We start from the raw sequence: 263,369 nt of genomic DNA on the forward strand, positions 1-263,369 counted from the left end.
TCTCAAGCTACAAGTATTTATTTGCCTAACATTCTTAGGGTATATTTTCATATAGTTTTTGCATTATAGTGGGTTTTGCTGGCATCATTATTACCCTTTGGCCCATTTTCATAAAAGACTTCGCTTTCCTGTGCTCTAACATCACATGAGAGATACTGTGTGCTGCCACATCATAGGTAACATAGGGCTTCTCACAAGGATTTCACTTATTCAAGAATCCCAAAACACAAGTTAAGGTACTTCAGAAGTTTCGTGTGGAGTAGGCATTTGGTCTAGGGGTTAAGATGCTCACTGAGATACCCACATTCCATATTGCAGTGCCTGGCTGTGGCTCCTGATTCCAGTGTCCTGCCAGTGCAGACCCCGGAGCAGCAGGTCATGGCTGGAGTGTTGGGTCCCTGCCACCCATGAGGGAGACCTGGATTGAATTTCCTGCTCCAGCCACAATGCCAGCCCCAAGAGTTTTAAATTTAAAGGGTGTGTGCAAAGAAAGCTTAAAGTCTAGGCTGTTAGCACAACCTGGGAGGTTCAAAAAGAAGCTGCATAGAGGATGACAACTTAGCTGAGTCTTGCAGGAAAAGTAGATGGAGGCAGAAGCAGAGGATAGTCCAAGCAGAAAGGCTATGATGATGTGAATTAGAGACAACTCAGTATCACAAGTGTCTTGATGATGGTCCTGGGAGGGCAGTCAGGAAGCTAGGAAGGTAGCCCGGGGCTTATGAGGAATGCTAACAGGCTTGGACTGTATTCTGCTCTGGTGGAGATACAATGAAGGGCCAGAGCTCTGGGGTGGTCAGGTCTTCCTGTAGCTACAAAGTAAATAAAGGATTCCCATCGTGGGGTAGAACCCATGATAGAGGCCATAGAGTTTTTTTTTTTTTTTTTTATTTGAAAGGCAGAGTTACAGAGGCAGAGAGAGAGCTTCCATCTGATTCACTCCCCAAATGTCCACAATGGCTGGAGCTGTGTCAATGCAAAGCTGGGAGCCAGGAGCTTCCTGCCAGTCTCCCATGAGGGTTGCAGTGTCCCGAGCACTTGGGCTGTCTTCTACTGTTTTCCCAGGCCATAGCAGAGAGCCCGATCAGAAGTAGAGCAGCTGGGACTTGAACCGGCACCCATATGGGATGCCGGCACTGCAGGTGGCGGCTTTACCCACTACAGCACAGAGCCAGCCCCACAGCCATATACACCTTTAACACAAGAACCCCTGCGCTCTCTCACTGTCCCCTTCCTAATTCTTGGTTGAACTTCTCACTGTACTTGGAGTGTGGGTGTTTTTGCTTGTTTTTTTTTCTGACAGTGCACAAACATTCTGAGAATAAACTGCCTTTCTGGATTGCTCACTGCTGTAGCCTCAACAACTAATATATGAGAGATACTCAGCCTTTTGGTGAATGCACAAAAATAGATAATTTTACAACAGTGGGTCATATTCTGTTTTAAAGACATTACATTTAATTAACGTGAAATGAAATAAAATTGAAGGCTTTATTGGATTATTTATCCAGGCAGTCTGCAGAATTTGGAGCAATTGTTCTGTGCTTTTCTGTTTCAATCAATTAGCATACTTCCCCCTTACTTTTTTAAAAAATATTTATTTATTTATTTGAAAGTCAGAATTACACAGAGAGAAGGAGAGACAGAGAGAGGGATCTTCCATCCACTGGCTTGCTCCCCAGATGGCTGCAATAGCCAGAACTGCGCTAATTTGAAGCCAGGAGCTTCTTCCAGGTCTCCCAAGCAAGTGCAGGGGCCCAAGGACTTGGGCCATCTTCCACTGCTTTCCCAGGCCATAGCAGAGAGCTGGATCAGAAGTGGAGCAGCCAGGACTAGAACCGGTGCCCATATAGGATGGCAGCACTACAGATGATATCTTTACCCCCTTGGCCACAGCACCTGCCCTTACCTATTTTGTTAGCTGTATTTATACATTGTAAAAATTTTAAATGGATATATCATCTTTATCATAATTCCTACATTTGTTGCTGTTAACTATACAGTATGTATTTTTTTTTTTTTTTGACAGGCAGAGTTAGAGAGAGAGAGAGACAGAGAGAAAGGTCTTCCTTCAGTTGGTTCACCCCCCAAATGGCCACTATGGCTGGCGCGCTGTGCCGATCCGAAGCCAGGAGCCAGGTGCTTCTCCTTGTCTCCCATGGGGTGCAGGGCCCAAGCACTTGGGCCATCCTCCACTGCACTCCCGGGCCACAGCAGAGAGCTGGCCTGGAAGAGGAGCAACTGGGACAGAATCTGGCGCCCTGACCGGGACTAGAACCCGGGGTGCCAGCGCTGCAGACAAAGGATTAGCCTAGTGAGCCGCGGTGCCGGCCATAGTGTGTATTTTTAAAATATTTATAAAGGCAGGATGACAGAGGGGAAGACAAAGATCTTCCATCTGCCGGTTCACTCCCCAGATGCCCACAATCTTTGGGGCTGGGCCAGGCGGAAGCAGGAGCCAGGAACTCCACTGTCGTCCATCGCCTGCTGCCTCCCAGGGTGCCGCATTAGCAGGAAGCTGGGTCAGAAACGGAGCTGGGGTACTGGGTCTCCCAAGCACCGAAACACCTGCTGCTGCGCAGTATGTTTAACTTGATACTTTCTTTTTCACATTCCTATTTCGGTTCTGACGTTTGGATATGCATTAGGTAAATTTTAACACCTACAGAAGAATCACGACACCAACACTCGTAAGTAACGTACTTCAGAAATTTCAAAGAAGAAATAAAAATTAATTTCTTATTGCCAGTGATGTCTTGCGGGCTCTCCTGGGCGGCAGGGTCCCGCGGGCGCAGTGCCGCCAGGGGCCGCCAGGGGCCGCCACCGCCGGCAGCGCCCGACGGCGCCGCTCCGTGCGTCGCCCGCGCGCAGCGGGAGAGGAAACCTGGGCCGGAGGGCGCGGCGCGGGGCATCCTGGGTCGGCGTAGCCATGGCGGCTCGTGTCCTTTCCTCCTGTGTCCGCCGCCTGTCCGCGGCCTTCTCCCCGCTGCCCCGCGTCCCCGCGCTGGCCTCGGTCCGGCCTCTCGGCACCGTCTTGTGTTCCGCAGGGACCCGGACGAGACTCGGGGCTCTGCAGCCGGCCTCGGTGCTCGTGCAGGTGACTCGTGGTGACTTTGATGGGGCTTAGCAGGGGTCAGGGATCGGGGGGCAGGGACCGGGCCGCGCCGGTGCGGGCAGGGGTGAGGCGGGGGACGCCGGGGTTGCTCCGCAGACCCGTCCTGGGGGGCCGGGTGACCCCTGACCACGGGCGAGAGGAGGAGCTTCGCCTAGTGTTGGGGCAGGACTGGTCTTCTAACCCGCTGAGCGCCAGTCCGAGCCGCTATGCCCGGGTGCCAGCCTCTCCCTCGCGGAGCGCGGCCGAGGTGCGTGTGCAGGTGACGTGGGCGGAGCTCCTGGTGCGGTGCCGGCTCGGCCTCCGACACGCCGGCCGCCTCTGCTTTCCCGGGGAATACAGGGTGCAAAGGGGAGGCCTCCCCGGTCTCCAGACGCCTCCAGAGCGGTTCCCTCCCAGAGTTCCTGCCTTCATTTCTCGCGGCGGCACCCTTCACCCATTCCTGGAAGACCGGGAACCAGGTGGCACGTAGCCTGTTTAACCTTGGGCGAGTGTGCAGCTCCGCGGTTGTCAGCCCTAGCTGCACATTCAGGTCGCCTGGGGAACTTAACGCGGATTGCTTCCTGGAGCTTGCCGGCTATGCTGTGGTTCGCAGGGTCACCTTCAAGTTGAGGGTTCAAAGGGCAGTGCGTGGGTGGGGGCTGCTGAGTGGTCCCTGAGAAGGATTTCAAGGTAAGGCTAAAGTGGCGAGTTCTCAGGCACCAACTCTCAGACTTGGTTGTGCCTGCCTGTCACGTGGGTTACAACGCAGATTTGAATTCAGCAGGGCTGAGAAGGGGCCCGGGAGTTCTCCTTGGATGGGCTCCCCGGGGTCCTGCCGGTGGTGGCCTGGGCCCACACTTTGCATCACACGGTGCCTGAAGATGTCCCCATGTCTCTGCCTGCTTGACCTAGGCGGCAGCAGGCCCGTTGTGTCTGTTTGCAGAGTGGTTCAGAGTTCATTCAGAGATGGGGGCCAGGACTTGGGCTGGCTGTGGAGGGGTGCAGAAGACAGAGGTGAGCGCTTGTCTTCATTGGACACCTGCAGCCTTTATTGTGAACTGGCCAGCCCTGCCCTGTGCTGCTCTTCCTTCCCTACGCTGTTGCAAAGCTGCTCTCCCTTGGTGTGTCTCCTCTCTGCTGCTACCTGGGGGGCACTTTTTCTAACCTTTTTTTTTTTTTTTTAAGATTTATTTATTTATTTGAGACGCAGAGTTACAGAGAGAGGGAGAGACAGAGAGGTCTTCCTTCCAATGGTTCACTCCCCAGATGGCTGCAATGGCCAGAGCTGGTCAATCCAGAGCCAGGAGCCTCCTCTGGATCTTTCTGGAGCTTCCTGTCAGTCTCCCATGTGCGGGCAGGGGCCCAAGCACTCAGGCCACCTTCTACTGCTTTCCCAGGCCATCAGGCAGAAGTGGAGCAGCCAGGATCGAATGGGCACGCATACTGGATGCTGGTGGGATGCTGGTGCTGCAGGCAGATGCCTGACCTACTACGCCCCAGCGGTGGCCCCACCTTTCTAACCCTTCAGTGTTCCTGTGTCTCAGGCTTTTGTGCCACACACACAGTCCACGTGTGGTCTCTTCTCGTGGTTTCTGTTACTATATGTCCCAAGTCTCCAGCAGTTTTCATCTCGTCTGGACTATTGCTCATTCTGCCTGTTTCCTGCTGTCAAAATTTCCCTCTATGCTTGGGGCCGGCGCTGTGGCACTGTAGGCTTTCCTCTGTGGCGCCTACATCCCATGCGAGTGCCAGTTCCAGTCCCGGCTGCTCCTCTTCTGATCCAGCTCCCTGCTAATGGCCTGGGAAAGCAGAAGATGGCCCAAGTGCTTGGGACCCTGCACCCACGTAGGAAACTCAGAAGCAGCTCCTGACTTTGGATTGGCCCAGCTCCAGTTGTTGTGCCCATTTGGCGATTGAACCAGCGGATAGAAGACCTCTCTCTCTGTTTCTCCCTCTCTGTAACTCTGCCTCTCAAGTAAATAAATCTTTAAAAAAAAATTACTACACTCACTCAAGAGCAACTAGCTATTTATTTACATCCTAATTTTGCCCTTTTACTCCAAAAAAGGAGCTAAGGCAGCTTTCCTGGGTATAAAAATACAAAATATAAGACAGAAGGTAAGAAAAAAGAAAAACAAGGGCAGTAGCTTAACACAGAACTTGGATGTGTTAACGCTGGGTCCAGGCAGGCCGCAGGTCTGAACTTGCTGGCACCTCGAGGACAAGGAGCATTTTCTAGCAGTTCTGCAGGGCATGGCTCTAAGGAGCAGACAGAGCACTTGCGCAGGACCAGCTTGGCCGTGCCAGCTGCAGGTTGAACATCCCTAATCCATCTGAAATGCTCCCGAAAGCTGGGCCATGACCAGGCGCCCGTATGGGATGCTGGCAACGCAGGTGGCGCCATGCCGCAGCTGCAGCCCCTCTCGTGGAATTATTAAGCGTGGATCTTGGGGAAGGCCGGTTCACACCTAAAACAAGCCATGTGGGCTGCTGGCAGGGGCTCGCCCGTTCTGTAGCCTCCCCTTCTAGCTGAGACCTAGCAGGAAGAAGACCCTCCAAAGGCGATGCAGTGGAGCCCGCAGTGGGGCAGTTCACCTGCTCTGCCTCAGTTTCCTCATTGTGTATCTCCCAGAAGGAGGTGTATGCCAGTGCATAGGGCAGCCCCATAGCCGAGCTTAGTAAGAAGTCAGTAAAGAGCCAAAAGGAGGCCTGAGAGGGAAGGAGTGGCATCAGGTGTTTGGGGGGACACTGGCCGGTCATGGTCGTCATGGCCCTACTAGGTAACCCCAAGTGGCACTCCTCAACAAGTTCATGAAACGCATGTTGGTAAAATACTATGCATGGATTTCAGACACTTTTGGACCAGTGTAAACTTATTTTTTTAATTCCGTGAACCTTTTGAAGAATCCTCAAATGTACCAGGTTTTTTTTTCTTTTTTAAATCCTTTTTTTTTTTTTTCAAAGATTTATTTATTTATTCGAGGTAGTTACAGAAAGAGAGGTCTTCCATTCCCTCGTTCACTCCCCAAATGGCCACAATGGCTGGAGCTGGGCCTATCGGGAGCCAGGAGCCAGGAGGGGTCTCCTACGTGGATGCAGAGGTCCAACATCCTCCACCGCTTTCCCAAGCCATTAGCAGGGCTCGGAAGGGAGCAACCGGGACTGGAACTGGTGCCGCAGGTGGAGGCTGGGCCCACTGCGCCACCGCGCCGGCCCTGGAGGCACCAGCTTTCTAAGCCCGCCGTGTCTTGTGGTGCCTCACAACAGTCCCCATTTTGCAGATAAGAAAACTGAGGCACAGAGAGGTTAAGTCACCCTCCCAGGTGCAAGCAGCCTAGTTCTAGGCTCTGAGCCCGAGCCCACTGCACCTCCCTGCCTCTTGCTGACCCCTCTGCTGTGTCCCACTTCAGGTGGAATGTGCCCAGGGCACTGCTGGGGACGATGCTGACACCTAGTGGGCCACGTGGGCAGCGTGCGCAGGAACTCCTCGCCAGCACCCTCCTTCCCCCGTGAACCCAGTGGCCGGCCTCCCCTTTTCTCTCTGGCTCCTCACCACTGAATCTGCCATCTTTCTTTCTTTCTTTCTTTTTTTTAAGATTGATTTATTCATTTATTGGAAAGGCAGAGAGAGAGAGGTCTTCCATCCAATGGTTCACTCCCCAATTAGCCACAACAGGCGGAGCTGTGCTGATCCAAAGCCAGGAGCCAGGAACTTCTTCTGGATCTCCCACACAGGACTTGGGCCATCTTCTGCTGCTTTCCCAGGCCACAGCAGGGAGCTGGATCGGAAGTGGAGCAGCTGGGACTAGAACCAGCACTCATATGGGATGCCCGCATTTCAGGCCATGGCGTTAACCCGCTGTGCCACAGCACCGGCCCTGACTGCCACGTTTCTTGAATACTGGCAGGGGCTGTGTCCCACTGCAGACTTCTGTCATTACCGCCGTCAGCTCGTGTGTTCTCCCTCCTCCTCTCCGGACTTCTCTGCGTCTTCCTTTTATCAGTCACTTGGAAACCTTTTCCAGGCTGTTGATGAGCGGGCCTAGTGAGGAGCCCCTCTCCCAGCTCTCAGCCTGTGCTGTCCTCGGAACGGAGACCAGAAATGGAGGCCGAGGAAAGGCACTCTGCACCCCTGAGAATACTCCTTTTCTTTTTAATATTTATTTTTTATTTGAAAGGCAGAGTAATGGAGAGATGGAAATCGAGAGATCTTTGATCCGCTGGTTCACTGCCCAAGTGGCTGCAGCAGCAGAGTCAGGAATTGAACCGAGGCTCTCTGAAACGGGACGTGGGTGTCTGAACCCTCTGGGCTAATAAACACCTGCTCCTAAGTTTATCTTTTAATTCCATTTTTCCCATGAGCTTTCTGAGTACCCTGTGTGTCTGCCTTGGCATCAAACCCTCTGCAGTGTGTGCTGGGGCTCGTTGCACGTTTGGTGAGTGAAATCCGGACAGTTGAACATCAAACACCTGTGCCATGGCAGCGGTCAGACAGGCTTGCGTTCTGGCCGGGGAGCACCAGGGAAGCCTGCCCCAAAGGGAAACAGGTTGCAATGTGATGGCCACCAGGCTCCCCATCGCCCCTCGGGCTGGTGACCAGCTCCAGTGGCCAGGGCCCAGGTCACTGTAATCGCTGCTGGAGCCAGAGTGGGCGGTCCTCACGGTTTGCCACCACAGCTCTTCCATGTGGGTTACTGCGTGGCTCGGGGCTGCCGGGGAAAGGTGGCAGTGCTTTGTGGATGCCGATGATGTCGTGAGGAGACTGGGGATTTGCTGCAGGACGAACTGGGTATCAGAGGGGTCCTTACTCTGGGAGGAAGGGAGGCCCAGGTGATGCTGCAGAACTGGACCAGCGACTTGGACTGTCCCAGTGGCCTGTGGAATCTAGGAGGCTGGTTCCGTAACCCCCAGAATATCTTTGTGCAAGACATCGGTAGGTGTGTGCATGTATGTGGCGGCGTTTCAGATTCAAGGACAAACGTTTCCTTCCTGCTCTTGCCCTAGGTGCCAGGGAGTGTTACACAGCTGTGCCGCCAGTACAGCGATGCGCCCCCTCTGACACTGGAGGGGATCAGGGACCGCGTTCTTTACGTCTTGAAACTCTACGACAAGATTGACCCAGAGAAGGTAATCAGCTTGTTTTCTGTTGGCGCACCAAAGCACGTGGCATGAGATTGAAACTGTCCAAGAGGATGTTTGAAGCCCCAGCCACCGAATTCCCCTTCTGGGAAACAGCTTCCAAGATGGGCAAGCTGTGGGAGACGTGTGCTCACACGGTATCTTACACGTGGTCATGCATGTCTCCCGCCCGCCAGGGAAAGTCCGAGTGCTGGTACACTGTTGTGCTTTGCCCTTTTTTTTTTTTTTTTTTTTTTTTGGATTTATTTATTTATTTGAAAGTCAGAGTTACATGGAGAGAGGAGAGGCAGAGAGAGAGATAGAGAGGTCTTCCATCCACTGGTTCACTCCCCAGCTGACTGCAATGGCCAGAGATGCGCCGATCTGAAGCCAGGAGCTAGGAACTTCTTCCAGGTCTCCCACGCGGGTGCAGGGGCCCAAGGACATGGGCCATCTTTCACTGCTTTCCCAGGCCATAGCAGGGAGCTGGATTGGAAGTGGAGCAGTCGGGACTCAAACTGGCACCCATATGGGATGGCCGGCGCTTCAGGCCAGGGCATTAACCTGCTGAGCCACAGTGCCAGCCCCTGTGGTTTGGTTTTGTAACTTAACTCCTAGAGGAGCTTCCTTTAAGAAATTCCCTTTGGGGGCAGGCATTTGGGTTGGTGGTTAAGCCACTGGTTAGGACACCCACAGAGCACACTGGCTCCAGCTGCTGATGGTAGCTTCCTGCTAATGTGACCCCTGGAAGGCAGTGGCATGGCTCAAGTAGTTGGGTTCTTGCCACCCATGTTCCTTGGCTTCTGGCTTCAGCAATCCTGGCTTGCTGTAGGCATTTGGGGAGTGGGTAGGCGCTCTCTTTGTTCTCTCAAATTTTAAAAATTAAAAAACTAAAATTCCTGGGTATATGCATTCGACACAGTTGTTAAGATGCCACTTGACATATCCGTATTCCAAATCAGAGTGCCTGGGGTCAAGTCCAGCTGTGCTTCTGATCCATCTTCCTGCTCTAGTACTTGGGTCCCTGCCACCCACACGAGAGACCCCAAGTGAGTTAGGTTTCTGGCTTTGGCCTGGCCCAGCCTCAGCTTTTGCAGGCATTTGGTAAGTGAACCAACCAGCAGATGGAAGATAGCTGTTTCTGGCTGGCTGGCTCTGTCTTGATCCATCTTTCAAATAAAATGAAAAATAAAATCCCCTCTTGGGGCAGACATGTGGCCCAGCGACTGTGCTGCTGCTGGGGACACCTGAATCTCGGTTGGTGTCATTTCAAGTCCCAGCTGCCCTGCTTCCGATCCAGCTTTGGGCTAGTGCACATCCTGGAGGGCAGCAGATGATCGCTCAAGTACACGGTGCCTGGGCTAGCTTTGGGGCACAGCACGTTAAGCCATCACCACGTGTGATGCCCGCAGCCCGTGTTCGAGTGCCGAGTCATTCCCAGCTTCTGATTCTGATTCTGCCTAATGTGCCTTTTTTTTTTTTTTTTTTAAGATTTTATTTATTTATATATTTGAGAGGCAGAGTTATAGACAGTGAAAGGTCCTCCGTCACTGGTTCACTCCCCAAATGGCCGCAACGGCCAGAGCTGCGCCCATCCGAAACCAGGAGTCAGGAGCTTCCTCCAGTATCCCACATGGGTGCAGGGGCCCAAGGACTTGGGCCATCTTCTACTGCTTTCCCAGGCCACAGCAGAGAGCTGGATCGGAAGAGGAGCAGCCGGGATCAGAACCGGTGCTTATATGGGATGCCGGCGCTTCAGGCCGGGGCTTTAACCCACTGCACCACAGTGCTAGCCCCTTGCCTAATGTGCCTTTGGATGGCAGTAAAGATGGCCTGGTACTTGGCTCTAGTACTTGAGCCCCTGCTACCCCTGTGGGAGACCCAGATGCAGTTCTAGGCTCCTGGTTTCAGCCTGATCCAGCCCGAGCTGTTGTGGGCATTTGGGGGGGTGAACCAGTGGGTGGAAGATCTCTCTCTGTCTCCCTCTCTGCTTTTCAGATAGAAATGAAATAAAGATTTTGAAATAGTCTGTCTTCATTAATTGAACATGCTGCATGGGTTTGCTAGTTTTTGATGTGGGAGCGCTTTTGCTTTTGTTTTAGAGACAGACAGACTTCCCATCTGCTGGTTTAGTCCCCAGATACCTGCAGCAGCCAGGGCTGCAGCTGTGAGCTGAGCATGAGGTCCAGGTCTCCCGTGGGGGGCCAGGAGCCCAGTCACCTGAGGGATAACCTGCTACCTACCAGGGTCTGCATTTACAGGAAGCCGGCGTCAGAAGCCAGAGCCAGGACTCAGACCCGGTGCTGTGGTTAGGCCCACAAGGTGAAACACCTGCCCCACAGTGGCTGCTGAGGGGAGCACTGGCACTTCCAGGGTGTGGGTGGTTTTCAGGAAGGCAGCGAGGAAGCCAGCTCTGGCAGGGCTCACCCAGGGCGGTTATCAGAGAGCGCAACAACACGGAAGTGAAGTCCTTTCCATTACACGTGTCGTCGGCCACTTGGAAACGCAGCTCCTAAGATGACAACTGTGCAGGTGCACCATGTACGTCCCAGCCCTGCTCTTATGTACACATACAGGCGTCAGCTATGGCCTGCATGTGAAAAACAGCCTTCTGTATAATGATTAAGTGGCATTGATGAAGTGGCATTAAGTCTGCTAAATTTTGTCTTTGGTGTTCTTTTCTTGCAGCTCTCGGTAAATTCCCATTTTATGAAAGACCTGGGCTTAGACAGTTTGGACCAAGTGGAGATTATCATGGCCATGGAAGACGAATTTGGTAACACACACAGGCTTGGTCTTGGATCTGCACGCTGTGCTTCTTGATTTAGGTGGATTAAATCGGAAGCAATGCTGGGAGTAGGAATCATACTGACAGAAACAGCAAAATAGCATTCACCTTCCCCCAGTCAGCCACCATCTCCTTACCCTTAGGTGAAATAAATGCCGGGAAGAGTGCATTTATTTATTCAGACAGCATTTAGTGCAGGCCTGGCTGTGAGCCCTGGCTGGTACCCAGTGCGAATGACCAGAGAGGGCCTGGGGACTTGTGGGACCTAGATTCTTAGCCTGCCGCACCAAAATGCCAGCCCCAGGACTTAGATTCTTAAGATGGGATTCCAAGAGGCCCACCTGTAGAGGTGGTGGTGACACCTTAGCCCGCTTCGAGAACGAGGTGGGAGGAACGGTGTAGTGAGGACGAGACACACATAGCCCTCAGGCCTCGGCTTCCTGTAACGCCTCCTGTGCACGCTCCACGTTCTCTGGAGAGACTGTTTGTTGTGCACATGAGACCTTGGAAAGCTCTCTTCTGGGTGAGCTGCAGGAGCAGGAAGCCCAGGCCGTCTGTGCCGCCCTGCTGAGAAGACTTGGTTCAGAGAACCCCACCTGCGGGTGGGCTGAGCTGTGTATGAGCCCGCGCAACTGACGGCATCTCAGAGCCCTGTCCTCAGCCGTGAAGTGGGGAGGCCACAGTAAAACATCAGGGCTGGGACTGCTGTGAAAATGAGCAGTGCTATGTACAGTGCTTAGCTCGGCATCTGGCCCAAAGAAGGCGCTTCCTAAATGTTAACTCTGAAATCTCAGCCATTCCTCAAAAGGAAGGCAGAATGATACACGTTCCGACACGGGTGAACCTTGAGAAAGTGAAAACAGCCACAGAAGCCCATGTATTTATTTATTTATTTATAGCTTTTATTTATTTACTTGAGAGGCAGAGTCACAGTGAGAGAGAGAAACAGAGAAAAGTCTTCCATCCACTGGTTCACTCCCCAAATGGCTGCAACAGCCAGAGCTGGGCTAATCCGAAGCCAGGGGCCTGGAGCTTCCTCCGGGTCTCCCACACGGGTGCAGGGGCCCAAGGCCTTGGGCCATCCTCTACTGCTTTCCCAGGCCATAGCAGAGAGCTGGGTTGGAAGAGGAGCAGCCAGGGCTAGAACTGGCACCCATGTGGGATGCCGGCACGACTTTACCTGCTGCGCCACAAAGCCGGCCCCAAAGCCCATATATGTTAAGGTTCGGTTTCTGTGCAGTGTCCTGAAGAGGCAAATCCTCAGGGACAGGAAGCAGCGGTGCTGCTGGGCTCATGCAGATGCTCTGTAATTCCCAGGGATGGGCGCCCCGCCTGTGCCTGTTAAAGCCCACTGCAGTGTGTCCTTTAGCAGGAGGGGTTTTTCAGGAGAATCCTGTCCCACAGAACAACTGCCACACGCAGCCTGGCGCTCGTGCTGTCTCGCAGCTAAGTGGCTTACAAGTAAATGGGATCAGCGTTGCTGGAACCTGTGATAAACCTCAAGGGCCAGGGGCTTTCATCTCTGGAGGCTTTGCTTCTTCAGCACTCACACGTGGTTGTACGTTTTTCTTCTAGGGTTCGAAATCCCTGATATAGATGCAGAAAAGCTAATGTGTCCACAAGAAATAGTAGATTACATTGCAGATAAGAAGGATGTCTATGAATAAAATGGCAGGTAAGTGACGGAATTATGTTCTTCCATATAATTAACCCGTGGCTCTTCAATAACGCAAGACCCAAGAAGAAGTGGAAAAAATGGAGGTGCCTGCCACAGATGCAGGCCCTTCCAGTTACCTGGCTCCTGCAGAGGGGGTGAGAGCCCCTCCTTCCCAGACACACACCCTTGATTCTCAGCCCTCCTCCTGGGGGCAGTCGTGTACAGACTACCCGAGTGCCGTGCTGGCTTGCCCACGGCCCACCCAGGTGCTAGCGAGGGAGGCGGGGGTGACAGGGAGAGCCTGCCCAGCCTATTAGTGAGAGAACCGTGCTGGCTTGCCCACGGCCACCCAGATGCTAGCGAGGGAGGTGGGGTGACAGGGAGAGCCCGCTCAGCCTACTAGCAAGGGAGGCAGGGTGGCTGGCCCACAGCCTGCCCAGCCTGCTTGCGAGGCAGCCGGGTGACGGAGAGCCTCGTGGGCTGGCCCACCAGGTTTATTCCCACCTCTGCCACAGTCTGTGAGCCTGGCACTCAGGCAGGGGGCTTCACTCTGCGAGTGCCCTCAAGTATACATGGGGATGATGACAGGACCTACCTGGGGCTTTGTGGCGGCAGACCGAGCAGCACGTGTCTGCTGTCATCTGTGCCTGGTGTAAGCAAACCTCCCCATCAGTAGTAGCTGCGGTTTCCGAGGCCTGGCTTTACCTGCCCCGCACTGAGCACCTGCGGGAGGCAGTGGTGGGTAACGGTACCCCAGAGAGCACCGCTGACCTCTCCTTGTCTTCGCCAGAGCCTGTCCTCGCCCGGGGAGCACCTGCGAGATCGCCGCGAGGCTCTGCAAGTGGGAAGGCGTGCTGGTAGCTCGCTGGCCTCGACAGTCATTCTGTCGGACTTGTATTTAAGTTGTGTAAGTGTTTTGCCCTGTGGAAATAAACCTATAAAGCCAACATTTTCTGTCTTCAGTTTTTCAGTGAGGTCTCTAAAGGCTGCTGCCAGTGCTTAGTATTAGTAACGGTTGGGCTGCTGTGCCCTTGGCATTAACCTGTGTCAAACACTTAGCTTTTCCCACAGTGTGCTTGAAATAACTTTCTCTCCCCATCCTTCAGTGTAAGGAATGAATGCATTCAGGATTAAAGGACTTTGGGCTTCAAAAAAATGATGTTTTTGGTTTCCATCAGCTAACTTTCAGACGTGTTAGGAGGTAACAACATGCGGAGCTAATTCTTTATCCCAGAGCATCGGGATTGAGTAGTTTGGGAGGGCATCGTTCCTGGTGGGGCTGACAGCGTGTCCCTTTGTCTCACATCAGTGACTCGGATTCTGCCCTTTCTATGCTTGGCACTGTGTTTGTTCCGTGGGGTTGATGTGTAATCCAGCTCTTAATGAGATTTGAGACTCGCATCCTATAACAGCTTGTTCTTTTACTGACCTGTCTTGTCTGTAAGAGGGGTCAGCAGTGAGTAGGGCCACCGGTTCCTTCTGCATAGCCCAGGTTACCCCAGCCCTTCTTTTCAGTAATCAGCAGCATTCAATGGACGGGGATCTTCCATCCCTGGGATTGGGCCTGGCGGAAGGCCGGAGCCCAGGATTCCCCGCTGCTGGCTCCCAGGGTGTGCATTAGCAGGAAGCTGGAATTGGAAGCAGAGCTAGGACTTGAACACAGGCACCCCCGATAGGGCATGTTGGCTTCTCAAGTGGCATGTTAATTACTGAGCCAAATGTCCACCCCTACCTGCTTTTATTACTTAAAAAGCATCTTGGCGTACTGCCAGATTGCAGCCTAGGGAGCTTCCTCGTTCTGACGGCTTCATTTATTCAAATTGGGTGCTTATTAGACACCAGGGAGCCAAACGGTGCTGCGCGCAGTTCGTTATTGGAACATACATAGGTTAACGTCGGGGTTGTTTTGGTGACATTCTCCAAGATGTTCTCTGTCAAATCCCACACACCTGTTTTCAGTCTGCCGCCAGTCTGCTCATATTTTAACTGTGCACCTGCAGCCGAGCGGCCGTTCCCATCACTCTACAGCTTTCCCAAGTCCTGACGGAACAGAATGAGGAAGTTTCCTGGATCACACACATAGGCAATTCACTGGTGATACCACCTCGGATCTGGGAGTTGAAACAAAGTCTGCTCTAAGAACCTACTGGAATATTCTAGATATGCACCAGCCTATCAGTCAAATGTAGCATCCCAAAGTGTGCGAATTGGAGAACGGGATAAATGGAATTACATGCATGTGTCCTCATCGGCCTCCCCAAAACACCCATGGGGACGTGTGTGTCTGCTATAGGCAGTTCCCTCTGCGGGCCCCGTGCTGACTTGATCCCAGCTGTTCAGCCCCTGGATGTCCAGGTCAGGCACTGGAGTCTTCTCACCAAGTCTAGTACACCCCCACCTCAGCTCTCCGCCCCGTGAGGGAGACAGAATCCCTTGACTCCATCACACATGGCGTCACCAGCAGTGCAGCAGCCCAGCCTCCCGTGCTGGCGCTGGCGTGGGCACTGAGTGTGAGCCCTGAGCTGGTTTTTTTTGTTTGTTTTTGTTTTTGATAGGCAGAGTGGACAGTGAGAGAGAGAGAGAGACAGAGAGAAAGGTCTTCCTTTGCCGTTGGTTCACCCTCCAATGGCCGCTGCGGCCGGTGTGCTGGGGCTGGCGCACCGCGCTGATCCAATGGCAGGAGCCAGGTGCTTCTCCTGGTCTCCCATGTGGGTGCAGGGCCCAAGCACTTGGGCCATCCTCCACTGCACTCCTGGGCCACAGCAGAGAGCTGGCCTGGAAGAGAGGCAACCGGGACAGAATCCGGCACCCCAATCGGGACTAGAACCTGGTGTGCCAGTGCCACAGACAGAGGATTAGCCTACTGAGCCATGGCGCTGGCCCTGAGCTGTTCTTGCTACAATTTTCTTTTTAAACCTAATTTTTTAAAGATTTATTTATTTATTTGAAAGGCAAAGTTAGAGAGGGAGAGACAGAAAGGTCTTCCATCTGCTGGCTCACTCCCAAATGACTGCAACGGCCAGAGCTGAGCTGATCCAAAGCCAGGAGCTTCTTCCAGGTCTCCCACGTGGGTGCAGGGGCCCAAGCACTTGAGCCATCTTCTACTGCTTTCCCAGGCCATAGCAGAGCTAGATCCAAAGTGGAGCAGCTGGGACTCAAACTAGTGCCCATGTAAGACGCCAGCACCACAGGCAGAGGCTTAGCCCACAATGCCCACAGTGCTGGCCCCACTTGCAACCATCTTTTAACCTGAATCTGATGATGAAACAAAACCAGAAGGTGAGACAGTCTATAGGGCAGGGGCTTTTTTTGTGTAAACTTTATTTATTTTCTTTTTATTTGAAAGGCAGAGACAAAGATCTTCATCTGCTGGTTAATTCCCCAAATGCTCACAACTGAGACCAGGAGCCTGGAACTCAACCCGGGTCTCCCACATAGTGGCAGGGGCCCACATACTTGAGCTGTCATCTACTGCCTCGCAGGGTGTGCATTAGCAGGAAGCTGGATTGGAAACGGAGTAGCCAGACTCAATTCAGGCAGATACCACTGACGTCACTGCTGAGCCAAATGCCTGCCTCATGTGTGGACTCGTGTCAGGGGCAGGCGGTGGCATCTCCCAGCTAGTGGCCTGGGAAAGCAACCTAGGACAGCCCAAGTGCTTGGGCCCCAGCCACCCATGTGGGAGACCTGGATGAGGCTCCTGAGTTCAGGCTGGTCTAGCCCCAGCCGTTGCAGCCATTTGGGGAGTGAAGCAGCAAATGGAAGATGTCTCTCTTCCTCTGTCACTCTGCCTTTCAAATAAATAAATTCTAAAAGAAAAACAAAACAAACTCATGTCTGCAGGTTTCAAATGGTTTGCCTAAACAAACAGAAAAAAAGTAGCAAATGCTACTGGTGACTAGGTGATACATGCGTTCATTGTGTGCCAGAAGACTGGGAGAAAATTCAACAGGATACACACAGTAAGGAGTATACCAGTGACAACTGGATGCCCAACGAGGCTGGCTGAATAAAAACAATTTTACATGACATGGAGACATGTTTTACACAGAGCATAGAGGGACACAGAGATCTTCCATCCGCTGGTTTATTCCCCAGATGGCCACAATGGCTGAGGCTGGGCCAGGCCAAAACCAAGAGATTCTAGGTCTCCCAAGTGGATGCAGGGGCTCAAGCACTTGGGCCATCTTTCACTGCTTTCCCAGGTGCATTAGCAGGGAGCTGGATTGGAACTGGAGCAGCCTGGATTTGAACCAGCGCCCATGTGGAGTGCTGGCACTGCAGGCTGTGGCTCAGGCTGCCATGCTACATTGCCAGCCCCAAATCAGTGTTTTCTAAATTATAACCAATGGAAAGTAAAGTACTACTTAAAGGTCGGTGTGAAAAGACTGCCGGTGGCTCAGAGGCATGGAGCTGCTGACACCAGGAAGGTCTTCCCGGGCAGTCCTCCTGAGGCTGTGTAGGAAAGGATAGGTGGGTTCCAGGCAGGTGCAGCAGGTGGCAGGGCGGCCTGTTCACTCTGGGGGACACTGCTACAGCACAGACGAGGGTGGAAGGAGCGGCCTGCCATTGAAGAAGTGGCCAGAACCAAGCCACAGAGGAAGTCCTGCCCAGTGGGGGCCACTAGAGGACTGTGTGGAGGGAAGAGGTGGGTGTGGGTGCGGTCAGTCACTAATAGTTACACAAAGAGTGCTCTGAAGGGGGTGACCCTGATGCTAACCTTAGAACCCATGGGAAGAGGACTGGAGACTATGGGAATGGAAATGGCTGGCCTTGGTCAGGTGCACGCCCAGGTCCCATGGCTTGCTGCTGGGCCAGCGCTGTCACAGACGAGGGGAGGGGCAGACTGGAAGAGCAGTGCAGTTTGGGATGTGGTGAATGAAGCAAGCAACAGGGACATGAGCAAGGGCTCCAGACAAGCCAGGCGCTTCCCTTCTCCTGCCCAGTTCCCACCCCCACTCTCACACTGACCGCTGCTTCTGGAGCGAACCCTCATGTTTAAGCCTATGCTGTGACTTCTTTCCTATAGGATAGGCCAGAGCAGGGGCTGCCGGGAAGCCAGGGGAACTGCAAGACCGACTGGTCCAACTCTTGGCATTTCTTGTGCACGTGCTGTTTTAAGTGGAAGTCAATGAATAAATAAAGCCAAATTTAACAAATTAACTTTATTGATAATCAATGCCAAGATTCCAAGTTTAAAAAAAGCAACTCCCAGATATCCTTAAGATATAGAGAAAACAAGCAAAGAAAAAAATGGTGGTAATAAAGCCCGGGTGCTCTTCCCGGAGAGCACCAGGAGCTGGAGGTTCTGCACCCTGCCTGCCTGGGACGGAAGCTGCCACTTGAGCCCGAGGGTCCTCCATGGGGTGAGGTGGGGGGCACGGGAGGGACATGCTGACAATACACGGCACCTGGCACAGGCTTCGGCAGTGCACACGGCATTTAGGACACATCCTTGTGGGCAGGGCGCCATGGGACACATGCTCCTCCACCCCAGGCTGTACTCATAGAGGCTGTTGGCACCCAAATAGTGGCGAGAGGTCAACACCCCGCTGGGTGACCCGGCAAAGCTGTGGTGCACAGCACCTGCCTGAAAGCTCCCAGCTCATGCTGAGTGGAGCTCACTAGCACACCCTCGACGCCCATGACTAACGTGTCTGGGGAGGGCAGGGACGACCCCGCAATGCGAGCCTCGTCCTGTGCTTTTACTGGAATTCCGGGGTGGAGGTGGGGGGCTTCTCCTCCCCTCGGGCTTGTCCCTCTAACAGACTCGGGGCCCACAGTTAGACACACACGCCTTAAGCACCCACACTGGGCGAGGTCTGACATTCTGGATCTTCCATCACACAGCCAGATCCCTTCGGCCTACGTCACGTGGGTTTGTGACCGAGAATCCTGACAGTGCCGAGTCATGGACTGGACCCTGGAGTCTCTAGGAGGGTGACTTAGATGTGGAGGGGGAGCTGGAGTGGTAAGCACTCGTGGGGACACTGCCCTCTGGGGACCAGCTCCCTGATATGCTTCCCCCATGACCACTCCTCCCAGCCACGAGCAACAGGACGCACAAAAGGGCAGAAGAGTGAAAAAATCAAAAATACGCGGGGCTGGGAAGGTATGTGGCCCGCCTGCTGAGATGCCGGTTAAGACGCCCACATGCCTGCCTTTGGTTCCCCACTGCACCTCCTGCTAGTGCAGACCCTGGGAGGTAGTGGTGTTGGCTCTAGGAACTGGGTTCCTGCCGCCTATGGGTGAAGACGTGGTTGAGTTCCTGGCTCCTGGCTCTGGTCCTGCAGTTGCAGGCATTTGCAGAGGGAGCCAGTATATGGGAACTCCCTCTACCTCCCAAATAAATAAAAACACTCATGGGAGAGGCTGGCGCTGTGGCACAGCAGGCAAAGCTACTGCCTGCAGCACCGGCATCCTATATGGGCTGCGGTTCAAGTCCCGGTTGCTCTACTTCCGATCTGGCTCTCTGCTATGGCCTGGGAAAGCAGTGGAAGATGGCCCAAGTCCTTGGGCCCTGAACCTACATGGAAGACCCATAAGAAGGCCCTGGCTCATGGCTTTGGATTGGTGCAGCTCCAGCCATTGAGGCCATTTGGGGAGTGAGCCAGCAGAATGAGGATCTCCCTCTGTAACTCTGCCTTTCAAATAAATAAATCTTATATACTTTAAGGTTGGAGAAAGAAAAGCCACAACTAATAGAAAAACTGAAAGGTCACTTAAAAAAAAAAAAAAAAAAAAAAAGAGCAGGGACTTCAAGTTCATGGAGAAGGGGAAGTAAATGTCTACGGGGTGCAGGAAATGTCCAAGTCCACGTTCCCGGGTCTCGTCCCACACTCTGATAACAGACTCTCTCCTTCCCGCCTCCTGAGCTTTGCTGCTTGTGGGTGGAGCCATCACACTTGTTCTGTTTTATTAAACATGTCTTCGAAGGCTCCATGGCGGGAGAACCTTCATGAGGCATGCGGCCTCCCAGCCCGAGGAGGGCTGCCCTGACCGGGGGCGGCTGGCTGGGAAGCCGGGGACATGGACGACTCCAGAATAAATCCAATCACATCCCCGTATCCACAGTCTTTAGTGGAGAGGGAATCTGGATATACTTAAAGCTGAATAAGTAATGCCAGCATTGGCAAAGAACATGGCTTTGGGCCCAGTTCTGAATGCTGGTTAATCCCCCAGTGTGGCTAAATTCGGCGCACGAAGAACTGGAAGGAAAAGGAGACGCGATTATTTATCAAACTTTAATTGATAGACTAATCTTACAGGATAAACAATAAGACAGCTAGTCAAGGTTACACTTTAAAAAAAAAAAAATCCAGCAGCGCAAAATCTAAGACTAAATACGTTCCTCTCCTCCCAAACAGAAACCAGAACAGAGCATACACCACAAGGAAACATGGTACTTACACATACAGTCAAATAACTCTGCAGAAGTTTGTAAGAAAGACACAGAGAGGTTCTTAGAAACTCAGAAAGCAGTAGAACCACCCGGGCTGGCAGGTCCATCTAGCACATCAGAGGGCTCCCGATCACCTGCGACTCTGCAAAGGCTCCTGGGCCCAACGCAGAAGGAAACAGGCGCCGTCCGCAGCGGCGGGGACGTCAGCACAAAGCCTCCAGACCAAGGGGCCGCCCTCCTCCAGGACAAGGGGCACGGCAGAGGCAGGGAGTGAGAGAAAGAGGCCTCCCTTGGCAGAGGGCGGGAAGCAAGGCTGCCCCTGCACAGCCCTTGGCACGCCGAGTCTCTCCCCATTCCCTTCTCTAACCCCTGGCGAAGAAAGGCTGGGCCAAGCGCAAGAGCCCACAATGGCTCCTCCAGGCACGTGGTTAAAGTAAGACTCAGAGGAGGAGAACGAGCCCCTGGGGGTGAAGTATGGCAACCTCTCCGCGACATGGCAAAGGTAATCTCTTTGGCCCTTGAAAGGTAAAGCAGCAACTAAGGAGCCTACTGAGGGCCTCGCTTGGGCGCCTACTATGTGCACGAGATCAGCAGAAAGTGCATCCTTTGCTCAGTTCAACCTCACTTAGGAAGAGCTAATGCTACTTGCAGAAGGCCCGTCATGGATGAACACGCTCAATCCCAAAGAGCTCCAGCGACTCCCGCGGCCACCTCGCGCGTTCTGACCCGGCAGCGGCTGCAAGGTCGCCTCCGCGGGACGTCTGGGAGCAGAGGGCTGGCGAGGAGCACAGGGACAAGCTCCAGAAGGCAGAGCAGCCCCCTCCTGCTCGCTGCCCTCGAATCATGCAAGTGCCCCGCCCTGTCCTGCCCTCTGTCCGCCTGCGTGGCCCCTGCCACGGTGACAGAGAAAGACACAGTCCCTCTGCCAGACAGGGGACCACGCAGACAGGATCCTGAGGAGACAAACAGACGCCGGGCTGCTTGCTACCTACGGGGAGAAGGGTTTCAGCTGCTCACACAGGCGCACTCGGTCTACTGCAGACTGTGAGAAACACGAGTACAGAAAGAGACCGCTCACCGGACTGAGGGACGAGCGAGTGAACCCTGCCGAGACCCACACGGAGCTGAAAGACCCTTCCCAGGGGCTCCTGGTGCCGCCCACCTCTGCTCCCCCGGGAGCTCCCAGCAAGATCTTCCAAGGAGACAGGGTCAGGAGCCGGGGCTCCAGACGGCCGGAGCAGACGTGAGGAGCTCCGCAGAGCAACAGGCACGCAGCTCCTAGAAGGTGTCACTTACGTTATTATTTATTGATAGACAGTATCTCCGAGTAAGGAAAAAAGCACCATTGTACTGAAGATGCGAAGGCTCGCACAGGCTTTGGTCCTCTCGAAACGACACCAGCCTGCGTGAGAAGCAGTTCCGCCCACGGGCAGCAGGGGCAGGATGGAACGCGGGCAGGGCCGGCAAGGATGTCACATGGCGGTGTGGGGGCGAGGCCCCGGGGCCACAAGCCAGGGCGAGCATGGGGAGCTGGTGGGAGGGGCCGCGGGGCCAGAGCGGAGGCCCGAACACGCGCTCTGAGAGACAACAGTGCACGTGTGCGCCACTGGCGGGGCACGCCTCACAGACGGGGGGGTGTTGGCAACACACAGGGCAGAACTCCGACCGAGGGCGCGCTCTGCTCGCTGTGAAAGTCTGGCCACAGCACGGGGAGGCCACAGAGGGCAGAAAAGCTGCAATGAGCGCTCAAGGGATGAAAGACAGGCGGTTTCTTGGATGCTACACTACGCTTCACCTACGTTACCTATGCCCCCAAAAATACAAGAGTAGATTTTTCCTGCCCAGACGCACAAGTTGGCATTGACTACGCCACGGGAAGCCAGAGTCTGCCTATGTGGGCTGGATGCCCGAGCTACAGCTTAGGAGGGAAAAGCAAAGATCATCAGTCACTGGCTCACAAGGGACAGACAGCGGAGGCGAACACATGCTAATACGTTTCACAGAATGACGCGGGACGGCGGGGAATCGGAAGCGGGAAGCTTGGAGAACTTCTCGTGGAAACTTACTACGCGAGCCTGCGACCAGTGAGAGGAGAATTGCAAAGACAGCAGCACACAGCACAGCGGGCACCATTCACCAAGAGACTGTCCCTGACGGCAGGCAGTCAGGCCCAGAGGGGACGGCCGCGGCCCCCGGGCGCCAAGAGTGCCAGCGGCCACTGAAGGAGGGCGAGCTGATCGTGAGAGCCACTTATCCCAGTTCCGGTGTTCAGACGACACCTGCCGCCACCCTGGGTCTTCTTCCGAGAAAGGCAGCGGCTCTGATCCTGGGATAAAGGACACTTGAACTGAACGCATGAGCGCGAGGACCAAATGGAAACACATGATTGAATTCATCATCGGACTGCTTAGAATTCCTCAAAAACTTCCCAAAGAAGAAGAATCTGGACCTGTGGCTACCTGGCTCCTCCTCGAAGAGGCCTCCGCGTGCTGGGGGCTGGGGCTCAGGCACCGCCGCGCCAGGCAGGGCTCCAGGCCAAGCTCCGTGAGGACTGCGGGCGGCCACAGAAGCAGCAGTGGAGCGCCCCAGAGACCGGGCCCGGGAGGGCAGATGTTTAGCCAGGAGTGAGACTCCCTGCTGCCCCGCCAGCATCGCGGCGGGCGTGGGGCGCCCCTCTCCCACCGCGCGCACCCACACAGCAGCAGCAGCAGCTCGGGCACGGGCAGCTCTGGAAAGGAAGTGCTGATGAGGTACCAAAAGAGGAACTGGCGTCTTTGGGTTTTTTAACACAAAAAACTCGAGATCTAGGAAGTGAGAAAATGAAGCAGGGCAAAGAATGAAATCAGAATCAATGGACAGCAAAATATGGCTTACTAAACCCCTCATTTTGCATACAATTTTATAACAGGGAAAAAAAAACCCCACCCCCACTTATCACAACGCAGTCCAAATTTTGCAACCAAAGATTTATGAAAATCATTGAAATCACTTAAAAAAAAAACAAAAAACAAAAACAAAGCACTGACTCATTCCCTTCTCAACAGAATTGGCAGATCTACTCTCAAACACACTTAAGAGTATTCCACACAACACGTTCGGAATTCAGATTTATTGATTTCCACCGTATTGACTTTAAAAATGGCATGAGGCTGACTGCAAGAAAGGGAACGGTGATTTTAAGTTAAAATGACGCTATGGCGAAAGTACATCACCTCTGGCTTCAGTCACCACATCACCTTAGACTGAACAGAGACTTTTGTCTTGAACAAAGTTCCACAACTCTGAAATCCAGGGATGCTGCAGGCCTCTCCCGGCAGTGTCCTTCCCTGTGGGTCAGTCTGCTGGGCCAGAGGTGAAAGTGCTTTCAAAAATACTGCCATTTGCCCAGCACAGTGTCTTTGATTGCATCCACATATTGAGTTGGAACCCAGTACACCCAGTAGTAAGAGGCTTCTGTGGGGCCCAACTGAAACGCCTGGAAGGGAAAAAGGAAAACCAAGCAGTACTTCAGAGGCTGGAGACCAAGCAGGTGGAGCAAATACACGGGGGTGGGCTGGGAAGGGACATCCCATCCTCCAAAAGGGATGGAAAACCAAACTGCACCCGGGGAGCATTCTCCTACCGCATCAACAACAACAGAGGGCGGGGGGCGGGGGGGGGGGGGGGGTGTTTGTTCAGCACAGCCAGACCCAAGCAGGGATTCTCAAGACGAGGAAGCGTCAGAGTTGTCTGGAAGGTTTGCCTCTATTGAAACAGACTGGCTGGGCCCATGCTGTGGGATTTCTGCTGAGGGAGGTCGGGGGTGGGGCAGGCGCCCAGGTGACACAGTGGTTGGTTCTGAGAACTGCTGCCCCCAGAAGCTGGCACCCACGCCCAAGGAGACAGGCCTCAATGCTCAACACAGCAACCGACAGAGCCATCAGCGGGGGGGGGTGCACGATTAAAGTGCCTGTCTGTATGAACACAGGCATGTTAAAAAACACACATGTGGACTGGAACCATATGCACCTGCGGTGAACACGGACATGTCACAATCTGGAGCACGAACAAAACCAAGTGGCATAATGACACACAGCCTGACACCATTAGAAAACTGGAAACACAAAACAGCGCTCAGCCTTGCCCATGGACACACATGTAGACCAAGGCTCAGGGAGATGGGCGGGCACACGTGGCAGTGACAGGGGTGAGGGAGAGACAGACAACGAGGACATCACCACCGTTGGTCAAGGGTATTTTTTCAAAAGTTACAAAATATTTCCACGGTGGGCATTTCTCAGGGATGGATGGAGATGGGTTTGTTGGGGCACTCTCTATTCTTTTTGGAAGTTTTGAAAATGGTCTTCTAAAAGGAGGACACACAGCCACGCTTTTGTAATTGTGAGCTAGCTCAGCAATGGTACTGCACAGAGAGGGAAGCGAGGGCTTTCAATGGACAACGGTGTGGGTGCTGCTTAACGGGGCGCACAGGCGAGCAGGGGGACACTAGAACCGCCCTCTGCCAGAAGTGAGCCCGGGGAGAATGGAGCCTCTGAACCCAGCAGCGAGCAGTTCCCCATCCACAGAGACTCCCCACAAGATGGCCCAAGTGCTTCACTCCACTCCGACCACGCAGCTCCAAAACCAACCAGGGCTGCAGACCTTACCCGGCCAAACTGGCAACACGGAGCGAAGGGGCCCAGCTACAAATATTAAACTCCAACTGCGGAACCGGAACCGGAAAGCAACTAACGAGTCAGGTCAGCGAGCAGGCAGAAGCAAACCTGCCTGTCATCCTTGTTACAAGGACAACAGAGAGGCTACAGGTGGAAGGACCTCCAGAGGGCTGGGAAGACGCCCTGGTGGCGTCACTGCCACCCCCACAAGGAGACCCCAGGAGCCCTGCAGCCCCATGACCGGAAGGCCCACCTCCTCCTTGCCTCAGCACCGCCAGGCTGTGAATTGGGCCAGACAGCAACAGGGCAGGACAGGGACCCTGCTGTCTAACCTATCACGTCCCAAGCTCCTCCGACCCATATCCCTATAGCAAGGGGATCTTCCACACATCCCTCTGTGGACGAACCCACAGGCCAAACCACTGGCTGCTCCTTCTCCCTGGGACGGGGCTCACGCGGTGCCCTCCCTCACTCGGGTGCACACGGAGGAAGCCGCCTGTTGGAGGGAGGGCAGCGGCCCCAGGCTCATGCCCGCACCGCCCAGGTCACGTGGTCCACATAGCCACATGGGAGTTGACGTAACTAGCCTTCACTGGGGACAGGGCTGGGGACGCGGGTGCTGCCTTGGCTGCCCGGAGGACCGCTCTGCTTGGCACAGACGGGCAGAACGCCTCCACCCGCCTCGAGGAAGGAGCCTGCTCTGTCAGGAAGACCCTACCCAGGACATGTGCTCCAGGGACCCAGTCCTCCCCACATGGGCCTTGCCATGTGACAGGACAGCCTGGGCCATTCCAGGAGGGACGCTGGTGTCCTCCCAGATGCCAAGGCCAGGGGAGGTTCTGTTTCGATACACCAGACAAAATGCTACATGGAAAGCCAAGTCGCTGGACCTCTTTGTATTTATTTTCCTGGTCTAGAAACAAAGTATTACAAATAAGAGGGAGGTAAGAGAGAGTTCCAAAAGCCAGGACAAAGTGCACCCCTTGTAATTGCTGGAAGGAGTGTGGGCAAGGGAAGGGGTGCTGTAAAAATACAGAGCAGGAACAGGGCGGTGGGTCAGGCAACACCAGTCCTAAGACAGGGCTTTCTCCTGAAGCCCCGGTCCGCCCAGTCAGAACCCCACGCCCGGGGAGAGGAGGCAGAAGCGGGGACCCAGTGAGACAAAGGCCAGCGCTACTTACCATCATGTGGTAGTCTTCGTGTCCTTCGATAGGTTCACTGACCACATTTTTAATGGAGCCCATGGGCAATTTCTCAGTCCGCTCTAAGTTGAGAGGGATCACAGAGATTATTCAAAGGCCCTCCTCGCCCACCTCCTCTGCCTCAGCAGACCCCTGGGAGGGCTGGTGTCGTGGGGCCTACAGGACACTCACCCTCTGCGAGCAACGGGACAGCCCTGCTGGGGAGCTGGCAACCCCTTAGGAGCAGGTGGAGAACAGGATTTGGCAGTGGGATAGTAAGGGTCTCTGAGGGCACAGCTGTTTTACTTCCGGGGTTCTCTTAAGTCTGATGATCACTAAACACCCAAGGAACTCCTCTGTACCCTTCCTGCCCATGGCCAGCATTGGCTAAGGTCTCAGGCACCTGGGCTAAAGTGAGTCAGGAGGCCCAGGAGCAGGGCAACAGTGTCCCCAGGGCTCTCACGTGAGCGAAGGCCACTCCGCCTTCAGGGCTGCTTTCTACACCATGACCCAGGCCCCCATCCCGGCCCCCCATGAAATACTTAATACGTTTGTAACCTCCTGTGATGAACCCCGGAGGGCTCACGGGTCACCCGCGGTCAGAGACACTGCACAGCAGGCTTAAGGACAGCAGGCAGGAAAGGGCGGCAGCAAGGGATGAGGCTGGTGGGGGGTGAGCTGAAGGCAGTGGGGCTGGCCGGTGAGGGCGCCCGCACCCCAGGAAGTGACCCCCCACCCCGAAGCAGCAGACGCCCGAGGGGCAAGCAGAAGTTCTCAGCCTGGAGTTAGGTCAAGGTGAGAAAGACTCGTTACAGCCTTTGCAGAAAGAAAAGTCTGGAAAGGCAGGACCTGAAAACAGGCGACTAGGAGTTTGGAGACCTGGGCCGGGCCTGCAAGTGGCTTAAGACCTTTCAGTTCCACGCTGTCTGGGCTCTGCTCTCTGAAAAACAGGGCCAGGGAGGAGGAACCCGAAGGTGCTCTCTCAGGCTCTCCAACAGGGCCCAGTCATCCCCAAGACTGAGACTTTTAAAACCACCTTTCACCTTGCAACACCTACAGAGATTTCACAAAAATCAGGCATTTCTGGCTTCTCTTGAAAACTCCCAAGACAGGGACAAGCTGAGCCCACATTCCTGGCCGATGGCATCAGCGAGATGAGAGGCGCGACTCCCCTGCAAACAGGGACCTGCTCTCCTGAGGGCCACATGTCCTCGGGCCGCCCTGCCTGGGGCGGCAGCGACGGCCGCCTGCCACACAAGCCAGCGCACCGCACCCACGATGAGAGCAGCAGCCCTCGAGGGCCGCTTGCTCCCCAGAGCACCCTAGGGCAAGGCTGACTCGCTGCTGGTGGGGGGGGGGGGGGATCATCCACAGCAGCATCCGCCAGCAGAAAGGCGAAGCCGGTGGCCAGCCGCCATGTCCCAGAACAAGCTGTCTTCCCCCATGTGCTCGTGACACTGGGGTGACAGGACTCAGGGCGAGGAGGAAGAGGGCCTGCCCTTGGGCTCTCGAGGGACACCGACCGCCACACTCACCTGGCTGGGAATCAAACTCCCAGCCTTGGTCAACTTGGAAGGCGTGGGAAGTTCACGGCCATGCTCCTCAACAAGGCTGATAAGGGAGGAGGCTTCCAGCAGCTCACAACCAACTTCTTGAGCTCTGCCTCCTGCCAGTTAAGATAAAGCCTCCGACCAAGGGACAGCAGTCCCTCCAGTTACAACGTATGTGCTACACGACTTTACCATTAATAGGGTCCCTGGAAGACCTAACAAGCAGGTGGACTCGGATCCCTCCCAGCCCCTCCGGCTGCCTGCAGTTCTACCCGTGGGCACCATCGGTTTTCCCTGACCAGCTCAAAGGCCTCCCATTGGACTGCCACAAGCCAAAAGAAGCTTCTAGCAGGCAGCGGGCAGTCTCTGCACTGTGGCAAGTGAACGCAACAGGGGAAGACGAAGCAAAGGACAGAGGCAGGACGAGGGTCTGACGGGGCAGGCTCCGCAGAGACGGTCATTCTAGAAAGGGCACGAAGGCCCTCTCCGAAGCCAGGCCGACCCCTCCAAATGTGCTGCTCTCGCTTTGACCATGCAGTTAGAGTCGAATGGGAAATGAAGAATACAGAGCAAGTTACCATAAAACTGTTAGAAAACTCCAAGCATTTACAGCATGTCAGTCTTTGCTCGTTTTAAGAACCAGCACAGGATGGATGATAAAGACCAAAACAAAACAAAACCACCTCGCTTTCAGGTTTTGGAATTCTCCTCGTTCAGGCGATGAAAGAGCTCACTCCCCACCACCCGTGCCCTGGTGCTTTGCCGTGAGGGCTTCCTCCTGTTTTACGTGGGATCACACTGATGGCATGGCCCTCAAATCAATTCACCTCGCATGGTGGGACCCCCCTATACTTCTCTTTAGCGTTTACCTCAAACACTGAATACCTACAGTGCTGGCCAGAAACAGGTGAATTAGGCATGTTCCGGTCCCTCCGGGAATCTAACGGGGGACAGACAAGTCGGAGAGTAATGAGTGCTCTGGGGACAGCTCCCCACGAGCAGCAGCGGCGGCGGTTCACGTGGAGGGTCGGGAGGTGGCGGGGGAGGCCGCGGTAGGGGACACGGAAGTAGGGCCTGGGAAGAGTTTATGAAGAACAACAAGTGGGAAGAAAGCGTTCCAGGGACAGGCACGGTAGGAGCAAAGCGTGTTGGGAGGTTCAGGGAGGGAGGCAGCCGAGATGCCCGGCCGCCAGGAGGGTCACTAATGCTATGCTGAGGCATCTGAACCTGGCCTGAAAGAGCGTGGAAACCAAGAACAGCAGCGTGGGGAGGGAGAGAAGAAACCCGGCCAGCAGGGCAAACAGGTCCACCTGCTTTTAACCGACAAAGTCGCAGGACGCGAGGAGCCTTAACAGGCACAACACAGCGGCAAAGAAGGGGACACAGACAGTTGTGGTGCGTGACTGACGAGACTGGGTGACCAGCCGGGGCAGGGACGACCCTGGGGTCACAGACATTTGCCAGCAGACAGCAAGGCTGGCCCAGACACAACAGCACAGGCATGGAGGAGAACCACCCGTGCCCACTGCAGGGGCCAGGCACAGCGCGAGAACGAAGGAAGCCGGCTACACAGGAGACAGGACCCTGGCGACAGAGGCGGGGCCCGCTGCAACGACCACTCGGCTGCAGCTGGCGATGCCGCGGCGGGAACTCAGGCCAAGGCAGCCACATCTTGTGGTTATTTTCAAGAGAAGCCCCCTTGCACCCTCCTCCCCCACAAAAAAAATTCATGATGTGAAATCTCCTGATTTTTACGGAGTGTGTGTAAATGCACAAAGCCCTCCGGAGGGGCCAGGCTGGGCTCTCGGGCCCCGTGTTTGGGACCTCTGGTTTGTGTGCAACCCAGGAGCCCATGATTGATGGCTGGGTCCCGGGATCAGGCTGAAGAGAGCGAGGGGGAGGGGTCCAAAACAAAAGGCAGGTGTCTCACAGCAAACTCAGAGGCGGAAGCACAGCGAGGAGGAGCGCGGCCGGACGCAGAGCCGCGCCGCTGGCAGGGGGCAGGTGCGGAGTGGCGTACCTTTCGTGCCGATCCACAGCTGGTCTTGCTCCAGCTTAAAGGTGAGTCTCACTTTTCCCCCGGACTTATTGTACATGCCGGACAAGGGGACCGTCGGCAGGCGCTCCTGGCGGCACAAGAGCACAGCAGGAGGGGGTGGGGTGAGCAAAGGGAGGCGCTCCCGGGCGGCTCCGGCCGTCGGAGCGGGGCTCGGGTCCTTGCTGGGGAGCTTACCTGGGCACCCTTCACTGATGGCATCACGTCCTCGGGTTTTCCTTTATCCAGGACTTTCCTGTGTTGCTGTAACGCAAGGCAGAGGGATCGTTAAATGACACCCTTGTCTGCACAGCAGTCGTGTTTTGCTCAAGACGGGATGAAGGCGGACTTCCAGTTCGGGTTTGAAAGCCTGGTGGCTACACACTGGGCCCTCTGACTCGACGGAGCAGGACTGCCCTGTGGAACTTTCTGGGAGGGCGGCAAGCTAGCAGGCCACCAGCTAGCTCCTTACGGCTGGGAAGATGGAGGAACTGAATTCTTAGGCAGCCACACCTAACTACCGCATTGGACAGTAAAGTTCCAGAACAGACAAGAGGGCCCCCCTCCCCCGCTGCTGACTCAACAGTCTCACGCCCTCCTCCCCCCACACCACCACTGGTGGAAGCATTAACTACCTGGTGGAAGGGAGCCCTGGTGGCGGCTGCCCTCCCGGCTGGCCCAAGAGGACGGCCACTTAAAATGCCCCCCCATCAGAAGACGCCGGGAGCAAGCCTTGCAGACTAGAAAGTGCGCTTCCTCTCGCCCTGGAGACCCAGCCCACTAAGCAGAGAGCTCAGAGAGCCACACTTCCGGACAGACATGCTAGTGACTCTACCCCTTGATGCGAAGACGCCACAGACCTGCTACCCAAGGACTCTGAGGCAGCTCAGCCTAAGGACTGAGTTCATGGCCCCTGCAAGTCCTCTTCTGTCTGGCCCAGGTGCCTGAGTGCTGTTTTCCCTCCATCTGTGCTTCACGGGTACGGCTATAACTGCTTGCTAATGCTGGCACCATGGGGCAATGAGTGGGTAGAGGGTAACAGCTTCTCCAAACCTGAGCCTCAGATGGCCATGAGCCAGCTCAAACTCTCGCTGGCATGGCCGACACGCCCTGGGAGAGACACGCAACACTGCCAGACTACTAGCAGAGGGGCACCACAGCCATCAGCCAGATTCCCAACCAGGCTGATCAAAGCCAAGGGCCTCGATCCCTCTCATTAGCCACGTCACGCGTCATCACCAGCATTCCACGGAGCAAAGCTGCATGGGCTGCAAGTCTAATCTGAGTCACTCCTAGCAAGCACCTTTTGAAGAATTTTCCCTGCACCATAGCAGTTCTAAACCTGCTAAGCTACCATTAGCAACTCAAAACCTGTACTTAAGAGGCATGCTGTGCTCCAAGGGTGTGACCAGTGCGAACCAACGCTAGCTCTTATCTGACTGTTTCACACACGTGCAGATGAAGGCAGGGACATGGAAATAAACTCAACTGGATTCCACATCTGGGAGTGAAGAGTCCACATAGCACACCTTTTGGATGTCAGCAGGTGTACAATGTCTCATCGGAAACCAGCAAATGCTTTGGGCTTTAGTGTCAGGGCTCTTAGAAACACAATGCTGAAACACGTTAAGCTATGTCCTCCCTGGGGTCTGGCACAGCACTCAGCATGGAGCATTGCTAGTATTTCCACAGCAAAACATGCATATGCACCCTAATTAGGGGCCGGTTTTGCTGTTTATACAAACACTTGTTTTCCAGTTCCCTTGTGGGCTTTAGAAGCCCACGAGGGATCAGGGATCTCTAACAAAAAATGTGCTCCTCTTCCACAGCTGGCTGTGGATCTTTGTACCTCTGGATACCGAGGCTCACGCTGGCGTGAGTGGCTCTACTCTACTCAGGGCAAAGGTTAGGTTGAGAACACCTGCTTTCCTGGAACACTTCGAAGAACAGCTAGGAGGCTGCTCAGCAACAAGTGAGATCCATTGTGGGATCAGATCACAGGTGGTGATCTTCCCACCTGCTCCCTTCCACAGTGCAGTAACAGCGGTTTTCCTGAACACAGAAGGGATCTTAGGAGCAGGTGCTGACGGTGCAGGGGGTTGAGCCAACTGGTTGAGATGCCCACATCCCATACGGGAACACTCGCTGGAGTCCCTCGGCTACTCTGCTTCCAGTTCAGCTTCGTACTAAGGAGTCCCAGGAGGCAGCAGGGGCCGGCCCAAGTGCTTGAGTTCCTGCCACCCATGTGGGAGACCTGGACTGCACTCTGGGCTCCTGGTTTCAGCCTGGCCCAACCCTGGCTGTTGTGGGTATTTGGAGAGTGAAACAGTCATTGGAAGATCACTGTCTCCTATATCACCCTGCATGTTAAATAAAAACACACTTTAAAAAACTTTCTTTTAAATAAATGGCTAGGACAAACACAAGGCAAAACTGGATCTTTTCCATCCAAAATCAGCAACAGAAAATGCGAAAAGGAGGACAAAACCTGGAACCTGGAGGGCCAAACCAAACCAAGCCAGGGCAGTTAGCTGCCTAGCAGTTTCACCTGGCTGTCTGAAATGGCCGGCTCTGAAGGGCCCGCAAGAGCTGCTGAGCTCCACAACTCAGCGCTCGTTCACTTGGGGGAAGCCGCAAATCAGAGAACAAAGGTAACAGGTGTCCAAGCGGGAGTTCAACGTGACACGAAACGGAAAGAGAGACCCACATCTGACTCTTTCCAACACCTGGTCTGGAGCCTCCCTCTCACCGGGGCCTTAACCCTAAAGTAGGTAGACTTGAGACACACTGACCCGCCAGATGAGACAAAGCTGCAAATCTCAGGTAGCTGGCACCTCCACTCTGCCGCACCCAACTGCCGCCATGAATTTCCATCATGGGCCCTGTCCGAAAAGGAGCTTATTCTAGGGAGAACGTAAGCAGCCACGGCTCAGATTCTCAGGACCAACACGCACAGAACCGACTCACCTTCTGCCTACACAGGGGCTCTTTCTTGTTCTCTTCGGCCTTGGCATCTTGCTGCGCTGCGTCTTTGGGCGTGTTCACAGCTAACACATCATTGATCGTGGAGCCGACCACCATGATCTTGGCTCCACTGGTCACTTTGATTTCTCTCAACGTCTTATCCTCAGGGACGAGTCCCTTATACATGACTTTCTGCATGGCGGGTGGGAGACCTTGGCAGACAAGGAAAGGGACAGACCGGGAAGTCAGTACTGGATCCAGCCCCGAAGCAACTCACAACCTCTGAGCCCCATTTCCAGAACTTTCTACCACAGACCTGTTCTAAAACTTTAGAGACAGAACACACGTGGGGGCATTTGGTACAGCACCTGATATTCAGCAATGGCTCAATAAACATTAGCCATCATTCTTTCCAAGTTGTTCATCACCTAATCAAATTTATCGCGTGCGAAACCACAGGCGTCAGCGGAGTACAGAAGCCAAGAACAAGAGTGCCTGTTCTCAGGGGGCTGAGCCACACGCAGAAGGCTTCTTCGAAGCGCACTGCAGACAGCAAAGCGCTGTATGCAACATAAACTTAAGAAATACGAGCAACCGTCCAAGCCCAGCGTCTGACAGTCAGCAGCACTAGTCCCTAAACTTCCCTTAGGTGAATTACCTAAGATACTCGCTTAAAAGAAATTCCTGCCTGCATCCCGAACCCGCTGAACCAGAATCTCCGAGGACAGGGCCCAGGAGCTGTAAATTTAACAGATGCCGCAGATAAATCATAAAAACAGGTTTTCACGGAGCGATGTCAGGAGCGACATTAGCTTGTTTGAGAAGCTTAGAGTCGACCCGGGTTGGAGCGGCAGCTCAGCCGCCCACCAGTCCTAAGATCTTGGATCTCGTGGGACCCCCGGTCTGAGCAACCACGGGCATTCAAGGACTCTCGTCGGGGGCCTGCTGCGAGCCCTGGGAGCGGACCGAGGCAACGCGGCCAGCACGGCCGTCGCCTGCTGCGGGCGCCCGCGGGATCACCTGTGATCGAGTGGATCTTCTGTTTCAGCTCGGAGCCCGTGCTGTCCAGCGGGAACTTCACGTCGTGCTTGGTCTTGTTCCAGATGATCTTCAGGTCCACCAGCTCCTGGCCCGCGCCGCCGCCCGCGTCCTCGCCGTTGCTGACCGAGGCCTGGGCCGCGGGGTCCCCGGGGGGCTGGGCCGGGGCCGGCTGCAGGCTGCCTCGCGCCGCGCAGGAGTCCTCGGCCGCCGCCCCCGCTGCGGCTTCGGTCTCCACGCAGTTGAGGGGCCGCGCGGGCGCCTCGCTGGCCACGGTCTCGGCCTCCGTGTCCATGCCAGGTTCCTCCATGCCTGCAAAGGGGTTAGGGGGTGGGCGCTCGCCGCGGGCCGGGCCTGGGACGGGACTCTAGGCCGGCGCCGCCGAATCCCGGCCCCCGAGTCAAGCTCCTCCCTCCGGGCCCAGGCCGCATCCCTCCCCAGCAGGAGCGCCCGCAACCTGGGGCCCAGCCCGGCGCCCGCCAACCCCTCCGCACTCACCATCCGGGGCCCCGGCCGCCGCCATGATGATTGTGTACAACACCCACCGCTCCCGCAGAGGCCGCTGGGAAGAGACGAGCTGGCTGAGATTGGCCCCCGCAGCAGCCCCTAATCGCGCACAGCCTGGCCGGAAACAGGTGGAGGTTTCTATGGAGACCCGCCTCCTCCGCTTCCCGGGCCCGGCCCCTGCCACGCTTTAGCTTTCCCGACGGAGGGGGGCGGGGCCTGGAAATCACCCACTTCGGGAGCTCTGCCCCCTAGCGGCCAAGTGGGTCCGAAGCCGATCCCGGGGCCGTAGGCTGTCGAGCGAGGAGGCCTGCGACTTTAAGGGGGTGGGACTGAGCGCACTGTGGCGGAGGCGGATTGGCTGGGAGGAATCCCCGGAAGTGACGCAGCCAGAAGCACACGTGTGTGAGTCCGCCCCACATGGCGACGCTCTGGAAGAGGCTGTTGCCGCCGGGGAGAACCCCGGCGGCCTGGGGCCGCCCCCTGGGGCGGCGCGAGGTCAGCCTGGGCGCCGATCCCGGGGCTGCGGTGCGAGTGCGGTTTGCCCCCAGCCCCACAGGTAACGGCGGGGGACGTGAGGCTGTGGGATGTGGCGTACCTTCCCGTCCCCGCCCCCGGAAAGTTCCCGAACGCACCGCTTCCGGTGGTGCGGCGCCGGGGAGGGGGCTTTGCGACCCCATTTTGCAGAGGCAGACACTGAGGACTTTTCCCTTCCCGGCTCCTCATGCGCCCGGGAAGGTGTATTGAGTCGTAGGTTCTGCCGGGTAGCGTTCTGTACGCTGGGGACACTGCGCCCGGGCAGCCTGCCTTGTGCTGGCCACGACCGACCCGACTAGGGCTTGGGTGGGGTGCTCGGAAGCCCTTGGCTGAGAAGCCAGTGGCAAGGAATTGCATGTCCCAAGGCCCTGTGGTTGGTGTTGGCGCGAGCTCAGCGAATCGGTGCGGGTGTGGGCGAGCCGAGGCCCTCTGGACAGCCTGCCTGTTGGAGCTCGCGCCCGTTCCCAGTATTTTCTCATCAGGGCTGCCTTCTCCACACATGCCTCATTGCAGACCCCAGGGCCAGTGTGAGGTCCCGGCCGTGCAGGCAGTAGACTGTGCGGCAGTGTTTCTCGAACTGGTGGTCAAATTCCAGTCGATGCTAGTTCAGTGGTATTAGAATTCCTGGAATTCTTTTACATTACTTTTGGAAGTTTTTTTTTTTTTTTTTTTGAAAAGCAGAGTTACAGAGGGAGGAGAGACACAGAGATCTTCCACTGGTTCACTCCCCAAATGGCCGCAACGGCCAGGAGCCTGGGACTTCATCCGGGTCTCCCGTGCGGGTGGCAGGAGCCCAAGGGCCTGGTGCTTCCCCAGGCAGGTTAGCAGGGAGCTGGATCAGAAGCGGAGCAGCCAGGACGGGAACCAGCGCTCATAGCGGGAACCGGCATTTACAGGGCTAATGACAGTGCCGCCTCATGGGTCCCAGCGGATGCCACTGAGCCACTTGGCAAGGTCTGGTGCCCGCAGAAAGCCCTTCATAAACAGCAGCCTGCGTTGTGATGATGGAATTCTCGCGTGCTGAGTTGGAGGAGAAGCCCACGTGGGAAAACCCGATGACTGTAAACAGGGGAATTAACAAGCAACATAGCTGAGTGTAATAGCTGAAATTAATTGAGGATGGAGTTTGGCCAACATTTAATCCGTCTGGAGACTCTTGGGACCCAGGGCCATTGAGCTCCTCTGGTTTTCTCCCATGCCGGCAGTGTTGCTCCAGGAAGTACCCGGCCCCAGAGGTCTCCCTAGGCCCTGCTGCACCTGGATTAACTAATTGTGGAGCCTCCGGGCTGAGGGTTGGGCTAAAGGAGGAAATGACTGCCCTGGAGAAACCTTCGTGGTTTCGGTTTTCATTCTGGAATGATGAAAAAGCAAAGCCTGACAAGGCGAAATGGCAGGCTGCGCCTCTGAGCTCTGGGATTAAATACACTTGGTGCTTTGGGTTAGTGTTTAAACCAAGCCCTTAAGTGAAAATACCAAGGAGATGTAATTCAAAATGTGCGACGTAGACAGTTTCCTGTATCCCGTAAGGTGCAAACACAAAGTGTGATTTTATCGCATTTTAAATTAGCTTTGTTTTTCCTGGGGAGCATTGATTTGTGCCTGACTTAAATGCCTGACAAGGCTTCAGTGAATAATCTGGGGCTGCTCCTCTTCGGGCGAAACTTGGCCTTGAGGCAAACGAGAGAGGGCACTTGGCAAGAATTGGAGCCCTTGTGCAAAATGATATGCCCCAAACCCTGGGGGAAGGTTGAGAAGCTAATCCTAGGTCCTCCTGGACGGTCGGGCCACCTGGACGCTGGCTGCTTCATGGTCCCTGGAACTCGCTGGGGCATTTCTGTCTCAGACTGAGGCCCAGGAACACATCTCCCTGCTCTGACCTGAGTCATTTCCTTCTGCCAGGCTTCCTGCACCTGGGCGGCCTTCGCACTGCCCTGTACAACTACATCTTTGCCAAGAAGCACCAGGGGCGCTTCATCCTGCGGCTGGAGGACACAGACCAGACCCGCCTCGTGCCCGGAGCAGCCGACAACATTGAGGACATGCTGGAGTGGGCGGGTGAGGCTGCCAGGGGAGGAGCGGGCAGAGGAGCCTGCGGGTCATCTCAGGGGGCCCGGGGTGGAGGACGAGGGCTTCCTGGAAGGGTAGGTACCTTTGGGCCTGGGGTGGCAGGTGCCTCCCTACAAGGTGCTGAAACTCCCGGAATCAAAGCCGCGGGGCTGTTAGCTCAGAATTTCAGGCCCGACCCTCCAGGGCCCAGGCAGGAAACTCGGCCGCACGGGCAGTGGAAGAGCCGGGCCCGTCGTGAGCAGCAGAGAGTATGGCTCCTTCGAAGCAGGCTGCACCTCTGCACTCCGGCCGCGGCTTCCCACCTGGGACTGTGGCCCAGCTTCTCCGCTCTTCTGAGTTCAAAAGCAAGCCAAAAATCCAGATTTTTTTTTTTATTTTATTTTTATTGAAGAATACTTCCCATTGGTAAGTCTGGGCTCAGATCTTTTTTTTTTTTTTTTAACCACACCCTAGGAGCCAAACAAAATGTGTGCAGTATCCAAACTTGATCTTCTTGCGGGACGTTTAATTTTTTTGGCCAGCTAGGCCAGGGAGAACCAAGAGGAGTGGGTTTGCCAGGACCGCGCCAACCCAGAGCCCCCATGGGCCAGGTGTGACCAGGAGAGGGGAAGCTGCCCAAGGGCAGGGACCGCGGCTGTGTTGCAGCCTCAAGTAGTGCTCCCCGGGACCCCGGGTTCCTGCGGGCAGAAGGCTCTCCGTCGCTGCCCTCTGTTGCAGAGGGTGGGAGCGGGTACTCCGTGGAGCTTCCTCGAGTGCAGGAATTTCTTCAGCGAGACCACTTCCTGTGTGATCCGGGTGTTGTCCCAGCACTGGGCACACTGAGCGGAGACCGTGCAGACGGATTGATTCTTAGTGTGGTGTTTGTGTTGTGAGAAAGGGGACCAGGGTAGGGGACTGGGGTAGGGTGTTCTCCAATGAGGCGGTGAGGCTGGAGCAGCCACTCACAGGAAGTGAGGGGCCAGCCCCGGGCTACCTAGGGGAAGCCTGTCCAAGCAGGCGGAGTGGCAGGTGCCAAGCCCTGGGGAAGGAAAGTGCTGGGTGTGTTTGGGGAGCAGCAGGGAAGGCAGCCTGTATGGTTCAGGCACAGTGAGGACAGCAGAACAGGCCAGAGGTGATTGCCCGGACTCTGTGGGATGAGGGGGCTTCAAAAAGGTCAGGAAAAATCGCACACTACGAACAAAATGTTTGCATGGGTTTTTATTTGGGTTTTTCCCACCCAAATAAACTCTTTTCCCGCAACCTTTTTGGAGTCCTCTTGTATCAGGCAGCATAAGGGGCACGAGGGATATGGGATGAAGACAGCTGATGGAGCCCGCCTATTGGGGCCCCCATCCAGCATGGTTATGGGGTTGGGGCCTACAGCCCCCTCAGCCATTTTTTTAAAAATTAATTAATTAGTTAATTGATTAATTTGAAAGGCAGAGTTACAGAGAGGCAGGGGTGTAGAGAGAGTCTTCCATTTGCTGGTTGACTCCCCAGAGGGCCGCAGTGGCTGAAACTGGGCCAGTCTGAAGCCAGGAGCCAGAAGCTTCTTCCAGGTCTCCCACGTGGGTGCAGGGGCCCAAGCACTTGGGTCATCTTCTACTTCTTTCCCAGGCCATAGCAGAGAGCTGGATCAGAAGTGGAGCAGCCGGGACTCGAACCAGTGCCCATATAGGATGCCAACACTACAGATGGCGGCTTTACCTGCTATGCCACAGCTCCAGGCCTCCCCCCAACCCCTAGCCTTTTGACAAGGCAAAGGGCACCTAGGGTGTGTGACTCTTGGAGCTTTTCATTTTGGGGAGTCACCTTTTCTTCTTTAATGTAGAATTCACATAGTAAGAAACTCACCATTCAAAAAGTTTGAGTCTGTGGCTTTTAATCTGTTCATTTTATAATGCAGCCATCAGCACTGTCTAGTTCTAGAACATTTTCATTATCCCAGAAAGAAACCCTACAGCTATTAGAGGCAATATACCGAGACCTTGGCAGCCATAGCCTTGAACCCGCCTTGTTTAGATGTTTTGTGCAAGCAGGATCATACAGTGTGTGGCCTTTTGTGACTGGCTTTTTTTCTTTTAGAGATTTTTTTTTTTATTTTTACTTATTTGAAAGAGAGAGAAAGAGATCTTCCATCCACTGGTTCACTCTGCAAATGACTGCAATGGCCAGGACTGGCCCAGGTCGAGCCACGTGCCTGGAAGTCAATCTGAGTCTCCCTTCTGGGCGTCAGGGACCTTGGTACTTGGGACATCCTCCACTGCCTTCCCAAGTGCATTAGCAGAGAGCTGGATTGGAAGTAGAGTGGCCAGGACTTGAACCACTGCTCTGATATGGGATGCTGGCATCACAGGTGCCACACCACCAGCCTCATGACTGGCTTTTTTAAAAATTTTTTTAAGAGTTATTTATTTATTTATTTGAAAGGAAGAGTTCAGAGAGGCAGAGAGAGAGAGAGATAAAGGTCTTCCATCCGTTGGTTCACTCCCCAAATGGCTGCAGTGGTTCGAGCTGGGCCAATCTGAAGCCTGGAGCCTGGAGCTTCTTCCAGGGCTCTCACGTGGGTGCAGGGGCCCAAGGACTTGGGCCATCTTCTACTGCTTTCCCAGGCTATAGCAGGGAGCTGGATCGGAAGTAGAGTAGCCAGGACTTGAACTGGCCCCCATATGGGATGCTGGCACTGCAGGCAGCAGCTTTACCCGCTGCACCACAGGGCTGGCCCCATGACTGGCTTTCACTAGCATGTTGTTCATGTGTGTGATAATATGTGCAAGCATGTCCTCCTTATTATTTTATTTATTTGAAAAGCAGAGAGAGATTGCATCCACTGATTCACTCCCCAAATTCCTGCAACAGCCAGAGCTGGACCAGGCCAAAGCCAGAAGCCAGGAACTCATCGTGGGCCTCCATGTGGGTGGCAGGGACCCAAGGACTTGAGCCATTGCCTGTTGTTTCCCTAGGTGTACTTCAGCAGGAAGCTGGAATCAGAAGCAGAGCCGGCACTAGAGCCCGGGCACAGGAGGGGCGTTCCAGGCAGTTTCATAACCACTGCGTCTAATGTCCCCCTCCCCTTTGATGACCAAAATACGGTTCTTTATGTGAATATACCACATTTTGTTTACCCATAGACCAATGGGCAGGCCTGTGGGTTGTCTCCACTTTGGGGTTGTGAGGAATAAGCCTGCTGTGAACCTTTGCGTGATGGTTTCATGCGCACGTCTATTTTCACTGCTAGGGGAAGTCACTCAAACCCTGGGCCGATCCGAGATGGTGTCCGTGTTAAAGAGACTTGTTCAAGGTTAGATCAGGAAGGGGCCCCATATTTCTGTGATCCAGCTCTCTCTTCTGACAAATGAAGAGACAGAGGGAGCTAAATAACGTTAATGCCAGCCAGAAATGTGCTGAGCACTCGGCACGTGCCAGGCAGGCTGCCAAGCACTTCACCCCGGGCAGCTCACCGTGGCCGGGGGATGACTCAGGAGAAAGGCAGCCGCGGGCCTGGGCCCAGGGAAGGCTGGAGGCAGAGGCCTACCGAGGGGAGCCACACACCTGCGTCGACCTGCCTGTGACCTGCAGTGCACACCCTCTCTGTTTTACCTTTTGTGTCTAAATCATGGCCCTGGCCTCACGGGTAGTGGGGATGAACAGCTCCCGCTTTTTTGTTTGGTTTTGGGTAGATTAACTTTTATTTATTTGAAAGCCACAGTTACAGAGAGGAAAAGAGAGTCAGATCTTCCATCCACTGTCAGCCACTGGTTCACTCCCCAAATGACTGCAATGGTCTGGGCTGGGCCAGGCCAAAGCCAGGAGCCAGGAGCTTCTTCCGGGTCTCCCATGCAGGTGCAGGGGCCCGGCCATTTTCCACTGCTTTCCCAGGCCACAGCAGAGAGCTGGATCGGAAGTGGAGCAGCGGGGTCTTAAGCTGGTGCCCATGTTTAATGCCAGTGTTGCACGTGGTGGCTTTATGCCACAGCGCTGGCCTGGAGGATAAACAGCTTTAATGTGCACGTCAAGTGCGGGAGCAGGGCCGGGGAATATGTGCTGTGTGCTCCTTGGTGGTTATTCCTTGGCACTGCCCCTCTCCCTGTGCTACAGGTATCTGCCCTGACGAGAGCCCCCGCCAGGGCGGTCCTGCCGGGCCCTACCAGCAGTCCCAGCGCCTGCAGCTGTACGCCCAGGCCGCAGAAGCACTGCTGAAGACGGGGGCTGCCTACCGCTGCTTCTGCTCGCCCCAGCGGCTAGAGCTGCTGAAGAAGGAGGCCCTGCGGAACCGCCAGACGCCCCGGTGAGCGCCCAGCCCGCCCCCGCTGCTGGGGGTGTGGGTCACCTAGTACCGCATCTCACACGTCACCCCTCGTTCTCGCCACCGCCCATTTGCATGGGTCAGGCTGCTGGCCATGGGGTGGTGGGGTCCCTGTGCTCAGGTGCCTCGAAGCTGCTGTGCAGGGCTTGCTGGCCTGTGATTATCTCAGCGGTCCTCTTGGGAAGCTTTGGCTTCCATCTTCTGGAGGCTGTGGGTAGCCTGCTGGCTGTTGCCAGGAGACCCGTGTTCCCTGCCCCGATCCTCTCCGGGGGCAGCTGGAGCCCAGCAGAAGACATCTCGTGGCCTTTGTTGTGTTCTTTGGAGGAGGTCACTAGGTCTGGCCCACACTCAGAAGGAAGGGACAGCCCGGGGCAGCAAGACCAGGAGGTGGGAGTCCTGGGGCTGTGTTAGAAGCTGCCTGCCGTGTGGGTATTGGGCAGTACCACATAAAGTGGTTTAAATTCCTGCTCTAAATAATCCCCGTACCCTCATGGTCTACACTGCAAGATCCCTTTCCCACCTTGATTCTGGCCACTCTCTTCCCCTCTCCAGGGACACGTGGCTTTAGAATTTTCACGTGTCTCCTCCTGAGTGCTGAGGAGTGGGTGTGACTTCTCGTCCCCTGCACGGGTGACTGCACGCAGTGTGGTCCACCTGCCGTTCTGAGCACCGCATCGTTTTTCCCCTGCTTGTGTCGTGCTCTGTGGGGTTTGGATCTGCTGTCATTCACTTGGTCTATTCTTCATTCTCAAACTTTTTGTTTTAAGATTTATTTTCTGTATTTGAAAGGCAGAATGACAGAAAGTTCACTCTCCCAATGACTGCAATGGCCGGAGCTGGGCCAGGCCAGAGCCAGGAGCTTCATCCGTGTCTCCCATATGGGTGCAGGGCCCAAGCACTTGGGCTATCTGCTGCTGCTTTCCTAAGCACATTAGCAGGAAACTGAATGAGAAATGGAGCAGCTGGGACTGGAACTGGCTCTCCGATAGGAGATGCCAGCCTTGTAGGTGGCAGCTTAACCCGCTGGGCTACAACGCCAGTCCCCTATTCACAAACTTCTGTGTCAGTTTTTTCTGTTGGGAAAGCAAGCAGTGGTGAGTGATGTTGCCATCCGTTTTGCACGTGTGTGGTGCACTGGTTGGCTACCTTTCTAGGTGTGGAATTGCAGGGTCAGTTGGTAGCTTTGCTACTGCCCAGCACCTGCAGTGGCATCCTAACGTTTCAGTTCTAGTTCCGAGGAACCATTTGGACAGGTGCTCGGATGACTGCACGAGGTCATGATGTTCACTGCAGCGTTGCTCTTCCATTATAAATGAGCTGTCTCTCCATGGAAGGGTCGCTTCTTAAAATCACGGCTGAGCCCTGTCATGAGACCAGTGCTTGCAGCCATCTGCTGGTTGAGCACTTGGCTGTGACAGGACTAAGCTTGTAAGCTTTACATCTTCATCTGTATCTAGCCGCTTTGGGGCACCTGTAACTGACAACCTTGTGAAAAGCGACGAGGCGGAACTGCTCATTTTCTAACATGCTGACCAGTCGCCCTGGGGTGTCATTAACATGCAGATTGTGGGGTGGGGCTGTGTGGACCGATGCAGCATATTATGCCAGAGCATAAGCCATACAGTTGTTCATCTCCCCGTCCTTGGCGGTCTGGACATGGGCGACTCCAGGAGAAGACCGGGCGCTTAGAAAGGGCAGGGCTCCTTCTGGCCTGTCTCTGACTACTTTGCCTCTTCTCTCTTCGTTTAAGTAGCTGTGGCAGGTCCCAGCACACCCCTCCCTACTCCGCCCCCATGCTCTTGGGTCAGCATCGAAAGAGGGCAGAAAGGAGAAGTGAGACGTTAAAGGGGATTTTCCAGTTCCGGCTCTTGCTCTCTCTTGCCTGTGTTTAGAGGGGAAACTCCTTTCCCACCCTTACCACCATCTGGATTGGTGCCTGGGGACCAGGCTAATCTGGACTGGTCACTGGTGTGGGGCGAGTGGGCTGCCGTGTGGGCTGTGCCCATCACAGGTCCACCCCTCCGGCTAAGCCTCTTGCTATTTCCTCATTAGTAAGGGAGGGGGCGTGGCTGGTAGGCAGACGGACGCTGGTGCCTGCCATGGCATGTTTCTCGCTCAGTACCAGCCTCGGGAGACAGCTGACGGAGGTGAGTGAGTGCGACTGCACAGCTGTCAGAGACGAGGGTGGGACTCGGGTCTTCAGCTATTCTCTAGCTTTCACTTGCTCTGCTTCCCAACAGGTACGACAATCGGTGCCGGGACCTGAGCCAGGGCCAGGTGGCCCAGAAGCTGGCCAAGGACCCCACACCTGCCATTCGCTTCCGCCTGGAAGAGGAGGCGCCAGCCTTCCAGGACCTGGTGTATGGCTGGACTCGGCATGAAGTGGCCAGTGTGGAGGGAGACCCAGTCATCCTGAAGAGTGACGGCTTCCCCACCTACCACCTGGCCTGCGTGGTGGACGACCACCACATGGGCATCAGCCATGTGCTGCGGGGCTCCGAGTGGCTCGTGTCCACCTCCAAGCACCTGCTGCTCTACCGGGCCCTGGGCTGGCAGCCGCCTCGCTTTGCCCACCTGCCGCTCCTACTCAACAAGGATGGCAGCAAGTTGTCCAAGAGGCAGGGGGACATCTTCCTGGAGCACTTTGCGGCTGTCGGCTTCCTGCCCGAGGCCCTGCTCGACATCATCACCAACTGTGGCTCGGGGTTCGCAGGTATGCAGCCCCTGGGCGGTCACAGTGGCAGAAAGCGCAGCCTTGTCTGACTGGGGCTTTGGTTGAGGCACACCTGCTCTGTGATCCCCGCCTCGTCCCGTGGTCTTGGGCAAGCTCATTCTTCTGTTCAGCGTATGTCTATTGACCCCAGCACTTGGTACGTGCTAGGGCACCAAGCTGAACACAGTAGACAACAGTCCTTGCCCTCCAAGAGCTTAAAGCCACTGAGACTCAGTTGCGTCATCTGTACGGGGGATAAGCGGCTGCCTCGTAGGGTTCCAGTTCGAGTTCTCTGAGCTCGGGAGTGGAAGGCACCCAGAGTGGAGCCTGCCACACAGTAAGCCCAGAAGTTATGGATCCGATGATGATTAGAATCTAGTTTATTCCGGGCTGAGCTTTATCTGTGGACCAAGGCAGAGCTCAAACCTTGAAGAAAGAGCAAACAGCAGGGCCTCCTGTTTCAGGGGTCTCTGAGAGTGTGCTTCCTATGGACTGCTCTAGTGTCGTTTAACCCTGAAGGTAGCCTCGATGGACGGGTGTATGTTACATCCACTGGTTGTGGAAGGACTGTGAGGTTCGGAGAGGTTGAGTGGCTTGCCAGTCGCATGGCTAGCAAGGGACACAGCACGGTAGGCCTGTGCCTGACCACTGTGCCTGCTGGTGGTGTCAGCCAGAGCCACCACTCGTGCGAAGCAGCTTGCAGCACCTTGGTTCTCATCCCTGCCTGAACTTCAGGACTAACCCAAAAGCTTGTAACACACTGATGCCCAGGCCCCACCCAAAGCCAGTGGAATCGGGAGCTGGGGTGCACCCAGGCGATGGCCCCCTGTAGTTACAGCTCCCGTCTTTGAGGCTAATGGAGATTGGCTTGGCCTGATTGTTTTCAGACTCTTTTTCCCCCTTAGCAACAGAACCTTCTCGGAGAATGATAGCTCCTTTGGGCCCTTCCTATATAAAATAGCGAGTCCAGTCATTTGGGTCAGAGTGGAACTGGGAGTCCGGAGCTTGCTTACTCTGCCTCCTCGTGTTTGCAGTGGAGGGAGGAAGCTATGGAACTGGGCCTGTCTCCCTCACAGAGAACCAGATGGGCAGGACCCTGCCGGAGCTGATAGCACAGTTCGACCTGAGCCGGGTCACCTGCCACTCGGCCCTGCTGGAGCTGGAGAAGCTCCCGGAATTCAACAGGTGAGTGAGGAGCGTGGAGAGCCCCAGAGAGAAGATGGTTCCTTGCTCAGCACAGGGTCTCAGGGCGGAGGATACAGGGGCCTCTGTGGTCACGTGCACCTGATTGTGACTTCGGGCTTGTATCTAATGCTGGGTAACTATGAGTCAGCCGCCTGACCTCTTAGAGTGGGGGGCTGGGTCCTGTGGTAGGGCTATATTCAGATTTCCGAGGTATCTCCAAACCGTCTTCCACAGTGGCTCTACCAGTTTGCATTCCCACCAACAGTGGATTAGTGTGCCTTTTCCCCCACATCCTCGCCAGCATCTCTTGTAGCTATTGTGAATGAGATTGATCTTAGAAGTTCTTTCTCAGCCGTGGCATCGTCTGTATACAAAGGCTGTTGATTTTTGTGTATTGATTTTATATCCTGCCACTTTACCAAACTCTTCTATGAGTTCCAATAGTCTCTTAATGGAGTTCTTTGGATCCCCTAAATAAAGAATCATCATCTGCAAATAGGGATAGTTTGACTTCTTCCTTCGCAATTTGTATCCCTTTGATTTCTTTTTCTTGCCTAATGGCTCTGGCTAAAACTTCCAGTACTATATTGAATAGCAGTGGTGAGAGTGGGCATTCCTGTCTGGTACCAGATCTCAGTGGAAATGCTTCCAACTTTTCCCCATTCAATAGGATGTTGGCCGTGGGTTTGTCATAAATTGCTTTGATTGTATTGAGGAATGTTCCTTCTATACCCAGTTTGCTTAGAGTTTTCATCATGAAAGGGTGTTGAATTTTATCGAATGCTTTCTCTGCATCTATTGAGATAATCATATGGTTTTTCTTCTGCAGTTTGTTAATGTGGTGTATCACATTGATTGTTTTGCGCACATTGAACCATCCCTGCATACCAGGGATAAATCCCACTTGGTCTGGTTGGATGATCTTTCTGATGTGTTGTTAGATTCTATTGGCCAGAATTTTATTGAGGATTTTTGTGTCTATGTTCATCAGGGAAATTGGTCTGTAATTTTCCTTCAATGCTGTATCTTTTTAAGGTTTAGGTATAAGGTGATGCTGGCTTCATAGAAAGAATTTGGGAGGATTCCCTCTCTTTCACTTGTTTTAAATAGTTTGAGAAGAATTAGAGTTACTTCCTTTAAATGTCTGGTAGAATTCAGCAGTGAATCCATCCGGTCCTGGGCTTTTCTTTGTTGGGAGGGCCCTTATTACTGATTCAATTTCTGACTTGGCTATGAGTCTCTTTAGGTTTTCTTTGTCTTCATGGTTCGATTTAGGTAGGTTGTATGTGTCCAGGAATCTATCCATTTCTGCTAGATTTCCCTGTTTGCTGGCAGACAACTCTCTGTAGTAATTTTTGATGACTCTTATTTCTGTGGTGTCTGTTGTTACATTCCCTTTGTCATGTCTAATTTTATTGAGTTCTGTCTTCTCTCTCCTTTTTTTGGTTAGTTGGGCCAATGATGTGTCAATTTTGTTTATTTTTTCAAAAATCCAGCTTTTCATTTTGCTGATCTTTTGTAATGTAAGAGACCCCAGGCTTTAAAATGTGAGCATGTAGGTGCACGCAGTGCTGTTCTCTGCTCTGAGTCCTCGAGAGCCACATCCTTGGCCTCTCCTCTTGTGCCAATCCCTGGGATTCAGGGAGGCCAGGATTCTGCTTTATAAACTCAGGTGCCTGTAGAGGCACAGCAGGTAGCAGAGGGTAGGAGGTGGGCGGGGTGGGAGGCCCAGCAGCGGAGGGCCTGGCGAACTGGGGCGCTCTTGGCAGTCGCAGCTGGAGTCTGCAGCTGATTGAAGCCCCTGCAGTCCCATCTCCTCAGGTCCCAAAAGAAGGCAGAACGTTTAAAAAATATATATTTAAAATGTATTTGTTTTCATTTCATTTGAAAGGCAGAGCAAGAGGTCTTCCATCTGCTGTTGTATACCCCACATGCCCACACACAGCCAGGGCTGTGCCAGGCCAACGCCAGGAGGCTGGAACTCTGTCCGGGTTTCCCATGTGGGTGGCAGGGACCCAAGTACTTGAGCCGTCACCTGCTGCTTTCCAGAACTCGCATTCTCAGGAAGTGGGGTAGCCTGGTCTTGAACCAGGCACTCTGATCTGGCATGTAGGAGGTTAAGCTGCTGTGCCAAATGCCTGCCTCCCAGAACTGTCTTGTTCATGGGACTTCTTCCTGATATAAAATGCCAGCTATTTAAGAAGCCCAGACAACAAAACGTGTGTGGATTGGTGGGAGCCCAGGCTGTCTGTCTGTAATCTTCATCTGATCCCTTTTTATAAGTGTAAGGAGAATTCGGCTTCTTGGGTGTGCAAGGGAGGGCTAGCGTGATGTCCCCTTCCCCCTGCCGCGCTCCGGGAGAGAGGGTGTGAGTGGGCTTGGGGTGCCAGCCACAGGGCAGCCCCGTGTCTTCTCCCACAGACTGCACCTCCGGCGCCTGGTGAGCGATGAGACCCACAGGCGCCAGCTGGTGGGGAAGCTGCAGGCCCTTGTGGAGGAGGCCTTCGGGAGCCAGCTGCAAAACAGGCACGTGCTGGAGCCGGCGTATGTGGAGAGGATCATCCTGCTGAGACAGGTGTGTCTCGGGGGGGTGGAGGAGGAGGGTGGGCGGGCACCCCTGTTCCTCTCGCCTGGCCTCAGTGCGTTCGGTGACCGCCTCCTCCCCCAGGGTCACATCTGCCGCCTGCAGGAGCTAGTCTCCCCCACCTACTCCTACCTGTGGACGCGTCCCGCCGTGGGCCGAGCGCAGCTGGGGGCCATCTCGGAGAAGGTGGACACCATTGCCAAGCATGTGCTGGGGTGAGTACCCGCAGGCTGAGCCCAGGCTGTCCCTCTCCCTCCCACGGCCCACTCTGGGACCTGGCTGTTGGGTCCCCAGTGGAACTCGGGGCTAGTGAAGCGATCCTGGCTCCTGGCTGCCTTTGGTAGAGGGCGCAGCCAGAGGCCCTGGGCTGTCCCTGCACAGGCTGTGGTTTCTACCAACCCGCACAGCATCCCAGCCTTGCCACTCACCGAGCTAGTTCACCTGACCCAGGGGGCTTCGCTTTGGCCGGGTTCCCACGCCTCTTTGAGCTTCCGTTTCCTCATCTATAAGGTGGAGATGGTGCTGGTTCCTCACGGGAGGTTAGCCTAGTTAGAAGGGCAGAAGAGGTGATTGCTGGTGCTCCTACAGGGGCCAGATTACGCAGGGGCCCTCGTGTTTCCAGCTCCTTAACTTCTCGCTCCCCTTCCGTCTTGCCGGCTGCTTAGTGCGAGTCTCTGTGGGCAGGATTCTCCTCCCGACAGTGAAAAGGGCCACACTCAGCTGCGTGGCAGCACCTTCCTCCCTGGGTTAGGCCAGGAGGGAGTCCAGGGCTGAGCCGCTTTCTCCTTCTCTCAAGGGCGCTGCGTCCCCAGGCTTTGCCCCTGTCTCCGCAGGTCACGGGGCCTCTGGCACTGTCACCGTGCAGCCAGAGTGAGGAGGAGGAGAGGGAATGGGACCCTTTGGAGAGGCCTCACTGAAGAGCTGCAGGTGCACTTCCTGCCATGTGCTAGCTAAAACATCTAGGACTGTAGAAAAGGGAGGATGGATGCCATGGAAGCGGGAGCAGCCTCTCTCAAGCCTCCCATTGTGGCTGCCAGACAGCCTTGGCCCAAACCTCCAAACGTCAGCTTTGTACTCCTGCGATGTGGGATCCACTCTGCTTGTGCCAGATTAGCCTGGATCCTCTGTCCCCACATGTCCCCACACCAGTCTCCCAGACCCAGGAAATGTGGTGTTTGGCTCAGGCCAGGTTGTATGCTGCACCGAGTGGACCCCCAGCCAGAGCAGATGGGCTGAGAGCAGGGGAGATATGGGCCACTGGTAGCAGGAGACAGGCTGGGTGCAGTGCAGCCAGGCAGCAAAACCCACCAGATCCGCATTTGACTTCCAGCCTAGCGTGGCTGTGAGGATTCCGTTAGCACAAGGCAGCACGCACTGACTTGTGTGTGTCTCTGCAGTGTGCTGTTTTCGTTTGGACATGTTTTATGTAGCTGCATCCCTCTGTGTGTGTGTGTGTGTGTGTGTGTGTATTTAAATTCACAGCAGCCTAATAAAGTATCTTTTTAAAGATTTTATTTATTTATTTGATAGAGTTTTAGACAGTGAGAGAGACAGAGAGAAAGGTCTTCCTTCCATTGGTTCACTCCCCAAATGGCCGCTACAGCCGGTGAAGAGCCGATCCGAAGCCAGGTGCTTCTTTCTGGTCTCCCACGTGGGTGCAGGGGCCCAAGCACTTGGGCCATCTTCTACTGCTTTCCCAGGCCACAGCAGAGAGCTGGATCGGAAGAGGAGCAACCAGGACTAGAACTGGCACCCATATGGGATGCCGGCACCGCAGGTGGAGGATTAACCTACTACGTCATGACGCCGACCCCTAAAGTACTATTCTTAACCTCATTTATACAGATGAGAAAGTTGAGGCACAGGAGGTTATGTAACTTGTCCAGAACAAGACAACTAGAAGTCAGAGGAGCAGGGACTCTAACCCAGGCAGGCTGAGTCTAATGCCATCAGACGTCTGCGCGTGTTCCCTGTTGCTGCTCTCGTGTGAAGTGCTAGGCAGTGCCTGCCACCTGGAAATGCTCAATATGGTCTTGCAGTTTCTGAAGAGATAAGAATACATGTGTGTGGCAAAAACTCCAAGTGGTACGAGAGTTTATAGGTAAGAAGTAGGTCACGGCAGGCATTGGACGTAGCAGGTAAGATGCTGCTTGGCATGCTTGCATCCTGTATCAAAGCGCCTGGGTGTGAGTTCCAGCCCTCTCCAATTCCAGCTTCCTGCTAATGCGTATTCTGGGAAGCAGCAGGGGAGGGCTCAGATACTCGGGCCCCTGCCACGCTCGTAGGGCCTAGGTTGAGTTCCTGGCTTCTGGGCATGTAGGGAGTGAACCAGCGGGTGGGGACACTGTCTGTCTTTCTCTGTCTCCCGCTGCCTCTCAAATAAGTGAAAAATAAATAAATGAAATTTTTAAAAAGTTGGTCTTCCCTCTTGTCGCTCTCCCTCTTCGTGGAGGAACGACACAGGACCCTGCGCTGTTCTTTCGTCTGCTCGGCCCTCCCCGGGTTTGCTGCTGGTTCTTCCCGGGTTGGCTACTATCCCTTCCACCTCCGTGGAAGGGCAGTTCCCCCTGGCCACATTCCCCACTTCCGCAGGGGAGCGGCACACCGCCGGCCGGCTCTCTTCGGGGGCTGCACAGGTGTTCCTTCAGCTAGATGTTCCCCTTAGATGTTCCTCGTGCATGCCGTCTCTCTCCTCCTTTATAGTCCTCTGCCAATCCCAACTCGGCTGCCCACATGCCGAGTACGCTGCTCTCCTCCAATCAGGAGCAGGTCCTGCAGCTTGTCAAGTTGGTGAGAGGCAGCTGGGTAGAAGCTGTTTACTTCTCTCCCAGCGCCATATTGTGGGAGAGCAGATGCATAGAATAAGTCTTAATTCCAGTAACTCAGTCTAGTCCGGATTGCTCCCCACACCTCTTACCCCAGCCCCCAACAGAAAGGCAGAATTACACTTAACAGTTTCCTTTATGAAATGTCTATGTATTGAAGGATATCTGTATATGTGTGTGTGTGTGTGTATATATATAACCTAATGTTATAATTCAAAAAAAATTTTAATTTAGTATTTTAATTATTAACACTTTGTAACCTTGGTTTACAACCTAGAATTTTTTTTTTTTTTTTTTTTTTTTGACAGGCAGAGTGGACAGTGAGAGAGAGAGAGAGACAGAGAGAAAGGTCTTCCTTTGCCGTTGGTTCACCCTCCAATGGCCGCCACGGCCAGCGCACTGCAGCTGGCGCACCGCACTGATCTGATGGCAGGAGCCAGGTACTTCTCCTGGTCTCCCATGGGGTGCAGGGCCCAAGGACTTGGGCCATCCTCCACTGCACTCCTGGGCCACAGCAGAGAGCTGGCCTGGAAGAGGGGCAACCGGGACAGAATCCAGTGCCCCGACCGGGACTAGAACCCGGTGTGCCGGTGCCGCAAGGCGGAGGATTAACCTAGTGAGCCGCGGCACCGGCCCTAGAATTTTTTTTATAAGCTTTACCTTATTTATTTGAAAGAGTTACAGAGAGAGGTAGAGACAGAGCGAGAGAGGTTTTCCATCCATCCACTGCTTCACTTCCCACGTGGCTGCAACAGCCAGAGCTGGGCTGATCTGAAGCCAGGAGCCAGGAGTTTCTTCTGGGTCTGCGATGTGGGTGTAAGGGCTCAAGGGTTTGGGCTATCCTCCACTGCTTTTTCAGGCACACTAGCAAGGAGCTGGGTTGGAAGTGGAACAGCCAGGACTCGAACTGGCGCTCATATGAGGTGCCATTGCTGCAGGCCAGGGCTTTAACTTGCTGCGCCACAGCCCCAGCCTAGAATTATTTTTAACCATCCATTAGAAATCATTTTTTAAATTCTTGTCTCCCATCCCATTGGCCTAGTTCCAGAACCTTCTGTAGGTTATTGCTAATTGCTACTCTTAATTATATCTGAATAATCTCTGAATAATCCTTGTTAGTTTCCTTTTTTTTTTTTTTTTTGCTTGAAAGATACACTGTAGTAGCACTGTTGTGTCATTTGTGTGTTGCTGTCCACTTCATGGTGTCTCTTTAGTTTGGTCAGGACGTTCCTTCCTTTCTGTAGCAGACTTACTCCTATGTGGTACTGCTCTGCCATCATGTGTGCATCTTCTATTGACAGACATTTGAATTGCTCCAGGTTTTGCTGTGTCTAACTACGCAGTGACTAGCCTTGCCTAGACATCACAAAGCATGTTTGCACATGTGTCTCCAGGATAAATCCGCAGGCACTATTATTAATAGGAATACTCTTAATTTAGGACATCCCACAGTAGGGGCTGGTGGTTCTAATCCACCAGGACTCAGTGTCTCAACTTGCCCACCCCCGCCGTGTCAGATTTCAGAGGCACTCTGGGGCTCCCGCTGGGGTGCAGAAAGCCAACACCCAAATGTTCAGAAGCGGCCAGATCACTGGAAGCCCCTTTCGTGCCCGTGCCAAGCTCTGGGCTGCCGTTCTTGGCCACCTGGCACCGGTCATTCTTTGATCAGCTGCCTGGCAGCCTGCTTCCCGTGGTGACAGTAGGGAGTGTGTGCTCTGTTCCCGTGTTACGTTTTATCTTTTCGGCATTTTGTCTCCCTGATCTCATAATAGCAGGAATCTTGTGGCCCAGTGCGTGGCTGCCTTAGTCCGCTGGGGCTGCTGCAGCAAAATGCCAGCGACAGGGTGGCCTGCTGCTCCTTGGAAGTCGGAGAGCAAGGCGGCAGGCACACGGCTGGCCAGGGCTGGCCAGGGCTGACTGTCCGCACCCTCTGCCCTCCATGTCTTCACCCGGCAGAGAGGATGCAGGCTCTCCCTGGGGTGTCTTTTGTAAGGACACTAATCCCCTTCCTCCCAGAGACCTGCCTCCTGGTGCCGCCATCCTGCCATCCTGTGGGGGGATCTCAGCAGGGGAACTGTGGAGGTCGCACACATGGAGACTAGCAGGAACGCGTGAAGAACAGCTACTTCTCTCTTCCGTTGAAGCCCATTTGCCGAAGTGCTGGAAAGGCGTGCAGTGAAAGGCTGCCACTTCAGATCACGGAGTGTGACCCTGTCCCCCAAGCTGACAGTGCCCCTTCCCCCCCCCCCCACCGGCCTTGGCAGCCCAGCTGTGTGGACCCTGTGGTGAGCAGGTGGGGCTGCAGTTGGCATCGTGGGTCCTCATCCATTCCAGTGACAGTCTGCAGCCTTGGTCCCTCTCCAGTGGCTCCCATCTGAAACCTCTGATGAAAACGGGAGCTGAGAAGCTGTGGTGGAAAACGTGCGGCCCTGCCCTTCCCCCATCCTAGCTCTAACTCAGCATCAGGGCCGGGGCCAGGGCTTGACAAGGCCAGCTTGAACTGAATGCGGAGTTTACCCCAAAACCCAAGCTGGCTTCTAGGGGATCGCAGCCGACTGCCGGGCAAGTGGGGCTTGGTTGCTGGTCCTGGGATTTTAGAGCCCCGTGTGCTCAGACTGGGGGGGGGGGGAGGGATGATGTGCAGCGAGCTGGAAGCTGGAATTCCTGGCTCCCTCCTCTCTGCTCTCGTGTGCACCCTCCTCAAAGAGTCTGCCTGCAGCGGGCTCGAAGCTGCGTTCCAGATAACTTCCCGGCGTTACCCATTCTTCCATTCTCTGTCTAACCCATTCCTACGGAGTCTCTCAGCTCTTAGATGCAATGAATCTTAGCTAATTTTTCAAACTTTACATTGAAATGTAAGATCTGACAGTTCTGGCAACTTCCCTTGTGTTCAGGTCCTGTACTTAGTGCTTTACAAGTTCTAACTCCCCCTGTGCTGTACAGATACTGTTATTATCCCCACTTTATAGATGAGAAAATTGAGGCATGGAGCTTACATGATGCAGAGGTAGTAATTAGTTAATCTTCATATGGTACCCTGCTCGTTCCCTATCTTATGGTCACTTGTTTGGGTTATCGCTGTATTTGGTCCCACGGTGGTGGTCTTTTGTTCTCCAGCTTGGATGTTTGGCGGTCAGGGCGGGTTTGGAGGGGTTAGATCTCTCTCCATCCAGCTCATGCTGTAACTGATTGGAAGTCAAGTTTTCACACCTGCTTGCTTGCTTGCTTGCTTGCTTTTTAAAAAGATTTATTTTATTTGAAAGGCAGAGTTACAGACAGGGAGAGATTGAGAAAGGTCTTCCATCTGCTGGTTCACTCCCCAAATGGCTGCAATGGCCAGAGCTGGGCCAAGCCGAAGCCAGGAGCCAAGAGCTTCTTCCTGGTCTCCCATGTGGATGCAGGGGCCCAAGCACTTGGGTCATCTTCTGCTTTCCCAGGCCATGAGCAGAGAGCTGGATGGGAAGTAGAGCATCCAGGACCTGAACCGGCGTCCATGTGGGATGCCAGCACCGCAGGCAGTGGCTTTACCTGCTACGGCACAGTGGTGCCAGCCCCTCTCCCACCTGCTTTCCATTGGTCCCTGCAGGACCCTTACAGTTTGCACTTCTTCTAGGCTTTTGGAAAGATCCGGTACAAGCTTAACTCAGGATGTGCTGAGTGGAGAACTGAAGAAGCTGTCAGAAGGTCTGGAAGGCACCAAGTACAGTAACGTGATGAAGCTCCTACGGGTGGCCCTCAGCGGACGGCCGGTGAGGCGGACAGAGGGGCTGCCTGGTTCCCTGGGCCCCTTACTCGTCCTTGCAGCTGCCACTTACTGGCAGGCCCTGGGCTCAGTCCGGGGAGATGAGGGTGAGGGAAACATGATCACTCCCCGTCCTGCAGTCGGTCAGCTCGGTGCTTTAGGAACAGCAGCTGCACAGAGCACACCTGCTCCCCGCTTTTGTGGAGTGTACGGTGAGCACATGCACACGGTAGCTCCCTGCAGGGCCCGTCCTCATCCAGGGCAATTAGAGACCAATGCAGTGCACAGTCTGCTCCTGGGCTGCAGGCAGCAGGCTGGGCTGACCCGGGCGCACTCCTGCATGCTGATGCTGACCCGCGTTCCGTGGGCAGTCTGAGGCTATATGGAGATCTTGTTGTTTCTGTTCTCAGCAAGGACCCCCTGTAGCCGAGATGATGATGTCCTTGGGACCAGAGGAAGTCCGAGAACGAATCCAGAGCGTGCTGTCCAGCTAGGAGGAGCTGTGCGTGACAGTGGGTGTGGCCTGTGGAGGAGCAAGGCTGCCGGGGCCCTCCAGGGACCAGGTAGAAGGAGCCAGGAGTAGAAGCAGGATCTCTGGCTGCACGCAAGTGTGTTTCTGACTCCGTGGCTTTTGGCCAGGGGAAGCCCGGCTCATCTCACCACCTTGGCTCTGGAAAGGAAGTCTCTGTGGCTGGGATTTGAAGCCACAGTACACAGTGGAGGTTAGGAGTTGGGGCCCATAAATGTCAGCATGCTGAACTGTCCAGAGGGCCCGGCTGCTGTAACAAAATACCTGGGAAGTAGGGGGTTTAAACAACACCCATTCACCTTTCTCACAGTCTGGACGCTGGAAGTGCAAGACGGCGGTGTGGGCAGGGCTGGCTTCTCCTGAGACCTCCCCTGTAGGGTTGAGGATGGCTGTCCTCCTCGGTTCTCTTACGTGCGTACGTTCCTGATTGCTCTGTGTGTCTCCCAGTCTCTTACAGGGATGCCAGATTAGATTAGATCAGGGCCCACAAGCAGCCTCCTCTTATCTTGATGGTCACACTCTGTGGTGCTGGTGGTTGGGGCTTTGACATAAGGATTGGGCTAGGGGGGAAGGGAGGACACAGTTCAGTCCATCACAACTCAACTGGACTCCTGGATTCCCAATCCGAGGCCAGTTTGGACTGGGCGCAGTGAAGGACAGTTGACCCAAGCAGGGCTGACCTGGACATCAGACTCTTCGGGGGTGTAACGGGAGAAGCTTGCTCATTTACCCAGGATAAGCTCTCCCGTCTCCTGCTATGCTTTGTCCTTGGACCTTGGGGTGGCCTGGGGCTTCATTGCCCAAAGGTCATCTGTTCCTCTTTTCCAGTCCTCCAGATGTCCATGGGCTAGAGACCTTCACCCTGCCTGTTTTGAGTCTTCCTATCCACCCCTTCCTCCTGCCATCACTTGTAAGTTTTGGCTGCAGGCCTCTGGAGTGAAGCGTTCTTGGGGTCTTGGACAAATGGGGACACCCAAAGTGAGAGGAGGATGGTGGCTGGCCGCCGAGACCCTGTAGGGCTGCGGGGCTTTCCCTGGGTGCCAGCCGGCCTCTCGGGTGGTCCCTGCCTCCGAGGATTCGCAGCGTGTGGTTCCCTCCCACGGGAGCAGAGCCGGCTTGTGTGACCAGTAGGCTCCTGGGAAGATGATACAACTCGATTCCTGAGCCTGGTTCATAAACTACCTCATGGCTTCCATCGTGTTCTCTTGGATCTCTTACCTTGGGGGTCCTGAAGACACTTGAGGAGTCCCGTGTAGAGGCCCCAGTGACAAGGGATGGGGCCTCTTGTCAACAGCCGTGTGAGTGCAGCATCTTGGGAGCCATCTCCCAGGCCCCGCCAGGCCTTCAGAGCACTGTGGTCCCGGCTGACATCTCTACCACGACCTCCCTGAGACCCTGAGCCAGCACCACGCGAGGAAGCTGCTCCACAGCTTCAGACACACGGATTGTGAGATAGTGAACGGTGGATTTGGAGTAATTTGCTACCCAGCGATCAGTAGCTACCAGACTGTCCTTGCCCCGGGAGTAAGGGAGCAGGAATTAAAAGTTGGTTGAGTCTTAGAGTCCTAGTCTTTGCTTTACAAGGACACTGGTAAAGTTCTGTGACTGCAAACAATAGAAACCAACCGTGCATGAAGTTGATTGGAAAGTTCAAGAAAGCCTAAGACTGGAAAACCGGAAGAACCAGGTTTTGAAACAGCCAGGAAGCCCGCAGCAGGACGAAGGGCCCGTCTGAGCTCTCAGTGGGAACACGTGGACTCCAGTTTTCCTTGTTATTTCTCTGCGTGTGCCCCTTCGGCTCCGGATGAATCAGCTGAAGATCGTGATTCTAAGGGCAGGGAGGGCCTGTGGTTGGCTGAGGTGCCCTCGCCAGGCCTCAGCCAGGAAGAGGTGGCCTCGGATTGTATCGGTGGAGGAGAAGTGACGTCCAAGGGAAACGGGGGGGCTTTTTCCAGAAAAAAGGGCAATGGTAGGAAGAGCTGGCGTTGGCTATAGGGAGAACAAGGAGCAACAGAACTTGGGAGTTTGCACTCCCCTGAGCCTCAGCCGATCATAGGGTTCAGCGCCATAAATGCTTCAGGCCACCCTCTCTTCGGATCTCAGAAACCCATGAAAAAGACGGGGTTTGTTTTTGTTTTTGTTTTAAATGAAGCCAGGCCAGGATTTTTTTTTTTTTTTTTTTTTTTTTTTTTTTACAGGCAGAGTGGACAGTGAGAGAGAGACAGGAGACAGAGAGAAAGGTCTTCCTTTGCCGTTGGTTCACCTTCCAATGGCCGCCGCGGCCGGCGTACCACGCTGATCCGATGGCAGGAGCCAGGTGCTTTTCCTGGTCTCCCATTGGGTGCAGGGCCCAAAGACTTGGGCCATCCTCCACTGCACTCCCTGGCCACAGCAGAGAGCTGGCCTGGAAGAGGGGCAACCGGGACAGAATCCGGCACCCCGACCGGGACTAGAACCCGGTGTGCTGGCGCCACTAGGCGGAGGATTAGCCTATTGAGCCGCGGTGCCGGCCGTGGCCAGGATTTCTATTCAGGCCTGTGACAATCTGAGTCCAAGCTCAACTCTAACTACTCAGTGGCATCCAAGCCCCTGCTTTGAAGACGCTCATGAAGAATGTTTGCTTTCGGTTTGCAATCAGGGAATATGAAAAAATATGTAAAGATGTATTTTATTTATTTGAAAGAGTTACACAGAGAGGCAGAGGCAGAAAGATAAAGATCTTCCATCCCCTGGTTCACTCCCCAAATGTCCACAAGAACCAGGAGACCCAGACTGAGTTCCATGCTCTGGGCCTGGCCCAACCCCAGCTATTGTGGGCACTTGGAGATTGAACTAGCAGATGGGTGTGTGTGTGTCTCTTCTCCACTTCAAATTAAATAAATTTTTTTTAAGTGTCAAATTGATTCTGATGCATGCCACAACATGAATGAACCTTGGGGACTTTATGTGAAGTGAAAAGTTGGTGACAAAAGGACAAACACTGTGTGATTCTATTTATATGCATTGCTTAGAATAGTCACAGCTATAGATACAGGAAACAGAATGGTGGTTTCCAAGGTCCAAGGGCAGGACTGCTTACTGTGTAATGGGTGCAGAGTTTCAGTATTACAGGGTGGAAAGAGTCCTGGAGCTGGATGGGGGTGGTGGGTGCTCAGCACCTGTAATGCGTTTGGCACCTTGGAACTGATCGCTGAAAAATGGTTCAGGTGGAAGATTTTATGTTTGGGTATATTTTTTTAAAAAAACATAGGTGCAAGTTCGAGTCCTGGTTGCTCCACTTCCGTTCCAGCTCCCTGCTAATGGCCTGGGAAAAGCAGCAGAAGATGGCCCAGGTGTTTGGGTCCCTGCCATCCACGTGAGAGACCCAGAGGAAACTCCTGGCTTTGGCCTGGCCCAGTGCTGGCCATTGCAGCCATCTGGGGAGTAAACCAGCAGATGGGAGATACTTGTGTCTTTCCCTTTCTCTGTAACTTTGAAAAATTTTTAAATTTTTTGAAAATAAATTTTTTTGTTATCTTGGTTGCAAGGCATAGAAGCACATGCAGGCTACCTGAAACCATGAAAGGAATTTAGTGGAACAATTATTCTCACAGATCCAAAGGGCAAGCTTTCCAGGGGAACCTTGTGAGAGACTGGAATCTGTACGTGGGACCCATACCAGCCGCTTTCCATCCCCCTGAGACCACATAGTTCCCGACGTCAGCCTCTGTGTCTGCTCCACTGTCCTTACTCTGTAGGCCAGCACTCTGTTCATCTCTGCACTTGGCCAACAGCCACCCCAGCCATAGCACTGAGTCCTCTCTCTTGCGTTGCCAGCGAAGTCATCGTATTCCATGTCCAAACTCTCGGGAGATTTATCTGTCTACCGCTGATCCCATGAACCAACCAGGTAGTGGGACAGAGTCTTTTAGTACTGTCATGGCTGCAGGGAGCTGACTCTGGTGAGTAGGAGAGCAGGACTTTCCCTGAACACATTCTTTGTCAACGTCATTTAGAGGCCATCCTTGCTAGAAAGTTAGATTTTTACAGCCACCTTGGGAGTCTAGCATTTCCTTCACATCGTTTTTCATCATAGGACTTATTACTGGATGAACCCATACAGTGCATTTGTACTTGTTTACCTACCATCTCTCTTACTCAAAGGAATACAAGGCAAGCAGGAAGGCTCATTCTTGAGTCAACCTTAGCACCTGGCATATTGCCAGATAATAGTGGGGAACCAAGCAAAGACTGCGAACAGAAAAATCGTTTAGGGCCCTTTCAGAGGGGGTGGTTTCTTCAGGAGTGGCGTCAGCTGGTCTGAGCCCACCAGGAATGTACTCTGGGAAACCTCGCCTCTGTGGCAAGATTTGCAGTTGTATTCAGCAGTCTGGCCGGTTGCCTGTAACCTGGGCGGATTCCAGCTGTCCAGGAGAGGCTACTTTATTATTATTATTTATTTGAAAGGCAGAGCTACAGAGGGAGAGAAATCTTCCATCCACTGGTTCACTCCGCAGATGGCTGCAATGGCCAGGGCTGAGTCAGGCCAAAGCCAGGAGCCTGGAGCTTCTTCCGGGTCTCCCACGTGGTGCAGGGGCCCAAGCACTTGGGCCATCTTCTGCTGCTTTCCCAGGCAGCCTTCTGCCTATCAGAGTACCAGCTGATGCAAATGACCAATGCTGTATTCAGACCAGCTTAAGCCAACATGATTTATCGCCCCACAAAACCAGAAGTTCAGGGGAAGGCAGGCTGCAGGCTTGGTTAATTACGCGTTCAGCGGTGCCAGCCGGGCCCAAGGTCTTTCCGTTTCTCTGCCCCGCTGGTCCCAGCGCCTGTGGCAGCCTCAGCTTGTCCTGCTCACAGTTGGCCCCCAGAAACAGTCGGGCCTCTTGGAGCTTCCTCCTTCATGTCTGGTCACAGCGAGGGTGACTTTCTGTGGCTCTTTGCAAAAGCAAGGACACTTCTCAGCACGCTCCCCCCATGCCTGACTTCCCCGTTTCTGAGCTGTCCCTGCTGGGGAAGTGAGGGTCCTCACAGAGCCTGGCGTGGGGACTGCATTTCCCTCAGGTGCATGGCTAAGTGGGGACTGGCGGGCACCTGGACAACACAAGGGCTCCGTGAGTGACAATGAGGAGCTGGACAAGGCAGGGGTGTCCGTCACAAGGTTCCAGCTGGGGCAGTTCCTCTGGTGCAGTGGTGAAGACGCTGGGAGACCCACCTGCCGTACGGTAGTGCCTGGGTTCAAGTCCCATCTCCTCACCTTCCTGTCAAGTTTCCTGTTGTGTGCACCAGGGAAAGGTGGCCAATTGATGGCTCAAGGGCTGGGGCCCCTGCCACCCACGTGGGAGACCCACATGGAGTTCTGAGCTCCTGGCTTTGGCCTGGCCCAGCCCTGGCTGTTGCAGGCATTTGGGGAGAGAATGACTGGATAGAAGAGCCTGTGTGTGTGTGTGCCTTTCAGATGAAGTGGGAAAAAAAACCCACTCGTGTCCTGAAGGTCTTCTGGCAGTGATATTGAAGCAGGGCCAGGCCACAGCTGGGAGCATTCGTAGGGGCTGGTGACCAGGTGAGGCAGGGAGCAAAGCCACGTTTGCTCAGCACAGCCTGGGAGAGCTGAATTAGGGCACTCCAGAAACCATTGCCAGCCCGAGCCTCAAGGCCTGAGAGCCAGGAGTCAGCACGGGCAGCTGAGAGCCTGCCCATTTGAGCTCACGCTGTCCCAAAAGTTCATTCAGCCTTCCTCCTGTTGTCCTGCTCTCCCCGGATCATCAGGATTGGAGGAGGCCGTCTGCCTTACTCATCCCACCAGTCATCGGGTGCTGATCTCCAGAAGCGCTGCCTAACCAGCTATCTGGGCGTACCATGGCCCAATCAAGTTGACACGTAAAAGCAGTTGTCACAGTAACGGTGATGGCAGAACAACATCGTGAATGTATTTAGCAATGCTGACGTCTGCCCTTGAAATGGTTAAGGTGATGGATTTTATGTGTATTTACTGCAGTAAAAAGAAGAAAAGAAATTAACCAGCAGGGCCCAAGGACTCTCACCCTTGCCTGTCTTTCTCCCCACGCGTCACTGTGTCAGCCACACTCGGCTCGGTGGGGGTGGTCTCCAGCCACATCAGCCCTCCCTAGGTTCTGGCTCGCTGTGCTGTGTTCCATCCTGCCTTGGTGCAGATGTTCTTTCTGTCTAGGACAGCGTTGTCCGCCCACCCCTCTCCCCCTGCACCTGGTCCCTTTCTCAGCCTTCAGCTCTCAACTCCATTATCACCTCCCCAGGGAGGCCTTTGACTTCCTCCCCAGAAGGCCACCTTCCTCTCATTAATCGTAAGCCCCTTGTTCTTTTCCACAGGGCACAGTTGGCGGGGATCATGTGAGTGGTTGGTTCTACACTTCTTAGTGCCGGATTGTGAAGGCTGTGCTGGGGCCACTCTGCTTAGTGAGAATACTGCTTTGCATCGTGGAGGAACTTCACTCGTTTGTGGTTCCTATTTTGGTAGACGAGTCACATGATGTGAATGTGAGTCTGACGGTGTTGTCCATTTAGAAGGCAGCACAGATTGGGCTGGAGCTCGTTATGATGCCCTGGGGATTTCCAACTTATCTTTCAGATCTGGGCAGAATGCTGGGGTCATGGCCTTTCCTTCCGTGCCAGCGTGCCTTCAGCTTGGCCTCCTGTCACCCGTGTCCCAATCCAGACGGCAGTAGGACAGCCCTGCCAACAGGAGGGGACTAGAGAACCCCTCGTGGCCGAGTCCAACCAATCTTGTCTTCTTTGAGTACCAGATCCTGTTAGGCCTGGGGCTACAGAGGAATAGGACCGGGCCTTAACTGTGGGTACTCAGTCCGTACATGTTCATTACCCTGATTTATTATTGCTTGATCTTTGTTAAGCCTTTTAAACTAAACAGGGGCAGGTGTTTTGACAGAGGAGCCAACATGCCACGTGAGACACCTGCATCCCATATCAGAGTGCCTGGTTGGGAAGACGCACTTCCGGGTCTACCTTCCTGCTACCGTGCACCCTGGGAGGCAGCAGATGACGGCTCACGTACTTGGGTCCCTGTCACCCACGTGGGAGATGTGGATGGAGTTCCTGGCTCCCAGCTTCGGCCTGACCCAAACCTGGCTGTTGTGGGCATTTGCGGAGTGAACCAGTAGATATAAGATTTCTCACTGTCAGTCTCTGTCTCTCCTTCCAATAAATAAAAATACTTTTTAAAAAATGCACAGAAGCCAAAGCCCTGCCTCGGAAAGATCAGAGTCTCAGCGAGACTGACAGTGACGAGTGGGGAGGTGGTGATACGGGGAGCAGGCAGATTGATCGATGGATCTGGGTTTCCCTGGAGGGGCCATTCAGGGGACACTCCTTGAGGAGCTGGGTTGTTGCTTTTCATTTACATTTCACACCCACAGCAAATAATATTTTACCATAAGCTCCTCCCATGCAATATCTGGAACATACCTATGCTAAAAATACATTTATCCCGGATTCCGATATTTTTATTTGCTAAATCTGGCAGCCTAACCCTGAGTTACTGGACAGCTAATGCTAAGAACATTCCAGGCCGAGGGACCACAGTGTGCAAAGGTACGGATGGAGAGAGAGGGACTGAGGACCACGTGGCTTCCAGCAGAGGGGCCAGGAGTCCAGCTGTGCCCACAAGTAGTTCCTGCCTGGTAAATGCCAGGAGTTCAAGCATAGACTCTGTCCTGGCTATGAAAGCTCAGGGGAGGCGGATACAGACAAAGCGGGAAATGGAAGCAGAGGGCAGTGTGGACAGGCAGAGCTGCGCGAGTGCCTCAGGGCGACCCAGGGAGGGTGACAGCCGTGCAGAATGAAGCTCTCCCTGGGGCAGGCACCATGCTGGGTGCTCCTGGGGCCTGGGCTTCCCCATCTCAAGACCTGGTCCCCCTGCCCTCCTCTCTTGTTAATGAATTTCCATTCATCTTTCAGATCTCAGCTTAATCATTTCCTCATCCAGGCTCTCCCTGACCTCCCCCTGGCTGGATCAGGTCCCCCTGCTTGTATGGCTGTCCTTACCCACTGGATTGCGACCCCGTAGGAGAAAGGGCCACATCTGTGTTTTCATCGCCCTGCCTCCCCACCACCCCCCTTATGCCATGAAAGAGAAATGAGTGTTAAATGAATGTATGAATGATGTTTAAACTTCAAACGTTTCTGCTAGGTTCTGTTTTTTTTTTTTTTTTTTACAAGATTTACTTATTTATTTGAAAGAGTTATACACAGAGAAGGAGAGGCAGGGAAAGAGCAAGAGAGAGGTCCTCTATCCGCTGGTTCACTCCCCAATTGGCCGCAACAGCTGGAGCTGTGCCGATCAGCAGCCAGGAGCATCTTCCAGGTCTCCCACACCAGTGCAGGGGCCCAAGGACTTGAGCCATTTTCTGCTGCTTTCCCAGGCCATAACAGAGAGCTGGATCAGAAGTGGAGCAGCTGGGACTAGCACTGCAGGTGGCAGCTTTACCTGCTAAGCCACAGCACCAGCCCCTCTGCTAGGATATTGATACACACTTCATATTGCATTATTTCCCTTTGAGTACAAAGCAGAACCCTAAGTAGTAGGCACCATCAGCCCTGTTTGCTGGGCGAGAAGACACACGATGGTTCCATCAGAATAGGGCGCCCAGGCACTCGCCAAGCTCTAAGCCACTTCCTCATTGCCCTGCAGTCATTCAGCCTTCCAGTTGTGGTCCCTGGGGAAGCAGCATCAGCATTACCTAGAATTCTAGCAAGATAGATTCATGGGCCTCCTTCCAGCCCCACTGGGTCAGAAACGGGGGTGAGGGGTGGGCTGCACTTAGCAGAAGACCCTCCGGGTGACTGACCATGCAGGGTAGGAGTCGCTGAGTCAGGTGGCAGAATGTTCAGACAGTTGGAGGTGCTTAAAATCAACCCGGTAAGCCAGGTCAGAGGAGGATGCGAGTTGGAAGGGGTAGCTTTCGGCAAGGCGGAGAAGAGCCCGTTCCCCCTCTCACAAGGATGGCCGCAGTCATTTCCAGGTGTTAGCTGCAGTGAGGGGAACCTCCCCCAAGGTTGCCAGGTGTTTAGCATTTGTCAGGAGATGAACACGTTTTGACGATTTCGTTGAACTCCTTAAGGAAGAAACTGCTAAAAACCCAGGGAGAATCTAAAGAGCAGACACATTTACAGACCAGAGTACTGAGATGGATGTGCACTTGGAGGCAAAGCCGGTTTCTCCACAGGAAAAGAGCCCAGTGATGCCAGCACACTGCTCATTTGCATATCTACAGGCAAGAATAACTTTCTGCTCCTTCCAGTTTTCTGCAGTTTATAGAGGTGCCCTCCCAAAAAGCCAACATCAGGTGGCACAGAGGGCTTTGCGCCGCAAGATGCATAGTGTCAGGGCCCCAGCACCGTGCGGTTTTTCCCCGCGTGGGTAATGGGCTGGACAGATTCTACCCCAGGTTCCCGTGATGAAGCGCTAATCCCAGTGGGGGGGGGTGTCTGGGGGTGAGGTTTGCCGGGAATTGGGATCAGGTGAGGTCTGAAGGGGGCCCTCTCAGAAGAAGAGGAAGGAAGCTGGGGGCTCCCAGCGTCCTCCCTACCACGTGGGGGTACGGAAGGAGGTGGGGAAGGCGGGCTCTGCAGCCCCCACCAGAAGCCTCACCTGCGACGTCTTGGTCTTCACTCCCAGCCTCCAGCACTGTAAGGACTGAGTCTGTTGTGTATTTATTTTGTAAAGATGTGTTTATGTATTTGAAAGACAGGGAGGGAGGGATCTCCCTGTCCGCTGGTTCACTCCTCAAATGGCTGCAGCAGCAGGGTCTGGGCCAGGCCAAAGCCAGGAGCCAGGAACTCCATCTGGGTCTGCCACATAGGTGGCAGGGGCCCTAGCACTAGACTCATCTTCCGCTGCCTTCCCAGGCATATTAGCGGGAAGCTGGACTCCAACCAGCACTCTGAGATGCCCATGTTGCAAGTGCTGGCTTTATGCTTTGTAGCACATAGCCGGCTCCTTGTATGTAATGTGTGTATGTATGTGTTTATTATCAAAGATATATTATTTTGAAAGAGTTACAGAGAGATCTTCACTCAACTCCCCAGAAGGCTGCAACGGCCAGCACTGGTCCTTGCCAAAGCCAGGAGCTTCATCCAGGACTCCCACGTGGGTGCAGGGGCCCAAGCGCTTGGGCCATCTTCTGCTGCTTTTCCCAGGCTCATTAGCAGAGCTGGATCAGAAACAGAGCAGCCAGGACTCGAAACGGTGCCCATATGGGATGCCGGCACTGCAGGCAGCGGCTTTACCTGCTATGCCACAGCACTGGCCCCTGTAACGGAACATTGTGCGTTGTCTATACTGCATACCCTTCCCTGTGCTAGCCTCTCATTTCTTTGAGAAGCCTTGGAACTCTGTGGTACCAGTGCAAAACGATTTTTGCCTCTCCACGTGCAAATTAATTCCGTCCCCTGGTGGGTCAGTCCTCATCCAAGCCGGCTGTGTGTCCGCTTTCAACCTTGCTGTATCCCATATAAACGCATCCTTTGACTTAACTTTTGGAGCGGTGAGTACATCTGCCTGGCTCTCTTGTTTAATGAAAGAATTAGACGAGATATTTAACACGTGTTCATGGCAGGGTTTTTTTTTTTTTTTTTTTTTTTAATTAACCTTCTTGCCAGGTTAATCTGACGGCCCCGACCCTGTGAGCGGTCTCGCAGCCCCGCGCAGGCAGGCGGTGTCCCCGGCTCGGGGCGGTGCGGGGGCGGGGCCTGTTGGTGGGCGGGGCCAGCCGCGGCCCCGCCCCCGTCACGTGCCGACCGACGCCTGCCGCGTCGGCAGCTCCGGAGCGCGCAGGAGGCTGTGGCAGCAGCTGGGAGGCAGGGGCAGCGGCGGCCGCAGCTGCGGGGCTGGGCTGATGGCGGCGACGGCGGTGGCGACGGGAACTGGGGCTGCGGCGGGGACCGAGTCGTCCGGGGGCCCTGCGGGGCCGGCGGCGGCGCTGGAGCTGTGGCTCAGTGAGTAGCCGGCGGCACGGGTCAGCAGCGGCACGTGAGAGGCCTCGCTGCCCGGCGCCCCGGGGGGGCCTTTCTTCGGCCGGGCTCGGCTGCTGGAGCCGGCGCTAGCGGAGGACCGGCCCCGGGGCCCTGGACGCTTCCGGGGCTGCAGACCCCTGCTGCGCGGGGCGCCCCACTCGGCAGCAGCGAGCGCCGGCGGTGAGCTCGCCTCCGTGCCCAGCGCTGTGCCCAAGGCGCTGCAGCCATTGTTAGCCATCGTCGGCGCTCCGGAGACGGCCTCGATTGTTCGCCGCGTTCGTTGTGCGCGGGGGGCAGTGAGGCCCGAGGGGGCCCCGCCGTGCTGGATACGCAGCCTGCCCGGGACCTGAGAGGTCAACAAAGGCCTTGATGCCTTTTGTGTGCATTTATCCGGTCAGACTTATGCTGCGGTCTCCTGTAGGCTTTCTGGAGTCCTGGCAGACTGGGATTCGTGAGTTGTCTCTCTTTTACCGGTGAGGAAGTGAACCTGGAAAAGCATATAAAGACCCTGCCCCCCCACCCCACCCCACCCCACACACCAGCACCACTTTGTATTGGGCTGTGAGGCGCTGGGGATATTGGGGTGCGTAGCCTGGCGTCCTGGTTCTACACGAGCAGCACCTGGTTAACGGGAGTGGGGCGAGGGGCCGCTGTGGGAGGAGTGGGTGCATTTCCCCGGGGGCTGTCACAGCAGACACAGCCCTTGCAGAGTGAGGCATATGGAAGAGAAGGTGCACCCCGGCTGGGGACAAGATCGGCGGGGGGGCTGGTGGGCCTCAGTGGCGGAAAGCCACTGTGTTCTGCCCGGGTGTGTTGGGGGCTGCCCGGCAGCGGTCCGCTGGAGAAACTGATCCAGCAAGCTCATTACCGGCTGCAGCCTGCAGCCCAGTGGAACTGGTTAGGCGGGGCTGGACTTGGGGCCGAGAGGAGATTAAACACTCTCGGGGTAGTGTTCAGAGGGCCAGAGTGGGGACGAGGTAGTAGGAATGGTTTTCCCAGACACAATCAGCAGCTCCGGAATGGAGGCCCGAGACCAGGAGGCAGCTAGGGTGGATCCCAGGGTTCGGGGTCAGGTAACTGATTGTTGGAGAAGCCTCACCTGGGAGGAGGAGCTGGCTTAGGAGGAAGACTGCGGTTTGGAGTGCTTGCCGCACCACCGCAGAGATGTCTAGGGCAGCAGAGTGGTCCAAAGAGAGGATGCGTTTTGCGAATCTTCAGTTTGCTGGCCTAGAGCTTGTCTGGGAGGCTTTGTGAAAAAAATTTTTTAAGACTTATTAAGATTATAAGGCAGAGAGAGATGTTCCATCTGCTAGTTTACTCCCCAGTTATCAACAATAGCAGCGACTTGTCTAGGCTGAAGCCACAAGCCAGATGTCCCATACAATATAGCAGGAAGCTGGATCAGAAGCAGAGGAGCCAGGACTGCAAGCCCCACTCCACTATGGGATGTGGGCATCCCACGTGGCAGCTTACCCTGCTACACCCCTGCACCGGCTTGGGGATGGAGCCTGGCAATCCCACCCCACTATTTAAGAAACAAGAGAAAAGGGGCTGGCGTTGTGGTAGAGTGGATTAAGCCACTGCTTGCAACTCTGGCATCCTATATCAGAGCATGGGTTCAAATCCCAGCTGCTCCACTTCTGATCCACGGCTGTTAGTGTGCCTGGGAAAGCAGCAGAAGATAGCCCAAGTCCTTAGGTCCTTACTGCCCACCTAAGAGACCCCGGTGGAGTTCTTGGCTCCCGACCCAGCCCTGCCTGTCTGCAGCTGTTTAGGGAGCAAACCAGCAGATGGAAGATCTGTGTCCCTCCCTCTCCTTCTATTTACTCTGCCTTCAAATCTTGAAGAGAATGGGTAGGGAGAAACCTGGGGAGCCGAGAGCCGCAGATGGGGGTTACAGTTGGTACTTTCGCTGCTGAAAGGTGGAGTGGAAAGGGAAGAGGAGGCTTTGTGCTCAGTAATTAGGTTATGAATGAGACCTCTCTGAGTTGCATGGAGGCAGTCAGTGGAGGAGGCTGCATCTGTGAGGCAGAGGTGCACCAGAACTCAGGCTGCGTAAAATAGTTAAGTCGTGGCTCACCCGGGAGGAGGCAGTGCCTGGACTGAGGCTGCCTAAGCAGCAGGATTCTTGAGCTTCTTGGGGGCAATAGCCTGCAGTCGCTAGCTGGGTCCTCCAGGCTTCGGAGGAAGGCTAAAATCTGCATGTTGAACATTGTCTGTATTTTTTTTTATGTGAAAGGGGAGCGGGTGGTGAGGGGGGTGTTGGGAGTGAAGGAGTTTGAAAGGACAAAGCAACACGGAGTCTGTGGGCCTGCTCATGTTCCTTTGGGGACCCCCTGGCCCCAGCTCTCGGTCCGGTGCCGGTTTCCCTCCGCAGAAGGTCCTGCCAGAGCAGGAAGGGGTGTCTGGGCCTCCCAGAGAGGAAGGGCAGCTTTCACTTCTGAGCGTTTGGGGGAAGGAGATCAAGATGGCTGCACACGGAGGGAAGTGTGTCAGTGCCACAGCTGCAGCCGCGGGAGTGTTGGGGGCCGAGGTAGAATCTGGCGAGAAACGAGAGAGCCCCCGTGGGCATTTCCCCACCTCTGCGCGGCGGCCGTCGGGGCCCTGCTGATCGCGTGTTGCGCAGTTGTCCTGTTTCCCAGCTGCCCTCGCTTTGACCTGCTGGATCCCAGTAACACATCTCCCCTTCCCAGTTTTCCCTGGCCGGGTTTCCTGGGGAAGGGGGTGGAGCTGGATCCCCCCCCCCCCCCCCCAGGCCCTGAGTCAGGACTCAAGGTGTCAAGTGGACACCAGAAGCATGAAGTGTAGCCCGTGTGACTCGGTCATTTTTTTTCTTGTTTTTCTTCTGGGAGTAGGCCCGGAGAAGGTGAACCGTGCTCTAAACCGACTTGGGTTGGGAAGCGGGGGAGACCGCAGTTGGACAAGGGCCAGGAGGGGCTGATGACATTGATATGGCCAGAACCGTTGTGCAGTTGAAGGCAGACGCGCCAGGGGTCCAGGCTGGGGCCCGAGCACTGGCCAAGCAAGATGAGAACAGAAACCCTTGGGATGATGGAGGATCAGAGGCAGGAACACATGCAACACTCTCGAAATAGCGCCCCACGGTGGCAAGCCGTGGGAGCCAGTCCGTGTTGGCTGTGACTGTCATCTCTGGTCTTTAGCTGTAAGGGGCTGAGCACTCGCTTGTTCTGCCTTACCCCAAACACCCAGAGAAAGAAAGAGGCAAAGACCCAGGCTAGGGGTAGGCTCAGCCAGGAGCCCACAGTGTCGCCAAGGTTCGTGCCCTTCCTTGAGTTTTCTCCCCTTTGCTCTCCCTGGCCCTGCTGTGCTGCCAGCAGAAATAACTGATTTTTCCCCTTGATTTGCGAAAGTGGTGGCTTTCCTGCCTGGTGGGCCAGCCTGGGCCACGTGACCATCTTGGAAGGCAGAGGACCAGGAGGAAGAAATATGACGATGCAGAGACCTGGGGTGGGCTGGGGAGTGAGAGCAGACCCATCTGAGCCTTGGGCCCAGAATCGAGGAGGGGTTGTTCCCCAGAGGAACAGAGGGGAGCTGTTAGCAGAAACTTGTGCCTTAAAAATGTGAACAGTGGGGCTGGCGCTGTGGCGTAGTGGGTTAAGCCATCACCTGTGATCCCGGCTTCCCATATGGGCACTGGTTCATTGCCGGCTGCTCTACTCTCCATCCACCTCCCTGGGAAAGCAGCCTGGGAAAGCAGCAAAAGATGGCCCATGTGCTTGGGCCCCTGCCACCAATGTGGGAGACCCAGAGGAAGCTCCTGGCTTCAGCCTGGCCCAGCCCTGGCCATTGCAGCATTTGGGGAGTGAAGCAGCAGATGGAAGATCTCTTTCTCCCTCTTTATAACTCTCCCTCTCGAATAAATCTTTAAAAAATAAAAAATACAAACAGTGGCTTCCGTGCTTTCTGGTTCCCCACCTCCCCACCCCCCATCTAGTGGGTTTTGGTCCTTGTTCTATGTGACTAGAGGTCGCTGCCTTACCTGTCCTGCCGTGTGGAGGAACTGGAGTTAGCCAGCTCCCTGCTGGTGGGGAGCTTAGATGTCTCCATTCTCTGTCCTTAATCCCAGCACTCTGTTTTCTTGGTCTCTGGATCGCGACTCCAGCTCTTGGTAGTGCTGCCAGGAGGAAGCAGCTTAGTAGAAAGTCCAGTGCCCAGTGAATTAATTCCTCCCTCCCTCCCTCCCTTCCCCCTTCCTTCCTCCTTCCCTTCCTCCCTTCCCCCCTTCGTTCTTCCCTCCCTCCCTCCTGTCTTCCCGCAGCCCCACTTTCTCGCCTCCCATGAGGCTCTGAGGAGGTCTGGCTTGCAGTCTATTTATAATCCGGATTGCTTGTGGGCTGATCTCTTTCTCCTCTTTCTTGGAGCCCGGCCTAGGGTATTCCCGGGGGGATCCTGGGGTGGGGGGTTCCGTGCACCTGGGGAAGCACTCCCCACGCGGTGTCTGTTGCCGAGGGCCTGCGTCTCGGGGTGACTGCTCCCCCATAGCCGTGGGGCTCCTAGTGCTGGAGCCGGGACCCTGGTGGGTGTCAGCTGGTGTGAGACGATTGGGCTTCTGAATTAGTCTGCCTTGGATGAACGTGTCGCGCACGGCCAGAGGTCTCAGCTGTTATCTTAATCCCCTGACCGTCCTCACCAGCTCCACGAGTCGTCCACACGTAGCTTTTGTTAAACAGCTACGGAGGGTCTTCAAAAAGTTTGTGGAAAATGGAATTAAGTTTATCTTGGTGCAAGGAAATCTTTTTTTTTTTTTTTTTTTTTTTTGACAGGCAGAGTGGACAGTGAGAGAGAGACAGAGAGAAAGGCCTTCCTTTGCTGTTGGTTCACCCTCCAATGGCCGCCGCAGCCGGCGCACCACACTGATCCGAAGCCAGGAGCCAGGTGCTTCTCCTGGTCTCCCATGGGGTGCAGGGCCCAAGCACTTGGGCCATCCTCCACTGCACTCCCGGGCCACATCAGAGAGCTGGCCTGGAAGAGGGGCAACCGGGACAGAATCCGGCGCCCCGACCGGGACTAGAACCCGGTGTGCCGGCGCCTCAAGGCAGAGGATTAGCCTATTGAGCCACGGCGCCGGCTGGTACAAGGAAATCTTGAAATCCATGCCTACAAGGGGGTCTGAGTAGTTCATGGAAAATATGTATTTTGAAAACATTATGCATAGATTTCAGAAATTTTTATACCAGAATATACCTTTTTAAAAGATTCTTTACTTATTGGAAAGGCAGAGTTACAGAGAAGGAGAGACAGAGGCAAGAGGTCTTCCATCTGCTGGTTCACTTTTCACATGGCTGCAGTGGCTGGGCTGGGCCAGGCAAAGGAGCCAGGAGCTTCTTCCAGATCTCCCATGTGGGTGCAGGGGCCCAAGTACTTGAGCCATCTTCCGCTGCTTTCCCAGGCCATTAATGGGGAGCTGGATGGGAAGTGGAGCAGCCAGGATTCGAACTGGGACTCATATGGGATGCCGGCGCTGTGCTGCAAGCCGGGGCTTTAACCCACTATGCCATAGCGCCGGCCCCCAGTACTTATCTTTTAATTCTATTTTTTCTCATGAGCTTTGCGACATCCCCGTGCGTAGGGCAGTAGTGTGGTACTTGACAGCCCTTTGCTCCGCCCTGGTGCAGAGAAATAAATCGCCTTGTCTCAGATGGCCATTCTCAGTGCCCTGAGGGCGTGATCATCACAAAACAGATTCTTCTGGCTAGACCCGTGTGGCTCCTTGCTGCTCCCTGGAGCAGGTTGGTACCAAACAGACCTGGTCAGAGGCAGCTGCTAGTCCCTGGGGCTTGTATTCCTGGAACCTCTCACCGTGGTCTGGGATCCAGTGAAACAGCCTCCTCCTGGCAGTGACCATGTATCTGGCCAACTGGCCAAACGCTGCATGGTGAAAGATGGACCGTTCATCCATCCGAAGATAGCCACACCAGGACCGTAGCATCTAGAGGGCTTCCTGCCCTCAGGGACCTGTGAACTTCCAGACAGGAAAGTAAAACTGGTTCTCTGGAGAGGCCCTGTCTTTGTCAAAACACTGCAGACTGAAAGGAAAATAAACAAAACCAAACCCTGCAGGCTGTGGTGGCACCGCAAGGGCAATTGAAACCTCAGGGCCCTGGGGACCAGGCACCCTTGGGACAGACTGTTTGCCTCTGCTGTTTCGCGTTCGTGTGTACAGCTGGGTGGGGTGGGGGGGTAAGGGCAGTCTCTGACACCAACCCCAGTAATGCACAGACCCTTGGCATGGTGCCTGGCCCACAGTAAAGAATCTCCCAGAATGGCAGCTCTTACTGTTAAGTTTTGAGCTGTAATCATCATGACACAGTTCTAGCAAATAAGAAACTTCACTTGCTCTTGAGAGACCTCCGTGCTGCGTGCCTTGACTGAGGGTTCAGAACGTGACCGTGTCCCTTCTCTAAAAGGCTGGTGCCTGTTGGTGCTGGTGGCAGGCGTGGGGGGAGAGGGCCGGTTTCTCCCAGGTGAGCTAGGTCCCTACCTGCCCTTCCTTGCCTCTAGATGTGTTGACATGTGAAGGTCAGAATTCCCTTGAAGTGGCAACCTTGGCCTTGCAGTGAACTGAAAGGGAAGCTGGAATGGTGTAGAATTACTTGGGGTGACTGAGATGCAGAATCTAAGAATCGCTGCTTTACATAATTTATTTGGCATAGGTCCACAGACAGTCTGACCTCCAGGCTCTGGGTTCTGACTTTTCAGCTGTATGTTGAATGTATTGGAATACTAAGTGCATTTTCAACTTAACAGTGTCTCTGACTTGCAGTGGGTGTTTGGGGATATAACCCCATCATAAGTCAAAGAGTGAGGTATTTTGCAGCTGTGGGTCAGGTTGTGCCAAATTCTTTTATTTATTTGAAAGATACAGTTACAGAGAGGGAGAAAAAAAGAGACAGACAGCCAGTTCTTCTGTCCACTGGTTCATTCCCCAAATGGCTGCAAAGGCCAGGGCTGGGCCAGACCAAAGCCAGGAACTTCATCTGGGTCTCCCATACGGGTGCAGGGACCTGATTACTTGGGCCGTCTTCCACTGCTTTCCCAGGTGCGTTAGCAGAGAGCTGGATTAGAAGTGGAACAGCTGGGACTGGAACTGGCACCCGTAAGAGATGCGACTTCACCCACAATGTCAAGTTCCATAGGGAATGCATGGGTTCTGTAAGGTGTAATAGACAAACCGTGTGTTAAGATAATAGCAGTAGCTGTTCTTGATGGGTTACACTGCTGTATCGAGGATTTCAGGCCATCGCAAACTGCTCAGCAGCCTGAGGGGGGTGGGCCGTTTTACTTATATTTGGGAGAAACTGAGGCTTGGCATCCAAGCATGCTGTGACTAATAGGAGGTGAAGCTAGAGAACCCTCCAGAAGGAAGGGAGGATAGCTGTCCCCTTGGGGGGTGGGACAGAAGCAAATCCAGGACGTCTTTATGAGAGGGCGTTTTAGGGTCCTGCAGGGTGGGTAGGGTCTCAGCCATGCAGCAGGGAAGAGCCCAGGAGGAATGAGAGGCTCCTGCGAATGGATCACCCGACCTCCTCGCTCCACTTGGAACCGAGTCAGTGGGGGCAGAGCAGGCAGTTGTGTGTCCTTTGAGCCCTGCTGTTGCCACACGTGACTTCCTCATGACGGCGGCGTGAGAACAGTCCGGAGAGGCCTGTGCTCCCGGGTGATCAGAAGGGAGGGGGCGGGGCGGGGCGGTCTCCCAGGGGAGCTGGAGGTTTGGGCAAGAGGAATAAGAACCACAGCCCAGAGCCTCTCGGCCTCGTGTTTCCAGAGCAGGGGCTGGGTGGCCTAGGCCAGGCCGGGCTTCACGGGGGACGTTGGAGTTTTCTGAGAGGCCAGGACAAAGAACGTCTTCCCGTCACACAGCAGAGAACCTTCCGGCTGGTCTCAGCCTCCCAGAGGCACCAGGATAGGGGCGTCCTAACCTGGGACGTGAGGAAGGCAGGCCAACCCCTGCTTTCTCAGGGCGATAGCTTGTTAACTGATTTGTTCAGCCAGCAGGCACGGCTGGTGCCGACACCGTGCCTGGCAGGGTTGGGCGGCCCAGGCCCGGTCCCCTGCCCCCTGCAGCTGCTCCTCTGTGACAGGAGTATGTGATGATGGGGAGGGGTGTGCGTGTGTCTTTGCATTGTACTTTCTCTGTAGCTGTGTTTTTATTTTCTTGACAGACAAAGCCACAGACCCAAGTGTGTCGGAACAGGACTGGGCAGCCATCCAGAACTTCTGTGAGCAGGTCAACACCGACCCCAACGGGTAAGGTGGAGCCTCCCACGTCCCGGTTTGGGGGTGTCCCAGGCAGGCGCAGGCCTTTGTCTTGGGTCTGTGCTAGGCTGGGACTTTCCCCCCTACTCTGTGACTTAATAGAAATGGTAGTTTTCCAAAACCGGCAAATTTGTTTTTTTAAGGGGGTCATTTGCAACTGTTAAGTATTTAAAAATATTTTTAAGTAGTGTAACAAAACACCAAGGCTGAGGAGGGCCTCGTGTTCCTGCTAGAATGTAGCTTGCTGACATCACTGTGCTGGCCATAATTTAAACGTAGTCTCATGTGTGCAATACAAACCAGGGAATGGGCACGGTTTTATTGAGCTGTTTCCTACACATCTGGATGGGAACCGAAGCATCCAGTTACTCATCCAGATGTTTCAGCTCCGAGCTGCTTTGAAGTGAGCCCAGAGCTTGGTCACACTTCCTGCATGGGACCTGGCTCTGTGTGGGGCCGGGTGCTGGGCACATGTGTTTTGGCTTGGGCGCAAGGGGTGCTTGCCGGGGTGGCAAGGGTAGATGGGAGTTGGCCTGGGCCGAGACTCTTGCATGGGACCTGCGCGGGGACTCCAGCTCCTGGGAGGGAGGCGCTTTAATTGCGTGTCCTTGGCTAGACCGCTGGGTTTATTCCTCCTGGCCAAAGTCCAGGTCTTCCTGTCTCCCCTCAGGCCGACACATGCGCCCTGGCTGCTGGCCCACAAGATCCAGTCTCCGCAAGAACGGGAATCACTCTATGCCTTAACGGTGAGTTTGGCTTGCCCTGTCCTGATGCTGGAGAGGGCTCTGCGAGGGACTTTGTGCGCTCCCTGGTCCTGCCAAGGGTTCACCCTCAGGGGACTTGAACAGCAGGCTGGAGGACGTGCTGGGCCCGGCTTTTTTTCTTTTTCTAATTTGTTTGTTTGAAAGGCAGAGTGGCAGAAGAGGAGAGACAGAGAGGTTCTCCTTCCACTGGCTCACTCCCCAAATGGCCACACTGGCTGCGACTGAACCAGGCTGAAGCCAGGAGGCTGAAACTCCATCCGGGTCTCCCCCATGGGTGGCAGTGGCTGTGGCATAAGCTCTGGGGCCATCTTCTGCTGGTTTCCCAGGTGCATTAGCGGGGAGCTGGATCAGAAGCAGAGCAGCCAGGACTCAAGCTGCCGCTCCGCTATGGGGTACTGGCATTGCCAGCGGCAGCTCAACCCACTGTGCCACAGTGCTGGCCCCAGGAAGGGTTTGCTTCTATTTACCCTTTTTAGACCAACACTGACAAGTTCAAGTACCCGTAGGGCCAGACTGGTGACACAAATGAGTGAAACCATTGAGTGTGGACCACACAACAGGGAGTCTAGGTGGGGGTCTGTGCCCAGGAGCAGCCCGCGGCTGCCAGGCCCGAGTTTGGACCTAGAGATGCTAGAACTTCCTGTGTGTGTGTGTGTGTGTGTGTGTGTGTGTGTGTGTTTCTCCCAAGAGAAACTGAAATCAGATTTTTATATGAAGTCTCTGGATATTTAAGGTTGATCACAAATTTGACAGGTTGGAAACCGCAGTGCAGGCCAGGGGAAACAGGCAGGCTTCACTTGCCTCATGGGTGCCAGTGAGTGAGCCGGCTGGCAGGGCTGTTTAGGGCACTGGGTACCAGGTTTCTGCCTCTGGGAGGGGCTGGTTCTTGGACCAGTTTCACCTGCCCTCAGGGTCTCTTTCCAAGAGACCTGCACAGCTCCTCCCCCGCCCCCCTGCCATTTCCAGGGCACTCACCTGGCAGTTACAGCCAGATTGAATAGGTACTTGGTCTTTCCTGATCAGAAAGCGACCCCTTCCTCTGACGCATGCTCGTCCTCATAGGCCCGAGGAAGGGCTAGCCGTGGGCCAGTGGCGTCGGCAGCAAAGGCTCATTGGCTTGGAGTTGAGCCCTCCCGTCACGGACCCTGTGTCGTGCAGGTGCTGGAGACGTGCATGAACCACTGCGGAGAGAAGTTCCACAACGAGGTGGCCAAGTTCCGCTTCCTGAACGAGCTGATCAAGGTGTTGTCCCCAAAGGTGAGGGCCTGCGCACGTCCCCGCCTACTGTGCCACACCCACACCCAGCCTTCCAACTCCCATCACCTTTCTCGGGCCAGGGGCAGATTTGCGCATGGAAAGAACCTGCCCACCTGTCTGTAGCTCCTGGGAGGAGGTCTGGCAGGTGACAACGCTCTCCTCCCTGAGGCGGGCGGCGACCCCTGCCCCGCCATTGCTAGTGTTGAAGCTTGGGGCTGGGTGTCAGTCGGGAGGTGAGGGGCTTGAGCTTAGAGGCACAGGCACCCCGGGTGTGACTGGAAATGTCGTGCCTGCCTAGGATTTACATCTTTCCTCCTGGCACTGTCCTGGCTCTGCATCGCGTGACCAGCATCGATTGAGCCAGCCATTGTCGCATCCCAGCAACAGTTCTGACGCCTCCTGTGCCACCACAGATTCAGGGTTCCCATGAGCCCTCCTCCTCCTGGGGTGTCTCAGCACACAGGGAAGCACTCTGCTTTCACCGTTTGATTGGAAAGGATGCAAAGGCAGCAACACAAGGGGCAAGGTCTTTGTGCTGGGGAAAAGGGGGCACAGCTCCCCGTAGTGTGGATGAGACTTTGACCTAGGCCCATAGATGGTTGGCTTAATTTGGAAACAAAAGGATTTTTTTGTTAGTTTTGTTTTGTTTTGTTTTTTTTCTTTTGATAAATGAGAAGCAGAGAGAGAAAGTACACTCTCATCCACTGGCTCATTGCCTAGATGCCTGGAGTAGCCAGGAACTCAGTCCAGGTCTCGCACATGGGGACAGGAGCCAACTACCTGAGCCATCACCTGCTGCCTCCCAGGGTCTGTGCTAGCAGGAAGCCTGGAGTCGGGAGCCGTGGCTGAGAATGAGACCCAAGGTGCTCTGATGTGGGACTTGGGGGGGGTGTCTTAACCGGTGTTTTAATAACCACGCTGAACCTGCACCCCTCTCCCAGGCTTTAATTAGAACAGCCCTGGAGATTGAGTCCTTGAAAGCCAGGAAGGGTTTGGGCTGAGTGCCGTGCGATCTACCTCTAGTTCAACCTGGAGTCCCAACCAGCCTTGGGCGGCTCAGACAGCCCAGACATGGAAGTGTCAGCTGAATGGTTTCTGAAGTCCCTTCCACCTGTCGTTTCCTTTTCCTTTCAGTACCTTGGGTCCTGGGCCACAGAAAAGGTTAAAGGAAGAGTCATCGAGATACTCTTCAGTTGGACGGTCTGGTTTCCAGAAGATATCAAGATCCGAGATGCTTACCAGATGCTCAAGAAGCAAGGTCTGACTCTGGTGTTTGTGTTTCCTCTTGGTGCCGTGCCCTTTCTTCTTGCTCTTTCACGTGCCTTGTAATTTTTTGTTGAAAGCTAGACATCATGTGCAGGACAGAGCCTGAGGGGGGAAGTCTCTGTCCCTGCCAGGGAGCAGACTGCCTTCTGGCAGGCAGGGGTTGAGCTGAGCTGGAGAATTTCTGTTGTTGCTGTAGCTGCCCTCGCTCTACCAGATCTGATTCCAGTAGGGTTAGTTTGTGTGGAGGTTGGGGGTTGATTTCCTTGAGTGTGCTTCTAAGTATCTGCTCCCCTCTGGGCTGCGTGTCTTCCCTCTGCTCTGCTCCCTGAATGGGGTCTTTCTGCATGCTGTTGACTCTCAGCACCAGAGCCTGCCTCAGTCTTAGGTGGCACTGTTTCTGTAGGTTTGGACTGGATGCATCTGTGATCCCGCCCTACCCCAGCTAGGCCTGGGCCCCAGGACATGATCCCTGCCCCTCCTCAGGGCATTTCCTCCAGCTGCAGCAGGGTTCCTACCAGTACTCTAAGGGCTGCAGGGTTTCTAACACCTTTGTTCTGTGGAGAGAGAGAGAGGCAAGCAGGGAGGGATGGGTGGATTTAGCGGGGCTTCAGGCCTGTTTGTTTGCTCTCTGAGGCCCTGGCAGGGCTGGTGGGGAAGCCCTTGCTTCCTTTGTGTTGCATCCCCCCGAAGTTTTATGTTTTCTCTAGGTCACACTGGACTGTAGGGCGTTTCTAGACAGCTGTAACTGAGTTATTCTATGGCTATCAGTGCTTGTCCACCCCTGGAGGCGCTGTCCTTTTCCTTAGATTTAGTAGAGTCGGTTGTTGTCCTGTGATCTTGGCTCCCTGATGGACCCAGGGAAGTCGTGAGTTCGCAGGTGGTGCAGCGTTGTGCTGTTATCACAGTGGGGGTGGTGCCTTTACCTGCCTTGCTCACCCTGTCCGGAAGCTGGGAGTCTGCGTTTCTTTTACCTTGGGCTCTTCAGAAGCAGGACCCAGGCTTGGGGTGGGCTGTTTTCTCCTGCCACATGCGCTCACTTTACAGTAGGTGCATGGTCAGGGATTCCACAGTGGTTCCTGGGGCCTGCATGGTTATGGAGCTGCACAGAGGGTCAGTGCTCGTGTAGCACAAGGCCCACGGGCTGCGGGCCACGGGTCTAGCTCTGATGCCTCTGACTTTGTGGTGGTTTCTTGGGTCTCCTGAGAGATGCTGCCAAGCCTGAGTCCTGCCATGCTCACCACCTTCTACCAGTGCCAACAGCACTTTCCCAGCGGGGTATCGGGAACCAGGACTTTCCCAGGGGGGTATCAGGACCTAGGGCTTTCTGGACTTGTCCTGGGTCCTGCTGAAGGCACTGGGTGCCCATGTCAGTAACTTAACTTTGTGAATTACATGTTTTTAGGGATCATCAAGCAAGACCCCAAACTGCCAGTGGATAAAATCTTACCCCCACCTTCACCTTGGCCCAAGAGCTCCATCTTCGACAATGATGAAGAGAAGTCGAAGGTGAGGACTCCGTCCTGGCGGCAGTGGCCAACATGGAGGCTGAGCAGAGACCCCGTCTCTTGGGGGCTCTCCCCCAGAGTGGCCTCCAGTCCCTGAAGCCACGTGTTGGGACTGTGTGGGGAGGTGGGCTGAGTTCTGCAGGTGTGTACTGCATGGACGGGCCAGGTGCTGCTGTGCTTTGTGTCCTCCTTGTCCGTGCGAGAGCTCTGGGGGAGGAGCTCCCGACGATGACCATGGGTCCTGGCCAAGTTGTATGTGACCCTGGGGGGAGCAGTGGAAAGAACCAGTTGTATGTGGGCTCAGTTCTCTCCAAGGGCCATTGCCTTTCCACTGTGGCCTCCTGGAATTGCTGGTTTGCAGCCATCAGTAAGGAGAGGGAAGGGAGAAAGACGGCTGAGAATTAGGCCGAGGGGCCGGTGTTGTACCGCTTGTGACACCTGCATCCAGTGTCAGGGTGCAGGTTCGAGTCCTGGCCATTTCCCTTCAGATCGGCTTCTTGTTCATGCACAAAACAGAGAAAGGAAGCCTAGGCCAAGCCAGGGGATAACTGGGTAGCACCTGTGGGCAGGAGATGGCTTTGGCACTGGTGCTGGGGGTTTTTCCTCATCATCACTCGTGTTGGTCACGAGGTACGGTGGCATCTGGAAAGCTCCGTGCATGCATGCGTCTGGTAGACGCTGCCTTCCGGCCGCAGCCTTTCCTGCACCTGCTCTTGGTGGCCACCAGGTCGCTGTGGGCAGGGCCAGCAAGGCTGGTCCGGGGCCTGGCTGCCTGTCGCACTGCTCCTCTCCTGCTTGTGCCCTCACGTCTGCAAAGGGTAGCAGAAGCTAGGAAGGAGACGTGGTGTTGGAATCCTGTGTCCCTGGGGCTCAGTGTCCCCCCCGGGTCTGCCATCCCTCCAAAATCGGGTTTGTCCTTCATGCCAGGCATCCTGCCAGGACCTGGGGACAGAGTGACAAGTGAGGTCTGTCCCATCATAGAGCCCGTGGTCCGTGGCAGCCTCGACTCTCTCCGTCTTCTGGGCCAGACAAGTCTGGTGGGGGTGTATAAGCCCTGTCCTGTGGGCTGCCCCAGTGATCCTGCCGTCTTCCCGCCAGACGTCAGTAGCACTCGCTCCCCGGTTCTGACGGCTAAAGCTGTCCCCAGATGCCGCCAGGTGCCCCCCCAGGGGGATATAATCCTGCCACCCCCTTCCCCATTGAGAACCACTCGCCCACGTCGTAGCATCACTGTGCCGTCTGCTGAGATCACACGTGCCACATGTGGGCTGCCGCTGTGCACGCTGGTCGTGTAAAGTGCGTGGCCGCCTGGACCGGAGGGACTGGGCTCCACCTGCTCTCGCTGTGCCCTCTCCTCAGCTCCTGACCAGGCTGCTGAAGAGCAACCACCCCGAGGATCTGCAGGCTGCCAACCGGCTCATCAAGAACCTGGTCAAGGAGGTGGGCGTCTTCCCCACGTGGCACGTGGCAGGGGCTGAAGGATGGTGTATGTGGGGGAACGTGTGGGTGACCCGTTGGCTGGGAGAAGGGCTGGCCTCGCAGCCCTGAGCTGGGCCACCTGTGGGCTTCCCAGGGTCCCGAGGCAGGGGTCGAGCCACCGTCCCTCCCAGCCACTTCTGTCCGTGGTGCCCGGGACAGGGACTGGTGTGGACAGAAGCCGGGGTTGGGGAGTCTGCTTCAGAGGCATTGAGGCTGGTAGCGCCCAGAGGCCAACAGGCCCCTGTTCTCTGCCTGAGGGATTCTGAACTGGGGGTGGTTCCTTCGCCCACCGCGTGAGCACCTCCACTCACTTAGGTCTGGGGACTTCCCCTCACCCCGATCCTGTCCAGACTCCCCCCGGGGCTTCTGCTCCCTCACGCCCGTCTCCCCCTCCCTCCCAAAAGGAGCAGGAGAAATCAGAGAAGGTGTCGCGGAGAGTGAGTGCGGTGGAGGAGGTGCGAAGCCACGTGAAGGTGCTGCAGGAGATGCTGAGCACGTACCGCAGGCCGGGGCAGGCCCCGCCCGACCACGCGGCCCTGCAGGTAACCTCGCGGGGATGCTCCCGCGACGCTCCCGGCACCCTCGGGAGAGTAAAGGCGCCTGTCGTCCCCTAACTTCCTCTGCTCATCTGTCGCCCGGCCCCACGCAGCCACTGTTTGCTTTCTGTTCTGATTGCTCCTGTAGCCGCGGCATGGTCCAGCGCGTACCCTGTCTTACTTTTGTCTGTCTTCTCCCTCTCGTCACGTGACATCCGTTCCCCTCGTCCTGTGTACCAGTAGTTACCTGCACGAACTCGCCTGCTGGGGAGCATCTGAGTTGTCCGCAACTTTTGAGGGAGTAGAGGTTGAGCCGATGTATAAACAGTGTACAGGATCCCGCGTGAACACAGATCTTCACTTCTCTCGGGTACACAGCCGCGTGGGGAAACAAGATCACATGCTAAATGTAGAGTTAACTTCCGAAGAAACTGCCCAGCCATTTCCCAGAGTGGTTGTACGTTTCACGTCCCTGACAGCAGAGTGCGCCAGTTCCAGTTCCTCCGTGTCAGGCGTGTGCTGAGCGTGAGAACTTTATTTGGAGATCATTCACAGAGCATAGATGCCGTCGTCACCACTATCTAACCTGACGTGAAGCCTAGAAATCCTGTGCATCGGTGGGCCCTCCCCTAGCCCCTGGCAAGCACTCATCCGCTTGCTGGGGATGGACTCTCCCGTTTGGACATCGCGTAACAGTGGAGTCTTGTGGCCTTTTGTGGCTGGGTTCTTTCACGTCTTTCCTTGCCGGGGCTGAATAGCGCGCCACTGTCCGGCGAGACCGCGTTGGCCGATGCAGTCATCGGCTGAAGGGCATCTGGGTTGCCTGCATTGCTTTGCCATGAGGAGTAATGCAAGTTTTGCTGTGAACGGAAGTCTTGAATCCCCTCGGGTACCTACCTAGGGCTGCTGGAGCCTGGGTGGCCATATATTGTGCATTTGGAGGAGCTGCCAGGCTGTGCTGCAGGGCACCTGCAGAGTAGCCGTCCCCAGCAGTCCTGGGTTCCAGCGCTCACGTCCTGTACCCCCCGCCACCCCTGAAGTGGTGTCGCGTTCTGGTTTTCTTTCCCTCTGGCCTACGCTGAGCATAGCGAGCATTCCTTTGGGTACTTACTGACCACTTGTCCATCTTTGGACAGATGTCTGTCCTGTTCTAGATACAAGTCGATTTCTTTTCTCCCTTCCTGTGGGTTATCTCGGCACTGTCTGAATAGTATCTTTTGAAGCACAAACGCTTCTGATTTCAGTGAAGTTCGGTTTGTGTGTGTTTTTCTTTGCCACCGGTCCTTTTGTGTATCTGAGCAGCCCAGGGAGCCTGTCCAGGCCACCACTCTGATTTGCTCTGTGTGTGTGTGTGTGTGTGTGCACACATGCACGCCCTGCTCTCTGCCTCCCCCTGCAGGTGGTCTGCTTCCCATGCATCCGTTCCTGTTTGCACAGGAGAGGCGGCCTTTGCAAAACTCCTTTGTTTACCTGACCTTCCATTTCACAGGGTCAGCACGAGTGAATTACAGGTTCCCAGCAGAACAGTGTTTGACCAGCATGTTTCCTCTGTCTGCGGCTGGCCCGGGCAGCTGTGAGACGGGGACCGTGCAGAGCTGGGGGAGACTCTCGCTGGCCTTCCTCTGGGGACGGAGGGGACAGTGCTTGGGGGGGCTGCGGAGCCCCCTGCCTCACGTGGGGAGGCGGCAGCAGGTGTCTCGGGGAGGTTCTTGGCGTGCTGAGCTCTCCCTCAGCCACGGTGAGAGCATGGACGAGGAGAGAGGCAGCACAGAGAGGCAGGCCTGGGGCGGACGGACGGGCGGCTGGGCCGTGTCTGTCCTCGGCAGTGTGAGGCGGGTGCTGTCCCCGGGATGGGGAAGATGACACAGTGTGGGTGTGGCTGAGGGGAGCCTGGAGTGTGCATCGTGGGCGGGCTGGGCCAGAGGGAACGCTGGTGCCAGTCGGGACGGGGGAGCTTGGTGTGAGTGTGAGGGGTGGATGCCATCCCACTGTTGGAGCCGTGGCAGCCGGGGCAGGGCGAGGAGCCTGCAGAGGTGTCACTCCTGTGTACTCAGAGATGGTGGGCTCTATGCTGAGCCGAGGTCTTTGGTTGTGGTTCTGACCTGCTTTTAGTGGTAGCCCAGATTTTTCCAGAACCTGTCATGGTGCCCAAGACCTCAGACATGGCTGAAGGCCCAACTGAGGTGGCGGGCTGGACCGTGTGGGGCCCAGGGTGTGTTGTGAGTCGAGCTGTCTCCCCAGGTCGTGTACGAACGCTGTGAGAAGCTGCGGCCCACGCTGTTCCGGCTGGCGAGTGACACCACCGACGACGACGACGCTCTCGGTGAGTCTGGCTTCCACAGACGCGGCTGGCACCCCCGGTGCGGCATAGACCTGTCCCTTGGCCATGCTGCTGGGACGCCAGGGACCAACAGAGCTCTGTGGAGACTGGGCTTGGAAAGGGCATGGCCTGCCTGCCTCAGAACTGACTTCCAGAAGAATCTAGGCTTGGATGAGAAACAGGTTTGAAAGCCTAGAACGAGAATCCCACAGGGACCCACGAAACGGCTGGGGTGGTAGATGTCCTAGGTTACACCGGCGTGTGTGCCTGTAGGGGTCAGGTGAGCATCCTCATCAGTGAGCCAGGCTGAGGGGTGTCGCAGGGAGCTTGGTCAGGAGGGAGGAGAATTGTTTACGTTTAGAATGTTCTTAACAGTGCCCGTCTTTACCAGTGTCTAACTCTTGGCCACTCTTCCCGTCTGCTGCCTGCCTGCCTTGTACCAGCACCTACACCCCTGTCTATCCAGACGTCCCCACAACAATCAAATATTTAGTCAGTGCGTGGATTTCCCTGATCTTTTCTCTTTAATCATAAATCTAAATGTTTGTCCTAAATTAGGTTAGTTGATATTTCTTCAGTCTTGTTTTTTTTCCCAATATTTATTTGAAAGTCAGAGTATGGCTGGGGGGAGGGGAGGATCTTCCATCCTCTGATTTATTCACCAGATGGCCGCAATGGCCAGGGCTGGGCCAGATCAAAGCCAGGAGCTTCATCTGGGTCTCCCGTGTGGGTGGCAGGGGCCCAAGCACTTGGGCCATCTTGTGCTGCTTTCCCAGGCACATTAGCAGGGAGTTGGGTCAAAGTGGAGCAGCTGGCACATGAACCGGTGCCCATGTGGGATGCCGGCATCACAGGTGGCAGTTTTACCCAGTATACCACAATGCTGGCCCCTCTTCAGTCCCTTAACAGATAGGACACATAGGACACATCCCCTTCTCATATTCATTTTCTTGCACCAAAAAAAAAAAAAAAAGTGGCGCTATGGCTTTAGCATTCTCTTGGTCTGTTTGGCTAATTGTGTCTCCCATGGTGGTGGTTAACGTCCTGTCCTCATATTTTCTTTCTTTTTTTTTTTTTTTAAAAAAAGATTTATTTTTATTTATTTGAAAGAGTTACAGAGAGAGATACAGAGAGAGAGAGAGAGAGGTCTTCCATCCGCTGGTTCACTCCCCAGATGGCCACAACGGCCAGAGCTGTGCCCATCTGAAGCCAGTAGCTTCTTTCAGGTTTCCCACATGGGTGCAGGGGCCCAAGGACTTGGGCCGTCTTCTACTGCTTTCCCAGACCATAGCAGAGAGCTGGATCGGAAGAGGAGCCGCTGGGACTAGAACTGGCGCCCATATGGGATATTGGTGCTTCAGGCCAGGGCTTTAATCCACTGCTCCACAGCACTGGTCCACCACCCCGTCCTCATATTTTCTGATTGCCAGTTATATCAGGGGCTTGATTAGATTCAGGCTCATCATGGAGGAGCAAGAAGTCATCACTGATGCTCTCTGCTGCTGGTTTCTTCCACCGAGAAGTTCATTTGCAAGTAAACCAGACAAGGGGCTGCGCCTCTGGATTTCAAAATTTAGTGCATTTTTTGCACATTTCAATTTGGTTGGCTTTTCATTAGAACTGTTCATCTATACTTAAGGCTTTGAGACTTACAGATTTAAAAAGCAGATTTACATACCAGTTTGTTTTCTAAACACTTAAAAGTTTTGCAGTAACTGAATCAAGTACTAAGAAATTAGTTTTTCTAGGGCTAGAACTGTGGTGCAGCAGGTTAAAGCCCTGGCCTGCAGTGCCAGCATCCCATATGGGTGCCAGTTCGAGTCCTAGCTGCTCCAGTTCTGATCCAGCTCCCTGCTGATGCACCTGGGAAAGCAATGGAAGGTGGTCCAAGTCCTTGGGCCCTGGCACCCACGTGGAAGACCTGGAAGAAGCTCTAGGCTCCTGGCATCAGACTGTCTCAATTGCTGCCATTGCGGCTATTTGGGGATTGAACTAGTGGAATGGAAGGTCTCTTTCCACTTCTCTCTCTTACAAATAAATATATATATATATATATTTTTTTTTTTGACAGGCTGAGTGGACAGTGAGAGAGAGAGACAGAGAGAAAGGTCTTCCTTTGCCGTTGGTTCACCCTCCAATGGCCGCCGCGGCTGGCGCGCTGCGGCTGGCGCACCGCGCTGATCCGAAGCCAGGAGCCAGGAACCAGGTGCTTTTCCTGGTCTCCCATGGGGTGCAGGGCCCAAGCACCTGGGCCATCCTCCACTGCACTCCCTGGCCACAGCAGAGAGCTGGCCTGGAAGAGGGGCAACCGGGACAGAATCCGGCGCCCTGACCGGGACTAGAACCCAGTGTGCCGGCGCCACAAGGCGGAGGATTAGCCTAGTGAGCCGCGGCGCGGCCCAAATAAATATTTTTTAAAAAGTTAGTTTCTCTAAATTTTATCTGAGAGGCAGATAGGGACAGACAGCTCCCCTTTACATGTTCATTGCCTATAAATGCCCACAGTGGCTGGGGCTGGGTCAGACTAAAGCTGGGAGCTAGGAAATCCTCCAGGTCTCTCATGCCAGGGAGCCCAGGGACTCGACTTCTTGAGCCATCACCACTGTCTGTAAGGGTCAGCATTAGCAGGGAGCTGGAGCCCGGGATCCGACCCAGGTACTCCGATCACAGGTGTCCTAACCCAAGTCTGAACCAGGAGGCTCAATGCCTGCATCTGAAGTTCTTTCAGTATTTGCACTTGCGTTGACAAAATGGCTTCAGGTTTCAATTTCAGATTAGAAGTTTTAGTTCCCTAGGGTTAGACATTTGGCCCAGCCATGAGGATGCCTGCATCCCATGCCCGAGCGCTTGGCTTCAGTTCCAGGTTCCGACTCGCCAATTCCAGCTTCCTGCCCTTGCAGACACCGGCTGGCAGCAGGTGAGAACCTCCAGGGCTTGAGTCCCGGCCCACGTGGGAAACGTGAATTGAGTCCCTGGCACCTGGGGAATGAACCAGTGAAAAGGAGCTCTCTCACGTTCTCTCTCCCTTGTTCTCACTGCCTCTCAAGTAAATGCATTTGAATTTTTTTAAGTCTCTCATTGAAAGAGCCATATTTCAAACGTGTTCTGCCTGCGTGCCATGTTGAACAGTATACACATAGATGAGGACGAAAACATTTCCCCTTCCCTTGGGACCTAAGAGTATTAGGGCTCAGTCTGGGTGGTGACGTCTCCCAGATACCTGACTGTGTGATCCGGGGCCAGCAGGCACGGACCATACCCTGGGAGAGCCATGTGGAGGCTGCTTCGTGGAATGACTTCGGAGGAAATGAGAGGGGCTGGCACCGTGACACAGGGGTTAAGCTGTCGCCTACGATGTTGGCAGCCCATGTGAGTGCCGGTTTGAGTCCCGGCTGATTCACTTCTGATCCAGCTCCCTGCTAATGCACCTGGGAAAGCAGCAGAGGATGGCCAAGTGCTTGGGTCCCCACTCCTGCATAGGAGACCTGGATGAAGCTTCGGGCTTTGGCCAGCCCAGCCCCAGCCATTGCAGCCATTTGGGAAGAACTAAGGGATGGAAGATTTTTCACTCTGCTCTCTCTGTTAACTATGCCTTTCAAATAAATAGTCTTTGAAAAAAGGGGAGGGGGCTGGCCTTGTGGTGCAGCAGATTAAGCCACTGCCTGTGACACTGGCGTCCCATATCAGAGTGCCAGTTTGACTCCTGGATGTTCTTCTGATCCAGCTCCCTGCCAGAGCACCTGGGAAGGCAGCAGATGATGGAACAAGTCATGTGGGAGACCTGGACAGAGTTCTGGGCTCCCGGCTTTGGCGTGGCTTGGCCATTGCGGCCGTTTGGGAAGTGAAACAACAAATGGAAAAGATTGTCTGTCTGTCTCTCTGCCATTCTGCCTTTCAAATAAATAAGTCCTTTAAGAAGTAATTGCGATTGCTGGACACTAACCCGAGCCTTCTGCTTCTTCAGCGGAGATCCTGCAGGCGAATGATCTGCTCACGCAGGGAGTCCTGCTGTACAAACAGGTGATGGAGGGCCGCGTCACCTTCGGGAACACAGTGACCAGCTCACTGGGAGACATTCCTGTCTCCAGAGGTAGGTGCCCGGAGCCCCTCCCTGCTTCTGCCTCGGGGCGGCCTGCACATCACCCCAGAGAAACACAGCCTCCGAGTACCACGGGCTAGGGTGTAGACCTGAGCCTGCCCTCTCTCCCTTTTCCTGTGAGGATGGCTTCTGTAGCCACCTGGGCCGCAGGAGCCATTGTGAATGCTGCCAGGCTCAACACAGAGACGGTGGCTGTGTGGTCCCTGGGTATGAATTCTGCTGAGCGCTTCCCCTGGAGCCCAAGACCAGAGAAGTAGTCCCTCTCCTCGGCCCGTGGTGCCAGACGAGCTGGATCTCTTGGACTAATGGTCACCGTGTGGGCTGTCGGGTCCCTGGCTCGGACATCCTGGGCCCTGCTACCTGGCGTGTGCCAAGCCCTGTAGGTGGTCAGAAACCTCCAAGCTTGTGGAGATGCCCACACCTGCTGCTGCCTGGGTCACTAGGGCCCGTGGAGGGGGCGCTCTGGCCTCTGGGGAGGGCAGGCAGTCCTGTGGCTGGCTCGGGCTGTGTCGGGACACGTGGCGGAGGAGGCGGCCTGGGGGCGGCCGACAGGGCGTAAGGCAGGATGTGGCTCTTGTCTGAGCGAGCGGCCTGTTTCAGTCTTTCAGAACCCAACAGGCTGCCTGAAGAACTGCCCCCTGATCGACCTGGAGGGGGACGGCGGGTCTGAGCAGGCTGGCACTGCGGCACCATCTCTGCTTCATCAGGACCTGGCCGCCTTAGGTGAGGGGGGCGTGGCGGGGAGCCGATGCCTGCTCTGGGGGCTCGAGTGTGCCACGCCGGCCTGAGAGTTGAGACCGGTCTGCGGCAGATGGCCCTGGCTAGGTCTCTGGTTGGTCTGGGCTTTCTGAATGTTCTAGAAGCAGTGGGCATGGCCTCCACGTCGTGTCAGGTAGAATGACCGCTGTGCACCCCTTACAGGAATCGGCGACCCTCCTGTTGGGAGCAAGGTAAGAATCCTTTTTAGGGGCCAGGGTGGCAGGGGAAGGGTCCCTCAAACCTGCCTTCCTAGGTAGTGCTGTCTGGGGTGGGGTGGGGTGGGGTGCGGTGCCACGGCCCGGTGCAGTCCTGCCCGCGCCAGGAGGGCCTTTCCTCACCACCCCCCGGCTTGAACCCCAAGGGAGGCATCCCCCCCCCCCGTTTGGGCCAGGTTCCTGCTCCTCAAGGCTTGCCCTAGAGCCCTGTGCTCTTGCCCTTTCGCTGCCCCAGACGCGTGCTAGGCCTGGGCTGTGGTGGTGTCTGAGGTGCCGGTGGAGCTGTGCTGCAGCCTTCCCCGGGCGGGTGGCCTCAGCTTAGCTGTTGCTGGTTTGACAGGCTGCCGGCCAGCCCTGCTGTGAGGAAAGGAGGAAGCCCACGGGCGGTGGCGCTCAGAGCCCCTCTGCAGACGGGAACTTGCTGGATCTCCTCTCAGGCCAGCCGGCTCCGGCTCCGGGACCACGGTGAGTTCCAGCGAGGGCCATGGGCAAGCCTGCCCCTGCACACAGCTGCTCGTCTCTGGCCAGGGCTGGCCTGCCCCTCTCCTTCCCTCTCCAGCCGAGGTTGTAGGAACACATGTGCTTTGGGACGTCTGCAGAGGGGTGTATTTAAGGACGAGCCGTGGGGACCGTGATGTTTCTGGTGTCTGCTTCGCCCCGTTGCCATGTAGTCTGAAGTGAAGCCGGATTTGATCACTAGAGAGATACATGACAAGGCCCTAAATACCGCCGCCTAAAACGGGGTTGACCGTTCCTTCTTGGCTTTTTTCCTGTACCTGCAATGATGCGTTGGTGTTTTGTTCTTACGTGGTGGGGTCGTGTTCTATCTGACGCATTTCCTTATTGGTGTGGACCCACGTGCTTGTTCTTTTTCATAGCCATGTGGTGCGCATTCTGGGTGTGTCTGCAGTGCACGTTCCCGAAGGTGGACGTGCTCTCGCGATGGCCGTCGCACTTTCAGAGATGTCACTGGCTCCCAGGAAAGTGGGAGCAGCTCGCCAGCCGCCCAACAGCCCAAGAGTGCCCGCGTCCCTGACTGCGCGGGGCTCTGGTGGGACTGGACACGAGCCAGGAGCCCGTTCCTGGTGCTACCCATAGGAGGTTTCGTGACAGGGGCAGTAATCATCCCTGGAGTTCCCTGAAGTGATCTCAGTTTGTGTTGCCCACGGGCAAAGCCACAAAGTGTAGCGTGTGCCTGCCTGTGTGTCATCCGCCTCGCTCTCACGGCTCTGCTGCTGGCATTGGGGAAGTTCGCCTGACCTCAGGGATTTCCAGACAACGCCATGTCAGTCATCTTAATCACAGTGGCTCTAGGCTGATGGGTTCTTCTATTTTTATTATTATTATTAAATACTTATTTGAAAAAGTTAGAGGGAGGCAGATAGAGATTTCTTCCATCTGCTGGTTCACTCCACAGATAGCTACAATGACCAGCACTGAGCCAGGATAGAGCCAGGAGCTTCTTCCAGGTCTCCCATGTGGGTAGCAGGGACCCAAGCACTTGGGCTGCTTTCCCAGACCATTAGCAGGGAGCTGGATCAGAAGTGGAGCAGCTGGGACATGGACCGATGCTCATATGGGATGCTGGTGTTGTAGACAGCGGCTTTACCAGCTGTGCCAGCGATGGCACAGGCTGTTCGGTTCTTAATATGTGCAGAATCCTAAATGCTCCCAGAGTGTTATCTCATGTGCAGTCCTCTGAGGTACACAGTTCTATTTTTGCCCCTTAACAGATGGGGAAACCGAGGCATAGGTTCCTTGTCTGAAGTACTGTACACGTGTGTGTGTGTGTGTGTGTGTGTGTGTGTGATTCCTAATCTCGTCCTTAGAGCCTGGAACTCTACAATTCTTTTTTTAAATTGTTGCAGGAGTTACGTTCCACAAAAAAGCATCCCCAAGGAAGTCCCAGCAGGCACGAAGTCCTCTCCGGGTTGGTCCTGGGAGGCCGGCCCCTTGGCTGCTTCCCCATCCTCGCAGAACACGCCTCTGGCTCAAGTGTTTGTTCCTCTGGAGGCGGTCAAGCCCAGTAAGTGACGCCGCCCCCTGCTTTTGGGTGAGACCCCTCCCTTCCCCTCTGGCTCCTAGGGAAGACGTGCGGTGGAAGTTTTCCCTGGAGGGAGGGCAACAGGTAGCTTCTTGGCCCTTCAGCTGACCATGTCCTAAATTCACGTCTCGGGGTTGGTATTGTGAGGGATGTTGGCAGGCTGAGTTTAATGATCGAGGGGCTCCAGGCTGCTTCAGGAGGTAACGTTCATTCATTTGGAATTCAAGAAGAGCCTGTTGAACGGGGCCTGAAAGGCGGAATTCAGAGGAGGGGAAGAGTTTAGCCAGCGATCCCCCTTCTCTGGGGATCCTGGTGAAAGCAGAAAGTGGACACGTCCATCAGCGTTTCGTTACTTTAACTCAGACACCGAGAGGAGCTACTCGGGAAGGAAGGCGGTTTACTTTGGCTCCCAGTCCAACGATGGGGCGCCCGCTGGTGTAGGTATCTGGTGAGGTTGGCAAATGGCACAGACAGTCACATGCATGGTGAGCAGAGCACACGTGCCAGGCCCAAGTCTGCATTTATAGCCACGCCCCCCGTGAGAACTGCCGTAGGAAGGGCGCACACACACGCGCACGCACACACACACACCATGACCTAAAGCCCCACCACGGGCGTACACACACACACCATGGCCTAAAGCCCTCCCATGGGCACACACACACACGCACACACCATGACCGAAAGCCCTCCCACACACACACCATGACCTAAAGCCCTCCCACGGGCACACACACACACACACGCACACACACCATGGCCTAAAGCCCTCCCACGGGCACACACACACACACACACACCATGACCTATAGCCCTCCCACGGGCACACACACACACGCAGACACCATGACCTAAAACCCTCCCACGGACACACACACACACACACACACCATGGCCTAAAGTCCTCCCATGGGCACACACACACGCATACACCATGACCTAAAGTCCTCCCATGGGCACACACACATGCACGCACACACCATGACCTAAATCACTCCCATGGGCACGTGCACACACACACACACACACCCCATGACCTAAAGCCCTCCCACGGGCACACACACACACACACACACACCATGGCCTAAAGTCCTCCCATGGGCGCACACACACACACACACACACACCATGACCTAAAGCCCTCCCACAGACACACAGACACACACACGCACACACCATGACCTAAATCACTCCCATGGGCACGCACACACGCACACACACACACCATGACCTAAAGTCCTCCCATGGGCGCGCACACACACACACACACCCCATGACCTAAAGCCCTCCCACGGGCACACACACACACACACACACACCATGGCCTAAAGCCCTCCCACGGGCACACACACACACACACACACCATGGCCTAAAGCCCTCCCACAGGTGTGCGCACACACACACATACACACACCCCCCATGACCTAAAGCCCTCCCACGGGCACACACGCACACACACACCATGACCTAAAGTCCTCCCACGGGCACACACACACACACACATACCATAACCCAAAGCCCTCCCACAGGCACAGACACACACACAAACACCATGACCCAAAGCCCTCCCACAGGCGTACACACACACACACACACACACACCATGGCCTACAGCCCTCCCACAGGCACACACACACACACACACCCCATGACCTAAAGCCCTCCCATGGGCCCGCCTCTTAGACTTGATTCCATCAAGTCTCCACCCTTAATCCATTAAGCCTTACTTAAGATTGTGAGGATCGAAGACCCAGTACGTGGGTTTTGGGGGACACCCAAAGTATTATCTCAACCCGAACAGTAGCTCTTACCTTTGTCCCAAAGGGAAGGAAACTGAAGGCCCGGCTAGTTGAGGCGACGCCTGTGGTCCGCACGCCTGTCTGGAGTAGGAAACAGCTCAGGGCCCAGCTGCAGGCCCGGGCTCTTCCCATAGAGCACAGAGCCCTCCTGTGGGGAGTTGGGATTGCAGGGGCCGGAAGTCAGCAGACAGACTGAGGCGTGGTTGCTGAGCGCTGGGAGCCCTCTGCACATTTGCTTAACTAATTGTTGATTTTAAAAATAATAGAGGTTCAATGTTAATTCCCTGGTTTCAACAATTTTTTTTTTTTTTTTTTTTTTTTGACAGGCAGAGTGGACAGTGAGAGAGAGAGACAGAGAGAAAGGTCTTCCTTTGCCGTTGGTTCACCCTCCAATGGCCGCCGCGGTCGGCGCGCTGCGGCCAGCGCACCGCGCTGATCCGATGGCAGGAGCCAGGAGCCAGGTGCTTTTCCTGGTCTCCCATGGGGTGCAGGGCCCAAGCACCTGGGCCATCCTCCACTGCACTCCCTGGCCACAGCAGAGGGCTGGCCTGGAAGAGGGGCAACCGGGACAGAATCCGGCGCCCCGACCGGGACTAGAACCCGGTGTGCCGGCGCCGCAAGGCGGAGGATTAGCCTAGTGAGCCGCGGCGCCGGCCTTGGTTTCAACAATTAGACTAGTTATGCAAGATGTTAATATTTGAAGAAGCTAGGAGAACAGTATCTGGGAATTCTCTGTAGTAGTTTTATAACTTCATATAATCTGAAATTATTACAGATAATTAAAAATAAAGGCCAAAACCACATGCAGTTTTAGAAAAGATCAGAAAAGTAAACTTGCACTATTACCAGAGATGGAGGCTCTGTTAATGTCACTGTATTTTTTAAATCCATGTACATATATTGAACATAATTATTTTTATTTTTTTTTAAAGATTTATTTATTTATTTGAAAGTCAGAGTTACACAGAGAAAGGAGAGGCAGAGAGAGAGAGGCCTTCCATCCGATGGTTCACTCCCCAATTGGCCTCATTGGCTGGAGCTGTGCCGATCTGAAGCCCGGAGCCAGGAGCTTCTTCCAGGTCTCCCACGTGGGTGCAGGGGCCCAAGGACTTGGGCCATCTTCTACTACTTTCCCAGGCCATAGCAGGGAGCTGGATTGGAAGTGGAGCAGCCAGGACTCAAACCGGTGCCCATATGGGAAGCCAGTACTGCAGGAGGCGTCTTTACCCACTACACTACAGTGCCAGCCCCCAGCAAGTGTTGTTTTTTTAAAGACTGGTTGTGTGTGTGGGATGGTTGCATGGTGGGGAGAGGCGAGCCTGGAGTGTCATGGGCGTCTCCACAGAAGCAACTTGGGTTAGGGTCTTGCAGGAAGGTTAAGCTCAAAACCTGTGCTGAAAGGCAAAGCAACAGCACTTGGCGATAACAGCACGCGCGTCTTCCAGGCCCAGCTGTAGGGCACTTGGCAGCAGTGCTAACCCTCCTGGTTGGGTCTCTCCCCAGGCAGCCTGCCTCCTCTTATCGTCTATGACCGGAACGGATTCAGAATTCTGCTCCACTTCTCGCAGACTGGGGCCCCCGGGCACCCGGAGGTGCAGGTGCTGCTGCTGACCATGATGAGCACGGCTACGCAGCCTGTCTGGGACATCATGTTTCAGGTGGCTGTGCCGAAGGTGAGTCACCGCCGCCGCCCTGCTCCATCGAGCATTTCAGCCTGGCTGTCGTTGCGCTGGGACGTTCTGTGGGAGGTGGAAGGCACGGGACCGTCACTGGTGTAAGATAGGATGGAGTCTTTCCGGCTCACCGGGCTGGAATTCCTGATGATGACCTCAGATCCCAGGGCCTCCGGGTCGGCTCTCGGGCGATTCTTTAGGGCCTGTCCCTTTCCATCTCTTCACGCCGCTCTCCTCTTGGGGCTGTCCACACAGCTGAGTTCCTGCTCTCAGAACGAAACTCACCTGGCACATGGTGAGCACGTTAGTTACCCACCAGTGGGCTCTGATTGGCCTTCTAGATGGTCCTCGCATACCTTGGATGGGTAACTTGCATCCAAGGCTCGGGGTACCTGGCCAGTTGGGGTAACACGTCCACCCCCTCTAAAGGGCAGGGGAGCCCCACTGAGCAAAGCAGTCACAGAGGGAGGGGCATTTCCGAAAGGAAAAGATTCAAGACAGACAAAAGACATGGTAGTCTCACAGGGTTAGTATTTTATAAATCATAAAGCGCTACTATAAATTATAAAACACTCCGTAAATCATCAACACAAGGCTCAGAGGGTCAACATTTTGCCCCAGGTTACAATGCGAGTAAGTCGCAGAGTTAATAATTCAACCCGACACGCCCTAGCTCCTATGCCGCCTCTCGGACGTCAGTGTTGACCGCTCATCTCCAGATACGTCGTCTGTTGATCCTCCTGTCAATCCGTGCGGGACGTCTGGTCGCACTCCTGTGCTGCCTGGAGTCCTGCGTCTCCTGAGGGTGCCTTTCCCCTCGGACGGGAGCTGTGGGGTCACGCTCCTGTTCCCTCGGTCTTGCTCAGTGAAGCTGTCGTTTGTTCGGAGTGAGTCACGTGTTGGGTTTTCTCCCCTGGTAGTCGATGAGAGTGAAGCTGCAGCCGGCATCCAGCTCCAAGCTTCCTGCATTCAGTCCCTTAATGCCTCCAGCCGTGATTTCTCAGATGTTACTGCTCGACAACCCACACAAGGTACGTCCTGGTCGCAGGGAGGTGAAGGGTGCTGACTTCCTGGCTGGCGTGGTGGACAGGCCTTGCTCAGAAGTCTGGTTTGATTGCAGCGGAGGCTGGTGGTGGACTACTCCATCCCGGCCAGGCTCAGGGCCGTCTGACAGGGCGAGCCTGTCTTCCTTAGCTGGGCTCTTGGGACCACAGTCCATCTCGGGCCTGCAGCAGAGTGGAAGGGCTCCCAGTGGGGCTGAGCTAGGTGTCCCTGGGAGACAGCTGTCTGAAGCCCTTGCCTGGGTGGAATTCTCTCTCTCTCTCTCTCTCTCTCTCTCTCTCTCTCATACACACACACTTCCTTGGGGACTGCTGGGTGCGTGAAGGCCTTTTCTCTGTCTCTGTTGTTCCCCACTAGTCTACTTCTCCCTGTTTTCGAATTTCAGGAACCCATCCGGCTACGGTACAAGCTGACATTCAACCAGGGTGGACAGCCTTTCAGCGAAGTAGGCGAAGTGAAAGACTTCCCAGACCCGGCTGTCCTGGGCGCAGCCTAACTCGGTGCAGGACGGGCCCTGGCGTCCAGCACGGGCCGCTGCTGCACTTGCTGTCTGGACGGGACCCCTCACCGTGACTTAGTGCAGAGTGCCAAGAGTTCTCTCCTGACGTCGGGCTCTGAATGCCAGCCTTTGACTTAGTTCTGCAGATACTGTGTGCGTGTGCCTGCGTGCGTGCGTGCGTATGTGTTACTGGGGCTGGGGGGAGGGTAGAGCAGGGCTTGGGATGTGGGCAGTGTGGGGAAATGCCACAGCATTTCTGATAACCATCTCTGCTACAATCATACCTGTTTCTGCGTGTTCATGGACACGGCTGTCCCTGCCTCAGGTGGGAGGCTTTATAAGCCAAAGTTCTTTTCCACGTATTGTTACCTTCCCATTCATCCACTGTGTGCCTTGTCAGCCTTCGAAAGTCTTGGTTGCTCCCAGGCTGCTGTTCTCAGGGACCTTAGAAGGGGCCAGGTTGGTCTTGGGGCAGAGAGGACCTCCTGGGACACTCTTCCGAGAAAGGCCTTGTCTCCATTTCCATCAGCGGTTGCTGCTTGCACGTATCCAGGAAGGTCTTCGAAATGGAATGCTTGTTGCACTGTGTCCAGGCGAGGGGCTGCCGCGAGATCAGAGGACCACACTGGGTGGGCCAATCACGTCCTTTACCACTGTGCCTTAGAATCGCCCCTGGATGGACCCCTCTGGGGCAGAGGGGAGAGCAGACCCCAGGCCTGCCCCAGGTTCCGTGGGCTGGGCAGCCAATCTGGGCCCTTCCTCAGGACCCTCGTCTCCATCCTCATCTTCCTCGTCCACAGGCATTTCCCCAGAGCTCTCTGTGCCGTCACGTTAGTCCTTAGAAATCCTAGCTAACGGGCCAGCCCTTGCTGTTGCCTTCGCCCTCCAAGGCAGGGAGCGGTGATGCAGAGAGGTCAGAGGCGAGCTCGGCAAGGATCCAAGTGGCCACCAAACACAGGGAGTCCCTGCATAAACTCCAGGTAGCAGATGTGCCTCGTGGAGCGCTGAGTAACCAGGACACGCAGAGCCACCTGGCACTCAGCGGAGGTGACAGCTGGAGGACCGTCTTCCGCTGAGCAGGGAGCAAAGTTCACGGAGGACGGAGGCCCTTACCTGCCTCAGCGGAGAGAAGCCCCGAAGAGCTGAGACCCGGATGTTTGTTGCTTGTATGGTCTGAAGGGGAAACTGCTCGGTGGACAGCTGCCGTGTGCTGGGAACTTCGAGGTGCAGGTTTCACAAGTCCTGCCTGGCCCGATCCAGGGGAGACGGAGTCCAGCCCTGGCTGAGGTGGGTACGCGAGGGCCGTCCGAGGGCCGAGTGGCTGGCTGGGCAGGACTGTACCTCAGAAACAGCAAGGCTGCTTTGGGAGTTGTCGCCGCAAGCTCCGGTACTTCCGTAGTCTCACCTTCGACCTCCACGTGTACTTGGCAATCTGCTAACACTAAGGGGCGATGGGAGCTGTAAAAGAGTAAGGTATGCTAATTTTCAGCAAATGTGAAAACCATAAAACAGACGAGTGATGGGGTGATTTCTTCATTTAGCTTAATTCACACGAGATTCATTTCAATCTGAAATCCTCATACGCTCAAGTCCCGCGTGGCTTTTGCAGCTTCTGTGGCTGTTACACGAAGTCTCTAAGAGGCACCCGTTATATCAACAGTGTCTGCCTACGAAGAGCAAGAGTTGCACGTGGAAGGAGAGGCCAGCTTTCCTGCAGCTGAGCGGTGAACTCACCTATGTGTGCCTAAACCTTCTGTTTTCCAGGACACACACCCCCAGTGGCACTGTGCTTGGGTGGATGTGGGTGTCCTGAAATGGCCCTGGTTTATGTCATCAGTGCTTTCTAATTGCCAAGTTGAGTGACCACCTAGAGCCCGGTCCTTATCCGTTACTGACCAGCTGCTCTGAGCCACAGAGCTCGCGGGTACAGCAGGGACCAAGGTCCCTACCCTCGGGGGAGAGACGAGCTCATCCACACGTCTGCTGGGGACTTGCATGGAGGCCAGGGTTTTCCCCTACCCCGAGCTCTGCTGGGATCCTGTTCATTATTTCTTGGCCTGCCTCTGTGTCTGCTCCTCATCCTCTGCCCGTGTAACGTGGTGGATCCCCAACGTCATAGAGGCTCTGCTAAGTCTACCCACTGAGGCCTGATGGTGAAGCCCCTCCGGACCACCAGGTGGATCCTAGACCCCAATCTGGAGCTTGCGACTCCTTGCTGATACCCAATCCGTGTTTCAGATTCTCAGTGGATACCTCTCATCTGGAGGGGGTGCCATGGCTGCTTCAGATTGTAAATGCTGAGGACAGACCTGTCCTCCTCCTCCTCCCTCCTGTTCTCACTTGGGAGCATCTCAGACTTGGTGGGTCCTTGATTCCTGCTTTGCCTGTGTCCCCTAAGCAGTGTTGTCTCATGTAGTCTGTCTTCTGGATACTGCCATACCCTGCCCTCCTTCCTGTTCCCGTCGCCACTGCCCTGGGTTGGGCTTTCGTTGTTTTTTGACCGTGCAGTAGCCTGCCTCCCCGTGCCGGGTCATACTTGCTGCTACCAGAATTCTCTAGCAAATCTGAGCCCTCAATCTGCTGGACAATCCCGAGTGATTCCCTGATGCCCGTGGGGTCAAGTGCAAATCATTCACACCGGCATTCAGTGCTCTCTGGTGTCACCTGCCAAGGATAGGACGCACCTTGCCACAGCCACAATAAAGTTCTTTCAAGCTTTGGTAATGCCATGGTGTGTTTTTTTTTTTTTTTTTTTAATCCATATTCTTATCTCTTCAGTGAACTTAAGACTGGACTTAAAGATGGCTTCACATGCTGCCTTTTCTGTTAGCCACTCTTTGAACATCCATGGAGATGGTAAACATTGAAAACGGGATGAATGAAAGCCAGAAGAACGTGAACATCTCTGTGAGAAGACCAGTGTAAGCTGAGACAGCAGAGGCATCGCTGCTGGCTGCACCGTGTTAGCCCCGAGTTCTCAGTCCAGTACAGAAGAGGCTTACCTAGCCCCACTGGCAAAATGGTTACCGGCCAGGTGCTGCCTTTTCCTACTTAAGGAAACAGTAGGATGGAGTCCTGGAGTTCTTGCTGGGGTCTTTCATGGTCAGGTTGCAGCCATTTGGGGAGTGAACCAGCAGATGGCAGAGCTCTGTCCCTCCGCCTTTCAAATGTATATATTTAAGTCGTCAGTGGGGACCCGGGCTCCTGTTAGAGGATGATGTCTGGATGTGAATGCAGACATTGCATAACACTGCCAGGAAACCTTAGAACACTGGCATTTCTTTCACTCCTTGCCTGGGACTTGCAATACAGATGTGCTGGCTGGAGCTAAAGCCATCGTCTTCTAACAGGACAGATTTTCCGTCTGCTGGCTCACTCCCCAGCTGCAGAGAAGGCAGAGACAGTCCCGGTACTTGCACACACAGTGACACCCCCTAAAACAGCTTGGTTACTACAGGAAGAAGGGGAGACGATGCTGTAGTAAGCAGCAGTGCACCACAAGGCATCACTATGGCAGTCTCTTGGGGGAAGAAAGCTGCCCTTGGACTGCTGCTAAATGGAAACAGATGGTGCTTTTGTGCTTCTCTTACAACCCCAGTATTTTTTTTTTTTTTTAAAGAGGTAGAGACGTCTTCCATCTGCTGGTTCACTTTCTAGATGGCTGCAATGGCTGGAGTTGTGCCAATCCAGAGCCAGGAGCTTCTTCTGGGTCTCCCATGTGGGTTCAGGGGCCCAAGTCCATCTTCTGCTGCTCTCCCAGGCCATAGCAGAGAGCTGGATCGGAAGAGGAGCAGCCGGGACTTGAACCCATATGGGATGCCGGAGCTTCAGGCCAGGGCTTTAACCCACTGTGCCAGCCCCACGACCTGTTTTTAAAACCAGACAACCCCACCCAGGTTTTGTGTACCCAGAGAACAATGGTAATCTTTGAGTTCTGGAACTACAGGTGAATTTTTAGATTTTATCTAAATTGTCTTAAAATTTCCAAGTTTAACACTATTTCCCATGACCATTGCTGATTTTTTTTTTTTTAAACAGAAGACATCCACATGGTTCAAAATTAAAGTACGAGTGGTGGCAATTCCTCAGGTGTCTTCAGGGAGATTCTCGGCGAGTTCAGCAGAGCGCGAACTCTGCGGCTCTGTGAGCTCTCTCCACATGGCACTGCAGGCAGCCTGGGGACAGGGCCATTAGGACTGTGACCTGCTTCATAAAGGCATGGAAGAGAATAGCTCCTGCCTGCCTTTCCCCTCGCCTCGTCCGGTACAGATCATGCATGTGTGTGGCGCGAGCTGCAGGTGAAGACTGGCACGCAGTTGCCCGATGGCCGCCTCGTCTCCAGCCCCTGCCTTCCGTTGCTTCCTTCCCTCTGGGTCTTGAGGCTTCTCTAATAACTCCTCCCTTGCCCTGCTGGAGTGAAACAGGGTGGACGTGGGAGTCAGGCTCAGCTTTTAGTTCTTGGTTCCCTGTATGCAGCACCTTGGGCGACTCCTGTAACATCTCTGGGCATTGCTTTTATATTTTTTTCTCTTTAAGTTTACTTGAAAAGCTGAGTGACAGAGATCTTCCATCCACTGGTTCACTTCTCGAATCCCCCCCCCCCCCCCCAGCCATGCAGGGTCTGGGGCCTGGCAGAAGCCAGGAGCCTGAAACTCGGATGTCCAAGTCTCAGGTGGGTGGCAAGGGCCCACATACTTGAGCCATCACCGCTGATTTGAAAAGGAAAAACATTCACAGAGGACACACATGCAGATATGCTAATAAATTCAACGTGGCCAATATAAAAATACACAAAAACAAGTGTACCACATCGTTGTGGTTTTTTTTTGTTTGTTTGTTTGTTTGTTTTTTGACAGGCAGAGTGGACAGAGAGACAGAAAGGTCTTCCTTTGCCATTGGTTCACCCTCCAATGGCCGCCGCGGCCGGCACACCGCGCTGATCCGATGGCAGGAGCCAGGTACTTATCCTGGTCTCCCACGGGCAATTGTACCACTTCTACAACATGAAACAATAAGAAAACCCACTCCCAGTAGCATTAAAAGGCATGCAATACTTATACCATGAAAACTGCAAAACAAAAATTAATGAACATGTAAATTGGAGGTTCTTAACCAGGGGTGATTTTTCCTTCCAAGGAACGCTTGGTGATGTGGTCGTCACATCTTGAGGAGGCTGCTGGTGCCTAGAGTGGAGGTGAGCAGTGTGCTAAACATCTTGGAAGGCCCAGGGCAGCCCAATGTCAACAGTGCCAGGGCTGGAAAATCTCACAGGCAGGCATTTCCTACTGTGGATTCAGTGTTGTCCAGATGGCAAATTTCACCTTGATAAGTAAGTTCAACAAAATCCCTATCAGAATCCTCACCGGAGTTTCCATAAAGTGGAAATGCAAAGAGCCTGGAGTAGTAAAATTTTATTATTTCAAAGAGTTACACAGAGAGAGAAGGAGAGGCAGAGAGAGAGGTCTTCCATCTGCTGGTTCACTCCCCAGATGACCACAATGGCCAGAGCTGCACCAAACTGAAGCCAGGAGCTAGGAGCCTCATCCAGGTCTCCCACATGGGTGCAGGGGCCCAAAGATGTGGGCCATCTTCTACTGCTTTCCTAGGCCATAGCAGAGAGCTGGATCAGAAGTGGAGCAGCTGGGACTTGAACCAGCGTCCACATGGGATGCCGGCACTGCAGGTGGCAGCATTACCCACTACGCCACAGTGCTGGCCTCTTAAATGTTTTAAAAGCAATGAAGAGGATGTACACTACTGGATTTCAAAACTATTAACTACATCAATCAAGAGATTTTGGTAGTGGCATAAAATAGCCATGTAGATAATGACACACAATTAGAATCTAGAAACCATTAAATTGATGTCAGTTGATTCTTACAAAGATGTAAAGACAATTCAGTAGAGAAAAGATAATTTTCCACAAACTTTGCTTGGATAATTGTATACTTGCATATAAAACTAATAAATCCCACCAAAACAAACCTTAGACCTTTACCTCATACCAGACACAAAAAGTGGACTCAAAACACAGTATAGGCCTAATTTTAAAAGCAAAAACTTTAGGGGCTGGTGCTGTGGTGCAGTGGGTTAATGCCCTGGCCTGAAGCACCGGCATCCCATAGGGGCGCCGGTTCTAGTCCTGGCTGCTCCACTTCCGATCCAGCTCTCTGCTGTGGCCTGGGAAAGCAGTGGTGGATGGCTCAAGTCCTTGGGCCCCTGCACCAGCATGGGAGACCCGGAAGAGGCTCCTGGCTCCTGGCTCCTGGCTCTGGATCGGTGCAGCTCTATCCATCCCAGCCATCTGGGGAATGAACCAGCGGATGGAAGACCTCTCTCTGCCTCTCCTCTCCCTGTGTAACTTTCAAAAACTTTCCCTGTGACTTTCAAATAAATGAAAAAATCTTTAAAAAAACAAAAGAGCAAAGCTTTAAAAATTTTACAACAAAACCTGGGAGAAGTTCTCCATGGTTTTGAGTCCAGCAAAGACTTCTTATATATACACCACCAAAAGTATAAAAGAAAAATGTGATAATGGACTTTATCAAAATTTAAAATATTTGCATCTAAAAGACAATTTTGCATTAGGGAAATGTAAATGAGAACCACTGCATACCAAACATCGGTCAGGCTACAACAGAACCGGAACCCGCATGCATTGCTGACGGTTATATGAAATGCCACAGGAACTGAGGCAAAGCTTGACAGTTTCTTAAAAGTCAAACACAAGTGTACCTCACAACCCAGCAATTCCACTCCCAGGAATCTGTCCAAAAGAAATGAAAATGTGGGGCAGGCGCTGTGGTGTAGAAGGGTAAGTGTCCACCTGTGGTGTCAGCATCCCATATGGGCGCTGGTTCGTGTCCCGCCTAGGAAAGCAGAAGATGGTTTGAGTCCTTGGGCCCCTGCACCCATGTGGCAGACCCGGAAGAAGCTCCTGGCTCCTGATGGGCACAGATTGGCCATTGCAGCCATTTGGGGAGTGAACCAGAGGATGGAGGACCTCTCTCTCTGTAACTCTACCTCTCAAAATCAATTTAAAAAAATGAAAACATATGTCCACACAAAGACACGTCTGTAAATGTTCCTCGCAACAGTTATTCATCATAGCCCTAAACTAGGAACAATACAAATGTCCATCACCTGGCAACTGATAAAATCCGTTATCAAGACATGCTAATGTATTAAAATAAGTACGTTATATCCATACAATGGAATAATATTCAGCAAAGAGACAAATTGCTGATACATAGTGCAGCAAGGCTAAACCTCAAACATGTTAAGTGAAAGAAGCCAGGTGCAAATGATCACATACTGTATGAGCTTACATTTCTGCCATGTCCTGCAAAGGTGAATTTATAGACAGAACGCAGGCTAGCGATTCCCTAGGGCTGGGAGTAGGAGCAGCTGGGCACACAGGTCCATTTTTAAGCTGATGCAAATGCTCTCCTGCAGATGGCACGACTCTAACCCACTTCACTAAAAATCATTGATTTGCTCCGGTTTCAGGCTGGAGGAACCAGTCAGTGCGGAGGCCGGCGGGGTTCCTGGTGGAGCCGCAGGAAGGGCGGGAAGCCAGGGTGGCCGGAGCGAAGAGCCGGGAGGGAAAGGCCACGCGGGCTTCCGTGGCCAGCCCGAGTTCAAAACCCGACCGTGCCACTTGCAAGCTGCCTCGAAAAGCCGTTGTTTAACTGCCAGTTCTTACAGGCTGGGGAGAATAACAGCCTTTAGGAGAATGAAACGCACTAATATACGTAAAGACGGCTGTAGCAAACATAAAGTTTAGTGCTCCGCAGATGTTAACACAAGGCGGGAGGCTGTACCTGCCCTGGGCCCGCCGTCCTGGGCGTTTCTCCTGTGTGTCGCTCAGCTAAGCGCCGGGAGCGCCGGCAGTCGCTATGGTAACGGCCACCCACTTCCGGAAGAAAGTACGGCGCGCGGCGAGGCTCATTCCCCGCCGCAGTCTGCGCGAACGGACAGAGGGGCAGTTCGCAGAGGGGCAAATTACCCATCCGTGCTGTACGCTGAGGTGTGTGCGGTGCCCTCGCCGGGTCGCCTGCTACTTCGTCATCGCTGTCTTCCAGAGCCAGCCTTTCAGGCCTGAACCCCAGGCCCGAAGCCGTGCCGCCATGGACTTCTCCAAGTTCCTGGCCGACGACTTCGACGTGAAGGAGTGGATCAATGCGGCCTTCAAGGCTGGCCCCAAGGAGGCCGCGGCCGGGAAGGCGGACGGCCACGCGGCCACGCTGGTGATGAAGCTGCAGCTGTTCATCCAGGAGGTGAACCACGCCGTGGAGGGTGAGCCGCGGGCGGGCGGCCGCAGTCTTGTAATTGCGCCCGGGGAGTCAGCTCGGTGCCCGCCCCGCCTTGAACACCTGCCGATTTGGGGAGTTTGTTTTCCACCCCTGGCAGTGCCACGAAATCGCCTTTAAAACTTAGAGGAGTGAATGTTGAGAGCGTTAAATAATTGTCAGGATAGTGAAAGTTTGGGAATGACACCTGTCTGCCAAGGAAGATGGGCCGGCCCGAATGGAGCCGTTAAATTTTTTATTTATTTATTTTTTTTTACTATTTATTTATCTGAAAGGCAGAGTTTCAGAGAGGGGAAGAGGGAGAGAGAGAGTGATCTTCGATCCGCTGGTTCACTCCCCAGATGGCTGCAGTGGCCAGGGCTGGGCCAGGGCCACAGCCAGGAGCCACAAGCTTCTTCCAGGGCTCCCACGTGGGTGCAGGGGTCCAGGGACTTGGACCACCCTCCACTGCTTTCCCAGGTGAATTAGCCCTGAACTCCAGGAAATGGAGGCGGCCGATCAAGGCCCAAGTACTAAGTCCTTGCCACTCAGGAGCCAGACTAAGATTGAGTTCCTGATTTTGGCCTGGCTCAGCCCCAAAATAGAAGAGGGGTGTGTGTGTGTGTGTGTGTGTGTGTGTGTAGTCTAAATAAATAAATGTTAAAAAGAAGATGGAGAGCTTAAGAAAATAAGAGAAGGGGCTGGTGCTGTGGCATAGTATGTAAAATATCCGCTTGTAGCACCAACATCCCACATGGGCACTGGTTCGAGTCCTGGCTGCTCCACTTCCAATCCAGCTCCCTGCTGATGGCCTGGGAAAGCAGAAGAAGATGGCCCAAGTCCTTGGGCCCCTGCACCCACATGGGAGACCTGGAAGAAGCTCCTGCCTCCTGGCTTCAGATCGGTGCAGCTCTGGCTCTGCAGCCATCTGGGGATGGAAGACCTCTCCCTCTGTCTATCACTCTGCCTCTCATAAATAAATAAATCTTAAAAGAAAAATGAGAGAAATGGGTACTGAGGATGAGAACTTTACTTTTCTTCGGCTGCTGCCTGTGGGGAAGACGTGTACACAGTTCTGTTACAGTGAGAGGTGGCTTTGCGGAGCGTGGAACCTGGAGCTCTGAGGGCTGGCGGGAGGTAGCAGTCACCTCCTAGCTGGGAGAATTGTATAGGGCTTTCCCCACAGCAGGCCTCGAAGGCAGACTTCATCTGGCAAAGGGAGGGCATTGGTAAAAGTGGGCCAGTTACTGTTAAGTGCTTTAGGTGTGAAACTGTGTTTCCTCCCTGCCTCTCCCTGCCTCTGCCCCCTCCCCTGGTAATACTTAGCAGTGAGTGTCAGGTGGTAAGGGACGTCACAATGGTGGACATTTAGTGGACAGACCCAGCAGTGTTTAATGTCCTGTGATACTTCGCACAGTCCTGTACATTGCACTGTTGTCCTGGGCAGAATGTTAATTTTGGGGCATGATTATCTAATTTAAACCTAAGAGTAATTCTTTTAAAAAAGATTTATTCATTTGAGAGGCAGAGTTACAGGGTGGGGAGAGGGGGTTGAGGTGGAGAGAGAAAGGTCTTCCATCTGCTGGTTCATTTCCTAAATGGCCACAACAGCCAGGACTGGGCCAGGCCAAAGGCAGGAGCCTGGCGCTTCATCCTGGGCTGTCACGTGGGTGCACTGCTCAAGCACCTTGGCCGTCTTCGGCTGCCTTCCCAGGTTGGAAGTAGTGCACCCGGGACTTGAACCAGCAGCCAATTGGGATACTGCCTGCAGGCAGGGGCTTAACTGGCTATGCCATAACACCGGTCCCAAGGATGATTCTTGAGATAGGCACTGTTGTTATTCCTACTGTATAGCTGAGTCCAAGAGCAGTAATTTGCCCGGTGGCATATTGCTCACGAGTAGGGGAGCCTGGATTTGAACCCAGGGAAACTGCTCCCAGAACCCAAGCTCATTGTTTTTTTTTATTTGAGAAGCGGCAGCAGAAGAGGATCTGCTGCTTCATTTCCCAAATGCCAGGCGCCCCAGATTCAACCAAGGTCTCTCACGCGGGTGGCAGGAACCCGACCACTTGAGCCATGCCCTGCTGCCTCCCAGAATCCCCGTTAGTAGGAAGGTGGACTCGGGAACCAGAGCTGATTATCAAACCTAGGTGCTCAGAGAAGAGACATGGGCTCTAAACTGCTAGGACAAATGCCCACTTCTGTGTTTTTTTTTTCTTCTTTTTTTTCAAGATTTATTTATTTTACTTGAAAGAGTAAGAAAGAGAGAGAAGGAGAGAGAGAGAGAGAGAGGTCTTACATCTGCTGCTTCACTCCCCAGTTGGCCGCAACGCCAGAGGTGGTGCGCTCATCCGAAGCCAGGAGCCAGGAGCTTCTTCTGGGTCTCCCACACAGCTGCAGGGAGGGGCCCAAGGACTTCGGTCATCTTCTACTGCTTTCCCAGGCCATAGCAGAGAGCTGGATTGGAAGTGAGCAGCGGGACTCGAACCGGCACCCATAATGGATGCCAGCACTGCAGGTGGTGGCCTTACCCACTAAGCCACCTTGCCGGCCCCTCCCACTTCTGTTTGTTTAGATAACGTTTACATGCATGGATCTTATCTGAGGAGTTTGAACAAATGTATTGAGCTACGCTGCTGTCACCCCCTAAAATCTTCCCATGCCCCTTTGCGCTGGAATCTGGTCTTTACCCTTGCAGGGGCAGCCATGGGAAATGGTAGCCTTTAGAACGGGTACAGGAGTGGGCTGAAGTTTGCAGGGCCGAGGGGAGGGAAGAGAGGCACGCAGGGAGCCAGCCCAGACCGGAAGTGTGATTCCGAGGTTTCTCGGGCTGGAGACCTGGCTGGGGCCTCAGCAGTGCTGTGAAAGTCAGGGAGGTACCTGCGCACTGAAGACCCCTTTGTGGTTCTTTGTTTCCTTTCTTGGGAACCTTATGTGGGGTCAGATTGTTATTTTGTGGTGGAGGTGGATGAGCAGGTCCTGGGAGTTCATTGTCAAGATGCTCAGGTGCCATGGAGCACACTGGGCGGGGTGGAGGGTGGGCAGAGACAAGGTGCAGCTTCCACCCAGTGCGCTGGGGGGAGGGGAGGAAGACCTCGGACTTGTTTGGATGGAGTTTACTGCTAACCTTCCTAACCCCAGATCACACAGCACGGTCTGCAAAGATTTTCAAATTGTGTTCTGCTGTTAGACATCTGTTAACCACGTCCACATTCCCTGACCTCACACCGTGCCTGCTGAGTGGAAACCTCGGACAGGTGGCCTTGGCACCTACATTTGCATCTGAACTCCATTCTAGCTGACACCGGAGGCCTGTGGGCCACATTTTGAAAAGACCACAGAACAGCATTGCTGCTTTTTCGTCATCCTGTATAACTGCCCTCAGAAAGGTTTTGTACTGTGAGCGGCCACCCGCCATCAGGGATGGCACAGTTTACGGAAGGGCTGCGTGAAGAAGCCACTCGCGTGCCTCTCCTTGGCACACCCCCATGCAGCCCACGCGGCGGGCCTCCGTGCTGCAGTTCAGATCTAGGGCTACGATGGTTTTTTAAAAAGAGATTTATTTGAATGTCAGAGTTACAGAGGGAGACCTTCCGTCCGCTGGTTCACTCCACAAATGGCCACAACGACCAGGGCAGGGCCAGGTTGAAGCCAGGAGCTTCTTCTAGGTCTCGCACGTGGGTGCAGAGGCCCAAACACTTGAGCCATCTTGTGCTACTTCCCAGGCCATAAGCTGGGAGCTGGATCAGAAGTGGAGCAGCCAGGACAGCAACCAGTGCCCATATGTGGTGCCAGGCGTCACAGGGGGCACTTTACCTGCTGTGTCACGATGCTGGCTCACAGGGGTGAGGCAGGGGAGCAGCGAAGGAACAGTCTAGTCGATCTCAGTGTGCGGTCCTGCCACCAGCAGCAGTTAGGCATGGGCATCGTGGGCCTCCTCCCGCACCCACTGAATGAGAAACTTGGGGTGATTCCAGAATGTTCACCACTGGACTAACTGGAGACCCCTTAGTGTTTATTTCCTTCAGCCTGCTCCCGGGGCCTCCGGCTCATCCCTGGGCCACCGCCTGCACACCCTCAGATTCTCTGAAACTTGTACAGCGTCTTGGCTCAGTCTCACTCGTCCTGTTGTCAGATTCTACAGTTACGGCAGCCGCAGCGCCCAGGGAGCGCCAGAAGTGTATGGGCAGTTCAACCCGACATTAATCAGTGACGTGGACGAGGTTGCTCTCGCCTGTAGCTCAGGCGTGTCCCTGTCCCTGCCCTCGGCCCCACCCCCAAGAGGTCAGTTTGGTTCAGGATGGGACAGAACCCTTGGAGAAGTCAGGGGCCACAGTTTATACTTTACCAATGGAAAACTTGCCAGGCAGCTGGGATTTCAAAGCAGGAACCTTCTGTTCACAGTGTCACCCGCTGATGTCTCCACCGGGCTTGTGGAAATGTCACATGGTGACTCACACGTATTTTTCTCTTTTTTAAAGATTTTATTTATTTTTTAAAAGTTACACAGAGAGAGAAGGAAAGGCAGAGAGAGAGAAAGAGAGAGAGAGAGAAAGAGAGAGAGTGAGTCTTCCATCCACTGGTTCACTCCCCAACTGGCCGCAACGGCTGGTGCTGCACTGATCCAAAGCCAGGAGCCAGGAGATTCTTCTAGGTCTCCCATGTGAGTGCAGGAGCCCAAGGACTTGGGCCATCTTCTACTGCTTTCCCAGGCTACAGCAGAGAGCTGGATCGGAAGTGGAGCAGCTGGGACTCAAACCGGCGCCCATATGGGATGCCGGTGCTTCAGGCAGCGGCTTTACCTGCTACGCCCAGAGCCAGCCCCGAAAGACATTTTCAAAGGCTATCTGTCAAAGGAATCTCTTTTTTCTTCTCAACATTGGGTGGTCCTTTGAAATAACACTCTCCTTCACTATCCAGTAATGAGGAAAACTAAGTATATTCCTAAAAAAAGTGTTGCACTTAGCAGAAAAATAGCCTAGAGGGGTCAGTGCTGTGGCGTAGTTTCAAAGCTGCCGCCTACAGTGCCGGTATCCCATATGGGCACCGGTTCAAGTCCCAGGTGCTCCACTTCCAATCCAGCTCTCTGCTATGGCCTGGGAAAGCAGTAGAAGATGGCCCAAGCACTTGGGCCCCTGCACCCACGTGGGAGACCTGGAGGAAGCTCCTGGCTCCCAGCTTCGGATCAGTGCAGCTCTGGCCATTGCAGCCAACTGGGGAGTGAACCAGCAGATGGAAGACCTCTCTCTCTCTCTCTCTTTGCCTTTCCTTCTCTCTCTGTAACTCTGACTTTCAAATACATAAATAAATCTTTTTAAAAAAGCAAAATAGCCTAGAAAAAGCTCAAGAATATGGAAACAGGAGAAAAAAGAATATGGAAATTGGAGGAAAAAAACATAAGGAATCCTGGGAAGCAGACATCGGGGGCAAAATAAGTATACAGTTTGGCCCCGGCTCCTGAGCTGTGGCGTGAGTTACTTAACCTCTCTGCGCCTCCGCTTCCTCCTCAGTGAGAAGCTGGTGATGACTGCGCGGATGTTAAGTGAGATGGGGTCTGGGGGGCTCCCTGGGCAGGGCTGGCACGCGCCCAGACTCTTTCTTGCAGAGGGTGTTACAGCTTCCCTCGCCCTGGGAAACAGCTGGGGTTGGGTCAGCTTGACGGTCCGTTCCTTGTTAAGCTAAGGCGGCCCTCTCCTTGGCACGACGTGGCCCCAGCAGAGGCCACCTCACAGCACCCGTCCCCTGGGCTGCCCCGCGTTTTGCACAGGCCCCGGAGACTGTGGTTGGGAATGATTTCGGGAGAGTTTCCTCGCTGTGGTCTCATTTATCTCCTGTTCCTTGCTGGTGGCCGTTCTGCTTGTCACCTGTTGTGCCGCTCTGGATTTTTTTTTCTTTTTCTGTAGAAACAAGTCACCAAGCCCTTCAGAACATGCCCAGAGTGCTCCGTGACGTCGAGGCCCTTAAACAGGAGGCGTCTTTCCTGAAAGAACAAATGATTCTTGTCAAGGAGGACATTAGGAAATTTGAGCAGGACACATCGCAGTCCATGCAGGTATTGGCACCTGTCCTGAATGTTAGATTCTTGATCCTGGAAGATCTTCCCTCTCCTAAGGCGCTTAGAACAGCACATCACAGGAGGCCCATCTTAACTCGGAAAAATTCTTGTCAATGTTTATTTTTATTTATTTTCATCCACTTGAAAGGCAGAGAGAGAGAGAGAGAGGAAAAAAAAAAATCTGTTCATACCCCAAATACCTGCAACAGTCAGAACTAGGTCTGGCTGAAGTCCAGAACCTAGAACTCTATCCGGGTCTCCCATGGGTGGCAGGGCCCCAAGCGCTTGAGCCGTCATCGGCTGCCTCCCAGAATGCCTTAGCAGGAAGCTGGATCAGAGGGGGAGTAGCTAGGATTTGAGCCGGCACTCAGATCTGGGCTGTTTGTGTGCCAAGTGGTAGCTTAGCCTGCTGAACCACGACCCCAACCCAGAATCCTGCTCAGCATTTACACGACCTCCTTGCTGTGTTCTTTCAGCTTAGTCACCCCTTCAGCAGGTGCTGCAGTCAGGTGACCGGTGGTTTGGGGGTGCAGAGGCTCCCTAAAGACAGAGGGAGCGGGCCATGACGCTTGTTTCCAGTCACTGCAGGAAGGAGCAGAGTCAGGATCTGCCTCGGTTTCTCGCCTCCCTTTCCCCGCAGGTGTTGGTGGAAATCGATCAGGTCAAGTCCAGAATGCAGCTGGCTGCCGAGTCTCTGCAGGAAGCAGACAAGTGGAGCACCCTGAGCGCCGACATCGAGGAGACCTTCAAGACTCAGGTAGGTCTCCTGTTTAGGGGACATTGTGACATTCATCTAGGCAGGGCCTTAAGGAGCGGAGAAGGCAAGGTAGCCACTGATCAGACCGCAGGGGAGCCCCAGTAGCAGCACACGGAAACCTTTCCCACATGGGGAAGGCAAGATGCGGCCTGGCTCTGACTGCTGCCCGCTTTGCCTGCCGGGAGAGTGAGTTCAGAAGCCTCAGGGAGGGCGGGGCTGGGCGAGGGCTGGAACAGGGGTAGAGAGGCCTCACCCACGTGGGACCCTGGCAAAGCCCCGGGGCTGCAGAGGAAATCACGGTGCCTTTGAGGCCTGCCTGGAAGGAGATGATGTGAGACGATGTCCGGTGAAAAGCTGTTCCAGTTGTGGGACAAAACAAATTACTGCTCATCTCTTTGCCTTAAAAAAAAATTATAAAGTTTTTTATTTGATATTTAAAATATGTATTTATTTCAGAAAACTGTGTGTAGTGAATTAATTTTTTTGGTGTGCAGTACTTGGAGTTCTGACAGATTGATCGAGTCGGGTAACCACAGTCACAGGCAAGCTGCAGAGTGTCCACTGTGACTCCCCTCATGCCGCAGCCTTGTCATCAACCCTCCCCCACCCCCGCCTCTGACCCCTTCTCCACCCCTGGAGTTTTGTCTTTTCCAGAGTGTCTTATAAGTAAATCAGCCCTGCAGTGACTCGGACAGAACCTCTCGGATCTGGAGAATCTCACTTGTTTCTCTTAGTTCCTCAACAGAATTGTGTTGCGTGGATGCGCCACAGTTTGCTTATGTGTTCCCCAGGTGACAAGCATTGAGGTTCTTCCTGTTTGTGATGATTATGGATAAATATTACCAGAAATTCTACAAACATTCATAAGACAGTTTTTTTTAAATAAAGATTTATTTGTTTATTTATTTGAAAGGCAGAGTTACAGAGAGAGAGATCTTCCATCCGTTGGTTCACTCCCCAAATGACTGCAACGGTCGGACCTAGGCCGATCTGAAGCCAGGATCCTGCAGATTCTTCCAGGTCCCCCCCGCAGGTGCAGGGGCCCAAACACTTGGGCCCTATTCTACTGCTTTCCCAGGCCATAGCAGAGAGCTGGATCGGAAGTGGAGCAGCCGGGACTTGAACCAGCCCCACATGGGTTGCTGGCACTGCCCATAAGGGCTTTAACCCACTGAGCCATAGTGTCTGCCCCCATAAAACAGGTTTTGATGAGAAGATAAGTTTTTACTTCACTAAAGTAAAGACTTAGGAATGGAATTGTTGGGTTATGTGATAAATATATGTTTATAAGAAATTACCCAACTATTTGTTTGAAGATTTATTTATTTATTTGGAAAGCAGAGTCACTCGGGGTTAGGGGGGAGGTCTTCCATCCGCTGGTCCACTCCCCAAATGGCCGCAGCGGCCGGAGCTGGCCTCATCCAAAGCCAGGAACCAGGAGCTTCTCCAGACCTCTCACGTGGGTGCAGGGGCCCAAGCACATGTTCCATCATCTGCTGCTTTCCCAGGTGCATCAGCAGGGAGCTGGATTGGAAGTGGAGCAGCCAGGAATCAAACTGGTGCCCATACGGCTCCATAGCTTTACCCACTACACCACAGTGCCTCACCCTCCAATGTTTTCTTTATTTTTATTTTTTATATTTATTTATATAAAGGGAACAGATTCAAGTATTTCATATATATGGTTTTAAGAGGATAATGATACTTCCCATTGTACCCTCCTCCCTCATTTCTACCCTCCCTCCTCCTCTTCTTTTTCTTTTAGTTTTTACAATGGCATACTTTCAGTTTTCTTTATTATCACAAGTAAAATTTTTTTTAAAGTTATATATGCATGTGGGAAAACATTCAGTAACCAGGAATAAACTGTGAAAAATAAAATAAGGTTTTTTCCTAACCCGGACCCTCCAGTCCCCTAATTTCTGATTTGCAGACACACCCCGTTGTCAGCCTCATGCCTTCGTTCCAGGTAGGAGCACATGTAGCTGGGCCCTGCTCTTTTTCTCCCTCAAACAATGGCGCACCGTGGATGCCGTTGGCAGCGTTTTTCACTCTGTACTGTATCTGCTTTTATTTATTTATTTTTTTTGACAGGCAGAGTGGATAGTGAGAGAGAGAGACAGAGAGAAAGGTCTTCCTTTCGCCTTGGTTCACCCTCCAATGGCCACTGCGGCTGGCGCACCGCACTGATCTGAAGCCAGGAGCCAGGTGCTTCTCCTGGTCTCCCATGCGGGTGCAGGGCCCAAGTACTTGGGCCATCCTCCACTGCACTCCCGGGCCATAGCAGAGAGCTGGCCTGGAAGAGGGGCAACTGGGACAGAATCCGGTGCCCCGACCGGGACTAGAACCTGGTGTGCCGGCGCCGCAAGGCGGAGGATTAGCCTATTGAGCTGCAGTGCCGGCCCTGTATCTGCTGTTCTACATCAGTTAGCACTGTCTTATCCCATTTAGTTTCTGACAGTTTAGTTGATCCAGGCTTCCTATATGTAAGTTGCAAACCCTACTGGATTCCCTGTGCGTGTGTATGGGATAGAGTATATTTAAATATCATGTCTGATTTCCATGGAAAACTACCGAAAGATGGAAGTTTTCTCCCTCTTCTGTCTGGAGGCTCAGAACTGCCGGGACTCAGGCAAGGCCCTTCAAGTTCATTCTTTGTGTCCAAGGCCATCCCCTGTTTACTTTTTCTCAGGGCCTGCCTGTCTGGGTTGGTGGTGGCCTTTTCCATCCGGGCCTTTGCTCCTGGGACCAGACAACAGCACCCAGGGTCTCCTTCCTTTTTCCTCCACCCTGTGGCTCTTCCATCCACATGTCCCGCTGTGAGCACTCCGACTGTGGCCCGCCGCGCCTCATGCTCTCTTCTCTGCCCACACCAGCTGCCCTCCCCTTTGCTGTGCCTCCAGGTGCAGCCCACGCGCTGCCTCCTTCAGAGCCCTCTCTGCTGGCTCCTCGCCTGTCATGCGCAGAACTGACTGCTCCCTAACCTGTGCTCCTGTGACACCTGAGCCATCTTCTTAACCAGTGTTGCAGTCTCTCTGTCCCAGTGCACATAAATAACCGCTCTTTATCCTGGTCTTTTTAAAAGGACATAGCTGTGATTTCTGCCAAGCTCACGGGCATGCAGAACAGCTTGGCGATGCTTGTGGACACCCCAGACTACTCCGAAAAATGTGTGCACTTGGAGGCGCTGAAGAACAGGCTGGAGGCCCTGGCCAGTCCCCAGATCGTGGCCGCGTTCACCACGCAGTCTGTGGGTGAGTGTGGGCCGTTTCTCATCTCCAGAAGGGGAAAGCTTTGGAATGCCTTGATCGTCATTAAATTACGTGGATTGCCAGAAAATCTGTCATGTTGAGATACATGCTTTCAGCATTCTCTATGAAATTTTTGAACATACAGCAAAGTTGCACCAAGTGCAGTGAACACACCATCTGGGTTCTACCATCAGCATTTGCCACGTTCGATTTACCCTGTGTCTACCAACCCATCCATCCGTTCATGCAGCCATCGATCCGTTTTATTTCCAAGTGAGCTGTAGAAGTCAGTGCACTTCACTGCTGAGCACTTCAGTTTTCATATCGATAACTGAAGCTCAGTGTTGGTTTATGGTTCTTTTATTTTTGAGGTAAAATTTATATTAGAGAAATGCACATTCTTTGCTCTTGGTGAGTTTTGACTCCCTCAAGGACACTATGGTGTGGGCATTTGGCACACGGGTGAAGATGCCATCAGAGTGCCTGGGTTCCAGGACCAGCTCTGCTTTCAATTCAGCTTCATGCTAATGTCCACCCTGGGAGGCAGCACGTAGTGGGGTCCCTGCTACCCATGTGGGAGACCCTGAGCCAGCCCCAACTCTTGCAGATGGGAGGACGCCCTCCCTTTCAAATAATAAAATAAATAAAAAATTTTTTCAAAAGAACATTATGATGTACATATTTTCCAACAAATAAGTTTGTCTAATGCTTCCTGTCTTTTTCATCCACAAAACGGTTAAAAACGAAGAAGCAGCAGCAGGGCTGTTTTTTTACTTCTACAGCTTTTTTGATTGACAGAATGCAGTGTGTATCCACTAATTCTGTTTTCCTTCCATCTGCTTGTACATATTCCATTTTATTTATCTGACAGGCAGAGAGGTCTCATCCCCTGGGTAACTCCTCAAATGCCTGCAATGGCTGGGGGCATCCAGGTCTCCTAAGAGGGCGGCAGGAACCCAGGTCCTTGACTTGCTGCTGCCCAGGCTGGGCACCAGCAGGAAGCCGGAGCTGGAAGCCGAGTAGGGACTCAGGCACTGTCATAAGGGATGCCTCACCTGCTGCCCGCGTGCCTGCCCCAGCTCGTGTGTCACGCAGGGCCTTCCGCCCTGAGCTTAATGTTCCCTGCCCTGTTCTGTTCATGTCTGCATTTTCACCCAATGCCAAGGCCTGCTGTCCGTTTCTGCTTCTCTGTTTCTCATTGTCAACAGCAGTGGGCAGTGCTGGCTTACTCTCCCGTCCTGGAAACGTTTTCCTCTCCTGGCGTCTGAGTCGGTTTTGTGTATATGGGGGTGCAATTCTGAGGGTGAAATTAAACTGTGAAACCTTCTGACATCTTAGGAATTCAATCAGACTTTTTCAGTGTTTCAGGGTGGATGAGTGTGCTATTGTTTAAAGCTAATGCTAAATAATTATAAATATGCAGAATGTATATATAAATTCATCATATATGTAAGTATTCTAAAATTTCAGTATACGGAGTTCAACAGTACAATTTATTATTAAAAAGGACATTTTTGAGAAGAAAAGGGGTGCTTTTTTCAGCTTTATTGAGGTAAAATTAAAAATAAAAAATATCTATAAGGTATACAGCATGATGATTTGATGTACATTTATATTGGAAAGTGATTACCCCATCAAATTAGTTAGCAGATCTGTCACCTCACACCGTTACAGTAACGTCTGTCTTATTGTGGTGAGAACACTTAAGATGTACTGTCAGCGATTTTAAGGATATAATAATAATCTATAATTATAAAAACATTTATTGCTATTTTTATTTTAAAAACAGCCACAGTCACCAGGTGCACCAGAACCCCAGAACTTCTTCATCTTACGACTGATGAAATGTAACGGTAGCAGGAAGGCTCATTTATTTAAGTGACCTTATGAATATTATAGGCATGTTAAAGGCAGATATGCATTTTCTAACTCACAGATTCCTGCCCACTGAGTTGAGATCTGGTAGCAGGTCCCAAAGTTTAGCTGGGTAACTCCACAGTAGTCACTTTTTTAAAAAGATTTATTTATTTATTTATTTGAAAGTCAGAGTTAAAGAAAGGCAGAGTCGGCGGGGGGGGGGGGAGGGTCTCCTATCCTCTGATTCACCCCTCAAATGGTCGCAATGGCCGGAGTTGCACCGAAGCGAACCCAGGAGCCAGGAGCCTTTTCCAGGTCTCCCATGCGGGGGCAGGGGCCCAAGGACTTGGGCCATCTTCTGCTGCTTTCCCAGGCCACAGCAGAGAGCTGGATCAGAAGAGGAGCAGCCGGGACTGCTCCTTTTGGGATGCTGGCACTGCAGGCGGCAGCTTTACCCGCTACACCACGGCGCTGGCCCCACAGCAGTGTATTGGGTTTCCTAGAAGCAAAGGGAACAACACAGATATAAAAAGGTTGGGGGCCTGTTAGCTAATTTAAAAAAAAAATTTCCTTCTTTTAAATGTAATTCTAAAGCTGTGATTCTAGATTTGGCCAGAAGGAGGCAGACATGAGCCCGCGGTGTTGCAGTGTATCAGGGACTCCCCGGCACCTGCCTCCCAGTTTTTTTTATCAGGAAGCTGGAAATGGGGCAGTGCATTTCCTCATTTCCTTTCCCCTTCGGGAAATATGTAAGAAACCACTTGCTGCTGGAACTGTTACTTGGCTCTCGGAGCCCATTGCTATGTGTGGAATGCTGACATGTTCCAAAGTATTTACTCATTCCTCAAACCACCAAGCGTGTGAACCTGTAGGAGTTCCGTGTGTTTGCTGGTTCTTAGCTCCCCTCTGTGTAATCCCAGTAGGCATTTGCAAAGGGGTAACCCACTTGTCCAGGTTATCTAAAAATGCAAAATATGTGCCGGACAGCGAGGAATAGAGATGAATAAGGTCAGGTTGCTGTGCTTACGGGCACTTGGGCTTGGCTGAGGGTAAGGCTCGGTGAGAACAAGTCCACAAGTAATTGTGTTGCCAGGTGCAGAGGGAAAGCTGCCTGAGTGGGCTGGGGGCAGTGGAGGAAGCGTCCGCAAGGGTCAGTTCATCCGCAAGGGTCAGTATATGTGCAGAATCTTGAAAGATACGTGGATTAGAAAAATCATCAAAAAATAATTTCTGATGATAAGAACAATACAGGTTAGTGAGTCTCTGAAAAATAGGAAAACAAAAATGATTTGCTAGTCAACTCACAACCAGAGGTGACTATTAGTATGTTCTTCCAGTGTTTTTTCTCTTGTATACATGTGTCTTTTAGGAAAAATATAGACATTAGTTTATATAGTTTTCTCTCTCTCTCTCTCTCTTGGCCCCAGTTAGCAACATAGCATGAGCATTTTCCCATGAGTCCATGATGTTGCCAAGAGATGCGCAGGGGGCAGAGGCAGCGCCTGTGCTTGAATGGCACAGGAGAGGGAATACTCGGGGACTGTCTGGGGAATAATAATTCAACCTGCCTTAGTGGCACAAGCATTGGGAAGTGGTCAGAGATGAGACCCGAGAGGAAGGCTGGGGACAGAACCGCATTTGCCTGGGGCGGGTTAAGTCATTTGTCTTCAGGGACCAAGTTCACGGCTGTTACAGTTTATACGTGGGTCTGCCGGGAAGTGTGGCAGAGTGGGAGGGGTGTTGACGTTGGAGGTGGCTGGAGCCAGTTTTCAAACTCTGGCCTGCTCCTTGTGAGCTGTGAGAGCCCAGTGAGGTGAGAGGACCAGTCAGAGAGGAGGTGCTCGGTGCACAGTACCCCTCTCCTCTCAGACAGGTAGCTTCTGCGGTAGCTCCAGGGGCCTGATTCCTAACAGACCAGCTCCTTAACGAGTCGTTCCACGTGGGAGCTTTGGAAGAGCCCGTTTGAGTGAAGCATGGATTATTTGTAAAAAGCCATGCAGCTCAGCAGATTCAGCTCAGCTAGATTCAAAGCCCAGGTGCGCAGTGTAGTCAGTTGGTTTCACTTTTCTTTTTCCTGAATTTGGTTATATTTTTAAAAGCATGTACTTGGGCTGGCGCCGTGGCTCACGCCGGCCGTGGTGCGCCGGCCGCGGCGCACCGGCCGCGGCGGCCATTGGAGGGTGAACCAACGGTAAAGGAAGACCTTTCTCTTTCTGTCTCTCTCTCACTGTCCACTCTGCCTGTGGGAAAAAAAAAAAAAAAAAAAAAAAAAAAAAAAAGAAAAGCATGTATTTGAAGGAGAGAGAAATCCCATCTTCTGGTTCACTCCCCCAAAGCCAGTTACCAGGAATGGGCCAAGCCAAAGTTAGGAACCAGGAGCTCCATGCAGGCCTCCCACGTGGGTGGCAGGGACCCAGCCGCTTGAGCCATCACGGTTGCCTCGCAGTCTCCATTAGCAGGAAGCTGGAATTGAGTGGAGCCAGCACGGCAGTCCCAGGCCTGCCCTGTGGGACGTGGGCATCCTAACCAGCATCTTAACCTCTAGACTGTGTGCCTACCCTCAGGTAGATTTTTTTTTCTCATCACCTACAATATTAAAAAAAAAAAATAATAGTTAAGTAGTGCTGAAGGGCTTACAGGGGCAGGTAAACCCTCAGCCTCTACCTCCTCCTTCCCAGGCCCATTTCCAGAACCCACAGCTCAACACTCTTGGAGCTGTTTTTTTTTTTTTTTTCCTGGTATTTACTTCATATTTCTGCATGTTAAATGTATTATTTAATTTCTTCAGATACTAATTTTAGGTGTTTCTTGACTTCATTTTGTTAGAGACTTTTCTGTCTGTCCCTCTTCCTCTCTTTATGTGCATCTGAAATGAATGACGTGAATACAAAATTTTAAAAATGGGGCAGGTGTTTGACACAGCAAAGTTACCACTTGGAACACCTGCACCCCACATTGGAGGGCCTGGGTTCGCGTCCTGGCTCCAGCTCCTGACCCCAACTTCCTGTTAATGCTCACGCTGGGAGGCAAAGGTGTTGGCTCAAGTTGTTCGGTCCCTGCCACTCACGTGGGAGACCTGGATTGAGTCCCCAGCTCCTGGGAACAGTCCTGGCTGCTGCCAGCGTTTGGAAAGTGAACTGACAACTGGGGGATCTCTGCTTCTGTCTCTCCCTCTCTCTCTCTAAAATAAATAAAATGAACACAAACTTCAAAACATTCTTTGAACATATACCCAACTGTTAACAGTGTTTATTTGAACACATATAAGATGTAGGCAGTTGTTTCTTCTTGTCCTCTGTTTCCATTATTTCTACCATGGACCTACTGTTTCTTGATTTTTAAAAGCATGCTACTTGTAATGCTGACAATGTGTTTAAAACAATCATTAATGGGGCTGGCGCTGTGGTGTAGTGGGCTAAGCCTCCGCCTGCAGCTCCAGCATCCTGTGTGGGTGCGGGTTTGTGTCCCGGCTGCTCCTCTTCCAATCTGGCTCTCTGCTTGTGGCCTGGGAAAGCAATAGAAGATGGCCCAAGTACTTGGGCCCCTGCACCTTCTTGGGAGACCCAGAAGAAGCTCCAAGCTCCTGGCTTCCAATTGGCTCAGCTCTGGCCATTGCAGCCATTGGGGAGTGAACCAGCAGATGGAAGGCCTTTCTCTTTGTCTCTCCCTTTCTCTTTAACTCTGTCTCAAATAAATAAATAAAAGAAATCTTAAAAAAATTAAACAATTACCTGTTCCCCCTCCAAAAAAAATTAAGACAATCATTAATACACTTTTTGAGTACCTGTACCATTTATTGTGCTTGTTTCTGGAAACAGTGAAGCAAGCCAGGAAAGGTCACAGCCCTCATGGGATTTGTTTCCATGGGTGAAAAAGACAATAAGCTATTGTATAGGCATCAAAATGAAGTAAGTAGAGATTGCCATTAGTTCTATGAAGAAGACGTTACATGGACTAGCAGGGGCAACCTAATTTAGGCCGGCCGATTAGAAACCGAAAGATCATCACAGAGGCTGGTGATGTGGCACAGCAGCTTAGCCCACCCCTTGTAACACCGGCGTCCACTCTCAGGGTGCCACTTCGAGTTCCACTTCCGACGCAGCTCCCTGCTAGTGCACGTAGGAGGCAGCAGGTGATGGCCCAAGTCACTGTGTCCCTGCCACCATCTAGGAGCACTAGCTCACACACATCTGCATTTCCCCTGGTGAGTTCCTTCCCTTGGCTGCACCGGAAAACCTGATCACTGTATGCACACATCTTCTGTTGTTCCTTAGATCAGTCCAAAGCGTTTGTGAAGGTTTTCACGGAAGTGGACCGGATGCCCCAGCTCCTCGCGTACTACTACAAGTGTCACAAGGTAAGACGCTCTCAGCGGGCGATTACGGTTGTGGAATTCTCCCAACACAGGCTGCAGAATCCCCATCGTGCTCAAAGGCACAAATTCTGCGGCCCTTTTTCTTTTAGCTTGCCAGTAGAGGGTGCTGTTGGTCCAGCGTCTGGATTCATTTCCTTGCCAGGCGGAGAAGGGTCATCAGTTTGCATCACCTTTTGTACTGAGAGCTGGCTTCAGCTGCAGACTCGAAATGTTGTCTTACTCCCATTTTTGTCTTCTCAGGGATAGGCATGTCTTAAGCTTTATCATGCCTTAAGCAAGCTGTAAGCATTGTTTATGTTTTCTTGGGATGTTGAAGTTCGGTTACAGAAAAGCTGGGCTGCCTCCCGGGATAACCTTAATGCCTTCAAGTTCAGTGCTTCTGTGTCTTTTAGCAGTAAGGACACAGAGCTTCCACACAGCCCCGTGGCCACCTCTGGGGTCTGTTCAGAAGAGTAGCGTGCCGAGTGGAAGCGTGTTTGGGGTGGGATGAAGGGTGAGGGGGAGCCCTGGGAGGGGACAGGTCCAAGTTTCAGACTATAAATTATTCTTCTGTCTTGTTAGGAAGTGGCCGAACCTCCGTGGGTACCTGATTGCCCAGGACTGGGGGGTGGGGGGACAGCCGTGAATCAGGGCCATTTGGTCAGGCAGCGTGGTGGTGTTCCCAGCAAGGCCCCTTTGTGCTACCTCTGCAGGTGCAGCTCTTAACAGCCTGGCAGGAGCTGTGCCAGAGTGACCTCCCCCTGGACCGGCAGCTCACCGGACTCTATGACGCCTTGCTTGGTGCCTGGCACTCACAAATCCAGTGGGCCACGCAGGTAACGGCTCATTTGGGTTCTAGAAAGAACAAAGCCTGTGGTGACAAGGGAGTGGGTGCCTGCCTTGGGAGGGGTCCTGCTCAGCCACAGAGCCCCAGAGAGAGCCTCCCCTTTGGCTGCCACCACCCTGGGTTGGAAAACTTCAGGGAACTCTTCAGGACTCCAGTAAGACTCCTCTTATCACTCCGACTCCTATCTTTAATGGCATCTGATGTGACAGCACTGCCTGTTGTTCAGCCAAGGAGCCTGTGGAATTCCTGAAGGCCGTTATCTTCCGATCTCAGAGCAGGAGGCCCGTCGGGGTCGGGGTCAGGTGGCGGTGGAGGCAAGAAGATTGTTTTTATCTTGACTTCAGGTGGAGCTTACCGGGCTCGAGGTTAGCTTTCCTCGTTCCCATGGCTTTAAAGGCGCCCCGTGACCAGGGCTGAGGAGAGACGGAGGGAAACTTTCCATCGCTGGCTCTGCCAAGGTCTTGGCTGTGCGGGGGCCGCGGGCCGCCCTGCCCTGTCCTCGTGCCAGGGGGCGCAGTCACCCTGCTGGAAGGGAGAGCCGCCTTACTTGGGAGCTGTGACTTCCTTGACTCACTGTTTATGGTGTGGCTTTTTCTTTTCCCCTGTTTCACAATTGGTCCTGAATCACTCTTCAGCTGGTCATCAGTCACCTGCTGGAATGAGCTCCATTGTAGCTGGGAGAATTCCTAGTCACAGGCCATGCCATTCAAGCCGGTGAGAGTATTTGTCTCTGTCCTGGTTTCTTTCTCCTTGAACTAAGCTAGTTGAGATTTAGGTTTAGGTTTTGGTTTTGGTTTTAAAAGGAGAAGAAGAAAAACAACTGCCTGGAGAAGTTTCGCAGTTTTATGTGGTCATTGGTTTTTTCAGTGACCCTGTTTCTCCACACTCATTTATTTTCTTTTTAAGATTTATTTATTTATTTGAAAGAGTTACACAGAGAGAGAAGGAGAGGCAGAGAGAGAGAGAGAGAGAGAGAGAGTCTTCCATCCACTGGTTCACTCCTCAGTTGGCCACAACGGCCGAAGCTGTGCCGATCTGAAGCCAGGAACCAGGAGCTTCTTCCAGGTCTCCCACGCAGGTACAGGGGCCCAAGCACTTGGGCCATCTTCTACTACTTTTCCAGGCCACAGCAGAGAGCTGGACTGGAAATGGTGCAGCCAGGACTCAAACTGGCGCCCATATGGGATGTCAGCACTGCAGGCAGCAGCTTTACCTGCTACACCACGGTGTCTCCCCTCATTTATTTATTTTTAAATATTTTCCTGCTGTCATATGATTGCTGGTGGCTTTAAAAAACTTTTTTTTATTTGCTTATTTTTATTTGAAAGGCACAGAATAGAGATCTAGCGCTCACCAAATTTCCCCAGTTAACCAGTGCTGGGCCAGGTCAAAACTGGAAGCCCAGAATTCATCTGCATCTCCCACATGGGTGGAAGGGCCCAAGTATGTGAGCCGTCACCTGCCAGCTTCCCAGAGTGTGCAGTGGCAGGAAGCTGGGTTGGAATCAGTTGGAAGTGGCGGAGCTTGAAGCAGGCAGTCTCGGGGGATGCAGGTGTCCCCACTTCACTACCGTGCCGGACACCTGCCCCCACACTCATTTGTGTGTCCTTTTCTCTTCTACCCCTGTCTCAATCTCTCTCTCTCTCCCCCTCACACACACACAAGCATACACCATATTTGTGTAGAACAGCATGCCCACTCATACGAATGCCTTTCATCGCCAGAAAGAAGAACTTGGACTTCTTACACCTATTTACTTACTTACTTACGCTTACTCGGGCCTCATCCTCAATTTTGAAGGATGTGAGTTTATGCCGATTCCTACCTTTGGCTCCAGGCCTGTTTCCTCTTCAGGATGGAAGCAGGGCGGGTAGGCTGTCGTTGCCTGAAGTTCAGGAGAGTGCGAGAGAAGGCCAGAGGTGCCAGGGTAATGGGGTCTCCTTCACATCCCCCCCCAACCTGGTATTTTAATAGGAAAATTTCCAACATATAAATAGGTTGAAAGAATTGTGTAGTGAATACGTATAGGTACTACAAGGACCATTTTGTCATGCATATTTTATCACAAATCTATCTCTTACTCTTCTTATTGTTCTTCTAAAGATGTATTTATAGGGGCTGGCATTGTGGCAAAGCTGTCATCTGCGATGCTGGCATCCCTTATGGGTGCTGGTTCGAGTCCCAGCTGCTTCACTTCCAATCCAGCTCCCTGCTGATGCACCTGGGAAAGCATCAGAGGATGGCCCAGGTGCTTGGGCCCCTGCTCCTATGTGGGAGACCCAGAGGAAGCACCTGGCTCCTGACTTTGGTCTGGCCCAGTCTGTTGCAGTCATTTGAGAAGTGAACCAGCAGATGGAGAATCTCGCTTTCCCTCTGTCTCTCCCTCACTCTCTCTGTAACTGTGCCTTTCAAATAAATAAAAATAAATCTTTAAAATAAATAAATAAAAGTATATGTTGTCAATAAAATTGAGAACAAATGTCGTGGCAACAGATTTTTAAAAAAAATTTGTATATTTGTGCTATTTATTTAAAAGGGAGAAACAGGGGCCTGTGTTATGGTGCATTGGGTTAAAGCCCTGGCCTAAAGCGCTGGCATCCCATATGAGCACCGGTTTGAGTCCTGGCTGCTCCTCTTCAATCCAGCTCTCTGCTGTGGCCTGGGAAAGCAGTAGAAGATGGCCCAAGTCCTTGGGCCCCTGCACCCGCGTGGGAGACCTGGAAGAAGCACCTGGCTCCTGGCTTCAGATCGGTGCAGCTCTGGCCATTGCAGCCATCTGGGGAGTTGCTCAGGACATCTGGATTGGAGAGGCGTCAACAGTTTAGTTGTTTGATTGTTTCTCACCCTCCAGCAGAGAGACTCTAAACAGAATCTTTTTTAAAGACTTATTTATTTTATTTGAAAGGCAGAGTTATATATAGAGAGGGAGAGACAGAGACAAAGATCTTCCACCTGCTGATTCACTCCCAAAAGGTTGCAATGGCCAGGACTGGGCCAGGCCAAAGCCAGGAGCTCCACCTGGGTCTCCTACATGGATGCAGGGCCCAGGGATACAGGCCATCTGCTGCTTTTCCAGGCACATTAGCAGGGAGTTGGATCAGAAATAGAGCAGCTGGAACTCGAACTGGTACCCAAATGGGATGCTGGCATCACAGGCAGTGGCCTAGCACATCACAACTCTGGCCCCTCTAAGCAGAATCTAACAGAGGATTTATTTATTTATAATAATTCTCTATGAGAATTTAAATACTTGTTTCCCATTTTGGCAGTAGTTTAAGAAAACATCCAAGTGTATTTTGGGTCTTTTTTTTTAAATTTATTTTGTTTTATTTGAAAGATTTACAGAGAAGTAGAGTCAGAGAGAGAGGTCTTCCATCCCCTGGTTCACTCTCCAAATGGCTGCAACAGCCAGAGCTGAGTTGATCCAAAGCCAGGAGCCAGGAGCGTCTTCTGAGTCTCCCATGTGGATGCAGGGGCCCAAGGACTTGGACCATCTTCTACTTCTTTCCCAGGCCATAGCAGAGAGCTGGATCAGAAGTGGAGTAGCCGGGACTCAAACCAGCGCCCATATGGGATGCCGGCACTGCAGGCCGGGGCTTTAAGTCACTGCACCACAGCGCTGGCTCTATTTTGGGTCTTAAACATCCCCAACTTATAGTCAGTTACTGCCAGGTGATTTCAGTGGGTGCATTTGTGTTGATAGCCACATTATACCCACTGTGGTATGGGGGCTCCTGAGAAAAGATAAGACAGATGCAATACTGACCGGATGTAAGTGGTAGTGCCAAATAGGTGCTTTTTTATTTTTTAAGATTTATTTATTTAATTTGAAAGGCAGAGCTACAGAGACAGAGGGGGAGACAGAGAGAGAGAGCGTGCGTGAGTGCATGAGCTCTTTACCCACAGGTTTATCCCTAGATGGCCACAATGGTCAGGGCTGGGTCAGGCTGAAGCGAGGAGCCTGGAAGTCCAGCCAGGTCTCCCTTGTGGGTGACAGGGGCACAAGTATGTGGGTCATCTGCTTTTCCCCATTAGTGGGGAGCTGGATCAGCAGTGGAGCAGCTGGGACAGGTGCTCACATGGGATGCCACCATCTCAGGCAGCAGCTTAACCCTCTGTGCCACAAAGCCAGCTCCCAAATGGGTGCTCTTCGTGCCTTAGCCAGTGAACTGAGCGGCAGCGTGAGAATCCTCATCACAGAGCACGAAGTGGTGTAGGTGCCCTGAATGCCTATGAACCTGTGCTCTGGCCTTCTGATCAATGATGAGAACAGCAGTCTGGTTGCCTTAGAATATCATCCATCCTGTTATTTTGAACTTTATTGATCTTAAAGTGTTTTTATTGTACTAAAATATACATAGCATAAAATTTACTGTTTTTTTTTTTAAGATTTATTTCTTTATTTGAAAAGCAGAGTTACAGAGAGGCACAGGCAAAGGTAGAGAGAGAGGTCTTCCACCCACTGGTTCACTCCCCAGATGGCCACAATGGCTAGAGCTGCACCAATCCAAATGCAGGAGCCAGGAGCTTCTTCCAGGTCTCCCATGCAGGTGCAGGGGCCCAAGCACTTGGGCCATCTTCTGCTGCTTTCCCAGGCCACAGCAGAGAGCTGGATTGGAAGGAAAGCAGCTGGGACTCGAACTGGAGCCCGTGTGGGATGCCAGCACTGCAGGTGGCGACTTTACCCACTATGCCGCAGCACCAGCCCCAAAATTTACTGTTTTAACCATCTCTTAGTATACAATCTATTGACACAAAATACTTTCACCGTGTTGATTAACTATCCCCACTATCTATTTCCAGAACTTTTGCATCATCCCAGACTGTAGCCATTGAGCAATAACTCCCATCCCATTCTCCCCCACCTGCTGGGACCTCCATTCTGCTGTCTCCATAAATATTCATATTCCAGATACCTCATAAAGGTAGACTCCTGCAGTATTTATTCCTTTCTGTCTGGCTTATTTTACTTAGCATGTTTTCAGAGATTGTCTGTGTTGTAGCATGTATCAGAATTGCATACCTTTTTTATAGCTGAATAGTACTCTGTCATATGTATATATCATATTTAGTTTATTCATATGTTGATAGGCACATGGCATTGCTTTTTGCCTTTTGGCTATTGTGAATAATATGGCTATGAACATGGTGTGCAAGTATCTCTGAGTCTTCATTTTTAGTTGTTTCAGGTACTTAGGAATGGCATTGCTGGGGCGTGTTATAATTCTGTATGTAACATTTTCAAGAACCACCAAACTATTTTTTCCACAGCAGCTTTGTTATTTATAGTCCCACCAAAAGAATTCCAATTTCTCCACATCTGTCAACACTTGCAGTTATCTTTTATGTTTTAGCCATCCTATGTGTACAATAGTGTCTCATTGTGGTTTTTTTTTTTGTTTGTTTTTAGATTTATTTATTTGAAAGAGTTACAGAGAAGGAGAGAGAGAGAGAGAGAGAGAGAGAGAGAGAGAGAGAGATCTTCCATCTGCTGGTTCATTCCCCCAAATGGCTGTAACAGCCGTAGCTGGGCCAATCCTAAGCCAGGAGCCAAGAGCTTCTTCCAGGTCTCCCATGTAGGTGTAGGGGCCCAAGGACTTGGGCCATCTTCTTCTGCTTTCCCAGTCCATAGCAGAGAGCTCGATTGAAAGTGGAGCAGCTGGGACTTGAACTGGCGTCCATATGGGTTGCCGGCACTGTAGGCAGCAGCTTTACCCGCTACGCCACAGCACCGGCCCCAAGTCCAGCATTTTTTAGGAATATAGTTGGCAGAGTTACAGAGAGGCAGAGAGAGATCTTCCATCCACTGATTCACTCCCCAGGTGGCCACAATGGGGCAGAGCCACACCCATCTGAAGCCAGGAGCCAGGAGCTTCTTCCAGGTCTCCTACGCGGGTGCAGGGACCCAAGGACTTGGGCCATCTTCTACTGCTTTCCCAGGCCATAGAGAGCTGGATTGGAAGTGGAGCAGCCGGGACTCGATCTGGGACCCAGATGGGATGCCGGCGCTGCAGGCAGGGGCTCTATCCGCTACACCACAGCGCCGGCCCCTCCTAGTAGTGTTGAACTTTTTTTTTTTTTTTTTGCTTACTTATTTGAAGATTTATTTATTTAAAATTTATTTTATTTATTTGAAAGGCAGAGTTTAAGAGGGAGAGACATGGGGAAAGAGAGAGATCTTCCATATTCTGATTCACCCCCAAATGACTGCAACAGCTAGGGCTGGGTCAAGCAGTAGCCAGGAGCCAGGAATTTTTATCCGGGTCTCCCACATGGGTGTAGGGGCCCTACAGACACCATATGGGATGCCGGTTTTGCAGGCAGTGGCTTAACCATTATGCCACAACTCCAGTCAAGATACTTGTCAGCCACCTGTATTATTTTCTTCGGAGAGATGTCTAGTCAAGTAATTTGCTTATTTTTGTATTTTTGAGATGGGTTGTTTGTTTTTATGTTGTTGAATTGAGAAATTCTTTTTATATTCTGGATATTAATCCTTTATTAGATAAATAATTTGTAAACATATTCCCTTGCTTTATGGTTTGTCATTTCACTTTATTGATACAATCTTTTGAAGCATCGAAATTCTTTTTTTTTTTTTTTTTTTAACAGGCAGAGTAGATAGTGAGAGAGAGAGACAGAGAGAAAGGTCTTCCTTTTGCCGTTGGTTCACCCTCCAATGGCAGCCACGGCTGGCGCACTGCAGCCAGCGCACTGCGCCGATCCGAAGGCAGGAGCCAGGTGCTTCTCCTGGTTTCCCATGGGGTGCAGGGCCCAAGCACTTGGGCCATCCTCCACTGCACTCCCTGGCCACAGCAGAGAGCTGGCCTGGAAGAGGGGCAACTGGGACAGAATCTGGTGCCCCGACCGGGACTAGAACCCCGTGTGCCGGCGCCGCTAGGTGGAGGATTAGCCTATTGAGCCACAGCGCCGGCTAGAAATTCTTGATTTTGATGTAATGCCATCTATATATTTTTTCTGTTGTTATCAATACTTTTGGTGTCATATCCATGAAATCATTGCCAATCCAAGACTGTAAGAATTTTCCTGTGTTTTCTTCTAAGAGTTCTATAGTACTTTTCATTTATTTATTTATTTATTATTTGAAAGGGTAGGGGAGAGAGAGAGATCCTATACCATTGGTTTACTTCCCAAATGCCCACACCAGCCAGGCCTAAACCAGGCCAAAGCTAGGTACTGGGAACTCAATCCAGGTCCCCATCGTGGTGGCAGGGGCCCAAGTAACTGAACCATCACCTTCTGCCTCCCAGGGTACACTCAGCAGGAAGCCGAAATTGGGAGCAAACCTGGGACTTGAACCCAGTCACCCAACATAGGATACAAGCGTCCTAAGCATGCTTGCCCTGACAGTTACATAGTGTTAGCTCTTGGATGTTGATCTACTTTAATCTAAAGTTTTATATATAGTAAGGTAAGGGTCCGCTGCTTTCTTTTGTGTGTGGATATATCCAGTTTCCTGAGCACCATTTATTGCAAAGTCTGCTCTTTCCCCGCAAGTCTGGATATCCTTGTTAAAATCAGTTCACTATAGATGTGTGGGTTTATTCCATTGGTCTATATGTCTACTCTTATGCCAGAATCAATACTGTTTTGATTACTATATCTTTGTAACTTTTGAAGTCAAGTAGTCAAGCAATTTTTTTTTCCAAGATTGTTTTGGTTATTTGAAATCCCTGGAGATTTTATATGAATTTCTGGATTTTTTTATTTTTCAAAAATACACCTTCAGAATTTTAATAGAGATTGCATTGAATTTGTAGATTACTTTGGTTAATACTCAAAGCGTAATGTTAAATCTCGTAATCCATGAATATGGGATGTATTGGCATTTATTTGTGTCTTTTTAAGTTTGTTTCAGCAATGTTTTGTAGTTTTCAGTATACACATCAGTCAGGTCCTTGGTTAAATTTATTCCTAAATGCTTTATTCTTTTTGATGCTATAGTGAATGGGATTGTTTTCATAATTTCCTTTTCAGATTGTTCATTTTTAGTGTGTAAAAATACAATTGATTTTTGCAGGTTGATACCATATCCTGCAACATGGCTGAATTTATTTATTGATTCTAACAGTATTTATGTAGATTCCTTAGGATTTTGTATATCTAAACCATGTCATCTGCAAACAGAGATAACTCTTTTCAGTTTGGGTACCATTTGTTGCTTTTTGTTGTCTAGTTGCTCTTGCTAGGACTCCCTCTACTGTACGAATAGAGTGGTGAAAGCAAGCGTTCTGGTCTTCAGGGAAAGCTTTTGGTCTTTCACCTTGAATGTGAAGTTAGCTGTGGGTTTTCATCTTTAGCCTTTGTCATGTGGAGGAGGTTTCCTTCTATTCCTAGTTCGTGGAGGATTTTTGTGCTGCAAGAAAGCTGACTTTTGTCAAATGCTTTTCCTGCTTCAATTGAGATGATCCTATATGTTTTCCCTTCATCCTGTTAATGTGATATATTACATGGATTCATTGTTGTATCTGGAACTGTTCTTGCATCCCAAGTATAATCGTGTTGATGTGCCGCTGCATTCAGTGTACTGGTATTTTGTTGAAGATTTTTCTTCTGTATTCATAAGGAGCACTGATCATTGTTTCGTTACGGTGACTTTGTCTGCTTTTGGTGTCAGGATGATGCGTTAGGATCTGTATTAGTTTGCTAGTTGCTACCATAACAAAGTGCCTCGGACTGGGTAGTTTAACTAACAGAAATCAATTTTCTCATAATTCTGGAGGCTAGCAGTCTCAAGTTCAAGGTCGTTTCTCCTGAGGCCACTCTCACTGACCTGCACCAGGCTGTCTTCCCCTCCTGTGTGTCTAAGTCCTAATCTCTCATAAGGATGCCAGTTCCATGGTGTTGGATTAGACCCACCCCGATGATGTCATATCAACTTCTTTACCTCTTAAATACAGTCTAATTACTAGAGGTGAGGATTTTAACACAGGGATTTCAGGGGGACTAGTTCAGACCATAACTTACCTCCTCTTCTTCAGTTTTTTGGAAAAGTTTTAGAAGGGCTGGTGTTAACTCTTCCTTCAGCGTTGTGTAGAATTCACGAGGGAAGCCATCTGGTTCTCGTCTTTCATTTGCTGGGAGGTTCTTCATCACTGATTCAGTCTCCTTACTGGTTACAGGTCTTCTCAGTTTGTTTTTCTTCTTAAGTCAGTTTTGGTCAGTTTGTAGGAATTTGTCCATTTCATCTAAGTTATTCAGTTGGTTGGGATACAACTGTTTCTAGTGTTCTTTTTAGAATTTTCTTTATTTCTGTAAAAAATACCCCCCACTTTCACATCTGATTTTAGTCATTATTCCTCTCTCTTTTTTTCTTGATTTAAGTAAAAGATGTCAGTTTTTGTTGTTCTTTGCAAAGAACCAACTTCTGAGCTTACTGATGACTGATTTTTTTATTTTTCTATTCTTTGTTTTATTTATTCCTGCTCTCATCTTTATTATTTCCTTTCTTCTGCTAACTCTGAGTTTAGTTTGCTTCTCTTTTTCTAGCTAGCTCCTTAATTTGTGTAGTTAGCTTCTTGATTTAAGATCCTTCTACTTTTTGTTTTTATAATTTGAGGGGCAGAGAGACACACAGAAATGGGGTGGGGGGGAGGGAGAGATTGAGAGAGCACTGTCATCCATTGATTCTCTTCCCAAGTCAATCCAGATCTCCCACAGGGCTGGCAGGCACCCAGGCGCCCAGTTAATTGAGCTCTCACTGCCACCACCTCCCAGGGTCTGCATTGGTTGGAAGCTGCAGTCCGGAGCCAGAGCCAGGAATTAAACCCAGGCCCTCTGATGTGGGGTGGGGGCATCTTCACCACCAGGCTAAATGCCTCCGCCTCCTCTTTTTTTTTTTTTTTTTTCTAATTCTATGCATTTATAGCTATAAATTTCCCTCTTAGCATTGCTTTAACTTCATCCTATAAGTTTTGGTATGTTGTGTTTTCCTTTTCAATTGTCTCAAGGTATTTCTCATACAATTTTGGATTTTATTGTTTTTTATAGTTTTTAAACGTGTACCTTGTTTGACCTTAGAGCTACCTAAGAACAGCTCTTATATCTCATTTCATGTTTGCACATATTTAGGTTATGTTGTAATAAAAAACCATATTTAATCAACACTGGGAGTCCCTGAGAACCCCTCAGTAAATGAACTCTGTGCATGGGTCAAATGTTGCCTCAGCTGAAGTGTACACAATGGGTAAGTGAGTCAAGAGCCTGAACAGGGCTGGATGCACTGTTCCTGGCGTCCTTACCGACAGAGGAGGATTCTAGCCGTCTACACTGAAGACTTGCGTCGGGGGAGAGGTGTCCACAGGCCAGGCTGCAAATCTGCTCGGAGAGCCTTCCAACCCCAATTCACTGAACTGCTCTCCCTTCAGTCTGCTTTATTCCCCGCCTTGCATGCCTTCAGATTCACCATCGTCATCCTCAGGGCCCCCTCTCTGGTCCCTTCTTGGTGACCATGAAAGCATTCAGTAGATTAGGGGCCGGCGAGAGGCACGAAGTTGCCTGTCGGTCTGGACAGGTTGCCAGTCCTGCCACTTCGCTTTCTGAGCGTGCTCGCCTTTGTGATGAGGGAAACCTGGCGCTCACAGCGCTGATGGCCGCCCCACTTCGGTCTGGGGGCGGAGAAGCGGGATTCCTGCAGCAGTGCGGCACATGCCAGGCTCACCCACATCGCTCTCCCCCACTGCAGGTTTTCAAGAACCCCCACGAGGTGGTGACGGTGCTGCTGATCCAGACCCTGGGGGCCTTGGTGCCCTCCCTGCCCGTGTGCCTCAGCTCTGGCGTGGAGAGGGCCGGGCCGGAGCTGGAACTCACCAAACTGCTGGAGTTCTACGACACCACGGCCCACTTTGCCAAGGCGCTGGAGATGGCTCTGCTCCCCCACCCACGTAAACATTCCTCCCTCCCACTTCCCCGCCTTCTCTTTGCTCTGCTTTTTGAGGCTTCTGGGGCCTGGGTTTGTTTGCCTTTCCAGCTGACTGATTTCAGAGAAACGGAAGGGATCCGTGTCTCCCTTCTCAACAGATAGGGCAGGCTTTTCCGTGAAAACACTGCCGTCGTGGAGATAGGTGTTTAACATGTTTGCCTAGCCCCATGCTGCCGGGTGCTTCACCTGTACCAGGCAAGTGACGGAGACTGCTAGGGGGGTCAGAAGGCGGGAGAGGCTTCCGTGGAGCAGGTGGGCGTTAATGGCAAGGAGTTGGCAGCAGGCCACGCAGCGAGGGTAGCGACCTCTTCCTTGCAATCATAAACCCTCAGACAATTCCACCTAGAAAGTAAATGTAAGGGAGCAGCTGGGGGCAGGAGCTTTCTGAAATGGCAACAGGACAGGGGAACCCTCGTGAGGACTCATGGTGGCGGTGGGGACCACGGCCTTTCCTGGGCTCCCCTGTGGGCACAGCGCTCCTTGGTCCCATTTGGGTAAACAGCGCCCAGTGTGTTAGGTTTTACCCAGCTGCTTTCCATCCGTGTCAAAAGCACCATAAATTTTTAAATAACACAGACCCCGTGACGCATAGTGCTGTCAGATCAGGAAATCACTTCAGGAAGGCCTTGTTCTGCTGTTTGGCTGCTGTGTGTCACTCACTTGGTTTATTTAATAGTTATTCTCTTTAATTACATTCGTGTTTAATTGCCTCGTACATTCCAGGGAGTGTGTTTATTGTTCGGGTTCCCGATGATTCATAGGTGTTGTTGGCAAACTGACTGGTCAGGCCTTAGCTGTGGGAGAGGCACAGCGCATGTGGGTAGCTTCCAGGGGACCCTGATGCCATTGTGAAGTGACTAAGAGGCCTGTAGGCCGAGCATCCTGCTGGTGCAGGGTGGGACACAGGGCGAGGAGCAGGTGCACTCCTGCCAGTGGGACGGATGCTCTTGGAAATGAGATGTGCTGTGGCGGTCAGCCATGGCCGGCTCCGCTTCCCACGCTGCCTGCTGAGGTTTTCAAAAGAGGTCTTCTTTCTTTCTTTCTTTTTCTTTTTTTTTTTTAATTTGAGTATACTTGGGAAACAGATTTGGAACTAAAAGAAAAGAAACAAAAATGATCCCTAATTCACCCCCTTGGAGAGCAGCATTCTGTTGTGTTTCGTCCCAGTAATTCAAATATAAGTGCACATCGTTCACACACTTGACTGTGTATAATATATACTATATAAATATCATATAGTAAATGCATGATATAAGAGATGTATGTATTTATATGTCATTATACAGTATACTTAATATTCAAAATATTAGTTTACATAGTTTTACATTCTCTTTTTTTGCTCAAAATAATATAATGAATATTTTCTATGTCATCTGATGTTTTACTTAGGCATTATCTTTTAATGCTTTATAACTGTGGCTTATAATTTTTTAAATCTTATTACAAAGAAAATTATCATGTACTGTTTTACACATTAATTTTTGAACCCAACTCTGATTATTCTTTAGTGTAAGTTTAATAGTGCAATTGCTATAAATGAAAATTTGTATCTGTCAGTACTGGATGAGGGGGGCATTCCCGCCTTTCCCCGCTGTCTGTATTTGTCCATCACTACCAGGTTCTTAGACAGTTAACAGTATGCCATTTTAATTTTTGCTTTGATTATTAGCAAATTTGAAAATTATAAAAATTATATTTTTATTTTTTTAACTTTTTAAATTATTTAATTTATTAAAAGACTGAGACCGAGAGAGAAACAGACAGAAAGAGCTCTCATCCACTGGTTCATTCCCCAGATGCCCACGACAGTCAGGGGAGCCAAAGCCAGAAACCAGGAAGCCAGTTGAGGTCTCTCAGGAGGGTGGCAGAAACCCACTTAAGCCGTCCCTGCCGCCTTCCAGGGTCTACATTAGCAGGAAGCTGGAATCAGGAGCCAGAGCTGGGAGCTGATCTCAGGCACTTAGGTAGACCTAATTTTTTATTTTCTTAAAAAAATTTTTTTTTTCCTTTTTTCTCTTCTGAATTGCTTATCTTTTGCATGTGTTCCTATTTGAGGTTTTAATCTATTTCTAGTTAATTTATAAGGGCTATTTATTTAAAATAATACTCATCTATTCTTAAATGTGTTACAAGAATTCATGATCTAGAAGTTCATAACACAAAATGAAAGTCTCCTCTAATCTCACTTGTTAGAAGTAACCATTGTTAAAACTGTGGTATATGGGGACGGTGTTGTAGCCTAGCAGGTGCTAGCATCTTGGGTAAGGGTGCTAGTTCAAGTCCTGGGAAGGCGTGCACGATGACCCTAGTATTTGGGCCCTCGCCACCCATGTAGGAGACATGGATGGAATTTCTGACTCCTGGCTGTTTTGACCGAGGATGCAAAATCTCTGTTTCTCCCCACCGCCTCCCCCATTGTTGCCTGCTTTTGAAATAAATACATCTTTTTTTTTTTTAGTGCAACAAGTTTATTGCTTTGAAAAAAAAGAAAGAAATTTATGGTATAGGTCCTAACAGATTCTTTATGTAGTAAAGACTTTCCCCATTGTTTATCAAAAATGTTTACTTTCAATAATTTTTATGTTATTTTATGAGTTATTATATGCATATTATGCAGTTTAAAATATGTAAAAGATTATGCAGGAGAAAAAATTTAAAAATTATTTCAGTTGACGTTGTAGTTAAGAAGGAATATGTATTCATCATAGAAAAATCTAGAAGTACAAGGAAGGGAAAAAAAAATCATGAAGCTGTTATCCAGAAATCCCATTTTAGATCATATGCATATGCAGGCTTTGTGTATGAGTGTGTATATATGTGAATGCTTAAATAGGATTTCAAAAGAAAACATTTTAGAAAATGTTTGTTTATGCATTAAAAACATAATTGAGAGGCAAAGAGGCACAAGAGCTCCCATCCAGGAGTTACTACCAAATGCCCACAACAGTTGGGCTGGATCTGCATCCAGTTCCCTGCTATTGTGCCTGGGAAAGCAGCAGAGGAAGGTGGCCCAAGTCCTTGGGCCCCTGCACCCACGTGGGAGACCCAGATGAAGCTCCTGGCTCCTGGCTTCAGCCTGACCCAGCCCTGGCCATTGTGGCCATTTGTAGAGTGAACCAGTGGATAGAAGATCTCTGCCTCTGCCTCTGCCTCTGCCTCTGCCTCTTTCTTTCTCCAACTCTGACTTCCAAACAAATTTTTTTTTTAAATTACCAATTTATAAGCTTTTTTTTTTAACCTCTCCACACTGAAACTCCCAGTTCCCAATTGGGCATGTGTGTCTTTTAAATATGTATGTGCAGTTACTTTTCACAACTGCATTATAGCAGGGTCAAAATATGTTTATTCATTTAACGACCACTGGCTGAGAATGGGGTACTGGGTACCGTGCAGAACCAGATACAGTCCCTGCCCCCACCCCGTGTATAATCCACTGGGCGATAATCTGATGATCACAGTAACAAATGTATGATAGCAAGGTGAGATAAGTACTTTGAAGAAAAACAAATGGTTCTATGAGAATACAAATAAAAGAAGATATTGGACTAGTTGCACAGACTTGAGCTGAATACTAAAGGGACAATGAATAGGAGTTAACTGGATGAAGAGGAGTAGGGAAGGAAAAAAAAGTCCTTGCAGCTAGAGAGACCAGCATGTGACCTGAGGGAGAGTGGTGTTGCAGGAACAGAGAGAAAGCTGGGAGTCAGGGGAGGAGTAAGAGAGGTGGGGGTGAGACTGTAGAGGTAATAATGAAGGGGCCTACACTGTGGCACAGTGGGCTAAGCCTCCGCCTGCAGCACTGACATCCCATATGGGCACCGGTTCTAATCCGGCTGCTCCTCTACTGAGCCAGCTCTCTGCTATGGCCTGAGAAAGCAGTGAAAGATGGCCCAAGTGCTTGGACCCCTGCAGCCACATGGGAGACCTGGAAGAAGTTTCTGGTTCCTGGCTTTGGATTGTCCCAGCTTCAGCGATTGTGGCCATTTGGGGAGTGAACCAGCAGGTGGAAGATCTTTTTCTCTCTATGTCTCTATTTGTAACTCTACTTCTCAAATAAATAATCTTTTTAAAAAAAAGTAACAATGAAAATAGCTGGTATTGATCAAGACATGCTAGACCCCTGTGATTTGACCTAATCTTCACAAGACCTTGTGAATGTGCTGCTGTTATTATCCTCATTTTTTAACTGAGGAAACAGGCATAGAAAATTAAGTCAGGTACAGGCATTTGGTGTGGTGGTTAAGATGCTAGTTGGGATGCCCACATCCTATTTTGGAGGGCGTGGGTTCGAGTCCCAGTTCTGCTCCTGACTCCAGCTTCTTGTTAATGTGCACCCTGGGAGGCAGCAGGCGATGGCTCAAGTAGTTGGTTCCCCACCACTCAAGGAAGATTTTGAGTTCCCATCTCTTGGCTTTGGCCTGGCCCAGCTCTGGCTACTGCAGGCCTTTGGGAAGAGAACCAGTGGATGGAGATCTCCGTCCGTCTGTCTCTGTCTCTGCCTTTCAAGTACATTTAATAAATGTATACAATTTTTAAAAAATGTGCAGTCATTTGCAGACAGTCACATAAGTAGAAGGCAGTAGGGCTTTGATAGAAGATGCTTCTTTCACTCTTAACTACCACCAGCTCTCATTCCCTGAGGTCAGGCGGCAGGGGACTTTGTAAGCTATAGAAAAGCTTTTGTGCTCCAACTGCAGATCGGTGGGAACCACTGAAAAATTGCGAGTGGGGCAGTCACGTCATCAGATTCCTGTTGGGGACTATCCTTCCAGCTGCACTATGGAGGACAGGTTGGAGGGCACCAGAGGACGTGAGATCAGTGGATAAGCCGTTGACATTTGCCTGTCCCTTGTTGAGCTGGTCTCTAGAACTTTCCAACCTGGGCAGCATTTCTGTGACATCCTCCTGTGCATACCATCCGTCTGCTTATTTATTGCCTCTCTGGAGGAATCCTTAGGTGTTGAGTCGCTATGTCACAGCATAGGCACGTTTACATTTTTGACACAAATGTTTTCAGTTTCCGTGTAGTTGACCTTAGGGATTTTTGGAATACCTAGTGTGTGGCGTATCCTGGCTCTGTAAAGTCCTAGGAGCACTTGAAGTGCAAAGAGCCTTTCTCTCTGCGGCCGTTCTTTCTGCTCCTGACCCTGCTGGAGGGACAAACTCTGATGGGCTGTGGGATGCAGAGGGCTGTATCTGTAATAGTGCTCTCTACACAAACAGAGCGCACAGCCCCAATGTATTCACTTTACTGAACTGTCTGTTGACAGAGCTTCTGGGAGTGATAAAAGCAGATTAACCAGACCCGGTCACCCCTGAAGATAAAACAGGAGAAGTTCTGGTAGAGCCCCTCTCCCCGGTTGCTTTCTGGCAGTTGATTTCGGATTCTTTGTTCATTGTTGCTTTCCATTTCCCATCCCCCCAAAGATGAGCACAACATGGTGAAAGTCACCGAGCTGGTGCAGGCGGTGTATGGTCCCTACAAACCCTACCAGCTGAAGTATGGCGACATGGAAGAAAACCACCTCCTCATCCAGCTCAGCGCTGTGCCTCTGGTAACGCAAGCGTGCTGTGTGCTGGGCCCTTGCCAAGGCTGCCACAGGGTGGGGTGGGGGGGTCGGGTCAGGTGTGCAGGATCCACACGTAAAATGAGCCCACAGCTATGCTACCTGCCTCCTACTTAAAATCCGGGACAGAGCCCTAGCAAAATGAGAGAAGGGGAGTAAGTTCTTTATCTCCCTGATTGTTCTTACTGAGGGACATATGCAAATAGGCACGGGAGTTTAGCATTCACGGATACTGCTGTAGGGCGGGTTCACTGTGTGGGCGCAGGCCGGGGGAACCTAGACCATTCCCGTTTGAAATCTCGTCCGGCATGAGACCTGAGTTGACGTCTAAGACTTGATCTTGCATTAGTTCAACTCTGCTGCCTCTTGCCACTTCCCTGTTTTCCAGGGATGTACCTAGAAAGTGTGTTCCACTTCAATTATGTTCCTGCCACTGAAGGACAAGTTTTCCGTTCACTACATTCTTTTAAAAGAGTGTCCGACGTGGTGAATTAGAATCCTAGCCAGAGAGATCTTATTTGAATGATCACAGACCGATAGGAAAGAAGTGAAAATCCCAAGAATGAACCGGGCGTTAGATCATGCTTCTGTGCCAGGCGTTACTTTTCGTGATCGTACTGGCCGTGTAGATTGTCTTTCCCTGCCCCATGTCCCAGAAGAGCCGTGAGAGCTGGGGCCTGTGTTTCTGATATCCCTATCCTGTGATGGGACTGCTGACGGGAGGGCCTGGGGGTGACCCGCGTCTCACTGCTGCCTCCCCTTTGTCCGTACCTGCCGACCAGGAGCACGGGGAAGTCATTGACTGTGTGCAGGAGCTGAGCCACTCGGTGAACAAGCTCTTCGGGCTGGCGTCCGCAGCTGTTGACAGATGCGCCAGGTTCACCAATGGCCTGGGGACGTGCGGCCTGCTGACAGCCTTGAAGTCCCTCTTTGCCAAGTAAGTGGGGGGGATGGAGACAGGGCCAGTTATGTCGCAGGGCAGTGTTTGTCCCAGCTAAAAATGCACGTGTTCTGTGTTCTTGCCATGAACCCTGGAGAAGCACACACATCTGATCTAAGAAGCTGTTCTTCGGGTGTGTGTTTGTAATGGTGGAACATTTGAAGCAACCTACATGTCCGTCCATTAGGCAGAGGCCACAGAACATGATATTTTCATACGAGGGAACCCCACACAACTGTTAAATATTAATTACATCGACTCCTGTCAACATGGATCTCAAAAATGTGTTGTGTAGTGAAACAAAAGTGAGGTGTGGAATAATATAGGGAGTCTAATACATACATTACGTGAGAAAGGGCAGATTTTCTTTTTTTTTTTTTTAAGATTTATTTCTTTATTTGAAAGCCAGAGTTACAAAGAGGAGAAGGAGAAGCAGAGAGAGAGAGAGAGAGAGTTCTTCCATTCGCTGGTTCACTCCCTAATCGGCCACAATGACTGGAGCTGTGCCGATCTGAAGCCAGGAGCCCATGTGGGTGCCGGGGCCCAAGGACTTGGGCCATCTTCTGCTGCTTTCCCAGGCCATAGCAGAGAGCTGGATTGGAAGTGAACCAGTGCCTATATGGGATGCCGGCACTACAGGTGGCAGCTTTACCTGCTACGCCAGAGCGCCAGCCCCAGTAGGGTAGATTTTCTGTGGTAGATTTGGCAGGCATTTTCTGCACAGGGCAGATACCGAGTATTGGGCTTTGTGGGCTAGGATATGTGGTGCACTGAGAACTTTGTAACCTGAAAGTAGCCTTAGACAACCCATAGATGAATGAGTGCGGCTGTGTTCCAATCTCAACTTTACCAAAACAAACAGAAAACTTAGGAGTGCTGGCCTCTGTCCTCGGTCTTTTTTTGTACTGTAAAAAGCATCGTAGATCCCTGCAGAACAGAGGTGGGCCAGCTCCAGCTCATTAGTCAAACCTGGCTGCCATCTGGCTTTGTAAGTAAAGTTTGCCAGGAACACAGCCACGCCCTTCACTTACCTCTGGCCTGGAACGTCTTCCCACCGCGAAGGCAGTGTTGAGTAGTTGGGACAGAGACTTGGTGACTGGAAAAGCCGAAAGTATTTACTATCTGGCCCTTAACAGAAGGAGTTTGCTGAGCCAGGCTCTCTTTGGGGACGTGGAGAGGGTTGGTGGTCATAGGGGATTGCACTTTTTTTTTTTTTTTAAGTTTTCCTAGCATTATCATTCGCTGTCTTTTTTTTAAATATATATTATTATTTGAAAGGCAGAGTGAAAGAGAGAGGCAGAAAGAGAGATAGAGAGATCTGTCTTCCATCCACTGGTTTACTTCCCAAATGGCCGCAATAGCCAGGGCTGGGCCAGGCCGAAGCCAGGACTCCACAGCTCCCTCCAGGTCTTGCTTGGGGATGGCAGGGACCCAGATACTTGGGCCATCACCTGCAGCTTCCCCAGGTGCATGAACAGGAAGCTGGCTCAGAAGTGGAGTAGCTGGGACTCAAACTGGTGCTCTGATGGGGGATGCAGGTACCCCACAGCAACTTAACTCACTACACCACAATGCCTGCCCATCTGTTGTTTTTAAAATTTCTTTTTAAAGTTTTAACTATTTATTTGAAAGGCATAGTTACAGAGAGGTAGAGGCAGAGAGAGAGTGAGAGCGAGCAAAAGAGAGAGAGAGAGAGATCTTCCATCCTCTGGTTCATTCCCCAGATGGTTGCGGTGGCTGGAACTGGGCAGATCCGAGGCCAGAAACTAGCAGCTTCTTCCACGTCTGCCACGTGGGTGCAGGGGCCCAAGGACTTGGGCCATCTTCTACTGCTTTCCCAGGCCAGAGCAGAGAGCTGGATCAGAAGAGGAACAGCCGGGACTAGAACCGGCACCCATATGGGATGCCAGCACTGCAGGCAGCGGCTTTACCCACGATGCCACAGTGCCAGCCCCTATTTTTAAATTTTTGGAAAAAGAATATGGGGGCTGGCGTAGTGGGATAAGCTGCCACGTGTGACACCAGCATCCTATATAGGTGCTCTTTCGAGTCCCGGCTACTCCACTTCCAATCCAGCTCCCTACTAATGGCCTGGGAAAGCAGTGGTAGGAGCAGAAACCCTTTACTCTGCAGCCAACAAGGAGGTTAAAGATAATAGGCTTTCTTTTTTTAAACTTTTTAATACTGTATAAATGACAGGAATAACACAGTTGTTCAGGCCTTTATATATATATATATATTTTTTTTTTTTTGACAGGCAGAGTGGACAGTGAGAGAAAGAGACAGAGAGAAAGGTCTTCCTTTTGCCGTTGGTTCACCCTCCAATGGCTGCCGCGGCCAGCGCGCTGCGGCCGGCGCACCGCGCTGATCCGATGGCAGGAGCCAGGAGCCAGGTGCTTTTCCTGGTCTCCCATGGGGTGCAGGGCCCAAGCACCTGGGCCATCCTCCACTGCACTCCCTGGCCACAGCAGAGAGCTGGCCTGGAAGAGGGGCAACCGGGACAGAATCCGGCGCCCCGACTGGGACTAGAACCCGGGGTGCGGGCGCCGCTAGGCGGAGAATTAGCCTAGTGAGCCGTGGCGCCGGCCCAGGCCTTTATATTTTTAAACATATCTTTGGTATACTTTTTTTCCTCCTTTTTCTTTTCTTTATCCCCTCCCCATACACCCAGAAACCTTTTATATAAGGAATACAAACATCATGCATTGCATAAATACAACTTCAGGAACACAGTGATTCTTCCCATCGTACCCACCCTGCCAGCCCCCTTCCTCCTCAAGACGAGGGGCTTTAAGGTGTGGTGGTAGTGGGCTCTCTGGCATGGGGCCAGCTGGGCTCAGGTCCTGGCGCTGACCTGTACTCGCTGGGACCCTGGGCGCTGGTCTCTGCTCTCATCTTTTCTCTCTGTGGTGGTTGTGAATATTAGAGGAAAGTGTGTAATCGAAGTCCTGAACACCACGACTCTCACGTGGCGGGCACCTGAGATTCTGTATTATGATAGAGAATGGGGGAGTTTAGGGACCAAAATGGTGTGATAAAAGCTACCCTTTCTTCTGAGAGTTCAGGATAAACCATCCAGAACTCTGGCCTGCAGAACCGGGAAGTAAGCGCAGCGTTCGCGGAGAGCCGTGCCTCCCCCAGGCTGCAGGAGCTCAGGCTGTTCCGCGGGGCCCTGCCCAGGAGCTTTGCAGGGCATGGGGACAGCTGGATGGCGTGCTCCTCTGGTGCGTGCCCGTCGTGGTTGCTGGGTGGCGATGGGTGTTTAACCTCCCACCGCTGAGGCCGTTACATCCCTTAACACCCCCTGTTGATCGTCCTTGAGGCCTGTTCCCTTCCCCGCCTGAGAAAGCCGCCCCTGCGGGCCGCTAAGGGCAGATCCGGTCAGTGGGATTCGGGGTTCGTTGCTTTCCACTTCAAGGCCCGCAGGCCGTTTGCAGCTAGTGTAGTGGTCTTGGGCAGCATCTCCCACTGGGCCCCCGAGCGGCCTTTCTTGCCACCACACCAGCTCGCTTTTCCCGTTGCGCTTTCCTCACTCGGAGCTGATGGTTTGGGAAGGGACCAGGGAAGCCCTCGGGGATGCACACCCTTGTCACGGCCGCCTGTGCTCCAGGGAACAGGACTCCCGCGGCCCTGTCCTCACCACGCCCTCCTGAGCACATGCGCTTCTCTGCTCAGTTCCAAGAAATTGGCAGCATTAAAAATAGCATCAGCGCATGTCAACTTTTGTTTTTTTTTTTTCTATTGTTTTATTTAGTCTGCTATGCCATTTATTTAACGTTATCATCACAATACTGCCATGAGGCAATACAGAAGTCATCATTAAATCCATTTTAGAGAAATTTTATTTGAGAGGCTGCGAGAGAGAGGCTGGGAGAGAACAAGAGCGAGCACTCCCATCTGCTGATTCATTCTCTAGATGCCTGCACCAGCCAGAACTGGGATGGGCTGAGGTCAGGAGCTGGCAACTCAACCCAGGTCTCCCAGCCAATCCAGGAAGCCAATCGCTGGAGCCATTGTCCCTGCTTCCCAGGGTCTGCTCTAAGAGGGAGCTGGATTCAGGGGCTGGGGCTGGGAGTCAGACCCAGAACTCTGGTGTGGGATACAGTCATCTTAACCAGCGTCTTTAAAAAAAATTTGTGAAATGCTGGCCCCAAAAGGTTCATTTTAAAGATGAGGAAGGGGCCAGCACGGTGGCACAGCGGGTTAATGCCCTGGCCTGAAGCGCCAGCATCCCATATGGGTGCCGGTTCTAGTCCTGGCTGCTCCTCTTCTGATCCAGCTCTCTGCTGTGGCCTGGGAAAGCAGTAGAAGATGGCCCGAGTCCTTGGGCCCCTGTACCCACGTGGGAGACCTGGAAGAAGCTCCTGGCTCCTGGCTTCAGATTGGCACCGCTCCGGACACTGTGGCCATCTGGGGAGTGAACTAGTGGATGGAAGACCTCTCTCTCTGTTTCTACCTCTCTCTGTAACTCTGTCCTTAAAATAAATAAAATGAATCTTTAAAAAAAAAAAAAAAAAAGATGAGGAAGCAGAGGCCCAGACACTGAGGTGCTTGCCCACGGCTGCAGCGCCAGTCTTCCATCCATCCAGAAGCTGTTTCCTGGCGTCTCCCTGTGCCCAGTGCTGTTCCGGGTCCTGGGATACAGTCACGAGCTACCAAGGCACAGTCCCTGTTCTTACAGACTTAGAGCCCACGACAGCAATAAGCGTTCAACAGATGGGCACTGAAGAAGCCGTGTCGTTCTAGTGTGTTACGTGCTGTGAAGGAAATCGAGAGCAGACAGCCGCGGCTGTGAGGGCGGGGCTGCAGGTTTCGTGTGCACTGCCGTTAAGGCAGGCCTTTGCCAACCAGGGAGCTTTCATCTCCCTGCCGTGGCTGTTGAGTCTCAATTCGGTCACTCAGAATGCTGCAGAGTCCCTGGGCATAAGAAACTGCCTTGCGCTCTCCCAGCTTGCGGTTGGTAATTAACAGTGGGTCTGCAAAGTTTCCAAACAGCTCTTTAAACCTCCTTCCAAAGGATGCGTTCGTTAGGATGGGCGGTGGTTTGCCAGCGTCATGCCTCCTGGTTGGTCATTAGTGTCAACTTAGGGCTGACCTTGAGCAACCTTGAGCATCTCTCGCCAAGCTGCTGTCCCAGGCGATCAAGACGGTCTTGCCTCTTGGAGAGGATCTTCCATGGTCAGAGGCCTCCCGTCGTCCCACCCCTCTGCTGAAGCCTCTGAAGACGTCGCCGGGGCCATCAGCAGTCTGTCCAAGCTGCCGGGTTCCAGGTGTCTGAGGAGTTCATGAGGGTCTCCGTGTTGTTTTCCCCTCCCCGCAGGTACGTGTCTGATTTCGCCAGTACGCTCCAGTCAATACGAAAGAAGTGCAAGCTGGATGACATTCCTGCCAACTCGCTCTTTCAGGAAGACTGGACAGCTTTCCAGAACTCTGTTAGGTAAAGTCGGCCTGTAATATAAGCGCGTCTCTAATGTAGTAAGCGTAAACATACAGAATTTGGTACACGAAAAGGATAAATGGTTTGCAAGGAGTGCATGGTTTTTTCTTCCAACTACCTTTTAAAAATTATTCATTTTGATTTCATTTGTAAAGGCAGAGAAACAGATACATAGGTAGATAGAGATCGTCTGTTCTCTGGCTTATTCCCCAAATGCCTGCAAGAGCCCACCTACATCAGGGATGCAGAACTGAATCTGGGTCTCCCGCATGGGTAGCAGAGACCCAAGCACTTGATCCATTACCTGCTGCTCTCCGGGGTGTGCGTTAGCAAGAAGCTGGAGTCAGAGCAGAGGAGCTGGGACTCACACCAGACACTGCAATGAGATGTGCGTATCCCAAGTGGCCTCCTAACCACTGCTCCACAGGGCCCATCCTTCCATTGCAAGCACTCGAGACTCTGAAAATAAAAAATAAATTAAATAAATTAAAACAGAAAAAAAAAAGTCAACCACCACCAGCAACAACAGCAAAAAACAAAAAAAGATTCCTTTAGCTCTTAAAATATTTTAAAAAATTCTTGATGCACGCCTAATTCCCTTTAATGGCTTCAGTATTTTATGTTTGATGTGAGTTTTTTTTTTTTTTACCCGTCAGAGTCTATGGTTTTTGCACACCTACAATCACTCAGCACTTATATTTTAGAAAATGCTCAGCTGATGGCTCTAAGAATATTGGTACTAAACGGTAAAGCTACTGTTTAGCCTGGAAAGGACTACGCCAAGAGTTCAGTGAAAGGCGCTTAGGTGACCTTCTGTAGTGGTTGTCATGGCCAGATTGTGGGACAGCCTTGGGACCTGAGGGCCTGGGAAGAGTGTGGTCAGCAGTGGCCTGAGAAGGTTTGACCCTTGACATAGCCAGCTACAGAGTACAGACTGCTGACCCGGCTCAGATCTGACCTATAGACATCTTTTTGTTTGATCCTAGCATTAAGGAAATTTTGGAGTAGCTGCCAACAGTTAAAAGCCATTTAGCATCATACAATTTTCCAATGTTGTCTAAAAAGTTGCATCTCCTGGGGTTGGCCACTGAGGTCCCCAGCCGCCTAGGCATGCCTTCCCTGCTGTGCTGTGGTTCTCCCCACTCCAGAGGGGTCTAACAGCAGAACCCAAGGCACTCTGCAGCTTTCTTTCCCTGGGAGCCGTTCCTATGGGTGCACGTTATCAAGACAGAAACTGCTCTTTCCCTGGCGTGTTCACCCCCTGTGTTTCCTGCCTCACCCCTGGCCTACATGATACGTGCAGAGGTACCTGTGACACAGTAGTTCTCAACACAGTGGCCTAGGCCAGAGCAGATCCAGCCCCACCGGAGGCCATCAGGGCAGGTGCAGGACCACCCAGGGCCGTTTAGGGCCGTCACCTGGTGGCCGTGTCCTGGCCTTGCATTGCTCTGATGAATCCAGCGTCTGCACGCTGCTGTGTCTCTGAGCTGTGCTGCCGTGCTGTTCTGGAAAACACTGCACACAGTTTGTCCTGTTGTACCTGAAGGGGCGGAACACTTTCCCTTCTCATAAACCTTTCTGATGATGGAATGCCTAGATACCCTAGTGATGATAGGCCCTTTTTGCCAGAGTTAAAAGTTAACCAGACTTAAGATGTCTTTAATCCTTGGATTTGTCCTGACATTATGAATTTGGTGTTGAAAGACTCAGTAGCTGGAGTTTGAGGCCTGGCATAAAATTAACTTGAAAGGATTATCAAATACAGATATGAGGATCATGCACATCTACCCTGAGAAACAAGTGGATTAATCTTCATCTGCCTTTTAGGGAAAGATACACTTCTCATAACAAAGCAGTTGAACAGACTTTGCAAACAGCAGGCATCTGCCAAACACTAAATGGTAAACTTTGATTTAAAATTTTAGACACAAAGTTTTTTGACACCCCCCCCCCACCCCCTTTGGAAAAAAAAAAGCACCCAGTATTTTGGAAATGTAAAATCACTTGAGGTGGTGGTTGGAGAGAGGTTATCAGAAGGGACCAGCATTTCCCTTTCACATTAGTTACTAGTGAGGGAAACATGACTGCTTTCCCAGAACACTACACCACCAAAGGGAACAAATAGTTAGAATTTTTATGAATGAGACAATGTTTGTCCTGTAAATGTTGGCATTCCAGATACTTGAACTTGAAGTGTGTTCTGCTTTGTCTAGGATAATAGCCACCTGTGGAGAGCTCTTGCGGCAGTGTGGGGACTTTGAGCAGCAGCTAGCAAACAGGTAGGTTTGCCCTCTGTGGTCCAGCCCCTGGGGTTCTGGGTGGGAGGAACTCCATCCAGGACACAGTACAGCAGGGACAGCATATGGGCAAACCTGAAAGCCACAGGGCCCGAGAACTGTCTGTACCTAGATACAAGGTGTCATTATTGTCATCATTAAACATTTATTGGGCACCTAACAAGGGCAAGGCTCTGTCCTCCCTGGTACACGATTTTGGTTGCAGATAGGAGTTTCAGTCTAAACAAGGAAACAGTACGCGTTGTCTCCAAATTACAAATGGGCTGGGTTCCTGCTGCTTGTTTGTAAGTCAGTTATTGGGGCTGAAAATAAATTTCCCCATAGAAACAGTGTCACAAGTGGAGGTTAGGTCCTCGGGGTCAGTGCACAGAATCAACTTTGACCCAGACAGCCTGTCTTCCAGGTTCCGCAGCGGAATCCTGTGCAGAGGGAGGCATGTGTGAGCGAAGGCGAGTGTCTGGGGTCTGGCCTAGGAAGGGTCTATTGTGTCCCCTTTCTCTTCTGGTACGTTGCGTTGAGGTGGCTCCGCCCAGACTGATTTTCCCAGCAGAGGTCTAGCGTCCCAAGCTGCTTTCTTCTCTTCTTGCAGCTCCCTCTCTCATTCCCTTGGCGTCCCTGAGCTGACATCTGTGTTCTCAGGGGTGGAGGGGAGACCTCTGCTCCCTGCAGCTGTGGGAGGGGTTGGCTGCAGGCCTCCCCTCTCCTTCCCAGATGATTGTAACGTAACCCCAGGGAGGTGGGACATTGGAGAATGGTACAAAGCGAAAGGAAGCCTGAGTGGGAGGTCGGGGCGAGCTGCTGTGGAAGGCAGTCGGACTGGCCTCGGAGCCTGTGCTCCATGCTGGCTGTTGCTTCTAGCAACTTCTGCCTTCCTTTGCCTTCCTGGGCTGCGTTTCTCGTGGTTTTCCTTGTGGGAAGGCCTTGCCGCAGGGCAGGACGGGAGCAGCTCTCGCTGTCCCTGAGTCCAGCACGGCCCAGCACAGAAGTAATGTGACTTCCTTGAGTGACTACAACCCAGAGCACCACAGGCAGAGGCTGGAATGTGTGTAAATAATATAAACGCAGCAAGTGGCCCCAGCAGCAGCCCGTGCACGCACTCACGCTCACTCCGAGAGGAGTCTGAGGCAGAGTGGTCACGGAGGACTCCTGTCGCTGAAGGTTTAGCACTCTCATGTCTAAAAGAAAGGCACATGGTTCATCGTCACTCCCCAAATGTCCACAACAGCCAGGCCTGGGCCAGGCTGAGCCCAGGAGCCCCAAACTCCGTCCTGGTCTCCATGTGGGCGGCAGGGACCCAGTTAGCCGTGCCGTCCCTCACTTGCTGCCTCCAGGGTGCACGTTAGCAGGCAGCCAGAGCCAGGAGCTGCAGCCCGTTGTGTAATCTCGGTGTTCCCACACGGGATGCAGGCGTCTTACCCTTCTTCCTAGCCGCCCAGCCAAATGCCCACCCCTTATCTTCTTAGTCATGGTAGCTGTTCATTGTAAAAATCAAAACAGTTCATAAGTGTACAAAGTAAAAGTGCAAATCTACTCATCCTAAAAGTGTCTTCTCTCCAGAAAGAACATTGTTAACCATCTCCTGCCCTGTAATATTCATTGAGCTTTGACAGTAAGGACTTTACGTGAATTAACCATTAACCCTGCCAGTGCTGAAGAGGTAGGTGTTTTTTTTGTGTTTTTTTTTTTTTTTTTTTTTTTGACAGGCAGAGTGGACAGTGAGAGAGAGAGACAGAGAGGAGAAAGGTCTTCCTTCCGTTGGTTCACTCCCCAAATGGCCGCCATGGCCGGTGCACTGCACCGATCCGAAGCTAGGAGCCAGGTGCTTCCTCCTGGTCTCCTATGCGGGTGCAGGGCCCGAGCACTTGGGCCATCCTCCACTGCACTCCCAGGCCACAGCAGAGCTGGCCTGGAAGAGGAGCAACCAGGACAGAACCGGCGCCCTGACCGGGACTAGAACCCGGGGTGCCGGTGCCGCAGGCAGGGGATTAGCCTAGTGAGCCACGGCGCCAGCCAGGTGTTCTTCTAATTCACATTTTTACAGAAAGAGGAACTTCGAAATGTAGACTCTGGCATAGGAAATAGCAGTTTAGGCAAAAGCAAAAAAACTATTTGCCAAAATATCCATTTCTGAGAGACCATGAGTGACACCTTGTCATCCCCCGCGTTGCCCAGCATGTGAGAGTATCACTCCAGGCTGTCCTTTCTCACAGATAAGTGTCTTAGTGCCCCTAGCCATGTGTGTTCGTCTCAGACATCTTCCCAAATCAGGATATTGGGTTTTCCTTCATCTTTTGTCAAAGGTGAGTTTGACATCCCGGAGAGTAAGGAGGAATCAGGTTAGGAAGGTGAGTGGGGAAAGGATGAACCTTCTACCTGAGTGCAGCCCAGAGAGGCTGAAAGCCCAGCCTGAACTTTGGCACAAGATGAGAGCAGCCTGGGTGTATCCAAGGGAGACTCTGTAAAGGGTGACATCATCCTGGGAAGGAACAGTCACCATCCGTGTTCCCACCTGTGAGGCTGCCTAGCACATGTGTGGCAGCTGCCTGTAAAGCTTATCTTATCTCCCTGTCAATCTCACCTGCAGAACCCAGACTCCTGCTAGGGACCACTCCCCACCAGCGGCAGAGGCGATGGCAGGAGACTCTGCAGGCTGCTTTGACGAAAAGTTGACGTTGACCATCAGGCTCTTTTCAAAAAGATTTTATTTATTTATTTGAGAGGCAGAGTTACAGAAAGAGAGAAGCATAGACAGAGAGGTCTTCCATCTGCTGGTTCACTCCCCAGATGGCCTCAACAGCCAGAGCTGCGCCCATCTGAAGCCAGGAGCCAGGAACCTCCTCCAGGTCTCCCACGTGGGTGCAGGTGCCCGAGGACTTGGGCCATCTTCTACTGCTTTCCCAGGCCATAGCAGAGAGCTACATTGAAAGGGGAGCAGCCAGGACATGAACTGGTGCCTATATGTGTACCACACTCTACACATTGCTGGCCCCTAGAGTCCCCGTTTTGGGCAAGGGGGTCATCTTGTGACTTAAGGGTTCAGGAAAGCAGGTCTGAATTTTTTTCCCAGGCTAGTAACATGCAGTGCTCTTTTGTGTTGCTGGGCGGCAGCAGCTGCAGCCCCCAGACTCTGCAGCGTGCTAAGCTGGGGTGGTCAGCAGGTTAGGCAGATTTAGAGCTCTTTGACCTCCTGTGCTTTCAGTGTTGGGTGGGTTTATGGGATGTCACCTCATTGTCGGTGGAGGAGCATCACGGGTCTTAGTGGGGCAGTTCCGTTGGGAATGCAGTGTCAGTGTACAAGTCTCCCGGACTGAGGACTGAGGAGTGGGTAATGACTTGCCTGGAAGAGGAGCTGGCTTGAGGCACAGGATGGACGGGTAACACTCCCTCCTGTGTGTGTACTTACCGGTTCGGCCAGCGCAGCAGTTAGCATGTTAGCACCTCGGACTCCCTCGTTCATCTCTGAGCCTCTTGAGGGCAAGGATTGTGTTTAATAACCCGATATCCCCAAACCAACCTAGAGCCCATTACAATGACGAGAAAGGGTTTCTTTGAAGAAGAAATCAAATACTCATTTCAGCAAGGTGTAGTTCACAATACTGGCCAGTATCAGGAAGTCGGGTATCCTGTGCTAAAGGCTAGGTCACCTAGCAGGGTCTGGTTGAAGAGGGGGGCCAGGCAAAACATGCCATTGGTTCTTTGGGTTGGAGTCGTATTTATTCTGACATTTAAACTACATTCTTCATTACTTAAAGTATTCCTGACGCACCTGCTTGTCTTCGGCCTGCTGTGAGGTCGGTTCCCCGTGGGCCACCCGATACCGAAACACCTGCTGCAGTAACCCTGCAAAGGAGAGCAGACTTCCTGGGGATGGCCAGGCAAACTTAACTCTCAACTCCTGGGCACCAAATCCTGGGTCACCTGTGGTCCGCAGTTACTGGGCACCTGCCAGGTGCCAGGCACTGTGCTGGGTGTTAGGACTCCCGGGATGAAGAACGCTCTGTGTTTTGTCCTGACCATCCGGTGGGAGAAATGAGAGAACGTATAAGCCATGCATAGCAGAGGCAAGGGGCTGATGGGAACAAAGACTGAGGGCACTTGGAAAGGGTGGCAGAGGAAAAGCCTTGGGGGCCGATCTCTTTTTTAAAATGAATTAACCAATTTGAAAGGCAGAGGGAGAGAGAGAGCGGGAGCGAGAGAGAGCAAGCACTCTTTGATTTGCTGGTTCACTCTACAAATAGCCACAATGGATGGGGCTGGGGCTGAGGCTGGGCCAGGCCAAAGCCAGGAGCCTAGTGCTCCATCTGGGTCTCCCACATGGGTGCAGGGGCCCAGTCTCTTGGGCCATCTTCCTCTGCTTTCCCAGGCACATTAGCAGGGAGCTGGATTGGAAGTGGAGCAGCCAGAACTAGAACTGGTGCTCTGATATGGGATGCCTGCGTTGCAGGTGGCAGCTTAGCTTACTGCGCCACGATGGTAGTCCCAGGAGCCAAACCCTGAGGAAGTAGGATTTCCCCAGGCACACAGAGGGGCGGTGGTGGAGGGAGTGTGTGAGCAGGACTGGAGGCAGGAGGTGGCTGGCTGAGTAGATAGATAGGAGGGCTCTGGCAACAGAGGGCCCTGGGTGCGAGGCCTGGGCACTTACCCCAGGCAACTGAGGACTCTCTGGGAAAAAGACAAAAATCAGAGTTGGCTTTTGAAAAGCTTGCTCTGACCTTGAGGAGGACCAGCATAGTGGACCGTGGAAGGACGGGAGGCCAGTGGAAGGCTGCTGTGACGAAGCCAGGAGGCTGGAAATGGGGCCATGGCAGGGACAGGCCATTGTTTGGCAGACAAAAGGCCCAACCCAAATTACCTGTCGGCTTAAGGACGGGACAAACCAACTTGACCTTAATGGCAGAGGCAGGCGGCTGCCTGTGCTGGCAGTGATTCCCCAGAAGGTCCTTGCCCCAGGATTTATCTGCAAGTTCAGGACTTGTTTGACAAACTCAGAGGATCTGTTCTGAGTGAGTGCAACCTAAAATCTCCCGTGTCCAAAGCAGTGTCTTCATAAGAAATCCGTCAAGGAGGGGCTAGGGAATTAGCCACAGTGGGAATACATTACTGGGGTCTTCAGGGAGTTCGTGGAAAGGCATATTATGAAAAAACTATGTCCAGGCTTCAGTTATTCTTAACACCAAAATAGACTTATCTTGTAATTCCATTTTCCACGAATGTTTTGAAGTTCCCATGTGTAAATGTCTCTGTTCACCTTGAAGTGTGTAGGACGAATGATAGCGCAGAGCTGGGGGTTTGAGCATCCTGGAGGTCCTCTTTGCTAGAAGCGGAGGTTCCCGGGCCGTCCTAGAGTACTGACTCTCCTGCAGAGCCTGCTCAGGCACTTTTCCCTCTGAACAAAGTCAGAAGGCGCCAGCTTCTCTCAGCAGATCCCCCCGCAGCTCCTAAACCACAAAAGTGAACTCCACAGCAGTGGACGCTGTGGCCACACTAGCTCACCGTGGGGGACAGGCGCGTCCATGGACAGGTGTGGGGTGAGCATCTGTCACCTCTGCAGGGGCCAGCGAGTCTGCCACCCTGCCCAGCGCTCTGGGCGATGGCAGCACCTGTGACTCCCCAAGGCATTTGCCTGTCGCACCCCGTGACGCCCATCCGGGTATACATGGAAAGTACACGGGCCCCAGATGGTGGTAAACTGAGACTCGCCCTGTGTTGGCTGTCATGTGCGGAAGGTGGCATGAGCCTTACGAAGGAGAGGAAAGCATCCGGCTTTTCTTGTGCATCTGAGGTCCAGCCCCCTCCTAAATGATGACGGACAGCTCCATTGCCTTATCAGCTGGATGCTAATTCTGGCCGCCTCATGGGGCTGTCCTGGGATTTAGTCCAGAAGCAATCTGCCGACCGTTCCGAACAGGAAGCTTCTTCCGGACAGCTCAGGGCCTAATGGTTATCGCTTTCCTTACAGGATTCTGTCGACTGCTGGGAAGTATCTCTCTGACTCCTACAGCCCTCGGAGCCTGGCCGGCTTTCAGGAGAGCATCCTGGCGGACAAGAAGAGCTCTGCCAAGAACCCCTGGCAAGAATATAATTACCTGCAGAAAGACAACCCCGCTGAATACGCCAGCTTGATGGAGATACTTTATACTCTCAAGGTGTGAGACGAGACGGGTGGCTCGCCGGCCAGCGAACGCAGTTTCCTTGTTACTGACCCAGGCTTCCTGGCTCTGCGTGGGGGCCCCGAGCTGTGCCGTGCCACCTCTTCCTATCTCATCTGTGTCGGGGCTTTTGTCTGTTTGTTTGCTTTGTTTTTAAGATACATGTTTATTTGAAAGGCAGAGCTATATAGAGAGATCTTCTATCTGCTGGCTCACTCCCCAAATGGCCACAACAGCCAGGGCTGCGCCAGACTGAAGCCAGGAGCTTCTTCCAGGCCTCCCACGTGGGTGCAGGGGCCCAAGCATTGGGCCACCTTCCACTGCTTTCCCAGGCCACAGCAGAGAGCTGCATCGGAAGCGGAGCAGCCAGGGTGCCCATGTGGGATGCCAGTGTTGCAGACGGCAGCTCTATCTGCTACGCCATAACACCAGCCCCTGTGTCAGAGTTTTAAGGAGCTAATCAGCAAACTGGGTTGAAGCCCACTGAGGAATGGATCGAAGAGTTGGATGGATGGATCTTTATTACTGATAAAAGCCAGGTTGGAGAATGGTGCTTTAGAACTGTGGTGAGAGGAGTTTACTGTATTCACTCCAGAGTTGAACTTGTCAAGAGGACAGGCGGAGCTGTTCGGTCCCCCTTTACCCAGTGACAGAGACGGGCCAGACAGGTACTATGTGTGGGTAGGCAGAAGCCATGGGAGGGAACTCCAGCGAGGCTGTAGCGAAGTCGCTGCTCTTTACGTACGCAGGGGAGGAGGAGGTGAATAGAGATGGGGAGCCTGCCCAAGTGCAAGTTCCTCCCATGGAAGTGTGAGGACTTGGCCATGAGAGTTCTCCTAGTTTTTTCTTTAAATCTTAGCTTGTCTCCCATAAAACTGTGTTTGACTTTGAGCTTTGGAACCTGAGAGCTCTAGAGCCAGAAGTTCCCAACAAATGGAACGAACCATGCAAATGGAATGGCCCCAGGGTGGTGAGAGGGCCGTGGGTACCCTTTCCACGGCATCCCCTACCAGCCTGGTCTGGTTTGACGACCCCCCACCCCCCCACTTTGTTGGCAAAGGGAGAGGGGACTTTGTTGCTTCCACACCACAAATGCAACCTAAACTTTCCCAGGGCCTAGAGCTCTGGGGTGAACCGCACGAGGCGCCTGGGCTGTCTGAGGGTCCAGCGTTGCCCTCCTGGGTCTCCGCTTCTCTCTGCACCTTGGCTCTCCAACTGGCTACATTTGAACTTGACAAACACACTACTTAAATCAGTTCTGTAAACCTGTTCATCCATGCCTCTGTGATCAAGTTAAAACAACTCTGTTTATCTTTATTGCTTATCTGATTTATGCCTGTGGTAATCAGTTCATTTATAATAGCAAAACTAAGGTTACATTTTCCATCTCCATGTTTTCTCAGGCTGTTTGGCATTCCTTGGGACTCACACGGGCTGTGCCTACTCTGGCTGTCAGCCGAGTGTAACTGACCTGACCTCCCTGGCAACCAGGGCTCTGCCCATCACTCTTGTTTATCCTGAAGCTTCTCACCCCCTACCCCTTCCTCCCTGGTGGTCCATGAGCCTCAGAATCTCCTGGGAGAGTGAATCAGAAACACAGAGTCCTGGGTGCCCGCTGCAGTGGACCGTGTCGCAGAGGTTCTGGGGCTGGAGCTCGCGCACCTGCGCGGCTGCACTGCAGCGAGTCTGGGAGCCGCTCTCCTCTCCCTCCGAGCTTTCAGACTGTACCCAGCCGATACCTGGGTTGGATTCAGGGCCTAACAAACTGCCTTTTGCATTTTCTTGTCTTAGGAAAAAGGGTCCAGCAATCACAACCTGCTGGCCGCCCCTCGCACAGCCCTGACCCGGCTCAACCAGCAGGCGCACCAGCTGGCTTTCGATTCCGTTTTCCTGCGCATCAAACAGCAGCTGCTGCTCATTCCCAAGATGGACGTGAGTGCCCCCTGCCTCCCCCCGCCCCGGCCCAGGCCAGGGGCCGCCTCCTTCTCCAGCGTGTTCCTTAAAGCTTAACCTTCCCTGCCCCAAGAGCGTTGAGGGCTTCGCCTTCACTCCCCTAGGCTGGAAAGGGGCAGTTGGTCCTTTCAACTCCAACGTCTTATCTCAATTGCAGTTAATCAGATGTTTTATTCCCGGGCTGTTAGGATTATTACTGTGTTCTGGGCCTTTCTGGGGGAGGTGGGGGAGATGGTGTGGCTCTGCAGGGGCCAGGCCAGGTCAGGTCAGAGGAGCTGATGGTCTGCTGCGATTGCACAGTTTTCCGGCCAGAGTTGGTTCTGGGACTCTACTCCGGAGAGCGCCGGATCAGATCTGGTCACGTGTTTCCGAGGGGGGCTTTCACGGCTTCTGCTGCTTTCTTTCCTTGATGCCTTTTCTGTTTGGCTGCTGCAGCGTCATCTCCCCTTCCTTGCCCTGCACCCTCGTTGCGTCCCTTCCACAGCTGTGCGGATTGTTTTTGAAGGCTGGCTCTGCCTGCTTTGTCCCCCTGGTCTGGATCTCGCCGCTCTCTTTGTTTTGGGGGGACTACCAGGTGGGACTTCTCAAGTGCACTTGGTTTCCATGTGGGGGAAGATAGTCTTTGGGGAAAGATCCAGTTACAGGCCTTTGGGAACCAAGAAGCACTTTGCTATCTGCTGTCCCGCAGGAAGCCCACTAGGCTGGGGGTCAAGGGCCACTGTGCCGCTGAGGTCAAGTCTCCTCCCCGCTCTGGGTCTCCGACTCTCCATCCATAACCTGACTCTGAAAGTTTAAATAACAACTCCGAGGTTCTTTCTGCCCCTGATTTCCATTCTCTGTGCTTTTTCTGTGCGGAATGTTATGATATCTACTCCCATCAGATTTTTGCATTTCTGCACAGAGAGGGAGGGTGACAATGGAGGGGAGCTGTGGCCTCGCCCTGTAGCCCTCCCTCTCCTCCTCTGTACAGTGGGGATACAATGTCCCTCCTCACGTAGGTTGGTGAGATTTTGTGTAAGGTGGAATTTAGCATGGCACCAGCCACACAGTGGATGCTTAACAAGTGACCATCTTCTTCCTCTCTGTGATTTTCATTTTTTAAGATAAATGATTTAGTTGATTTTTTTCAACAAAAAATTATATTTATTCATTTTCAGAAACTCAAGCAATTCAGTACAGAAAAAATGTAATAAATCCCTTCAAAAACCCCCATCTAGAAGCAAACAATGTAAACATTTGGTGTCCAGCCATCTAGTCATTGCCTCCCACCCACTCAAACACTGGCTAAAAGCTAAATGGGCATCAATAGACAGGTAGGTACGCAGGGAACAATGCAACTGTGTCACACTTGTGATTTTTTAAAGTTTTATTCTATTTATTTGAAAGGCAGAGTTACAGAGAGACAGAGATCTTCCCTCCTCTGGTTCACTCCACATACGGCTGCCAACAGCCAGGGCTGGGCCAGGCTGAAGCCTGGGCCAGGATCTCTATACAGGTCTCTCAGGGGCCCAAGCACTTGGGCCATCTTCTGCCTTCTCAGGCACGTAAGCAGGGAGCTGGATCAGAAGCAGAGCAGCTGGGATCCCAACCAGCACTCACATGGGATGGCGTTCTTGCAGGCAGTGGCTTAACCTCCTGTGCCACATCGCTGGCCCCACATGCTATTTTCTTTTTAATTTCTTTCCCTTTTTAAAAAAGATTAATTTATCTGAAAGTGAGCAATGTAGAGAGGGAGCGACAGAGAGATTATCTATCTACTGGTTCACTCCCAAATGGCCACAACAGCCAGGTCTGGGCCATACTGAACCCAGGAGTCCAGAACTCCATCCTGGCCTCCCACATGGATGGCAGGGGCCCAAGTACTTGGTCCATCATCTGCTGCCTTCCCAGGTGCATTAGCAACAAACTGAATTCCAATTCAGTTTCCAAGCAGTGTGGTCAGGACTTAAATGCACACTTTGATAGAGGATGGTGGCACCCCAAGTAAGGCCACAACACCGGCCCCTATGCATGCTATTTTTAAAAAATGTACACAATGTAAGTTTTATTGGAATTTTTAGAACAAAAGAGAGACTAAATAAAATGAAAAAGGGTTATTAAACTTGAGATACTGTTTCTTCACTCCAGAAAATAGTAGCTCCCCAAGGATCTCCATTTTAAAAACAATGAAGAGAGCAGGGTCCTTGCTCTCTGCCCTGGACATTGACAGCTGACTCACCTGCTCTGAAAGGGGAAGGCCTTGGCATTTCCTCTGTTGTACACCAGAGTTAATTGCTGTTATTATTTTAATTTTGTCCAAGCTTAGGACACGCACCTCCTCAGTGCCTCCCACCTGTCCTTTGTTGCACCTGCATTGCACCTGCATCCCAGGTTCACAGCTATGACTCAGTTCTTGGTGGCTGGGATCTCCCCTTCTCAGCTCCCCCAGCCACACCCTGACCCGAGGGCCCCTGGGAATGGACCTGGGCCGCTTTGGAGATTAGGGGCAGCTCTTGGTGGGGGGCAGGGAGGGCAGCCAGCACACAAGCTCACAATGCAAAGGCAAACACTTGGGGCTGAAGGATTTGGAAATTGAACCCGGCTCAAGAAATGCTTGTGTTTAACATTTGCTGGTAAATCATATTGCCCTTTTATAACATGAGACGATAAACCAACACCATATTCAGTTTCAAAACGGGCTATTGACATTTGCCGATATTGCCTGGTGACAGATGAAGAGAAAAGCCCGTTTGAAGGCCATTCTCAGTGCGCATTGAGCGATTATGAAGTGTTCTTTGGTGTTTCCCTGTTGCCACTCCAGCTCGCCTCCCTGCCTGGGGCTGCTCCCCTGGCTGCCCTTCCACGCCTCCTGCTCCTTGGGGCCTGGCCTCCTGCCTGGGCCTTTCCCAGGGCCCTCAGCCCACAGCGCCCGTCCACTGGGTGGGCGGGGAGATGCTGTTCTGCACTCGCTCCTGCCCTGCCCCTGACCTTGCTGCTGGTCTCCTGAGAACCACTGCTCAGGCCACCACTCGGCTTCCCTGCCTGCCACCGCTGGGGCGCGCCCACTGCCCCTCTGCCTACAAACCACCAGGAGTCCGGTTCCTTCCCGTTCTCGGTGTCCCCCCGACCCTGCCCCAGCTCAGGTTCTCATCATCCCTGGATGGATTCTGACCCTCGCCTCTGCTCTGCACCCCTGGTCCCAGCCAGAGCCATGGCCTGCATCTTCACAGAGCACTGCTCCGAGTCCCTTTCTCCCCCGCGTCCCCAGGGCCAGGCTGATTAGTCTGTATTTGCAAACGTTTTACCGGGGGAAATTCGCGTACACGCACACGAGGAGAGAGAAGAGGAGGAGGAACTCTGTAAACTCATCCCTGCTTCAACGGCCATCACCTCCTGGCCATCCCCTTTCATACCTCCCATATCTAACATAAGAATCCCAACACCGTAACCACCCCTAAAATAAGGAAACAAATCCCGCCTGATCCTCGGTGAGCGATAACATTTTCAGGCGTCTTAGGAGTGTCCTGATGCGTTTTCACTGAGCCAGGATCCAGGATCCTGCACGTTGCGATTGACCTGCCTTCTGCGTCTCTCTTGAACACCGTATTTCCCCTCCCTCACCCTTTCTCTCTTTTTTTGCCCTTGTAATTCATTTGTTGACTGTAAAGCCTTTTCTTTTTTAAATATTTTTTTTATTTATTTTGAGGGGTAGAGTTATATACAGTGAGAGGGAAAGACAGAGAGAAAGGTCTTCCATCCGCTGGTTCATTCCCCAAATGACCACAATGGCCAGAGCTGAGCCAATCCAAAGCCAGGAGCCAGGAGCTTCTTCCAGGTCTCCCATGTTGGGTGCAGGGCCCTGGACTTGGACCATATTCTGCTGCCTTCCCAGGCCACAGCAGAGAGCTGGATTGGAAGTGGAGCAGCCGGGACTAGAACTGGTGTCCATATGGGATTCCCACACTGCAGGCAGAGGATTAACCTACTGTGCCACAGTGCCAGCCCCTGTAAAGCCTCTTCTTAGCCTTATGTTCAGAGCTGAGCCTTACTCCAGTCTCTCCAGTCTTTTTTTTTTTTTTCCCCAAAGATTATTTGAATGTCAGAGTTAGAGAGAGAGGGAGAGAGAGAGATCTATCCACGGGTAAACTCCCCAGATGGCTTCAATAGCCAGTGCTGGGCCAGGCTGAAGCCAGGCACTTCATCCAGGCCTCCCACGTGGGTGCTGGGGCCCAAGGACTTGGGCCATCCTCCGCTGCTTTCCCAAGAGCATTAGCAGGAAACTAGATCAGAAGCAGAGCAGCCAGACCTGAACTGACGCCCTTATGGGATGCCGGCATCAGAGGCAGCAGCTTTACCTGCTACTCCACAGCCCTGGCCCCTCCCAGGCTTATTTCAGGTGACTGTAGCCAGCCCCTTTCTCATCATCTTGAGCTCTTGCTCTCTCAATGTCTCCTGGGTACAATCTGGCGTGTGGAAGCCTGCATGTGTGCAGGCGTGGAGGGCAGGGGGCATGACGGTTGGTGGGGGGATGCAGGCCGGGGGCTCGCTGCCCCCAAGTAGTTTACTTTTCTCGGTCTCCTCTCTGCAAAGCCAAGCGTGAGGCGCTGTGCAACCTGGGTTCGTATTGGTGAATGAGGCTGGTTGGAGTGTTCCTTCCCGGTGGGCTGCGAACTGATGGGAGAATAGGAAGGATGTTTTCACCTGAAAGAGGATGCTCAAGCATGAACAAGGAGTCTGGGAAACTGCCAGTCAGGGCAGGGCATGGTGCTGGGGAGTAGGGCCAAGCCTGCCCAGCTCGCTCGGGCTCCGCATCCCAGAAGGCGACTTAAAGGATCAAGCAACTGGATCCGACATCAGGCAGCCTTAGAGAGCAGCCCCAGCCCGGCTGCAGGAGTCCCTCACGGAGTTCTGCCAGACAGGGCCTTGTTCCTCAGGCTGGCTTTAGAGGGGGCTTGGGTGGGAATCAGGAAGCGAGATTTGCACGCAGAGGTGTGCAGAGCTGAAGTCCGTAAACACGTAAACACGGGTGTGCTGCTGACATAGCTAAGTGCGTGCAGAGAGCTGAGGAGGCCCCAGGACACCTGACTTCATCTCTCAGGAAGCTCACACTGGTGCTGGGGCTCACCTCGGACAGAGGGACAGCTGCCAGGGCTTACAGGTTCCGTTGAGAAGTGGATCCAGGTGGCAGGGAGGAATAAGTCAGCAGCTTTGAATGTAGGAGACGTCGGTGCCCCCAGCAGAAGGGGCTCAAGTGTGTTCCCTGTGGTGCCTGCAGGGCTCCTGCTCCTGCTGTCCTCCAAGGGCTGCCCGGGTCAGCCCCTTTGTACCCTGGTTCCAGCAGGTGGAGAAACTCAGACCAAGAATCCTGTCTCATTTCGCATCCTCAGCGAGATAAACAAAAGGCATGCGTTCCTACCCTGTAGTTCAGAGGAGGTGGGGTTCCTGTTTTAGGGATCTGCAGGAGTGCAGAAACAAGGAAACAGTCCTTTCTCTGTAGGCTTCAGAAGATCGGAAGAGAAGTGCCTGGGTGCTGAGCGGGGGTGGTTCGGAGGGCAGCCTTGGCAGGGCAGCCGCTGTGTCGTGCGTTTTCACAGGAAGTCCCGCCCCCATGACACCCCCCAGGCTGCCTGGGTGCTGTGGTGGTGACCGCCGCCTCTGCTTCCCTCCCCAGAGCTGGAACACAGCTGGCATCGGAGAAACCCTCACGGACGACCTGCCCGCCTTCAGCCTCACGCCTCTCGAGTACATCAGCAACGTAAGGGCTGCTCGGTGCTCTCCAGGGTGGCCGTAGAGTTTCAGACCGCACTTTGAGGTTCTAGGGCTACAGCGTTCCAGGCTCTGTGCTGAGTGCTTTCATGTTTAGCTACACAGCAGCAAACGGATCTCCTAGAAGAAATTGTGGGTTAGAGAGTATCGCTGGTTAAGGAGAACAGAGTGAGCCCTGTGGAGGCCTTCCTGCCTTCCCAGCACCCCTGGGAACTGAGTCTCCCGGACCACCTGCGCGTGGCCTTTCCTTGCATTCCTTCCAGCGGGTGCCCCTGAGTGCCAGGCTCTGAAATCTCACACGGTGTCGTCTGCCTTGTGCCTTCACCCGAGAACCCAAGCCCTGTGTGCCTCCGTTGTGGAGCTATCAGGGAATTTTTGTAAAAAATATTTATTTATTTATTTATTTATTTGAGAGGTAGAGTTACAGACAGTGAGAGGGAGAAACAGAGAGAGAGGTCTTCCCTCCGTTGTTTCACTCCCCAAATGGCCGCAATGGCCAGAGCTGCGCAGATCCAAAGCCAGGAGCCGGGTGCTTCTTCCATAACGTTCATCTCATGGATACTTAACTCTATCAGCCAAAGTCAGAATAGGGTCTTCTCAGTGTGGCTCCATGCACATGTACCCGGGAGCAGAGCCCTCTCCCGGTGTGGAGGCCAGAAGTTAATGCAGACTCCAAAGTCTGCCCAGACCCGAGAGCTCCGAGGTGATCCAGCCCCGTTTCCACTTACTGTGCCCTGGCTGTGGTCGGGCTAAACATCCCACGGCCCACAGTGCTGCCAGAAAGTTATTAGCTTGAGCTCCCTCTAATCAGGTATCCAGCCAGTTACAGGAAATTAAATTGGAATTTCTTTTTCTTTCATTTGCTTAGTATAGTCTTTCACTCAGAGTAGGCACATGACAACTTATCTGACTTCAAAAAGATTATGGAAAATGGAATTAAAAGAAATTTATTTGGGTACGAAATATTTTTAAATCTCTTGCCTAGTTTTTTCATGATACACATTTTCTGTGAACTTTTTGATGTACTCTGGTATAATTTACAAACTACTATTGATTTTTTTTAAAAGATTTATTTATTTATTTATTTGAAAGGTGGAGTTACAGAGAGGCAGAGGCAGAGAGAGGTCTTCTGACCCATTCCCCAAATAGCCTCAGTGGCCGGAGCTGGGCCGGTCTGATGCCAGAAGCTTCATCTGGGTCTCCCACATGGGTGTATGGACCCGAGGAGTTGGGCCATCTTCTACTGCTTTCTCAGGCCATAGCAGAGAGCTGGATCAGAAGTGGAGCAGCCAGGACCTGAACCGGCTCCCATATGGGATGCCAGCACTATGGCGCAGCGGGTTAATGCCCTGGCCTAAAGCGCCAGCATCCCATATGGGCACCGGTTCGAGACCTGGCTGCCCCACTTCTGATCCAGCTGCCTTCTATGGCCTAGGAAAGCAGTAGAACATGGCCTGGGTCCTTGGCTCCTGGCTCCTGGCTTTGGATTAGCACAGCTCCGGCCGTTGCGGCCATCTGGGGATTAAACCATCGGATGGAAGACCTCTCTCTCTCTCTCTCTCTCTTTCTCTCTCTCTCTCTGCCTTTCCTCACTCTGTGTAACTGTGACTTTCAAATAAATAAATCTTTAAAAAAAAGAAATTATTAATTAAAAAAAATTTTTTTGAAAATTTATTTGAAAGGCAGAATTACAGAAAGAGGGAGAGAGAGAGAGATCTTCCATTCACTGGTTCAACCCCCAAATGGCTACAATGGCTGAGACTTGGCCAGGCCAAAGCTAGGAGCCAGGAGCTTCATCTGAGTCTCCCACGTGGATGTTGGGGCCCAAAGACTTGGGCCACCTTCTGCTGCTTTCCCAGGCACATTAGCAGGGAACTGGATCGAAGTGGAGCAGCTGGGAGTCAAACTGGTGCCCATATGGGATGCTGCCGTCACAGGTGGAGGCTTAACCTCCTATGCCACCGTGCCAGCCCCTACCACTGATACTTTTTTGGCCTCAGCATTAGCACACACTGGCAAGGTCAGACCTGGGGCTGCCCAGGCCTGGCAGTTTTGTGTCTCTGGAGTTTGTGCCTTTGCAGGTGGGGCCACGTGAGGTAACGGCCTGTGTGCATCAGTCTCGGGCTAAAAGCACTTCCTTTTGTTTCAGATCGGGCAGTACATCATGTCTCTGCCCCTGAACCTTGAGCCGTTCGTGACCCAGGAGGACTCTGCCTTGGAGCTGGCCCTGCACGCCGGAAAGCTTCCGTTTCCCCCCGAGCAAGGTGAGCAAGGACCAGGGCGCCACCCCTGCTCCTCCAGGAGCTGTGCGCACAAGGCAGGATTTGGGTGCTCATGTCAGGACCCTCGCCCTTCAGCACGCCTGCATTGCTCACGAGAACTAGGGGTGGAGGGAGGCTAGGGCCCACCCATTGCACCCTCAGAATTCTGGCCAGGCTGGATTAGAGAAAGGACCGGCCTGGCCTTGTTTCACCATATGCAGAGCATCCCTGGGGGGCAGCGGCTCCTTCAGGGAGCTCCAGAGTCCCTCAGTGGGGAGGCAGTGAGCAGAGGGCCCAGCACCTCCACTCAGTGGTGGTGGAAGTGAACTCACAGGGCAGGGTCCCCCCGAGCACCCAGGGGGCCCCGCGAGGTGAAAAGTGACACCTTCCAAGAATGGGTTTCCTTGTTAGGTCAAGCATCAGCTGTTCAGTAGAGAAGTGGCATTTCTTGTCCAGCTGCCTCTGGCTGTCCCTTGCCCCCAGCTCCCCAAGGCTTCTGAATCTCTCAGCTGACAAGGCAAACATACAATAAGTTAAATATTTCCTTGTTCTTGTTCTCTGGGCCTGACAGATCTGAACAGGGACCATATGCTTGCCGAGCAAGAATCATCTTGATTGCTAGTACACTGGGCTGTGTAAGTCCTCCGCTGAAAGGTAGCAAAAAAAAAAAAAAAAAAAAAAAATCATCACTTAGTAAGAGGAACAGAAGGAGTAACCACGTGCATCACAAGGTTACAGGTCAAGGGTTGCTGGAAGGTTTCCCACACAAATCCAGATACGGAGAACGCAACACAACTGCATGACTGATCAATGAAGTGCAGTTCAAATCAGAAGATAGTCAGTGGGATCTGAGTGATCCTTTGATGCTGCCAACGTTGCAGGGGGAGCCTGTGATGGCCAGGCGCCCGTCACGGTGCACACAGCGCCGAGATGCACGAGAGGACCTGCCAGACACCTGAGGCTCCAGATGCACACTGGTGTGGAGAAAACCCCCTCCCCCTCCCGTAGGCAGATCGAAAGGAACAGTTGGGGAGAATCAACGAGGACTCGGATTGGGATACTTGACTTAACCTACACATTAGCGGAGAGTAGACATTGCTGTCAGTGCCATTTGTAGAAGTGGTACAAATAAAAGCTCCATCTGTTTCTTAGGATCAGAGAAGGATACTCAGGATATTATTTTTTGGAAGAATACTATTTGTAGCTCAAGTTTAAAATGTGAAGCTCGCTAAACTAAAATATGTTCGAATACTGATAAACAGTGAAGGGTAGGGCAGGGAAGACACTTTAAAATGGAAGAAGCCGTCAAAATACTGAAAGGCAGGTGATAACCTGGAAGAAACAGCAACATACATGACCAGCGGTGGTGAATACAAGTGCTCTTGTCTTATAAAATGTCTTGCAGACATTGTAAGAAAAAGGCAAACATCCCACAGGAAAATAATTCAGTTACACAAAGGCATTCAAATAGCCTAAAAACATAGGAAGACACATTTAACTTCATTAATCCTCTAATCACTGCAAATGAAAATATATACCATTTGATAACCTCTCGGACTGTGTGTGCATGTGTGTGTGTGTGTGCGTGTGTGTGTGTGTGTGTGAATGTTGACACATAATGTTGGCAAGCATGCAGGATACAACTTGATTGTACATTTGGATTTGTCAGGGTTCTTGACGTAAGATCAGGAGCCTTAAAGCTACACACACCTTTTAGGTCAGGAGCTTGCTGGTAGATAGCCACATTAATAAAATAATCATGAATGTAACTCTATAAATGTTCACCCCAACGTTGTTTATAAAAGCAAAACATTGGAGAAAATGTGAGAAACTGTAGATATTGTTACATCTAAAAGATATTATTAAACAAAATCAGAATATCCATATAGCGACATGTTGGACAGCTGTTACAATGATACAAAGAATATTCAGTGGAACCACAGCTGTGGCGCAGTGGGTAAAGCCGCTGATGCAACACCAGCATCCCATGTGGACGCTGGCTTGAGTCCCAGCTGCCCCGCTTCTGATCCAGCTGCCTGCTAATGCGCCTGGGAAAGCAGTAGAGGACGGCTCAAGTCCTTAGGCCTCTGCATCCACGTGGGAGACCCAAATGAAGCTCCTTGCTCCTGGCTTTGGCCTGACCCAGTCCTGGCCAGGGGGACCATTTGAGGAGTGAACCAGTGGATGGACGATCTCTTTGTCTCTCTCTCTCTCTCTTTATAACTCTGCCTTTCAAAGAAATAAATCTTTTTTTTTTTTTAAAAGAACATTTAGTGACTAGGAAAGATGCGTAGTAGGTGTGAGGCACATAGCTGTGGTGTGATTCCGTTTGAAGAACTGGTGTGAATACAGATGTGAGAAGGAACGACTCAGGGCTTCCCTCCACCTCTAAATGCCCACACCCACTTCATTGTGGCTTGGCGTCTGGACAGAGTGGTGGCGTGCATGTCCTTCGTCTGTCTGTTTTTACTCCTAGTTGTAGATCCTGGAACCTCTTCCATCTGGGCCCCCACATACATTTAGGAGGCTCTTCCTAGTGACATGGTTATAACCCCGAACCAGAAGCAACCCAAATGCCACTCAGCTGTAGCATGGATGCATATGTTAGGATGTAGTCGTGCAAGGAAATATTAAATGTGGATCAACCACGGCTTCCCATAATGACATGGGAGAGACTCACAGTCAGACTGTCGAGTGAAATCACAGATTCCCTGCCACCTGCCAAAGCGAGACGGCACGCTGGGGCACATGCACGGGGAGAGGCTGCCGGGCAGGCAGGGGAGGCGGGGGGAGGGGGAAGGGGGGCTGTGCTGCGTGTGCTTGGAGGGCACAAGGACGTGTCCAGGTACTGACAGGGTCGTCCGGGCACTGGCGGGGTCGTCCGGGCACTGGCGGGGTCATGCAGGCACTGGCGGGGTTGTCCGGACACTGGCGGGGTCTTCCGGGCACTGGCGGGGTCCTTGTTCTTGCCCAGGGAGGGTAGCAGGGCTGTTAGGTTCTGCCGTGTGTGGAGGGGCTTTGAGGAGTGTGTGGCAGATGCATGCTGTAGGCAGACTGTGCATGCATTTCAGAACTTCTCCAAATAAGCTTCCTTTTGAATTCCACTTCCCCCTTCCTACGATGCATCTCATGAGGCAAAGAAGGCAGCCGAAGAGCAGTCCGTGCTGCTGGGAGAGCAAAGCGGAAAAGGCTTCCCAGGGCAGCGCTCGCAGCTGTCTCCGCCCACCCACCCTTCCGGCTGCAGCAGCCCCTGCTCCAGGGTCGCTTCTAGACACCCACGTGCTGTGGCGAGCGGGCCCGCGGCAGAGGGCTTGGTAATAGCACAGAATTCAGAACCAGCCAGATGCTCGCGTCTACTTACTTGGAAAGCAGTTAAATGAGTTGTGATGGATCTGCATCATCAATTTTCTCCTTTTTTTCAAAAAAAAAAAAAAAAGAGAGATTTACTTATTTCCATTTCCTTACTTGAAAGAGGGAGAGCAGAGGGATCTGCCAAGGCCAGGAGCCCGGGACTCCATCCAGGTCTCCCTCATGGCTGCAGGGGCCCAAGCACTCGAGCCATCCACGGCTGCTTTCCCAGGCTCACTAGCAGGGAGCTGGATCCAAAGCAGAGCAGCTGGGACTCGAACTGGCAGTCTGATGTGGGTGCTGGTGTTACAAAGCAGTGGCTTAACCCGATGTGCCGCAGGGCTGGCCCCGTGCCACTTCTCTTGATAAGAAATGAGAACTATTTTTATCTGTAGCTAAGATCTTCAAAAACATTCATGAAAAAGAGCAGAATGCAAAGCAATATATGATAATCTTTTTTTTTTTTTTTTTTTTGACAGAGTGGGCAGTGAGAGAGAGAGAAAGGTCTTCCTTTTGCCATTCGTTCACCCTCCAATGGCCGCCGCGGCTGGTGCGCTGCGGCTGGCGCACCGCGCTGATCCGATGGCAGGAGCCAGGTGCTTCTCCTGGTTTCCCATGGGGTGCAGGGCCCAAGCACCTGGGCCATCCTCCACTGCACTCCCTAGCCACAGCAGAGAGCTGGCCTGGAAGAGGGGCAACCAGGACAGAATCCGGCGCCCCGACCGGGACTAGAACCCAGTGTGCCGGCGCCGCAAGGCGGAGGATTAGCCTCGTGAGCTGCGGCGCCGGCTAATATACGATAATCTTTATGCTTTGAATAATCCCAACTCGTACACTCTCTAGGTACACAGGCATGCGAAAGCACTGAAACGTTTTCCAGCTTGGTATGTGTGGGGCAATACGTACCAAGCTGGTCACAGTGGTCCGCTCTGGGCAAGAGTTTTAGAATTTTATTTATTAGAGAGACAGAGAGACGTCCCACCCCATCCACTGGTTCAGGTGCCCAGGTTGGCCAGGGCTATGCCCAGAGCTAGAGCCCAGAGCCAGGAACTCCGTCCAAGTCTCCCACACGGGTAGCTGGAGTTACCACCACTGCCTGCCAGGGCCTGGTGGGCAGACAGCCGCAGTCAGGACCTGAGGACTGCACTTGGGCACTCGGTGTGGGACCCTGGAGGCTTCACCAGGCAAGACGCCCACCCTGCCAGTCACTCTGCTTTCCATTATACTTCTATATTGCCAGGATGTTTTTAATAATAATATATCTCCCTCTTTCAAAAATATATGTACACCAAAAGGTGGAACATGGTTATTGAAGGGCTGTGAGGTTATGCGAATGATTTTGATTTTAATATGTTTGCTAATGTACTTTTTAGATGAAAAAAATTTAAACCTTTTTTCATAGGAATTTTCACATACATCCCCAGTACACACCTAGTACACACCCGGTACACACCCAGTACACACCCCAGGTACTCAGCTTCAAGAATGGCTTCTTTATATTCCTCTTGCCATTTTTGCTTGAGTATTTAATCAGCTCTCAGGTATCGTGTTATTTCCTTCAGAGATACTTCATTGTGCATTTTTTAAAAGATTTATTTATTGGAAAGGCAGTGTTCTAGAAGGGGAGACACACACACACACACACACACACACACAATCTTCCATCCACCGGTTTATTCTCCAAGTGGCTACAACATCGGCACTGCACCAGGACAAAACCAGGAGCCTGGAACTCCAGCCAGGTCTCCCATGTGGACGCAGGGGCCCAGGCACTTGGGCCATCTTCCGCTGCTTTCCCAGGCCATTAGCAGGGAGCTGGATTGGAAGTGGAGCAGCCAGGACTGGAACAGGCACTCGTGGGATGCCAGTATCACAGGTGATGGCTTAACCCGATGCACCACAATGCCGGCCCCTACGTATTTCTTAATGAGAAAGATGAAATGCTGGTTTAACGTCTTTGGCAAGAAAACTGTTACAAAACATCAGGAAGAAGATAGCTTCTTGTTCCACTAAGCCTGCCTCGATACAAGGAACATGGAATTGTTTGTACTCATTCATCTACGCGTTTGTCCACTCACATAACTTGTGATTACCAGTGACTGACTACGTGCTAGGCACCGGGTTGGACATTATTAAGATGGCCCAACCACGGAGTCAGGCCAGAGCATGGTTGAAAGCATAGTAAGAGGAGGCCAATCTGGGAGTTTCCTTCCTCCCACCCCCAACATTTTGTGAGAAGTTTCAAACATACATCAAATTAGAAAGAACTATACAGCGAACATCCGTATATGATCTGGTGATTTCTAGCATTTTAATATTGCAAGTCTCAAGAAGCAGATGATGAACAACCAGTAAGAACTCTTAGGCTTAGGTAAATGGCTCCTTCTGCTGTTTGAAAATATTTAATTAATTAATTAGAGAGACAGAGCTCCCATCCGCTGGTTCACTCCCCAGATGGCTGCAGTAGCCAGAGCTGGCCGATCTAGAGCCAGGAGCCAGGAGCTTCTTCCTGGCCTCCCTCATGAGTCCAGAGGCCCAGGGTCTTGAGCCATCTTCTGCTGCTTTCCCAGGCTTTTTAGCAGGGAGCTAGATCGGAAGTGGAGCAGCCGGGACTTGAACTGGCATCCATATGGGGTGCCAGCACTGCACTGGTGCCGGCACTGCAGCACCAGTACCCCCAAATGGCTTTTTCTACATAGAGGTTTAAAAAAACAAACAAAAACTTTGCAGTGTTTCTCCTACAAGGAAATAGACCTTTGAGAAAGTCAGAGTGTTCTAGGCCTGTCTCACACACAGTGAGTTACAGCAGAGCCTTTGGCAGGCGAGCTCTTGACTGTGACCCTGGCCTGGTCCTCGTCTTGGGTACAGAAACCCACACTTGGCCGGGAGTCCCTTGACGGCAGCCAGCAGCTGCCGTGGAGCTGATTGTGGGTCAAGGAAGAATGTGCTGTGGCGTGGAGGAGGCCCACCCACCCACTGTGGGCCTGGGCTAGGGGCGGGCGGGGGCAGACCCGCGCTGACCCTGCTGCTGCACACGGGACGCGGGACACCCCACCAGGTGTCCAGGCGGAAGCGTCAGCCCCACCAGGAATTGTGTGCAGAAATCCTTCCCTGCCCCTGGGGGCTGGAGTCACTCAGCCTCACCTGATTGCTTCCTTTTTTGCATCCTTGTCCGACTCGGCAGTGCCCCATGACCTAGGATTGCATTGGTCCCCATTTCCTGTGTTTCCTTCCTGGCGTGCTGTGGGCGGGGTCGCCCGGCCGGCTGATGTTTCCCCGAGCAGGTGCAGTTTCTTGGGTGACCCTCTTTCCCCTTCCAGGCGATGACCTGCCCGAGCTGGACAACATGGCCGACAACTGGCTGGGCTCCATCGCCAGGGCCACCATGGAGACCTACTGTGACGCCATCCTGCAGATCCCGGAGCTGACCCCGCACTCCACCAAGCAGCTGGCCACCGACATGGGTGCGTCCCCGCGGGGTGGGAGCCGCTGTCCCTTCCCTCCGTCCGCCCCTCGCCCCTCGCCCTGCAGGACTCTTGTCCCGAGTCCTCTCTGCACTTCAGCTCTGGGTTTGGTTGTGAAGCTGGCTGGGAAGGCAGACTCGCCAGGCCCCACCCCCACACCGTCTGACTTAGCGCACACAGCGAAGCCCCGACGTGTGCAGTTTGAAAACCATCCTAGGGGATTCTGATCATTGAGGAGTGTTCAGTGAAGTGAGTCACGCAGCCTGGCTTCTGCTCCATTGATAGAATAATTACTAAGTAACATTTATTAAGCTACTACCAGCATACCAGGCATGCCAGGCGCAAAACCACAGGCTGTCCGTGCCCGTCATCTTGGGCAAGCCCACACTCCCCCAGGAGGCAGCTGCTACGTCCCTGTCCTGCTGGTCAGAAAGTGAGGCACAGAACCGTTGCATGACAAGGCCGTGGAGCAAAGGCCACCACCGGTCTCCACCAGAGCACTGTCCTGCCTCTTGGTCAGAGGGCTGGGCCCCCTGCTCCACCTGGCGCCAATGCTGAAGGGCTCGGAGCGTGGGGGAGCTGCTGGCACGTGGCAGGGGAGACTCCCAGACTCTGTTCTTGCACTGACTTGTCTGCGTGCTGCCCAAGGCAGCTCTTACGGTGGTCAGGAGAGAGGGTGGGGGAAGCCTGCTGCCCTGCCTTCCCGACCCCCCCTAGCTTCATAGTCAGCCCCGAGCAATTAGCAGGGGGCCATTTCTCAGGGCCCAGCGTTCAGAGATGAGAGATGAGGACATTCACAGGCTCATCTGTGTTTCCTGTTAGGGCAGGCAGGCAGGAGCGCTGGGGAGAAAAGCGACCAGGCTGGAGGGTGACCTGTGGCTTGGGCAGTTGTCCGTGCTGCGCCTCCCTCCCTGGCGAGCTCCCCTCACTCAGCGCTGATTGGGCGCCTGCTGTATGCCGGGGGTAGTGCTGGGGTGGGATAGATCAAGGGCTCAGCCAGGGCCTTCCTTATGGGGCTTGTGAAGGGCAGGGCAGGTGAGGCGGGTGCGTGACACCACCAGGGCGGGAGGGAGGCCACAGAGCGGTGAGGTCTGTGGCCGACTTGCAAGATGGTCAGATTAGACACCAGCATGGACGTAACGGAAACCACTGCTGGCCAAACCAGAACGTCACCGGCGACTGGGGGCTCCCATTTCCGCCTCCTGGCCTGCGGTCGAGTGCAGCTCGTGGGTCTGGGCTGACCAGCTGCAGCCAGTTTCCTCTGCCAGCAGCGCCCAGCTTGCCTGGCGGCTAGAATCCCTGTGGCTGCTCTTAGAAAGACAGGACCCTAGCCGGCACCGCTGCTCAGTAGGCTAATCCTCTGCCTAGTGGTGCTGGCACACCGGGTTCTAGTCCCGGTCGGGGCGCCGGATTCTGTCCCGGTTGCCCCTCTTCCAGGCCAGCTCTCTGCTGTGGCCCGGGAGGGCAGTGGAGGATGGCCCAAGTGCTTGGGCCCTGCACCCCATGGGAGACCAGGAGAAGTACCTGGCTCCTGCCATTGGATCAGCGTGGTGCGCCGGCCGCAGCGCGCCAGCTGCAGCGGCCATTGGAGGGTGAACCAATGGCAAAGGAAGACCTTTCTCTCTGTCTCTCTCTCTCACTGTACACTCTGCCTGTAAAAAAAAAAAAAGAAAAAGGATCCCGCCCTGGAGACCCCCGTCCACTTGGACTGGGCTCCGAGCTCTGTATTTAGTGAGTGGCCGGGGGTGCTGTGGGAAGCCTGCGACACTGGCTGCCACTGCCCGGCGTGTTCCTGACAGGAGCCTTTGGAAGCTGCTCACACAAGCTTCCTGCTCTCCAGTGGTCAGGCAGGGGGGCCCTGGGAACCCGGGGGCCCTGGCCTGGAGCCTCCTGGAAGGGCGCGTGTGCATCTTTGTGTATTCACATATGCATACGTGTGCACGTCTGTGTCTGTGTATGCGTGCGTGTGTTGGTAAAGGTGGGAGCAGTCATCGCTGCTAGTTCTTTATCTGAATTTCTGCACTCAGGCCAAGCTCACGGTCTGGGACGACCCTGTTGGAAGAACCCTCTGAGTGCAGGCCACCTGCCGAGGGCAGAGTGGGCGCCCGGCACTCAGGGTCTTGGGGGCAGAGGGCAGAGTGGGCACCCAGCACTCGGGGACTTGGGGGCCGAGAGCAGAGTGGGCACCCAGCACTTGGGGACTTGGGCGCAGAGGGCAGAGTGGGCGCCCAGCACTCGGAGTCTTGGGGGCAGAGGGCAGAGTGGGCGCCCGGCACTCGGGGACTTGGGGGACTTCTCTGCTTATTCCCCGGGGTGGGGGGCGGCTCTGGGGCTCTGCCCTGCCTGATGCGGTATCCGTGCCCTCCCGCCACCTGCAGACTACCTGATCAACGTGATGGACGCCCTGGGCCTGCAGCCCTCCCGCACCCTGCAGAACATCGTGACGCTGCTGAAGAGCAAGCCCGAGGACTACAGGCAGGCCAGCAAGGGCCTGCCCCGCCGCCTCGCCGCCACTGTGGCCGCCATGCGGGGCGTGACCTACTGAGGAAGCCACTCGGGCGCTGATGCCGCCGACGCGTCTCCCAGGAACTGGGTAGAGTGTGTCGCAGGGAGACTTGGTCCCTGTAGATCATTGCACAAAGACTGTAAAGTAGAGGTATACTATTTATTAGGCAGGACTTTTCAGCCCCCCCCCCCCCCCCGCCAAGTGATCTGACCTTAAGAATGGGATGAGTACAGCGAAGTGAAAGATGTCCATCCCCTTCCTCCTTGCATGAACACTTGAGCACCTCCCGCAGCCCTCCTGTGGCTCCCACGGGGTGGGAGGTGGCATTGAACGGGGGTGTGGGCGACCCCAAGACCTGGAGGTTGAGCAGTGGGGACCAAGGTCCCTGGGGGAAGAGGAAGAGGGGCCCAAGTCCGAGGGGGCCTCGCAGGCCAGGGTAAGGATTACGGCTTTCACATCCCCCTTTGTAAAAAATTTATAAGATGATGTGAATTTCACCCATTTTTGTTTTGTTAACAGCGTAATGGATGACATAACTTGAATGACTTAAAGGAATATGGATTAATTTTTTTAAAAGATTTATTTATTTATTTTAAAGTCAGAGTTACACAGAGAGAGAAGGAGAGGCAGAGAGAGAGAGAGAGGGAGAGAGAGAGAGAGAGGTCTTCCATCCATTGGTTCACTCTCCAATTGGCCACAACAGCCGGAGCTGTGCCAATCCGAAGCCAGGAACCAGGAGCTTCCTCCAGGTCTCCCACACGGGTGCAGGGGCCCAAGGACTTTGGCCATCTTCCACTGCTTGCCCAGGTGCATTAGCAGAGAGCTGGATCAGAAGTGGAACAGCTGGGACATGAACCAGCGTCCATATGGGATGCCAGTACCGCAAGCGGCAGCTTTATCTGCTACGCCACAGCACCAGCCCCCGGATTGATTTTTCTCAGTAAGCAGACGTCACAGGGCAGGGGCTGCGGGCACTGATGGAGTCAGGGGCAGAACCGAGCCCTTGGTGACCATTGCTGCTTTCCTTCCTGCTGGGTGCTCGGTAACACAAGCATCTCGTCTACACTCAGGGCAGAAGCCGGCGGCTGGGGGGGACGCAAGAGCCACGATCCTGCCCTTTCTGCCGGCAAGTGGGACCTGTCCTGGAGGCGCCCCCCGGGCCATCTCTGGGTCTCAGGGTGCCCCTCAGCTTCACGGGGGGCCACGGGGAGCAGGGAACAGTGTGCCCCAGCCTTGCACACACTTGGATCGGTGAGGCTGCCCCCGGTGTGCTGGCCTCTGCACCAGACACCGCTGCCGTCTGCCTGCCCAGCTCTGATACCCAGCAAATGCCTGCAGCTACTGCCCGAGGGCCCAAGTGCACTCCGGTCGAGAAACCCTGGCTGAGATGGCTCAGGACCGACCGGGCCTGGCTGACTGCAGCCCTGAGCGCAGGTGGGTTTCTGTTACCCACAAAGAAGCGGGTGGCCTCTCATCTGTCACAGGCACCCCTTCCTGGACGCGCCACGGCCTTGGGAGCTGGGGACGCCATCCCCGGCTCAGAGAGCTTTAGGGACTTGGCCTGGGGTCACTCACCTGCCACGCGGCCAGGCTGTGGTTCAGATGGAGCCTGGTAGCCGTGGCGTCCGTGTGCCTGACCCACCGCCAGGCAGCGCTCCTCGTGCAGGCTGCGGGGGGTTACCTAATCCCGGGGGGGTGGGGCAGCCGGCTCGTGCTGGCCCTCAGAATAATATTTTGGTTTCTCCTGTGGTCGGTCACACGCTGTCCCTGGCAGGAGTCAAGCCTGGCTCGCGCTCTGAAGCAGCAAGAGCTGGAAACCTCAGAGGTGAAGCAGGCAGCTCCCATGTGGGGACTGCAGGGGCTTCTGCACACACGCACACACACACACACCCCGCTGTGTGACATTGGGACAGCTGCTTCACCTCTCTGAGCCTCCTTCCCCTACTCTGAAAGCCAGGGTCGTAACAGCACCCGGATGTCATTTTCTGGGCAGTTGGGGTCCCTGCCACCCCTCAAGAGTTCTGAAGGGGTCCCCAAGTAGTTCCAGGGCAGCACAGAGCCTGTCTTCAGTGTGGTGGGGCCGTTCTGTCCCGGACCTGCCCTCACTGTTGCCCAAGTACAAGCTGATGCCTGCCCCCTTCCCATCAGCCTGCCCCTGCCTCACTTGCATACGGGCAGCTCCAGAGCATCTGCGAGCAGGGGTCAGGAGGGGCCGCCCTCTGTGGACTCCCACAGCCAGGCCACAGCGCCTCTCCTGGGGTCAGGGGGCCGCCCTCCATGGACTCCCCTAGTGGAGCCACTGAGCCTCACCTGAGGTCAGTGAGGCCACCCTCCACTCACTCCCTATCTCCCACCCCCGGCACAGTGATGCACTCAGTGTGTCCCAGCCTGACCCATAGGAGCCTCAACTTTGGGCTTCTCCCAGGACCATGAAGGAAGATGTCCCGCACCCCATCCCGGGGGTGGGGGGTTGCTGCTGGGCCAAGGGCACGGATCTGGAACTGCGGGTGGAAAGCAGTGTCTGGAACGAGCAGTCCACGGAGAGAACTTGTTCAAGAGGGTCCTCAATGCAGAAACAGCAGGCCCGAGGGTGCTCTGCACGCAACCAGGCCTGAACTCCTGGGCTGCTGCGGCAGGAGCTCATCTTTCCTTTGCAGCTGACGCCGGCCTAAGGAGCTGATGGAGCCGTCCGCCCCATGGCATCAGACAGAATGCAGTATCGTGAAAGCCCTGGGCTCTTTTTTTTTTTTTTTTTTTTTTTTTAAAGACTTATTTATTTATCTGAAAGTCAGAGTTACACAGAGAGAAGGAGAGGCAGAAAGAGAGAGAGAGAGGTCTTCCCTCCGCTGGTTCACTCCCCAGTTGGCCGCAATGGCCAGAGCTGCATCGACCTGAAGCCAGGAGCCAGGAGCTTCTTCCAGGTCTCCCATGCGGGTACAGGGGTCCAAGGACTTGGGCACTGCTTTCGAGCCCAGCCCTTGTAAGGAACTGGTATTGGCACCAAGAACATAAGACCAGGGTCGCAGCGTTGCCACTTACTAGAAAAGTGACTTCCTCTCTCTGAACTTTAATTTGCTTATCTGTAAAATGGGATGCTACCCTTTCTCAGTGGTTATGAGAAAGAAATAAGACTTGGCCTGGTGCCTGGCATGCGGCAAACACTTGATACAATGTAGCCATTGTTTAATAACAACAAATGGTAATAGTGTGGTGACAGCCATAGTCAGAGCAGTCAGCGTGGTAATCGTAAAAGGTTGTAACTCCAGCCTGCACAGGAACCTGGCTCTGAACTGGGAAACCCAGCTTCCTCCAGGCCCTCCCTACTTGCCCTGGACTCAGTGGCAGCACCACCATGGGCACTCGATGGGAGGCCAGGTTTTTCACCTTGCAGACCAAGGAACCCAGGATATTGGACCAGGAGGGCAGGGCCCCAGAGGCCACATTCTCAACCCAGAGCTCCTTTGTCTCCGGGAGCTGGCAGGGAGATCTGGCATCTGCCAGACCCCATTCTTGGATAACAGCTTCCTGATCTCTTGGGGAGCAATTAGGGTCACTGTGTTTGGCAATGAAGAATACACGACGGGTGGGTGTTTGTGCAGCATTTGAGACACTGCGTGGGATGTCCACCTCCCATATTGGGGTTTACTACATGGCTGTACTCCTGATTCCAGCTGACCCTGGGAGGGAGCAGGCAATGGCTCAAGTAATTGGGTTCCTGCTGCCCACCTGGGAGACCTGGATTGAGGGGTCAAGTTCTTGTTTCCTGGCTTCAGCCTCAGCCAGGGATCCTTGTGAGCATTTAGGGAGTGAACCAGCAGTTGGAAATTCTCTCTCTTGACTTAAACACAAATACACACACAAACTCATATAAATCTGAATTTCAGAAAAAACAAATGACTTCTTAGTATAGCATGTCCCAAGTATTGCATAGAAGTGCTTGTATTAAAGCATTTGTTATCTCTCTGAAATTCAGGATCATGTGAGCAGCAGCCTGGCATCTGGCATCCCCAGGAGCCAGGCCACTGCCACCCGCAGGTGCGATTCTGCAGGGACCACAGCGGCTCAGGTCCAGGCAGCCAGATTCAAATCCAAGCAACCTGTTCAGCCAGCCACACTGATTGGTTCAGACAGGCATGTGACCCAGTTAGGGACTGATAGTGTTAGGGACCAGTTAGTGTCCCCCTGGGAGCTGGAGTATAAGGAGAAGCTCCCCAGGGGAGCAGGGAGGCAGAATCATTGGGCAATTGAGACCCCACCCACCCACCCCACCTCTGTCCATGCAGTGCAGAGTAGGTTGGTGGCACCGGTAAAGTCACGAGGCCACTGCTTTCAGGGACAACGCGAAAGGAACTTCAAGAACCAGGAGGAAGAGCGGCCACTTGACCGGCCTCAGAGACCCTTCCTCGGTCTGACCTTTGCTCCAGAGCCAGGGGGGATGCCCTTCCGCCCCCAGGTATGCAGAGGGGCAAAGGACAAGGGCTGACTCAGCTTCTTTTACTTTTATTTTCTAGAACAAAGTAGGTGTCACCCGGCAGGGGCCCACACCTGCTGCTCTCTCCTGGTGCCTGTCACGGCCGCCCTCACTGTTGGCAGGGGTCAGCCAAGGCCAGGAAGGAAAAGGGTGGCTGAGTACGGGAAGCAGACTGCAGGGCGTGCCCACATGCTCATCTCTGAGGCAGAGGGCGACTGGCATGGGGAGTGAGGTGGCCGGCCACAAGGACAGGGCGTGCCGGGGGTCTGTGCATGGGCAGGAACCAGAGGAGAACACAGTGGCTCCATACTATGCCAGCCTGGCAACTCTAGGAAGAAGCCCTCTGCCTGGGATTGGCCAGTTGCCACTGGCTTCCCTGTAGAGAGAAAGGGGCTCTGAGTTTAGACACCTCCAGTCCTGGCCGAGGGAGAAGGCATCACAAAATGAGACTAAGGATGACTACTGGCCTCGGCTTCTTAGTTTCGAGTTCTCAGGGTGCACAGGTAGGCAGAGGCAGGGTCTAGACGGCATCACCCTCGCTGTCAGACTCAACCACGTCCAGCGGTTGCAGGCGCAGGGAGTCGTAGTTGGGGGGCGGGGTGCCCGGGATAGGCAGGGCCTGCTCGTCGGGGTAGGCCTCGGCGTCGGGACTGCGGTGGCCCGCATCTGGCTGGAAGCCGAAGTTGGTGTGCGCCTCCACCAGCTCGGCCACGGTGGGCGGGGGGCCCGCGTAGCGAGCCTGGGCTTGCCTCTGCCGCAGGCCCTTGGCCAGGGCCACCAGCTTGATGATGGTGATCCACACGAAGTCAATGATGATCTCGGCAAACTCGATGAGACACAGCACGGAGCCCCCCATCCAGAAGCCAAACTGACCGCCCAGATTGGAGAGCAGCCAGACGATCTGTGGGGGACAGAGGGGAGGGGATAAGGGCCTGTGTGGAGGTGAAGCACTCCCCTGCCTCCCAGCCCGGTCTCAGGGGACCAGCGCCAGGGCTCCCTGGGTGGGTGGGCGAATGGGGGACCATCTCAGCCCCGGGAAGTCACTCGGGACTGCTGTGGGGACCCTCCCCATCCCCACACAGGGGCTCAAGACACTCCCACTCTCAGGGTGCAGGGTTAACAGCCACGGCTGCGGGGTCCAGAGCCACCCAGACTCACGTTGTTGGCGGCCGATTCCTCGATGGTGCGGTAGTTGAATTCTTGGAAGTAGATGTTGAGTTTGACAACTCCCTTCCTGCAGGGGGCAGCAAGAAGGGCTGGGGCTGCGCCCCACTATCTCCCCCTCCCCTCCCCGCCCCGGCCACAGCCAGGGGCCTCCCCCAGCCCTCTCACGCCCACCTCGGGGAGGGCTGACGTCCACACAAGAACTGCACAGGCTATCCTTTGCAGCCAATGTACCCCACACTCATCCTGTTTCCTCTGCCCAACCCACGTGCAGTGACCCCGTGCAGGGTTCCAAAGCCTTGCACCAGCACCAGGGCACCTCCTGGCCAAGCACCCCCACCCCCACCCCTCTGCCTTGCACCTGTGGTCTGCAGAAAGACTGTGCTGTCTCACACCTCAGGCTGCTGCCCAAGCCACATCCTCTGCCTGGACACTTTGGCCTCTGAGCGGTTTGTCCCCCTCCTCTTCCTCCTCTCCCCCATTAACTCACACGTCATCTCCCTCCTTTTCCCTCAAGCAGAGTGAGGCTCCTCCCCCACCATGCTCCTGGGGCGGGGCTTGGACAAACAGCACCATGAGCTCTGGCTGTGGCTAGGGCTTCTCCAGACTGAATGTATGGACCTCGTGTCTTAGCCACCAAGCCTGAGTTTGTGTGGGACAGAGGTGTGGGTGGATGGACGATGCGGGGTGGGGGATGAGTGGACAGGTGGGTGTGTGGATGGGAGAACAGGGACCTCCTTGAGGGGGTGCTGGACTGACCCCTGGGCTGTCCTTTCTGGCTGTCACGCCCCAGGCTGCCTCCTCCAGGCCTGCCCTGGCTCTGTCCAGTGTGGGATACTGGCTGGGTTAGCTGGCCCCTGTCCGATATCTAGCTCCTCCCCTTTTCTGCCTGCCCTAGCCCCGCCCAGGCTCACCTGCTCAAGGTGACGTTGGTGCTCTGGTCCCGCTCCTGAGACAACACGTGGAAGATCCAGTCCTGGAACCCAATCCAGAAGGCAGCTGAAACACGCGGCGCCTGCACCCGCCTCCCAGTCACAGCCCCTGGCACCCACGAGGGGGCTGGATCGCTGCCCTGTATTTCCCTGAAGCCCCTGGCGGGGGGGCACAGGCTAGGACAGGGAGCAGGCGGGAGGGCACAATGGAAGCGTGGCTGCTGTGAGAGGGGAGAGGGGACTCGGGTGCCCAGCCTCTTCCCCCAGACCCAGCCGTCCTGTCCCCACCTTGGGCCCTGCACCTGCTGTTCCCCAGCCCGGAAGCCTCCTCAGCTCTGCCCCGGCTGGCTCAGCCTCAGCCTCCAGGTTTGGGCTCAGAGGCCACCTGTCTTGGGGAGGCCGGCCTTCCCTAACCACTCCGTCTAACGTTTCCCCTTCCTCTCTGCTGTCACCATCACCGTCTCCCTCAGGATCGCAGCCTCTGCACTCTCCGCTCCCAGCCAGCACCCCACAGACCCAGGGAACCTACGCAGACCGGGGCTCACATGCCCGGCCCTGCGTGGGCACTCACGCAGCAGTGGCCACACCTTGAAATGACCTAGTTTCTGTGTATGAACAAGGGGTCTTCAAAAGGCTCACGGAGGGGCCAGCACTGTGGCATAGCAGATAAAGTCACTATCTGCGGTGCTGGCATCCCATGTGGGCACAGGTTCAAGTCCCTGCTGCTCCACTTCCAATCCAGCTCCCTGCTAATGGCCTGGGAAAGCAGTGGAGGATGGCCCAAGTGCTTGAGCCCCTGCACCCACACGGGAATCCCAGAAGAAGCTCCTGGCTCCTGGCTTCGGATATCCTCAGCTCTGGCCATTGCAGTCATTTGGGGAGTGAACCAGTGGATGGAAAACCTCTCTGTCTCTCCCTCTCTCTCTGTAAATCTAACTTTCAAATAAATAAATTTCTTTTTTTTTTTTTTTGGAAAAAAAAGGGTCTTGTGAAATACATCTTGTGGAAAAAAACGATGCAAGGATTTCAAGAAACTTCTCACCAAAAATAAACTTATCTTTGAATACTGGTTTTCCCATGTACATTCTGAAGTCCTCCTGTATATCATCTCTCTGACTACCGTGTGGGCTCTGTAAGGCAAGGACTGTGTCTGTCTCACTACTGTCGTCCGGAGCACGTGTCTGGGGGGGTGTTGGTGGAGAAAGGGAGGGGAGAGGGAGGGAGGGAGGGAGGGAGAAACCCCCTCCACCCCCAAGGTCCTAAGCAGCCTACAGTTCTGGCCCAGCCACGTCCCCAGTGCAAAGGTGGGGGCCAGGAGCTTGGCCGCTCCTCCGTCTCACCTCAGAGGCCTCGGAAGGCCAGTCGGCCATGGAGATGGTCATCTTGTACTGGGTGTCACTAGAAGAGAGAAGCCCCGTTGCTGGGCCGCCGGCCCCGCCCCCGTGCCCGCGGGCCCCGCCCCCACACTCACTTGCAGGACTCCTTGCACATGCGGATGCACGTCTCTCTCTCGGCCTCGCTCATCCGCAGAGCCAAGTAGCAAGGGGCTGAGGGAGACAGGGAGGGCTCAAGACCTTGAAGGTGGTGTTTAGGGGCCCTCCTCCCGGCTCCCTCTGGGCCCCCTTAGGCCTGTGGTTAAGATGGGGGGCGTCTCCAAGATTTCTCGCCATGGAGAATCAGCGCCCCCCTCTACAGCTTGGCCTGGGGATCTCATCCCAAACAGCCGAGACCCAGCTCGGTGAGGTCCGAGGGTTATGGCGTGTGCGAAGGAACAAGAGCCGGAAGGAAGACAGGCGCCCCCTCTCCCTGTGACTCCACCAGGAACATCCGCTGGCCGCGCCCCGGCTCCAGCACCCGCCCCCCAGCGGGGCTCCTCCTCCTGTGACTCCAACCTCAAGCCCTGGCAGATCCCCGCGGTGATGGTGACAGCAGCTTTCTCACTCTCTCCTGCAGTCCACCGCAGAGACCCTGGGAGCCCACACACACATGGACACTCATGCCAAGGATGGACACACTGCCCTGTGCACGCGCGCGCACACACACACACACACGCTCATGCACCAGGGTGCACAGACACCAGCAGCCACTTCCACGAAGACCCACGGAGCGTCTGTGCATTTAGACACACACACACACACAGGCACGCTGGAAGACAGGGACACACGCACACGTCTGCGTGCATGATGGCAGCCATGTGCCAAACTCATACATACACACACTCACACACATACACACACATACACCGCTGGTCCGCTGCACACAGACGTGTACCCACAGGGACAATCACTCTCACGCCTGCACGTGCCAAGCACGCACCGCGGAGAGCTCAGGAGAGAGAAGACCGGGTTCCTGCAGTCAGAGGTCTGGGGGAGGGCGTGGCCAGATGGCGGACCGCTTAGCGGACGCCCCCCACCCTGCACCTGCTCAGAGCCCACACTCACCCCAGTCCGGGAAGTCCCGGCTGTTGCAGTATTCCTGCCCGCGGGGCAGCGGGTACAGATAATGGCCGCATTGGCAGCTGGCGATCATCTGGGTTTGGAAGCAGGAGTGAAGACAGGCCTGAGGTGGGTGAGAGAGAGCACACTATGGTCAGGGACGACCTCGCCCCCTGTGCCTAGGGGAGGGGGTCCAGAGACGTTCAGGTCCAGGCCAAGGGAGCTGGGGAAGGGGGCGGGGCAGGAGAGGCGCCTCCGTGGACGAGAGGCCCAGGGGAAATGGACTCCAGTCTTTCCCTCTGGCGCTGTGTAGCAGGTGTTGGGATTCTGCAGGGGCCCTCCGGCCAGGACCCTGGCAGCCCAGGTCTCCCCAGGCAGAGGTGGGACCCCCAGGTGGCACAGGGAGGGGCTCTTTTCTTAAGGCACCAGAATGTCGCCTGGCGGGGGAGGGGGAAGAGGGGACACCGGCACACCCCCCAGTCCTGGGGATGGGCTGTGATGAGTGTCCCCTCCCTAAGCCCCAGCCTCCCAGGTTTCCAGGTGGTTCTGCCCAGCTATGTGTCCTAGGGGCCAGTTCTTAGCCCTGAGCCTCAGATGACTCCTGCAAAGCAGGCAGAGTGGCAAGCACACCTGCCTGCCCCGGGGGCCAGGAGGATTCAGCCCGAAGCCCCTGAACAGAAGCAGCTGTCACTCACAGTTCTCTGCCCGCCCAGTTTCCCAAGCGCTGACGATGGTGGCCGCCTTGCGACAACCCTGGCTGGCCGCCCTCTGCTCTGACCCTGCCCCACCCGTGGCTTCATCCCAAGCTGCCACATCCTGCTCCTCTCCCTGGTCTGGTGGGCTCCCCGAGGCCAGGAAACCGGGGCCACTGTCAGATTCAACAGCCTGGCCAGGAGGGCCCGGAGCTGGGGCAGGCAGGGAACAGGCCCTGGACTGACACGGGGGCCGGCCCAGGCCTGCTCCTGGCCAGGAGTGGACGTACGAGTGGGGATGGCTCCTGAGCCTGACCTCGGTCTTTGATGAGGCTTCTGGCCTCAGGGCTGTTGCACCGCTGGGAACAAGAACTGAGTTTTCCTGGGCTGGGGCCTCCTTCTCCATGGTCCCCATCTCCAGGTGCTGCCCCGGCTGTCTGTCTGTCTATCCCTGTCCATCCCTGGGGGGTCTCAGAAAGCTCCGTGGCAGCCAGAGAGCAGGGTAGGGCAGCTGCACGGGGCGGGCATGTGGCTGGGACGGAAAACCACACCAGGCTCAGGGTTCCCGGATGCTGTCCCCTCGTTATGCCTCAGTGTCCTTATCTACCAGGGCACATCAGGCTGGGGGAACCATGGCAGTGAGCGGCCATCTGTGCCCGGAGTCAGCTCATGCCCTGTCCCTGTCCGGAGAGGTAGGGTCTGAGCCAGGGCTGGGCTCACCGTGGGGGCTCAGGACAAGAGCGCAGCTGGCAGCTCCAACGAAAGGGATTGAGGGCAGATCTCAGGGGGACTGGCGAGGGATTCACACTGGGGTCCTGAGCTAGGCATGATAACGGCTCTACACTTCCGGATTGCTAGGGTGATTAAATGACCTAAGAGGTGCAAAGTGCTTGCATAATCTACTCTCATTAGCAGGCCCATAAATGCCACCATTTATTAGCATACTGCAGCTTCATGGGGGGTAGTTGAAGGGATAAAGTGAAGGTCGCATGTTAGATGTTTGTCTTCTTCTGGGAGACCCCAGAGTGAGATCCCTATAATCCTGGCTGTCCCCAGGGGCATACCTGTCACAGTGGGGATGAGAAGTGACTAGCCCCAGGCCTGCTGAGAGCAAGGACAGTACTGGGCCCACGGCCCCCACAGCGGCCCGAAGCCACCTACAGGAGCCCAGCAGAGCCAGCCTCCCAGACACCCGAGGCCCTGTGGCTCAGGTTGAGGACAGGGACCCTGGGGGCCACGGGGCCTGCAGCAAACCCACCTGGATGGAGTAGGTGGTGTTGTAACTGCCGTAGAGGTTCTGCACCGGGACGTCAGAGCCGTTCACCGTGCACGGGCTGTAGGGCTCGCCCTTACGCTGCAGCTTGTCCTGTGTCCCGAAGGGTTGCTCGTGGGTGACCTGGGGCGCCCCCTCCCTCCCTGGCCTCCCAGCAAATATCGGCACAGAGGACGTGAGAAGGGACGGAGAGCTGCAGGCCCCACGCGCGCCAGAGGGGGCGCCAGAGAGCTCGCCCGCCCGCCTCCCGCCGGCGCCGGCCCTTACCACCAGCACCCCGATGGACGTCTCCGTCCCCGACATAGCGTCGACGCCCTCCTCGCGGATGAAGGGGTAGGAGCGCTGCTCGTGCAGCATGAGCCGGACGCCGGCCGTGGACGCCAGGAAGGGGACGTAGTCTTCCTGGCCGATGTCCAGGATCAGCTTCAGGCCTGTGGGGGAAAGGAGAGTCACGGATTCGCTCCCCCAGGCTGCGGGGGAGACCCCCACCCACATGCCTACTCCCTCCAGCCAAAGGGAGGGCCTGCCAAAAAGGCTGGCACCACCTGGGGAGAACCCAGGCCTGGGCCCGCGCCTCCCTGGTGTCCTGTCGCCCCACCATGGTCTCTGTGCTGTCCAGCACGTAGAGCTGAGAGGCACAGCCCTGCCCTGCCCACCTCTGCCCTCAGTAACCGCGGGGCCGTCTGGTTCCTTCCTGCCGCGGGGCCTCCACCAGTGCCGTTCCTCCACCTGGAATGCTGTTCCCTTCACCTGGAATCTCCCGCGCTTTCTGCATACCCCAGCCCAGGGCCCTCACTGAACCCCCGCCTAGTCCCGGGCGCTTCCTCCCGACCTCCTGCGATGCTCCTCCCACGGACTGGTCTGCAGGGCTACTTTCCCGGGGTCCCGAGCTGCACCCCGTGGCCAGGCCGATGCGGGCTGATGGCTGCTGAGCGCATGTCGTGTGCGGGCTATGGCGCAGAGCGCCTTTGTCTGGGTGATCTCCGCGGGGGCTCATGAGAGCCGCAGGAGGTCGGGGCGGTTGCTACCCTCCTTGGACAGCTGAGGACACTGAGGCACAGGGCGGGACTTTGTCCGACGCCGCTCGGCAGGGAAGCGGAGTGCCGGGGTTGAACTATGAGGGCCTTCCCGAAATTAAACCCAGCGTGTGACTCCTCTGCTGGGCTCTGGTACTGGCATCTGCCTCAGGGAAGAGGGCGGGGCTAGCACCTGGGGACAGGGCTCGGGGGAGCCAAGGCTGGGGGGAAGGGCAGTGGCCTGATGGCCACTGAACCTGCCCCTTGGTGGGCGGGGGAGGTCAGGAGCTGACCAGGGAGGGCTTCCTGGCCCGTGCCCAGCGCCCAGCCCCACCAGCCAGAGCCGCGACCCCTTCTGCAGGAGACACCAGCCTGGAGCAAGGAGGGGCTGTCACCCCCCCTCCCCCCCCTCCCCGTTCTACTTCTCTGTGACGCTCTCTCTTTAAGAACTGTGCAGCAGGGGCTGGCGTCGCGGTGCAGTGAGTTAAGCAGACACCTGGGACCCCAGAGCCCGTGTGAGCACCCATTGCAGTCCTGGCTACTTCACTTCCAATCCAGCTCCCTGCTAATGGGACTGGGAGGGCCAGGTGCTTGGGAGACTTGGATGGAGCTCCGGGCTCCTGGCTTTGGCTTGGTTCAGCTCTGGCCATTGCAGGCATTTGGGGAGTGAGCCAGCAAATGGCAGATATTTTTCTCTCTCTCTCCCTCTAGCTGTCAGTCTGCCTTTCAAATAAATAAAACATTTTTTTAAGAACTGTGCAGCAGAGGGGCTAAGGGAAGAGTGAAAGCCAGTGCCACTTCAGTACTGGGGGACCTTGGGCACAGTACTCCATCTTTAGCAGTATTTCTCAGAATATTCCAGGCAGATACTATGTGCTGTGTTGTGTGTGTGTGCGCGCTGTGTGTGTGTGCACTGTGATGTGAGACTGTATACGCCTCTGCAGGGGGTTGATTTCAGGAGTCCTGTCAGTATCAGAGTCGGTGACGCTCAAGTCCCTTATGTAAAACAGTGTAGTGTTTGCACAGAACTTACCCAACGCTCCCAGATACTTTGAATCATCTCCTGGCTACTCAGCATACCTAATACAGTGTACACGGCAGGTGCACAGTTGTTATATGCACTGTTTAGGGAGTAACAGTAAGAAAAGGGTCGGTCCCGGGGCGCACTTTTTCTTTCTGAATGTCTTCTATCTGCAGCAGGTTGGGTCTAGCAGGTGTGGAATCCCTGGGTAAAAAGGCTGGGTGTGCTACTCCCCGTGTGGGGGATCTGACTTTGAGAGAGGAAATCCCAAGCTCAGAATGACCTAGTGCGTCCGTGGTGGGGGCTGGGATGTGGCCTGGGCATAGCAGCTGGAGCTCTTGGCCATGACACTGAGTCCTCACTGCATTGGTCAGCAAATCAGGAACCCCAGGGCCTGCCCAGGGATATGAGGAAGGGAAAGGCGGAGCCAGTGCCTGGCCCCGCCCCTCACCGCGCAGCCTCCGTAGTGGCCACGCCTCTCCGGGCTCCTCTCGGCCCCGCCCCCACAGATGCTCCAGCCCCAGACTCACCAAATTCGGTTCCCGGGTTGGCCGAGGGCAGCGCCTTCTCCGTCATGCCCCAGTTGAAGACGTAACAGTTGCCGTAATCCGGGTAGAAGATGGACGTGAAGTTCCTGAAAGAAACACCGTGGGCCGTGGGCAGACAGGGTGGTCACAGACCGGAGCAGTTGGCCGCCACCTGCCCTCCGTGACTGCTCCCAGGTTCAGGAAGGGGGAGGTGGCAGCAGCCAGAGAGACCAGAAGGGGGTCTTTTTGGAGTTACGGTTCTGCTCTCTGAATAAGCTGTTGTTTTAAAATTACATATTTTATTTATTTATTTCAAAGGCAGAATTCGAGAGAGACAGAGACCTTTAGCTGCTGGTTCACTCGCCAAATGACTGCAGTGGCTGGGACTCTGCCAGGCTGAAGCCAGGAGCCGGGATCTCCACCCTGGTCTCCCACATGGGTGGCAGGGACCCAAGCACTCGGGCCATCTTCTGCAGCTTTCCCAGGTGCTGTAGCAGGGAGCTGGATTGGAAGCAGAGCAGCCGGAACTGAGGGCGGCGCTCAGCTGGGAGGCTGGCATCCCAGGCAGTGGTTTAATCCGCTGTGCCCCAGCGCCAGCCCCAGCTGTGAGAACTGTGATCTGCCGCATGTTCCCCAGCTCCCAACGATGTCCCTGTCCTTGTCTGAACCCCCAAACCCACTGTATGTGGCCTTCTCTAAAACAAAGGTGTTTGCAGATCTAACTGGGAATCTCGAAATGCGATCATCTTGGATTACCCAGGGGGCCCCTAAATCCAAGGCAGGTGTCGGTGTAGGAGCAGAAGGGGAAAAGACAGAGATGCTGAGAAGCCCACGTGCAGACGAGAGCTGAGGTGCACAGGTGCGAGCGGGGAGGCCACCACGGGCTGGACGAGGCATAGGACAGTACCCTGGTGCCCTCTGAGGGAGCCCCGCCCCGCTCCATGTCTTTCTGCTGCACCCTGATCCCTGCGGGACCTTAGGTGTCTACTCCTGGTGTTCGTGAGCTGTGGCCGCCACAGGAAGCTCATGCAGGCCCTAAGAGCAAAAAGGGCAGCGCCAGTGTTTGCTCAGGGAGCTGCTGGGGTACAGAGAGGTGGGGACGCGGGCACGGAGGGGCATGGGCCGGGGCGGAGGCGGCCAAGGCCAGTAAGAGGCTGAAGAACTCCACCCAACTCCCAGCTTACGTCCTGGAACTGTTCCTAAGAAGTTTGTTTAACACCATCACCACCAAGTGCTCCGTAAAGCTGTCCACTGGGGCAGGCGTTGGGCCTTGTGTGTGTGTTTTAATTTATTTTCAAAACATTTTACTTATATGAAAGGCAGAGTCACAGAGAGGGAGGGAGAGACAGAGATCTTTTCCATCTGCTGGTTCACTCCCCAAATGGCCACAACAGCTGGAGCTGGGCCAGGCAGAAGCCAGAAACCAGGAGCCAGGAGCTTCTTCTGGATCTGCCATGTTGGGGCGGGGGCCCAGACGCGTAGGCCATCTTCCGCTGCTTTCCCAGGTGCATTGGCAGGGGTCTGGGTCAGAAGTGGAGCAGCCGGAATCGAATCAGCACCCATGTGGGATGCCAGTGTCGCAGGTGGTGGCGTTACCCACTTTGTCACAACACTGGCCCCAGGCCTAGTGGTTTTGACCCTGCCTGGGACACATGCATCTCCTTATCAGAGTGCCTGGGTTCAAGCCCTGGCTGTGCCTCAACTCCTGCTTCCTGCACCCTGAGAGGCAGCAGGTGATGGCTCAAGTGCTTGGGCCCCTGTCACCCACGTGGGAGACCTGGATTGGGTGCTGGACTCCTGCTTCACCCTGGCCTAGTCTTGGTTGTTGCCAGTATTTGGGGAGTGAACCAGCAGATGGGAGATCTTTCTCTCCCTTTCAACTAATAAAATCTATTAAAAATATGTTTTAATGCTCTTTAGCTTTCGCAGGTACAACCTGAGCTATTTATAGATGGAGACACTGGTGTCTGGGACGTGCAGCAGAATAGGGAAACGGGTCCCAGTTGCTGGGGTTGGTGGTGGACCCAGGTGGATGCACGCAACTCCGGTCTATGCGTGTGTTCTCAAGTCTCCATGATAAAATAGCTTTGAAAAAAACAGCCTTTGGTGGTTTTTGTTTATTTTTTTTTATTTACTCAAAGCAGAAAGCAATGGGAACAAGAACATCAAATGGTGCAAAAAAGTCAACCACACACAGGCTCATCTTTTCCAGGGGCGGGGAAGGGCCAGCCCTGGGAGATCACTTGGTCTGGCACTTGAAATTCTATAGCAGGTTCCTTTTAAGCTGGCCATTTTATGTGGCCTGCAAATGATGCTATAAATCTCCATTTAGTCCCTGGCAGAAAAAAAAAAGGGTTCCCCACCCCTATTAGGCCTTATATTCTACAACAAGAGTTCACTGAGCCATTTGATGGGCCAGCCTGGGCTGAATATTCTGGACTGGACTACCTTAAACCCCCTCATGCCTCAAAATCTCCCCAGGAATGAGGTGTGAGTTTCCCATAAGGAAACAAATTCCTGTGTCACCCCCAGGGCCCAGCACCCAGCACAGGCTGCGACGGCCGATCGGGGAGCTGACCCCAGCTCTGCCGCGGGCTGGTGGGTCTGAGCCGCTGACTCAAGCTCAGAGCTTGGGTTTCCTCCAAGGCGAAAGAGGAATCAGGAAGAAAAAACGCATTTCTTCACCCAAAAAACACCTGCTGAGGCGGGCAGCCGGCCGGGCACTGGAGGACAAGACAGGGCTGCCCTTCTGGCCCGCTCTGTGCGGGACACAGAGCCCCAGCAAATGCCTCCTTTCAGCGTGGGGCTCCAGCCTGACCCCTCGCTCCATCCCCGAGACTCTCACCTTGTCCCGAGCCACCAGGGCCTCACACCCCGATTCCTGCAGGAGCCTCTGCCTCCCCATCTGCTTCCCCGTGGCCAGTGGCCAGGGCGACGGCCACATTCGGGAGCCACACGGTGCTCACCCCCGCTCTGAGCCCCCCCCCCCCCCAGGGCTCCTCTGGCTCACAGAGCACTGGCAGCCTCCTTACCTTGGCTTTCGTCTGCTCATTCAACATGTTTCCAGCCTCAAGGCCTTTGCACCTGCTGCCCTTGTGTCTGGAATATTCTCTCATCGGCCTCACCCTTTGGGTGTCGTCTGCTCTGCGGCGGCCTGTGAGTGCCCATCCCCCCATGTGAAGTGCTAGACTTTCTGCTGGTTCCCGGTACTCGGTTCCTACTGGTAAGGTTGTGGTGTGCATATGGTTTGAAGGTGGCCCTTGAAGGGTCTCGAGCTGGAAGGCTGGCCCCCAGGGTGGTGACTTGGAAGGTGGTGGCATCATTTTTTTTTTTTTTTGACAAGCAGAGTTAGACAGTGACAGAGAAAGAAACAGAGAGAAAAGTCTTCCTTTTCCATTGGTTCACTCCCCAAATGGCTGCTACGGCTGGCGCACTGCACCGATCCGAAGCCAGGAGCCAGGTGCTTCTCCTGGTCTCCCATGGGGTGCAGGGCCCAAACACTTGGGCCATCCTCCACTGCACTCCCGGGCCACAGCAGAGAGCTGGCCTGGAAGATAAGCAACCAAGACAGAATCCGGCACCCCAACCGGGACTAGAACCTGGGGTGCCAGCGCTGCAGGCGGAGGATTAGCCTAGTGAGCCGCGGCGCCGGCCAAGGTGGTGGCATCTTTAAGAGGTGAGGTCACTGCCCTCAGAGGGAACCGATGAGGCCTTTAGGGAACACCAGTTGGCAAGCGCGGCCCGTGCCTGCTCTCTGACGTCCCGTCCTGCCTTAGGATCCCTCCCTCTCCCACAGAGGCACCAACCGCCCCGCTGGCACCGTGTTGTCTGGACTTCCAGCTGCCAACTCGGTGAGCTAAAAATAACCTCCTTTTCCTTATGAAGCAGCTGGCCTCAGGTGTTCGGTTATAGCAAAGGAGAATGACAAGGGAAAGGGAACAGGCTCCCTCCCGAACCCCTGCATGGCCACTTGCTCATTCCCTTGATTGCCTACAAAGCGCTTTGACTGTTCCTAATGGTAGAGAAGTGTGTGTGTGTGTGTGTATCTCACTGTTCCTACCTGTTGCAGTGTAATGGCATCCTCCTGATGAACGTCAGGTGTGTCAGCTGCCTCCCCCTGTCGAGCGAAAGCTCACGGAGGGCATGTGACCTCGTCCCCCGGAGGAGAAGGGCTCAGAGGTCATGAGCACAGCTCCAGGAGCCTGTTGGAAGCTGAATTCCAGCTCGGCTGCTTGCTCATCGCCGCTCTGCGCTCACTGTCTCCGTGTGCTAATGACAGCGCCCAGCACCGAGACGAGGCCTTCACGCCTAGCACCCCCCCACTCCCCAGAACTCCCAGCCGCTGCTGTCCGTTCACCCCTCTGCGGCATTCTTCCCATCAACCCTGAAGGCCAGGTGAGAGTACTTTCTGTGAAACACCTGGGTGTGCTCCTCCACTGTCAAGGTCACGCACACAGAAGTCTGAGAAACTGCCAGAGACTAAGGAGGCACAAAAGCCAACGCAGGGGCTGGCGCTGTGGCGTACGGCACCGGCATCCCCTGTGGGCACCAGTTCCAGTCCTGGCTGCTCCTCTTCTGATCCAGCTCCCTGCTAATGCACCTGGGAAAGCAGTGGGAGATGGCCCAAGTGCTTGGGCCCCTGCACCCACGTGGGAGACCCAGAAGAAGCTGCTGGTTCCTGGTTTTGAATCAGCCCAGCTCTGGCTGTTGTGGCCGCTTGGGGAGCAAACCAGCGGATGGAAGACCTCTCTCTGTCTCTCCTTCTCTCTGTAACTCCACCTTTCAAATAATAGTTGTTTTTTTTTGTTGTTGTTTTTGTTTTTTTTAAGGCTAATTGCCGTGTGGTCTCCAGGCTGGGGTGCAGGGACAGGAAATTCTCACTGGGAAGAACTGAGGAAATCCGGGTAAAGTGCTGAGTCCAGTTCACAGGGAGGGGGGCCAGTGCTGGACAAGTTACCATGGCGACAGCAGGTGTTAGCAACAGAGAAAGCGGGGTGGGGGTCTTAGGGGACTTTGCAACGTTCCTATGAATCTACAGGTACCCCCACGATAAGCAGAATCTTTGTTCAGAAGCTCCTACAGAGAGGTGGGCATTGGCTTAGCAGGTAAGCCGGCGATTAGGACGCCCGCATTGCATGTCTGAGCGCCTGGACTCCTGATGCCAGCTTTTTGCTCACGCCCCACCCGGGAGGCAGAGGTGACGGCTCAAGTAGTCCGGTCCCTGCCACTCATGTAGGAGACCCCTGGTGAGTTCTGGGCTGGCTTCAGCCTGGCCTCTAGGCATTTGGGAGGTGCACCAGCAATTGGAAACTCTCTTTTTCCTCTCTCTCTCTGCCTTGCAAAACTAATGAATGAACTTGAATCTCATACAATGTTTACTGTGCCCCAGACAATGCTCTAAGCACTGGACGTACGTTAACTCATTTAACCACCATACCAGCACTGTCCCCGTTTTTCAGATGAGAAAACTGAGGTGTAGGGAGGCTAAGCAGGGTGGCCAACATCACAGAGAGCTGACATTCAAACCCAGGCAGTCGGGTCCGGGATCCAAACACGGTTCCCCTTTCCCCAGTGCTGCAGCTGCCGCCTCTTGGGCACGTCGGAGAGGGAGAGGAGGGGGCCAGCACACAGCACAGCCCCCGAGCTCCCAGGCACACGCTGGGGTGCTGCCTCCATGCAAGCTGACGCACGGAGGTGACCTGACGCACGGAGGTGACCTGACGCACAGCTGCCCCGGGGCAGGCCGGGCGGGCCTGGGGCGGAGGGCGCTCACCGGTAGCTACAGGGCTCGGCCCCGAACAGGCAGGCCAGGATGAGCCGTTCCGCGGAGTAGCCCAGCTCCACCAGCTCCCGCTGCGGCACTTGCGAGAAGATGTTGGTGGCCTGCAGCGCGTACCACTCGGTCACCGCCTGGGTGGCGCTGCTGAAGTTCCGGAATGTGCACGAGGTCCCATTGAGGCTGCACTGCAGGGGTCAATGGGGGCTCCCGTGGGTGCGGGGGCTGCTGGCAGGGCCCCAGCATCCGCCTGCCCCTCCTCCCCCAGGTACCCAGCAGGGCAAAGAGGAGTGCTCTGGGCTGCACACCTGGGCCGCGGGAAACTGGTCAGCCACACTCCCGCTCACTAAGGGGCCTTACCCGATGCTGACGCTCACAATCACAAGGGAGCCTGCCGACAACGCAGATCCCTAGGCCCAGGCCCAGAACTGCACACTCAGACCCCCCTGGAGTGAGGCCTCGGGGGTCCTGAGACAGAGTCATCCCTTGACAAGGGTCGGTGGCACACAGCTATGGCCGCTCATCCACCCAGCAATTTGTGCCTCTGCCTTGTGACACACAAACCTGGATCCTCCTTCCACCTTTCCCCTTGTCTCAGCCCCTGACCCCGCCCCAAGCTCCAGAGCACGTGACCCAGGGCTGGCCAATCGTGGGAGCCTGTCTGCCCTCCAGTCCACAGTGATTGGTTGGGAGGTGAGCACGTGACCCGATGGGTCCGTGCCGAGGACTGTTGCTGTAGCTATGGACACAGAGGAGGTTTGTTTTCTGGAGAGACTGCTGAGCTGCTGGGATGCGGGCCTGGCACTGACAGGGGCCGTCCGTGTGGACAGAGCCTGCCAGAGGCTGAAATTGATGGAGAGCTGGAGCAAAATGGGCAGAGATGCCATCCTGATGGCAGCGTTGGAACACCTGGATCCAGCCACACCTGAACCCAACAGACCCCTGGACTTCTCAGTTACGTGACCCAATGAACTCCCTGTCTCGCTTAAGCTAGATGAGCTGGGTCATCACCTGCATCCACACTAACCGTGTCTATTTTTGGAAAAGCTTTGCAAATGCGCAAAAGAGGCACTGGCTTCCTCCAGCAAGACTTGCATCGTTAAAGCAAAGAAACTCCCTCGCTGGATGGAGCCCATTGCTGGAAGTGCGCCGGGGACCACTTACTAATCTCATGGCCACTTTACACCCCTGGGCATTGCAGGCCCCTCGTGGCCCCGGGCTGCTGCTTGCCGAGCCGGTGGGGTCGTTGGCAAAGAGGTCGAGGACCACCGGGTGGTGGGGGTCGCGCTCATCGATGAGGACCAGGGGTGTGTAGTTCCACGTGGAGAGGTTCATGGCCGCGGTGGCGTTGGCCTGGCTTGACTCGGGAGCCAGGATCCTCGCCAGGACTGCCTCCATCAGCTCATCCAAGTCCTTGAGCAAATGTCTGACCTTGGAATACCTGGAGGGGGAGAGGCTCATCAGGAAAAGCCACAGGAAAGTGGGAGCCCTTTCACTCCGCTACACCTAGGAATGTCCTACATGGCGTCCAGCCAGCCACCCGTGCATCCCTCTGGCTTTTCATCACACAATCACTCATTCAGCACCCAGTGTTCGATGAGCACCTGCTGTGCGCCAGGCACAGGCAACTCAGGAGCAAACAAGACAGGCCAGGTCTCTTGTGACTTTCTCCTCGTGGAGAGTGTTCGCTGCTGCATTTTCAGAGCCTCGAACCGTGCCTGGCACACACAGCAGGTGCTCCGTGAGCGGGGACTCCAGAGAGGTGTTTGAGGTTCTCTTTAAGCCTAGGAAGCTTATGAATTTGGGATCCTGTTGCAAAGGGGTGAAAGCAAAGAAGGAAGAAAAAAAGAAGAGGAGAGAGACAGAGAGGTGAGGTGGAAACAGGAAAGAAGGAGAAAGGAGAGACAGTGAAAAGCTAGCCCCGAGGCCAGCTGTGCACTCCCAGGACCACCTACCGGAAGGGGCTGGCATTGCAGATGGTGACGGCAGGGAAGTCCATGGCCTTGAAGCCCATGGAGAGGGAGACGCTGACCTCCCAGCTCAGGTAGGTCTTGATGAAGACGCCCCACTGCCAGCAGACGAGCGAGGCGAAGAGCAGCGTGATCAGGAACCACATGGCCTTCTTCTTGGGCCCCTCGCGGATGATGCGCTTGGGGCCGTGGGTGTTGGTGTTGTCGCAGTACCACACCAGCAGCTCCTTGTAGGTGTAGCCGGGGCCCTTCTGCAGCCGGTGCAGGCACTTCAGCAGGTACTTCTTCACGTGCATTGTGGCGCCTACAGAGAGAGACCCGGCGAGGTCACGTCAGACAGGACACCAGCCTCCAGCGCGTGGATGCTCCAGTCATGGTCATGGCCAGAGATGGGGCAGCATATCCCAGCTCACCCACCCCCACCCTTCCTTCTGCCCTTCTATGACCATCCAACCATCTGCCTATCCACTCATCCAGCCAGCCAGTTACTCACCTACCCCCCCCATCCACCCATCCAACCAAAAAGCATTTATTAAATATTTAAAGGGGCAAGCGTTGTGGCACAGTGGGTTAAAGCCCCAGCCTGTGGTGCTGGCATTCCATATGGGTGCTGGTTCGAGTCCTGGCTGCTCCACTTTGGATGTGGCTCCCTGCTGGTGCACCTAGGAAAGCAGTGGAGGATGGTCCAAGTGCTTAGGCCCCTGCACCCATGTGGGAGACCCAGAAAAAGGCTCCTGGCTCCTGGCTTCAGATCAGCTCGGCTCTGGCCATTGTGGCCATTTGGGGAGTGAACTAGCGGAAAGAAGACATTCCCTCTCTCTCTGTAACTGTCATTCAAATACATAAAATAAAACTTATAAAAACTTTTTTAAAATTTTATTTGAAAGGGAGAGAGAGAGAGAGACACTGGTTCACATCCCAGATACCCATAACAACGAGCTGGACCAGGCTGAAGCCAGGAGCCAGGAACTCCCTCTGGGTCTCCCACATGGGTGACGGGGACACAAGGACTTCAGCCAAGCCCTGCAGCCTCCCAGGGTGCGGCATCAGCAGGAAGCTGGATTTGGGAGCAGAGCTGGGACCCAGATCCAGGCATTTTGATACCGGATGCAGGCATCCCGCGTGGCGACCTAACTGCTGCCCAGTGCCCACCTGATGGAAGCATTCACTGAGCGCCTGCGGTCAGGTGCTGAGTTGGTGCTGCCTGTGCACTCAGGGCTGTGTGAAATGGACAAGGTATCTTACCCTCCGAGAATCCACAACCCAGTGTTCTAGGTACTTAAACTCTTTGCTCCTCAGGGTCTCCCCCCGGGGAAAGTGAGGATGATAATCATGCCTGATTCATATGATTGCTGTGGGGGTGAAATTAGGTCACGTACAGAAAGTATGGAGCCCAGTGCCTAGCACAGACCACAGCTCAACATGCCGGTTGCCATCATTGCCGGCTCTGAGTGGGTACGCTGGATGCTAAACTGATCAGCCACTCAAAATGTGTAGTCTCCACGCACAGATGAGATTATAGCAAGATAAAGGGCTTCTGCACAGTGAAAGAAACACCCAACAGAATGGGAGAGAGTATTTGCCAACTATTCATCCGACAAGGGATTAATATCCAGCATATAAGGAAGTCAAACAACGCAGCAGCAGCAAAACAAATAATCTGCTTAAAACACGAGCAAATGATCTTCCAAAGAAGACGTACAAACGGCCAACGGGGACAGGACAAGATGCCCCAGACGACTGATCATCCAGGAAATGCAAACCGAAGCCGCAATGCGGTGTCATCTCACCCCAGCGGGAGAGTTATGGTCAAAAAGACAAAAGAATAACAAACGCTGGTAAAAGTGTGGAAAAGGGGGCTCTTAGGCACCCCTGGTGAGACCATGAGTTAGCACTGCCCTCTGGAAGTTGCTCAAAAAACTAGATCCAGCAATCCCACCACTGGGAAAGTATCCAAAGGAACCGGCATTGGTATGCTGGAGAGAGAACTGCACACCCGTGTTGATTTCGGCGCAGTTCACAACATCGGAGAAACGGAATTGGCGTAAGTGTCTGTCTATCAACAGACCAATGGCTGGGCAAAAGTTGGCCCAGATCCACAGTGGAATACTACTCAGCCGTCAAAAAGAACGGAGTCCTGCCATCTGCAACAACCGGGCCGGCACCAGACGTCATTATGCTAAGAGCAACAAGTCACAGGAAGACACACGCTGCCCATTCCCACTCACACGTGGACGCCAAGAGCACTGATGCCATGAAAGTGGAGTGGCTGGAAGGGTGTGGGAGGCGTGAAGAGAGGGTGCCGACAGGTACGGACGTGGTCGCACGAGGAGTAACCTCTTGTTTCTATGTTTTAGTTCATTTCTAATTTTAATTCATTTTAACAGATTCAATATGATTTGTAGATGCAAGGTTAAGGACATAATGGCATTCCCTTCCTCCCACCCTTCCTTCTCTCTCTCTCTCTCTTTTTTTTTTTCGTTTTTGAGATAACATATTTTAAATTTACATTGCAGTCAAAAGGCTTAATACTTCGCCAAATAAGACATTTAACAAGTAAAAAGCAAAAAGACCCTACTTTAGTGGGAATATAGACAACAGCTATAAATAATAATTGAATGGAAAAAAGAAGGAATAACATTGAATGTTCTGAGGCCAGTGCTGTGGCATAGTGGGTAAAGCCGCACGCCTGCAGTGCCAGCATCCCATATGGGCGCCAGTTCGAGTCCCAGCTGCTCCACTTCCCATCCAGCTCTCTGTGATGGCCTGGGGAAAGCAGTGGTAGATGGGCCGAGTCCTTGGGCCCCTGTACCCACATGGGAGACCAGAAGAAGCTCCTGGCTCCTGGTTTCAAATCAGCTTAGCTCTGGTCATTGAGGCCAACTGGGGAGTGAACCAGTGGATGGAAGACCTCTCTCTCTCTCTCTGTCTCTCTGCCTCTCCTCCCTCTATATAATTCTGACCTTCAAATAAATAAATCAATCTAAATTAAAAAAAAAAAACTTCTAATGTTCTATTGCACATTAGGGAACCATGGTTGACAATAATTCATTATATATTTCAAAATAGTAAGGAGAGAAGAGTTTGAACTTTCCTAACACACACAAAAAAATGATAAACATTTGAGGATGAATATGCCAGCTACCCTGGTCAGTTCCCTACACATTATATATGTGAAATGAAAAATATCCCATACTCCATTAGCATGTACAATTACTGTGTATCAATTAAAAATAAACTTAAATAAATGGATAACTGCAAAGCTTCAAACCATGATAGGCAGGATTAGAACCCTGTGCCCTGGCATCCTAGGGGCACAAAACAGCGGTGGTTAAGAACGAGGACTTTGGGGAGTGGATGCTGTGGTCCGGTGGGTTAAGCCGCCACTTGCAACCCTGGTATCTCATTTCAGAGTGCTGGTTCAGGTCCTGGCTACTCCACTTCCGATCCTCCCTGTGAATGCCTCCCAGGAGGCAGTGGGGGGTGGCTCAAGTGTTTGTGCCCCTGCCTCCCATGGGGGAGACCTGCATAGAGTTTCAGGCTCTTGGCTTTGGCCTGGCCCAGTCCTGGCTGTTGTAGACATTTGGGGAGTGAGTCAGTGGATGGAAGACCTGTGTCTCTTTCTCTGTGTCTTTCTGTGTGAGTGTCTCTGTCTCTGTCTCTCTTTCTGGGATGTCATGTGCTATCCACCAGTTAGGCCTTGGGGTGCTGGACTGTACAAGACAGACGTAATCTTCCCAGTTTGACAGTTGTGGAAAATAATGTGTCAGAATGAAACAACACGTTATTCATCCAGCTCCTTCCTGGAGTCATTAGATATAGGAATCAGTACATTTTCTCTACTTGTGCTGATTCAAACTGGTGTCTATCATTTGCAGTCATTAACATTTTTAAAATATCTAGTTTTAATAATTCTTCAATTTATTTTCATTTTGTTTGAAAGGCAGAGAGAGAGAGAGAGATTCTCTTATCTACTAATTCACTCCCCAACAGCTCGTAACGTCCATGGCTGGGTCAAGTCAAATCCAGGAGGCTGAAACTCAGTTCAGGCCTCCCATGTGGGTAGCAGAGACCCAAGTACTTGAACCATCACTTGCCACCTGCCAGGGTGGATATGAGCAGAAAGCTGGCTCAGAAATCAAGAAGCCATCACGGGAACCAGGCACCCCCGTCTGGACGTGGGTGTCCAAGTGGCGTCTTTATCTTCCCCAGTCAGTAGCATTTTAACAGGAAAAGAAATTCTCTTGTGGTACCCAGTAGTGCAGTTGCTTGTGTGAGTGGCTGCTCCATGGTTCCATGTGGGTGGTGGCTCTGTATTCCTGACAATGGCCGGCACAGTGCCTGGCACAGGTCTGCGTAATGCCAGACCTGTGTATCTAAACAGAGGCTGTCAACATAGCCACGTATGCTCGTCCCTGGCCTAATTTCCTGACACAGCAAAGCCTCACGGGCCTTCCCCTCTGTTCTCAAACCAAGCCCCCATGCACCTGCCCACACCATCGGGGTCAGGTAGACTTCAGAGTCAGCCGTCCTCAGGGGACCCACTTCCTGCCCTGAAATCATGAAGTCATGCTAACAACCATGGCAGCAGTCCCAGGCACTGTGCAAGGGGCTTCACGTGCCATTTCAGTCTCACACAGTACTTCCCACAACTACAAATGCACAGAGAAGGCTCCATCCATCCGGTACGGTCCAGCACCTTGAGGCCTGGCAGGTCCCATAAGTAGTCACGGGAGAAATAAACAGAGAGCGTCTGCAAGAGCCTACCCACTTATACCATCACGTAATCATTTGGATTCAGTTAAGGAGCAGGCCCCAGCGTGGTACTGATAGGTCCTTCACGTCCCTCTGAGCCTTACTAATCTTCCTGTGAAACAATGAGGCTTCAGGTTCAGAATCACTGTTGAGTTTGAGCGACTAACAGTCTGTCTTCACTGGATTCACAGACGTTTGCATTGTGCCCATAAAGGCAGGTAAGGAGGAAGAGGGAACTCCGGGAGCAAGTTAAATGTTTAGACTGGTGGTTAGCCGGCACCGCGGCTCACTAGGCTAATCCTCCACCTGCGGCGCCGGCACACCGGATTCTGTCCCGGTTGCCCCTCTTCCAGGCCAGCTCTCTGCTGTGGCCCAGGAGTACAGTGGAGTGGTCCATGGAGTGCAGTGCTGTGGCCCATGGAGTGCAGTGCACCCCATGGGAGACCAGGAGAAGCACCTGGCTCCTGGCTTCGCATCAGCGCTGTGTGCCAGTTGTAGCGGCCATTTTGGGGGTGAACCAATGGAAAAAGAAGACCTTTCTCTCTGTCTCTGTCTCTGTCTCTCTCTCTCTCACTGTCTAACTCTGCCTGTCAAATAAAATAAAACAAAATAAATAAATAGACTGGTGGTTAGTACCCTGTCCCAAATCACAGCGCCTGGGTTCAAGTCCCAGCTCTGGCTCCTGATTCCAGCTTCCTACTCATGCAGACCCTGGGAGGCAGCCATGATGATGGCTCAAATAGCTGGGTCCTGACACCCACGTGAGAGACCTGGATGGAGCTCCGGGCTCCTGGCTTTGGCCCTGGCCCAGCCCCAGCTGTTGCAGTCACTGGGAGAGTGAGCCAGTCCAAGGGTGTACTGTCTGCCTCTCAGAGAATAAACACAATGAACAATAACAAAAGAGAGCAAAACAGCCAGACAAAATCTGGGAGGATGGGGAGGAAATCCATGCCTAGTTTTTCACAACACACATTCTCTGTCAACTTTTTTATTTTAGATTTTATTTATTTGAGAGGTAGAGTTACAGACAGTGAGAAGCAGAGACAGAGAGAAAGGTTCTCCATCCGCTGGATCACTCTCCAAACAGCTGTAACAGCCGGAGCTGCGCCAATCTGAAGCCAGGAGCCAGGAGCTTCTTCCAGGTCTCCCACGCGGGTGCAGGGGCCCAAGCACTTGGGCCATCTTCCACTGCTTTCCCAGGCCACAGCAGAGAGCTGGATCAGAAGTGGAGCAGCCAGGACTCGAACCGGCGCCCATAAGAGATGCTGGCACTGCAGGCAGAGGATTAACTACAGCATCAGCCCCTCTAACAGTTTCTTGAAGACCCTGTATATTCCTCTAGTAAGAGCTATGATGAAGGTAGCTGGGTGAGTAACAGATGTTTGCTGAGCAGAGGCTGAGCCCTCACTCGTTTGGTCCTTTTTTCTCATGAGCCAAGAGAAACATTGGTGAATGCTATAAATGACCTGCCATGGTTGAGGCTGGAGTTCTCCCCACGGTGATAAATGGCCTGTGTTTGGGATATAGACACAGCTTTTGTAGAGGGGTTTGACTCAGCTTACGGCTTAAACCGACCCAAACAAGCAAGGAGGAGATGGAGGCCCGGTGTGGCCCCTGGCAGAACAGACATGGTCACGCTTCAGAGTCACAGATCACTATCTAGTCCTGGCCCTGAGCTCCTGCGGCCTGTTCCTGGCAGGAAATGCAGAAACAGTAAGCTTGCATAGGACTCTCTCTGTTTTCTTAGAGTGGAAAACACCTGTTCCTTTCCAGAGGCATCTCCCCCCCCCCCCCACGCCAACCCTAGATTTGACTCTCATAGCGGAAGGCTCGGAGGAGGGTTAACTGGAGGCTGAGCCTGTGTCTCGCTATTTTGATGAAAGGCACAGAAATTCTGTTCAGGGTTGATTCTTAGCTTCCCCCTTCTGAAGGGGAGGTTTCCAGTGAATGAGCTGCACTGGGTTCGCAGAAGTTTGTTGTTGTTGTAGCTGTACGGTACTGCTTTGTGTTGTTTTAATTCTTTTTTTTTTTTTTTTTGACAGGCAGAGTGGACAGTGAGAGAGAGAGAGAGAGAGAGAAAGGTCTTTCTTTGCCGTTGGTTCACCCTCCAATGGCCGCCACGGCCGGCGCACCGCGCTGATCCGAAGGCAGGAGCCAGGTGCTTCTCCTGGTCTCCCATGGGGTGCAGGGCCCAAGCACTTGGGCCATCCTCCACTGCACTCCCTGGCCACAGCAGAGAGCTGGCCTGGAAGAGGGGCAACCGGGAGAGAATCCGGCGCCCCGACCGGGACTAGAACCCGGTGTGCCGGCGCCGCAAGGCGGAGGATTAGCCTAGTGAGCCGCGGCGCCGGCCGTTTGAATTCTTTTTAAAGATTTATTTATTCATTTGAAAGAGTGACAGAGAGAGAGAGAGAGAGAGAGAGATCTTCCTTCTGCTGTTTCACTTTTCAAAGGTCTACAACGGCCAGGGCTGGGCCAGGCTGAAGCCAAGAGTCTGGAACTTCATGCTGGTGTCCCACATGGATGGCAGGTGCCCAAGCTCTTGGACCATCCTCCGCTGCCTTCCTGTGCACATTAGCAGGGAGCTGGGTTGGAAGTGGAGCAGCCAGCACTAGGGCGGGCACACGGACACGGGATGCTGGCGCCCCAAGTGTCAGCTTACCCCACTGCCCTACGACACCAGCCCCTCCACTTCTTTTTAAATAACAGCTTCACTGAGATATAATTCACGCACCACGTAATTCATCCAGGTACAGTGCAAAAGTCAGTGGATTCTGGTGTATTCACCATTGCCACAATCAATTTTAAAACAGTTTGTCTCCTCTCAAAAACCCCAGGCCGTGAGTAGTCACTAATTCCGGTCTTCACCCTCTCGTCCTGGCATCCGTTAATCCGTTCTCCGTGTCTACAGAGCCGCCCATGTGGCACTTCCTCTACATGGAATCGTGCTATCTGGGGTCTTTAGTGCCTGGCTTGTTCTCCTGCGTGTGACATCCTCAAGGTTCATGCCTGTCGCAGCTTGTGTCCTACAAAAGTCCTCATTGTGCATAGTCTGCATTTTACTTACCCACTCAGCTACTGACGACCAGTTGGGCTGATTTTACTCAGCTGTAATAATCGTGTGTGTGTTTGTGTGAAGGCAGGTTTTCATTTCTCTTGGGTATAGATTTAGGGGTTGATTTACCCAATGGATCAGACAGTAATTCGGCATCCACCTTTTGAAAAACTGTCAGATGGGACAGTGTTGCAGTGCCACAAGCTAAGCCGCTGCCTGCAGCACTGGCATCCCATACTAAAGCACTGGTTCGAGTCCCGGCTGCTCCACTTCCCATCCAGCTCCTTGCTAAGGCACCTGGGAAAGCAGTGGAAGAAGGCCCACGTCCTTGGACCCCTACCACCCTCGGGGAGACCTGGATAGAGTCCCAGGCTCCTGACTTCAGCCTGGCCCAGCCCTGGTCTTTGTGGATTTTTAGGGGAATGAACCAGCAAGTGGAAGATCTCTCTCTTAGTTACTTTACCTTTCAAATAAATAATTAAATCTTGTTTTTTAAAGTTTAGGATAAAAGGAAATAAAATCTGCCAGACTTTTGTGGAATAGCCACCCGATATTACTATTTTACTGGTAGTGGATAAGCATTCCAACTCATCTACATCCTCTGTAACATTTGCTGGTATTTTTTTTTAAAGATTTATTTATTTATTTGAAAGTCAGAGTTACACAGAGAGAGAAGGAGAGGCAGAGAAAGATAGAGGGAGAGGTCTTCCATCTGCTGGTTCACTACCCAGAGTGAACGGCCAGGGCTGTGCTGATCCGAAGACAAGAGACAGGAGCTTCTTCCAGGTCTCCCATGCAGGTGCAGGGGCCCAAGCAATTGGGCCATCTTCTACTGCTTTCCCAGGCCATAGCAGAGAGCTGGATTGGAAGTAGAGCAGCCGAGACTCAAACCGGTGACCATATAGGATGCTGGCACTGCAGGCTGCGGCTTTACTCACAACACCACTGTTCTGGCTCCTGTTATTTGTTTTAAAAAAATTATTCTAGCTAGGGACCAGCACTGTGGTATAGCGGGTAAAGCCACCGTCTGCAATGCGGGAATCCCATGTGGGCTCCGGTTCGAGTTCGGGCTGCTCCACTTTTTTTTTTTTTTTAATTTTTATTTTTCTTTGACAGGCAGAGTGTACAGTGAGAGAGAGAGAGAGAGAGAGAAAGGTCTTCCTTGGCTGTTGGTTCACCCTCCAATGGCCGCCGCAGCTGGCGTGCTGTGGCCGGCGCACTGCGCTGATCTGAAGGCAGGAGCCAGGTGCTTCTCCTGGTCTCCCATGGGGTGCAGGGCCCAAGCACTTGGGCCATCCTCCACTGCACTCCCGGGCCACAGCAGAGAGCTGGCCTGGAAGAGGAGCAACCGGGACAGAATCCGGCGCCCCAACCGGGACAAGAACCCGGTGTGCCGGCGCCGCAAGGCAGAGGATTAGCCTAGTGAGCCACGTTGCCGGCCTGCTCCACTTCTGATTCGGCTCCCTGCTATTGCACCTGGGAAGGCAGTGGAGGATGGACCAAGTGCTTGGGCCCTGCACCTGCATGGGAGAGCTGGAGACCTGGAAGAAGCTCCTGACCCTGGCTTCCTTCGGGTCAGTCCAGCTCCGGCCATTGCAGCCATTTGGGGAGTAAACCAGTGGATGGAAAAGTTCTCTCTGTGTCTCTGTCTCTGTGCCTCTCAAATAAATCTTTAAAAAAGATAAGTTATTCAGCCATCTTGGTGGATGTGGGAGAGTGTCCATTCTGATTCTCACTCTGCCGATGGCTGCGATGCTGGCCATGCTCAGTGGACCTCATCTCCGTATGTGGTCGGTGCGTGCTCTTTGGAGAAACAGCTATTGGGATCCTTTGCACATTTTAAATTTAGGTTGCCTTTTTCTTAATGAGTCATAGAGTTATTTATATTTTCTATACATAAGTCTTTTAGCAGAAACAGCCCCCCCTTTCTGTGTATTGTTTGTTCACTGCCTTCCCTTGTTTAATTTGAGAGACAGAGAGACACCAAGGGCTCCCATCTGCTAGTTCACTCCCCACATGCCTGGGGCCGAGGCTGCACCAGAACCAGGGGCTGGGAATCCAATCCAAGGTCACGGCTCCCTGAGCCCTCAGCTGCTGCCTCCCGGGGTAGGGAGCTGGACTCGGGAGTGAAAGCCAGGCTCTCTGGTGTGGGACACTGGCCTCTTAACCGGCATCTTAACTACTGGGTCCGATTCCTGCCCTGTATCTTCACTTTCTTGATGGAGTCTGAAGCACAAACATTTTTAATTTTGATAAAAAACTCATCAAATTCTATGCTTATAATGGATGTATTTTATCATGCGTAAATTATATCTCAAAATTTGAACAAAAATCTGGCTTTTCTTTATTTAAAAAGGAAATTATGCTATTTGAAAGAGAGAGAAAGGGAGACAGAGAGATTTACTGTCTGCTGGTTCTCTCCCCAAATGCTTGTAACAGCCAGATCTGGGCCAGGCCAGAGGCAGGAGCTGGAAATTCCACCTGGGTCTCCCACGGGGGTAGCAGAGACCCAAAGGCAGGGACCCAAGTACTTGCAATATCACCTGCTGCTTCCCGGCGAGCTGATTAGCAGAAAGCTGGATCGGAAACAGAAGCCCCCACACTAGCACCAGGCATGCTGATATGAAATGTGGGTGTCCCCAGGAGCAGCTGAACGGTGGGTCAGGCTCTCAGATTTTTTTTTTTTTTTTTTGACAGGCAGAGTAGACAGTGAGAGAGAGAGACAGACAGAGAAAGGTCTTCCTCTTCCGTTGGTTCACCCCCCAAGTGGCCGCTACAGCCAACGAGCTGCGCTGATCTGAAGCCAGGCGCCAGGTGCTTCCTCCTGGTCTCCCATGCGGGTGCAGGGCCCAAGGACCTGAGCCATCCTCCACTGCCTTCCTGGGCCACAGCAGAGAGCTGGACTGGAAGAGGAGCAACCAGGACAGAATCCGGCGCCCTGACCGGGACTAGAACCCGGGATGCTGGCACTGCAGGCGGAGGATTAGCCAAGTGAGCTGTGGTGCCGGCCCTCAGCTTTCTTTATCTATTGGAAAATTAGAAAGGCCGGACAAGTGTCGCTGCCTGGTGACATTCTGCTAGAGCTGAGTGGCGGCTGTCCCCTCTGGATGGGTTGTGTGCTCCCCCGTTCACCCCAGGTCTCGCCTCTCCCTGTCGTCTGATACCCAGCCCACTGGACTCATCTCATCATTATCACTACTATAAACTGCTGCGGCTTCCATGACATCTGACTTTGTGACCCCTGTAAGTCGGAGTCCAGCTGTTTTCATTAAATCCCCTGCTCTCTTTCTGTAGCGAAACCTCAATTACTTCAGGCTATCAGGGAATATGAGTTCTGGGCTGCTGGATTTTTTATCAGTAATTGAAGGTTAACCTGCAAATGGATTTGCCTCTGGTTATTGAAGAATCTTGAATGAGGCTGACTCTTTGTGTTCAAGTACCTGGCCAGGTGTCAGAGCCAGAGGTGGGGTTTACTGTCCCAGGCTATAGACAGGGGGGGAAAGTTTTAGTAACGCCGTCGGAGTCGTCCTGGGACAAGGACGTACGTTGGACACATTTCTGTTTATCTGTGGAAGTATTATGTGTGTACCTTTGGATATTTTCTTTCTTTCTTTCTTTCTTTCTTTCTTTCTTTCTTTCTTTCTTTCTTTCTTTCTTTCTCTCCTTCTTCCTTCCTTCCTTCTTTCTCTTTCTTTCTTTCTTTTCTTTCTTTCTTTCTTTCTTTCTTTCTTTCTTTCTTTCTTTCTTTCTTTCTTTCTTTCTTTCTTTCTTTCTTAGTTCAAGCATTATGTGTTGGTCTCTAAATCCCATTCTTGTAAATGAACTAGGGCCTCTTAGAAAACTGGCTGACATCAACTCTGGGGCAGGAAACATACAAGATGAGCCCGGGTTAATTTTTTTTAGACCAGAAAGCAAAGGACCATATTAAAGAGAACTGCGGTCAAATAGGCTCCTTTATTTTTTTTAATTTATTTGACATTTAGAGTTAGATAGTGAGAGAGAGAGAGAGAGAGAGAGAGAGAGAGAGAGAGAAAGGTCTTCCTTCCGTTGGTTTACCCCTCAAGTGGCTGCTACGGCTGCAACTACACTGATCCGAAGCCAGGAGCCAGGTGCTTCCTCCTGGTCTCCCATATGAGTACAGGGACCCAAGCACTTGGGCCATCCTCCACTGCCCTCCTGGGCCACAGCAGAGAGCTGGACTGGAAGATGAGCAACCGGGACTAGAATCTGGCACCCATATGGGATGCTGGTGCCGCAGGTGGAGGACTAACCAAGTGAGCCGTGGCGCCGGCCCCAAAGGGCTCCTTGAAAGGTCCTCACTGGCAACAATCGGACAACCTGAGCGTCAAACAGACATCATGTTGAGTGAAATAAGCCGATCCCAGAAAGACAAAAACCACATGTTCTCCCTTACATGTGGAAGCTAAAACTAAAAAAGAAAAAAAAAATATGGGGCCGGCACTGTGGTGCAGTGGGTTAATGCCCTGGCCTGAAGAGCTGCCATCCCATATGGGCGCCAGTTCTAGTACTGGATGCTCCTCTTCCCATCCAGCTCTCTGCTGTGGCCTGGGAAAGCAGTAGATGGGCCCCTGCACCCATGTGGGAGACCTGGAGGAAGCTCCTGGCTCCTGGCTTCAGATTGGCACAGCTCTGGCAGTTGCGGCCATCTGGGGAGTGAACCAGCAGATGGAAAACCTCTCTCTGTCTCTCTGCCTCTCCTCTCTCTGTGTAACTCTGACTTTCAAATAAATAAATAAATCTTAAAAAAAGAAAAAATACAAAAACAAAAAGAGAGCGAAAGAGATGCCTTGTGTATTGACACTACTGCAAATACAATTTTGTCAAACTTAGTTAAAAAAAAAAAAAGCAACCAAACCAACACCTGAAAAGATCAACCAACCAACCAATCAACCAACAAGGAACCCTGCAATGAATTAAAACAAATTTAACACCTAGAAACCTCCATGAGTTGGTGACATTAAAAAAAGTGGGGGAGAGCCAGGGAAGCATCAGTGTTATTAATAAATGTGTTGCTATAGGTTACCGTTACCTGGCTGGGGGCCCCAGCAGTCAGGAGGTGCAGGAAACTGTAGACCTCACAGCCAGCATCAGTAAATGACAGCTCAACACCCAGGGCAAGATGTTGCTGTACTGCCCTCCAGCTAAGAGTGGTTGTCACATTTTTTAAGGTTGTGAAAAAGAAATATGTGACAAAGACGTATGCACAGGTGCTAAATATCTGGCCTTTTGCAGAATGAGCTTGCTAACTCCTGATTTACTGTGCCCTAGACATTCTCCCAAAATATGAAGACATCTTTAAAAGGAATTTCCCATCTCCATATTTATAAGCTTGATTTTGTCGTAGTCCCTAAATACCTGCTAGTCCCATGGTTTCCCAACACCAGTCCCTTGTACGCCATCGGCACGATTTTTGCTGGCTCCTCGTAACACTTGCGTCCTGAGTTATTTCGCACTGGGAGGACTTTACGATGTGTAAAAGTGGAACTGAGTTTATCTGGACGCGGAAATGGTCTGAAATCCTCGCACGCATTTTTCCGTGGTACCCATTTCCACGGCTTTTGAAGCCCCCTGGTCCAGAATGCCGTAGCAACTCGCTTTTTGGCTGCAATAAATTCAGTTTCAGCAGAAGCACACTGTGAACCCAAGGCAGTGTTAGCACCTGTGGAAGACCAAGCGTGATGTGCTGAGCCACTTTCCCAGTGAATTCCAAAAGGCCCCTCTGTGAAGCAATGAGACACTCGTCTAGCCTCTCCTCCTTCGGGACACTCTGTGAGCTGTGTTGCACCTGCACGTCCAAGGCCACAGCAGGTTTTCCCAGGACCTCCTGGGGCATCCTCACACCGCCCTGTCAGGCACACTGGGGCAGGTGCGATCACGCTTATCTCACAGAGGAGGCCACGGGAGCACAGAGGGACTCGCCCACGGTCACCGCGAGTCACAGCAGGTCTGGAAATAGAAACCAGGTTCCCTGCTTCCAGCCACCTCTCACCCGCATGTTCACACAGGGCACCTGCCCTCTGCACCTGCTCTGGTGGGTGTTGGGGAAGTCGGGAATGCAGCAGTGGGCCGGCCGCTCGCTCTGCGTGCACGTGGGGTCTGCAGTGGCGGCTCCCTGACAGTTAGTGGCCCTCCCTTAAAGCCACACGCAGCGTGACTAAGGGAGATACGGGAGGAGTGGCCTCTTGCATCATCTCTAGGAGTGGAGACACAAAGGTCTTATTGCAGCTGACCAGAGATGGAGAAAGCAGAGGGCGGAACAGCAGCTAAAGCTTGTTCATGGTTGTATAAAAGATACACACACACACACACACAGAGGATAGAGAAGTGCAGAGGTATTTACACATGTGTGTCTGGTGGGCCTCCAAGGGGCTACACAAGCAAGTGTTAATGTGAGTTGTTTACAGAAAGAACTGGGAGACTTCGGACACAGCTAGAGGAGACATTTTAAAAAAAAGTGCTACTCGGCCGGCGCCGCGGCTCACTAGGCTAATCCTCCGCCTAGCGGTGCCGGCACACCGGGTTCTAGTCCCGGTCGGGGCGCCGGATTCTGTCCCGGTTGCCCCTCTTCCAGGCCAGCTCTCTGCTGTGGCCCGGGAAGGCAGTGGAGGATGGCCCAAGTGCTTGGGCCCTGCACCCCATGGGAGACCAGGAGAAGCACCTGGCTCCTGCCATCGGATCAGCGCGGTATGCCGGCCGCGGCGGCCATTGGAGGGTGAACCAACGGCAAAGGAAGACCTTTCTCTCTGTCTCTCTCACTGTCCACTCTGCCTGTGGGGAAAAAAAAAAGTGCTACTCCTTTTGCACCGTTTGGGTCTTGGATCCTAGCAATGTTTAATCTGTCCATGCACCTGGCCAGCAAACATGCATTAAGGACCCACGTGTGCTCGGCACTGTCCTGGATGCCCGGCATTCGTCAGTGAAAACAGCAGTAAGGAAATAAATTCTGGCCTTTGTGTAGCTTACATGCCCCCAGGAGACAGAAAAATACGTAAAACCCAGGGGCAGGCATTTGGCACAGAGGTTAAGATGCTGCCGGGGATGCTTGGTTTCGGGTCTCAGCTCTGCTCCCAATTCCAGCTTCCTGCAAATGGGCGCCCTGGTAGGCAGCAGGTGGCGGCTCAAGTAGTTGGGTCCCTGCCAACTACACGGGGTGGGGTTGGGGGGAGACCCAGTTTGAATTCTGAGCTCCTGGCTTTCACCTGGCCCAGCCCCAGCTGTTGTGGGCATCTGGGGAGTGGACCAGTGAATGGGAGCTCTGTCTCTATGCCTTCCAATTAAAAAAAAAAAAAAAAAAAACCAGGAAGCAAAGTTTATGCTGATTCAAGTTAGGTAAAAACTAGTCTCTACAGCACTCATTAGATCTGTAAAGATTTCGTAGGAGTATTGGTCGTGCTTTGGGGAAAAGAACACCTTTACATGCTGATGGGGTTATAGGCTGGTGTAACTTGGCCGTCTCTGTCACAGGTCAAATGTGACAGCTGTGACCCAACAGTTCTACGTCTTGTGTGTGTGGGTTTCCTGCTTGCATGCATGTGGACACAGAGGTACTTCAAAAGGTGGGTGGAAAAAATGAATTAAAAGGTAAGTTTAGGGGCAGGCCTTGTGGTAGAGGGGGTTAAGCAGCCCCCTGGGACGCCTGTACCCTGTATCAGCGCATCTGGGTCTGAGTTCTAGCTTGTTTATAAAAAAGATTTATATATTTATATGAAAGGCAGAGTGATAGAGAGGGAGTGAGAGATCAGTCTTCCAAAATTCCAGCTCAAATCTGTGCAGTTAGTGTGTGTGTGTTAAAAATAAGAAGTATAGAGCTGCAGGTTAGGCCACAGCCTGCGATGCCGGCATTCCACATGGTCCCGGCTGCTCCACTTCGGATCCAGCTCCCTGCTAATGCACCTGGGAAAGCAGTGGAAGGTGGTCTGAGTGCTTGGGCCCCTGCACCTATGTGGGAGACCCTGATGGAGTTCCTGGCTTCAGCCTGGCCCAGTGCTGGCTGCTGTGGCCATTTGAGGAGTAAAGCAGAGGATGGAAGATATCTCTCTCTCACTCTCTCTCTTTTACTCCATCTTTCTCTGTCACTCTGTCTTTCAAGTAAATAAATATAATTTTTTAAAAATGTATATGGGCAGGGGTTGTGATGAAGTGGGTTTAGCTCCTGCAACCCATATCAGAGTGCCAGGTTCAAATCCTGGCTCCTCCACTGCCAATCCAGCTCCCTGCTACTGCACCTGGGAAAGCAGTGGAAGATGGCCCAAGTGCTTGGGTCCCTGCCACCCATGTGGGAGACCCAGATGGAGCTCCTGGCTCCTGGCTTCGGCCTGGCCCAGTCTTGGCTGAAGGGGCCATTTGGAGTGTGTACTAGCTGATGATGGAAGATCTCTCTCCCTCTTTTTCTACCTTTCTCTCTCTGTCACTCTGCCTTTCAAATAAACAATAATTTTTTAAAGGAAGCTTCTAGAAGCTGTTTGTGAAGACGGAGGCCTCTTGTAGCAGAGGTAAGGCAAGGATTGGGGCTAAGGGTCGCCGGCCATCCTCCTGCCCCCTAGTGTGCTAGGGTGAATTTTGCCACCCTCAGGATCTGGACTGCCTCTGGGAGCCAACAATACCATTGCTGACTTAATATCTTTCTTCGGGTTGACTCACCGTTGTTTTCACTGGAATACCTGCTTTCGCTGGGGCCTGAGCAAGAATGTGCACAAATCACAGGTTGCACGTTTCTAATTACATGGGTGTGCTGACACACCTTGGCGTACACGCTGACTCCTGAGATAAAAGACACTCACCTGAGCCCTATCTGGAAGCCATCTGCCCAGGCCGCTGCACACAGGGCCACGGATTCAGCAAAGAGCCCTCCTCAGTGTGTAGACGCTCCAGATTAGATAAAACACCTGCCACTTGGGCTCCATGACAACCCCCAGAATGACCCCCTCAGTCCCCCAAAACTGCAGGGCCTGGCAGCGGCCCTACAAAACCTGTTCTGTGGGTCCCTCCCCCCTGAACCCCCCTCACTCCCGGGCTAGAGTCCTACAGGCCTCCATCCCAGGGGTGGTGCAAGACACGTGTCCTGCCATGCCAGCCAGAAGCCCCTGGCTAAGATGCCGGATGTGGCCGGCCAGAGCGGGCACAGGCATCCTCCCACAAATTCCAGAACAGCCTCTCACGGGAGAAACCAACGGGTGTCTGGCCCTCGGCCGGCAGTCGGAGCCTCGGAGAATCTGTCTTGCTGTGAGGTCGGTGGGCTCCGGTCTTGTCACTTCCTTGTTCACCTGCTGGCCAAGTAGCACAGGTAGCTTTGTGTGGTTACGTCCCCACACCTTGCCAGGGATAAGTTCTCCATACCTGGCTTCTCTGGGCAGACAGAAGTCTCCTAACCAGACACAACCTAACCAGACAACAGAGCACAAAGCTCTAACCTACTAGCACGCAGACACAACATGGAATATTGGGGGCTGTTAAGAAGTATGGTTCTTGTCTTTGTTTAGGGAAAAACAAACCCTGTGTATTTATGTGCATCTATCTGCATATGAAAACACCCAGGTGGCATTAACCAGAATGCTTACAGGGGCTCTCTCTGGGTAGCAGGATCTTGGGTTATTTTTTTTTTTTTTTTAAGATTTATCTATTTATTTGCCAGCGCCGTGGCTCAATAGGCTAATCCTCCACCTTGTGGCGCCGGCACACCGGTTCTAGTCCCGGTCGGGGTGCCCAGCTCCCTGTGGCCAGGGAGGGCAGTGGAGGATGGCCCAAGTGCTTGGGCCCTGCACCCCATGGGAGACCAGGAGAAGCACCTGGCTCCTGCCTTTGGATCAGCGCAGTGCGCCGGCCACAGCACACCGGCCGCGGTGGCCATTGGAGGGTGAACCAACGGCAAAGGAAGACCTTTCTCTCTCTCTCTCTCTCTCACTGTCCACTCTGCCTGTCAAAAAAAAATTATCTATTAATTTGAAAGGCAGAGTGACAGAGACAGAGAGAGACCTTCCATAAGTTGGTCTATTCTCCAAATGATAGCGACAGGAAAAAAAAATCATTGGAGGGCATCAGGGAAATATAGGCTTTTAAATTTTTTTAAATGTTTATGTTTTAGATGATTCATAAACATTAAAAATGTGTTTTAAAATTATTTATTTATCTATTTGGAAAGGCAGCATTAGAGAGAGAGGGTGAGATAAGCAGAAAGAGAGAGAGAGTTATCTTCCATCTGCTGGTTCACTCTCCAAATGGCCACAATAGCCAGGGATGGGCCAGGCCAAAGCCAAGCAGCCCTGAGCTCCATCCTGGTCTCCCGTGTAGGTGGCAGGGACCTGAGCATTTGGGCCACCTTCCGCTGCCCTCTCAGGAACGTTAGCAGGAAGCCAGATTGGAAGTGGAGCAGCCGGGACTCAAACTGGCACTTATATGGGATGCTAGCATTGCAGGCAGCAGCTTAGCCTGTGTGTCACAACCCTGGCCCTAAAAAGTTGTTGAAAAATGTATTTCAAGGCAGAAAGACAGAGAAAGAGAGAGGCACAGGCAGACACATGAACCCAGAGAGAGAGATCATCTTCTGTCTGCTGGTTTGGTCCACAAATGCCTACAATAGCTGAGGCTGGGCCAGATCAAAGCCAGGAGCTAGAAACTCCATCTGGGTCTTCCACAAGGGTGCCAGGGACCCAAGTCCTTGGACCATCACCTGCTGTCTCCCAGGGTGCGCATTCACAGGAAGCTGGTGTCAGGAGCAGAGCTGGGACTTGAACCCTGGCCCTCTGATATGGGATGCAGGTGTCCCAAGCGGCCTCTTAATCTCTAAGCCAAACGCCTGCCTCTAGACTTTTAAAAAAGAACACCGGAAGCTCCCTAGAATTTAAAAGCAATTGCCAGGCAGGCACAGGGTAGGTTGGGATGACATTTCTATTATTCGGCACAGCGAGAGCCTGTAGAAGTTAAGATATACCCTGCAGCTTGCTTGTTAATAATAGTCGTACCCATTTTCCAAAATGTTTCTGTTACTTCTATACCTTTGAAAACAGTTCAAAAAGAAGCCCAGAGGGAGAGGCATTCCATCGGCTAGGACACGTTTTCTCCAGGTGCCGCAGCCCGCGAGTTCTGTCTGCGCCCCTTCCTTCCTTCTCCGGGGACACTGGGTGAGCCCAGCACGGCTTCCGGGAAGCAGCCGCTGCAGTACTGTCTCCCGTCCCCTTGTTGACAGAGCCTCAGAGCCCTGTTTGCTCTCCTTACGGCCCAAGGCCCCCAGGCTTTCTCCTGCAGGATCCCAATTACACAGGAAAACACCTCACCCACCAGTCCCAGCGCCAGTGGCCGTGTCATCGTGTCCCAGGGCACAGCTGACTTGAGGGTGTCCACGATAAGCACAGCACGGAGGCCCTGCTCTTACCGGCCATGCAAGTGGCCACTTGCCCTGGGCGGGTGGTGTGCCAGCAGCAAAGAATGAGGCCGGTTTCACTCCCTCCCTCTCTCTTTCCCTGCCCAGGCTGGAGGCAACATGGGGAAGACAGCATTCTGCCCCCACCCCCAGTAGGGCCCTCGCTCTTCCTGACTGGGTGACCTTGGAGAAGTCGCATGGGTGCTCCGAGCCTCAGTTGTCTCATCTGTACATAGGGTGACCACAGCAGCTTTCCCTCCCGATGACGATGACGGCAGTGCCGGGTGGAAAGCATTTGGCTCTGTGTTGGGGTGAGTGTGGCTGTGGCGGTGACATACAAGGGGCCGCCCTGCAAGGCTGGCTCAGGAAGGACGGGTGCTTTCTCAGCTGGACAAGTGAAAGCTTCGGTTTTTGGACTGCACTTTCCGTAGGCTCCGCTGTCCCCATGTCACACCCCACTGTCACATTCTCCCAATGGCTTCCAGTGCTTGCAAGCGAAAAGCCAAACCCTCCGCTGGCTTGTAAGACACCATGCAACCTGGCCCTAACTTCTGTATCTCCTCTTATTCCCCTCACCTCTCTTCAAAACAGGGTAGTGGTTAAGAGCTGGGGGTTCGCGAGCCTGCGCCGTGGTGCAGCAGGTTGGGCCGCCGTCTGCAGCGCTGGCATCCCATGTGGGCACCGCTTAGAATTCTGGCTGCTCCACTTCTGACCCAGCTCCCTGCTAATGCGCCTGGGAAAGCAGCAGAGAATGGCCCAAGTGCTTGGGCCCCTGCACCCACGTGGGAGATCTGGAAGAAGCTCCTGGCTCCTGGCTTTGGTCTGGCCTAGCCCTGGTTCATGCAGTCTTTTGGGGGAGTGAACCAGTGGATGGAAGATTGTCTCTCTCTCTTGCTGTAGCTGACTTATACACACACACACACATATATGTGTATATAAAAGAGCTTGGGTCTAAATGCCAGCTTTGTCACCTACTTGCTGTGTGACCTTGTGGAATTTATTTGCCCTCTCTGTGCCCTGGTTGTCTCATCTGTAAAGCAAGGAAGGAAATAGAACCCACCTCACTGGGTCAGCCTAACTAAGAAGCACCCAGCAGGTAGGGAGAGATCATGCCAATGTGTTCTCTTTTGCTTCTCGTATCCACCAGACCACTCAACCACTCCAGGAGTTTCCCCCACTGTGTTGTTTCTCTGTGCTGCAGTGCCACCCCCTCCAAGGAGTCCTCCATGCACGGAAGTCCTCTTTCCACCTCTGCAGCCCCAGGAGGTCCCCTGCTTCACTTTCCCAGCATGCCTCAGCGTCCACGCTCTGCACACGGCAGAGTCGCAGTGAGCCCGCCTGGACTTCAGGGCTGGTGAGCCGGGCCCTGGGCTGTGGGATGAATTACGTGCCCCTCCCTCCTTCTTGAGCGGAGCCGAGGACTTCACCCTGAGTCTCTCAGGGCATTTGGAAATAGGGACTTTAACGAGGTGATTACATTTCAAATGGGCCCCTACACCCTCTGACTGTGTCCTTGCAGGAAGAGAAAATGCACACACACAAAGGGGCAGGAGGGGCGCGGTGGCAGAGGCCAGGCTATGGGGACAGAAAAGGAGGCACCTGCAAGCCCAGGAGAGAGGCCTCCCTGGGATGCAGCCAGCCCCGCCCACCCCCACCACACCAGCCCCGCCCAAATCCCACTACACCCACACTAGCCCCGCCCACACCCCACCACACCCACACCAGCCCCGCCCACACCCACACCAGCCCCACCCACACCCCACCACACCCACACCAGCCCCGCCCACACCCCACCACACCCACACCAGCTCCGCCCACACCTCACCGCACCCACCCAGCCCTGCCCACACCTTGACCTTGGACTCCCAGCCTCCAGCACAGAGAGAGAACCGTCCTCTGATGTTGGTGGCCTTTTGCTATGGCTGCGGGAGCCGATGCTTAGAAACAGAAAGAGGGAAGGGGCCGAGAGGCAGGAGGATGGGTGGAGACAGAGCTGGGACAGAAGTCAATGAGTCCATCCCTCTGCCTCCGGGTGGCAATGACTTTGGCTTGGAGGTGAATCCGTTTTTTTTCCCTGTAGTAAAAGGATTCCATAAAACACTCCCCCACTCACCCATCTGTCGTGGAAGTCCTGGCACCTAAAACCTGTACATTCACAACATCTCTTAATCATTAGGCAGAGATGAGAGGTGAGGGTCTGAGACCTGGCGACAGCCAGTGGTGGTTTTCCACTGCACAAAGAATGAACCCCAGTCCTCTTACCATGGTCTCTGAGCCCCCGTCTACCCTCCAGACCCAAGGTACCAAGGTCATTCCACCCCAGGGCCCTTGCACCTGCTGTTCCCTCCGCAGGGTGAACTACATTGCTTAGTCACTGGTCCCACGCATGCAGATCACACTGCACGTTCTTAGAAAAAAACCACATCCACATGCCTGGGTCGCAGTGCCTACAGGCAGCATCTGGCACCTCCATTTGCCTCATAAGCACCCGGGCTCTGAGGCATTTGGGGGTGAGAGTCAGGGCTGGCTTCTCTGTGAGGCCTTGGCTCACCGGCCACCTCTTCCAGAGGCCCCCCCTGGCCCCCACTCACCCAGAACGCAGTCTTTCAGACCTGCACCCCAACTTCCGGCCTCGTGGAAGCTAACCCTGTCGGCGCCCAGCGCATCTTTCCACCTCTTCACTACCTGTCTCCCTCCACTTGGGTTCTAACTGCCTGGGAAGAACACACGGGGCCTCTCTCATCCCCAGCTGGCCCCAGCAGCAGCTTTGCTGGCCACCACGGTAGCCACAATCCCTGTGTGGCAACTGCTGGGTGCCAGAATCGTCCCTGGTGGAACGGAGATGTGCTGAAGTGTAGAATTCCATCGGGATCTCAAAGAAATGCATCAAAAAGAAAGACAACAACGACATATCTTATTACCATTTCACAAGATGACAAGCCTTCTGGGTTTGAATGACACAACATCGTGCAAGCAGCGACAGTTGACAATTGTGTGTTCTGTCCACTTTGCCACAACTCAAACTTTAAAAAAGGGGCCAGTGTTGTGGCCCAGCGGGTTAAGCCGGCAGCAGCGTGGATCCTGGCTGATCTGCTTCTGATCCAGCTCCCTGCTCATACCCCTGGGAGAGCAGCAGCAGATGGCCCAAGTGCTTGGGCCCCTGCCATCCATGTGGGAGACCTGGACGAAGCTCCGGGCTCCTGATTTCAGCCTGGCCCAACACTGGCCATTGTGGCCATTTAGGGAGTGAACCAGCAGATAGAAAACCTCTCTCTCTCTCTCTCTCTCTCTCTCTCTCTCTGTAACTCTGCCTTTCAAATAAACAAATCAAAAACAATTTAAAAATGTAAGAAGATATGCTGAACACAAAAATCTTAATTAAAAGATGGTGGGGCCGGTGCTGTGGTGCAGCGGGTTAACGCCCTAGCCTGAATCGCCAGCATCCCATATAAGTGCAGGTTCGAGACCTGGCTGCTTCACTTCCTATCCAGCTCTTTGCTGTGGCCTGGGAAAGCAGCAGAAGATGGCCCAAGTCCTTGGGTCCCTGCACCCATGTGGGAGACATGGAGGAAGCTCCTGACTCCTGGCTCTGGATCAGCGCAGCTTCGGCTATTGCAGCCAGTTGGGGAGTGAACCAGCGGATGGAGGACCCCCACCCCACCCCGCCTCTCCTCTCTTTGTGTAACTCTAACTTTCAAATAAAACTTTTATTTATTTATTTATTTATTTATTTTGACAGGCAGAGTGGACAATGAGAGAGAGAGACAGAGAGAAAGGTCTTCCTTTGCCGTTGGTTCACCCTCCAATGGCCGCGTGGCCGGCGCGCTGCAGCCGGCGCACCGCGCTGATCCGAAGGCAGGAGCCAGGAGCCAGGTGCTTCTCCTGGTCTCCCATGGGGTGCAGGGCCCAAGCACCTGGGCCATCCTCCACTGCACTCCCGGGCCACAGCAGAGAGCTGGCCTGGAAGAGGGGCAACCGGGACAGAATCCGGCGCCCCAACCGGGACTAGAACCCGGTGTGCCGGCACCACTAGGCGGATTAGACTACTGAGCCGCGGCGCCAGCCTTCAAATAAATTAAAAAAAAAAAAAATTGGCTACTGTTGGAGAGACCATTCTTTGGACATACAAAGGATCTTCAAAAAGTTCACAGAAATGGCTTTATCATTAAAAAATGATGCTTGGAGTTCAACTTTTTATTTTATACTAAAATAGACATGTTGTAATCCCATTTTCCATGAACTTTTTGAAATCTCCACATGTAAGTTCAACCAATTCTTTTCTTACAATGAATTTCACCTGTTTCTTTTTACTTTCTTTTTCAATGTGATTTTTTAAATAGTTCAAATTGCTTATGCGCTCCAGATAGGCGATATTTATCCTGGACAGCGCTAGAACTATTTATATTGGACCTGGAACAAGGGCCAGCACACAGCAGCCACTTAAATACGGGTTGCCTATCAGGATGAACACAGCTGTTGCCAAACAGTGCTCTTTGAGCACAAGCAGACTTCGGCACGGGAAGGCGCAGGAGCGAGGCTGTGCCACGGCGGTTGACTTAACTAAATAATCATAATTAGTATCTACCGCTGTGCTGGTCGGAGCAGCCGCCGAGGGTTGAGCGCGAGTCTGCCAGGAGCTGTCACGGCCCTTTAAGAACATCATCGCGTTTAATCCTTGAGTCAACTCTGGAAGGAGCCGGGGCCTCCACTGCACAGGTGTCTGCCCAAGGTCACCCAGCTGGAGAGTGGGGAGCCGGGGTGCGCTCCAGGCTGCTTGCCTGCGTCCCACGCCCCACCAGGGGCTGCCGCTTCCGGCTACCCACGGCCCCTCACAAACAACACTCAACAAGTTCACAATCTCCCATCTCCTCCAGCTCACCCATCCAGATCCAGCATCCGGGCCTGTTGAGTTCCCCGGGCTGTGGGGCGGGGCCTCTTCCCTGCTATCCCAGTGGCTTCAGCCTCAGGGGTGGGTCTGCCCAGGACCCTGTCCGTGGGGACCTCCCGCAGGGTCTGCGGTGACAGGTGCGCAGCTTGGAATGCAGAAGAGGCTGCAGCAAGTGGACGCCACGTTCTGTGTCTCTGCCCTCCCCCCATGCCCTTACACTGTGGCTTTGACCTTGAGATGACCGCTCGGGAGTGGGGAGGTCACAGGCACTGCGCTGAAGAAGCCAATCAAGGCCTGGTTCCTTCAGTGAGCCCCAGGTGCCCAACAGTCTGTCTGGAGCCAGGAGGAAAGTCCCACCTTCAGGGTGGGGACCTCCGGGAACCCCCACAGGTAAGAGCTAAACACACAAGTACAACGGACAGCAGCATTTCCCAAGGCCTGGTCCCCACGGCGGCTGCAGCGGCTTCAGAGGGGAAATTTCCAGCAAGGCTCATCTTTGAAGCAGGTGTTCCGTGCAGGGGGTGAAGACCCCCATATGCCTGCATATGGGAGTCCCGGGTTCCAGCCCCGGCTCTGCTCTGACCCCCGCTTCCTGCCATCACACACCCTGGGAGGCAGCAGGTGATGGCTCAATGACTTGGGTCCCTGCCACCCTCACAGGAGACCCAGATGGAGTTCCCAGCTCCTGGCATCAGCCTGGCCCAGTCCCAGCTCTGGTGGGCATTTGGAGGAGGGGATTAGTGGGTGGGAGGTCTCTCTTTGTATGTCTCTGTCTCTTCCTTTCAAATAAAGAAAATAAATAAATGTGAAGAAAGGCAAATCCATAGGCCTCACCCAGGCCTTCTGAATCAAAAACTCTGGGTTGTAGCAGCCTTCTAGGAGAGTCTGGGCTAAATGCTAAAACGGGAGGCCTCCCTCGCCCTGGCCCCTACCCTCTTGCTCCTCAAAGTAGGGCGCCAGGACCAGTAAGCATCATGATATTCAGGAGTCACGTGACCACTGCCATCGGCATCTTCATCCTTGTAACCATGGCAACGGAGGCGGGCCCTCCCCTTGCTTAACAGCAAGCTTCCCCTCGCTGCCCAGTGTGCAAGCAGCTGTGACAGTCACGGGCCTGCCTGGGGCAGAGTCACTTGCTCTTGCCCAGGGGTTGTCTTGACTAAAAAGCTGCTGAGCTGTCTGTGTAGGCTTCCTGATGAAACCGGCCAGAACCAGCTGCAGCCGAAATCGTGACCCAGGTCTGCCTAGAGCAACTCCCAGGAGCTGGAGAGTTCGCTGGGATGATAAACCGTGCACCTCCCATGGGGAGCCCACAGCCATCTGTGAACCTGCAGTGCATGACTGGGCTATTATTATTATTTATTTGAAGGCAGAGTTAGGGAGAGACAGAAAGAGAGATCTTCCATTGACTGGTTCGCTCTCCAACTGGCCACAATGGTCAGGGCTGGGCCGTGCAAAAGCCAGGAGCCTGGAACTCCATCCGGGTCTCCCATGTGGCTGACAGGGACCCAAGCACTTCCGCTGCTTTCCCCAGCCATTAGCGGGGAACTGGATCAGAAGTGGAGCAGCTGGGACTTCAACTAGTATTTATACTATACGGGACTTTTTTTTTTTTCATCTATTAATTTATTTGAAAGGCAGAGAGAGAGAGAGAGAGAGAGAGAGAGAGACTCACAGTGACAGAGATTTTTCATGTGCTGGTTCACTCTCCAAATGCCTACAAGAGCTAAGGGCTGGGCCAGGCCAAAGCCAGGAGCCAGGATCCCAGTGCACATCTCCCAGGTGGGTGGCAGAGACCCAAGTATGCAGGCAGCACCGGCTACCTCCCAGAGCGTGCATTAGGAGATGGCTGGGAGCAAGAGCAGAACCAGAACTCAAAGCCAGGCCCTCCCACATGAGCTGTGGGGTCCCAAGAAAGGGCTTAACCTCTATGCAAAATATGCACCCCCACCCCCTTCAGGGAGGGGAAGTGTCCGGCCCACAGGCCATATAAGGGCCATGAAATCATGCGGTCCGACCGTGCCAAGGCAAACACAGGCAGGACCCGAAATCCCACAGATCTACAGCAGGCTCATTTGTAAGTTGACAATCTTGTCTGGCCTGTGAATGATGCTACATGAATATCCAAATGGCCCTGGGCAGAAGAACGTCCCCCCACTTCTTTTCTCTGTAGCTGTCAGGTTTTCTTAGTTTGGCCCAGCTATGCCCCATTTATTGAAATCCACACATTCCCAGAGGTTTGCTGATGGGGTTGGGTTTTGGGGCGTCTGCTCCCCTGCTGTCGGCTCACAGGCTGGGATACCTCCCTCTTCTCTTTTGCAGTAGACACAGCATCCGGTGTCCTGGTTGTGCACAGGGAGGGTGTAGAACCCCGCCCACAGACCTTGGGGCAGAAGAGGTGTCCAAAACCCTGCGCAGTGCCCAACACTGAGAAACAGCAATTGTCTGAGACGATGAACGTGCCAGTTGTGTGTTACATGCGTGTGCTGAGATGTCACACGTGCCCCCTCACTACGCACCACTACTGTGTGTCAGCTGAGAATGACGATGTGTCAAGAAACCCAGAAACTCAGGGCAAGTTTGCTGAGCCACAGAAGGGGTGCACAGCTCGGCCAAGAGACACACAGCACGGATTCAAGAAGGTCTGGTCCAAGGTCCCCAGTGTGGCTGCGTAATTGAGTCACCTGCAGATTTTTTTTTTTTTTTTGACAGGCAGAGTGGACAGTGTGAGAGACAGAGAGAAAGGTCTTCCTTTGCAGTTGGTTCACCCTCCAATGGCCGCCGTGGCCGGCGCACCACGCTGATCCGATGGCAGGAGCCAGGTGCTTCTCCTGGTCTCCCATGGGGTGCAGGGCCCAAGCACTTGGGCCATCCTCCACTGCACTCCCTGGCCGCAGCAGAGAGCTGGCCTGGAAGAGGGGCAACCGGGACAGAATCCGGTGCCCCGACCGGGACTAGAACCTGGTGTGCCGGCGCCGCAAGGCGGAGGATTAGCCTAGTGAGCCACGGCGCCGGCCGTCACCTGCAGATCTTAAGAACATTCTGTGGCCGGTTCCCACCCCAGATGCTCGGATTTACTGGGTCTTAGGATGTGACCTCAGCATCCAGTGTCTAAAACATGTGGCGGGGTTCAGAGAATCCTGGGAAGCACACTTCTTCAGAACAAGGCCAACAGCTATATTTTCGGCTTTGTGAGCCCTGAGGTCTCTGTTGAGGCTACTCAGCACCGCCATTGTCATGTGAAAGCAGCTGTGGGGAGCCCGCCCTGTGGCGCAGTGGGTTAAGCTGCTGCTGTGACGCCAGCATCTCATATGGGCGCCAGTTTGAGTCCCAGCTGCTCCACTTCCAATCCAGCTCCCTGCTAATGTGCCTGGGAAAGCAGTGGAGGATGGCCAAAGTGCTTGGGCCCCTGCACCCACGTGGGAGACCTGGATGGAGTTCTTGGCTTCTGGCTTTGGCCTGGTCCAGCCCTGGCTGTTGCCCCCAATAGAGGAGTGGACCAGTGGATGGAAGATTCTATCTCTCTCTCTCTCTCTGCCTTTCAAATAAATAAATAATTAAATCTTAAAAAAGAAAAAGCAGCCAGAGGAACTGTATCAATGACTGTGTTTCAACAGTTTGCTGATGAACCTGGAATGCTGAATTTTATGTAATGTCACATATGTCATAAAAGTCGAGTTTTCTCTTGATTCTTTCAATCATGTAAAAAAAAAAAAAAAAAAAAAAAGAAAAAAAAAAAAACATTCCTTGCTCCTGGGCTGCACCACAGCAGATGGACTTGACCCTGGGGCCACTGTCTGCAGACCCCCAGGCTAGAGGAGTGAAGTGCAGGACTGGGGGCTAGGTCTGGAGCCACTTTTTCCTTTCCGGAATGCCCCTGTGCAGTCACTCGCACGCAGCCGCAGAAACCTTAGTAGCAGTTGATCGGGGAGAGAGCACTTTGAGGAGGCCCAGTCAAGTGTTGACCCAGCCTGGCTCTGAGCCAGAGACTTCCCCAAAGCCTCCACCAGCCTGAGGACTTCTGGGAGCTGCTTCTGCACCCCGCCTCCTCCCTGGCAGCTGCCTTCCATGAATGACCCTTAACACACAGAGCCCATTGTGCCCGGTGCTCCCTCGCTCCCCGCTCCTGGCGACTCTGCAAGAGGGGGAGAGCTGGCCCAGATCCATGTGGAGTATTAGAGACCCATTTCTCAGATGAGGCTAAGGGTGGTGAGTGTGGCAGAGCAGGCCTGACCACACCCCTGCCTGGCTCCAAAGGCTGCCCTCACAGCCACTTTTCTACCGTACCTCCCAATGGTGCATGTCACGGACAATCAGCAATCCGTGGTCATCACCGCTCACCACAGTGCCCAGACACAGCCTTCTCAGGGACAGGCCTTGGGAGCAAGCCTGGGCTCTGTGCATTGCGATTCGCAACTCCAGGCGCCAGTCTTTCTCTGCAGCTGGAGCTGGGACACCCTAGAAAACTCTGCACCCTCTCCAATAAGAAAGAAACTGTCCGAGCTCCCTTGGCTATGCAGGGGCCATCATTCATAAAGTAGTCTGTGCGAATGACACTGACCTCTCTGGGCTTGTATAGTATGCAACCTGCAGAGCTGTCCATGGCCGCCCTGGGGGACGGAGACAAGGTGCTCGGGGCTGCCTGACATGGAGCTGATCTTGGGTGCTCCCCCTGCTAACTGCTGTCCAGCAAAGAAAGACCGCAAAGGAAGAAAGGCCGGGAAGGCAATGCCGCCACGCATGATGGGGAGCCTCGGGAACCCTTTGGGTTGGGAACAGGAAGTGGTTGGTTCTTCCTGGGGCCGCCTCCCTCTGGCTCAGTAAAGGAGCCTGCCGCTTGGTCTCACTCAGGCCGGACTGATCGCACCTCCAGCTCCGAGCCCCCAGCCCTCTGCACCCCAGCACCCTGGAAAGAAACAAGGATGCTCCAGCGCTCACTGCGGTCCAGCCCGGGCCCCACGCCAGCCCCTCAAGGCACGTTCTCACGCCGGGCGACACCTGCTTCTCGAAACCCAGGGCTACTGGGAACTGGCCACCAGGTGCCCCCAGCCCTTCCCTTAACTGCGGCTCCCCTGCCAGAGAGTCTCCCTGTGTTTGTTTTGCTTTTATGATTGGAGCCCGGCTCTGTGCCAGGGCTTTCACACGCACAAGCTCAGGAGGCAGGAACCACAGGCGTCCTCTGCTTTATGGGGGAGACCTCCGGGGTTCAGAGAGGTTGGGTCAATCGCCTGAAGTCACACAACTGTGAAGTGGCAGAGCTCGGGACTAAATTTGGATTTTGGAGACTTTAGCTCTGCTCAATTCTTCACCACCTTTCTGGGGGTGCACGCGTGGTATCCTCTGTGTCTGCCTCCCATCCTCAGCCTGCACCTGGCTGACCACCCTGTCACCGCTGGAGATGAGGATGATGATGGTGATGGGGTAGGATGACATTCGTGGTGGGGGTGCCTTGTTGTCTGGTGCCAGGGTGTCAGCAAGGCGCCAGGGAGGGGCGACCACCCCAGCTGCTCCCTACACACACCCCAGGCCCTCATTCTGACCTTTCAACTTTCCCTGGGTTCTCCAGGTAAAGGTGTTTCTCCTCCCCCAGCCCCACCCTTGTCCCCTCTCCCTGCAGGGCGGGCCTGGCTCGGCCACCCTGGCGGAGCTGAGTGCCAGGTGCTTCCACGGGGGATGCTGGCGTCCTGTCCACGGCGCAGGCTTGGGGGCTTGAGGTTGGTGGGCTCCAACTCCAGCCTGTCTGTCTTCCAGACTGTTATATAAGCTGCGTATCTGAGGAAGAGTTAGAGAGAAAGAGAGAGAGAGAGAGAAAGAGAGAGAGAGAGAGAAATAAAGACACACAGAGAGATCTCCCATCTGCTGGCTTACTCCAAATGTCTAACAGCCAGGGCTGGGCTGTACTGAAGCTGGGAGCTGGGAACCCCATCTGGGTCTCCCACATGGGCGAGGGGGACCCAAGTCCTTGAGCTGTCACCTGCTGCCTCCCTGGGTGCACACTGGCAGGAGGCTGGAATTGGAAGCAAAGCAGAGACTCACATCCAGTGTCTTAACCACTTGGTCAAACAGTGCCCCTTGCCTGGGATCCTTTAATGCCTAAACCTTGGCCTTGACGATCTGGGGATGGAAATGGGCTCCCCAGGCAGCTGGGGTAGAGTAGGAACCCTTGGACCCCCTCCCCCAGAGAGGACAAGGCCCCTCCTGCTTAGAGTCGGCGCTCAGCCCCCGTCCCCACCCGGCAAAGGCTGGGTGTTGGGTGCGGGAGGCAGGGAGCTGCGGCATGGGTGCCTCCTGCAGCTTCAGTCTCTCCTTGGCCTCCCCCACTGCTGCTCCCCACATTTGACCTTGTGCCCCCTGACCTTGACACCCAGCCCTCCGAGGCCACCTTTGTACCCACAGCCTCAGACCCGAAAGGGGCCTCTCCTGCTGGCCCAATGGTCAGCGGTGCCTCCAACCACTTCCTTGTCAGGGCTGCTAAGGACAAAGGCGAGATGGCTCCGGGCTGGGGGGGGGGACAGGTGCGAGTTGCCCCTCTCAGCCCCACTTCAAAGCCCTGAGCGTCATCAGAGAAATCAACACCCTGGACACTCAGGCTCGGCCTCCACAGAGGAATGCAAGGAATGTACAGGCAGACAGGGCAGTGAGGCTGCCACCCAGCCCTCACCTCAGGGGGCCCAATTTGGTGGGGGGCTCCTGGGAGGTGGTGTGGCACATCCCCCAGACCTTAGCTTCCTTCCAGACCTGCACTAGGAGGGGAAACAAGACCCGGCTTTGTCCCCAAGGCCGGCAAGGATAGTGTCAGGTTGGCCAAGGGTCGCCCCTCCCATACCCCAACCCTCTGGAGGGTCACAGTCAGAGCTGCCCTGGGGAGAAAGAGAATGTGCCCTTGAACTTGAACTTGGCCTCTGCTGTTACCGTCCCAAACACCTTGCAGAGTTTATTGCGCACCAGGCACTGCTCTAAGCCCTTGACACCTTTAACCCTCGTAACATCCTGAAGAGGGGAGAATTACTATCATCTCTGGTTTACAGGTGAAAAAACGGAAGTACAGAGAGGTTGAGTAATTTGCCTGAGGTCACACAGCTAATTGGCCACAGAGATAGGAATTGAATCACTGTCAGTTTGCAGGCCCAGGTTAAAATCACTGAATCTGGGCAGGTGTGGTGGCACAGCAGGTCCTGGCTGCTCCACTTCCAACCTGGCTCCCTGCTAATGTGCCTGGGAAAGTAGCAGAAGATGGCAAGTCCTGGGGTCTCTGCTACCTATGTGGGAGACTAGTATGGAGTTCTAGGCTCCTGGCTTCATCCTGGCCCAGCCTTGGCTACTGGGGGCATTTAGGGGTGAACTTGCTGTTAAAGGGTCTCTCTGCCTTTAGAATAAAGCAATCTTTTTTTTTTTTTTTTTTTTTTGGCGGGGGGGCAGTGCCGTGGCTCACTTGGTTAATCCTCCGCCTATGTGCTGGCATCCCACATGGGTGCTGGGTTCCAGTCCTGGTTGCTCCTCTTCCAGGCCAGCTCTCTGCTGTGGCCCGGGAAGGTAGTAGAGGATGGCCCAAGTGCTTGGGCACCTGCACCCGCCACCCGCGTGGGAGACCAGGAGGAAGTACCTGGCTCCTGGCTTTGGATTGGTGCAGCGCTGGCTGTAACAGCCATTTGGGGAGTGAACCAACGGGAAAAGAAGACTTTTCTCTCTGTCTCTAATCTCACTGCCTATGACTCTGTCAAATAAAAAAATCTTTTTTTTTTTTTAAAGAATTATTGCATCTCTGATGTATTCCCAACAACCATGATTTTGTCTGGCTATACGCTTTGTTGTTTGCATTGTGGCACATATGGATATATATAATATATATATTTAAATTGTGCAAGCAGAACGAAATAAACATAGAGACTTGTGCTTTCACGGACTCCCTAGGCAGCCACCTCTGAACACGCGGCTCTCAGGACTCGGTCCACTGCGGATTCCCGCCTCCCATCACCATCCCAGACACGTGGAGAGAGTACTTTGCAGGGACCAAGTGTTTCAATTATTTTGAAAGACAGAGAGAGAGAGGCAAGAGATCTATCTGCTCCCAAATGCCTGCAAGAGCTGGGGCCGGGTCAGGCCAGAGCTGGGAGCCCCCTGGAGGTCGCCCACAGGGCTGGCAGGGACCCAAGTCCTTGAGCCATCAACTGCTGCCTCCAGAGGTCTGCATTGGCGAGAAGCTGGGATCGGGAGCTGGCTGAATCCAGGCATCGGATGTGGGCTGCGGGCGCCGGAATCGCTAGGCTGGATGCCCGCATCCACTGTATAAAGCACAGCTGCTTTCCTTTTAATGGCTGCATTGTATTCTCGCGCACGTGCGGTGTGCTTTCAACATCCCCAGTACTTAATTCCCTTCCGATGGGCGATTAGATAGCTTCCAAGCCCTGGCTCTTGCACAAAGCGCCGAGTAGCTCTGTTCTAACGTGCTGTGCCCCAGGCAAAGCGAGACCCATTGGGTAACCTCCTAGAGGGGAAGTGGCGGCGGTGCAGGAATGCGCCCCGTGAGCACGGCCAGGCCTGCCTAACTCCCCACGCGGTCTGCGCCCACTCGGGCTGCCCCCAGCAGGGCTGGAGACGGCTTCCTCATATTTCACCCATCACTGAGTGTTACCCAACAGCCCGGCAGGTGGAAAGTGAAATGCAGAATACTGGGGTTTTATTCTGCATTTCTGGCTTTAGAATGTATTTATTTATTGTGATCAATTTAAAGAGGGGAGAGAGAGAGAGAGAGAGAGAGAGAGAGAGAGAGAATCTCCCATCCACTGGTTCACTACTCCTGGTCCAGGCCAATGCTGGGAGACCAGAACTCAAGCCAGCTCTTCCACGTGGGTGGCAAGGACCCAAATATTTGGGGCACCACTCCTGCCTCCCATAGTGTGCGTGAGCAGGAAGCTGGAATCGGGAGGGGACGCAGGTACTCCCACAGTACCTGTGCGCATCCCACCATCCCAGTCAGCATCTTAGCTGCTGAGTCGAGCCCCTGCCCCTGGCTTGCTTTCTTCCAGAGAACAGGTGGGTGTGTTTCCATTTGCTGGGGCTGGGTTTGCATTTCTTTCCCCGTGAGGCATGCTCTCATCTCCTTTGCTTTTTTCTACTCTCTGCCTCTCTCTCTTCCTGTCTTGGGGGAGGTGGTGTGTCTGATCAGGGAGATGTCTTTATGCATGAGATGAACTCACTGTCCCAGCAAGCCCGGGCTTCCGGGGTGCCTGGCTCCTGTTGGGTGTGCAGCACATACTCATTCTTCTGCGGGCACGGCTGGCAAGCTCCGAGTGGCGGGCAGGGCGGTATTTCTGCACATTGCCCCTCTCAAAACTCTCAGTGAGAGATGCGCCGGCATCCCATATGGACGCCAGTTCGAGACCCGGCTGCTCCACTTCCGATCCAGCTCTCTGCTCTGGTCTGGGAAAGCAGTAGAAGATGGCCCAAGTCCTTGGGCCCCTGCACCCATGTGGGAGACCCGGAAGGAGCTCCTGGCTCCTGGCTTCGGATTGGCACAGCTCTGGCCATTGCGGCCAACTGGGGAGTGAACCATTGGATGGAAGACCATCCAGGACTGTGCAGGGTCCTGGCACTTGGCTGAAGGGCCCCGTGGAACGTGACTGTCGCCACTGCCTGTGGCTCACTGCCTTGTCCCTTGACCTGGCTGCTTCTTGGTGCATCTCCCGCAGAGTCTTGGGAGCATCAGGACTTCCCGCACACGAGTTCTCCTGGGGCCCAAGATGCCCGCTGAGACCCTCAGGCACAGAGGGGTCTCTCTGAGGCGGTGGCGGTGGCGGGGGCAGGTCCTCAGCCACCTAGGCCTTTGCTCACTAGGTAATGGCTCCTGTCGAAGACCCTCAAGGCAGGCAAACTGGAAGCTTCGAGACTAGGGAGGAGAGCGCGTCCTGGCCCGGCGCTCCACTACACCCCTTGGCGGCTGCCCTGCCTGCAAGACCAGGCTTGTAGCCAGACGCCAGGGCTGGTGGGACCCCGTGGTCTTTTCTCAGATCTGGCATGGGGGGGGTTCTCAAATGACGGTCCGGTTCTTACCACTGCCCCTCCCTCCAGGTGAGGGAGACACAGGGGCCCTCATCTGAAGCTGCTCACTCTGGAGCAGGCGTTGGGACCACCCGGAGGACAGCCTGAGATACAGCTGGCGCGGCCTTGCCAGCACCTTTGGGAGGCCGGGGGTAGGCCTGAGAATGAGCTTTTTTTTTTTTTTTTTTTTTTGACAGGCAGAGTGGACAGTGAGAGAGGCAGAGAGAAAGGTCTTCCTTTGCCGTTGGTTCACCCTCCAATGGCCGCCACGGCTGGCGCGCTGCAGCCAGCACACTGCGCTGATCCGATGGCAGGAGCCAGGTGCTTCTCCTGGTCTCCCATGGGGTGCAGGGCCCAAGCACTTGGGCCATCCTCCACTGCACTCCCTGGCCATAGCAGAGAGCTGGCCTGGAAGAGGGGCAACCAGGACAGAATCCGGCGCCCCAACCAGGACTAGAACCCAGTGTGCCGGCACCGCAGGCGGAGGATTAGCCTAGTGAGCCACGGCGCCGGCCTGAGAATGAGCATTTTAAGGAGCTCCAGGCGTCGTCTGTGCTGTGCTGCTGGCTCAGAGGCCGTACTCGGAGAGCCGCTGGCCTCGGTCATTCACAGCCGGGACAGCCGGGTGATCCGGAGGGACACAGGCCTCGCTCGGATCACAGTCACAGCAGCAATTGCTACGTGCAGGGTGCTGGGTACCACGCTCAGGGCTTCATTTGTTAAAAATGTATCTGTATATCGATGTGCAAGGCAGAGGGGCCGGCGCTGTGGCGTAGCAGGTAAAGCCGCCGCCTGCGGTGCTGGCATCTCGTGTGGGCACAGGTTCGATTCCAGGCTGCTCCTCTTCTGATCCAGCTCCTCTAAAGCCTGGGAAAGCAGTAGAAGATGGCCCAAGTCCTTGGGCCCCTGCACCTGCGTGGGAGACCCGGAAGAAGCTCCTGGCTCCCGGCTTTGGATCGGCGCAGCTCCGGCTGTTGCAGCCAATTGGGGAATGAACCAACAGATGGAAGCCCTCTCTCTCTCTCTCCTTCTCTCTGCCTCAGCCTCTGCTTCTCTATAACTTTGCCTTTCAAGTAAATAAATCTTTTTTTTTTTTGGCAGAAATACACACACACACACAGAGACAGAGAGAGAGAGAGAGAGTCTTCCATCTACTGGTTCACTGTCCAGATGGCCATAACAGCTATAGCTGGACCAGGCTACAGCTATAGCTGGACCAGGCTAAAGCCAGGAGAAAACTCCATCCAGGTCTCTTACGTGGGTCGCAGGGACCCAACTATGTGAGCCGTGGTCTGCTGCCTCCTCCAGCAGGAAGCTGGGATCAGAGGAGGAGCCGGGACTCGAAGGCAGGCACCACAGCGTCCGCTCAGTCGCATCTCGGCCGTGAGACATGCACTGGGCACTCCTGCTCTCAGCCAGCCCTCCCGCCACGCCTGCGTGGCAGGTTTTGCCAGCACCATTTCCACCTTGCAGTGAGAAAGCTGGGGCTTGGACCGGGGCGTGGGCTTTGAATCAGACAGCTCTGAGCTCTGACCCCAGCTCTGCTGTGGCCACTGCGAGACGTTGGGAGAGGAAGCCTCCCCTCCCCCAGCCTCCATCTCACTCATGGGGCAACAAAAGCCAAATTCCCACGGGTGTTACAGGACTATGGGGTGGCGACAACAAAAGCACCTGCACACAGTAGGTGCTCAACACATGCTCAGTCCCACCCTCCTCTCAAGCCCCGTCTCGGCCTCAAGTTCCCCCTGTCTCTTATCCCTTTCCTCCCCCTCCCCTTGCTGCAAAGGGACTTTGCGCCACCTGTCACTTCCTAAACTTCACATACTTGGTCAGGCTTCCAGGCTTTTGTTTCCTCTGGGTGGATGTCTTTCTCACTCCCTGTCCCAGAAGACCTCCTATCCATCCTTCAACACCCAGCCTAGAAATCCCCTGCCCTTGCATCTTCCTCCCTCTGCAACACGCTCACTTCCTGTCTAGGGTAGTCAAATCCTGGAAGAAGGATTCCACAGCATTGCTTCCCTTTCTCCCTTCTTCCCTTCCTTTCTCACCTCTTTCCACCGTGTGTGACACAGAGGACAAAGGAGAGTACGAGTGCATGTTCTAGGGAGCAGCGGTTAGCGCCTCCACCATCAGCGGCACTCAGAGTGTTTGCCTCGACCCAGGCCCCGCGCTCAGACGTCTGTGTCGTGTAGACTCCTCTAACGCCTATAACGCTGGCTTGAGCAGGTGCTATTCATGGTGCTTGCTTCAGACGTGAGGAAATGCAGTCACAATAATGCTAACTGCTTTGCCTGAGCTCACACGACTACCCCATGGCAGAGCTGGGGGAGAGGAGGAAGCGGGGAGGGAAGACTGGCGGTGCACTTTTGGAAGATGCTGCATTCATGGGGGGCGGCTGCCCTGTCCAAGGGGGCAGCTGAATGTTGGGCCCGGAGGCACCAGCTTCCCCGATTTCTCAAGAGGATCCAGATTCAGGGAGTTGAATGTGCCATCTCCTACGGTTCAGATCCTCGAGAGTAAGCTACAAGAGACTAAGCCACGTGCCGTCTTCGCGACTTCAAAGGCGGGCTCCTCTGCTCAGTACCTCCTGTGTGTCAGCTCAGGCTCAGGCACACAGCAGCGCTAAGTGTCTAGGCTCCACCGTGAGCTGCGGCTCTCAACATGCACACACCTCATGCTCGGCCCTGGGTGACCTGCGTGAGACCTGTGCGTGTGTGCGTGTGTGTGTGTGTGCACACATGTGTACACATGGGTATGTGCATCGCAGGCTTGTGTGTGTGCAATGGAAAAACAGGAGTCTATGAAATGAGCTTAGGACAAAGAACATGACATTGAACTTAATGCAGGGAAGTCAGTTAATAGAAGAGGCTGAAATAAAAATCAATCTGGGAGCTGATGCTGTGATGTAGTGGGTGGTGCAGGTTCGAGTCCCGGCTGCTCCACTTCCAATCCAGCTCCCTGCTAATGCGCCTGAGAAAGCAGCAGAAGATGTCCCAAGTGCTTGGACCCCTGCTCGCACTTGGAGACCTGGAAGAAGCTCCTGGCTTTGGACCAGCCCAGTTCTGGCCTTTGCAGCCATTTGGGGAGTGAACCAGCAGATGGAAGACTCTCTCTCTCTCTCTGCTTTTCAAATAAATAAATCTTTTTTAAAAATAAAAAAAAATCCTAAATGTGCATCAGTAGGCATATTTATGGTAGAGAGCCACACAGCATTATTTAAATAAACAAGCCAGACAGATCTGCAGCGGATGGATTATGATAGCCGCGGAAGAGAGGCAAGGTGCAGGATGTGGGTGGATTACGCATTTCTAGGACACATCTGCCCACAACGCTATCAAAGGAGGCAAATGTTTGCTGCAGGCACCCAATGACTGCATACAGGGACTTCACAAAGTTCCTGGAAAATGGATTTACAAGATATGTTTGTTTTGGTGCAAAAAAAAAAAAAATGAAATCCCTGCATCCGTTATTTGAAAATTCTCATTTCCCGAGCTGCAGCTCGGGGCTCAGTCCAGCAGGGACCACATCCTACCTTCCCAAGGGGAGGGAAGACAAGGGACCCTCGGACCCCTGGGAAGTGTGCAGCTCTGCAGGTCCCTGCTGGAGGCCGGGGGCCCCCAGCGGAGGGCCGAGCGGCGGGGACCAGCGCCGGCCCGCCTTGTTCTGCCCCAGCTCCACGGCGCAGCTGGCGGTGCGGTGCAGGAGCTGCGGTGGCTCTGCGGTCTGCACACCTCCGGCTCCCAGCCCCCTCCCTGCCCAGCACACCTAAGCCAAGCCAAGGGGCCTCGGGGGAACTCCAGGCGGGAAAGGCCACGCCCCCCAGAGGCGGGCCGCGCTCCACCCCTCGGCCCTCAGTCTTCCCCACTCTACAATGGGAACACCCGGAAAGCGCACCTCGCTGCGTGGATGAAGTCGGCTCCTTCGAGGAAGGCGCCCTGCTTGGCTGGCGCTCCCCAGTCTCCCGGCTGTCACCTCTCGGGAGCGGCTCACCCCGGCCCCTCCGGCAGGTGCGCACCCTGCGGTCCCGGACGGACGCGCGCGGGCCAGCCCTCCGCACCCCGCGGGGCTCAGGTCCCGGCCGTGCGGCGCCGAGGACGGGCACTCAAGCGCCCCCCGGTGGGACACTGAAGCCCGCACGGCCGGGCGCGCGGGGCTGCGCGGGGGTCGCCGTCGTACCTACCTGGTCGCGCGGCGGCGGCGGCTCCGGGACGGCTCGGATGCGCGCTGAGGGCAGCGACCGCGACGGCTGCCCGCGCTGGGAGGGCGGCGGCGGCCGAGTGCAGGTGGCGCCGGGACACCCGGCGAGCGCGGCGAGCTGAGGGGAGGGAGCGGCCGAGGGGAGGAGTCAGCCGGGCGCCACCGCCCGGGCCATCCGCGTCGTCCAGCTTTTTCCACCGGCTGCTTCCCTGCTGCCTAACCCGCCGCAGCCCCGCGCCCGCCCTGGTCCCCACGCGCCGCGTCCGCGGAGCCCGGCACTCCCGGTGTCAGGACACCTGCGGTACCCACCCTCGCCCCACGGCCCACCACCCGGCGGCCCCCGGGACACGCCATCTGGACACCAGAGCGCCCATGCCCCTGCCCGAGTCCCCGTGCTCCCTGCCCCCGGCACGCACCGCACGCCTGTGCGAACGCCCGCTCCCCCGCAGGCACTCGGCGTCCCCTGGGCAGGTTGGTGGCTATCGCGAGGCCCGTGGAGCTCATCTCCCCGGGAACGTCTCTGCTTCCAGCTGCCCAGCTCAGAACTCCTTACCTCCGCTTTCCCAGGGACCTCCATCCCCGCGGTTTCAGCCCTCCAAGGTCACGTCCAGGTCCAAAGCTTCCAGTGGGCCCTCGCCTCTGCATGAGCGAGGCGCAAGGTGCATCTAGGCTGGGCGCCCTCTGCACCTGCGCGGAGCCCTCAGCACCCTGCCGGCTTCCCAGGCTATGGTTCGAACAGGGCTTATCCCCTCTGGCACTGGTGTTGAAATGTAAGCCTCATTATAAAGGCACGAAGAGGTGGGACCAGGTGGGCCTACGAGCGATGACTAGGGCTCTGCGCTCTTTAAAAACGGCTAAAGCCACGCGTGCAATTGATGGAGTAGCGGGTTATTTTGGGAGGTCTGCCCAGGACGCAGACGGCTAGGTCTCAGCGCGCCCTGACTCTTCACCAGGACATACTCCGCCAGCCAGGCCACCGCTAAGTGTGGCCCCTCAGCACTGGACCGGAACCGCGACCCCAAATAAACCTCTTCCCTTTCCAACCTCCCCAGCCCGCGGAGTTGGGCTCTTAGCCTCAGAAAACTGGACAAAGACGTGGCTTCCTGCAGTCTGCAATTCTTCCCCTGCCGGTCAAGGTGCTAAGCGCTGTCATTTCAATCGCGTTCCTGCCAATAACCGTAAGGCTGACATTCCATTTCTTGTATCTGTCTCCATAGATCGCCCTGATACAAGGCATTCTCAAAGGTTTTGGTGGCAGGAACCCTGTACTTTTAAACACTGTTAAAAGGAGCAGGCGTGTGGTGCCTTTTGGTACATGGGCATCCCACATGTGAGTTCCTGGGCTCGCGCCCTGGCTCTGCTTCCCATTCCAGCTTCCTGCTCCTGCAAAGCTTGACCTGGATTTAGTTCCAGGCCCCTGGCTTATGCCTGGCCTGGGCCTGGCTGTTGCAGGCATCTGGGGGAGTGAACCAGTGGATAGAAGATCTCTCTTTGCCTGTCTCTGTTTCTCTGTGTCTTTCAAATAAATGAAAATAAATAATAAAAATTATTGAAGGCCTCAGAGGAATTTTTTTTTTTTTGCTTAAGTGGGTTAGTTTTATCTATTGATAATTATCTTAAGAGAAATTAAAACTGATATTTAAAAATGTGTTTTGGGGCTGGCGCTGTGGTATAATGAGTAAAGCTACCACTTACAGTGCTGGCATCCCATATAAATGCAGGTTCAAGTCCCAGCTGCTCCTCTTCTGATCCAGCTCTAAGCTACGGCCTAAGAAAGCAGTAGAAGATGGCCCAACTCCTTGGGCCCCTGCACCCTGTGGGAGACCTGGAAGAAGCTCCTGGCTCCTGGCTTCAGATCAGTGCAGCTCTGGCCATTGTGGCCATCTGGGGAGTGAACCAGTGGATGGAAGACCTCTCTCTCTCTCTCTCTCTCTCTCTCTCTGCCTCTCTGTAACTCTGCATCTCAAATAAATCTTTTTTTTTAAAGTGTATTAATTCATCACACTTGAACAATAATTAGACACATTGACATACACAAAATGCTTTTATGAAAAATATTTTCCAAAACCAAAAAAGATTAGTGAGAAGGGCACTGTTTGGCATTTTTGTGAATATCTTTAATGCCCAGCTTAATTAAAGACAGCTGGGTTCTCATTTGCACTCCCACATCCAATCTGCTGTTTCAGTTGAAGTACACGGAGGAAATCCAGCCTCATGTAACTTGACCATCACTGATTTTGCACTGTCAGAGCAAATGTTAACATGGTGAAAATGCGAATAATGTCTTCGTAGCATAATTATTTTATTTTATTTTTTTGACAGGCAGTGAGAGAGAGAGACAGAGAGAAAGGTCTTTCTTTGCTGTTGGTTCACCCCCCCAATGGCCGCCGCAGCCGGCGCGCTGTGGCCGGTGCACCGCGCTGATCCAATGGCAGGAGCCAGGCACTTATCCTGGTCTCCCATGGGGTGCAGGGCCCAAGCACTTGGGCCATCCTCCACTGCACTCCCGGGCCACAGCAGAGAGCTGGCCTGGAAGAGGGGCAACTGGGACAGAATCCGGTGCCCCGACAGGGACTAGAACCCGGTGTGCCGGCGCCGCAAGGCAGAGGATTAGCCTAGTGAGCTGCGGCGCCAGCCTAAAGTCTGTTTTAAAAATCTCTTTTATTTAAAATGCAGACAGGCAAATAAATCTTCCATCTGCTGTTTCATTCCTCAAATATCCCCCATGGCCAGGACTGGGCCAAGCTGAAGCCGGGGGCTCAGAACCCAAGCTGGGTCTCCCACATGGGTGGCAGAGACCCAAGTACTTGAGTCATTGTCTGCTGCCACTCAGAGTGCGCACTAGCAGGAAGCTACATTGGAAGGGGAGGAGCCAGGACTCAATGCAGCCAACTTAACCGCTGGGCAAACGCCCACCCCTCTTAGTATTATTTTGAAAATAATTTTGGGTATCAGTGTTAGGATGTAGCGGGTTAGGTCACGGCCTGTGATGCCAGCATCCCATATGGACACTGTTAGAGTCCCGGCTGCTCCACTTCAGATCCAGCTCCTTGTTTAGTGCATCTGAGAAAGTAGTGGAGGATAGTCCCAGTCCTTGGGCCCCTGCATCCAGGTAGGAAACCCAGATGGAGTTCCAGGCTCTTGGCTTTGACCTGGTCCAGCCCTGGTCATTGTGGCCATTTGGGGAGTAAGCCAGAGAATGAAAGATATCTTTCTGTCTCTCTTCCACTCTCTATAACTCTGCCTTTAAAATAAACAAATAAATACTTAAAAAAAGAAAATAATTTCAATTTCATATTCCTTTTGAAAGTCTTCCAGGATTCTGTGAACCACAATTCAACTGTTGCTATCCTAGTATATTCCGTTATAGCTCTATGAAATTGTTGATATTTGACTGTTGTTGGTCTCCCAAAGTGGCAATTTTGTGTGCTTCAATCCCACACTTGTTTTTTTAAAGATTTTTAAAAATGTATTTTATTTGAAATTCAGAGTTACACAGAGAGAGGAGAGGCAGAGAGAGAGGTCTTCCATCTGATGGTTCACTCCCCAGTTGGCTGCAATGGCCGGAGCTGCGCTGATCCGAAGCCAGGAGCCAGGAGCTTCCTCCAGGTCCCCCACGGGGGTGCAGGGGCCTAAGGACTTGGCCCATCTTCTACTGCTTTCCCAGGCCACAGCAGAGAGCTGGATTGGAAGTGGAGTAGCTGGGACTAGAGCCAGTGCCCATATGGGATGTCAGTGCTTCAGGCCAGGGTGTTAACCCGCTGCACCACAGTACTGGCCCTTCAATCCCATACTTGTTAGGATTGAGGACTTTCCTTATACGTCACAAAGTTTTCCCAGCTGCACGCAATCAGAATGAGTCTCCTGAGGAATCCAGTTGCCGTGAGCAGCTTCGAACAGCTGAGGGATTCCTGGTGCCGTGATTTCCCACGTGGGAGTGCTGGTGTGTGGGGGTGTCTGGGAACTCCAGAGCGGCTGATGGTAGGCTTTTTTTTTATTTCAAAAACAGAGTTAGAGAGAGGTAGAGGTCTTCCATCTGCTGGTTCACTCCCCAAATGGCTGTAACAGCCAAAGCTGAAATGACCCAAAGCTAGGAGCCAGAAGTTTCTTCTGGGTCTCCCCATGGGTGCAGGCCCAAGGACTTGGACCGTCCTCCACTGCTTTCCGCAGGTGCACCAGCAGGGAGCTGGATCGGAAGAGGAGAAGCCGGGACTGGAACCGGTGCCCACAGGGGATGGCGGTACTGCAGGCCGGGCTTTAGCCCACTGCGCCACAGCGCCAGCTCCAGGCTGGCAGCCTCTAAACAGTTGCAAACATAGAGCATCATGTTCTCTCTTACAGCCACCCGGGCTCCTCAAGAGCAAACCAGGTTTCCTCCTTTACTAGTAGGCATCAAAGCGTCCACATGGACTTTAGTTATCCAAGTGTGTTGAGCTGTGGCTCATTTGGCCAAGAGTGTGTGTGTGTGTGTGTGTATGCCATGTGTATTTTTCTAGATGTGTGCTGAATATGGCAAAGTCAGATGAATTCATGTCTGGCTGGACTCATGGCTGGATTTGGGGAAGGGGTCTCGGGGTCCCACTTCGTCTTTTTGTACCACTGTGGAAGGCTAGTTCTCCTTTCTTTTTTTTTAATTTTTTAATTTTTTTGACAGGTAGAGTTAGTGAAAGAGAGAGAGAGAGAGAGACAGAGAGAAAGGTCTTCCTTTTCCATTGGTTCACCCCCCTCCCCCGAAATGGTCGCAACAGCTGGTGCTGTGCCAATCCGAAGCCAGGAGCCAGGTGCTTCCTCTTGGTCTCCCATGCGGGAGCAGGGGCCCAAGCACTTGGGCCATCCTCCACTGCCCTCCTGGACCACAGCAGAGAGCTGCACAGGAAGAGGGGCAACCAGGACAGAATCCGGCGCCCCGACCGGGACTAGAACCCAGGGTGCCTGTGCTGCAGGTGGAGGATTAGCCTAGTGAGCCACGGCACCAGCCCAAGTTCTCCTGCTTTCTTTAATGAGGTCAGTGCAATTCTAGGAGACACTGAAGACAGAAAGGAGGGTCCAAGATCAGCTGTGCCCGTGGTGGTGGCCCTGGGTGTTAGATGGTGAAGCCACATTGCCCTTTGGAATCACCACTGAAATAACACTTTGCAAGGACAATAAGGTGAATATTATTTTTTTTCATGAGTGAGGGGACACGGAGCCATTCCTTCACCTCTACCTGCTTTAGCTCTGGGGCCTCCACCCCTCGTGTGTATTCAGCTGACTACCTTTGACATCACCCCGCTCAGGATCGAGATGGCCTTGGCTTAGCTGGCATTGTTTTTCTCTTAGGATAGTGATTTGTTCCCGTGAGGGAACACGACCCAGATCATGTTCATCACACAAGGTCTTTTTCCTTTGAGCTGTCAGGGAGTGCCGTTGGCGTGGGATTGCTCACGCCAGGAGCTGGAGCGCGGAAGCTGCCTCATAATGAATCCCACTCAGAAAGAGGAAGGAGAGAAACTGGGCCCTCCTCTCATCATTTACTCACCTGAAGTCAGACCTGAAGCTAGCCCCGCCCCCTGGAGGTGTCAGGTGCACCAGGTTATGCATCTTCTTGCTAAGCCCCTCTGGGGTTTCTGTTGCTTGCAACCCAAAGACTCCTGGCTGATTCTGGTGAACACTGTATCCAAACTGCAGAAGGAAGTCAGAGGGACAGCTAACACATTGACAGAATCTTGACAGACTGGAATATCCGGCTCCAAACTCAGAAGTTAAAGTTAGCGAGCACAAACGTGAAATCTTACAGTTAGACTCAACTTGACAACTGTGTGCCTCAGGACAGAATGGAAGTCCTGGCTTGCGCTATATGCCACTTCCTGGGACAGAGCACTGAAGAGCCGCCCTGCGGTGCAGCGCCACCTGCAGGTGTGGAGGCCCCAGGCACCGGGTCTCTGGCTTGGTCGGCAGAATTCTTAACCAGCACCACTGATCCAGGGTGAGTTCATGGATCTTCTGTCACATCACCCGTCAGGGTTCCTCTGCCTCTGACCACAACACACCCCGTGTGACCTTTTGTTATCCCCTCTTTCTCTCTCCCATTTCCCCACTAGTGCTTCTGCTAATGAATTACAGTCCTATTTGCTACCACTTCTTTACCCTCCCACCCAAGTCATCTTTTGAGACAGGTTCTGTTTTTATTTTCATTTTACAGATAAAAAAATATGCCTGGAGGGCAGGCTTTTGCTGACTGAAGGGCAGCAGTGTGCAAGGAACAGGTCCACAGCTTGTGTTCTGAAACCCAGCTTTGCTGAACCACAGAGCTGTGGACTGGCAGTCCTGGAGCCGGCGTGGAGGCGGAAGGGGGAGATCCAGTTTTCAAACAAGCATTGTCAGATCACCTGGCATTAAAAAAAGATTTTTTTAACCACGGTTTAAAAATCAGAAAATATCATGCAAAAGTCATGCCCCTAATTCTCTGGAAAAGCAGCGGTCAGGGGGTCTGGCGAGCAGCGGCTTCTGTTCCTGCCTGACCTGGGTGGCCTGGAGCTGGTGGTGGCTGACGGGGCTCTGGGCCGCCCACCGGACCTGTGGGCAGTGTCCGAATGCCCAGGCTGCGTCTCTTGTTTCTGCCCCGTGTGCGAGGCCCCTGTTCTCAGCGCATCCGGCCCCGCACCCCCCACCCCGGGCTGTCCCCTCCGCCCCGCCTGTGGTCATGAAAGTGTCTGGCCCCTGCCAAGGCTGGCCATTTGCCTTCTGTTCCCAGAACTCCTACCGCAGAGCCCTGGATCACCCAGAGTGCAGCCAGGCTGGCGCGAGGACTCGCCCGGCCACTCCGAGCACATACCTTCCCGTTTTTCTCTTCCCACTGACCTGGATGAAGAATTTAATCAGCTCCAAAGGCCTTGACCTGGGAGAGAGGAGGACGGGGAGAAAACACTGCAGTTTTGCTACGGAGGCTTTTACTTCCATCCTGGAACCCTGGGAAAGATCAGGTCAAAGCCAGGGAATTAAAAGGCTCTAACAGGCCGGCGCCGCAGCTCACTAGGCTAATCCTCCGCCTTGCGGCGCCGGCACACCGGGTTCTAGTCCCAGTCGGGGAGCCGGATTCTGTCCCGGTTGCCCCTCTTCCAGGCCAGCCCTCTGCTGTGGCCCGGGAGTGCAGTGCAGGATGGCCCAGGTGCTTGGGCCCTGCACCCCATGGGAGACCAGGAGAAGTACCTGGCTCCTGGCTCCTGCCATCGGATCAGCGCAGTGGCCATTGGAGGGTGAACCAACGGCAAAAGGAAGACCTTTCTCTCTGTCTCTCTCTCTCACTGTCCACTCTGCCTGTCAAAAAAAATAAATAAAAAGGCTCTAACAACACCCTGTGCCACCCAGAACATTCTAAGTGTGCAATGAGTGATAACAACAATACGTATTCTGTCATTTTTCAACTGCAAATACCATGAGCCACTCTCTCAGTCATTCAACAAACGGAATCAAGCATCAGCTGCATATCCTAAACCCTGGATGTAAGCAAGACACAATTTCCTGCGCTTGTGGGATTCGCATGCTCTATGGGAGACAGAACGCCAGCAGCAGGATAACTGCTACAGAGATAAGCGGATGCAGGTCCCAGGAGGAGGGGGCGGGGTTAACGAGAGTGACAGGCAGGTGTTTGGTATAGGGACACCTGCGTCTGTATCTGAGTGTGAGGCTCTGAGTGTGGGGACACCTGCGTCCGTATCTGAGTGCGAGGCTCTGAGTGTGGGGACACCTGCGTCCGTATCTGAGTGCGAGGCTCTGAGTGTGGGGACACCTGTGTCTGTATCTGAGTGCGAGGCTCTGAGTGTGGGGACACCTGTGTCCGTATCTGAGTGCGAGGCTCTGAGTGTGGGGACACCTGCGTCTGTATCTGAGTGCGAGGCTCTGAGTGTGGGGACACCTGCATCTGTATCTGAGTGTGAGGCTCTGAGTGTGGGAACACCTGCGTCTGTATCTGAGTGCGAGGCTCTGAGTGTGGGGACACCTGTGTCCGTATCTGAGTGCGAGGCTCTGAGTGTGGGGACACCTGTGTCCGTATCTGAGTGCGAGGCTCTGAGTGTGGGGACACCTGCGTCTGTATCTGAGTGTGAGGCTCTGAGTGTGGGGACACCTGTGTCCGTATCTGAGTGCGAGGCTCTGAGTGTGGGGACACCTGTGTCCGTATCTGAGTGCGAGGCTCTGAGTGTGGGAACACCTGCGTCTGTATCTGAGTGCGAGGCTCTGAGTGTGGGGACACCTGCGTCCGTATCTCCGTGCGGGCGTTTGGATGTGTTCCTTGCCGGGCTGTTTGCGGAGTGATGCCGTATAGATGTGAGCACTCACTGTCTGAGTTGCTACTTTCGATTCTGTTGGGTTCATCTGACTGAAAGTTTGGAAGATTCACCCTGGGAGTGGGCCTTTGACCCGGGAGTTAAGATGTCCAGGTCCCACTCTGAGGTACCTGGGTTTGATGCCCAGTTCTGGCTCCTGACTCCAGCTTCCTGCCAATGGGAGGCAGCGGTGATGGCTCAAGGACTTGGGTCCCGGAAACCCATGGACGAGACCTGGGTTGAGTTCCTGGCTCCTGGCTTTGGCCTGACCCAGAACTGACTGTTGCAGGCATTTGGGGAGTGAACCAGAGGATGCTAAATCAGCCTCTCTCTCTCTCTCCCTCCCTCTCTCTCTATTTCTCTTTCTCTCTCTCTCTCTCTCTCTCTCTCTCTCTCTCTCTCTCTCACCCTTTCTCTCTGCCTTTCAAATAAATAAAAGAAAAAAGTAAGGGAGGGAACCAGGAAGGGGGTGTGATTAAGGAAAATATTATCTTTAATGTGTGACTTATTTTGAAAAGAGTATGTTCAGATATTGCTTATATAATTAAAACCCCCAATAAACTGTGTTTATACTTTTAAAAAGAATAAGAGGGGCTTGATTTAATTTATGACCAAGTCCTCCTAACACTAGGTGTTTAATGGGCCACACTGACATTTGAAGCTATTTAATTGCAATGTAAGTGGCCTGAGATCATGGCTTCCTGCTGGGAGAGATGATAGGGAACCCTTCATTTGGCTCCTCTACCAAAAGATGAAAAAATAAATAAAAAAAAAACCTTTGTAAGCAGTGAGGGCTCACAGCTGACAATGGACCAGGCTGTCTTAAAGAAGCCAATGGGTATGGGCTTTCAAAATTGGAGTTTGATCACATGAGTGCTGCTGCCAGTTCCAATAACAGTAATGCAGCGGCCACTGCCCACTTGTATGTCGCACTTACCGGGCAGGCTGCTGCTGGAAACATTTTACGGAGACGAACTAATTTGCTGCTCATAGCTGTGGACATTGCTGTTGTTTTGCCTGGCCTGTTACTCATCTTTAAACTTCCTTTTTACTTCCTTGACCCGTGGTCAAGTTCAATGCTGAAGCGGCCGTGAAGATGCCCACAGCCAGTTGATTTGCTCTCACCCTTACTCCCCTGGTTTATAAGTTCCAGACAGCAGCCAGATGTATTTTTTTTTTTTTTTGAGAGGCAGAGTGGACAGTGAGAGAGAGAAACAGAGAGAAAGGTCTTCCTTTGCCATTGGTTCCCCCTCCAATGGCCGCCGTGGCCGGTGCGCTGTGGCCAGCGCATCACGCTGATCCAAAGCCAGGAGCCAGGTGCTTCTCCTGGTCTCCCATGGGGTGCAGGGCCCAAGTACTTGGGCCATCCTCCACTGCACTCCCGGGCCATAGCAGAGAGCTGGCCTGGAAGAGGGGCAACCGGGAAAGAATCCAGTGCCCCGACCAGGACTAGAACCCGGTGTGCCGGCACCACAAGGCAGAGGATTAGCCTATTGAACCGCGGTGCCGGCCCAGATGTATTCTTTTGAAAACATTTTTTTATGTATTTGAAAAGCAGAGTGATATACACCCATACACACACACACACACAGCGAGGGATCTTCTATTCATTGGTTCACTCCCCAAATGTCCACAGCAGCTGGGGCTGGGCCAGGCTGAAGCCAGGGTCCGGAAGCCCCAGGACTCAAGTTCTTGAGCCGTCATCTGCTGGTTCCCAGGGTCTGTACTGGCAGGAGGCTGATCAGAAGCAGAGGTGGGACTTGATTCCAGGCACTCTGATGTGAGATGCAGGCGTACCAAGTGGTGGCTCACCCTTCTGCGCCACCATACCTGCCTTTGTGATCCACGCCATATTAAAGGAAGGAAAATTGGAACTCGTTCATCATCTTTGCAATGCTAGGTGTGGCAGGCAGACTCTCAGATGGTCTTGGTGATGCCACCTGCTCGTGCGGATGCCTTGTGTAGCTGCCCCTCTAAGGTGGCCTGCTTCTAATCACTGAAGATGGCCAAGGTGACGGGAGAGCAGTTCGGTGATGAGGTTGCACCAGCCTGTGACGGCATCTGGCTCCCGTTCTCTCTCTGTCGGCTTTGCTGAACCAAGTCGTCATGTTGGAAGACTCACGTGGCAAAGAACTGACGATGGCTTCGAGGCAACAGCCTGTAAGAATTGGGTGCTACAGCTCCCGAGGGACTGAACCATCCCAACAGCCACAATACCTAACTAAACGAACACCAAATCTTCAAGATCTAATTCTTCCATAGTCAGCTTTATCTAAGAACCCCAAAATATCATTTGCCATTGGTTCAAGCCACCACCCAATCACACCTGTCTTTGGTCCTCGCTCTTTGGCTTCCCCTCTCACTCTCTGTCCCTGTTTTCCACACCATCGATTGTCATCGAAGCCCCTAGGCCTGTTGCCTCCCTGGCGGAAGGATCTACCTTCTTGGCTTTGTTTGATTTCTTCCTTGGGGTGTGTTTAACCACTGGAAGTTGGATCTGTGGTCCGAGCAGATCTGGGCTATATACATTGTTAGCAATAATTCCTCCCAGGTGGCGGTGGCAGCGTCCCATTGCATCACAGCGGAAGGCCCAGAGTGACAGGTTATCTCGTCCGTGAAGCTGAGACTGCTGGGTAGTGACACGCTGACGCCTCCTTGGGAATGTCGCGTCTTCTCTTCCCCATGGTAAGTTCTCTATGGGCTGAGGATTGGGCAACCCGGGACTATCCAGCTCCCCTGAACCTCACACCTCCGAGTTTCAGTACCCACTGATGATCACTGCCTGAGTCAATGACTTCATTTGCGCTTGCAAAATTCTCCTGCTCCCCTTCATCAGCCTTTAAGAGCTGCCATTCTTCTGCAAACAAGGAATTCTGTCTCTTACTGACAAGAGCAGAATAAATGTTTCCCTTGAATTACTATTATTTTTAGAGTGAATATTTGATGTAATAACAGCCTCCAATGATGATGAATTAGTTCTCTCTCTCTCTCTCTGCCTTTCAAATAAATAAATCTTTTTTTTTATTTTTTATTTATTTATTTTTTTTTTTGACAGGCAGAGTGGTCAGTAAGAGAGAGAGACAGAGAGAAAGGTCTTCCTTTGCCGCTGGTTCACCCTCCAATGGCCGCTGCGGCCGCGCTGATCCGAAGCCAGGAGCCAGGTGCTTCTCCTGGTCTCCCATGGGGTGCAGGGCCCAAGCACTTGGGCCATCCTCCACTGCACTCCCTGGCCACAGCAGAGAGCTGGCCTGGAAGAGGGGCAACTGGGACAGAATCCGGTGCCCCGACCGGGACTAGAACCTGGTGTGCCGGCGCCGCAAGGCGGAGGATTAGCCTTGTGAGCCGCGGCACCGGCCCAAATAAATAAATCTAAAAATTGACATTTGGCACAGTGGTTAAGACCCCGACTGGGATGCCCACATGCCACCTGGAAGGGCCTGGGTTTGATTCCCCACTCTGCTTCTGAGCCAGCTGCCTGCTACTGTGCACCCGGGGAGGCTCAAGTACTTGAGTTCCTACCACCCCTGTGGAAGACCTGGATGAAGCTCTTGGCTTTGGCCTGGCCCAGCTATTGTGGGCATTTGGGGAGTGAACTAGCTGGTGGGAGATCTCTGTCTCTCTGTTGCTCTGCCTTTCAAGTAAATACAAAAATAAACAAACAAAAAAAAGATTTAAGTTATTTCATTCAAAGATATTCATTACCTTTTAAAAAAAGATTTATTTATTTATTTATTATTTGAAAGTCAGAGTTACGGAGAGGGAGAGAGAGAGAGAGAGAGAGAGAGAGGTTTTCCGTCTGCTGGTTCACTCCCCAGTTGGCCACAATGGCCAGAGCTGTGCTGATCCGAAGCCAGGAGCCAGGAGCTTCTTCTAGGTCTCCCACGAGGGTGCAGGGGCCCAAGGCCTTGGGCCATCTTCTACTGCTTTCCCAGGCCATAGCAGACATCCAGAATGGAAGTGGAGCAGCCAGGATCCAAACTGTTGCCCATATGGGATGCCGGAACTGCAGGCGGTGGCTTTATGGGTGGGTGGGGAGAGGGAGATCGTCCATCATCTAGTTTACTTCCCAAATGGGCACAGCCAGAGCTGGGCCAGACTGAAGCCAGGAGGCAGGAGATTTTTCTGTGTCTCCCAGACAAGTGCGGGAGCCCTCCTCTGCTTTCCTAAGCACATTAGCAGGGAGCTGGATTAGAAGAGGAGCAGCAGAGACTCGAACCGGTGCCCATATAGGATGCTGGTGCCGCAGGAGGCAGCTTTACCTGCTACGCTATAGTGCCGGCCCTGACTGTTTCTTAAATAAACTGTTTTGGGAACAATTTTAGTTGCAAAGCCGGTACAGAGAGTTCCATATGCCTCATCCAGTGACTCTGATGTTAACTTCTTACTTTACCTTTGACGAAACTGAGAAACCAACATTACCACATTCTAGATTTTGTTCAGATGTGATGAGTTTCTCCATTAACATCCATTGTGGACATTGGGAAGGGAAGGGGAGGGGAGGATAATGGAGGGGAGGGAGGGGAGGGAGGGGAGGGGGGTGGAGGAGGATCTTTAATCCACTGATTCACTTCCCAAATGCCTACTATAGCCAGGGCTGGACTAGGCAAATCCAGGAACCTGGAACCCAGTCCAGGTCTCCCATGTGAGTGGTGGAGACCCAGGTACTGGAGCCATATGGCTGCCCCTAAGGGTGTGCATCAGCAGGAAGCTGGGCCAGCAGTGGAGGAGCTGGGACTTGAGTCAGCACCCTGATGGGGGTGTGGCCAAACACCTGCCCTTCCGTGTCCCCTCCCCATGACCACGACCCCAAAGAGTCTTTGGCAATCTTCTTTACCTTCTTGCCCAATAGGACGCCTCGAGTTCATCTGGATTTGATCTCCAGGTTTTTCCAGTGAAATCTACCACTTGGCCAACATTTAAAAAGCGGCAGCCGATTTAACTTGGAAACCAGGTTTTCAGCGTCTTCTGAGAAGTCTGCAGATCTGAGCTCACATTCCTGCCTGGCATAACCTCACTGCAGCTTAGCAGGGCTGGCCGGGCCAGAGAGCAGGAGTCTCCCGGGGCTGACACAGTCCTCACCACTCCCTGTGACCGGGTCCCTCCATGGCTTTGTGTGATCTGGTCAGCATTCGAGGTCGCCGTTTCTGGGTTAAGAACACAGACTTTGGCATCGGCCACCTTCCCTCTGCCTCCCATCTCTTCTTCCTGTTTGGGAAGTGCCTGCCAAGTGCCGCCCTCTTTGCTTGTTCTTTCTTTCATCCCCCTTCTCCTGCAAGCTACACTTCCTAGGCTTGACTGATGGTCAAATGGCTGCCAGATAACATGTGGCCCAAAGAGGCCCTGGCCGGGGACTGCATAGTGGGACAAAGGGAGGAGCCAGGGCATTGCCCGCGTCGCCTGACCTCTGAGCAGCAACCCTCTCGGTGATCTAACCCCTCCTGGGCCGCCCCAGCTCTGGTTCTGGCTCCTCCTGGGCCACCCCAGTTCTGGGCATCAGTGACACTGCCTCTTTCCCTGTCATTTCAGCACCAGCACTTCTAGCAGTTTCCTGCTCTTGCTAAGCGGGGAGGGTGGTATTTGGCACAGAGGTTAAGAATCTACTTGTGACGTCTCCTCCAAGGCCCAGCTATTCCACTTCTGCCCAGCCTCCTGCTAACGGGCACCCTGGGAAGCAGTGGTGATGGTTCAAGTACTGGAGTCTTTGCTGCCCATGGAGGGAGACCCAGATGGAGTTCTAGGCCACTGGCCTCGGTCTGGCCCAGCCCTGGCTGTTGTGGGCATTAGAGGAGTGAACCAGCAGGTGGATTGTTCTCTGCTTCTCTAAGAAAATGAAAATAAATTAAACATTAAAAAAAACTTTTAAAAAAGAAGTTTATTTTGGTGCAAACATCTTTTGGAACCCATGCATAGTTTTTTTTCCCATAATTTGCATTTCCCATGAACTTTTTGAAGTGTCCCTGTATCTCTCTGCTGGAGCGGGTAGGATCCCTGGGCTGCACGCACCACTTCCTCTTCTTCATCTGCACGTACTTGCCTTGTGAATCCCAACAGGTTGCTTGGTCATTCTTAGCCTCAGTCTTCCTGCCAGGAAGATAGGCTCATACAGGAAGATAGCACTCATACTGTTAAATGCAGTGATGCAAGTAGGTGCTTAGCTGCATGTCTGGCACATAATAAATGCTCAGAAATGCTACCTATTCTTATTGTAGTCTACAAGACACAAATAGTACCTGACACCGCGGGGCGACAGCCGGGGACTTCTTTCCCTGTACCTCCCAGAACACACAGGCAACGTTTATGGAGCCCCTCTCATATACCAATGTCATAACTCAGGTAACCTTCATAAATACTGTTAAGGAATCGCTATTACTACTTCCTCCCTTCCTTCCTTCCTTTCTTTTTTTCTCTCTCTCCCTTCTTCCCTTCCTTCCTCCCTCCCTCCCTCCCTCTATCCCCTTCCTTCCTTCCTTCCTTCCTTCCTTCCTTCCTTCCTTTCTTTCTTTCTTTCTTTCTTTCTTTCTTTCTTTCTTTCTTTCTTTCTTTCTTTCTTTTTCTTTCTCTCTCTCTCCCTCCCTCTCTCTCTCTCTCTCTTCCTATTATTTGACAAATAGAGAGAAAGAGCGAGGTCCCATCCACTGGTTCATTTCCCCAAATGCCTACAATGGCCAGTGTTAGGCCAAGGCCAGGAGCCAGGAATTCTGTTTTTTTCTTTTTAAAGATTAATTTTTTTCTTTCAAATATTTATTTATTTGAAAGTCAGAGTTATATATATAGAGAAGGAGAGGCAGAGAGAGAGAGAGAGAGAGAGAGAGAGAGAGAGAGGTCTTCTATCCGCTGGTTCGTTCCCCAAATGGCCTCAATGGCTGGAGCTGTGCTGATCCAGGGCCAGGAACCAGAAGCTTCTTCTGGGTGTCCCATGCACCCGAGTGCAGGGGCCCAAGGACCTGGGCCATCCTCCACTGCTTTCCCAGGCCATTAGCAGAGAGCTGGATCGGAAGTGGAGCAGCCGGGACTAGAACCGGTGCCCATATGGGATGCCAGCACTGCAGGCGGTGGCTTTACCTGCTACGCCACAGCGCTGGCCCCGAGTCATCCGTTTTAACGTCTGCTCCCTGCTTTTCTTGCTCAGTGAGTGAGCAAGGGTCTCTCCCTGGAGTGGCTTGCAGCCCCGCTGGAGCGATGGGCTCCCCAAGTGCCGTGCACGGCCATACTTGCTGCGCCCTCTGTTGCGAGCTTGTTGACTTGCTCACTCTCACGTTCATCCACTGGAAGAGGCTCGTGGTCCCTTGGGGCAGCCTGACCACGTCTTCCCCAGCCACTGAGTGCGCTGTGGTGGAAGGGGAAGCGTGGGACAGATCTTGAGCTTGAGAGGGGGCCCACTGGCGTCTACTTCACGCTTGTTCATTTACTTGCTGTGTGACCGTAGGCAAATCCCTTAGCCACTCTGTGCTGATTTCTACATGGAAAACCGGGGCTCCTCCTAGCAGCTCTACCTTGCAGGCTTGATGTGAGGGCAGAGTGAGATGAGGAAGGCCAAGCCCTTGGCAAAGCGCTGGGCACACAGCCAAGGCTTAGTGGTGCGTTGTTGGTACTGTTTGCTAGGGACGGTTGTTAACTACCCGTGACCATCTGCACGCTGCAGCCCTTCATGGGCACTGTTTTGCTGGTGCTCACAGCCAGATGTGAGCCTACTGGCTTCTGAATGGACAAGTCTCAACAGCATGGAATCAGCGCTGACAGGCAGGCGGCTCCATCGGGACCGAAGGCACAAAGCCGGCTGTGGTTTCCCAGGTACTGGAGAGAGCCAGGAGCTCAGGGTCATCTTCCACCCTCCTGGCAAGCCCGGCGCGGCCTCGCCCCACAGCGGACCCTGCCTGGCTGGCCTGCAAGGACCACAGCCCCGGTCACCTTCGCAGACTCTCGGGCCGCAGGCTGCACTGCGCTGCACCTGCAGTCGCTGATTTTCCATAACAGCATCATTTCTTGTTCTGTCCTCTTCCTTCCAGAAGCAGAAATTTACCATCAGCCAATTCCAAGTCTAAAGATGAACTCCAGGGGCTGGCATTTGGTGCAGCGGGTTAAGCCACTGCCTGCAACGCTGGCATCCCATGTGAGCACTGGTTTGAGTCTTGTCTGCTCTGCTTCCGATCCAGCTCCCTGCTAGTATGCCTCAGACAGCTGCAGATGATAGGCCAGGTTCTTGGGCCCCTGCTACCTACTGAGAGACCTGGGTGGAGTTCCAGGCTCCTGGCGTTGGCTTCGCCCAGTACTGGCTATTGTGGCCATTTGGGGAGTGAACCAGCAGATGCAAGATAGATCTCTCTCTCTCTCTCTCCTTCTTTGCCTCTCCCTTTTCTCTGTAACCCTGCCTTTCAAATCAATCAATCAAATAAATAAAGGCTTACAAATTTTCATTTATTTATTTATTTTATTTGAAAGTCAGAGTCACAGAGAAAGAGGGAGAGACAGAGAAAGCTTCCATCAGCTGGTTCACTCCCCAAATGGCTGTAATGGCCAACCTGGGCCAATCCAAAGCCAGGAGCCAGGAGCCAGGAGCTTCATCTGTGTCCATCAGCTGGTTCACTCCCCAAATGGCTGTAATGGCCAAGCTGGGCCAATCCAAAGCCAGGAGCCAGGAGCTTCATCTGCGTCTCCTTCATGGGTACAGGGGCCCAAGCACTTGGGCCATCTTCCACTGCTTTCCCAGGTGCATTAGCAGGGAGCTGGGTTAGAAGTGGAGCAGCCAGGACTCAAACCATTGCCCATGTGGGATGCTGGTGCCACAGGCCACGGCTTTACCTACTAAGCCACAGCGCCAACCCCAATAAATAAATCTTTAAAAATAAATAACTAGTACCCCACCAATGTCCTGAATTTTCCCTGAAGGTCAAGCACATCTGTCTGTCTCCTTGATGATCTCTCTTGGGTGCTCAGTAGACAGTGCCCAGTGAACAATCAGCCCAAAGTGAGCCCTACGACTTCCCCATTCTTCTCCACCCCCATAAGTGGGTATCCCAACCTTCCAATTTTCAGACCAAAGACCTTGGAGTCTCCCTCTCTTTTAAGAAGATGTATTTATTTATTTGAAAGTTAAAATTATATTTAGAGAGGGAGATATGCAAACACACACACACACACACACAGAGTAAGAGGGTCTTCTGTCTGCTGATTCATTCCCCAGATGGCTGCAACCACCATGGCTGGGTCAAGCCGAAGCCAGGAGCCAGGAGCTTCCTCCAGCTCTTCCATATGCATGCAAGGGCCCAAGGACTTGGATCATCTTCGACTGTTTCCCCAGACCATTAGCAGGGAGTTGGATTGGAAGTGGCGGAGCAGGGCCATGGACTGGTGCCCACTGGATGCCAACATCGCAGGTGGTGGCTTTACCCGCCATGCCACAATGCTGGCACCTTTCTCCTCCTTTTTTAAGGTGAAATTCACAGAATATAGAATTAACTGTTTCAAAGTGTGCAATATGGTGGCAGTTAGTGCACTCATATGCTGTGCAACCACTATCTCGTTCCAATTCCAAAATATTTTCATCATCCCACTAGAAAGCCCCATACTCATTAAGCAGGCACTCCCGTTGCCCAGTCCCGGCCCCCTGGCATTCACCTATCTGCATTCCACCTGCCTGGATTTCCCTGTCTTGGATATTTCCTAAGGGTGGGATCATGGCGCCCGTGTGGCAGCATGGCAGGTTAAGCCAAGCTGCTTGCAATGCTTACATCTTTCATTGGAGCACTGGTTTGAGTCCTGGCTGCTCTGCTTCTGATCCAGCTCCTCGCTAGCGTGCCTGGGAAAGCAGCACAAGATGGCCCAAATACTTGTACCCCTGTCACCCATGTGGGAGACCCGGATGGGGTTCCTGGCTCTTGGCTTCAGCCTAGCTCAGTCTTGGCTGTTGTGGTATTTTGTGAATGAACCAATGGATGGAAGATCTCTCCCTAACTCTATCACTTTTTCAAATCAATCTTTAAAATAAAGAATGGAATCAAGTAATACATAGCCTTTTGTGTCTGACTTCTTCTGCCTGATACAATGTTTACAAGCTTCATGCCTGTTGTAGCATGTGTCACACATGTTGTAGCATGTGTCATAATTCTTCTCCACTGCTACCACTTGGTCCCACTGCATGCCTGTCACCTCTTACCAGGAGAGCTGCATTTTCTTGCTTCTGTCCTAAGGACCCTCTCTCCCCATCCCCTCTGTTCCAATCTTTTCTGCACACAGAATCCAAGAGGATTTCATTAAAACTCAGGACACAGGATGTTCTTCTCTTTTCAAAACTCTAGTGCTCGTCCACAGCACCCATCTCAGCCACAGTCAAGGTGAAGGCCTTAGAGGTGCCCTCCAAGGCCCTACATCCGGCCTCCTTCACTGCTTTGACGTCAGCCCTGCCACTGTCCCTTCTCTCCGTGTGGTCCTGGCTGGCATCCTTGCTCCTGCTGCACATGGCCTTGTCTCTCCTTTCTCTGGATCTTTGTACTCATTTTTTAAAAAAGTTATGTATTTATTTGAGAGGCAGAGTTACAGACAGAGAGGTCTTCCCTCCGCTGGTTCACTCCCCACATTGTAGCAATGGCCGGGGCTGGGCTGATCTGAAGCCAGGAGCCAGGAGCCAGGAGCTTCTTCTGGGTCTTCCATGCAGGTGCAGGGGCCCAAGGACTTGGGCCATCTTCTACTGCTTTCCTAGGCCATAGCAGAGAGCTGGATTGGAAGAGAAGAAGCCAGGACTTGGACTGCTGCCTGTATGGGATGCTGGCACCACAGGCGACGGCTTGGCCTACTACACCACGGCACTGGCCCCAAGCCTTTTGTATTCATGTTCTTTCTAGAACATTCCTCGCCCAGAGAGAGCTCAATGGTTTGTGCCTTTTTGCTTTCTCATCATTTCTCTGCAGCCAGGTTCTTACCAGCATCGCTGACGTCCTGGTGCCACAATCCGCAGATGGTTTTCAGTCAGTCGTGAATTTTGCTTTTCTGCAAGTTTTATGCTATTGACCACACATAATGCTGGGTATTGAATGTTCCTTGGAATTCGTGTATTGGAAACTTAAATCCCCAAAGTCCTATGTGAATGGGATTTGGAGGTGGGGCCTTTGGGAGGCGGTTAGGATTAGATGAAGTCATGAGGGCGGGGTCCCTCCCACCCCGAGGGTGTCAGTGGCTTTGCAGAAGAGGAACGGAGTTGGCACGCTGCTGTCTCGCCACGCGATGCCTCCATGGTGCTCCGTTGCAGTGAGAAGGCCCTCGTCAGATGCCAATCACATGTTGATGCCACGGTCCTGGCCTCCCCAGCCTCGAGAACCACAGGCCAATAAACTTCTGAGTTTTTGCCAGTCACCCAGTCTCAAGTACTTTGTTACAGCAACAGCAAATGGACTAAGACACACGCCTCGGTGAAGTTGTCTCTTTCCTTGGCTTTCGTGATACTGAGCTCTCATTCTCTTTTATTCTTAGATCCTGGGCCATTTTCTGTCAGACACCCGTGCGAGCACCATGTCCTCTGCCCTCCCCCTTAAGAGTCATCATTCTGTAGGCTGCCACGTCCGGCCCCCTTCTCCTCCCTCCCTGGATGGGATCCTTGACTCCCCTGACCAAGTCCTCAGTCCAGATCTTTCTCAGGACGTCCAGACCCACATACCACTGACGACAAGGCACGTCTCTCTCAAGGGCCCATCGGCAGCACAGACCTGGCAAGTGCACAGTGAAACTCACCGCACCGCAGGCAGGCAGGGTTGTCGTGCTCCTTGGCAGACAGAGTCACCAAGCATTCAGTTCTCCAGTCCTCGGTCGCGACGCAGCTCTTTTGCTTAGCTGCACATTTAACCAATCCAAATCCTATAAATCCCATTTCCTGATTTCTGCAGCTGTTTGCCTCTTTCTACAGCCAGGCTTGTAGCGCCGACTGTCTTGTTTCCTCACTGTTGGTTCCGATAGCTTCTCTGGTTCCCCTCCAATAGACTCTCCACACGGAAGCCAGGGAAACTGTTCTAGAATACACATTTGATCCTGAATTTTGAAACTTCCATGGCTTCAACTACTCTTGATTTCTTAACTCAGCTTATAATGTCCTGCCTGCTCCAGCTCTGTGGTCGCTAAATTTACCACCGTAGCCTGCCCTCCTAGGCAGTATTTCTTTCTTCTCAACATAGGTGAGGTTCCATGCTTTGCACTGTGGCTTGCATTGGCCTGTTGGCCTGCAACATTGCTCTTCCCTTCCTGCCTCCCCTTCCTCCGGGTAGCTCTTAAGTAGCCTCAAGGCATCAGCTTAGTTGCCTTCCTCTAGGACGTTTTCCCCATCTTGCCAAGTCAGGTGTAGCATAGACCTCTATGTGTTCAGCAAATATTGATTCTTTTTCTTCTTGGACTCCCAGCTGGACTACATTTCCCAAGCTCCCTTGCAATTGGTGGCACCATGTGATTGACTTCTGACCAATGGAAAGTGAAAATAACCAATACCTGTTCAAGGGCTGGCCCGGGAAAACTTCCCATCATCCTCCACAGTCTCTCTTCCGCTCTGCCAGGTGCATGCAGAGGATTCCATGGAGAAGTGACATCCTTGGGTTAGAGCAGTGCAGCCACTGGAAAGGTGGAAGCCTGAGTCCCTGAACAGCTGTGTGGAGTTGAGTCCCATGTACTCTCCTCCCAATCAGTGTTACATTATAACATGAGTGAGCAGGGCCGGCGCATTATAACATGAGTGAGCAGGGCCGGCGCCGCAGCTCACTTGGCTAATCCTCCGCCTTGCGGCGCCGGCACACTGGGTTCTAGTCCCGGTCGGGGCGCCGGATTCTGTCCCGGTTGCCCCTCTTCCAGGCCAGCCCTCTGCTGTGGCCAGGGAGTGCAGTGGAGGATGGCCCAAGTGCTTGGGCCCTGCACCCCATGGGAGACCAGGAGAAGTACCTGGCTCCTGCCAGCGGATCAGTGCGGTGCGCCGGCCGCAGCAGCCATTGGAGGGTGAACCGATGGCAAAAGGAAGACCTTTCTCTCTGTCTCTCTCTCTCACTGTCCACTCTGCCTGTCCAAAAAAAAAAAAAAAAAAAAAAAAAAAAAAAAAAAGTGAGCAGCAAATCTTGTTAGGGCACCAACGTGTGGGGGTTGTTTGTGTAGCAATTAGCCTTCTCTGACAAACACACTTAGATTGATGGTTTTTCCTTCTCCCACCCCTGTTCTCCTAAAGAATCCTCTTCTCCTTCACCATACCACTGATGGGGCACAGCAGCAGTGGTCTCTCTCCTGTGGGTCTCTTTCCCTGCCCAGGAGGCTGGGGGAGGGCGTGCATCACGCCTGTCTTGTCCTAGGCATAAGCTAGCATTCAGCTCAGCACCTGTTCTGTAGCCGCCACTAAGTAAATACTTGTGGAATTGTTTTTGTGGTTGTTGAATTCTCTGTTCTTGAGTGCCTGGGTTGGAGACTTGCCCAGAACTGAATTCCCCCTGTGTCTCACCAGCCCTCTCCTCACACTCGGGTCTGGTCTTGCAACCAGTCTGGCGGCCACAGCACCCAAGCTGATCTGCCACCTGGGTCACCAGGGCTGCCAGGCCTGGGCTTCCACCCGCCCAGCACGACCCCCACCCCTGGCATTGCCTGGTTCTCTAGTGCCCGCTCTCTGCCCTTGGCTGGTACATTTCTACCTGCTGGACTGGATTTCCTCTTGAGTTCTGTAACTCTACTGGTTCATAGCCTAGACTTTGGTAATGAGATAACTGCCAAGATATGTTGATAAGGGAAAAGAAGAGGGGGCAGGAAGCAGGGTACATGGTGTGCAGTCATTTGTGAAAAACTCACAAAGATAAATACTTGTAGGCATTGCAGTTTGCATATTTTTTAAAAAAATTATTATTTATTTCGTTGAGAAAGAGAGAGAGAAAGAGAGATTCCATCTGCTGGCTCATTCCCAAGTACCCACAGTGGTCAAGACTGGATCTGGAGCCAAAGTCAGGAGCCTGGAAATCAACCCACATCTCCCATATGGGTGGCAGGGACTCAAGAGAGTCGTTTGGGGAGAGGGATTCGTCTTGCACTTGTTTGTACTGTGTGTAGTCGGATTGCTGGCCCCCAAAGGCATCCACATCCTAAGAACTGGGACCTGTAACTATGTTACTTTATGTGGCCAACGAAACTGGGCAGATGGGATTGCATTCAGGGTTTGGGGATGGGGAGATCATCCTGGGTTATCTAGGTGGGCTCCATATGATGACAAAAGAGTGCTTACAAGAGGGAGCTGGGCGCATCCGATTCGAGAAGAGTGACTGTGGAAGCTGGGTGGGTGGGAGAGAGAAGGGTGCAGGGAGAGAGACAGAGGGCGAGGGGCTGGAAGACGTCATGCTGCTGACTTTAAAGAATGGATGAAGACGCTGGCTCCGCGCCAAGGAATGCAGCAGCCTCTGGAAACTGAAAAGCAAGGCAGACATTCTCCCGGGAGCTTCAGATCTCCAGAAATGCAGGTTAATCTACCTGTACCGTTTTAAACCGCCAAGGCTGTAGGAATTTGTTGCAGCTGTCAAGGGAAGCAAACCCTCGGAAGTGGGATCCTTGAGAACGAATTCTCAGAATTATCTCCCACGGCCGGGTTTTCAAAAATGTCAATTCAAACGCATATTCAGCCCCCAAGCCCAGTCCTTAGGCTCCACTCCACGGAGAGGCCAGAGACGCGCGTCCTATTCAGGCAAGATACTGCTGAGCGGCTGGGGGCAACAGGTGGACACGGTGACTGCTCATCAAGGCAGGGATGGGGCCTCCACCCCGTGGGATGTTCCGCTGCCATTGCATTGATGAATTAGAGCCACGCCCAGTAATCTGAAGCTTGCCACAGGGTATTATTGAGTAAGCGGAGCAAGCAAGAAAGGGAAAAGTGTGTGTAAGAGGATTCTTTTGTTGTTAATAAAAGACAATACAAAAAACTTGCATGTGGATATTTTTGTTTGTAAAGAGTGTGTGTGTGTGTGTGTGCGTGCGTGTGTGTATGAGATATATGTATACGTGTTAGCGAGAAAGGGAGGGAGGGAGAGAGGGAGAGAGAGAGAGGAGAGAGGGAAAGGTGAGGAGAGAATAGAATTCTATAAGAATGAAGGCAAACACAGGAAGTCATGCACTTGACCTTTATAGATTACCTGGGAGGGACCTGTGGGAAGAGGAGGAATGAAAGAGGGAGAAGGAGCCAAGGAAGTAAGAAAAGACTGCTGTAAAAATGCCCACAAATCCGTGCGACACTGTGTGTGAGTGTGAGCATGCCTGCCAAGGGGGGACGCGCACGTGCAAGAGAGCCTCCCAAACCCGAGACCACAGCCATCTGAATGCGTTTGCCGTGGGCGGAGGAAGAGGAGTCCACAGGTGCCCACGGCAACACAAGCTCAGGCTCCCGAAGACTGACTTGGATTAGGAACTGCTTCTGCCCCTTTCCGGTGCGAGACTCGGGATAAGTTCCTTAATTCCTCTGACCCTCAACCTCTTCCTCATCCATAAAATGTGGATCTCAGGCAAGTCTGCCTCAAAGTGGGTTGCTGGGAGGAGTGACTATGAAATGAGGCCGTGTCTTCATAGAGCTTTGTTCCAGCCCGATCTGCCATCGCGGCTAAGGTACAGGGGTCATCAGCTCTCCAGGGCGAGTCTGGCACTCAGGAGCCAACAGAGTGGTGAATTGGCTGGCGCACAGAGACCTGGAAGCGTGGCTTGCCCTATCTGTGCTATGAACCAAGCTGTGGTCAGAGAGGGCATGGGTAGGAAAAGTCCAGGGTTCCTACCAACTCATGGCAGGTGTGGGGCTGACTTGTCAGGAGGCATCGTGCCCTAGCCTCATGGTCCCCTGGGATTGGTGTCTCTGGCTGGGAAGCCCTGGTGAGAGGCCAGTTTTCACTGTGTTCCCGAGGAAGGAGACTGTTCGCCCCGGTGGCACCTGGGCTAGGGCAGCAACACATCTGCAGGGCTCTGCAGCAAGTCCGGATGCAGCGGGAGGAGCCTGGTGCTCACCTGGCCTGGGACAAGCTAGGACGATGTCTGGAGGTGTCTGAGCAGACAGTGGGAGCCTCTGCTTCGTGGGCGTTGTCTCTCTCAAGCTCTCAAACCCTCAGCCTTCACGTACCAACCCCGCTCTCACCCTCATCTACTCTCATCATGCCTGATGGTTTCTCCATATTTTTATTTCCAAATTTTCTTTCATTTAAAAAATTGTTTCTCTTGTAAATAACATATAGCCGATTTTGCTTTTATAAAGCTAAAAGTCAAAGACTGGAGCATGAGGGAGTTTAACCCATTCAAGTTTATTGTAATCTTTGTTAAGCTTCATGGAGCTCTTGTCATCTTTTTAAATCTTTTTATTTTTTAATCTATTTATTTTACATATTTGTGGTTATCTCTTTTCTAACTTTTATGTCTCTAGCTACTTGGAAATTCTACATCTTATTTTAATTATGTTAATGCCTAACCTTAAGTTTTTAACAAACTTTCTGGGCTGATTTAATTTTTTTATTTTTTAAAATTAATTTGAGAGAAAGAGAGAGAGAGAGAGAGAGAGAGAGAGAGAGGATACTCCCGTTTCCTGGCTCACTTTCCAAATGTCTATAACAGCTGGGGATGGGCCAGAGACAATGCTGGGAGCCGGGCACTCAGTCCTGGTCTCCCATGTGGGTGGCAGAGACCCAACCACTCGAGCCGCCGGCTGCTGCCTCCCAGGGTCTGCACAAGCAGGAACTGGAATCAGGCACGGGGCTGGGACTTGGACCTGGGGCTCCAGTGTGGGGCTCAGGACTTAAATGCTAGGCCAGACTTCACCCCTTTCCCTGCTGAGCTGAGATTCACTAAGAGCTCATTTCTTACCAGGCACGTTCCGTTGAGTTCCTACAACATTCTGCATTTGTAAAACTCCGATTTTATAGAGAAATCTGCGTCAGAGGAGTTCATTACATGGAAGAATGCTCACAGGGTAAGTCCAGAGCCAGGCTTTGAACCCAGACCATTCAGCTCCATGGCTCACATGCACAACCACCCAGCTATGGCACCTGCACTTCTGTGTTAGCGTGAGGACTGGAGACCCGTGGACCTGGTCATCACCAACAGCCAGAAGCACGAGATACCGAGGGTGAGGGTCTTTAGGTATGAGACCACCCCACCCCTCACCCCCACAATTCTCCCACAGCCAGCCTGGGTGAACTCGGGCTGTGCAAATGGACTTTGAGTGAACGCGGCCTTGTCCTCTCATTCCCCTGGCCTCCTTGTCTGGACAGGGACTGCAGCCCAGACCTGTCCCTAATGAAGAGCGACCTGCCAGTTTCAACAAGATCTTCCTGCGGGGTGACGTGTGGCCTCTGGGATGAGACTGCTCCTCCAATCACGAGCTGTGGGAACCTGGACAGGCACCAGATTTCTCTGAGGCCCAGAGTCTTCAATCACAAAAAGAGATAATTACAGCCACGACCTCATATATTTGCTACAAGGACGAAATGCATAAAAAGTGCTTAGCACAGTGCCTGGCACACAGAAGTATTTATTAAATATTAACAACTACTATGTATCATTATGACAGGTGCTGCTTGTATCCAGAGTCACCATCTCCTGGATTCTGGTCTCCACGCACTGCCAACATAGTGGGGAGCCCAGCCACACCTCCATCTGTTTGTCCCCTGCGTACTCCTTCTCTACGGTTACGACACCCCAGTTTTATTCTTTAAAATTTTTAAAAGCATTTATTTATTTATTTGAGAGGTAGAGTTATAGACAGAGAGAAGGAGAGACAGAGAGAAAGGTTCTTCCATCTGCTGGTTCACTCCCCAAATGGCCACAATGGCTGGTGCTGGGCTGATCAGAAGCCAGGAGACAGAAGTTTCTTCCAGGTCTCCCACATGCATGCAGGGGCCCAAGCACTTGGGCCATCTTCTACTGCTTTCCCAGGTGCATTAGCAGGGAGCTGGATGGGAAGAGGAGCAGCTGGGACACAAATGGACACCCCTATGGGATTGCAGACACCACAGGCAGAGGTTTAGCTTACTATGACACAGCACCAGCCCACAGCTTAAATTTTTTTTTTGACAGGTAGAGTTATAGACAGTGAGAAAGAAAGACAGAGAGAAAGGTCTTCCTTCCGTTGGTTCACTCTCCAAATGGCCACCACAGCTGGCGCTGCGCCGATCCGAAGCCAGAGCCAGGTGCTTCTTCCTGGTCTCCCATGCAGGTGCAGGAGCCCAAGCACCCGGGCCATCCTCCACTGCCTTCCCAGGCCACAGCAGAGAGCTGGACTGGAAGAGGAGCAACCGGGACTAGAACCCGGAGCCCATATGGGATGCCGGCGCCACAGGCGGAGGATTAACCAAGTGAGCCACGGCACCTGCCCCCCACAGCTTAATTTTTTAAGGAACTTATTAACACATTAGATTCTCAGGATCACAGCGAATGCATAATTCCTACAACACAATTTCAGCGATTCTTATGTTAATGTGGTATTAATATAAAGAGAACAGAGTCCATGTTGTTCATAGACACAGTTCTAAGAATGTAATGATACTTCCCTTCCTCCCTCCCTCCTCTCTCTCTCTCTTTCTCCTTCCTCCCTTCCTCCCTCCCTTCCTGCCTTCGTTCTTTCTCAATTTTTGAAATAATATATTTTTAGTTTACATTCTAGACAAAGGCTTAATGCTCCACTAAATAAAGATTTCGACAAGTAAAAAAGTAAAAAGCCCACAGTTCGGGGGGAATAGAGGCGAGAAGCCCCAGCTTCGGATCCGGGGACTGGATAAAGTCCAACGTGCTGCTAGGAATGCCTCATCCTTAGACGTCAGCGATGCCACAGGCTTTGTTAGGACTCCTCCACGTCTCCAACTTGGAGAAGCCGGGATCGGCTGAAACCCACATTCAGGTCAGGCAAACACTGACACCAGCCGAGAAATTCATCCATACGAGGGGACTTCAAAGAGTTCCCGGAGAGGTGGGTGTTTAGCCCACAAGGTGTCCCACACGGAGGACCTGGCTTCCATACCGGCTCCAGCCCCCGCCTCCAGCGTCCTGCTAGTGCACACCCTGAGAGGCAGCAGCCATGGCTCCAGTGCCCGGGTGCCTGCCACCCACGTGGGAGACGTGGGTTGTACTGCTGGCCCAGCCCTGGGTGTGTGCACTGCGGGGTGAAGCAGCTGTTGGGGGCTCTCTCGCTCTCTCTGCCTCTCAAATAAACGCGTAGCAATTAATTATTTTGACAGTTAGTGGGGAAATGGAATTAAAAGATACATTTATTTTGGTGCAGAAACTTTGAAGCCCATGTGTAGTTTTTTCATGATTCACGTTTCCATGAGCACCCCTTGTAGCTGGAGCGGAAGGGACTTTCATTTTTAAGTCACTCTCCCATTTTCCTATTACGATAATGAGAATTGTTACAAGATTAGAATATTTGGAAGCAAGTAACTACATAAACAAGCACACCATCCACCGTTATGTAGATGAGTGCTTCTAGTTCCTTGTAGCCATGCATATTCAGCCTCTAAAGTAAGGTGTACTGGGGCCGGCGCTGTGGTGTAGCAGGTAAAGCATCCCATATGGACGTTGGTTCGAAACCCAGTTGCTACACTTCCGATCCAGCTCTCTGCTATGGCCTGGGAAAACAGTAGAGGATGGCCCAAGTCCTTGGGCCCCTGCACCCACGTGGGAGACCTGGAAGAAGCTCCTGGCTCCTGGCTCCTGGCTTCGGATCGGCGCTGCTCTGACTATTATGGCCATCTGGGGAGTGAATCAGCGGATGGAAGACCTCTCTCTCCATCTCCCCCTCACTCTGTCTGCAACTCTACCTCTCAAATAAATAAATAAATCTTTAAAAAAGAAATATGGGAACAGTATGTGAATGGGCGACTCACAAGAGAGTAAATATAAGTAACTAATAAACACATGGAAAAAGGAACTTTTCAAAAATATAAATAAAAACCGGGGCTTGTTAATCCTCCGCCTGCAGCACTGGCATCCCATATGGGCGCCAGTTCTAGTCCTGGCTGCTCCTCTTCCCATCCAGCTCTCTGCTGTGGCCTGGGAAAGCAGTAGAAGGTGGCCCAAGTTCTTGGGCCCCTGCACCCACTTGGGCGACCCAGAAGAAGCTCCTGGCTCCTGGCTTCGGATTGGCGCAGCTCTGGCCATTGTGGCCATCTGGGGAGTGAACCAACGGAAGGAAGACCTTTCTCTGTCTCTCCCTCTCTCGTTTCTTTTCTTTTCTTTTTTTTTTTAAGATTTATTTATTTATTTGAAAGTCAGAGTTACACAGAGAGAGGAGAAGCAGAGAGAGAGAGAGAGAGAGAGAGAAAGAGAGGTCTTCCATCAAATGGTTCATTCCCCAATTGGCCACAATGGCCAGAGCTGCGCTGATCTGAAGCCAGGAGCCAGGAGCTTCCTCCAGGTCTCCCACATGGGTGCAGGGGCCCAAGGACTTGGGCCATCCTCCACTGCTTTCCCAGGCCATAACAGAGAGCTGGATAATAGAGAGCAGAAGAGGAGCAGCCAGGTCTCGAACTGGTGCCCATATGGGATGCGGCGCTTCAGGCCAGGGTGTTAACCCACTGCATCGCATCTGTCTCTCCCTCTCACTATCTGTAACTCCATCTCTCAAATAAATAAATAAATAAATAAAAAAACAAAGGAAAAAAGCTTCATCTACCAAATTAGCATCGATTTTTTTAAAAAAAATGTTTATTATAATTTTATTTGAGAGAGAGTGAGACAAGAGGGGGAGTGAGAGAATCGAGGCAGAGAGAAAGAGAAACAAAGAGAGAGAGTGAGACAGAAAGAGACAGAGAGAGAGAGAGAGAGAGCGTCTGTCTGTTGGTTCACTCTCCAAATGCCTGCAGCCACTGGGGTTGGGTCAGGCCAAAGTTAGGAGCCGGAAGCTCCATCGGGTCTCCCATGTGGGTGGCAGGGACCCAAGTACTAGAGCCATCACCTGCTGCCTCCCAGGGGACACACCAGCAGGAAGCTGGAATGGAAAGCAGACTGGGACTTGAACCCAGGCTCTTCCATGTGGACTATGGGCCTCCCCAGCAGCGCCTGAACTGCTGTGCCTAACACCTGCCCCCAGATGAGCACAGATTTTAAAGACTGATACTACCTTCCATTGTTCAGTGTTTGGGAACCAGTACACACAGAAACTGGTAGGATTGCACAATCCTTCTGGGTGCCAGTTTGGCAAGATGGATTGGAAACCTCAAACATATTCATGCTCTAATAAAGGAAATAATGATAGATGTATCCAAACATTAATCTTGAAGGATATTTATTTATAGTAGCAGTACTCTGGAAACAGCTTACCTGTCAGATAGCATTGTTTAAATGGGCCCTGGTACGTTCAGTATGCTGAAACACCACACGGCAGCTAAAAATGATGGCGCAGAAGTGTTTGACTTGGTAAAATATTGACCTTGTATCATTAAATCAGTGGTTTTCAGTCCTGAGTGTACACTAGAAAACAGGGGGAAAGGGGGGAGAGAGAGAGAGAAAAAGAGAAAGAGAGAATCTTTTATCTGTTGATTTACTTTTCAAGTGGCTGCAATAGCCGGGGCTGGGTCAGTCTAAAACCAGCAGCCTGGAACTCCATCTGGGTCTCCCTTGTGGGTGGCAGAGAGCCAAGCATGTGGACCATCTTCCACTGCTTTCCCAGATGCCAAGGGGCCAGCACTGTGGCGTAGCAGGTAAAGCCCGCCGCCTGCAGTACCGACATCTCATGGGGGTGCTGGTTCAAGTCCCAGCTGCTCCACTTCCGGTCCAGCTCACTGCTAATGCACCTGGGAAAGCGGCAGAAATGGTTCAAGTCCTTGGGCCCCTGCACTCACGTGGGAGGCCCCAGGAGAAGCTCCTGTCTCCTGGCTTCAGATCAGCCCAGCTCAGCCCATTGCGGCCATTTGGGGAGTGAACCATCGGATGGAAGACCTCTCTCTGTCTCTGCCTCTGCCTCTCTGTAACTCTGAACCAGGCACTCTGACACGGGATGCACGTGTCACGTGTCAGCTTAACCTGCCAGGCCATGACACTTGTCTCACCTGAGGGATTTTTTTTTAAATGCCTAGGGCCTACAGTCAGAGATTCTAAATTCATTGTTCTGACCCAAGACTTTTAAAAATTAAATTAAAATTTTAACTTTGGGACAGCTATAGATTCAGGTGCAAGTGCAAATAAATAAAGTACTGAGAAATCCCTCCTTGCCAAACTACAGTCCGCTGTCTCAGCCACGATTCTGACACTGATGCCCTCAAGGTGTTCGTGTCTGCAAGGACCCCTGTGTTCCCTGCCTTGTCACCATGCCCACCTCCTGTCCTCAGCCCCTGGCTGCCACTGACCTGCTCTCATTTCCTGTAATTTTGTCGCTTACAGAATGTCAGAGAAATGGAACCACACAGTGCATACCCCTTAAGAACTGGATTTTTTTTTTTCCACTTAGCCTAATTCTCCAGAGTTGGCTCTGGATTTGCAGATAGATCAAGGTTTCACTGGGCAGGATTTCTGGATTTGGATGTGCCAGAGTTTGTTTGACCACGCACCCACTGAAGCACAGCCGGGTTGTCTCCACCGTGGAGCTGTGACAGAGAACGCCTCTATAACATTCACATACAGGTTTTTATGGGGACAAAACTTCCCGCGGCATAAACACCCAGTGCCGGAAGAAGGATGCTGTTGCGTGTTTAGTTTTCTTCGGAAATCGCCCAGCCGTTTTCTGGTTTGTTTAAGTTCGCGTTCCCACGAGGAATGAAGGAGTGACCAGTTTCTCTCCATCCTCACCAGCACTTGGTGGTGTAACTGCTTTCTAGCGTCCATCATGTCCAATACCGCCCCCCAAGCTGACTGGTGTGCGGTGCAATCTCGTTGAGGTTTCAAGTTGCATTTCCCTCATAGTTCATGACATTGAACTTGCCTTTGTGGGTACCCTCCCCCACTTGGTGTCCTGTTGCTATTGTTTTGCAATGGAATTGACCGACGTACAATGTAATTACACACAATGGACAGTGCGAGAGACATGACTCTTTTCTGTTTAAGGAACTCTTCATCTATGCAAATTAGGTTTTATTTATTTATTCTTAATTTGAAAGGCAGAGAGACAGAAAGATCTCTCCCGTCCGCTGGTTCCCTCTCCAAATGCCCATAACTGCTGAAGCCAGGAGCCAGGAACCCACTCCAGGCCTCCCACAGGGGTGGCAGGGACTCAGGCACTGGAGCTATCCCAAGGACCTTCCAAAGTGAGCACCAACAGGAAGCTGGAATCAGAAGCAGAGCCAGAGCGCACGTGCACACACTCCAACACGGGACGCCCTCAGCTCAGCCATCACGCCGCATGCTTGCCCCTGTTAGTTTAAATCAATACCTCAACCTGCTCAGCCCCTACCAGCGTCTGGACTGCAGGTCTGAGGGGTGGAGCTGCCTACACGCACCTGCTGTGATGTCAGGCTTGCCCTCCCCTCAGCCAATCACTGCATGGAATCTGGGTGAAAACTGTCCATCTTGATCGCAAAGAGCCCCTTTTCTGGAGCTTTCTCCAACCCTCTCAGTCATGATCTCAGCAGGACACAGATGATTGGAATTCCACCACAGTGAGGTGTCGTGCTCACTTGTCCTTCCAGTATTCTCTTTGGTGAGATGCCCCTTGATGTCTTTGGCCCATTTTCTGATCGGATTGGCTTTTTACTGTTAAATTTTGAGAATTCCCTATCTAGTCCAGGTACCCGTTCTTTGCTGGATATGCGGTTTCCCAGTGTCTTCTGTCCATCTATAGCTTTGATTTCTCATATCAGTAATGTGCAATTTTCTTCTTTAAACATTTTCTAGAATTTTCCAGTGAAACCATCTGTACCTGGAGGGTTTTTTTTTTAAATTGTGATTTTTCAACTAATTGTTCCATCTTACCTAAGTGGTCGAGTTTATGAGTGTAGAGCTATTTGCAATATTTCCATTGGGATTTTATTCTTATATCCTGATACGGATGACTTCTGAGTTTCCCTTTTTTTCCTGTGTTGGTCCTGTTATAGGTTTGTGGATTTTATTGGTATTTCCAAAGCTCTTTGTTTCATTTATTTTCTCTATTATTTTTCTGTTTTCAATTTCACTGATTTCTGCTCTTTTTTTTTAAAAAAAAAAGATTTATTTATTTATTTATTTGAAAGGCAGAGTTACAGAGAGGCAGAGGCAGAGAAAGAGAGACAGAGAGAGGTCTTTCATCCACTGGTTCACTCCCCAGATGGCCTCAATGGCCGGAGCTGCGCTGATCCAAAGCCAGGAGCCAGGAGCCTCTTCCGGGTCTCCCACATGGGTGCAGGGGCCCAAGGACTTGGGCCATCTTCTACTGTTTTCCCAGGCCATAACAGAGAGCTGGCTCGGAAGTGAAGCAGCCAGGACTCGAACCAGCGCCCATGTGGGATACCGGCACTGCAGGCTGCAGCTTTAACCCGCTGCGCCACAGCACTGACCCCTTCTTAGTTCTAAGAGTTCTGGTCACACATTATTCAGTTTAC

At 53.3% G+C, this 263,369-nt stretch overlaps 6 protein-coding genes and 2 long non-coding RNA genes across 29 annotated transcripts; 5 read left to right on the top strand and 3 right to left on the bottom strand.

The window, feature by feature from the left end:
* The first annotated feature begins 2,907 nt into the window (after nucleotides 1–2,907).
* Nucleotides 2,908–13,601, top strand: NDUFAB1 (NADH:ubiquinone oxidoreductase subunit AB1). The gene is made up of 5 exons (XM_002711824.6): nucleotides 2,908–3,094; nucleotides 8,096–8,218; nucleotides 10,898–10,985; nucleotides 12,573–12,672; nucleotides 13,445–13,601. The coding sequence occupies exons 1-4, from the start codon at nucleotides 2,927–2,929 to the stop codon at nucleotides 12,662–12,664; spliced, it is 471 nt and encodes a 156-aa protein (XP_002711870.1). The 5' UTR covers nucleotides 2,908–2,926; the 3' UTR covers nucleotides 12,665–12,672; nucleotides 13,445–13,601.
* A 9,549-nt stretch (nucleotides 13,602–23,150) lies between these two features.
* On the bottom strand, nucleotides 23,151–34,171 carry UBFD1 (ubiquitin family domain containing 1). 3 transcript variants are annotated; one of them, XM_008257882.5, is made up of 7 exons: nucleotides 33,978–34,170; nucleotides 33,462–33,791; nucleotides 32,445–32,653; nucleotides 29,676–29,741; nucleotides 29,463–29,568; nucleotides 25,893–25,975; nucleotides 23,151–23,531 (listed from the first exon to the last, which is right to left on the bottom strand). In XM_008257882.5, the coding sequence occupies exons 1-7, from the start codon at nucleotides 34,000–34,002 to the stop codon at nucleotides 23,421–23,423; spliced, it is 930 nt and encodes a 309-aa protein (XP_008256104.1). In that variant the 5' UTR covers nucleotides 34,003–34,170; the 3' UTR covers nucleotides 23,151–23,420. The 3 variants fall into 3 exon arrangements, with proteins under 3 accessions (XP_008256104.1, XP_089177612.1, XP_089177611.1); XM_089321486.1 differs by lacking the exon at nucleotides 23,151–23,531 and adding an exon at nucleotides 28,332–28,382 and having other exon boundaries at nucleotides 33,978–34,171; XM_089321485.1 differs by lacking the exons at nucleotides 23,151–23,531; nucleotides 25,893–25,975 and adding exons at nucleotides 26,816–26,832; nucleotides 28,332–28,382 and having other exon boundaries at nucleotides 33,978–34,135.
* Nucleotides 34,172–34,315: 144 nt separating this feature from the next.
* Nucleotides 34,316–58,237, top strand: EARS2 (glutamyl-tRNA synthetase 2, mitochondrial). Of its 9 annotated transcripts, none has more exons than XR_016226115.1 (9): nucleotides 34,316–34,542; nucleotides 36,420–36,575; nucleotides 40,665–40,854; nucleotides 43,113–43,585; nucleotides 44,620–44,770; nucleotides 47,172–47,345; nucleotides 47,439–47,569; nucleotides 53,793–53,928; nucleotides 54,332–56,454. XR_016226115.1 is itself a non-coding variant. In XM_089321481.1 (9 exons), the coding sequence occupies exons 1-9, from the start codon at nucleotides 34,404–34,406 to the stop codon at nucleotides 54,413–54,415; spliced, it is 1,614 nt and encodes a 537-aa protein (XP_089177607.1). In that variant the 5' UTR covers nucleotides 34,323–34,403; the 3' UTR covers nucleotides 54,416–57,980. The 9 variants fall into 9 exon arrangements, 7 of the variants coding, with proteins under 7 accessions (XP_089177607.1, XP_002711893.4, XP_017198018.3 ...); XR_016226116.1 differs by having other exon boundaries at nucleotides 34,319–34,542; nucleotides 44,662–44,770; XM_089321481.1 differs by having other exon boundaries at nucleotides 34,323–34,542; nucleotides 47,192–47,345; nucleotides 54,332–57,980.
* Nucleotides 58,238–63,968: 5,731 nt separating this feature from the next.
* GGA2 (golgi associated, gamma adaptin ear containing, ARF binding protein 2) lies at nucleotides 63,969–97,721 on the top strand. Of its 3 annotated transcripts, none has more exons than XM_089321480.1 (17): nucleotides 63,969–64,116; nucleotides 73,626–73,710; nucleotides 74,390–74,465; nucleotides 75,642–75,740; nucleotides 76,875–76,998; nucleotides 78,409–78,512; nucleotides 79,871–79,951; nucleotides 80,395–80,532; nucleotides 82,768–82,849; nucleotides 86,811–86,936; nucleotides 87,546–87,668; nucleotides 87,867–87,895; nucleotides 88,260–88,384; nucleotides 89,788–89,945; nucleotides 93,267–93,436; nucleotides 94,357–94,467; nucleotides 94,884–97,721. In XM_089321480.1, the coding sequence occupies exons 4-17, from the start codon at nucleotides 75,657–75,659 to the stop codon at nucleotides 94,992–94,994; spliced, it is 1,566 nt and encodes a 521-aa protein (XP_089177606.1). In that variant the 5' UTR covers nucleotides 63,969–64,116; nucleotides 73,626–73,710; nucleotides 74,390–74,465; nucleotides 75,642–75,656; the 3' UTR covers nucleotides 94,995–97,721. The 3 variants fall into 3 exon arrangements, with proteins under 3 accessions (XP_089177606.1, XP_008256098.4, XP_089177605.1); XM_008257876.5 differs by lacking the exon at nucleotides 63,969–64,116 and adding an exon at nucleotides 65,238–65,424; XM_089321479.1 differs by lacking the exon at nucleotides 63,969–64,116 and adding an exon at nucleotides 73,224–73,546.
* Nucleotides 97,722–102,818: 5,097 nt separating this feature from the next.
* Nucleotides 102,819–171,594, top strand: COG7 (component of oligomeric golgi complex 7). 5 transcript variants are annotated; one of them, XR_016226114.1, is made up of 17 exons: nucleotides 102,819–103,295; nucleotides 109,192–109,340; nucleotides 109,984–110,100; nucleotides 113,186–113,354; nucleotides 119,483–119,565; nucleotides 120,276–120,398; nucleotides 131,115–131,313; nucleotides 136,779–136,906; nucleotides 137,701–137,855; nucleotides 143,179–143,295; nucleotides 145,509–145,574; nucleotides 151,552–152,409; nucleotides 153,533–153,673; nucleotides 159,345–159,428; nucleotides 161,589–161,703; nucleotides 168,369–168,512; nucleotides 170,891–171,594. XR_016226114.1 is itself a non-coding variant. In XM_002711845.6 (17 exons), the coding sequence occupies exons 1-17, from the start codon at nucleotides 102,896–102,898 to the stop codon at nucleotides 171,055–171,057; spliced, it is 2,544 nt and encodes an 847-aa protein (XP_002711891.6). In that variant the 5' UTR covers nucleotides 102,838–102,895; the 3' UTR covers nucleotides 171,058–171,594. The 5 variants fall into 5 exon arrangements, 4 of the variants coding, with proteins under 4 accessions (XP_002711891.6, XP_089177602.1, XP_089177603.1 ...); XM_002711845.6 differs by having other exon boundaries at nucleotides 102,838–103,295; nucleotides 151,552–151,738; XM_089321476.1 differs by lacking the exon at nucleotides 131,115–131,313 and having other exon boundaries at nucleotides 102,942–103,295; nucleotides 151,552–151,738.
* Nucleotides 171,595–175,502: 3,908 nt separating this feature from the next.
* Nucleotides 175,503–192,601, bottom strand: SCNN1B (sodium channel epithelial 1 subunit beta; the record flags this gene model as incomplete). The annotated part of the gene is given in 12 exon segments (NM_001082775.1): nucleotides 175,503–176,390; nucleotides 176,648–176,723; nucleotides 177,568–177,629; nucleotides 178,926–178,983; nucleotides 179,057–179,132; nucleotides 180,027–180,144; nucleotides 181,971–182,078; nucleotides 182,253–182,416; nucleotides 184,553–184,656; nucleotides 190,323–190,513; nucleotides 191,490–191,766; nucleotides 192,281–192,601. Coding segments are annotated over 12 exon segments (1,926 nt in total). The 3' UTR covers nucleotides 175,503–176,009.
* Nucleotides 192,602–235,834: 43,233 nt separating this feature from the next.
* Nucleotides 235,835–244,656, top strand: LOC149120595 (uncharacterized). Of its 2 annotated transcripts, none has more exons than XR_016225671.1 (3): nucleotides 235,835–236,570; nucleotides 241,460–241,593; nucleotides 243,758–244,656. It is a non-coding gene; the product is annotated as an uncharacterized LOC149120595 (long non-coding RNA). The 2 variants fall into 2 exon arrangements; XR_016225672.1 differs by lacking the exon at nucleotides 235,835–236,570 and adding an exon at nucleotides 238,768–238,909.
* On the bottom strand, nucleotides 236,611–238,298 carry LOC149120596 (uncharacterized). Of its 5 annotated transcripts, none has more exons than XR_016225669.1 (4): nucleotides 238,019–238,298; nucleotides 237,794–237,901; nucleotides 237,420–237,553; nucleotides 236,611–236,973 (listed from the first exon to the last, which is right to left on the bottom strand). It is a non-coding gene; the product is annotated as an uncharacterized LOC149120596 (long non-coding RNA). The 5 variants fall into 5 exon arrangements; XR_016225668.1 differs by having other exon boundaries at nucleotides 236,741–236,973; nucleotides 237,446–237,553; nucleotides 237,794–237,897; nucleotides 238,019–238,293; XR_016225666.1 differs by having other exon boundaries at nucleotides 236,742–236,973; nucleotides 237,446–237,553; nucleotides 238,019–238,291.
* Nucleotides 244,657–263,369: the final 18,713 nt, after the last annotated feature.

The sequence above is a fragment of the Oryctolagus cuniculus genome, chromosome 19, assembly GCF_051225735.1.
Source record: "Oryctolagus cuniculus isolate XC-2025 breed Fujian yellow rabbit chromosome 19, ASM5122573v1, whole genome shotgun sequence".
In the NCBI taxonomy this organism is placed as follows: domain Eukaryota; kingdom Metazoa; phylum Chordata; class Mammalia; order Lagomorpha; family Leporidae; genus Oryctolagus; species Oryctolagus cuniculus.

Bases quoted from the DNA above. Each gene is read 5' to 3' on its own strand.
- NDUFAB1 (XM_002711824.6), top strand. From the start codon at position 2,927: ATGGCGGCTCGTGTCCTTTCCTCCTGTGTCCGCCGCCTGTCCGCGGCC. The intron at 8,219-10,897 runs GTAATCAGCTTG...CTTTTCTTGCAG, and splicing joins ACAAGATTGACCCAGAGAAG to CTCTCGGTAAATTCCCATTT. The intron at 10,986-12,572 runs GTAACACACACA...TTTTTCTTCTAG, and splicing joins GGCCATGGAAGACGAATTTG to GGTTCGAAATCCCTGATATA.
- UBFD1 (XM_008257882.5), bottom strand. From the start codon at position 34,002: ATGGCGGCGGCCGGGGCCCCGGATG. The intron at 33,792-33,977 runs GTGAGTGCGGAG...ACCCCTTTGCAG, and splicing joins GGCGGCCGGGGCCCCGGATG to GCATGGAGGAACCTGGCATG. The intron at 23,532-25,892 runs GTAAGTAGCGCT...TTTCCCTTCCAG, and splicing joins ACGAAGACTACCACATGATG to GCGTTTCAGTTGGGCCCCAC.
- EARS2 (XM_089321481.1), top strand. From the start codon at position 34,404: ATGGCGACGCTCTGGAAGAGGCTGTTGCCGCCGGGGAGAACCCCGGCG. The intron at 34,543-36,419 runs GTAACGGCGGGG...TCCTTCTGCCAG, and splicing joins GTTTGCCCCCAGCCCCACAG to GCTTCCTGCACCTGGGCGGC. The intron at 44,771-47,191 runs GTGAGTGAGGAG...CTTCTCCCACAG, and splicing joins AAGCTCCCGGAATTCAACAG to ACTGCACCTCCGGCGCCTGG.
- GGA2 (XM_008257876.5), top strand. From the start codon at position 65,325: ATGGCGGCGACGGCGGTGGCGACGGGAACTGGGGCTGCGGCGGGGACC. The intron at 65,425-73,625 runs GTGAGTAGCCGG...TTTTCTTGACAG, and splicing joins GGCGCTGGAGCTGTGGCTCA to ACAAAGCCACAGACCCAAGT. The intron at 78,513-79,870 runs GTGAGGACTCCG...CCCTCTCCTCAG, and splicing joins ATGATGAAGAGAAGTCGAAG to CTCCTGACCAGGCTGCTGAA.
- COG7 (XM_002711845.6), top strand. From the start codon at position 102,896: ATGGTAACGGCCACCCACTTCCGGAAGAAAGTACGGCGCGCGGCGAGG. The intron at 151,739-153,532 runs GTGTGAGACGAG...TTCTTGTCTTAG, and splicing joins AGATACTTTATACTCTCAAG to GAAAAAGGGTCCAGCAATCA. The intron at 159,429-161,588 runs GTAAGGGCTGCT...CTTTTGTTTCAG, and splicing joins CTCTCGAGTACATCAGCAAC to ATCGGGCAGTACATCATGTC.